Here is a 218,873-nt window from a genome sequence, read left to right on the forward strand (position 1 = left end):
AAGTATTGCTTTCAAAGTTTCATTCAATAAACTATTATACTTACGGTATATATAAAACAACAAATATAAATACTGGTACAATCAGTATACTTAAATATTGAATAACATTCCGCACTTATATAAGTAAAAGAAATCCGATAGCATACAACATGTGTACATTTATTTCTCGTCGATATCTTTGAATACAATTGGTTTTATTCACTGACAGTGTACGCATCCACTTCTATAGAAAACACGTGAATATTGGTCGTGTAAAAGTGACGGTAAGACAATGTCCAATGTACCAATACTGATTCGAATAAGCTGGAGGGATCAGTCTGATTCTAAAAACTTCGCTCAGATTGCGAAGTAAGAGGTTTGATTTTAATCAGACTGTTCGGGTGATTGGAGTTTATCGCAAGAAAATATCGTTAAATGAAAATGATTGTTATTTATTCCATGTGAATAACAGGCCAGTAATACCAATCAGTGGGAAAAATCATTTCATTGACAGACAACTGTCAAATTAAACACAATATAGGGAATGAATGTATATGTCCATTGCTTCACCTAAACTACGGTCTCCTCGGATACTCATTAGAATGTTGCATGTTGGCATGGGTGCCCAGAGCGGCATTTGTGGCACAGATCGGACCTGTGCGGTTTGTTCAGATCAATGTGTCTGGCCCGTTTCTCTTCCTGCGTGCATGTACAATTCTTACTCCCGCACCCAGAGCAAATCAGTAATTCCACCCGGTATGGTTCACAGGCCGTGCCGCACTTCTTGCAGTCTTGTTTGTAATAACTCTGGAAATAGATAAGAGATACTACATACATGCATGCATTATGATCTGCTACGTTTCCAGAAGAATTTGAAGGAAAAAACCCAAACCCTCCAACAGTTCCCGTGCGTCGTATTTCCACCCTGTTAAATTTTCAATATTATTTGTTTCTTTTATATACCAAATGTATCACCAAGTGATTGATTCTCAAAATGAAATTTTTTTAAAATGATAAATAAAGTTTAAAAGAATTTTTAATGATAAATGAAATGAATGAAATATTTTATCACATTTGATAAAAATTGATAAGATTTACAGTTTTATCAAACTGTAATATTTCGTAACAAAACAAGCAAACTGTTTTCCTATTATTATGATATATTCAGGGTTCATTATTTCATTGTAATAACTAAAAAGAACGAATCTGATCTCTCATGTTTTATATAACTTTAATTATTCCGGTGTTGTGCAGTAGCTAGTCCCCCCCCCCCCCCCCCCCGAGTAGTCTCCCCCTGGAAAGTGTGGCTCCTGGAAGGCTCCTACAATACCGGTTCATACAACTAAACAAAACCCCTGGGTCTGTTATCTACATCTTGTGCAAATACGTAAAAAAAAAAAAAAAAAAAAAAAAACTTCCGCTTTTCCTTTTCATTTATTTTCTGTGAATTTTCCAGATAAAAACCCAAAATCTGTTAGAACCTTTCCTAATGCTATAAACATTATGTGACGACGTGCATTTATTACTTGTTTTTTAAGATAATTTGATATCCATGTTTTTGTCTGGATAAATCCAGAGTTCTATATTTTTTTTTTTATTCAAATCAACTGTTACGAGTGAAGAATGCCTACCTCCACGTAGCGAGATATTTTGTAGGTGTGGGAACTCTCCCAGTGCGTATTGCAATCAGGACATCGGAAATAACCATATCGTCTCCCGGACATTCTGAATGTATTCCACCGTCGTAGATACAGAACAAATGGAAAAAAAATGTCAGTGTACAACGTCTATTTATAGATAATGGCTTAAATAGAGAAATACGTAATATAAATCAATGTTGTAACACCCACATATCTATATCTACATATATATATATATATATATATATATATATATATATAATATATCATGTCATGCATTTCCCCCCAGTCTTATAATCTTGGTTGAGGGTAAAGTCTAATGATTTGATCATTTAATCATAAGCGGCGTTCGGTATTTCATCGTTTTCTGAAAATCTTCCATACATGATAAAAAAATCAATAAGCGTAATTTTAAGAAATATTGAATAACGGGGGGTGGGGGGTGGGGGGTGTTAGTTTTTTTAGGGAGGGGGGTGCATCATAGCATCATATTATGAATCTTTCATTATGCGTACTACAATTCCCGTATTTTGTTAATACGATATATATACTGTTAGTTTTTATTTGGGCTTAATGTAAAATGTAGAGTTCTATTGGATATACATGTGTATGACATGTCAATCTTTATGTGACCCCCCCCCCCCCCCCCCCTCCTCAGTAGTTAAACTTCTCAGGAACTAAAGTTGGGAAACATTATCAAGCCCTATGTTTGTACAAATCAGAGCTGCGATTTACATGTAATTGATCCACGTTAGGTTTATGTCAAGCCTTATGTCTGCACAACCCACAGCTGCAATTTAATTGATCCAAGATAGGTTTATGTTGACAACAAGTCGTGTAGTAAGTCATCTCCTATTTATTGCTAGTCTATGGTGTCCGGATAGGGCCATTTGCAAAAGTCCGTGTGGATCCGGATTAGAATAGTACCCCCTGCTTGTCGCAAGAGGCGACTAAATGGGGCGGTCCTTCGGATGAGACCGTAAAAACTGAGGCCCCGTGTTACAGCAGGTGTGGCATGATAAAGATCCCTCCCTGCTCAAAGGCCGTAAGCGCCGAACATAGGCCTAAATTTTGCAGCCCTTCACCGGCAATGGTGACGTCTCCGTATGAGTAAAAAATTCTCGAGCGAACCGTCAACCAACTTATTGCTAGATTAGATCACTCATACTATGGGAATGAGTTGCAAACAAATACTCAATTCCTATATAGCAAATAAGTTATTCGTGATCCACTGACACAGTAAAGAATGCATAAGTAATTAAGGTCAGATAATTAGAAAAAGAAAGAAAAGAAGAGAAGAAGAATCTCGTCACATGACGTTGCTATACTCCATTCGTTGTAGAGAGTCCCTGAGCGTTGTTCTGGCTTATTATGGAAAAGGAGAATACACTGCCTCTGAATCGAATTCGCAGGTCTGCATCCCTTCATCACTTTATCAACAATTATGTTGTTTTAAAAAATTCTGTTGTACAGTACACGACCCGGGTTTCACCATGTCTTGAATATTTTGGATTTGCACTAATGAACATACATGAGTTTAATTACAGGATTATCAGACATGGATACATAAAACAGGCCCCAGACTTCATGGAGTCTTATAAATATCATTTAGAATATTTAATGGAATCGTATGATATATCTCATCACCTTCCTGACATGCCACGTGGAATTTTATATCATATTGGCCAACATCATCATGCATAGACATCTTACATTGATTGCTCAGATCCCCGACACATTGCATGGAATTTCATGTCAGCTTATCTATAGTAGTTGAATTCTGTACTGTCTGACATCAGATCGCTGACATATTGCACTGAATGTCATGTCAGCTTCTAGGGGTAGGATATTCTACTATCTGACAATTATACGTTTTGTATGATACCCATCTGAGTAGTGTTGAAGAAAGTGTGAGTGGCGACATCTGGTATGTCGGTAGTGGTGTTTTGTGTACGTGGTGTTAACAAAAAGGTGAGTGGGTGGTGGTATGTATGTGGTGAATATGGTGGTGGTTCACGTAAAAATGACGATAGGTGGTTGTCAATCTCTAAAATACCTTCCTATGAGGAAGTAAATTTCATATAGAAACAAATGCAAAACTACTGATTATCAGCTCTGTATATGTATTGGCGCTACTGTGGGTAGTGCTGATATCTACTTGAGTGGTGGCCACGTCCAGTGTAACATTGGCATGTAGTGTGTAGGTGGTGTTAACAAAAGTGTGGGTGGTGGTATGTAGAAGGTGTTATTGAAATGTGGACGGTGGTGGTATGTAGAAGGTGTTATTGAAATGTGGAGGGTGGTGGTATGTAGAAGGTTTTATTGAAATGTGGAAGGTGGTGGTCTGTAGAAGGTGTTATTGAAATGTGGACGGTGGTGGTATGTAGAAGGTGTTATTGAAATGTGGAGGGTGGTGGTATGTAGAAGGTGTTATTGAAATGTGGACGGTGGCAGTATGTAGAAGGTGTTATTGAAATGTGGAGGGTGGTGGTATGTAGAAGGTGTTATTAAAATCTGGACGGTGGTGGTATGTAGGTGTTATTGAAATGTGGACGGTGGCAGTATGTAGAAGGTGTTATTGAAATGTGGACGGTGGCAGTATGTAGAAGGTGTTATTGAAATGTGGACGGTGGTGGTACACGTAAAGCGTTGCCGATAAATGATTGTCAATCTTTTAAAAAAAACCCCTTCCTTTGAGGAAGTAAATTTGATATAAAAACAAATCCATTTCTCTGAATTATCAGCCCCGTATAGGGTAGTGGTGTTCGTCTAAGTAATGATAATGTAAACGTGAGCTGCGGCATATGGTGTGTAGGTATGGGGGACACTAGGGGAACAAAGTTCACATGGGACTTTACTGGGAAACATCTTTGGATATTCTTCTTCAGATCAGCAGGGTCATGATTAGTCATTATTAATATGCAGTCATTCTCAAATAGTAGCAGATTTCAGTTTATTCATATCATGCCCCACCCACCTCCGGGGGTAGGGGGTCCACAATAGGGGCGTTATTTTACTAGTATACATTGTCATATATTTTGAAATTCTAAATAAAAATCCTCTCAAGACCAGCAACGCCATGCTTTGTCATCATTATTTTACAAGTATTCTCACGAACTGTAGTTTCAATTTCCTACAAATCATGGCTTGGGATAGGATGCAGTCTCAATAGGGGATTAAAGTTTTACATTGGAATATATGTAATCTTTGAAAATTATCAAGGACCACTGATTAGGTATTCCAATATAATGCAGATTTATATTTGCCTGAAATTTGAAAATGACTATATATCTACTTACCAAGACCTACTGTAGCGTCATGATTTGTCATCACCAATTAGCAAGCATCCTCAGGTACTGCAGATTCAATTTCATACAAATCATGGCCCAGGTAGAATTGGGCCTAAATAGGGGATCACAGTTTTGAAATCTTTAAAACTTTACTTATCAAGGACTATTCTCAGCGAGATTAGTCGAGGCTGGATATTTGAACTGACGTCTCTTTAGTCCAAATATCTAGCCTCGACGAATCTCACTGAGATTAATCAAGGACTACTGATTAGATGTATTGATATGAAAGCAATCCAATGTAGTACAGATTCATATTTGGCTTGAATAGGGAATCAAAATTTTACATGAGAATATATAGGAAAAAATCACCAGTAGCAGGGCTACACTACACCATATAAATCAGTCATCCAAAAACTTACTTTGTTAAACACCACTCTTATCCTACGCACAAGTACTCTGAAGTTGAAATAAAAAATATGCTAGAGTTCTTCATTGACAACATCTTCGTGGTCTTTGGTGATCAGGTCTTCCAACAGTCTGTTGGAATTCCCATGGGCACGAATTGTGCTCCTTTGTTAGCTGACCTGTTTTTATATTTATATGAAGCAGAATTTATTCAAAAACTTCTACGTAAGAAGAAAATATATCTTGCTGTGGCCTTCAATTTCGACATTTAGATATATCGAAGACGTTTTGTCTATTAACAATAATAACTTTCATACATGTGTCGATTCGATATATCCCTGTGAGTTCGAAATAAAACACACCACAGAGTCGACCATTTCTGCTTCATACTTAGATATCTTATTGAAAGTAGACATTAAAGGCAAACTGACAACTCAACTGTATGACAAACGGGGTGATTTCAGCTTCTCCATCGTCAACTTCTCATATTTATGTAGCAATATTCCATTATCACCTGCATATGATATTTATATCTCTCAACTGATTCGATACGGGAGAGTTTGTTCTGCGTGTGGTCAATTTTTAAATCGAGGCAAGCTACTGACAAACAAGTTGATGGTACAGGGTTTCAACAGTCTCGATCAAAGTCAGCATTTCGTAAATTCTATGGTCGTTACATGTATAACGATCAGGTTTGCCAATACAACTTATCATTGGGTCAAATGCTGTCTGACGTGTCTCATACCGATTGTTAGACTGTTCTTGGCACACTGATTTTGACTACAGATAACTCCGTTTACCTGATCCGGATATAGGGCTCACGGCGGGTGTGACCGGTCGACAGGGGATGCTTACTCCTCCTAAGCACCTGATTCCACCTCTGGTGTGTCCAGGGGTCCATGTTTGCCCAACTATCTATTTTGTATTGCTCATAGGAGTTATGAGATTGATCACTGTTGGTTATCTTCACCTTTCATATGCAAATGTTCTAAATTCAGGTTTTTTTAAAAATAAAAAAAAACAGATCCCGGTGTTGTAAGCGATAATGCATGAATATACGAGGAGTGTCATTAAAACAATCTTCTCCGGAAAAGAGAGCCCATGTTAGTCATATTGATTTTGAAGCATCCTCATGTTGTATGAATTCAAGTTCAGTAAAGTCACAAATCCATGTGGCTGGGTTGGTGTCACATTTCTCATGGGATTAAAGAGGAAAAAGATCTTTTAAAAAATCTTCCTCTGAAGAACAGAAGGACCAAGGTGACTCAGGTGAGCGGTGTGACCCAGGGCCTCTTGTTTACTCTATCTTGGGGGCCAGACGTCAGAAAGGACACGGTTTATTTACTATCGTTCTAATATCAGCGTGTCACTTTGCATGATCAAGCACGCAGATACCAGGAAAGGTGCTTTACATAAAAGATCTGCGTTTCAATGGTTTTAAAGGTCAAATTCACTAACAATATCTCGCCGCCTTTACTTCCCATTGCAGAGCTTTCGAACGTCTGTTCGATGGGGGAATCTTATTCCAGTACCAAATTCTTAAAATATCACATTACTAAGACCGAATAGTGCTCAATATTTCCATAGACCAAAAAATCGTATAAACAAGGAAGTAAATTTTATTTCCCAATGTTGCATTGCGTCAAAAAAGTCGTTATTCAAAAAGAAATACATCGACACTAAACTTCAAAAATCATTTTATTGTGCTAGTCAATGATTTTAAACACAAAAACGTACACAAACAACAATCCGTCTTTTAATTTCAATCTTGGTACCCTCTAATTTTTTATTTTACAAGAATAAATATCTGCCAAGAGTAAAGTTGACATTACCAACTTAAAAGTCAACTGTCATATATTCAATTCAGTACAAAATTTCATGAACCAGAAAGTCCTTAAACGCAAATTTGAGAACATTGAGGTACCAGTTGACAAAACCGGTTGCCAGAGTCAAATTTTAAAGTTGGTAATGCCAAGATAAAAACAAAATCCACCAAATCACCTTTAAAGCTTTGAAGTTGGCGATATTAAAGTTGGCCTAACAAACCTAAAGTTGGCAAAGCGAAGATGAAAGTCGCAAAGTTTACTTTAAAGTTGGCAATTCAAAAATCAGAATAAGCCAGCTTTAATGTCGGTCAAGGTTAAATGTTGACAAATCGAAAAAGATTATAGTCGATAAAGTCAACTTTAAGCTTGTCAATGTTAATTGTAAAGTTGACAAAGCTGCAATTTTAAAGTCAGTTAAAATGAAAACTTACTTAGGGTCTGAATACAATTCCGTAATTTACGATTTATAAAGCAACATCGATTACCTTACCAATTGCAGAATACATGCTGTATGTACAAAATTTTGTGTCACACCTCGACACCTTATGTATTATATTCATCCCTAACGTGTTCGAATTGTATTCTTTGTCGATGTTTAGTATGCGATAATATCGGAAATTACCGAATTAAAACCCCGCAGCACCCCATTTAAAGTGGTAGGTTTTTGATATACGATAATATCGGAGATTTCCGAATGAAATCTTTCCCGTTTTATCCAAACATGCCAGCTTCACCATGTTGCTGGTTTTTATTTTTATTTTTAGAGGAATTGGATTTATTCTACTTTTAGTATACAATATCACCATGTGTGATGGTATAATCCAAGTCACCCAAAACAATATTCAAAGGACAAACATGATCATGACTATCGTCGGAAAGAATCTGTTCCTGTGTTATAGTACTTGTTTTACCGCGATCATCTAATGGGGTTGTTGTTACCTCTGTTTCACAATGGACAACTGAGTTCATGACTAGATATACACACAACTATTCACATAATCATTACAACCACAACAGGAAAAAAAACAACAAAGTAATATAATTTCATTAAATAAATTCAGTATTTACATTCACAATGTCTTAGCATTTCATGACTTGAGTAGACAATTTGAAAGCGCTCAGATCACTCTCAAAGAATATAACACAGTATATTGACACATACATATGAACAATCGCACCCACACTTACACGTACATTCATACTATTGCTATGTTTGAAGCACCAATAATAAGCCCGCATGCACTGTACGTCATTGATTACTGCATACGTCATAAAAATCTGATGTACAAGAAACAAATGATGAGAATCAACGAGACGTGAGGACAACTGGCACTTCCCGCATTAGTGTCGCTGTAATAATAGTCATCGTAATAGAATTCAGTGGATTTGCTGGCTGCTAGCGGGGTAGGGATCTGAAGAACATCCGGGTCTTTCGCATATGTGGTAATGGTCTTGCCGCTGAATGGATCGACAGGTTTAGTTGGGTCAAGTGGCTCGTCGTCGTCCTCTGTAACGACAATGAATAACTTAGCTAACACATCCGACAACAAACGCATAACATTTTCCACAAATCACACTGCCCGCCTCCATGCTAGCTTTGTGGGCAGGAGTCGTAGGGTTCGAACATTCTCTCACCAGAGGGCGCGTTACGCAAGCTTCACATACACCTCTGTCAACGCTTGGAATCACGTGACAATATAATCACATGATATAAACAATCATTCTCTGTTTCCTTTCCCTTTAAAAGTTCTGGCAACAGGTGATACATCAAGCTCTTTTCATAGCCAACTGACACTTTAATAAGTGCATATTTACCATTTAGCTGTTTGTCTCTTATTTTACAAGTTTTATCGTATTTTTACAGCCTTTCTTACTTTTGATTCCATGTTTACATTTAAATCTCCACCACGTGTATATCCTACATTCATACGCATATTACGAAGTAGTTCCAAATTTATGATCAGAAAACGGCGATTTTATAATCAATTTACAGTAAGCATCAATTTGATTGCACCAAAAACATATCATAATATGACTAAATATTTAGTCCAAAACATAAATGTTGGATCAAAGAAACTTTTACAAGATTTCTGTAAAAAGCCGTTGACAGAGGTGTAGTGCGAGGAGCGCACGGAACTCTGATTAGAGAATGGGGTTCGAACTCTGGGGCGCGAGAACTGAAAGTATGGAGGGTAATCGTGTTCAAAAATCCAAGCATGTAAACTTGTTAATCCAAACTTACAACCGTGTCAAATTTACATGTTTGTCGAATTTCGATATGACCATATATGGAAAGACAACGGAATTCCACGATTCACGATTATTACCGAGAACCGAAAGAATTCCCCATCTTTAGGATTAGGCTATTGCGCACGCGCCAAAATTGACAATGCATGTGTATCTCGAATTTGTTTTTATATAAAAAGACTATTCGACGTGTCACAGTATCAACGGTACGCATTACACACAGAAAATGATCTGATTTACATATACATGTATTAAGACGTACAACACTCATAAGGTTACGAAGAATGAATTTACACCAACGCCTAATAATAAGCATATAATTTCTTGCTGTGCATGTGCACAGACATGTAGGCCAAACGTTTAATATGTATGGATCTAAAATCCTAGTACAAATATTTTGCACTGGTTAAGGTAGCTCATTACACTAAAATTTCTAAAGAATGAAACAATCTCTCAATTATTTTATAACATTTTTTTGTGATTTTTCCCGGAATGATAAAAAAAAAAAATGTTTTGCTTGCAAATAAAGGATTCTAGAGTCCAAATTTCGCTGTGATTTGGTGCATGATATGAATATCTAATGAAACATGCCTAAATGATTCAGATATAAATGTTCTAATTTTTTAGAAAAAACATAAACTCAAATAATTGAAGATATCTTCAATTATTTGAAGATATCATCAATTCAATTATTGCTCTCATCAATTGAATTAATGAGAACAATAATTGATTTAATGCGCGCATTAATTCAATTATTGCTCTCTTCAATTCAATTGATGAGAGCATCAATTGAATTAATGAGAGCAATAATAGATTTGATGCGCGCATTAATTCCATTATTGCTCTCTTCAATTCAATTTTGATGAGAGCATTAATTTCGTAGAAATATTGCTCGCAATAATTGATTTAGAGCTCGGTATAAATAATTTGATGATCTCTTTAATTCAATTGAAGATATCTTTAATTATTTACAATGCTTTTGTATAAGGAATTAATGCGCGCATCAATTCTTTTAAAGAGAGCAACAATTCAATTAAAGAGATCATTAATTCAATTGTGGATATATTGAATTGAAGATATCTTTAATTATTTAGTTGCTCTCTCTAAAAGAATTATTGCTCTCTTCAAATGAATTAAAGATATCATTAATTCAGTTGAAGAGAGCAATAATTGAATTAATGCGCGCATTAAATCCATTATTGCTCTCATCAAATGAATTAATGCGCACATCAATTCAATTATTGCTCTCATTAATTGATTTAATGCGCGCATTATATCAATTATTGCTCTCTTCAATTGAATTGTAGCGCGCATCAATTCAATTGTTGATATCATTAATTCATTTGAAGAGATCATTAATTCAATTAAAGCGCGCATCAATTCAGCAGAAGAATTAATGCTATCATCAATTCATTTAATGCGCGCAATAATTCAGAATTGAAGATATCATTAATTATTTGAAGAGATCTTTAATTCAATTGTTGCGCGCATCAAATGAATTGATGATATCTTCAAATAATTGAAGATATCTTCAATTATTTGAGTTTATGTTAATTTGGCGCTCCATAGTTGACAGAGGTATTAATGGAGCGTAGCGGGAACGATAACTCTGGATAGAGATTGTTAACAAACCATCGTACTTTGGTGTGACCATCGTACTTTGGAGCGACCATCGCACTTTAGAGTCTTACACACACACACACACACACACACACACACACACACACACATATATTGTTTAGATATATATTAGCAATATTTATAGGTTATAGACTTTGTATGGGAAAATATGTAGACGGACCGAGCTTGCGAGGTCCGTTCGCGACAAAAAAACGAGGTCGTCATATTTCCCATACAAAGTATATAACCTTTTTATTATATACTTTCAATTTCATTTAGAAACTAACAATAATTTTATTTTTAACAATAACTTTATCGGTTTAACTGAGTAAAAGATGAAAAACACGAAAAATTTCAAAATTAACGGCGTAGAAATTTGATTGTGACGTAACGTTTGCGGGCCGGAATGTTTCCGGGCATATATCGTGTGATATATGCCCGCAAACTTTTAAAGAAAAAAGAAGAGATGAAATTGAAAGTATATAATAAGAAATGATATCTTACCACAACCAAAGTAATATTTGGGGACGCAGACGACCCCGCCGTCGAAACAACGACATTTGTTACAATCGGAGCGGATCCAATACCCATGGGGGACGTATTTACAACTTCTGTATTTTATTTCATACTGGCAGAACCTTCCGACGAAAAACCTGCAAGGAAATGAAAAGTACTAGTGAACAGTTGATAAAATTTTTTATTAGATATTTGAATATTTCTATCTGAAAACTGTCATTATGCAATAATAAAAATGCGGGGGGGGGGGGGGGGGGGGGAGGGGGGACCAATGCAGTGCCAGTATTAACATACAGTTAAGAAGTTGATGAGTTACAGTAAACATCGTCTGATTGGTAAATAATGATAGAGGCGTGTCTGTTGCAGGTACTCTCCTAGGAAAGAGGGAGTTACAAAGTGCACCGAACTTGCGTCCAATCGCAATATTTAATCAAATACGTTCAAAACAATACTTTGTATTAGCATGCTGCAATAAAAAACGTGGAAATTTGAAACTCAGATTTAAGTATGTTACAAATTTACAAATCCAAATTCAGTTTTAAACTTTAATAAATGTGATGGTCTGACTTACTTGGGACATTTGCAAAAACTGCCCAGGATACAGATTCCACCATTTTCACAGCACGACGATTCATTTTTTGAATCTGTCAAAAGATCTCTGTCATCTGAAATTAAACGATAGTTCAAGTTAGTGAAATAAAACGACCGATTTTATTCTATGATCTCAAAATACGTAAACATGAAAGATGCAAAATTGATTGTCACAAGAATCGTGATGAAGTATATTTCATTTTCATGTACTTATTTGATAAAAACTCTTTGAAATATCCAATATTTTGGAAGTTTATTGACAAGGGGTGGTGGTGGTATATTTAGTGGGGGAGGGATATAAACAAGCCAACACATGAGGAGAAACAGAACCTATCACATAATGGTTATTGTTACTAACAATGTTTTCCTTTACATGCGGAGTTTTGGTACTGCTTTTTCCATACGGTATGGCATATCTTAGATAGAACATCCAGCAAGGCGAACAAATAAAATGCAAAAAGAAAAATATTGAAATGTCGTTTCGATGCGGAATATAATCATTTCAAGACTGAATCAATAAGAATCGTGATTTTGATATTTTTTACTTTTTATTTTTTGCGTAATTCCGATATAATCACTAATCACCTGTATGCTGAGAGAAAGCTTGTCAGTTCATTTGAAAGTAACGCCCCTTTTCCTTCTCCATTCATAAATGGACAAGGGAAAAAATATAGAATGAAAGGTATGGTACGGGTGACAGATCAAGTATGATAAAAAAAAAAATGGCGCTTGAGATAAGAAGGCGGGCAGACACGCGAATTGCTTCATTTGCGAAAACTTTTATCATTTGTTTGCAGTTTTCTTTGTTAGCGACGATAGTGTCTATTTGTTTGTCAGTTTTTATCGCTCTCCTCGGGCTGGACGGAGGAAAATTTTACCATAACTGACCAAAGTTATTTCCTGTCTTCTCTATGAGGTTACCATCACCCTGTTTCTCCTTATTGTTAATAGAATGATAGATTATCACCTCGAATAAACGGTAGCATAGATTATGATAGAAACCTAGGTATGCTAAAAGTGATAGTGAGGGGCGATAAAGGATTTGTGAATCACTTGATAAAACCCTTAATGGTGTTCCAGGGATCAATTTAACAAAGAGTTTTAATTGTTTGAATTACTAGGGTCTTTATGTTGAGCTATATCGAAATCCACGTGTAAGCAAAAGCATGGCTCCTGTAGATTTAGGGTTTTTATGAAACTGTGAAAAGCATTACTTGGAGATAATCGGCGTTAATTGCTTAAGACTGTTTGGACACCTGCATACCTTGTTGTGTTAAAAACAACAACAAATATTTCAAAATATGACGGGCTTCATATATATATATATATATATATATAGAGAGAGAGAGAGAGAGAGAGAGAGAGAGAGAGAAGGGGAGAATTACTAGAGAGAGAAACTTACTAATACTTATACTAACAGCACCGAGAGATATGTAGAGAGAAACTTACTAATACTTGTACTAACAGCGCTGCAAATACTGGTTACGCTGATAATCCTGAATAGAAAAGAAAAAAATGGTTCGTTAATCTTGATGTGCATGTAATGAATAATATTTCATGTATAAATTGTTTGAAGTATTTCAAAAATGACCAGTAAGATTTTCGTAAAAGCGCAATAAAAAATACGGCATTGTCCATCAAAGTATGAAATACATTTAATATCCAACCCTTTTATTGCTAGAAATTTTGATGTAAACATTACATGATATTGTCAATTCACAGTTCGTTAAAGATCAAAGACTTCTTATGTAAAATACATTAATTGTTGTTTTCCCTTAATATTCAACAAAATGGAGAGAGAGAGAGAGAGAGAGAGAGAGAGAGAGAGAGAGAGAGAGAGAGAGAGAGAGAGAGAAAATACATGAAAAACATTTTTGATTAAACTGTCATAGAAAATAAGACCTCTACTTACACTATCCAATATAAGAAGTCCATCTTGTTCTGTGTTCAGTGTTGGAGTGAGAAGTTGTGTGATCCGATGTTTGTTTTATCACAAGTCCCTCCCCTTTAAACTTGTTTTTACAAAGTGTTGACACTTATGGCTGGGTTATGAACTACTCCAAATTACACTCTTTTCAGTAGATAATTACTAATCAATTAGTCGATTTATTCGTGGCATCACCCTATATTTGGTAAATTGGTGTTATAAATCTGGCGTAGGTATAGTTGATAACAGCTTATTTGACCATGGAGAAAGCTCGACATATTAGTCCTACTTTCTTACTGGATGCAGTGATTTATGGAAAAAGGTAACATGTGACTGTTTATCCATCCTTTTTAAAAGGTGAACCTTATGAATGGCATCCAATATTTGGGAGATCTTGTTCTTAATCAAAAGAAGGGGGGGGGGGGGGGGGTTGTCGGCGATTTTACTGAAGGTTTGTAATTTGTCTTTAGGCGTGGACTCTTCAAAGAACCTGGACGTGTACTCAAAATAGGGTTCCAGTGAGCTAACTTATGAACATATTTATCATATAAACATTTGAATAGGTATAATTCATTATATATATTGTTTACTTAGTAAATAGATACCTATAATTTTCATGTGATTTTATGAATACGTTATTGTGCATATATGTACAATATATCGCCAATATATAGTAGTATACATAAATATGTACAATATATCGCCTATAGATAGTAGTATACATATATATACAATATATCGCCAATAGATAGTAGAATACATATATGTACAATATATCGCCTATAGATAGTCGTATACATATATGTACAATACATCGCCTACAGATAGTAGTATACATATATGTACAATATATCGCCTACAGATAGTAGTATACATATATATGTACAATATATCGCCTATAGATAGTAGTATACATATATATGTACAACATATCGCCTATAGATAGTAGAATACATATATATGTATAATATATCGCCTATAAATATATCGCCTAGATAGTAGTATACATATATATGTACAATATATCGCCTATAGATAGTCGTATACATATATATGTACAATATATCGCCTATAGATAGTAGTATACATATATATGTACAATATATCGCCTATAGATAGTAGAATACATATATGTACAATATATCGCCTACAGATAGTAGTATACATATATATGTACAATACATCGCCTACAGATAGTAGTATACATATATGTACAATATATCGCCTACAGATAGTAGTATACATATATATGTACAATATATCGCCTATAGATAGTAGTATACATATATATGTACAACATATCGCCTATAGATAGTAGAATACATATATATGTATAATATATCGCCTATAAATATATCGCCTAGATAGTAGTATACATATATATGTACAATATATCGCCTATAGATAGTAGTATACATATATATGTACAATATATCGCCTTTTGATAGTTGAATTTATAATACCTCATAATGTTTTTGCTATATAAATGTTAGGTGAATAAATTTGCTATTTCTTCTAGAAAACGCTAGCCGTGAAATAGTTTCTGAACTATCACACCCTAGGGAAATTGTCTCGAAACTATTTACCGGATGCTATATTTTCCCGCGTTTTCTTTTTGACGTCAAAGTCTGTTAACTCGTTTTACCTCGGATCACCTCGGTCGATTCCATCCACAGGGGCTAAGCCCGTTTTGGGCCCGAACTCTGTGATATTTATGGTATCACAGAGTTCGGGCCCAAAACGGGCTTAGCCCCTGTGATTCCATCTAGGCTAATGCCGAATGTTAGTTTACTCCGACACAAGTAAAGTCTACTTCGGTATAATAAACACCTATTTACTGACTATTCGGAGAATAGCAAGTTTATTTAATAATTGTCCCTCTCGACAACAACTATTTCCCTTGGCTGCATGAGGTGCCGTTTTAATATTTTTGAGGTAATTTCTAATATCAAAAAAGAATTATTGATGTCAATAATTCCAGTTCCTGATATATAAAAAAAAGAAGGATTTTCTGATATAAAAAAATCATTCTTGATATCAGAAAATAACTTGTTTACCTACAGTATAAAGTATAGGTAATATCAATCTTTACCAAAAGCATAGTTTACCATAAATCTCTTGTCAGCGTTTTCAAACTCCCATATATATATATATATATTTATGTATATATATATAAAGCACTAAATAATCACAACTAGGTACTGAAAATTTTCGCCCCAGTCCGGGGTCGAACTAGCGACCTGCGGCACCCACCGCCTAGCAAGACTGTCAAACCAGTGCGTAAGTCCACTCGGCCACAACGACTTCCCTTATATACATGTATATATATATCGCCTAGATAGTAATATATATATATTGCGAAAAGTAACTATTATCTATCTATCTATCTATCTATCTATCTATATATATATATATAGATAATAGTTACTTTTCGCAATATATATATGAATTCATACCAGATCTTAACATGAGGGCATTCCACAAAAAGTTCCTCTTGCAAAAAGTGCAGTTTGGGAAAGCAATAACAATAATTTCCACTCTAAGGAGATAACAATTACATAGAAATAAACCGTATTCACAGCCATTTAAATCCCCGAGTTGTTATAAGGGGAAGCTCAAAATATTTTTTCACTCCAACACTGAAAATTCTCCTTCTGTTTCTTCTCATTTTAATACAGATTTAATTTTGATTATTTTGCGACTTTTTAATTGCTTTGCAACCTTTTTTTTTCTTTCTTTTAAATATATTGATATAGTAGAAGGAATAATAGGCGAATGTAATGTTAATTTGGCGCTAGATCCATAAGGGTGGCTTTGCAATTTCTGCATTGTCTTGTATAAAAAAAATTCTTTTCTGAATTTCTCTAATTTTTTAATCATGCATATTCTACAAAATTCATTTTAGCTTTTAAGACCTTTTGTATTTTGTACATAATCAAAACTGTAAAAAATCATTATTGCCATCAAGAAGGTCGTTATTTTAAACAATACGAAAATCAAAGACTTTTATAAAATACTGATTTTCCACCGGCATTAGTATTTGTATCATACTATTTATGTTCACAAGAAGATCTGGCTTTGTGAACAGCTTTTGCAGAGCACATCTTCCACCATCTTCAATTATGCTCGACGACGCTCCATATTTGGTAATGATTACGCGGACAGGTGGTACTGAAAAACCAGATCGAACTAGTTTGTAACAAACATGTATTCATTGTCGAACCAGAACGAAAGCAGTGTCTATTTCAAAAGAAACATATACGAGAAACAATTCAGTGAACGTAAATATTAATTGTTAAAATTTCAGTATAAATCATATAATCAATTGTTACTAATATTACATATTAATTGTACATTTTGTAGATGGTACCAGACTTTCTAAACCCAAGAGGGCAACTGTTCTGTATTCATGAATTTGTAAGATTACTTTTCGTTTTTATTTGCGTACACATGTCATTCAGATTACGTGAAGTTATCATCCATGTATACGTCAAAGATACATGTACACTGTACATCCTTTTCAAATCGATCATTAATACTATTTAGATATTTTCAGGTGTTTTTCTTATAACCATTTTGAATGCCTTACCAGCTGCAGAAGATGTACAATTTTTATGTTGGGCTTTGTGTGCACGGTTGATGTTAATAAAATACAGGTATTCATATATATCCTTTATTTTGGTGCCTGAACATGATGAAACTATGTCTGATATACTTAGAATAATTTCAGGAGCCTGGAAAGCCATCAATAGGACACGCCTTCCTCTGGTACCAATATATTAGGAGACACATGCAAGAGCTTGTTGGCCTGGCAACCAAATACATGAGGAGAGAGAGAGAGAGAGAGAGAGGGAGGGGGGGGGGTAACGCACCCTTTTCTGTCAACCCAAGTCACACAGTGGGAGCATTCGAGTCCCTGACGACCAACACAGCTCAACTACAGTACATGTATATATGGATTACCCTTCAACTTCCAAGCAGCTGTATGGTCAATCTACCGCCTGGCTGTGAGAACAGAGAGCGATGTGAAAGACAGATGTGTGTTTGATAAAACTTCTGACGACTGGGTGATAATAAAGTCTAGCTTTACATACCACAGTTGTATCACACTATTTGAGAAAACTAATGATAAATAATTCATATTAGTTAGTACGTTTAATGGTATTCTCATTTCATCGAATCGGCTTCGTATTCATTTCCTCTGTTTTTCAGGATGGTACTTATATCATATTGGAATGACGACTTCCTGAAGGAAGCAAAGCTGGTGGAAAACAGGGTAAACAGCAACGATTAACAAGCCAAGAATAAAGCGTGGGATTCTTCCGATCTCTATTATTATTTGTTTGAGCCTGCACCCGTTTACACAAGTAATAGGGGTGGGGGCGTATTCGTTATCATAGCAGATGTTCCCTCTATACATTGAATGTAAAATGTATATCTATTAATTTGTCTCGCATAAGTTACAACACAATATATCAGGTTTAGTGCGTGATGGAAGCAATTTGACTATTTAGTAGAATCCCTCCCCCTTGTTTAATTAATTACAATGAAATATTTTACCAAGTTCAGTATCACTGGGGTCAATGTGATGTCCGAACTGCAGTTACTGACATCCCAAGATGAATGACGCTAACTCAGCTGAAAACACACACAAGTCAACAGTTACAGATATCCGTCACCTAGATTTCATACCAGTTCCGGACCTTTTTTTTATTGTTTCTTTTTTTTTTTTTTTTTTACAAAATTAAATTTTTTTTACCATCATTGATTATTCTCTCGTGCTTTATGTATCTGTTGATGTGTTATTACATATATATATATAAAAGGTTTTTCATACTTTAATCCCTAAACGAAGAAATCTACCGACGTACCGTACAAATCTACCGTACAAAATCACGGAAAATAACGGAGTGATGAGCGTAACTGTCGATCCGGAACTGGTATGAAAATCCACAGACACCTGTATGGAGCGCCAAATTAACATAAACTCAAATATTTGAAGATATCATCAATTCAATTATTGCTCCCTTCAATTCAATTGATGCGCGCATTAATTCAATTAATGAGAGCAATAATAGATTTGATGCACGCATTAATTCCATTATTGCTCTCCTCAATTCATTTGATGAAAGCATCAATTTAGTAGAAATATTGCTCGCAATAATTAATTTAGAGCTCGGTATAAATAATTTGATGATCTCTTTAATTCAATTGAAGATATCTTTAAATCATTTACAATGCTTTTGTATAAGGAATTAATGCGCGCATCAATTCTTTTAAAGAGAGCAACAATTCAATTAAAGATATCATTAATTCAATTGTGGATATGTTGAATTGAAGATATCTTTAATTATATAGTTGCTCTCTCTAAAAGAATTATTGCTCTCTTCAAATGAATTAGAGATATCATTAATTCAATTGATGAGAGCAATAATTGAATTAATGCGCGCATTAAATCAATTATTGCTCTCATCAAATGAATTAATGCGCGCATCAATTCTATTATTGCTCTCATCAATTGATTTAATGCGCGCATTATATCAATTATTGCTCTCTTCAATTGCATTGTAGCGTGCATCAATTCAATTGTTGATATCATTAATTCATTTGAAGAGATCATTAATTCAATTAAAGCGCGCATCAAATCAGCTGAAGAATTAATGATATCATCAATTCAATTAATGCGCGCAATAATTCAGAATTGAAGATATCATTAATTATTTGAAGAGATCTTTAATTAAATTGTTGCGCGCATCAAATGAATTGATGATATCTTCAAATAATTGAAGATATCTTCAATTATTTGAGTTTATGTTAATTTGGCGCTCCATACACCTGAAGTATATGGATACTTTTTTTTTGGATAATTTTTTTTGGGGTGGCAATAATTTCTCTGAAATGTGTGAATTCTCGGTCTATCTCATTATTATACCGGTAGAAGGCCAGTCTCTAAAGCTTACAAAAAGCGTGAAACGATTACATGAATCGAAAGTGGGATAGATAGACCTGGAATTCACACATTTCAGAGAAATTATTGCCACCAAAAAAAAAACTATCAAAAAAAAAAGGGGGGAGGGGGGGGGGGGGTTAGTAATATCCATACTTCAGGTGCCTGTGTGAAAATCAAGATGAAGGATGTCAGTAACTGTTGACTTATGTTATGATTGTGTCTTTTACTGCTGTCAGTTTGAAGTCTATTCTGTAACCCAATGGTTAGATATTAAAATATTTCTGCAATCGCATATGGTAAATAAATGAAGATTAAAATTTTCTACATATGATGACCCCCTCTCTCTCCAATTTGGCAACGATACATGTATATTGATATCCATTCAAAAGCCTAAAACCAATCGAGCTGATCGTGACCAATTGATATCAAGCATGCAGTTAAATATTTCTAAAGACGTAAACTTGTACTATGAACAAGAGGCCCACAGGCCTTATCGTTCACCTGAGTACTAGTTAAGAATATCACTAGTCCTAATGGCTAAAACTCTAGAAAAAAATTCCTGTTTTGAATATCTAAGTTAAATTCTAATGTTCAGCAACAGTATAAAACAAGACGTGTTCTTAAAACTTCAATGCCCTCAAAAGTACATACACTGATGAAAGGCTTTAAATAATATAATATATGTATCATCATTTTAATTTAGTACATCCTTTTCTGCTTTTCTTAAATGTATTTAGTTTTTATACTGTATCAGTATTGAAACCAAACGTTTACCCTCTAGGATCATGAAATTTACAATTTTGGTAAAGGACTACCTGCTCCCTCTAAATATTTACTTAGTTTCAATTTAGTATCAATAGCATTATTAAAGCAAATATCATTTACATGTTTTTCACATATACACTACATATACCAAGTTTGGCCCCGTCCTGGAGTCAGAACCTCCACCCCGGGGATTATGAAATTTACAATTTTGGTAGAAGTTTTCCTGCTCTATATCACTGTATGCATTTATTTTATGCAGTTTTAGAGAAGAGTTTGAAAAATTGGTCGGTTTTTGACAGCTTTTGCCCCACCCCTAAGGCCAAGGGGGTGCAGGAGTCCTGAAGTTTACAATTTGTCATCCTTGGCCCAAAGATGCTTCATACCAAATTTGAAAGGAATTGGAATTGTAGGTATCAAGAAGAAGTTAGAATAGTTCTATTTTTCACACCTTTAATAACTGATCATTTTGGCCCCACCCTGATACCGAAACCCCTACCCCTGAGATCATCAAATTCACAATTTTAGTAAAGGACTACCTGCTCTTTCGAAATATCCATTTAGTTTTAATTTAGTACCAATAGCACCAAAGAAGATGTTAATTAAATGTTTTACACACAAACGCTATGTACCAAGTTTGGCCCCGCCCTGGGGTCAGAACCTCTATCCCAGGGATCATAAAATTTATAATTTTGGTAGAGGCCTTCCTGCCTAGATCACTATGCATTTTGCTTAATATCTTCCACATATGGGGTGGTAGAGAAGATTTTTGAAAATTGGTCAATTTATGTCCCCCTTTTCCCAGTGATGCGTCATACCAAATTTAAAAAGAATTGGAATGGTAGTTATCAAGAAAAGGTTAACGCACGACGGACGACAACCAGTTGCAATAGGTCATCTGAGTTTACTCAGTTATTATTAGACTCTAAACTAAAAGAAGAATACTAAAAACATAACGTCAATTTAAACTCTAAATATTTAATTTTTTCTGTGTGATACGTGAATTACAAATCATGAAATTTTTCAAAATGAAAATTATTCGTAATCAGACCACCCCCCCCCCCCCCTTCCTCGAAACTTTGCCGATATATGAAGAACCTGAATCCTTCTTATCGATATAATTATACGTGTTTATAATGATGGACAAACATTAGATATTCTTTGTAATATTTTCCCCTATTAGTCTACATTGTCGGAACCCATGTGACTTTTCTCCGTTTAAAGGGACATGGACACGAATTTGAACGGAAATTATCCAAATTTTATTTTTCCATTTTTATTGTTTACAATGCTTAAATAAAGTATTTATAATGGTCAACCAAAATTTTAATATCAGTTTTTGAGTTACAAGTGAAATACAGCACTCACAATTCTTTGTGATGTAAACAAGGTTTGTGCCATGTTTTTGTATAAATATAGGTTACTTAACAGAAAGAAGCATGTTTAAAACAAAATGAGATGTACTAAACACTAGAAACTATTTAATTGTGTTCAGAATTAACTTGTAAATTGAAAAATCTGCGTTAAACGAACTTTTGTTATCACAATTTAACCTATGTAAACAAAAACAAGGCACGATCCTTGTTTACATAACAAAGAAAATTGATCTCTGTACAAGTATCTCCCATGTACATCAACAACTGACGTCCAATTTTTTGTTGACCATTAGAGATACCCCAGTTAAGCATTCTAAACATTAACAAGAGGCCCATGGGCCACATCACTCACCTGAGTTACCTTGGCCCATATCTGAAGACTTTCGATATATATTTGCATGTAAAACCTTAGTTCGTATTGTGGCCCCAACCTACCCCTGGAGACCATGATTTTTACAAACTTGAATCTGCACTATGTCAGGAAGCTTTCATGTAAATCTAAACTCTTCTGGCTCATTGATTCTTGAGAAGATGATTTTTAAAGATTTTCTCTATTTATTGTCATGTAAAACTTTGATCCCCTATTGTGGTCCCAATCTACCCCCCCCCCCCCCCCGGGGGGGCATGATTTGAACAAGCTTGAATCTGCACTATGTCAGGAAGCTTTCATGTAAATCTCAGCTTTTCTGGCTCATGAAAGCTTCCCGACATAGTGCAGATTAAAGTTTGTTCAAATCATGGCCCCCGGGGGTAGTTTGGGGCCACGATAGGGGATCAAAGTTTTACATAGAAATACATTGTATGTAGGGAAAATCTTTAAAAACCTTCTTCTCAAGAACCAATGAGCCAGAAAAGCTGAGTTTTGCCGTCGGCTCGTCCGATGTTAGAATGAAGAGATATGCGTTCCATATTTACATGTCTTTATTTTCTGTAGTAATGAAACGATTCTCTGTAAGAGAGAATAAACAAACAATACAATATCAATACAATATGATTACAGATCATTAATATAAAACTTTAAACTAAGTACAATATTACGTAAGAATACGGACAATTATTGATATCTAAATATGAACTGCTAAATTACTGAAATAATGGTAAGTGCGTAGAAAAGGATATAACAGCATTGCGTTTGGGGTCATGGTATTTCACCTTTCACACCTGATCAATCAAATTACGGCTAAGCTGTTATATCTGAAAACCAAGGGGGCACGGGAGAACAATCGAAGAAGATGGCGGCGGCCATGAGCGATGTTAGAACGCCAGTGGCGGATTTAAAGGGGGCGCAACCGGCCCTAAAATTTTCAAAATTAAGGTAAATCGTGATATCTTGATTAGAAAAATGTACTAAACGATAAAAGAAGCAATAATTTCTTCCACTCCCGGAGAAATAAATGACAAAATCTTTTTATTTCTTGAATAACTTCATTGGAAGAACTTAATTTTTTCCAAAAACCCTTAAAATTTGCGTCATATTATTAATTTCACCTTATTAGAAATGATAGAAAATAGTACAAATGACTAAATAGGAGACATGTTTCAAGTCCTATAAAATCTGTAAAATCCAGTACAAATGATTAAATAGGAGACATTTCAAGCCCTATAAAATCTGTAAAATCCAGAAGCTTCCGGGGGATTACCCCTGGGCCCCCACCAGGACTTCGCCCTGGACCCACTGGGAGCCTCAAGGTGGCCCCCAGATCCCCTGCCTCAGAAAGTGGCTCCCCCCGTAACCGCAATTCCTGGATCCACCCCTGAACGCCACAGAGAATATAACATATAGTATTATAGTAATAATTCAGAATTGAAGATATCATTAATTATTTGATGAGATCTTTAATTGAATTGTTACGCTCATCAAATGAATTAATGTTATCTTCAAATGAAAAAAGATTTGAGTTTATGTAAATTTGGAGCTCCATACTTATGGGGCGCCAAATTAACATGAAGTAAAATAATTGAAGATATCTTCAATTATTTGAAGATATCATCAATTTTTTTGATGCGCGCAACAATTTAATTAAAGATCTCTTCAAATAATTAATGATATCTTCAATTCTGAATTATTGCACGCATTAATTGAATTGATGATAGCAGTAATTCTTCAGCTGAATTGATGCGCGCTTTAATTGAATTAATGATCTCTTCAAATGAATTAATGATATCCACAATTGAATTGATGCGCGCTACAATTCAATTGAAGAGAGCAATAATTGATATAATGCGCGCATTAAATCAATTAATGAGAGCAATAATTGAATTGATGCGCGCATTTATTCATTTGATGAGAGCAATAATTGATTTAATGCGCGCATTAATTCAATTATTGCTCTCATCAATTGAATTAGTGATATCTTTAATTCATTTGAAGAAAGCAATAATTCTTTTAGAGAGAGCAACTATATAATTAAAGATATCGTCAATACAACATATCCACAATTGAATTAATGATCTCTTTGATTGAATTGTTGCTCTCTTTAAAAGAACTGACGCGTGCATTGATTCCTTATACAAAAACATTGTAAATGATTAAAGATATCTTCGATTGAATTAAAGATATTATCAAATTATTTATACCGAGCTCTAAATCAATTATTGCGAGCAATATTTCTACGAAATTGATGCTCTCATCAAATGAATTGAAGAAGAGCAATAATGGAATTAATGCGCGCATTAAATCAATTATTGCCGCGCGCGTTAATTCAATTGATGAGAGCAATGATTGAATTGAAGCGCGCATTAATTCATTTGATGAGAGCAATAAATGATTTAATAATGGAATTGATGATATCTTCAATTATTTGAGTTTATGTTAATTTGGCGCTCCATACATCCTCAATGAAACAAAATTACATCAATGTCTTCCTGATCAAAAATTTGTGTCCGTATAATCCTAAATATTCAATAAAACCGGAATCTTTATTTTGATAAAAATTTTGATAAAAATCTTAAACTGAGTTTTAATTTTATGAATGATTATGGTGAAACTTTTTAAAAATGTGTCAAAATACGTAAAAGGATCGGGTTCGTTATTCAATGAATAAAAATCAATGGCGGTGTTTCTAAACAAGTATCAACACAACAAGACGATTATCATAACGTAAAGATTCACCTTGTTCCCAGTTTTACAGAGGACAGATGTAAGCAGTGCTTCTTTAAAAGTAAGTCCATAATGTTAAGGTGTAAGGGCTCAGTTTCATATCAATTGAAAACGATAGAATGTTTACTGTTGTATCACAGGGCCGGGGCCTGTCACAAAATATTTGCATTCTTTTATATATGACCCTTCTCTATATATGAAATATTTTATCTATAGAGAAGGGTCATATATAAGAGATTATATTTCGTGACAGACCCCTGTGGTTGTATGGCACTGTCACTACGTGGTTGTGCTACCCTTATTTTCAAGTCTTACTATGCCTATCGTTAGAGCGAGCCACATGCATATGAGTGGATCCAAATATTTCCGGCTCTATGGAAGTGGGTTCCATTCCATTCATTTTTAAGGGATCCAATTGAAACTATGGACTGATATGTAGTATTTTAAAACTGGAAGTGCATACAGATATATTTAGATCTATATTTCCCCCCTAGCCCATACGTGGTAGGTTTTGTTCCTACATGTATATCCCCCCAGTCTCTACTAATGGAATTCAGATATTCGATTAAAAAGAAAATGGAGAAAAAACCTGTAATCTACTGAAAATCACAGTAGGATATCAAGAAAAAAATCATCAGAACTCTCAATTCCATGGCAAGGTGGTAATTATCCTGAAAATTCATCAATGTAGCACTGACATTAGCATAGTTTAATTTAACACTATGATTAAATATTTCAGCATTCACATTACAGTAAATAAAGGACTAAGACCATGTTTAGCTACATGTTGAACTCCCTCCTTTTTCAGTGTTGTAATGATACATTGAGACCCATTCACAAACTTAGAATTAATCAAGCTGATCACAATTAAGTAAACATCTATATCTTCATTATTGATCTAAAGTATAAAATTCTTTTCCATCACAACAACATTCACATGTATAACGACAGCATGACATAACAATGAAATAACAAAATAATCAGAAAAGTACTCCCTTCCCCCCATGCTGGGAAACCCTATATATGTTTCAATATGTAGGGGTATGGAAAAGGATGACTGCTACCTGAAATATACATGTACAATATAGTTATTAGTTATCTCCTCCCCCGAGGACAAGTTTTTTTTAGGGTATACACAAAACCGAAAAACTAACAACATTTGTCCAAATGGTACCTATAAAACTAACACAGGAAAATGCAAACACACATATAAGAATAAGAAGACAAAGAGGTTACAACAATCATTATAAATGTCACTGAATGTTTCTGAAACATGCACTGTTTATACAAAACATTTGTTATTTACTGTCTCTGAGCATTCGTGCACTCCTACAACGGTTAGGTCTTTGTGGTGATAAAAGTTCCTTGAGTTGGGCTGTATTGTGAGACCTAAGATGAGGAAGAACACATGGTACTCGGGTCGCAGATGATACATCCCTGACAGGTGTGTGTGTGGTGTCTGTTCCATAGCTGGCACGTCAGGTGGAGGAGTGTGATCGGTCGACTCAAAGTTAAGACGTTTGGGCACTGGAACTGTCTGTAAGAGATATTGCGGAGTACATGTCCTGGTTGATAATTGGCTCAAGTCAGGTTGTGACGGTAGAGCACATGGTGACTGCGGTCTACATGGTGGTGGTGACAGAACTGAAGGCTGTGTCACCTTCAACACTGCTGTCTCAGACAGAGGGGATATTTTGGGGACCGCATCCAGGGACTGTTCCACAACTGAAGTTGGTGCTACATATATATCCTTTGTCCGCTGGCTATGGAAGGGGGTGAACTTTCTAAAGTGTTGGCGGTTGTTTTGTAAGCAGACATGATCCTCTGCTTTCAGTGGCGGTAACCTTTGAGTGTGCACATTCCACTTTTCATGTTTCCTTGAGTGTCGTTGAGCAAGTGCCGTTTCACGATGTTAGAGCAGTTCTTTCTACGTATCATGAGGGGATTATCTGCCCATCACAGATTAGGGTGTCCAAATAAGATCAATGCTGTGGAAGATTTAGTCTCTGGATCTATTGAGTTGCGATACATCAGCAATGAAATTGGCAGTGTGTTTTTTCCCCTAAAAAATTATATTTGAAAATTCCTCAACCACTTTCACAGGCATAAATTTTACTGATGTTAAAATCAGAAATATACTTTCAAATTTGTGGGTGTTATTTTTTTAATCAAAGAAATTATTTTCAATCAGGATTTGTACACTGTATTTGAATTATATGTTTAAAAATGTAGCTGAATGTTACTATAGGAAAAATATAGAAGCTTGATCATGGATATCAAAGTCAACCAATGAACTCATTCTTTATAAGTAGATGAAATGAAACACACAATAAACCTGGAGAAGGAAGTGCTACTGTACACAGTAACAATGAAGAAATCTAATTCTCCGTGCGCTAGGTTTTCCAAAATTGAGCCATGTTTTGGAGGATAACCAAGAAATTACGTCATCTCTAGGTCAAGGTGGGCAAATAATAGGTGATATGGGGATAAATATGTATATAGTTACAGAGGTGTCAAATGTTAATGCTTACAACTGGTGTTCATTTAAAGGAAATGTTTGAATTATCTAAAACTATTTATCAAAGAAACCTACATTAAAGAAATTAATCATTAATTGAGAAATGGTCTTGGCTTTTATTAGAATACTGTTGCAGTCATCATTGTGGACATCTTTGCTTTGGTTAAAAAAAGGTAAGTTCTAATTTACTTTTAAGATAATAAAAGAAAATGTCTGAAGAACGATATATTAGCCCTTTTCTTCTTCCCAATATTCATTTTATCTTATTGTTTTGAGTAATTCGAAAATGTCTGTTTTTCCCAATTCCAATTAAATGTTATTAATTTTTCACAACTGGAAAGGCCCATTCCATTTTGTCCACCATTTTGGGATTCAAAATGGCTGTAGCTAAAGTCGGAACCATTGTTCATTATCATAATTTATCATTGATTACCTTCATTCATGTATTTTCACTAGAGCTGGATTGGAAATGGCTGAATTTTGAGGCTTTGAGTGACATATTCTACAAGCTGATAATGACGTAGGAAATGACCATGCAGAAGTATATCATTCAAAAATGAAGTTAACAACAGAAGTATTGGCGTCATCTAGCATCAAGAGGAAGAAGCCATGGCCTAGGATTTTGTGGATTGGTGAGGTGAGAGTCTGAGATGTTGTGTTGAACAATGTTGGAATAGTCATTAGTGTACTAGGATTATTATGCATTGTTGAAATAGTGTATTAGGATAATAGTACATTGTTGAAATAGTGTACTAGGATAATTGTATATTGTTGGAATAGTGTACTAGGATAATTGTACATTGTTGAAATAGTATACTAGGATAATTGTACATTGTTGGAATAGTGTACTAGGATAATTGTACATTTTTGGAATAGTGTACTAAGACAATTGTACATTGTTGGAATAGTGTGCTGGGATAATTGTACATTGTTGGAATAGTGTACTAAGATAATTGTACATTGTTGGAATAGTGTAGCAGGATAATTGTACATTGTTGGAATAGTGTGCTGGGATAATTGTACATTGTTGGAATAGTGTGCTGGGATAATTGTACATTGTTGGAATAGTGTACTAAGATAATTGTACATTGTTGGAATAGTGTAGCAGGATAATTAATTGTACATTGTTGGAATAGTGTGCTGGGATAATTATACATTGTTGGAATAGTGTACTAAGATAATTGTACATTGTTGGAATAGTGTGCTGGGATAATTGTACATTGTTGGAATAGTGTACTAAGATAATTGTACATTGTTGGAATAGTGTAGCAGGATAATTAATTGTACATTGTTGGAATAGTGTGCTGGGATAATTATACATTGTTGGAATAGTGTACTAAGATAATTGTACATTGTTGGAACAGTGTACTGGGATAATTGTACATTGTTGAAATAGTGTACTAGGATAATTGTACATTGTTGGAATAGTGTAGGATTATAATTGTACATTGTTGGAATAGTGTACGGGGATAATTGTACATTGTTGGAATAGTGTGCTGGGATAATTGTACATTGTTGGAATAGTGTACTAAGATAATTGTACATTGTTGGAATAGTGTAGCAGGATAATTGTACATTGTTGGAATAGTTTGCTGGGATAATTGTACATTGTTGGAATAGTGTGCTAAGATAATTGTACATTGTTGGAATAGTGTAGCAGGATAATTGTACATTGTTGGAATAGTGTGCTGGGATAATTGTACATTGTTGGAATAGTGTACTAAGATAATTGTACATTGTTGGAATAGTGTACTAAGATAATTGTACATTGTTGGAATAGTGTACTAAGATAATTACACATTGTTGGAATAGTGTACCGTTATAATTGTACATTGTTGGAATAGTGTACTAAGATAATTGTACATTGTTGGAATAGTGTAGCAGGATAATTGTACATTGTTGGAATAGTGTAGCAGGATAATTGTACATTGTTGGAATAGTGTAGCAGGATAATTGTACATTGTTGGAATAGTGTACTAAGATAATTGTACATTGTTGGAATAGTGTAGCAGGATAATTGTACATTGTTGGAATAGTGTACTAAGGTAATTGTACATTGTTGGAATAGTGTGCTGGGATAATTGTACATTGTTGGAATAGTGTACTAAGATAATTGTACATTGTTGGAATAGTGTGCTGGGATAATTGTACATTGTTGGAATAGTGTACTAAGATAATTGTACATTGTTGGAATAGTGTACTGGGATAATTGTACATTGTTGGAATAGTGTACTGGGATAATTGTACATTGTTGGAATAGTGTACTAAGATAATTGTACATTGTTGGAATAGTGTAGCAGGATAATTGTACATTGTTGGAATAGTGTGCTGGGATAATTGTACATTGTTGGAATAGTGTACTAAGATAATTGTACATTGTTGGAATAGTGTACTAAGATAATTGTACATTGTTGGAATAGTGTACTAAGATAATTGTACATTGTTGGAATAGTGTACTAAGATAATTACACATTGTTGGAATAGTGTACCGTTATAATTGTACATTGTTGGAATAGTGTACTAAGATAATTGTACATTGTTGGAATAGTGTAGCAGGATAATTGTACATTGTTGGAATAGTGTAGCAGGATAATTGTACATTGTTGGAATAGTGTAGCAGGATAATTGTACATTGTTGGAATAGTGTACTAAGATAATTGTACATTGTTGGAATAGTGTAGCAGGATAATTGTACATTGTTGGAATAGTGTACTAAGGTAATTGTACATTGTTGGAATAGTGTGCTGGGATAATTGTACATTGTTGGAATAGTGTACTAAGATAATTGTACATTGTTGGAATAGTGTGCTGGAATAATTGTACATTGTTGGAATAGTGTACTAAGATAATTGTACATTGTTGGAATAGTGTACTGGGATAATTGTACATTGTTGGAATAGTGTACTGGGATAATTGTACATTGTTGGAATAGTGTACTAAGATAATTGTACATTGTTGGAATAGTGTAGCAGGATAATTGTACATTGTTGGAATAGTGTGCTGGGATAATTGTACATTGTTGGAATAGTGTACTAAGATAATTGTACATTGTTGGAATAGTGTACTAAGATAATTACACATTGTTGGAATAGTGTACCGTTATAATTGTACATTGTTGGAATAGTGTACTGGGATAATTGTACATTGTTGGAATAGTGTACTAAGATAATTGTACATTGTTGGAATAGTGTACTGGGATAATTGTACATTGTTGGAATAGTGTACTAAGATAATTGTACATTGTTGGAATAGTGTACTAAGATAATTGTACATTGTTGGAATAGTTTACTAAGATAATTGTACATTGTTGGAATAGTGTACTAAGATAATTGTACATTGTTGGAATAGTGTACTAAGATAATTGTACATTGTTGGAATAGTGTACTAAGATAATTGTACATTGTTGGAATAGTGTAGCAGGATAATTGTACATTGTTGGAATAGTGTACTGGGATAATTGTACATTGTTGGAATAGTGTAGCAGGATAATTGTACATTGTTGGAATAGTGTGCTGGGATAATTGTACATTGTTGGAATAGAGAACCAGGATATATGTACCAGGGCAATGCACTCATGAAATAAATCTACAGATTTACCTCGTTCAAAGTGTGTCATTGCCAGAAATTAAAACTGCAATGATTAAAAAACTATTCTATTCAATATATTATTCGATTCAGACAGTCTTGAAATTAGAATTATATCTTCACACTTGCTTCTTCAACAACCCACTCTGTGTAGCTTTGTACGCAGCAAGAAGGGGAAAAAAAGTTTAATTAGATTGGAATTTAGATAACTCAGTTATCCTGCAAGAGACATTTCTGTTTATTGTAGTAGAAATGCTCATTTAGTATTAGAAAATATTTTGAGGAACACATTTCATTGAGTATGTATATTTATGAATTTTCAGACATTTATGAACTATTTGTTAGATAGATTATAGAAACTAAGCATAATGCACTTGGAGAATCAGGAGTAATATTTTAGCATCTATATAATGATAGGAGCCAGGACCTTTATCATTGGGAAATTCTAATGATCATTTTGTCAAGTTTGGAGGTGTATTTGATGAAGTTTCTTTATTTAAAAAAATCACAAAATATTAATTGATTCACTTTGTTTTATTAGCTCACCTGAGCTGAAAGCTCAAGTGAGCTTTTCTGATCATCCGTTGTCTGTTGTCTGTAAACTTTTCACAATTCTTCTCCAGAACCACTGGATCAATTTCAACCAAACTTGGTATAAAGCATCCTTAGGTGAAGGGCTTCAAATATGTTCAAATGAAGGGCCATGGCCCCTTCAAAGGGGAGATAATCACAAAAATTCAAAAATAGAATGGGGTCATATAAAAATCTTCTCCAGAATCACTGGGCCAGAAGATCTGAAATTTACATGAAACCTTTCTGACATAGTGTAGATTCAAGTTTGTAAAAACCATGACCCCCCCCCCCCCTGGGGTAGGTTGGGGCCACAATAGGGGATCAAAGTTTTACATGTGAATATATAGGGAATATCTTTAAAAATTTTCATCTCAAGAACCATTTGACCAGAAAAGTTTACATTTACATGAAAGCTTCCTGACATAGTGCAGATTCTCAAGGATTTTTTTTTTTTTTTTAGGAATATGAAAGTCTTCTTCTTTTGGATGAACAAAATAAAAGGATCAGTGTCCTATACGTTCCTTCAGGGAAGACCAAGAAAAGAATCCCCAAGTTATCTCCCTTGATATTGAATACTGTTAAAGTGCAATCCACAAAGAATGGTGAGTATGTAAGCCAGAGTTAGTACTATGTGGTTTGATTTATGTTGTAGATTTAAACATTAAAAGAACCTGTGTTTTGACATGTTTTATGGTGTGACTGTTGGTATACGAGCGAAGACCAATAGCATCTTGCAACACGACTTCAGGCATTTAATCCGTCTATTCATTTAACATGGGAAGTATAACGCTGTCGATGTAACAGTGCATTGTGATGTCATTATTAGCTGCGATTGTTTTTCTTTCAAACCAAGCAATATTATCCACCACAAAACATATTAAGGTCTTAGAAAGCTTGTCTGGAATTTAAAAACATTTATGGTACATTACAAACTATTTATTTGTTTTGTCTATGGGGATGACAATGAAGTATACCACAGTGATGGCGACATTCTTCCGGAAGCATTATGGGTAGTCCCCATCATTTTTCAGCTGATGAAGAGCAAATCACATGACTCAATTGTATAATCATTGGAGCGAGCTCATCGCACCGGTTCGCGATGCAAGCTTTGCTTGCTATTATGATACATGTATTAGGAAAATGATTTATTTACTCAATTTCATTGATTTTTACAGAATATGAGGCTTTTATTTCATCTTTATTTTATGAACTTAACATTTAGCATATATGTACAATGTATAGAGAAAATTATGTATAAACATAAATAATTGATATACATTTCAGTTTCTTTTTATTGACCTTCACCTTGGAGTATGACTTATTTTTGAAAAACTTTAACATTGACCATAAGTTTTGAATGCTTGGTGATGGTGCTTTTATATTCACATGTGTATTCCTTGTGACGAGACTTTTCTTTTGATACCAACATTTTTTGATCTCATGACCTTCATCTTGGAGTTTGACTTTCTTTTAAGATTGTTTTGCTACCATGTTTCACAAACACATCTTTCATATTTTTATAGGTCACTACTTAATAGGATTACAGAACAATGGAGAGCTGTTTGTTTGGTTTAAAGACAAAGATATATTAAAGACTATTCCAGGATTGGAAGGAATTATCACCTTGGGAGACTTAAGGAAAGGTAAACATGATTTGATGCTGGAATCACTTATCATAGCGAGTAGGGTGAAAAGTTCAGCAAAGTTTCTCTTTAAATGTATAGGTCACCTGAGTCACTCACTTATTTTTTGTTCTCAGAAATATGATTTCTTTTTGAAGCTTGGTAATATACAGATTGAGGTTTGTTTTGAAGGTCGTGAAATAAGAGATCCAGTACATATATTGTGTATATTTGAAATTGGTTAAAGGTCAAGGTTTTCAACTGGTCGGTTTTCCTCAGGTAAGTTAAATGCAGGGTGGAGCTAATTTCAGGCAGGTGTGAATCCCCAAGGGAAACCTGCTAGCTTGTGTATACTGTCCCAAATACACAGGATGTTATCTGTGTTACCTGCATTACCTGTACGTTTTTGTAAGATTTATAATTCAGGGTACTCATATTTTTCTTGTGCAGTTTAATTGAAATGTTGATAATTAAATCTAATGAATCAAACATGTTAAAACTTGATAATTTTATTTTGTATGAATGAGGACGTTAGCCATTGAAAAGTTAGGCAGAATATTCTTTACTCTTTTAAGTTTTTTTGTATCTATTTGACTGCCTTCGTTCGTCGGCTAACCGGGTATCCGACGATGTGTGACTGTCAAACATAGTTTCCAACGGGAGTTCCTGCGTACTGCAGCAGATTTTCTGGCTATGTACTGATCATCGTCCCATGCCTCACGATGATTCATCATATTCCAAAACTGCTATAAAGTTTTCTTCTGTTTGAATTAATTTCTCTGGATGGCACATTAGAATTCTTTGGCAACAAAAGTTGTCTGTGTGATTTGTGACTTGTCCATAACGCATGGCCTACAAAACCAGTCAGGACATTAAGATTTCATTGACGTATTTACTCATAATTAATTTTTCTTTATAAACATGAATTATATATAATTACACGATGTTTCCAACGAGAGTCGGTACTTTCTGTTTTATAACATAAAATCGATGTCCGTGTAAATTATATTCTAACAATCCATAATTATTAATCATACCATTCCTAAGTATAACCTACTATAATCTATTATAATTGTATGCAAAATTTACCTCTGTTATTGTGTGACTATCTCTACATGAAAAATCCGAAACCGTTTCCCTCTCGAGCTGGTTTTTGCGGTAAACATTAAAAGATTGTACGAGCGCCTCGATCACCAGATAAGGTATACACAAGGGTTAGTAACTAAATGTCCATCGATTTCTAGCATCCAATCTGAAGCTTAATTTCTCCTGATTAACAAGGGTTCATTGAGCAGGTAAATTTGAAGGCGGTGCTTATTTTCTCAGTCTTTAAGGTGCTTCAGTCTTTGACAAATCCTGGGAACCCGATGCCCAGGACCTGATAAAATTGGAAGCGGTCATTTGGAAATTGCATACATACAAGTCCCAAAGGGCATGTTAATTCCAAGGCTTAGACCTCCTTATTTTTCATAACAATGTACAGTGTACTTCTTCTTTTGATCCAAATGATCAATTCATTCATCAGATATTTTATTTTCATTCGTGAATAACGTAACATATCAAATTAAATATCATCTATATAGCATTAAGTATACTTAAAGTGTTGGTTTATTTTATTCTTTCAAACTGAAGCATAAAATTTTAACGACATAATTTTCTACCGTGATTTCCAAGAAAGTCTTTTGCACTGTAGACACAAAAAGTGTACAGATTGAAATAAAATGGTGACAACAGATGATCTCGGAAACGTGGATTTCCTTGGCATTGAAAGGCAAATAAGAATGAAATTCTGGGCATGTAAATATTTGTTCGGGCTAGTAGAATTAGTAGATATACCTGCCCAAAGGGCATGCGCTGAAAAAAAGATCTGGCGAAGACTGGTGCTTTCATGTTTGAGCAAAACCTGTTGTGACTTTATTTTGAAATCAAAGATTTTGCAGTAGCAAAAAATAAGCCCTATATGATGAATTCAGGGAATGTGTTTGTTTGTATCACAATCTTTATATTCTTTCCACTTACTGCTTCACTTTTTATATTTGTAGAGAAAGGTCAGTAAAAAAAAAATCAACAAATGTGACATACACATATTTTATGTTGTAGTTCTTTTTCTCTCTCCAGAAAAATTAAGTCTTCTTGGATCCAATGACTGTCGAAACATCCTACTCACAGTGGGGTCAGACCAGGTCTATGTCTGGGTCATGCAAACAGGCCAGTCTTTCCTTCACTCTAATGCACCAGAGGTCAAAGGTCACTGGAACAGAATCAATGTTCCGCAGGACATACAGATGCCACCATCCACAGAGTGTAGAGAATTAAGTGTGGAGGCTGTGTTCTTCTCTCATCAGGTACTGTGGAAGTGTGTGTGTGTTATTCTGAAGAATTCTGTTGAATCAGACCTCTTGTATCCTATTTATTTTCAATTATTATGAAACCCATATGTTTTGATCATTTATTTAGTGTAGACCAACTTTTATTCCTATTTTAGAAAATCTGCGAAATTCTCTTGCAACTGTTTTTAGTCAATAATTGTTGACACAAACCAATAATTTGGTTTGTGCATATGAGTGTTGACTGACTTGCAATATTTAGGACCCCACCATATGGCAGGTGCCTTATAGTAATCATTCTGTCTGTCCATTCGTCCTTAGCACTTTCTATCACGTGATAATTTAAGTTTTCTTGGGAAGATTTTCATAAAGTTTATACATACCCAGTCATCCTTGGATTAGGCGTAGGAAGATCCCTTTCAATTTTCAGATTTATCGGCATTATCTTAACAGAGTTATGGGACTTAGAATTTTCTAATATTAATAAGGTAATAGTACTTTCTATGGCAAGCAATAATTCAAGATTGCTTAAGAAGATTTTCATAGAATTTAAAGGTAACACTCAGATTCCAATAGCAATCATGCCCGTCTATCAGCACTTTCTGTGGCATGTAATAACTTAAGTTTCCTTAGGTATATTTACACATAGTTTATACAGAATACTTGGAAAAGGCAGAGGAAGACAAAAATATTTTTTGATTTTCAGATTTTTTGCAGGGCGTTTTCGGACTTGTCAGTTTTTTTTATTACTTATAGTGAACACCTTCCCACAGTGATTTGCAAATAAAAGTAGTTGAGAATAAAGATTAGTTTAAAATATGTGCCATATAGATAATTAGATGTTTGGTTTTATGGATTTTCATATGTAGATTGATATCAGGAATCTTTGGATCAAGATTACAACTGCACTTTGATTAGAAAGAGTGATTAAAGATTTCCATCATATATGTATAATCATATTTACCATATAATGGGTATTTTCTGCGGTTGGAAAATTTGCGATTTGATCTGTAAATGGTAGAAAGCTTTCCAATTTCTGCGGTTTCATTATACCTATGTGCATGTACATTGTATATATATTTTGCGATTGTAAGTTTTGTGGATTTTTCCTATCTGCAAAATTCCACAAAAAATGGACAACTGCAGAAAATACCCATTATACTGTATTTCTATATAGCTCAGATTGGTTACGAATTTGCAAGTAAATTTTCATACACTTTGCTGACTTTGGAGGTAAATAAAGTGACAACACAAGGACAAAAATGTAACATTTGTTCCTTTAAATGTATTCATCAAGATTCAATGTTAATTGTGATGTCATGTTATTTACCCTGGCTTGTAAAACATGTAAAATATCTGACATGAATTTTTTTGATTTAATGATTACATATAATATCATTTGGTTATATACAGTATAGGAGATAAAGTTGTGTTAGACAGTGCATCCTTTTTATTTTTATAAACTGCTCTTATATAAACATAAAATGAACCAAACCAAGATATACACTGAAAAAAACCCCTAGATTTCAATTCTGATAAAAGAGCTATGTGATTTAGAAAATTTGTGAGGCCCATGGCCATCTTCTTTGGGTTGTGAATTGGGGCAAGTTATAATTTGTGAAAATGGCTACACCATTTATGTGCTCCAATGTCATATTCAAATGTTCCCAAAAAGTTGTTCCTTAATGAATGCAGGTAATGTATCCAGTTTTTCTCTCTTTTTTGTGAATTTCTGATACTGTTGCTATGAAGACATTTTGAACATTGTTTTTGAAAATGTTTCAGAATCTTGAAAATTGTATATAAAAAAATCATTGAAAATTACAAAATGACAATTACATGCGAGTTTATGTAAGACAGATAACGAATTTAATTAATATCTGTATGAATTTTCCACATAGTATAAGCATTTCATAATAAAGGTAAGTTAGTTTTTGATAGAGTTAGCCTGCACAATCCAAATGTATTTTATCCTGAAGTTCAGAAATATGGGTTTTCTTCTGATTTATTTGATAATTGATTAAAACATTGAGTCCAAGAAATCAATGTTTATGCATGAGTCATTCATTTAATTCCATACCTTCAGACATCAATCCATCCTCATTCATCAGGCACTTTGGACCAGGAGTGCGATCACAATGTTTTTGGTTTTTTTCTCTAATACAGAATTACTAATTTTTAAAACGATTTTTGTCACATTGTGAAGATTTCTGAAATCACTCTAAGCATAAATCTCTGTGTGACATCCTTCTTTGTTTGAAGAGCTTCCCCATTTAAAAACACAGCTAGTTCCAAGTTACATGTGACCACTGAATTGTCAAATATACTCAGAAATTGTAATAAGAATTATCAGGAAGATTTCTTCTTGTAATTGTGTCTTTGTAATTCAGTGTGTAAGTTTCACTTTGCCTATGCTAATGATGTAGAAGAGGTTTGTGTCTTCTAAGAACAGTGGGGCTACAAGTCATGAAAATTAGTGAAGGAATATATAACTTCTTGTAGTGTAGATTCAAGTTCATTCAAACCATGGTTCCATGGCCTGGGCTGAGTCTTTGAGTGAGAGTTCTGGTACGATGAATTTAGCACAGTGGGATCTAATATACCATTTGGCAAAATCATGAATTAGTTGTTTTTGTTGTATACAATAATTCATATATAGAGAATTTTGTATTTTAGTACTACTTCAGATCAGTGCTTTTGCTTTAGTGCCCATGGTGCTCAAATATAAATCAAGCTAAAATAGATACACATAAAGTATACAATATACATTGTACACATAAAGTATACAGTATATACATAAAGTATACAGTATATACATAAAGTATACAGTATATAAAGTATACAATATATACACATAAAGTATACAATATACACATAAAATATACAAATACACATAAAGTATACAATATACACATAAAGTATACAATATACACATCAAGTATACAATATACACATCAAGTATACAATATAAACATAAAGTATACAATATATGCATAAAGTATACAATATACACATAAAGTATACAATATACAAGTATATGATATACAAAAAGTATACAATATACACATAAAATATACAATATACACATAAAGTATACAATATACACATAAAGTATACAATATACACATAAAATATACAATATACACATAAAGTATACAATATACAAGTATACAATATACACATAAAGTATACAATATACACATGAAGTATACAATATATGCATAAAATATACAATATACACATAAAGTATACAATATACAAGTATACAATATACACATAAAGTATACAATATACACAAAGTATACAATATATACATAAAGTATACAATATACACATAATGTATACATGTACAATATATAAAAAATAGTATGCATTGAAAGACTATGAAAGTATTTGTATTTTGATTTGATGTATATAAACATCATCATCAAATGCAGTTTCAAATATGTGTGTGATCAACTATGAGCCAGGATGGGGCCCACAATGCTATCTGGAAGATCTTCTCATGGACAACAGGACTATGGGGGTACATTTAGTGAGAATAATGTGCAGCCATCCTTGTTTAATATACATGACATTGTACTATTGTCCAATGAGGTCACTTTATCTCAGTGTGGCCTAAATTAAGGGGTCCAAGTGCGTGTATATGAACAAATACTCTAGTACAAATATTATGAGTATAAAATTTCTGTAATTTTTTTGCTAGGATGATCAAAAAACTAACTTTGATAACGGTTTTAAAGTTTTATACAACTAGCAGTATGTTCAGGTAGTCATGTTAATATGCACACTAGGTAAAAAAAGAACCCTGATGGTTTTCTCATTGTTTTCATAAAACCGACTTACAAATCACCTTGATTTATAACTAAAAATGATCACTGTCACACTCCATGAAAACTTTAATGATATAATAATTTTTACATGCATCAATCATATGTTCATGAATCATGCATTGAGTCATATTTCATATGATATTATTATTCAGAGAGAATTAATTTTGATGAAGAGAGTGTATGTACAGCTTTCTTAGTTATGTTACTTTTCCTGGATTGTTTATACATTTTATGAAAAAGTATGCATTGTGGAATATGATTATATAGTTTTATTGCATTTGTATCTTTTAATGATAGATAGAAATGTTATCCCACAGGTCGAGAAATAAGTGATGTCATCCCAAAGGTAGAGAAATAAGTGATGTCATCCCACAGGTAGAAAAATAAATCATGCTATCCCACAGGTAGAAAAAAAAGTCATGTTATTCCACAGGTAGAAAAATAAGTCATGTTATTCCACAGGTAAAAAGATAAGTCATGTTATCCTACAGGTAGAAAAATAAGTCATGTTATCCCACAGGTAAAAAGATAAGTCATGTTATCCCACAGGTAGAAAAATAAGTCATGTCATCCCACAGGTAGAAAAATAAGTCATGTCATCCCACAGGTAGAAAAATAAGTCATATTATACCATAGGTAGAAAAATAAGTCATGTTATCCCACAGGTAGAAAAATAAGTCATTCATTCATTCATTCTTTATTTCCTAATTTTGTATTTACTGACTTTTCTTTATAGAGCTTAGGCCACTGCTGTCAGTGCTCATTTGTATATAATAACGACAATGATGTGTGTATCGTCACCTTGTTGCTACGATTTACCAGGGCAGATGCCAGTCATGATGGGTCAGTTTGTATTATTTTGATTTTAAATCACTTTTCAGTGTTTTATATCCACAATGCATCATATTTTGACATGTAATTGTAGTTGAAATTTTACAGATAATATGACTCGATTCTTAAGAATTTTCATTTGTAGTCTGACTAATATAATGCATGTAAATTCAAAAATAGTAAATTTGAGTTTGTATGAAAATCTAGGCACTATAAATTCACTGTTTTGTCTTTTCAGATCTCCATCATTTCATGTTGAATGGAATGTCATCAAGTATCCCTTCAAACATATCAATGCAAGGTTTCAGCCAGTGTCCTCCAGAGGAGCCATAGTGACCAATTACATCAGAAGTGGGCAGATTGTGGCAGTAGCTATGAACCAGAACAGACCAGCTCTAACCAGTCTGCTGTTCGTTTCTCCCCTCACTGACACTGTCCTGGTGTCTAACCTTAAGGGTTGTGGGGTCAGAGACAAAGGGTCACACAGGGGAAGGTAAGGGAAGACGGTATTCTAGGATCATTGAAATAGAAAATTCATTAATAAATTGATATTGAAAAAGTACTGGAATTTTTGTGAAGAATATTAAAAAATTGTCAGGATTGAACTGCGAGGAGTGTTGAGGAAGATCTAAATATTCACTTGTGTGGATTTCTTCAGGAGTTACTGGGTAGCAGACATGGCATGGACAGCAGATGATTTGTTTCTAGTTTGTATAATGAAGAGCGGGTCAGTGTGCCTGGTCAGCCGACTGGGAGAACCACTAATTCTTACCATCCAGGGACAGGGTTTGAACCTGGGACCATCGTACTTTCTCCCATTGCACCCTCTACAGATCATAAGGTGAATGAGACACTGTGGAGAAATATTTGTTTTGTTTTTTTATTTTTCTGTTATTTCATATGTAATTTTGTTCTGCAATTTTATTATCAAGAACTGCTGATTGTATACAGATATGTATTTAATTTTCACCTTTTCCACCCTGAATTTCATTGGCTATTGATAATAGCTAGGACTCTTTAGGAGGCAAAATGGAATAGGGTAGATTCAAAACAATGACAATTGATTTTTAGGTCTTTGTCATGGATCAAACTACTCAGCATTCAAGTTTTGCAATATGTGAGAGGCAAAGCATATTTTTAGGGTATCAAAAGGGGGTGAGGTTTTAAATTTTTACTATGTAAGTCAATAAGAAAATTGCAAAACACAATTTTTATCGCCTCAAACTTTTACATTGTGCATTGTCAATGAAATTTGGTATATAGGGGTAGTCGAAGATGGCGAATAAAATAGTTAACTCAAAATTTTCAGCTATCTACCATTTTCAAAATGGCTGCCAAAAATGCATCAAATTTTAACTTTTTCTGATCTCGATGAAATTTCATATATAGTTGAGGATGGCAAATCAAATAGAAAACTGAAAATTTTCAAAATGGTGGAAATTTGAAAAAAAATTAATTGAACTTGAAATTTTCAAAATGTTTGCCATTTTCAAAATGACCTGCAAGAATGTGTCAATTTTTCAATGTTATCCAATCTCAATAAGATTTGGTATGTAGGGGTAGTTGAGGATGGGGGAATAAAATGGTGAACTTGAAATTTTCAAAATGACTGCTAAAAAGTGTAAATTTGTTAATGGTATCCGATCTCATTTTGAGTTTACCTACAGCTGATGACATTTCTTTATAAGTGAAAATTTTATGAATGTGATGTAAAACAACAAAGAAATCGAAAGTTTCATTTGGGCCAAGCAAGACCATATATAGTCTTTTACACATTTATTGTACAGGGATCTTTACTATTGCCTCCATAGGTCACTAGCTTATTTCATGTATTTATGTATGCCACTATGGCAAATTTAGCAGTTTTGCATTGCAGTTCCTTCTGCATCATGCAATAGTAAAGAATTCAGGACCCATGGGGTTAGAAGTATTGCTTCTATGCCTAAATTGCTCTTTGCTAACAATTTCTTTTTTCTGCAGTACCGGACAAGAGGGAAAAGTGTTTTCTCCTGATGGCAGGCCAGTTTCACCAAGTTCCATTATTTCTGAATCAGATAAAATGCGCCAGCGATTCTCTGTCACCACACATCCAGGATTGCCGATTATTCTTTTTTCCGATGGATTCATGGTCACTGTGATCCAGATCAGTGCAGACGTCACTTGCATGTCACTGATGAGGGATCTGATTCTGTTGTCATCTAAACACCTGCAGAGGATAATGGAGAAAGAAAACTTGGACCATTCTGTTGTAACTGCTTATCACCTTCGTGCCTCCTCAGGTATGTGGTAGAATAGAAAGAGAAATAGTGGCAGTTACAGTTATAATAATACATACATACGGATGAAATTAAGTTTTTTATTTCTTGGAAAAAAGGGACAGTTGAATTGTATTGTGAATAGTGAGGTATACCAGTAGAGCTACAACCTCAACAGAGACCTCTAAGTATTATGATTTACCAGAATGAATTTTACAAATGTGTCAAACTTTTGAAGTTTCAAACTTTCCAAATATATCCTTAGGTGCCAAGCAAGGAAGAATACCTTTAAAGAAGAGACATTTTCGGTTTGAAGAACCGGATACCACATTGAATGGTACATTGGATAGTGAAGATACCAGTTTTCTTGAACCGGAGAATCCAGGATTTGATGCCCTCAGTCATGGCAAGATTCTTTTCGCAGAATGTGATGGTGATGTGATAGATCTAGATAACACAGCAGGATTAAATAGTCTAGAGGCAGTTGCCAGGCACTTTGAAGTGGCAGAAAATTCTTTGTTCACCTGCTGGAAGTTGGCAGCATCGTTTACTGATCTTTGGAACATAGAAACAGACACTACAACCAAATATTTCACGCACAATTTTGTGAAACTTTTTTCCATCATTCTTGATTTTCCAAATATGGAAGAAATTCTGTCCCACAGGCAGTTAAAGCCATCGTCTGCTCAAAATCCAAGACTGTTCTTCATTGTTAACACATTCAAGAAAATAATGGAACTTTTAAGATTTGATATTATCAATCAACACTTGATGTCACCAGCTTTGAAATTCATTCACCATACATTGGAACTTGTTCTAAACAACAGAGAACTTTACGCATCAGATCCAAGAATCAAAACTCTTTCGGGCTGTTATGCCCTCCTAAAGTTTGCAGAATCAATTCTGAACAGAGTGTATGTGTGGGTGCCAAAGTCATCATCTGCCTACACAGGTTTACCTCTCGAGGTCAGAGGTCAACAGAGACATGCCTATGAACCAGCCATTCTAATGAAGGCACATTTGTCGCCAAGATCTGTGGCAAGGGAGATAATTTACACAGATCCTAGAAGTCTAGGTCTAGATCAACAAGATCAGCTTCCCGGTAAAAGGTTGGTATTGTGTTTTTTTCCCTTGTCATCAGACTATGCAAAATTTGTCGGATCGTCAGACATTTCCAGTAAAATAATCGCTCGGTCTGGTAAAATTTTGTATAATTCCAATGTTATTTATTACAATTGTTTTGATTGGACAAAAATAAAGCTGAACAAGAGTTTATAAATCAATAAATCCGAAAACGCGATGTATTCATACACGCCTGAAAACAAATAACATGATGCGGGGAAACTATTCAAATTTTTGCAATTGTTAATAAAGTGAATCAATTGGAATTATAAGAATCAAACATTCTTTTTGAAGAATTTATCGATGTGTAAACTCCGGACATTTTACTCACAAACTTAACATAAAAGTGCTTCGCACTTTTATTCAGTTTGTGAGTAAAATGTCCGGAGTTTACACATCGATAAATTCTTAAAAAAGAATGTTTAATCCTATAATAATTCTGGACCAAATGCCCAGCTTTGTTTTTTTTTTTTTTATTTGTGTATAGTATTTCCGGTATTATACTACTTCTTTTTTTCAAAATTAACGTTTGGATTGATTTTATGCAAGGTAAATCAGGGGTAGCTATAAGAATTTCAGTTGATAAACAAATTTTCCACTTTAGAAATTTTGGTCTGGTAAAATTAAATTTTAGTCTGGTAAAGCTAGATTGTTTACTAGACCAAATGTAAATTGTAGTAAAAAATCTTTTAAAAAAATTTCTTTCTTACAATTAATGTTAATAGGCAAGCATCTTCAGGTAGTGCAGATTCAAATTTGTTGAAGTCAATGTTTTGTGGTTAGGGCCACAATGGGGATAGTTACATGGATATACGTGTATATATAGTAAAAAAAAACCCACCTTTACAATCTTTTCCTCAAGAGTGGCTGGGTCATGATTAGTCATATTAAAGCATCCTCAGGTAGTGCAGATTAAGTTTGCACAAATCTTTGGGGGTGGGGGGGGGGTAGGATGGGTACTCCATAGGGTATCAAATTTTACATGAAAATAGATAGGAGAAAATCTTATTCTGAAGAGCAGCAGGGCCAATATTAGTCACATTAATATGCAAGCATCCTCAGGTAGTGCAGATTCAAGTTGCTTCTATTCAGTGCCCAGGGGTAGGATTGAAACACAATATGGATTAAACATTTTACATGAAAATATGGGAGAAAAATTTGAAAATCTTCTCTAGAACAACAGTATGCAGTCATCCTCAGATAGTGGAGAGTTTGTTTGAATCATGGTCCTGGGAGTCAGACTCTGGCAGATAGGGTGAGGCAACAAAACAAGTTCAAAATGTCCATGGTAAAACACATTAAAAAATCTTCTTTTAAAAATTCACTGGCCATTATTCAAAATTATTAACATTAATATGCAAGCATTCTATTGTAATACAGATTTATGTTTGAAGACTAAGATGAGGCTAAAACAGGGATTCAAAGTTTTACATGAGAATATGTAGGAAATTCTTAAAAAAAAAAAAAAGAATTCAAGAATAGAAGGCCCAGACTAAATCATGTTGATATGCAAACATTCCCAAGTTGTGTGGATTCAAAGATGTTTTATTCTTTTTTTTCTTTCTGGACCTTGGGGTTAGGTGGAGCTAGAATTAGGGATCAGATTTTACATGATACATGAATATAGGGGGGAAAAAAATCTTTAAAAAATCTTCTTCAGAAAAGCTAGTTCATGTTAGTAATGCTTAGATTAGAAGTTCAGTTGAGTCCTGACCCATTGTGGTCATGATATGCTTTCAAACTTTTTTGTTGAAATAAAGAGGATAAAAAATCTTTTAAGAAATTTCTGATAAAGACGACAGTCTTGGGTGACTCTGGTGAGTATTGTCACTATTGTGGGCGATGGACCTCTTGTTTAAATTATTTGGTCTACTTTCACAAAACCTACACAAACAGTTGACGTAATACTTGGAATTTAAGCAGGCATGTTATTATATCTCACATGAGGTAAGGATTAAGCTGGTAATAGCTGTTGATAGCAGGTGTGAAATACCATTAGATTACAAATGTATTTTTCAATATTACATTTGATGTTTTTGAAAATAGTTCATAAATATGTTTTTACAACCAGTAACATAAAATGTATGTCTGAAATCATAATGACATCACAATTTACGTATATGTATTAGAATTGAAAAACCAAATTGAAGATGTGAGAATGACCCCCCCCCCCCCCCCCATCCCCCAAAGCCCCAATCTTTTTCTAAAGCAAAATTTCTGCAGTTAATGCTGCTTCAAAGGGATTTTAAGAATTTGATACAGTTTTTGGACCATATTTAATCACTCAATTTTAGCCCAGATTTGGTATCACTAAATCCATGCCAAAAAAAACCTGATTGATCATTGTGATCTATTTCATGAATGGATAACTGACATGTAATTGTAAGTGATATTAAACCTGAGCTATATAAGCTCAAGTGAGCTTTAATGATCACCTTTTGTCTGGTGTCCATCTATCTGTCCATCCATAAACTTTTAACATTTTTCAACTTCTCTTGAAACATACAGAGCTAATTTCAAACAAACTTGCCACAAAGCATGCTTGGGTCAAGAGAATTCAACTTTGTTCAAATGAAGTGTCACACCCTTTTTGAAGTAGATCTAATTTGTAGTGACAAAATTCTTTTAACAGTGTCATTATGAAGTGGTGGTTTGTTTGAATTACTTCCCTACAAGAATTTTTCACTCATATTGAGATGTCACCAGCTGTAGGTGAAGTACCACAAATTTAGGTCTATGCATAGCGCTTAGGACTGTAGCAATGAGGGTTCTTTAACATGCCAATGCCTGCTGCTGCATGGGACATCCGTTTTGAAGGTCATATCCGAAAGACCCGTGATTTTCACTTCTAAAGACTGAGCATTTGGTGAAGGAGCAATCACTACCTATTTTAACGTCTTGTGTTTGACGAGGTCATGGCACAGTGGGGCTAGAAATCATGACCTCCCAGTTACTAAGCGAATGCTCTACTACTGAGTTACCATGACCGGTTTTATTATGAAGTGTGTGGAGGCCTCTGTGTAGTATACATTTAAAAGAATTTGAATTATGATAGCTTTGGTTGGAGTGCACCTGCATTTAAGATCCTGCATCCAGAGAGTTCCTTTAAAACATAGTTCCACCCTCCTGTGACGTCGTTAAGATTTTGCAAAGTCAATGATATATAAGATTTATGCATGACAGGAACATGGATTTTGTTGGAGTCTTTTTCAATAGTTATTGTAAAAAAATCTTGTTAACCACAAAATTTTTCAAAAGTCTAAGTTATATATGAATAATCAATAAAATGTTTCAAAATATTAAATTCAAGGGCAATAACTCTGTTTTCATGATATTATTTATCAAGTCCATTATGCAATAGATTTCCTTTATTTTTCACAAATATTTTGTATATTTCTTAAAGAAACAGTTTCATGAAATTTTGATAATGCTGTTAAGGAAAATTGCAATTTTCTAACAGTGATAAAGGTATATGTGTACTAATTGATAAATAGTTTATTAATTCCGCAACATAATTATTTTATCATTATACCCCCCGAACGAAGTTCAGGGGGGTAGATAGGAATCACTCTGTCTGTCCGTCTGTCTGTCTGTGCAGATTCGTGTCCGGGCCATAACTTCTTTGTTCTTTGACATAGCAGTGCTCCAAGTCGCATCTGCTATCAGGTCGCAAAATGGCGACCTAGAAATATTTCTGGTCGCCATTTTCAAATTTCTAGTTGCCATTTTCAAAATTTCTACTCACCATAGTAAAAGATTTTGTAAAAAATGAACACCCATGTATGCGTTTTGTTTGTTTTATTTTTAAACTGAATAGAAATGTACTGTGAAACATACTGGATGCTAACAAGTCAAGTATTTACTCTGGCAAAAGTTGTATTGCATTGGGCCATCCTGTACATTTTACAGTACGTTTCTGGGGAAGAAAACCCAGCGTTCCACACAAGGATTTGCTTTAAAGTTCTCAATAAGTGGGCCTTCACTGCTTATCATGCGAATAAGAGCTTCTAGTTTTGTTGGATCTTTTGCTGAACAATTAGTACCAGCATCAATAAGAACACTACATCCGAGTTTGATTGTCTTTGAAAATTAACAGCAACAGTTGCCCCTCTCAAATTACTGTTAATTATGCAGTCACGGACAAAGACATGTAGACTCTTACTGTTACCGTGAATAGTCACACTTCCACGTTTGAAAGATGTATACTTATGGCGAAATAGGACAATGGGTGTCCAGAAATGGTGGACGTTGGTGGCTAATTGGCATCACAAATTCTGCAAAACATTTTGCCATCACAAAAATTCCCTCAGCCATTTCAGGACTGGGGTTCTTCCTTTACTTTTGCATTTCTCTTTAGACATTGCTACATCATCTTTTGATACAGTTCTTTCTCCGTGTGATTCTTGAATTTCTTTGTTACATGTACTAGGCTGAGGCTTCTGCTTTTTACTATTGATAAATCCAAATTGCTCTAAACCTCGTTTTCCCGCCATCTTGATTGCTTTGACCGAGACTGAAAAATATTTATTCAGACTTCCGATCCCGATTCTAAAATTTTACTGGATGCCCAAATTTTCTCCACTCGCGAAAATGCGACTTAATTATAATCTCTAGTCGCAAAATCGATTTTCTGGTCACAAATGCGACCGTTTTACTCGCAACTTGGAGCACTGCATAGGCATACCATATTTGGCACACAGGTGGATCAACATGAGACGATGTGTCTAGTACCTTCATGACCTCTATATGACCTTGACCCTTGACCTCAAGGTCAAAATTAAAGGTTTTTTACAATGGATTCGTGTCCGGGCCATGACTTCTTTGTTCTTTAACATAGGCATACCATATTTGACACATTTGAGTGTATTACCATGAGATGATGTCTCGGGTACCTTCATGACCTCTATATGACCTTATACTTTGACCACAAGGTCAAAATTGATTATAGGGTTTTGACATAGTCATACCATAAGACATGGGTGTATCACCATGAGACTATGTGTCATGTACATTCATGACCTCTTTATGACCTTAATCTTTGATCTCAAGGTCAAAATTATAGGTTTATACCATGGATTTGTGTTCGGACTATATCTTCCATTTTCTTCTACAAAGGCATACCATATTTTTACACTCAGGAAAGAGGTAATTTATACCTATTAACAACACCCTTTCGGAGATTGGGGTAAGCGGGGGGTATTCTTAGTGAGCATTGCTCACAGTACCTCTTGTTTTTATTTGTTACTAAGATATATCATTTGAAGAATCAACAATCAAATATAACAATGAACCTATAGTTCTAGAAGGGTGGAGTTACCTTACGATTCTTTTAAAATCTTCTTTCCAGTAGCAGTAACTAGGTTACAAAATACTGGGTGATATTCAAGCATCTTGAGATATTTGGTGTACATTTGTTTAGTTATTGGTCAAGCTTACAGTGTGGGACCTCAAAACTTTACTCAGGTTGTGTTATTGCCCATGGATATCATGTAAATCGTGATATGGATTTAATCAATTAAGGGCTTTTATACAAATGATAAGAGCCTGTACATTTCTTTTTCTTTACACAGACTGTGTGGGACGTGGAAGCTGTTGTACCGTGGCCTGCTCCAGTACCAGTCTGACCTACAACAACATGGTGGAGCTCAGAGGGACGCGGAGCAGCTGCGGAGTCTTCTCTTTGCTGTGGAGCAGATCATTCATGAAATTGATGGCAGTGCCCCATCCAAGAAATTGGCAACCCCGAAATTACCACAAGGTGAATCATCACACTCCAACAGGCCGGAATTTCATGATTATTTATGAGACATTGAGATTCATTTATGCATGTACTCTGAAAACAGAAGTCATCTTTCTTTGATTTTTCTCAGAACAAGGGCAGGGACTTTTATTTAGTGTAGACCATGCAGAGCAAACATTTTTTCTAATATTCAGAATGAAGTAATTATAGTGAATGTTGCATCAGACATTTAATTTCAAAGCGCTCGTCCATAAGCAATCACGATTTTCATCACTAAATATGTAGTTCTGCTGGTTGGCCAAGCCTGATAGAGCTATCCCAAAGACTGTTACAATGAAGTAGAATTACTGCTCAAAGAATTGTAATTATTATTGTATTAAAGAATTTCATTCATCATTTAAAGTGAATAATAGGGACAGTAACAGAACTATATACCTATTATAACTTTTCTATGACAGGATTACTTGAAGACCATCTCTATCTAAAGTGTTGTCAAGAGGAATATTTGATTCTGTGTTGTAAGATTTCATGTTAAATTCATTTTGTCTTGTACCAGTTTGCTTTGTTCATTCAGTAAAGAATACTATTTTATCATTGATTAAGGATAGGCAGGACACTGATCACGTGATTGAAATATGTCAGAAACTCAATGTCACAATAGTGGCTGTCGTCGCTTAACCATAGCTGTGACATCATAGCTTACTAAACTATGTTACGTCTCATACTATGATGTTATAGTTATATTGTGATGTCACAGTGGTAAGGCTCTCAATCCAAAGCAAATTAAAAAAATTGCAATTTTTGGCTCGCCAATTAGGCTCAAGTAAGCTTTTTTGGTCAAAATTTGTCCAGCATCTGTTATTGTTAACTTTTAACATTTTCATCTTCTTCTCCAGAACCACTGGCCAATTTCAATCGAACTTGGTACAAATCATCCTAGGGTAAAGAGGATTCTAGTTTGTTCAAATGAAAGACCATGTCCTCTAAGGGGGAATTAAATCAAGAAAAAATGAGGTGGGGTCATTTAAAAATCTTTTAATCAAGAACAACTGGGCTAGAAAATAAGAAACTTATGTGAAAGCGCTAGCTTCCTGACATAGTTACTACCCTGAGGGTTGGATGGGGCCACGATAGGAGATCAAAGTTTAAAATGGGAATATAGAGGAAAATATATAAACAAATTCTTTTCAAGAGTAGCAGGGCTACAATAAATTGTATCAAAATGCAAATGTTCCTAAGTTGTGTAGTTTGAAATTTTTTTGTGCTCCGTGACTAAAGTTGGAAGGGAGGGGGGGGGCATATAGTTTTGTCCTGTCTGTTTGTCCAAAAGATTACCTTGCTCATAACTTTTGATTGGTAAGTGATAAGGCTAATTCGTATTTCATATGTGCATTCTTTGTGACCTTTTGGTACCAAAGTGTTTGACCTTGTAATCTTGACATTGGATTTTGACCCTTTTTTAAGAAAAGTTAACCTAGGCAATTATCTCCAGAACTGGTTAAGGTAGGGCTTTCATATAGTGTATATAGATTCCTTATGGCAAGACCTTACATTTCATACCATGATCTTTCACCTCATGACCTTGTATTAAGGTTATACTGTGACCCTTTGGGACTAGGTTAGGGTGACAATATGGGGTCAGAATTTTTCATGGGAATAAAGATTGCAAAAAAAATCTTTTAAAAATCAGAACAACTGAACAACAGCAGGGTGAAGGTGACTGGGGTGAGCGATGTGGCCCATGGGCCTCTTGTTTTTATTGTTCTTAAATTTCTCCTCCAATTCTCTGTCAAAGAAAGAGATATTCAGAGCAAATTTGGCTTGTATAGTTTAATTTTAGATATTGAGAAGGATTTAAGGTACCCTTTAAAGGGACTGATTCACGATTTTCCCCAAAATTTTATTTTTCACTTTTAGATATCAAAATCTACTATCTAATATGTTTAAAAGATTTCACTTAAAAATCAAGGTTATACATTATCACAAAAGCTCATTTTAGAGAGTTCATTATTTGTTTTGTAAACAAAGATTGCGGTATGTTATTGTTTACGAAATTTTCAAAAGAAATGGATATCGATCTAAGTTTATTATAACTTTCACATTTCAAGCATTCTTTGGGTAAAGTGTGTCATCTAAAAGTTAAAATGTGCGACTATGCAAAATTAAGATGCTTTATATTACAAAATTAATATTTCGCTTGTTTGATTGTATACATAAAAAGACGAGAGTCTTTGTTTACGTAACACATATTGAAGGCTAAAATATAGCTTTTATTCTTGTATTCAGAAGGTCAAAATAATGGTTATCAACATTAAATGAGTTATACTTTTAATATTTAACATCAAAAATAAAAAAATATTTTATTCAAAAATCGTGAACCAGTCCCTTTAAGTATATATGATGATAACAGACAGTTGTAGTAGTGCAAGAACAAAAAGTAAAATGTCACTGTAGTTTAACTTTGAGTACCTCATATCCCCATGATGTATTGAGTCTAATGAAAAAAAAATTATTGACAGGTTTTCTTGTACAATCAAATAAATCAGATAAATGTCTTTTACAAAAGTGAAAACGGGGTACATGTAGTAAATTTTTGCATATTTTTGATTATATGTTTGACTGGACCATGAAATCTGAAAAAAATACTGGAAAATTATTGAAAGGGTGTCCATTCCATATAGTTTGTGTATGAAGTTTAGAGAAAGTTTAACAGGACTATTTTCACTGGTTTTCAGGAAAGGACATTCTTTCATACCCGTAATTCCCTTCAATGACAAGAGCCCTCACATGGACATATTTTTTCTGAGGGTCCTTTATATTACAATTTTACCAATCATGAGGACAATTCATTGACAAATTTTTCCTGTCACTGTCCTGCCTATCCTTGAAAAGGAACAGATTTTTACAGGTGGTTTTTTAACTTCCAAGCATCAAATTCGCATACTCTCATCTTTCTTCACAAGATGAAAGTACATAAAATTAATTCTCGGCTTGGAAAAATTATGTTCTAACAGCAAACAGAGTACTGATGAAATTGAATTTTCAGGCATCAGGTTTTGCAGAACACAGGGTTGAGAGGTTTTTTGAATTGAAATGCACTTGGACTTTTAAGCAATTTGGTGACTGAGGTTGCACCATGTACAATTTTTCATTCAGATAAATGGAAAGATGACAAACCTTATTCTTTGTTCAGTAGAGATTTCACAAAAACTTTGATATATGATAAGTCAAGGAGTGACCTTTGATGAGTTCATTTAATAAGGAAAAATTTAAAGGTTTTTGGATTGAAAAAAAAAATTCAAAGGCAAAGCAACAAGGTTTGTCATATTATTAAATACATGCGTGGCATTGAAGTTGGTTACATGGGATGATGGTACATGTAATTTATTTAAACAAAATTGGTAAAAATTAATCTTTTTAAAGCAACAAGGTCCTAATATGTAAGCATCATATTTCAAGATTGTTCAGATAGCATCAGGATAGGTACACAATAGGAATTCAAAATTTTACACAGAAAAATCAAGATCAACATGGCCAGAAATTTTTGAATTAACAAGAATGCTTCATTTTGCAATATAAATTTAGAACTTATTCAGATGTTCAAATCATGACCTAATGGTCAAGAAGAGGTCATACAAATAAAAATCTGATTTAAATTTGCATTGATGTGTATATGTAAAATCTAAAAGAATCTCAACTGAAGGTACAGCAAGGCTTTGATTTGACAGGTATACATACTGTGAAGGGATTCACCCTTATATACTGTAAATTCCTAAATGTATGCGAGGAATTTATTATTGCATAATTTTGCGAGAAGCATCAATTGTGAAATTAAATTACTCGCTTTTATTTTTATATTGCTAAAATACGTGTAAATACACTTGATCAACAGAGCACTCACGAAATAATGTTCTCGCGATTTGACGTATATGAGTCATTTCGCGATATTAAGTACTCGCATATATACAAGTCATTTCGCAATATTAAGTGCTCGCATATATACAAGTCATTTCGCAATATTAAGTGCTCGCATATATACAAGTCATTTCGCAATATTAAGTGCTCGCATATATACAAGTCATTTCGCAATATTAAGTGCTCGCATATATACAAGTCATTTCGCAATATTAAGTGCTCGCATATATACAAGTCATTTCGCGATATTAAGTGCTCGCATATATACAAGTCATTTCGCAATATTAAGTGCTCGCATATATACAAGTCATTTCGTTATATTAAGTGCTCGCATATATACAAGTCATTTCGTTATATTAAGTGCTCACATAAAGTAAAGAATCCACAGTAGTGTTATTGGAGTTTGTTTGAATTATTATTCCTGCAACCAGAGGTGGCGCTGCAATAGGGGTCGAACCAGAGATGGGGCTGCAATAGGGGTCCAACCAGAGGTGGGGCTGCAATAGGGGTCCAACCAGAGGTGGGGCTGCAATAGGGGATGTAAACACTAGTATTACGAGATTTATTTCATAGTAGTAACAGTAGTAGATTTAAGTGATCTTTAGTGGCTAAATAAAAAGCTTTTTGTTAAAAAAGAATTGATGTAGCCCTTTGCTTTTCTATTCAAACTCAGTAACAATGAGCAATGTCAACAACAACAAAAACCACTGCCGCATATTATCTATGCATGTATAGGTACATTGTTGCTAGCCACGGTTACTGAGTCTGGTAGTGCTTCCCATAGTGTAAACGGAGACAATAGGCGTGGCTTGCGACGATGGTATAGATAATTACGGTAGTGTAAACGGAGACAATAGGCGTGGCTTGCGACGATGGTATAGATAATTACGGTAGTGTAAACGGAGACAATAGGCGTGGCTTGCGACGATGGTATAGGTAATTATTACACGTTCAGTGTGAAGGGATGCAGCTTTGACAAAGTGTGATTATGAAAAAAGAATGTTAATGTACATGGCGTATATATACAGTTTCAATAATCTTTGAATATGAGAAATTTGTTATTATCATGATATATTTTTATAACTCATACAGACAATTGAAATAAACTTGTGATTACAGGGGAGAAGCTCAGTCTAGATGGAATGCACACTCGGGCTGTGGATGCGTGGAAAAAAGAAATTCAGAACATGACAGGTGTGTATATCTGTGGCATTCATGTGGAACAAATAAAGACAGATTCTGAACATGACAGGATGTTGAACAAATAATGACAGATGACAGGTGTGCGTGTATTGTATATTCATAAGATTTCGTATCATCATGCAGAAAAAATATAGCATGATGCATCATATTTTATGAAGATATTGTAATACATCACAATATATCGTGTTATGAAATGGAATGGTTTTCTTTATCATCATTCATGAGAAAAAAGTTCTTTTAGATTTGACTGCAGAGTACTGAATTTACTGCTGTCGACCAACAAATGCATGTTTAATTCAGTTGCTTTTCATGATTTTAGATTTTCAAGCCATTGTGCCATGTTTACAATCCTAAAGTGCAAGAAGGATATTACTTTTAAAGATTAGAATGGAATTCCAGCAAATAAGTATGCTGTATTAGGGATGTGGTTGTGATTGTAGATAAGGCAGAGGATGCTGAGAGAATCAGCCGGGTGCTCCACTCAGTGTTGTACACGTACATATTGCGTGGTGAGCTGGGAAAATCGGTCGACTTTGTGGACTCTCTTGTTGTCCAGGGCAATGTCTCCAGTTCTATTCTGGACCACCAACTACCCACAAGTGGACCAGGACAGGAGAAACCACCACTAATGACCATTGTGTTTAACTCCATGCAGAGAGAGGTAGATGGAATCTAAACAACAAAATTAATGTTAAGTGGAACTAATGTGTCATGTTTCTCAAGTACCTTAAGATATGTTGACAAGGAAATGGATGCTGGTGTAGAGAGTGGATATTGGTTTAGAGAGTTTGTATTAGTATAGAGTGTGTGTATTGATTTAGAGAGTTGAATATTGGTTTAAAGAGTGTGTATTCCTTTACAGTACGTGTGTATCGGTATAGAGAATGAATATTGGTGTAGAGAGTATGTATTGCTTTAATTGTGTATTGATTTAGAGAGTGTGTGTATTGCTTTAAGTGTGTATTGATTTAGAGAGTGTGTGTATTGCTTTAAGTGTGTATTGATTTAGAGAGTATGTGTATTGGTTTAGAGAGTGTGTATTGATTTAGAGAGTGGGTATTGAATTAGGGAGTGGATGTTGGTGAAAAGAGTGGGTATTGAATTAGAGAGTGGATGTTGGTGAAGAGTGTGGGTTTTAAATTAGAGAGTGGGTATTGAATTAGAGAGTGTGTATTGAATCAGAGAATGGATGTTGGTAAAGAGAGTGTGTATTGAATTAGAGTGTATTTAATTAGAGAGTGGGTTTTGAATTAGAGAGTAGATGTTGAATTAGAGAGCGTGTATTGATTTAGAGAGCGTGTGTTGATTTAGAGAGCGTGTGTTGATGAAGAGAGTGGGTATTGAATTAGAGAGTGGATTTGATGAAGAGAGTGGGTATTGAATTAGAGAGTGGATGTTGGTGAAGAGAGTGGGTATTGAATTAGAGAGTGGATTTGATGAAGAGAGTGGGTATTGAATTAGAGAGTGGATGTTGGTGAAGAGAGTGGGTGTTGAATTAGAGAGTGGGTGTTGAATTAGAGAGTGGGATATTGGTGTAGAGAGTGGGGATTGAATTAAAGAGTGAGCATTGAATTAGAGAATGTGTATTGAATTAGAGAATGGGATATTGGTGAAGAGAGTGGGATATTGATGTAGAGTGTGAATGTTGGTGTAGAGAGTGGGATATTGGTGTAGAGAGTGGATATCGGTGTAGATAGTCATTAGTGGGATATTGGTGTAGAGAGTGGGATATTGGTGTAGAGAGTGGGGTATTGGTGTAAAAAGTGGGATATTGGTGTAGAGAGTGGGATATTGGTGTAGAGAGTGGATATTGGTGTAGAGAGTGGGATATTGGTGTAGAGAGTGGATATTGGTGTGGAAAGTGGGATATTGGTGTAGAAAGTGGGGTATTGGTGTAGAGAGTGGGATATTGGTGTAGAGAGTGGATATTGGTGTAGAAAGTGGGATATTGGTGTAGAGAGTGGATATTGGTGTAGAAAGTGGATATTGGTGTAGAAAGTGGGATATTGGTGTAGAGAGTGGGATATTGGTGTAGAGAGTGGGATATTGGTGTAGAGAGTGAATATTGGTGTAGAGAGTGGATATTGGTATGACTATTATCGCAAGGGGCGTAGTTGTTTCACAAATGCTCACATATTCTTTGCTATGATATCACTCAGCACAGCATGCTTTTCTTTTCTTCAAATCTTCTGCAAAACTCTGTAGCGCCAAATACTGATATAATTTTGTACATTTTGTTTAGCCTTATGGAGGAGAACATCATGTTCCCTGTATTAGGGACAGGGGAGTAAGACAGCTGGTTCAGAGCATGGCACGCTTCATGGCTGCATACTTCACCAATGAGACAATGTACATCTTTCCTCCTCACAGTCCCCAACCCCTTCCATCCATCCACTTGGGGGCCAGAATTAAAGGTATTATCATGGCAGATAAATTTATAAATCATATATTGCAGTTATATCTTGAGTAAGACCAAATTTAGGTCACATGATTTACTAAGGTGACCTATTGTAATGTGTTTTTGTTGGTCGTTATTTGTACATTTTGGATCTGTTGTGCATTAATATTTGAACATATTCAACCTTTTTGTAATTCATAGTCCTGGATTTAGTGCTTGTGTTGGTCTCTATGAATTATACAATATAGATACAGTCCACTCCACTTATATTGAAGTCGGTTATATTGAATTATCTGTTATATTGAAGTTAAAATAAATCCCCCAGTAGCAATTTTTGTGTAGTTCAGCATTGGTTGTATTGAACTTTGGATATAATGAACAATTCCGGTCGGTCCCCTGAATTTCATTATATCCGGAGTAGACTGTACATTGGTATAGGAAAAGTCTTTATAGTTATGATGTATAGAAAGGCCTCTGTGAGAATTGTTTGATTCATGACCCCTTGGTCAGGGGCTCTCGTGCTAGGATGGTGGTACTATAGATTAGATAGTGAAAAAGCATTGTTTCTTTGAAACTTTTTCTTTACTTCTGAACATCAAGCAGTTAGACCTTTCTAATCTGACACCTGTGTGCTCCATTTCACTGCTGTTATAGGTCAGAATAAACCCAAGACCAGCAAAAATTAATTACAAGCAATTCAAAGATTTAACAATTTATTTACAATTATTTACAGAAAAATGTAGTGTTGAAAAAATTGCTAATTTACAGTAGTCAAAGTAAGATGTTTGTTTACCGCCAAGCTGAATTGGCACGAGATTAAGTGGTGGAAATCGGCTGTTAAGTCCAGTCCCCAGTCTGTAATATTGTAAAGTGCTTATTACCACAAAATTTACAGGCTATTTATAATAAAACAAACGTCTAGAGAATTCTATTTCCAGAAAATGTATAATGTCTTTAAACAGATATTATATTTCCATTCTATTCAACTCTCCTAAACACCGTTCTAATAATAGAACACCTAGAATCTTGTCTAGGTCAAATGAGTCAATCAAGTAAAAATGTGTTACACAACACTATGAATTCTGACCCTAGCTTCATTTTTCAATTATTTTTTTATGTTCTTTACACTATACAATCCAACATCCTGGCTAATCCAACATAAACTTTATTTCCTAAAGCATGTCAGATTAGACAAGTTTTACTGTACATACAAACAGAGTGAATACTAGTTAGAATGAACAGGGAGGCCTCTACCAAAGTAATGAGATCCATAGGGCCGTGTTCAAAGGTCTGGTTGCATATGTGTGACAAGCAAGGAGACATAGCTTGATCTTCGAAATTTGTAACACTTTTGGGCTAATGAAGTGCTCTGGTGCCAAGGCAGACCTGAGGGTAAAAATATATGTAAATCATAAAAATATTCTTCACTCTTGCTTGCATGGCTGTTTTTAGAAAGCATGTTCACATGGTTAAGAATGAGGTTGTACTGTAAAACAGGTAGTGCATGTTATACTTCGGTATCTATTGAGGCCTGTGAGCCTCTAGTATTGAAGGTGATGTAACATGGTGTTCATGTAATTATAGAAGTTTCAAGTAACTATGGTTCATTGATCTTTAACAGTGGAGTTTGTTTTGCTCAATGTGGTGTGCAGGGACATTTTTTCCCTGATTTATTTTTGTCTTTATTCTAAATGCCTGAATTTGAATCTGGGCAAGCATAGATTTATTCATTCTTTAACGTATAAAAAAAAAAATGCTTTGGGCTAATTTAGAATTGGGCAAAATTATTTTCCATTGCAAATTGGTGAAAATAAAATGATAAGGAAATTTTCATATATAAGGGTATATCTATCACTAAGGAATTATGATTTCTAGTAAGATTTTTAATATTTTCTTAATATCAACAAGTTATTTAAAGACCTTCATAAATTCAAACAAACCTTATGACCTTTACCCTTACCAAATACTTTACTTCCCTCTTTCTTAAATAAATACACTGTAACAAGTTTCACACTTTATTTGCCTTATGTATACAGATAAATGATGTGCTTACCCCCAACGGGGGCCCCCTTGTGGCGATTCTTGGTCTTGGCAATTAAGCAATGTGTATAATTGTTGTAGATTACAACTAATTTACAATGGAAATGCCATATGTGCATTGACACCAAAATAGGTATAGGACAAAAACACATCATTGCCTTACTGAATTGAAAAATCCATGAAATAGAAATTCAAGCAAATTTAAACATTCCGGTTGACGGCAATGATTCAATTTGCGTATAAGTCCAATCCCCCTTAAAATGCAGTAACTGTATTAAGGAAAGTCCGTGCTTTTACGTATCCGGTTTTAAATTTTAAACACCGACTAGAAAGTTCCAGTTATAACTTCTTTGTTTGATGTTTGTAGTTTACGAGAACTGTACGAGTCAAATTTAGCATTCAAATGTGAATCTTAGATATATTTACCATGAATAATTATAGTGTGAAGTCCTCACTAGCTCCAATGGTACAAAGCAATATAATATCTACATTGAAAGGCTCATAGGCTTAAAAGACTCATAGCTTGCAATCTAAGCCTAAATTATTTGTACATGAGCTGTAGTTGCTAGAATGTACATATATGTTACACTATATTTATTTTTTCTATAAGTATGAGATAGCATGTATGTATTTTTATGTATTATATGATTGATAGCCAAACAAAAAAAAAATAACACACACACGAAAAAAATTGTGAGGAAAAGGAAGGGGTGGGGGTGCACCCCCCCCCCCCCCCACACTCCTTGTGTTCTAATTGTCTGGTAGGACAAAATTTTCAGTATGTTTTACATATATATATATATATATTGTCATATTCTGTTAATCTTGATTTTAAGACTGTATTTGCTGTTACAATTTACTATTTTCAAAGTGTGCAAAGAATAATTGTAAAACTTAAATTTAAAAATGGGGGTTTACATATTCAAGAGACCATTTCGCAAAATATCTCTGGTCAACTATGGTAAAATATGTTTTTTTGTTAACCTTAGATATAATTATAAATATTTTTAAAGAAAAACTGGCATGTAAACAATTTAGATGTTGAGAATGTTTCAAAATTGCGATATTCTGTGATTTTTTTCTGAAGGATGTGAGAAGATTAAACAGCAATTGTGTATGTTTTCAATTGAATATATTTAAAAATTCTCTCAATAAATGAATAGCTATTGGATTTTATGTATTATAGCTTAATATGATGTGCTTTGGTGCATATTTTTAATAAAACATGAGATGATGCATTCTTGTGTTAGAATTTGGATTTTGCATTTGGGGGTATATGTGCTCTGTAGCACATAGTATAAAAATAAACCTGCAAAGGCATGTCTTATATGGGCTTTTTAGTTAGTTTATGAGTTGTTAAAGTTATTTAAATGAAAAAAAACTTTGAATGACAGAAATTTCTAATAGTATTTACCTACCTTAATTCATTGCAAGATCAAAATTCAACCACAACACTTGTAAATAAATCAATCATATGGATATGCATTCAAAAATATATCAATTACAAAAATGTTGGTAACTTGGATCCCGGTTAGCGGCAACCCAAGACCAGACTTGAAATTAAAATTCACTGTCAATGTCAACTGGACATAACAAAATACCAGTAAACAGGAACTGGACGCACATTCCTCCAGGGGAAACACAAGAAGTACTGCAGACCAACAAAGTTCGCCAAGACATTTAAGACTCCTTCACGTGCCAGATGATCAATTGATTCAGCGTTACATCTGAGCACACCATGAGGACCATGTTGAATGCCATTCCCTGCTATGTTAAGCATCCGCAATCTCTGAAATGATAAATCTTACTGGCGAAGCAAATTTTTCAAACAAGTAGAAGTGGAAGGGAGGGAGGGAGGGAGGGAAAATTATTTGTCAAGAATTTCAAACCTTCGCTTCTACCCGAAAATATTGAAAAGGAAGTAGAAGTTTATAACAGTAAAAATAAAACCTCGGTGCAACTACAAATTCTCCGGAATAAAATTCCGGAATAAACATCCATCAATATTCATTCTGGCTTAAATAACCTAATTTATTGTACAGCAATAAATTGTATTATAATTACATGTTACAACTAAGTAAACCTGTCCTTCCTTTACAGATAGCAGAATTATTCCCAAGTACCATGACAATATAAACTCCCTGATAACCAAGGAGGGTCTCAGTCGAGTGTGGACAACCGAGCGGACCCTGGAGTACCTTTTACTCAGTGGACTGGTATGTGAGGCAGCCTGGTTTGCTGAAAGGATGGGAGACTGGAAAGTGGCATTTTTGTTGTCTGTGGCCTGTACTCAGCACAGGAGTATAGCGCCCCACGTTTACAAAAAGTGAGTAAAAATTGATACAATGAAATTTTGTCACTGACTTTGTGAATTTAGGATGGGGCATTCAGTTTTGTCCATCAATCAGTAAATTTGCTAGTCTTACCAAACAAAAACCAAAAAAAAAAATTTGATGTTCTGTAACTTTGCAAACAGATTTGAATTACCCCCCCCCCCCTTTTTATTTAACTTCTCAGGCTTTGGTTTTTAACATCCTAGTACATTGTATGCAAAACTTGAGTCTTAAGGAAGTGAGATGTTTGTTCATCTTTTATTTAAGGAAGAAGAAGCCATTATCAATTCCTCTATTCCTGGAGCCTGCCTCACTCCTGCAGAGAAAACTGGAATCGCTGGTCCACCTCCACAAAAAGGATGGACAGAAAAGTGCAGCAGGTCAGTGGGGGGGGGGGGGGGGGGGGGGGGTGATTATGTATGGGGAAATGGGATATGAACTGATGGTGTAACATGTGGAGATGTCTGATATTGTATTGTTTTTTTAAGTCTCCGGGAATGTCATCCAACCTCTACTGTACCTGTATTGAGCAATATTCTGACCTGTATAGGGCAATATTCTGACCTGTATAGGGCAATATTCTTACCTGTATAAAGCAATATTCTGACCTGGATAGAGCAATATTCTGACCTGTATAGGGCAATATTCTGACCTGTATAGAGCAATATTCTGACCTGGATAGAGCAATATTCTGACCTGTATAGGGCATTATTCTGACCTGTATAGGGCAATATTCTGACCTGTATAGGGCAATATTCTGACCTGTATAGAGCAATATTCTGACCTGTGTAGAGCAATATTCTCACCTGTATAGAGCAATATTCTGACCTGTATAGAGCAATATTCTCACCTGTGTAGAGAAATATTTTGGCATTAAGGAAAGTAAATGAGTTTATATAGTACAGTATTCCAATTTTCCAGGATTTATTCCAATAAGTGATGAAACAAACATTGTTCAGCTGTCCAGAACAGTGGAGGATATTCTGATGGCGGGGATTATGAGTGGTGTGGAGGTGGTACCCTGGCTTGTGACAACCCTGGTGCACCGCTTGATGGACACGGTGGCTCAGCTCTTCCCCTTAGTCCCTCAGGACTTCTACCTTCCCTCTCCACCACTCTACTGCCCCCAGCCTGCAGACACGGGACAGGTGAACTCATTTTGTGTTTTTCCTACAAGTATTTTTACATCTCCTGAATATGAAGAGTTCTTGTATGATTTCTGAAACATGTTTAAATTGTATGGTGTAGCAATATTACTATGCTTTGTATATCAGACTAGCTAGCTCAGTGGTTGGATCATCTTACTAGTAATGCAGGGGTCTCAGGTTTGATCTCCAGTTGATCCAAAGTTGTTTTTCCCCTTCTTTGCTACAGTAACTTAGTAACTTTCATATATACAACCTTCTGTAATATGTAAGAGATGACTTTGCATTTTTACTTGCCACAACCAGGAACTATCAGGATATGCTAACTCTAAAACAGACATGGTAATATACCCCAACTTTTTTTGTACAAACAATATGGGATGCAAGTGAATCGTACCTGAAAAGTCATGAAATATCGTATATAATTGAGAAACGTCACCTACTCTATGTCTTTAACATGGTGATTTGTCACCATTTGCATGCTTAACAGTTCTATTTGTCATGTGCTATATCTTTACTTGATTGGAAATTTGACCAAGTAAGCTGGTTACTTATTTTTATTGAATTTGACATGGTATGTGTATTTAATTTCAGGAGAAGAAATCAGCAGAGGTTCTGCGAGAGAGTGGTCTGAGGTTTCAAGCCTCGTCCCTGATTCAGCTGATCCTTGTGGTTCTGAATAGTGGCCACACCTCCCTCCCTGTGATACGCTGGTATGTACAGGAACTCAGCGTAATCCAGGAAAGGGCCGCACAGTTTAAGGTATGTTATGAGTTCAGTGTTGAATGTACACGCACAAATGTATTGGTGTTTGCCCACTAAGCTTGAATATGAGATAGCAGAAATGTCACTGGTATTTGCCCACTACAATTGAATAGGAAATAAACAGAAATTTCATCTTGGTATCGGGGTTATTCATCCACTTATATAAAGAGTGGGAGTAAATATTTATGAAATAAATTTCATTTTTTTGAAAATAAATGAGGGGATGACCTGTGATGTTTCACGCCAGCATACCTCATGGAATGTGTTGGTGCCTCATGAAAAGTATGCTGGCATAATGCGTTGCAGTTCATACATGTACCCTCATGTATTTTCAAAAATAATTTTTTTCAATATTTACATTCTACTTTCATTTCTGTCAAAATTCCCAGCCTTTGAAATAGACATACTATATTTATCAAGATTCATACACGCATTGTTCACACTTGCAATGCATTTAGAAGGAAATGGCTATCATTACAATTTGTAGAGATACCAAAGGCAAATACAATAGAAATGTAAATACTTGTATATGATGTTGTCTGTATTGGGGGGGGGGGGGGGGGGGGGGGCTTTCTCAAGGATAATTACAATAGAAATCTCATACGTCATGTCATATAACTGTTTACATACTTACTAGGATTAAGTATAAATGCGTGATTTTTTTTAAAGTAGTGTGTTGGTGATATTTAAATGATCTGTTTTGTTTCAAAGATGTGTTTCAGAAAAAAACCTAAGCATATGGGCCATAAAATCAATCTTTTCATCTTGCAGTCCACCACAGAAGGTCCATGTTTGGAGTTTCCTGAAATTTTGCAGCAGTTCAAAGAGACGGAGTCTTCGCTGCGAGCCCATCAGGAAGAAGATGCCGTGAAGCAGGTCCTGCTGGGATTCCGAGACTTCTGCTCACTACTTTGGCTCCTCCATGCTCGAGATAAACTTTCATTTAATTTGCGGAGCCGTGAAAAATACCTCAATGATGTAAATTATCAGGATTACTTAAGGGTAAGACATCAGTATTTGGAAGTGTGTTGGTTACCTGGCACACTAACCATAATTCAAATGAATGCAGGGATGAGCTTAGAGCTCCAGTCACACTGTTATGTGTCAAGGTCAAAGCACTATGTTCCCCCCTTCCTGGACTGGGGGAGTTCCCACTTCCTATGTATGGCTAGATACACTAGTTTGCTCAATATCTAAGAATCCTTTGCTTGACAATTACCAAACTTGGTACAGTAGTTGTCCTTAGAGTGTACATGACCCTTGTAGATTTTCAGGTCACAGGGTCAAGGGTTAAAGTGGAAATAATAAGATATTGTCTGCTCAATTTGTTTGATAGACATCAAACTTGGTACATTGGTTTTCCCTAAGAAGTAGATGTCCCCTATTGATTTTTAGGTAACAAGGTCTCAAACTGGAAATAATAAGATATTGTCTGCTCAATTTGTTTGACAGACATCAAACTTGATACACTGGTTACCCCTATAAAGTAAATGCCCCCTATTGATTTTTTAGGTCACAAGGTCAAAGATCAAGGGTCAAACTGGATACAATATTAAAGCTATTGCTGAGTAGTGCAGATTCAAGTTTCTTCAAATTGTGGTCCCCAGATGTAGGGCAGGTCCACAGTTATGGGAGAATAAAGTTTTACACGTGGATATAAAAATATTCTTCTCAAATACAGCAGGGCCATAATAATCATATTGATATGCAAACATCTTCAGGTACTACAGGTTCAGGTTTTATCAAATTATGTCCCCCTGAAACAGGGTGACACCAATTAAATGGTCGAAGTTTTATGTGAAGATAGGAAAAACTCTTGCCAAGTGCAGCAAGGCCAGAATTACTAGACATATCAATATGCAAACATCCCCAGGTTGTGCAAATTCAAGTTTCTTCAAATTATGGCCCCCGGAAGTAGGGAGGGGCCACAATATGGGGATTAAAGTTTTACATTGAAATATATAGGTAAACACAACTGCTAAACAAGAACAGGGCCAAGGTGACTCAGGTGAATGATGTTGCCTCTTGTTATTTTAATGAAGTAACAAATCCCACACAGAAATCATTTTATGTATGTCATATCACTGATCATAATAGATGAACCATATGATCATTGAAAAAATACAGATTGGGGTGGGGTGGAAGTCATGTCCACAAGTACCTGTGGTACAGAACAACAGGAGTAAATATAGATACATTGTATGTAAGAAAAACACAACATATGATGTATAAATCAATACCATATTTTATTACTATTGTTGAAAAATGTAACATATGAATATTGAAAACCCAAAAAAGGCAAAGAAGCATGTGGTCATTGACACGGCCTGTGTTAACCATCCTTGTACTTTCTTAAGTAACCTGATACAGACCTAAGTGAAAAGTTTCTCTTATCAAATTATGTTATGTTTGTTTTATGGCAAAAGTTTAAAGATATCTTTCAGCATATTCCTATTAACAAAAAATTAACGCTTTAATTTCTCTGGGCGACAGTTGATGGAAACGTCAATTTTTAGGTCTCTTGAGTAAACTCAGGTGACCTATTGCAATTCGTTGTCGTCCATTGTCGTGTGTTAGCAATTGAACATTTTTAACTTCTTGATAACTACCAGTCCATTTCTTTTCAAACTTTGGAATAAGGGGGACATAAATTGTATGATTGATTGTATCTTGCTTAACGTCTCACTCGAGAATTTTTCACTCGTATGGAGACGTCACCAAGACCGGTGAAGGGCTTCAAATTTAGGCTTATGCTCGGCGCTTAGGGCCATTGAGCAGTGAGGGTTCTTTAGCGTGTCACACCTACTGTGACACAGGTCATCCGTTTTTAAGTCATCTCTGAGGACCCGTGACATTCACACCTGATGCCGAGTGTTTGGCGATGGAACTGTCACTACCTGTTTTAACAACTTAGGTCTGTCGCTTTCAGGATTCCAGCACCCCAGGGACCTTAGGGGCGGGGCAAAACTGCCCAAAATTGACCAATTTTCAAAATCTTCTTCTCAAAAACCACACATGTGTAAGAAAAAGTAAATGCATGGTGATGTAGAGCAGGAAGGCCTCTATCAAAATTGTAAATTTCATGATTCCCAGGGTAGGGGTTCTGACCCAAGAATGGGACCCCAGGATGAGGCCAAACTTGGTATATAGTGTTTATGTGTAAAACACTTAAGGTGGGTCCTTAGTCCTGGATTTTTGGGGTTTAGGTAGCATTTTTTTGTTTGTAATCAATAGATTAACATTCAGAGTAATGAGAAAAGGCAAATTAGTTAAGGATTTCCAGATTTATTTTCATTACAGACATTACTGAAGTAATGTACCCCTATGTAGATTTTTATGAAATTCATTGGAAACAGTTATCTGTTGTTGTTTTAAAATAAAAACAACAACAAAAATTTTAAATTGCATTTATTTATCAGGAAACACATCAATAACTAAAACACATGTCATTTTCAATATGTTCATCAAGTTTTAGTATAATAAGTGCAAAATTATTGAATTAGCCTTATTCTCCAAAATGTTAAAAAACAAACAAATATGGACACAATTTCTTTATAGCGTGGTTTACATATCATTTTTTCTGTTTATATTAGTAAATGTACATCTGTAATAGTTATTTATGAAAAAAAATCCATACCTTTCCTTAATAATTTCAAATCTATAGCTTCCAGAGTATGTATACCCCCATAAAAACCCTTAATCTGGCACCATACAACTGAGCTATTCAAAACCACTCGTGGATTAAAATTTTATGTAATTTCATAAAAAGACACAGATAATAATTCCTTATCACCTTGGTAAAATGTTTGTGAAAAATATAGGAAATCTATTGCATAATGGACTTGATAAATAATTTAATGAAAACAGAGTTATTGTTCTTGGATTCAATATTTTGAAACGCATCATTGACTATTCAAATATAACTAAGACTTTTGAAATATTTTATGGCTAACAAGATATTTTACAATAACTATTGAAAAAGACTCCAACAAAATTTATGTTCCAGTCATTAAATTATTGACTTTGCACAATCTTATGACGTCACAGGAGTGTGGAACTACGTTAAATAACACCTTCTTTAGTGCTGTTGATACTATGTTGAAACTAAATAGATATTTAGAAAGAACAGGTAGTCCTTTACCAAAATTGTAATTTTGATGATCCCAGGGGTAGGGGTTTTCGTATCAGGATTGGGCCAGAATGGTCAGTTATTAAATGTGTGAACAATAGACATTTTTAACGTCTTCTTGATAACTATCATTCCAATTCTTTTCATATTTGGTATGAAGCATCTTTGGAACAAGGGGGACTTAAATTGTAAATTTCATGATTCCTGCACTCCTGGGACCTTAGAGGCGGGGCAAAAACTGCCCAATTTTCAAAAATCTTCTCTCTAGAACTACATGTTTAAGAAAAACTAAATGCATTAAGATGTAAAGCAGGAAGGCTTCTACCAAAATTGTAAATTTCATGATACCCGGGATAGGGGTTTTGACCCCAGGGTGGGTCCAAACTTAGTATATAGTGTTTATGTGTAAGTTTGCTGATACATGTACTGTATAAAATCTAAATGCATAATAAGGAATAGCAGAAAAAGATGCACAAAAAATGGTGAATTTCACAATCCAGGGTTTTGACTCTAGGATGGGTCCAAATTAGTCATATCTTTTAAGGTTTTAATGTTAAGACAGTTATCATATTATGTGAAGCCTTTCATCAGTGTATGCACTTATGAGGGCATTGAAGTTTTAAGAACATGTCTTGTTTTATATTTTTGCTGAATGTTAAAATTCAACTTAGATATTCAGATTCTAGATTTCATAACCCTTGGGAGTAGTGATACTTTTTCACTAGTACTCAGGTGACTGATAAGGCCTGTGGGCCTCTTGTTTCTTGTTTGTTTCACAAGTATAGATAGCAGCAATACTGGGGTGATAATGACATTAAAATGTGTGTGAGAAAATCCATGTTGGTTTGAGGCATTACGTAAATTACACCAGGTGCAGCCAATCAGAATGGTCCATTCTGGTCTTGCATAAGAAATAATTAGCATTAATTTATCATTTATCAATCCCTAGGTAATTATCACATTAAAGGTCATAGAAGACGGTTTTTAACAATACCTTTTCTCTCCATAATTATCAACCTTGTTTCATAGATTCCTCATAAAAATGCTTTCTGATCGCCTGTTGTCCGTTGTCTGTAAGCTTTTTACATTTTCGACTTCTTCTCCAGAACCACTGGGGCAATTTCAACCAAACTTGGCCAAAAGCATCCTTGGGTCAAGGGCTTTCAAGTTTGTTCAAATGAAGGGCCATGTCCCTTTCAAAGGGGAGATAGTCACAAAAATGCAAAAATAGAGTGGGGTCATTTAAAAATCTTCTCAAGAACCACTGAGCTAGAAAAGCTGAGATTTACATGAAAGCTCCCTGACATAATGCAGATTCAAGTTTATTAAAATCATGGCTTTTGGGGGTATGATGGGGTCACAATAGGGGATCAAAGTTTTACATACAAATATATAGGGAAAATCATTAAAAAACTTCTGAAAATCACTGGGCCAGAAAAGTTTACATTCACATGAAAGCTTCCAGACATAGTCCAGATTCAATTTTGAAAAAATCATGGCCCCCGGGAGTAGGTTGGGGCCCCAATAGGGATCAAAGTTTTACATGTGAATATCTAGGAAAAATCTTTAAATATGAGCCAAGGTGACTCAGGTGAGCGATGTGACCCATGGGTCTCTTATTTAAGATTAATAACGATATTAACTCAAAGAAATTGAAGTGCAAAGGTACTTGGAATAGAAAATCGTTGCCAGATTATCGTTCCTGATTTCCTGAATTTGTGACGTCATAAGAGACGACACTCAGATTTGCGAATCAAAACAAAAGCACAACCATAGGCGATTTATTTGCAACTGGAGGAGTTTTTTAATGGGGAACCATAGTTTGTTGCACAAGGATATCACCTTGAACTCATAATTAATGCAAATGCGAGCCACATTGACGATTTTTCATCGGAGGACGAACAAGAAGATCGATCAAGGTCCTATTTATTCCGAATCGGTTGAAATAATACTGACTGGTTAGCGGTTAATGATAAATGTATGATAATTTCAGAGTACATTCTCTGATGACAATAAGAGAAATGTAGATAGTTATTGCTTGTGCTATTTCTAACCCCATGCAGACACGCAGTATTGGTTTTTTTTTCCAAATGGGGGGGGGGGGGGGCGGGGGTTATCAAGTTGAAGGTTGACTGACAAAAATGGTGGGCACCCCCTCATCCTCCTTTGGTTTTATGTGCCCAAGTCCCACCCTGACTCGGATATATTTTATAGCCAGATTGGAATTTCCTTTGCACACATCGTGAGCGCCATATTTTGAATTTATTATCATAAGATTTTTACGAGAATGGTGTGCACTGAGCTATTTTAGTTTAACAGGTGAATATAATGATAAATATAAGTGGCTACTTAAAATTCTTTTACAATAAAATTTGTGACATTAGGGCCTATATGAAGAATAATAATTTACTTTCACTTAACTTAACATTTAACGTTATTTTTTGGTTTTAAATTTTGTCCCCAATAAGGAAACCAACATGCAAATTAATGCTTCATTTGAAGAAAAAAAAAATCATCCCCCAACTCTTGCATGACCATGAAAATTGGTTTATTTCACCTAATATAAAAACTTGTAATTTCAATATTGCTCCACCATTTGCTTTGAACATTCTTTTTTAAACAGAAAAGAGGGAGGGGGGGGGGGGTGTCGTCTGATAATGCAACTTTCAACATATAAAGTTAAACCCATCTTCAATATATTTACTTATATATTCATTATTCAGAGAAAAAGATTCTGATCAGAAGAGTTTCATGTGACTATTTCATAGTGAAATTTCATTTCTAAACAAATTACTGTAGATCATGTTTATGCTAAATTATGAATATTTGTACTACCATCATTATACAGTCAACGTTTTGCAGGATTTTCTCGTTTTCACCGTGCTTGCAGTTGGTCTGTAGTCAAAAATAGTTAGAACTACATCTGGTCGAAGATTTAATTTCATAAACCCATTAGTTTTTGCCAAAGTAGAGTATAACGAAACTGATCCTCATCAACCCCTGTAATCGCGTAAAATGATTGTCAAACAAATTCGAGTTCTGTGTTCTCGGTGTAGATTTCACACCCAAGTCTTTCTGAAAGTTGGATCATTAAGACAAAAGTATATTGAAATACCTGACTTGCTACATTACAGTTGAATGTAAGCACATTGAACATTTTGACGGCTGAAACCCGCAGTTGTTAGTATAAACAAATACACATTTGCGTCAGGCTGGTCTCTTTTGACGTCATCAAGCAAGGGAGATAAGTCATCTTACTATTTTGATATTTCACACCACAGCAACATTTGACGGTCTGTAGCGTCTGTTACCTTACGATTTTTTCTGAATGACTTATTTACATATGTTAAGTAATTCAAAAAGAACACATTTTCGTGCAAAACAATTTTTTGGGGAAATCATCTCCTCAAATATTTGTGATATATAATACAATATTGAACATAGCATGCAGTTAACATGGAGGACATGCCCTCTCTCTTATAATTTGCATAATCCTTTAAGTACAATAACATTTTTCAATGAAAAAGCTGTTTAAATTTCTAATTGTATGGTATATCTGTATAATAACTGTATAATTTTTTCAATCTTGATTTTATTTATAGTTTCATTAGTACATTTAAATAAGTAATGGAACTCATCAGCCAAATCAGTATTATTACACAAGATGCGTATGCTTTCATTTCTTTTACACTCAGGAAAGAGGTAATTTATACCTATTAACAACACCCTTTAGGAGATTGGGGTAAGCTGGGGGTATTCTTAGTAAGCATTGCTCACAGTACCTCTTGTTGACTTTTGTATTGGGTGTCCAATTTTTGTGCAAGGGTAGTGCTAAAACCTCTAAAAATAATGCAATCTTTATCAATCTTCTTTATTTCTCAGTATCTGGAATAAAAATGTACAGATGTATTGTTATACTGAACATGGAAGCCTCTACCAAAATTATAAAAATCATGGTCCCAGGGTAATAGTCGCTTGCCATTTTAAAACCACCTTCTGCAAAGCATGTATGCAAATATATATATTCACATATTTTATTAGTTCCCTACCGACGAAGTCGAAGGGGACTTTAGGTTTGCGCTCCATCCGTCTGTCCATCAGTCCAGTTTTCCGCACTTTTTCTCTGTTCTTGTAGATATTTATTATATATTTGGTATGTTGCTTTGCCATAACAAGTTACAGATCAAGTTCAAATTTAGTCTCAGTCCATTTTCTTTTTACTTAGTTATGGCCCTTGGACTTAGAAAAATAGCATGAATTATCAGTTTTTCCGGACTTTTTTTGTTTGTGTTAGCAGATATTCATTTGATATTTGGTACATTGCTTTGCCATAACAAGTTACAGATCAATTTTGAATTTCGTCTTGGTCCATTGATTTTTCACTTAGTTATGGCCCTTGGACTTAGAAAAAATAGCATGAATTATCAGTTTTCTGGACTTTTTTTGGTTGTGCTTGCAGATATTCATTTGATATTTGGTACATTGCTTTGCCATAACAAGTTGCAGATCTAGTTTGAATTTCGTCTCGGTCCATTGATTTTTCATTAAATTATGGCCCTTGGACTTTGAAAAATAGTATGAATTGTTAGTTTACATCCAAATTTCTTATCTCTGTAGATAAGAGTACTACACTCATTAAAACTTCTAGCATAGTAATATAACAATATAGCTAAATTATTCATGATCACCTACATGTCACAGTTTATTGACTTGATTAAAGATCTAAACCTAATTATAAATTTGTCTTTTTCCCTGGTCTAGTCTTTGTACCTGAATAGTAGTTGATTTCCAACCATTCCTATCCTGGTTTCCCAATTTTCCCTCTTACCATAACCTACATAATGAACTTTGAGTATTGTTGTGGTACAGTAATTTTTGCATCTGGTAGGGGACTGTGTATTGCCATGCAATACTCTTAGAATGCTTGTTCAAAATAATCCCTTCCATGAAAAAGCATATAAAAATTCTTTCCAACTTTTAGTTTGCTTTCTCATGGGTTAGGAAGAGGTGCAAATGTATGGTTTAAAGTTCCATAGTACAAATATTCTCCTACTTAGAATCATGATTATTCCTCAGTTTGCTTTGTTTTCAGTATCAAAGTTTATACTCAGAATTGCCCCCACTCCCATGTAGTAGACTCAGAAAGATAAATTTTTGACAAGCACTCTGTTTTATTAATCAGGATACAATGTATTGTCATTTGAGTTTTTTAAATATCCAATTAAAAGTCAATGTTTGTTTTCATAGGATAGCTGGGAATCTAAAGAAGGTGAAAAATGGAATAAAGAATGTTTCACCACACTTCAGTGGGCAGTGCATATGTTGACCTTCAGTCGGTTTCTCCCAGATGAGGGATGCATTTACAAAGTCATTTTGTCCCTGTTGTTGGAATTTCCCCCTTCAGAAGACACAGCAGACATTCTGGCAGAGCATTTTAATGACATGGAGATCTTGGATGCTGAGGTACAGGAAAAACTAGAAAAATTCCTCAACGACTGGCAGACAGTGTTCATTCAACCAGAGGATGATGGGAAATCTGCTAAGCCAGAACAGGAGGAAGAAGATGAGAATGATGGGAGAAAATCTGTCACATTTTTTCAAGCCTCCCCCAGAGGGCAGTCCCTGTCTGTTTATTTTTCCAAGCAATGTGAGGCTGTCCTCAAAGTATTGAAGAAGAAAAAGAAGGTGTATGGAGCATATGAGGAGTTTGTTTTTGACAGCAGTGGGAGAATGCCGGCTGGGAGTCTTACCTCAAGTCAGCCTCCAGAAATGTTAGCATTTTACATTGGATCCAGACCTTTTGAAACAAAACTGTCATATTTGGAGTTCTTGGACACATTCTGTGCCATTTCTTTCATCAAAGTGGAGGATTTAGAGAAAAGAAGCACATCTATACCTTTTCCACTTTTAATGCCATTTGCTGAAAACATTTGTATAAAGGAGTTTGAAGAATTAAATAAAATCAGCAGACCCAGTGATGTAAAGACAAATTTAGTGGTGATGTCTTCTCCAGGTAGAAGTCAAAATGTTAGGTCTGCAGAACATATTGACAGTTCTTCTTCACAAGCTAAAGCAAAACTGACAAATTTAGCATCTAAATTTCACCAGTCAGAGGAAGCTTTGTACAAAGACCAGGAAGTTGGTGGTGAAAATCTGTGGTCAGTGGAGACTGATTTTGGTCCAAGATATGCTCGCCTGCAGATGTGTTTGGATTGGTTAGCTGTGTGGTGCAAGAAACAACATTCTCTTGGACTGCATTGGAAAGGAGAACAGGACTTGGACTTTCGACCAACCATGAAGATTGTTGTATCGCCACGTCTGGTAGTGTTGGCACTGTGGCTACTAGAGAATAAATACAGTACAGCCAAAAAATCTGCAAGCAGGAGGAGTACCCTAAGGGAGAGCAGAGAAATGGCTGATCGACAGTCTCTGGATAACCTGATAGTGCAGGTGAACTCGGAAGTGACGGAGGCTCTAAAGAAACCTAGACGACCCAGACGAAGAGCAGACCGTCCACCGAGCAGGAGCTCAGACGTGGAACCGGACCAAGAGGCCAGTCAGATGCACTCCGCCTATGAAGAATTATTGATTGGGTATGTTTGAGGCAATTTGTTGGTAGGAATGATAGCACTGATTCTCTCACACTGTACTTTTAGTGAGAGAAGATGAAAATTGAACTTTTGTTTTGTAGCAAAGATGAGAGTACTTCTCTGGAGGTTAGTTCCCTTGACCAGGAGGATTTTACTAAAGAGTTTCAGGCCACAAACACATTCATCAGGTAATGCTGCAAGGACCACTTTATTATACAATGAATGAGTTATAATGTAAATATAAGACTCTGACAATTCATTATTGTACTCACTGTTATTCTGATGCTGGTATGGTTACATGCAACTTTAGATCTGGAAACAGACCAAGTTCTAGGGAAAGAGATGCTGAATATGAAGATTCTGGAAGACAAATTGATACAGATAGATGGTCATCTAGTAGAAGAAGCAGAGGACATTCTACAAATGGTAGTAGACACTCTACCAATGGCAGTCATGGAAGACGATCAACAATGGATGAAATGAGACAGTCAAGAGATAGAGGGAGTCCTGGCAGAAGGTCATCACAGGTCAGGGGTCAGTCTCCAAGCTACAGAAGTCAAAATGGTCATGTGACCCAACAGGAAGTTCCAGGCAACTTGGCACATGAAATTCAAAGTGTCATCAGAGGAGAGTTAAGAAGAATGATGGAGGTAAAGTAACACTTAGTTTCATTGATAATAGAATAACCATATAAATAACTGTTAAAAAGATATTCTCACTGATAGTTAGTTCTAACGTAAAGATGATGGTAATTATGAAGGGTTTGTATCTCCGTTTTTATTCGAGTATGTTTTTTTTAATGTATATACTAAGGCACAGCACAAGAGTATGATGGCAATGATGGGAGCTTTGGAAGACCCAGTGGAAGAATCCTTTGTCTCACAACGACAAGCTGTACATCGCAGTCCTCCAGGGGTAAATAACATGAGGAACACTATAGTTCTTGAGGAACTGGAAACAACAGAGGACAGGAGGAGAGCCAGAAGACGGTCACCAAGAAGACGATTGGATTCTCCAGAAGAACAAAGTCGACATGTGAGGCAGGTAGATGGAAGGCGAAGCAGGTCAGGAGAAAGGTTCCAGAAAACTCCAGAGGACCCAAATTTTATCCCTAGATATCTGAAAGTAGAGGCAGAGAGGGACACTGATGAGGAGCCATTCAGACTGCCTCCCATTCCAATGCCTGCATGGGCTGAAGAACCACAGAGACCACCACTGGAGGACTACCAGGACATTCCCCTGTTACGCCTGGAACAAGGTCGTGCTCCTTCCATGGTTTACACAGAACCAGGTAGGATACACGGCCATCATCAGCCACATATCTCACCTAGCCAAGCTTCCCATCCTCCTCCTTCATACCAAGAGAGTTTCTTCATTCCACCAGTGACTCAGAAACCAGACATTCAACCCCAGATTGTGCCTCAGTCTATTGAAATGCCTCTTCTGAAACTGGTTCCAGAAGACAAACCTTTTCTTGGGCCTCAAAATGTTTCCAATTTTGGACGTCTGCTAGATCCAGCATTGCTTGTAGCTCATGAACAAGATCTAGAGCAGAAGGAAATGATGAAATACAGGCATGCCAGAGATTTTTTTAAACAGCAGGTCAGTTTGAATTTTGAGCCTTCAGTTGTATTACAAACTTCTCATGAAATGATTGGATAGATGTGTAATCTTTTGATCATTCTTTTAGGTTGAAAGTCTTGAAGAAATTCAACAGAAACAACTGGGAAGTGAGCTATTACAGGCTAACCTACAAGCTCAGAAGGAAGACGCTGAATTGAAAAGATCTTTGAGGCAAAATTTTAGAAACTTGCTTTCAAAACATGAATGATACTGAATGGTTACTTATTTAACCAGAAGTCATAATTTAGTTGTTCACAGTGAAAGTTATTCTGAAAGTACTCCTACCTGTAAGAGCCTTGTTTAACATCCCAGAGCTCCTTATATATGAATTATAATTCATTTTGTAAAATACCAAATGCAATGGAAGTAAAATACACTGTATAATAAAAACAAAAACATACATATACATGATGACAAAGAATAAATGTATCACTGCCAAACCTGGAGCTGGATAACTGCTAAATCATGATAAAGGCAAATTGTACTTCAGTTCCGATTGCACTTCATTTTACATTAAATAAGTACACTACAGTAACCAACACCGTTTGGAAACGTGAAGTGTGTGATGCATATTATGCAAGTTATGCTAATGTACCCAAAATATTTAAATTTGTTCTTATAGGAGAAGAAAAGAAAAGCCAGTGAAAAAAGAAACATCAGAGAAAGTAAGCCTGTGATGGTTTCTCCCTGTCAATGTACATTTAGTGGGCTGGTAGATGTATATATGAGAATTTTGAACAAAGAGAATTCTAATTCATTCTTTTGACTCATAACTTCTGTATATATGCATACGGGTTGTCAGTACAGCTCTTAAGCCAAACTTCAATTTCTAAGGGTTAAATAAGTGAATTGAAGAAATAAAGCAGTAATCATTTACTGTATGATCTACTGCATCTGATGCTTGTGAGGATGGTCGTCACCTCATACCCCCACCCCACAAGCAACTCAGTTTAGTATTCTATTTTGGTTGCTTCATGAATTTATATACCTTGGTTGGAGTTTGCCAATGTCAACATGTAAATCTATCGCTGCATGCTTATCCTAACTGTCTGGAAACCTATTATTCTTGAATAGTATGCTTAAATTCACAAAGATTGATGTTTCTATGAATTTTTTTTTTGAAAAGTTGCAGATGTGAAATTTGTTTTTACAATGAGATTTTATATCTAAGTGCAATTTTTATTATATATCATACAATTTTAGAGAATTTCAAGAGAAAAATTAAAGAGTACATGTGTTTTTATATCAAGTATTTTTAATGTTTCAGAAATACAATTGGTATAGAAATTTAGTGTATGAAGAATGTTTTTAGAGAAAATAGACTTGTTGGCCGACTTTATTGAAAATCCTCAATTAGCAGTATTGCTAACTATAGAGCATGTGTGGCAGGTAAATTATTGAAGAGAAGTGAACAATGGGATGGGTGTTTGAAGGTATATAATTATATATTTTTCTAGTCCGCCTCAGAGTCACCAGAATCTGCAAAGGAAACCACTGAAGAAGCCGAGGCAGATGTCACGGAAAAATCCGAGACAGGAGAGGAGGAGGATGAGGAAGAGGGCATCCATGATGGATATGCCATCCAACCAGGTGGGTGTCTGAAGGCTTTAGGAGGCCCAATACACTAACCAAAAATAGGGGTGTCATGCGTGACATGTCCCTCCAGTAATAATGAAATCATAGAACCAGAATAAGGATAGGGTACCCATGCTGGTTTTTTGAGAGAAAGAGAAATTTTCAAAAATTGAAATATTAGAGAAGTGTAAAAGTCTCCTTTAGGATTTGAACCCACTCTAACAAAGATTCTCCATCGTTACCTATAATGGGTGTCACATATCAAAACTAAAATGTGGTACTAAAGAAATATTAATGACAACTGCAACAATTATGAAATGTGCAAGAAAACATCTCCACTTCAATGCACTGTAAAAGTGATGTAGGAGTAGGATATACACATCCACAATTTTATATTTGGTATTTTGGTGTCGGAAATATTGCCAAAAAATCCCCCATTTTGGTCATGTTGTTGATCACAAGATGAGACAAGCATTTGCAGTGTTATGGAATGTGCCTTGTAATTGCATTAGATCTCTCTTTCAGCAGATACTTTTTTAACCTAGTAAACACTTGCATCTAAAGTTTTTTCATTGTCATACATGCATGTTGTTGCAATGTGTCAGCTCAAATTTATTCAGGTTCCTTTGAGAATTACCTTCATATGAATGAAAATGACTTTGAGGCAGACACAAATGCAAGGGTGCAGTATAGGACAACCATGTTGATGAAGGAACAGCTGGCCAAAGAAAAGAAAGAAAAAAGGAAAAAGGTACACAATTTTGTTAAAAGTCTGTTGTAAATTAAAAAGAAAAAAAAAAAGAATAATAAGAGAAAAAGAGGAAGCTAAGACAGAAGTAAATATTAGCAAAAATAGTTTATGTTCTGCAATTTTATCAAATTGATTGGTTTTGTAAATTTTCCACTTTCTTTGAAGGTTGACTTTGCCACCATGACAAAGAATTATGAAGATGCTCAAATAGAGACTGGGGCATCATTAGAAATTGACAGTTATAGAACAGCTGAAGCTGCCACTTCAATTACCAAAGATACAGGTAAGAAGGCATGAGTCATGTCATTACCATTACTGCTGTAAGTGACATCACTTCTGAGTCATGTCATTACCATTACTGCTGTAAGTGACATCACTTCTGAGTCATGTCATTACCATTACTACTGTAAGTGACATCACTTCTGAGTCATGTCATTACCATTACTACTGTAACTGACATCACTTCTGAGTCATGTCATTACCATTACTGCTGTAAGTGACATCACTTCTGAGTCATGTCATTACCATTACTGCTGTAAGTGACATCACTTCTGAGTCATGTCATTACCATTACTACTGTAAGTGACATCACTTCTGAGTCATGTCATTACCATTACTACTGTAACTGACATCACTTCTGAGTCATGTCATTACCATTACTGCTGTAAGTGACATCACTTCTGAGTCATGTCATTACCATTACTGCTGTAAGTGACATCACTTCTGCATAGTGTTTCTTTTCAGGGTATCTCACTTATGATTGTGTTCTCTTCTTTACTCTGTCGATGACCCATCACTAATGTCTGAATGAAACTTTTATTCATTAGTTGTGACCCCTCACTAATGTCTGAATGAAACTTTTATTCATTAGTTGGTACACAAAGCTGTTTCCTCTAGCTGCCTTCTTTTTCAAATTCACCAAATCGGCAAGCCCAGTGACTTTTGTGAAAAAAAAAAGCAATGGAGAATAAAAAATTTATACTGAAGATTGGAAAATTAATGTGATAGTTTTATTTCACTATTTTCATGATTTATCATTTTTCCCAGTTACACAGTGTTCTTCATTTTTCTGTTGTTTCAGGAGTGGATCCCATCCAGGAAGCGATAATGGAATACAACAGAAGTCGGCAGGGTAGACCTCTACCCCCAGACATTTATCTGGGACTGAGGTTCGCTGATGCCAATGGACAACCGCCCACTCCCGATGTTCATCAAGGGGTAAGTTACCAATTCTGTGCTATTCTTATATTGCATGGGAATAAAATTTTATTGCATATCTAGGATACCTTCTTCATGTCTTTCTAAGCAAAAAGTCGAGAGGAAAATCTGTGAAGTAGTCAGATTAAATAAAACACCAAAAATGTGACCAGACTGAGTTTTCTTACTACACAAATTCATAATTTTACTGTACTTCCAGTTTGTATATTGCATGGCTTAATACCCTTCCCATCTGTGTCAAAAGTTCTCTATGTGCACCTATTGTAGCATATTCAAAATTTGGTACAATCTGAGCTGATGTACTATTTGGTACAATCTGAGCTGATGTACTATTTGGTACAATCTGAGCTGATGTACTATTTGGTACAATCTGAGCTGATTACTATTTGGTACAATCTGAGCTGATGTACTATTTGGTACAATCTGAGCTGATTACTATTTAGTACAATCTGAGCTGATTACTATTTTATAGTATTAAATATTTAGTACAATCTGAGCTGATTACTATTTTATAGTATTAAAGATTTAGTACTATCTGAGCTGATGTGCTATTTGGTACAATCTGAGACGATTTACTATTTGGTACAATCTAAGCTGATTACTATTTGGTACAATCTGAGCTGATTACTATTTTATAGTATTAAATATTTGGTACAATCTGAGCTGATTACTATTTTATAGTATTAAATATTTGGTACAATTGGAGCTGATGCATTATTTGGCATAGTCATGATTAAGTGCTTGTTCTGTGTTTGATAATGAGTAGAGATTTTCATAATTTAGCAAAACTTGCTTCACTACCAAACCACTAAATTGAATTTCGCTAGAATAAGTACACATAGAGAAACTTTTGAGACATATATGATTTTTTGGTAGCATTCAATTTGTTCATTCTTACTTATACCTATACAAAATTAGTCATGAGAACCGTAATTTAGCAACTTGGCAACATTTGGAATTTACATGAAGATATTAAAGTTCATGAATATTCAAAAGATTCACTGCTTTGAAGTGATGAAACATATTGAAATAACATGCAAATTGTACTTTGTCTTCAGATGATGCATTAACTAAAAATGCATACAGATTATCAGTTATTATTGGGGGTGGGGATGGGTTTTAAAAAAAAAATTCGTATGAAATTGTCTCAATCTTTATTATTTATATATATTTTCCTAATGAATGAATAGTTTATATTTTATTTTACCCAAAAAAAATCCCATTGCACATGAGGAAATGCAATGAACATTGTCTTTAGTTGATATTAATTTTGTAGCCTGTTAAGGAGAGACCCAGTGGAAGATCTTACATTAATGTTGTGGACTTGGATGCCTCAGCTGTTCTGCAAGACCTTGGCAAACTTCCAGAAAAAGAGGAGAAAGCAGGTGATGACCTTGGTCTGGCTCCACAGTCAGTAACCATGACAACAGCCAATGGGCGTAACCTTGAGGAACTTGAGGAATCTATGAGAGTTACCCTACAGCCAGCTCAGCCAGTTGTAGAACGTCCATTTAAGCAGGACTCTGTTACCGTCCGGATGTTTGAATCTCATGCTCCACACCACAACAGGTCAGTAATACATTGTAAGAAAGGAAACTTGATCAGTTCAGACACAGATTTCCATTCGAGATGCTCATTATTGTGATTAATCAGAATTGGATGATGGATAAAATACTCTCTCAATTAAATAACATTTCAAAGAAAACATTTATGAATGTGAAAAAGAAGTGGTCAACATACTGCACATGTAAGCGTGAGCTATGTTATATATGAATTTTGTCACTGTCAGGGTTTCTGTGGCGGTGATGCCAAGAGACAGCGTGGAAGGATCGAGAGGAGCGGTGATTGAGCGACTAAGGGACATGGGCAGACAGATGTCGGCTATAGACAATATGGCTTATAATATTGAGAGAGACTTCCACAACACAAGACTGGTATAATGTCATATGTGGAAGTATAATTTTCATTGTAATCTGATTTAAGACTACATTTAAGGACAGAAAGTGTTTTGAAAATACTTTTGTTGACATGGAAATATCAAGAGTTAAAGGTTGCAGTGTTAGATATGATAGCACTTTGCTTATGTTGTAATGATTTTCCATTCTGGAATGCATCTATTTGATATTTACTACTATAGATGTTGAACACCGTGGATACTCTTGGAAGTGTGGATGAAACCAGACCTCAACCCGGAAAAGTGAAGGAGCCGGTACCAACTCCAAAATCTTCCCGCAAATCTCCTGTTAGGACCCCCAAGTCATCCAGAAGATCTCCCACTCCCAGGACTGGCAGAACCACAGAGAGAACTTTACCCACAACTTCTAGCTTGGAGGAGGGGAAAGAAGGGTAAGAATTCATCTAAAATTTGTTTAAAAGTTTGCATTTGACATGTATATATCTATTGTTAAGGATTTTTCATGGTCAATCTAAATAGGTATAGCAGATTGTATTTTGGTGTGTTGAGAGTACTTTTGTTTGTTACATTTTATGTTTTGTTGACAGTGCATTCTCTTGTTTGTTACATTTTATGTTTTGTTGACAGTGCATTCTCTTGTTTGTTACATTTTATGTTTTGTTGACAGTGCATTCTCTTGTTTGTTACATTTTATGTGTTGTTGACAGTGCATTCTCTTGTTTGTTACATTTTATGTTTTGTTGACAGTGCATTCTCTTGTTTGTTACATTTTATGTTTTGTTGACAGTGCATTCTCTTGTTTGTTACATTTTATGTGTTGTTGACAGTGCATTCTCTTGTTTGTTACATTTTATGTTTTGTTGACAGTGCATTCTCTTGTTTGTTACATTTTATGTTTTGTTGACAGTGCATTCTCTTGTTTGTTACATTTTATGTTTTGTTGACAGTGCATTCTCTTGTTTGTTACATTTTATGTTTTGTTGACAGTGCATTCTCTTGTTTGTTACATTTTATGTGTTGTTGACAGTGCATTCTCTTGTTTGTTACATTTTATGTTTTGTTGACAGTGCATTCTCTTGTTTGTTACATTTTATGTTTTGTTGACAGTGCATTCTCTTGTTTGTTACATTTTATGTGTTGTTGACAGTGCATTCTCTTGTTTGTTACATTTTATGTTTTGTTGACAGTGCTGGTGAGTTGGTGAAGATGTCAGGGCTTAGTGGAATCAGTGATATCATTGGAGAAATGGTGGAGAATGGTGACATTGATCTAGAAGAAGCAGGCTTTACAGAAAATGAGGCCATGAGACTTGCTGATAGAATAAAGACTAGGTATTAGGTTCAGATCATCAAAGTGTTTAACATTTTGCCTATTGTTAAACATTCTAAACATTGTATGTGTACTTGGTGTAGCATATTCAAAATTTAGCACAGTTGTAAGCCACTGACTATTTGGCATAATCATGAATTAATGCTATCAAAGTTAAGCCATGTTTACAATACTATTGGTATCAGAACCTGCAGGCTTAGCCCCCCCCTCCCCCCCCCCCCCCCTCCTTTTTCAAAACTTTTTTATCACTGCATGAAAATCAATGTAAAATTGTCTTAGCATACCCTTTTTAACTATCCCTCCTCTTAAATTGCTTTCATGATATCCTATTTATTACACCCCCTGCAAACAAAGTTTAGGGAGGGGATGGATTGGAATCACCTTGTCTATCTGTTCACCTTTCCACAGACGTAATTTGTCCAGAGCATATCTTTAACACCAATGAACAGATTTGATTAAAACTCTGTATATCTTGTATGGAATTGTGCACCTTCTATTTTATTCCCCATAAAAAATGTGCATCTCATATATTCATCATGATTGGACAATTTTTCTTCATTTGACAGACATTTTTTCAAGTTTATGGACTTTATCATTTTGTTTTAGATTTTGTAATGACTTGTTGTCTCACAGAGACTACTGCATAAGTTTAGGACATAATGGAATCATTCTGTCAGTTTGTCTGTCTGTCTGCAGATATGATTTGTCCAGACATTGTATAAGAGCCTAGTGCATGGATTTCTTTTAATTTGCACTGTTTATTACACCATGTTTATTGATCAATATCAAGGTCAAAGGAATTTGGTGTATTCGGTACCTTCAGATGAAACATGATGATGATAAGCCCCGGGGGGGGGGGTGTATTAGTCGCATTAGAACAATTCTAGTTGAGATTAAGGTATGCTTTCACTTCTAAATGAAATGTGATTTAACATGAAAACGCAAGGTTTCAAATGGTGAAGACGTTGAACTATTATATGATTATTGTCAAACCAAGCCTGAGATGTACACCAATTATTGTGATCTGCGTAACTCCATGACCACATCCTTTGATTATTTCCTGGTATATTTCTGGAGATAGTAAGGCATGAAAAAAATCAGATGTCAAACGATGAACCAGGAGGGGAGGGGGGGGGGATCTAAGATCTAAGCTTGTGACAGCTGGCAATATTGGCTTGGAGTGTACAAGATAATTCCATAATTTATTTACTTTAAGTGAACTCTCTTCACAGAATTTCTACAGAGGTTAATCTTTTATTTATATTATCTTCAGTGTAAGATTGGGATACAGCCAGAAATAACTCTAAAATGCTGCATGTATGGTACTTGGTGATATTTTTGAAAGTATTTGCTGTTAAAAACATGATTTCTGTTCATTCATATCTTGATGCTGATCATGAATTAAAGTAATAGTGACAGCACCAAAACTTTTAAAATATGATTACTGCAATCATAAGTAAATATACAGTAGTTTATACTATTGAGGTGTAACAGTCATGAACATTCTATATGGATCGAGTTAGTACAAAAGTTTGTGTCTGGAATAAGAAATTTCTAAGTGCACATCACATGGTAATTCTTGAAGGTCTGGTAGCCATACATTGATATTCATAGTGAATTATAAGTTTTTTAACTTCTATTTTTCATTAAAAAATATTCTACTGTCTTACTTTGGGAATTTCTTCTGTCACTGTCCAACACTTAACAATCTTCCCAGTGGTCCAATTTGAATCTTCCCAGTGGTCCAATTTGAAGCAAACTTAATTTCATTGCGATTGCTATGATTCAGAATCAACTGTTGGCCAATACCAATCCTGTAGATTCCTTCCCATATAAGAGTTATTAATATTTGTGTTGATTTGTAAGAACATCTCTCACAAAATGAAGTATCTCACATTTATTTATTTATTATTGATTCATTAACATTCAAGTCCTTTGGAGTCTAGCACTCACAATTATTTATGTTTTTACAAATTGAAATGTATTCTACAGAATCTGGTCAGCTTACAAATGCTTCAATTTACATTATGTCCCAAGGCTGTTTGATTGCTGTTGTAAAAATAGATCTGGTGAGCAATTCAGGCCCCAGAGAGTCTCTCATTATGTATATTTATTGCCTTCATTCATTCAGTGCCAGAACTGATCACACAGAAGAAGAGAGGGAACGTATCCGACACAGCCTAGAGATCCTAGAAAAGATGTCCAGAGCCCCAGACAGTAAAGAGGAAGAACAGAGGAGACACGAGGAAAAGGAACAACTGAGGTTATGGATGATCGACAAAAGACACGAGAGAATGGAGGAGTATAAGAGGTACCGAATGGAGCTCCGCGAACACGAGAAGAAGCCGTTTAAACCTGACACTAGTTCCAAGTTTAAGGTAATAATATATCTGCCTATACCTTGTTCTTTTTATACACTGTAGCCATAAGAATGTCTGGTGTTTTACTTGGGTTTTTTTTTACTGATTTTATTGCACAAATATCTTTAAAACTCCTTTGTCATCTGTTAGAAGTGAAATTTAGTGGATTTAAAGCATGTGAAGTAGTGCAGTCAAACAATTGTAAAATTAAAACAACTTAAAGTAAACACTTTGAATTATGCAATGAGTATGAAGTAATAAAAATAAAAATGCCATTAACTTTTATTGTTTAAAATAGGGAACCTTTAAGGTGTCTGACAAAGGTGTATCAGGCAGGGAAAACATGCAGAAAAGGCTGAAAGATGCACAACAATTGCTTGGAGACATCTTAACAGACAAACCTCAACTGCCACCGGAATTACCAGTCAGAGAAAGGAGTCCAAGAAGGAAAAAGTCTAAATCTCCTCCAAGGGAGAGAACTACACTTAAAACCTCCCCAGTTAGAGACCGTAGTCCCAAGGTCAGCAGTTTCCGACCAGTACACAGTCCAAAGGTCAGTGGTACACAGGCAGTGTACAGACAGACCAGTCCAAAGAGGCAGCAGACAGTCAGAATCTCCAGTGAAGTGCAGGAGAGAGAGTATGATGACATCATCTTACAAGACCATGAAGAGATGAAGAAACAGTATAGCATGCAGCCAGTCAGACGAGCAGTTAGTCCCAAAACACCAGGCAGACTCGTGCCCAGACTGAAACTCATAGACTCCGATGATTACATGCAGAGGACTGCAGAAACAACAGGTGAGAAAGTACAAGTATTCGGTAATTTTCTGATGGCAAAGCCTTTGTATCAGCACCATTGAAATTAGGAAAAGTAACAACTTGGCCTCCAGCATTTCAATGAAATAAAAGTAAATAAGAAATAACCAGAATAGAAATTGCCATGTCATCTATGCATTGGTATTTGTAGTGTTTTTATTATTTTATGTGTAATTTTATAAACAAAATTATCTATAAAAAAATCAATCAATACAGATTTGTATTTCAGAAGTTGAATATAGTTAAAATTTGAGGACACTTGACAATTTGAAAGCCTTAGATTTTGTGTTTTTACTGGTATAGCTTTACCCCAAAATAAGACTTATTGACCTACAGTGTATGTAAAACTGAGTTTAAAAAAGAGATATTTTTTATCATACCTGTAGTTTATGACCTCTTCAGCCTAAATTTTATTGTGACTGTAACATGCTACGCTCCATGTGATACTCTTAGCATTTTGATTTCAAATCGTGTTTAACAGAATGAAAATTTTACTCAAATTTTAATAGGTTTGAATAATAATCTGACTGAATTAATTTAATTGTGCCTTATTCACATGGGATTTGGGTTGATAATTTTAGAGAATTGAATGCCTTGGATATAATTCAACAAGTCCATTTATTATGTATAATTTTTTTAATATGATTGTACATTTCTGTTAATGTTTTTTTTTGTGTGTTTCAAGTTTCTCCTGGTTAATGATAATGCATATAGCTAATATTTGTCTAAAATGTACAGCAAGCAGAAATTGTAATCCTGATATTTTTATGTTCTGCAGGAGAAATCTCAGAGTATGCAAGAGCCGTAGAAAACATGGATGCCAGTCAGGATTTCACTGTGAGAGATAGAGAACCAGAAAAGAAGCAAGAACCAGTCAAAGTGTATAAACCAAAATCATTTAAGGACCTTGTGAAACTGCAGAGACCAGAGTTGACTAGGAAAGCTCCAAGGATCCAGGTGTCCAGTGAACAAACATGGGAGGAAGAACCTAGAGAGGTTAAAATGTCAGAGAGAGAATCTGTATCCAAGACAAAGGAACCTGTCAGAAAAATGATGGACAGGGAACCAACTGACAGGAGAACTAGTCAAGATCATCTCACTGTTCAAGGTATTTAGATTATGCAGTTTTTTTTTAATACCCGAAGCTGTGCATTAAAGCCTAAACATTGCAGAAAAGCTTGCATTAGCATTTAATTCGTAAGCATTGCTAGTAATGGAAATTAACATTTCTAGCATTCATCAGCATTTCTAGCATTCTAATTTGGTATTTTTAGCTTTGAAATTCAGCATTTCTACATATGTAGTTTTCAAATTCAGCATTTTCTAACATTTAAGATTATACATGTATATGGAAAATGAAAGATCATATATGCAAAATGAAAAAAAAAGATATCAATGTTATATGAAATATAAACAAAAACATGGTTTAAAAACTGAAACTAGTAAAGTAATAAAGAGCACATTTATATTTCCAGTAGAATTCATAGTAGTTTCGGTAGCATATACTTGCATTGACTAAGATTTGAGACAACAAAGGTGTAGCATTGTAGCTGGATAGGAATAGCAATTCTAGCTTTCAAAATCAGGAAAAAAAGCAGTCAAGAAATCCAGCATTGAATTACTATAAGATATACAACATAGTGCAATGTACAGAGAATGAAAAGAAGCGATGATAATTGGCTCGGTTTAGCTCATGATGGAAGATGAATTTGTATTACAGAACCAAAGAGAAAAGTGTCTCCAAGGAGGGTGAAAACATATGCAGAGAGGCTGAAAGATATGAGAGAAAATCAGCCTAAATTTGGCACGCCCATTGTTCCTCGAGTACATGCTCCGCCAGGTAAACCATGATAGAAAGAACATCATTTCATGTTGAAGGATTGTATAAATTAAGATGATAAAGGAGTTGTGTTCTTCACTAACTGAATATGAAGTATTGTAGAAAGAGACAGTTTTATTATTTACGAAGTATAGTTATTGCTGCATTTGTTTGAAAGGAGGTAAAGGGGAAAATACTCTTGGTTTCTTTTGGACTTAATTATTCTCATGTATAAATCAATGTCAGTTAATGAGAAAATTATGTATGTATCACAGGTAAGACAACAACAGTACCGAAGAAGTCCACCGGCCCCGCCCACAAACCAAAGACCTATGTGGAACAACTACAGCATCTGAACCCCGGAAACAAGACTGGTCAGTGTGTAGAACACAGCTGTTTTGTTTGAAGTGCTTCATGTATCAAGATCCGGGGTTTCTTTTCATTATGAATCATAACATAATTATTTATCTCCTAAACTTTACTCTTAATGATAAGACTTGCTATAGAATTGGCTCATTAAGTGTATAGGTTCTTTACACATGTATCATAAAATCTATTATTCAGACAGATTGAATTTACCGGTACTTGCAAAACTTGGTTAATTACATGTACTATTAAATTCTATTGAAAAAGTTTCATTTCATCAATTTAGCATAAATTATCAAATTCTGTAAGTGGAATATTTGTTTTAAACAATTTAGATACGGTAATTTGAAATTCTAGTGTATACATGTACATGTGTATTGATGTTAACTTCTGTGAATCAAAAGTAATATTGCATCTTTCATCTTACAGGTGTACGAACAAAAGGATTTAGTAAGCCCCAAGGTCACACATTCTTAAAGTCCCACAAACCTCAGCATAAACCCAAGACTTATGTACAGCAACTGAAAAACATACAAGCTCCTTTCAAAGGTAAGAAAACTTGCTTTTACGAAAGAGCATCAACAAATCCCACGCATTGTTTGTAAATGCAGGAAAGTCTCTGTATAGATTACAGTAAAACATGCTTATAGTGAAATGCTAAGGATTTTTATTCATTATTTTAATTTTAATTCATTATTACCATTATTCGTTATATCCAAAAAGAACATGATATGTTTTAAAACTGTAGAGAATGAAAATGACTTCACTCTCAGCATGAATTCATTATAATCTTGTTGGCTGTAACTGTGTTGTACTGTAGGGGGTAATTTATTTTAAGATTTGGCCCTAGGGCCGTGAAACTGAGGCATTAAAAATTTTAAGTTAGAAATATTTGATCAGATCACGATTTTATTAAGGAGAGATATTAGAAGCTCATACTTGGCTTTAATTGATTGCTTATAATCAGACAATGAAGCAAGATCATTTGGTCAAGATCAAGATCACAAAAAAAAATCTTATCAGGTACCATAGGACCAAAAGAAACACAAGAAGCCCATGGGCCACATCGCTCACCTGAGTCACCTTGGTTCATATTTAAAGATTTTTCCTAGATATTCGCATGTAAAACTTTGATCCCAATTGTGGCCCCAACTTACTCCTGGGGGCCATGATTTTTTCAAAATTGGAAGTGGACTATGTCAGGAAACTTTCATGTGAATGTAAACTTTCTGAACCAGTGATTTTTCAGAAGATTTTTAATGATTTCCCTATATATTTGTATGTAAAACTTTGATCCCCTATTGTGGCCTCATCCTATCCTCAGGGGTCATGATTTGAACAAACTTCAATCTGCACTATGTTAGGAAGCTTTCATGAAATTTCCCCTTTCTTGGCACAGTAGTTTTTGAGAAGATTTTTAAAGATTGTCCCTATATATTTCTATGTAAAACTTTGATCCCCCCTTGTGGCCCCATCCTGCCCATGGGGGCCATGATTTTTACAAACATGAATCTGCAATATGTTAGAAAGCTTTCATGCAAATTTCCACTTTCCTGGCCAAGTAGTTTTTGAGAAGAAGATTTTTAAAGATTTTCTCTATATATTTCTATGTAAAACTTTGATCCCCCTTGTGGCCCAATCCTGACCCCGGGGGCCATCATTTTTACAAACATGAATCTGCAAAATGTTAGGACGCTTTCATGCAAATTTCCACTTTCCTGGCCCAGTAGTTTTTGAGAAGAAGATTTTTAAAGATTTTCCCTATATATTTGTATGCAAAACTTTGATCCCTCCTTGTGGCCCCATCCTACCCTCGGGGGCCATGCTTTTAACAAACTTAAATCTGCACTATGTCAGAAAGCTTTCATGTAAATATCAGCTTTTCTGGCTCAGTGGTTCTTGAGAGGAAGATTTTAAAAAAAAATTCCTATATATTTGTATGTAAAACTTTGATTCCCTATTGTGGCCCCATCTGATCCCCTGGGACGATGATTTGAACAAACTTGAATCTGCACTATGTCAGGAAGCTTTCATGTAAATCTCAGCTTTTCTGGCTCAGTGGTTCTTGAGAAGATTTTCCCTGGCTCAGTGGTTCTTGAGAAGAAGATTTTCCCTCTTTCTTAGTTAAATTTCTGGCACCTTGCAGATTTCTTCAGCAGGAAAAGGATGTTACACTTGAGCATGCTCAGTCGCATAAGTATAAAAATACTAGGAGTTATCGTTCTTGCTATAATAATAGTGAAATAATGTGCTCAAATTAACCTAGTTTAACCTGAGTAGATAAACTTTAATATTTCTATGTAAAACTTTGATTCCCTATTGTGGTCCCATCCAACCCCCGAGGGCCATGATTTTAAGAAACTTGAATCTGCACTATGTCAGGAAGCTTTCATGTAACTTTCAGCTTTTTTGGCTCAGTGGTTCTTGAGAAGAGTTCTAAAGATTTTTCCTATCTATTTGTATGTAAAACTTTGATCCCCTATTGTGGCCCCATCCAACCCCCAGGGACCATGATTTGAACAAACTTGAATCTGCACTATGTCAGAAGTTTCCATGTAAATTTCAGCTTTTCTGGCCCAGTGGTTCTTGAAAAGATTTTTAAATGACCCCACCCTAATTTTGCATTTTTGTGATTATCTCCCCTTTGGAAGGGACATGGCCCTTCATTTGAACAAACTTGAAAGCCCTTCACCGAAAGATGCTTGTGGCCAAGTTTGGTTGAGCTAAAAAGAAGCCATAAGTTGCATGGAAACCTTATTGTTATTGGGGTTCTAAAATTTTACCAAGGAAATTCTTTTAAAATCTTCATCTCGAGAATCATATGGATACATTTTGTCCAATTAATATGCAGGTGTCGTGATGTAGTGTTGCATGTTTACACCATGGTAGTAGGAACCAGGTCCACAGTAAGGGTTTTACTTATAGGATTAACTAGGAAAATTCTTTAAAAATCTTCTTCTAAAGAACTACAAAGGCACAATGAATCAAATTAACGTGCAAGTGTCCTCTTGTATTGCAGATTCAAATTTGTTCACATTATGACCAAGTGGGTCTTTGCAGAGCAACAATATTAGTTAGAATTTTTACATAGGAATGTATAGGAAAATTCCTTGAAAATCTTCTCAAGAACCACAAGGGAACAATGTGCCCAATTTATTATGCAAGCATCATGAAGTGTAAATTCAAGTTCAGAACATGCCATACTGTGTGGCAAGGATGGGGCAGTAATTGGTGTGGAATGTTCAACAGGGAAGGGGGGGGGGGGTGAATCTTTATAGGTGAACACTATGGCCCATGGGTCTCTTGTATTCGGGAATTTTTTTTTTTATCATTTCCATGAAATATGCCTTTCTCAATGAACTTTTGAAATGTATTTGTAAATAAAAATTTCCCCTTTTAAAATTGAGCTATTCTACTCTGATGGAAATAGATTTAGTTATAGTACATTTCCTCATGCTAAACATGATATTGGTTTATATTTCATGTACTACACATTCTATCACACCAGCTGTCAGAGACAGAGGAAGGAATGTACTGAAAATTTCCTTTCAAGATTTTCACAATGTATTCATGAGCTATCCTTCTGCCATGCAATATGGACATTTAGATATATGAAAAGTGATTTATCAACCGAAATTCAAATTTTGAATATCAATCTACAATATACATGTACCATTAGAATTAAACACTGAAGCTATTTTAAAGTAGTCTTTCTCAGACTTTGAAACAATATGACACTTGATGTTTCTTGCGATTTCAGAGCTAATGATATTCTGTGTTCATTATTTCTGAAGAACAGCTGCTTTCAGTTATGAAGTAGATAATAAATACACTTAACCTACTTCTAATTAATGTTACACAAACTGTTAATTCTGTTGATGAGGTTGAAGTGACTTTTCTTGTTCAGCACAACCCAAGCCCAAGCGGATGTCAGCAACGAGAAGTCAGGCACGTAGCCGACCTTATGCTGACCCCTACAAAGACAGATGGGATAAAGACTCTGTACTCAGCGATTGGTCTGTGGATGAAGATGTCAAACGTTTGCTCTATGACGAAGACGAAAGCTCAACGGTAAGTGTTAATTGTTTTATTTATAAGTAAAGCCTTGCTGATTTTGTGCGTCATCAGCAGGTGTTGAATGTGTCTTTACCTCTCTGGCAGATTTCTCCTGTGATTCACAAGAAGTTTAATTTTTAGGTCATCAAAGTTGTCAATCTGATTGCTGCTGTTTTTCAAAAAATATAAAAATGTTACTTGTTGGGAGGAAAAAATCTTTAAAAATACACTCATGAAATAAAAAAAAAAGGCTGCTTAATTTGGTAAAGAGTATTCCAGCATCAAGAGGTAAATATTGATTAGATTTGTTTGATCACATCAGTCAAGCTAGAAGACCTACAGTAAAGGTCATTCAAAGATTTGCTTTAGGAATCTTTTTGACTCTTTCTATCAGTTTATAGATATATTGCAAGCATATCCTGAGACACATTGTGAAATAACATTAGTGTGTCTTCTGATAGAGATTCAAAGCTTAAGAGTCACATATGTATAAATGAGCAAGGTGACTCAGGTTACCATTATGATCAATGGGCCTTTTGTTGGATTGCCACTCTTTGTTTAGGGATCAATTTGGACAGAAAAAAAGTTCTAATTGGAGAGATCAAGTTTTAGAATATTGGCATGATTTTTATTATATTCACAATCTAGTACAAATTTTAGTACTAGAAAGTACTAGTAGTTAATATTCATGCAATGACTTAGAGGAGCATTTTAGCCCTTAGGCCTCTTGTAATAACAATGAAATTATACTGATAAGAAATGTTCATTATTTTTATATGTATATCCACATATCTAACTGTAAAGTTACAGTGGCACTAACAGTGGCGCTAAATTTGTAATTCACAAAGCATGAGAATTTTCAAATTAAGAGAGAATTTTAATTTGGACATTTCTAATTTTTTTTTTTAGATGTATGGTCGAACGTCGTATACAGGAGTGTCAATGGACTACACGATGTCAGAAGGTGTCTCAGATTACTATGATGTTGTGATGGATGACGAATATTTAGGCTCTGTGGACATTGATGAGATAGCACAAATAGCCGACGCAGCATCCATCGGCAGTGGAAGTGTGATGAGTGTTATTGACTGGGACGCAGTGGATGATCTCATAGCAGACGTCAAATAATACAAGGGTCAAAGAGCTGATCTCATAGCAGACGTCAAATAACACAAGGGTCAAAGAGCTGATCTCGTATCAGACATCAAATAATACAAGGGTCAAAGAGCTGATTTCATAGCAGACATCAAATAATACAAGGGTCAGAGCTGCTCCTAACTGGGATGTCTTATTTTGTAGCATTTAGAAAAGGGTCACTAAAATCACTGCAGTTTTCCTTAACGAGGCAGTTTTAATAGCATGAATCAAGATGTGAAATTTTTTGTCTAGACTTCAATGTTCCTTTGACATATTGCTGCTAATGAATTTCATATAGAGCAAGGGTGGAGAGCCTGCTGACCTTAGTTCTTTTATATCAAGACTATCAAAATGTTAGTGAGCTAGAATTTTTATAAATGAGCTAGCCTAGAATTTCAAATATTTTTTCTCCTCTCCCAAAACTGTTGTATTCATAATCATGTACAGTGTGATATGAGTGAATATGAATAGAAATGATCTCATATCATTGCTATGAGAAGTAGATAACAAACCAGGTTGTATCCATTTATTTCATTTAGTTAAACATGTAGATACCTGGTACTATGTTTAATTACAGTGTAGTACATGTACTTATCAGCGAAGTAATGGGTGTAAACAGATAGTAGTGATAATGTATAAAACTCACTTTCCGTGTTAACCACCAACATATACTAGTATTTGTAAATAGATCTATGAAAAATCTGTATTTCTGTTTAGTAGGATTTTTATCTATTTGAACTTCCGTCCATTTTTTTAATGATACATCTGTGTGTGATATTCACAGAAAAAATATTTATATTTTGTGATTGTTATATTTGTATGAAAAATGAATACTGTAATAAAGACATAATTCATTGAAATTGTGTAATTCAAGAGTTTAGTAACAGTACAAAATGAGAAATAGATACAAAAGACGTCCATGAATGTTCAAGTGTTTCTTATCAGAAGTGTTTCTTATCAGTTTGAACGTCTCCATAAGAGTGAAAAATTCTTGAGAGGGATGTTAAATGATATTCAATCAATCTTATCAGTTTGTTTTGCATATTAGAAAGGCACAGGCTTTCAACGTTTTAACTATCTATTATAAAAGATATTGTCTTTCTGTAAAAAACAAAACAAAAAACTATGAATAGTTTGTTTACTACAGGGAGAGATGAGGCATTTTTTTTTATTATAGATATTAAAAAACGTGGAGATCTGTGTAAAAGGGGGATTAATCAAATAAGTGTGAATCCACACATCAAGTACCTGTGCTTTTTAGATGAGGGAGATCTATATATAAATTCAGTCCAGTATTAATGTATGATAAATAATCAAATGTTTTCGTGCATGCCTATTTTTAGGAGATGGGTGCATAGTTTCGCTTTCTACTTGCCAGACATTCTGAAATGGGAAGATATAATTACCTTTCGTTTGCCATATTAAAGGTCATGTCAGTTCAGAGCATGCTTGAGCTGTTCATAAATCGATGGGAACATTTTGTAAAATCAATTCTCTTCTAATGAATTTTGGAGAGTAAGGCAGAAAACTATTGCATAAATTATCACGTTTTTTAATGTTAATCACCTCACATACCCAACAAACTTGGCAGTGATTTCTTATATTTCAAATATACAATGTAAATGAAAATATAAATTAAACATTGAAATCCATTTTAATTTCCATAGTTTCTGCTCACTGACCTTTCATTTTGCATGTTCTAAGAAATTTACAGTAAGTTGAGGGTGGGGGGATTAGCTTCAAAGGGTATTTATTACAGAAAAAGAAGTTGGAAATGTAATTTAGCTATCTGAAGAAATATACAGGTATCTAAAGAAATATACAGGTATCTGAAGAAGTATACAGGTATCTGAGGAAGCATACAGGTATCTAAAGAAATATACATACATAGATATGTAACATTCGGCAATTTTCAGAGATATAATCCAACTGCATATTACTTGAAATTGCTACAATTCATAAACTCAAGGACCATGTTGATTTCATGTAAATTTCTTTGGGATTAACAACAAAAAAATAGGAGGAAGTAGAAAATTGCTCTAATAAATCCAAGAGGTAATGTTTCTTTTTGTAAAACTGGCTTTAGTTAATATCTGATTAACTGAAACTTCTGTGATATCCCGCACTTCGAACAAAATTGGAGAATTATTTTAAAATCCAGATGACATGGTAGGACGAGCAAAGTGAACTCGACTTTGTCCTAGAAGAGTCCGAAGAAATGAGTTTGACTCTTACGGAAGCTGATAGGTGCCAGGGTATAGAATTAATATTTATTTAACTGGCGGTCGCCACTTAATTTAACTGGCGACCGCCACTTATTAATTTATATGGCGGCCGCCAGATAATAAGTGGCAGCCGCCACAAAAATTAAGTGGCGGCCGCCAGTTAAATAAAATATTGATTCTATACTCTGGCACCTATCGGCTTCTGTAGACTCTTAATTAAGTTATCTCCCCATTACCTGTACTTGGTCAAGTTGGAAGTTCCACACACACACACACACACACACACACAAAATTGCTGCAAATACTATACCATTTTCAATTTATATGTGAGCTAATTATAAATACTACATTTTCAAGTGCGTTTATTTATGACAAGATAGTTTTAAATGCCGTTTAGATAGATACTCTGTTGCCTAATGATTAAAACCGGAAGAAGGGGGGGGGGGGGGGGGGGTTGGCTTCCACTTTTGAGACTTAGAGCATAGTACCGTAAACGAGTTATTTAAACATTTTAAGAACCACTGGGCTAGATAAACAGGCATTTACATGAAAGCTTCCTGGCATAGTGCAGATTCAAGTCTGTTCAAATCATAGCCCTCAGAGGTAGGTTTGGGGCCAAAACGGGATCAAAGATTTACATGGGAATAAATGAAGAAAATCTTTAAAAATCTTCTTCTCCAGAACCAATGGTCCAGAAGAGCTGACATTTACATGAAAACTTCCTGACATACTGCAGATTCAAGTTTGTTCAAATCATGGCCTCCGGGGTAGGTTGGGGCCACAATAGGGGATCAAAGTTTTACATAGAAATAAATAGGGAAAATCTTTAAACATCAGTCTTCTTAATCTCAAGAACCATTGAGCCAAAGAAGTTGACATTTACATTATAAAAGCTTTCTGACATAGTGCAGATTCAAGTTAAATCCGCCACTGATGCCTCCAAGTGCATAAGTACTTGATTAAAAATAAAACCTATATCTTCATTGTATGTTCTCGGAACTCTATAGAACAGAGTTGATAAGAAGGAACAGCTGCACGTAAATTAAATCTATTTTTCAGAAACTAGCTACTTAAATCCGCCACTGATGCCTCCAAGTGCATAAGTACTTGATTAAAAATAAAACCTATATCTTCATTGTATGTTCTCGGAACTCTATAGAACAGAGTTGATAAGAAGGAACAGCTGCACGTAAATTAAATCTATTTTTCAGAAACTAGCTACCACTGACTTGTATTTCCTTGAAATAAAAAAGAAAGTAGAAACTTTGTGCAATCAGTGACGTATAACACGTCACTAGTGCAATGAATACACACACTGTGCAATGATACTACAGTGTACACTAGCATGACCAGACGTCAGGAAAATGCCAGGAAGAAGAAAGAAAGGCTACGGGGGTACTTACCGACGAAGTAAGATCAGTGGTTATTTGTTTTCATAGAAAATTTTAAAGGCTAATAGTAATTAATGGATGGTATCTACGCTTTTAATGTTTGACTTCATACAACCTGATTAAAATCAATAGAGAGGGTCAATTCGTGAGGAGCCCCTGTGATCCGCTCCTTTATTTATTTTTTGTGTCACTACACTAGAAAAAAATAGGAGCGGATCGAGGAGCTGATTTTAATCAGAGTGGACTTCATATTCCCTAAAATATAATGTCGACACGACAGTTCACGAGTCATACTAAGGATTGCACAGATGGATAGGCCTACTTCAGATCTACACTTTCTTCTTTACACTGTTATTTCCACAACTTTAACATTAATGAATGCAACTGTAATAGCCCGTGGTGAAGCTTTTGTTTTGGGTATTTCAGGATTTCAATTTATTAGTTCACAATTGTAGATCTACCTGATAACAATTTTAATACCCGATTTTACACATCAAAGACAACACAATGAGACACAGACATTTAAACTAAACACATGAAATAGATGCTTACCAGGACATAAGTTCTGAAGATGTTACATGAGTTGCTGTATGTAATAATGTCCTATTCATGGGACTGACAGAGAGTGTCCGATTGGTAGGTTAGTGGCGGGAATGTGACGTGGGTTAGAACCAGTCATGCATATAATGGTCAGTCTGTCTATGTCCGTGGGTATATAACGCTCGCATACAACACACTCACACAGCACAAGTTAATTATAATAAAACATGTAATTAGATATAAAACCAACTAACTCTGGTTACACAAACTCTGTCATAAGGAAATACGTACACGGTGGCTATTTATAGCCACTATCTTATGCTGCTGCTTAGATACATATAAGAGGGTCACAGCGGCGGAAAAGCAAGAAATCTGTGTTGAAATGTGTATGATTGTAAACAGTTTTTGAAAGTTTTTTTCAATAACATTGTGTGCTATACACGCAAAGATAACCCCCAATTACGAATATGTTACATTCCTCGATTTTTTTTGGTGCTTACTAACCAACCCCCCCCCCCCCCCTTCCAACTTTTAAAACTTTGTATCAGTCAAGCCGAAAGCCTATATATATCAAAGGAGAGACGAATTTTATTTATTTGTGGTAACTTTCACAGGGGCCTAAGATACCATTTTTAATTATTATAATTAAAAGAGTTGGGTTATACAATCTGTTTCGTTTCGGTAGGTTTCGTTTCGTTTCGGCAAGGTTCGTTTCGTTTCAGTGGGTTTCGTTTCGGTAGGTTTCGTTTCGCACTTTAAAGGTACCCGTGCAAAACAAGCATCGCTGAGATGTATATAAAAGGGGAATATCCACACGCCTGTAATTCTACCACGGTTATTGCAAAGATCAAAGGAATGCCGCGGTCATTACTCTACGATATCATATACCTTCATACGTATTAACTGATTATGAGAAAATTGACACACATCTCGCTTGCACTTTGAGTTTTGCTAATGCAACAATAAAGTTGATAACTGATAATTCAATTTTATAATCATAAAAATCAATCAATATATGTTATAAAACAATATCATAAATGACAGAAGAACATTTGTTATTCAGTGTAAACCAATCATCTGTATTTCGAGAGCCAAAAACATGTAAACATGGTGATGCACAGACAAGTGTTTCTTGAACTGCATTCAAAGCAATTGATATAATCCGTTAACATTAAACTAAATACTTGAATATTTTTTTTTCAAAATAGATTTAGAATACCCCTACCATCTCACTGTTTTCGTCAGCAAAAAAACAAATTGAATGTAGGTCGTTTCAAACTGCCATGACGTTATAGTGACCCAATTCGTATCTATATAGGAAAACGATCGGCTGTATATTTCTGAGCCGTTTTAGAATAGAAATAAAGTTCTTGTTTTCGTACATCTTGCAGGACAACCTCCTTGGTCTCGAAATGTTGTTTGAAATACAAAAGCCTCGATTAACACCTCGGCTTTTATATTTCAAAACATTTCTCAACTTCGGAGGTTATCCTGCAATATACACGAAAATGCGATCATAATATCTTAAATATACTTTTCGTCCTACTTGTATAACTAGCGAACAAACCGTGTGTGCAATTAACAGGGGTTCAACTCTTAATTTTGTATTGCTTATAGGAGTTATGAGATTGATCACTGTTCGTTATCTTCACCTTTTCATACCCTATACCATATGCCGGTACCTGTACATATATATTGTTGCTACATATGTCATTCAAGATACATTAGGTATTCTGTTAGGTAAGTACCCTGGGGTCATCCCAACCCTATTTCATGATTGTTGAAATATATTTAAAACAATTGAGATACTAACCCCCTAAACCAAATGTATTCCTGCTTCACATATCAAGATGCATTAAGAATTCTGGTGGGCACGTACCCCGGGTCATCCTAACTCCCATCATTTTTTTATTGTTCAAATATCTTTAAAATGATTGAGATTGCAACCCTTGATGTAAATATATTTTTGCTGCACATGACACAATGCATTGAACACCACGTTTTTGTTAGTTTTTCCACCCATTTGCCCCTCAAGGTGAAAAAGAAAACTTATTGCACTTCTAAAAAGGACACCACCAATAACCTCCTAAAAGATGATTTGGCTACTGTATAAAGTGTAAGACGAGTTCTGGGAACCAGTTTTTTTTTTATAGAAAAAATCGTTTTCTCAATCCCTAATTAGCCCCCAAGGTGAAAATGAAAATTTTGAAACCTAATTCCACATCTACATGATACCACCAATCACCTTCGAAGAGATGATTTGGCTATTGCGTTAAACGGAAGTGGAATTTTGAGAAGCAGGGGGTTATTTTTGTTCGTAAAAATGTCGTTTTTGATCCCCAATCCCCCCCCCCCCCCCCCCCGGATAAAAATAAAACTTCTGAAACCTTATTGCACATCTACAGTTTATCACCTATCATATTCCAAAAATATTGATTAGCAACTGCTTGCAATAAAAGAGGAGTCCGAGGAAGAAAAAGCGTGACAGACGGAATGAGGGATCAGGATAACAATATACCCGAACTCTCTTTAGAAAGTACGGGCATAATAAAGAAGTCCTCTAAAGGTGACAAACTTGTCCTTCCAATACAAATAACTAGATGCTAACATACAAATTGGCCAATCGTAACAACTCGGCCATTTCCGTAACCGACAAATAACGTTATTTGTCGGTTACGGAAATGGCCGAGTTGTTACGATTGACAAATTGGCTAACGATATGTATATACATGTATCCGGTTTTATTAGTGCAGGGTATGAATTCAGTTGGTAATGGGGAGAATGTAAATAAATATCATTTAGCGGTTGATGGTGATTTGTTTGGTCAATTGTGTATTGTTTAATGTCCCTCCCGATAATTTTTTCACCTTTATGGAAACATCACCATTGCCGGTGAAGGGCTGCCAAAAGTTAGGCCTAGGTACTGAGGATCTATTCTAACCCGGATCCCCACAATATTTGATTTGTTTGATCACGAGGAGGACTTTCATAATGGTGGAAATGATATCTGGGAGATTACAAACTTTCCGTTTCGCTAAATGTGGATGTACTTCTTGGTATATATATTTTTTCGTTTTGGCGTTAGTCCTTCCAAGGGTGTACAAGTATGCTTTCTAACAGGTAAGGGCGATTTGAGTACAGGACATGGATTCGATGGTTACATGTAGGAGCTTAAAGGTTTTAGTTTTGCGGATAGACAACTTTTTCATACTATTCGTTGACAGACTTGACTACTTTCACATCATATTTTACTCTGAAATATGAAAAGAAAACTGATAAATGTGTAATATTATAAGGATCTTGACAAAATTCATGTTATCAGCCCAAAGGTCAACCTTAAAGCCTCATGATACAGTAAAAAGCATGGGGCATATTCCTCGCGGGATGCCAGATTGAGCTCTCATGCGACTTTGTGAAAATTGCATGTGAAATGTAAGTAAAAGGGCAATATAATCATCAACAATCATGGTATCGGGATATACATACTCTCTATCAAACAATCAAGGAGGCAGAGATGAATGACCAAGAAAGGTGGGTTTAAATCTTCAATTTCAACTTTGTAGACCTACTCGTGAAACGCGAACGAAGTGTTTGAGGTAAGCACGGGTTTCTGTAATTCGGTGACAATTTGAATGATCAATACATATCAACCACACTCTATGCAATATGGTGTTTGCAGAAATATGGTGTATTTTATGAGAAAATCGATGTCATATTCGGTGATACTGCGTTTTCTCCGCTCGGAGCCGAACCCTCATGCTCCACAGTGACGACTCCTCGAATGTGGCGTTGTATACGATGAACATTTCCTCGTTTATTTTGCTGAATTTTTCTTCAGATCTTGGGTATTATATTAGTTATACCGATAGGTGTTATTTAGTGCATAATTGGATAGATGAATAAAAGAAATACCGTGAGTTACAGCTTGTATGCTTAAATTAGAACGTCTGAGTCTTTTAAGCATGTTTTTCTTTTCTAGATATTCATATCATGCACCAAATCACAGCGAAATTGTACTCTAGAATCTCTTATATGCAAACAAAACACAATTTTTATCATCCCGGGGGAAAAATCACCCCAAAATCATAAAATAATTGAGAGCTTGTATTACTTTTTCGATGGTGAAATCATGCTTCATATGAGGGGCTTAAACGAAGTATTAAATAAAATTTTCTGTAATGAGCCACCTTAAGTTAGATAACGATAATTTTTTAAAGTTTATACTCTTGGTCAAAGGTTTTCCCCACATGAAATGCCTATTTTTCATGCAACTTATCCTCTAGGAAATATGGAGCGCTCTGTTTTCGGGGGGGGGGGGGGGGGGGAAGCAACACTAATAAAAATAAATAAAAGTTTTGCTTTAAAGCTTTAAAATTTTGACACACATAGTCCTTTTTGTGCAACAAAGAAATTGACATGCTATTACTCCTCCTGTGTTTAATGGATTGTACAGATGCAACAGCTGAGAGAAGTCCACGGACCACCTTTCTCTCTGAGCGGTTGTATTTTCTTCTTTTAATTCTACCAGATTATTTAAAGATCAAGGAAATGCCGCAGTCATTATTCTGCGATATACCTTCATAAGTAATCACCAATTATGAGAAAATTGATACGCATCCCGTTTGCACTTCGTGTTTTGCTAATACAACAATAAAGTTGATGACTATAATGATTCAATTCTATAATAGTAAAAATTAATCAATATATGTTGCAAAACAAATTCATAAATGACTGAAGAACATTTGTCATTCAATATAAATTTTACAACGGTTATTGCAAAAATCAAAGGAATTCCGCGGTCATTATTCTACGATATCATATACCTTCATACGTATTAACTGATTATGAGAAAATTGATACACATCTCGCTTGAACTTTGAGTTTTGCTAATTATGCAACAATAAAGTCGATGACTGATTATTGAATTTTATAATAATAAAATCAATCAATATATATGTTGTCGTTCAGTATAAAGCAATCGTCTGCATTCCGAGTGATGCACATGTAAACATGGTGATGCACGGACAAGTTTTTCTTTAACTGTATACAAAGCAATTGATATTATATCTGTTGACATTAAACTAAATACTTGAAATATTTTTCGAAAATAGATTTAGAATACCCCTACCATCTCCCTTTTTCGTCCACAAAAACACAACGTAGGCCGTTTCGGAAACTGCCATGACGTCACATTGACCTAATTCGAAGCTATATATAGGATATATTTCTGAGCCGTAGTAGAATAGAAATAAAATTCTTGTTTCCGTGTATGTTGCAGGATAACCTCCTTGGTCTCGAAATGTCACGGCTTTTATATTTCAAAACAACATTTCTCGACCTCGGAGGTTTTTCTGCAACATAATACGAAAACGCTATCATTTCTTAATCAATCGTCTGCATTCCGAGATCGATACACGTGTAAACAAACATGTCGATGCACAGACAAGGTAACTCTCTTTCACGTATGTGTAGTTTCCTTGGACTGTGTATTCAAAGCAGTTGATGTAATCCGTCAACATCAAACTAAATACTTTGAAATATTTTTCAAGATATACCCGTACCATCTAGAGATTATATGAGCCGTTCCTAGCAAAAAGGGCCCTTAAGTATATTAGTAAAGTATGAACTATAGATAATTTCTCTCAAAATATTAGAGCAATGTTGATTGTGGTTAAAATATTACAGTCAATCAATGATGACAACGAACTCCTGATTGGTAACCATGACCTTTTTCTTTACAAGTATGCAAAAATGACTTCACATTTTTTCATTATGACGTTTTTTGAAAAAAAAATTTTTGGAAAAGATAAGGTTCTTTTTTGCTAGGAACAGTTCATATTACGTTTAAAAAGGGGGGGGGGTTAAAGATTGCTAGATAAAAAAAAAGCCAAAGGATTGAAGGGTTAAATCATTTACACTGCAAGACATAAATTAGTATTGGTGAGATGAAGCTGAAACATCTGCTTTGAACTACTCGACTGAGTCGCACATTACAGTGTTCAGTTCTTTATAGATTGTGGAAAGAATGAATTTTGCCTAATTTGAGTTCTACAAGGTGGAATTTGGAATGATTGTATTCCTGTTGTGTGCCTGGGTTTGTCTGTTTTATGTATGGCCACTTTTTCATGGACTATTTCGTATAGCATGGTAAGCCGTGACATGGCCGTCTAACAGAAACTTCATTATTCAGTGGCTCCCCATTCTATATCAGTCCTATATTTAACTGGATATATTCACCAACTTTGGAACGTCTAGGATCTGTAAAACGTACCACCTGTCTGATTTCGTTACCGGACCCCCAAAACCTGTCGCATATATACTCGCGTTAAAAAAGCACTCAATCATACGATAACTCGTTCACAACAAAATCAAATCAAGCCAACTTAAAACTAGCAAACCAAAAACAAAAAAAACTGAATCAACTTTATGACAAGTACTATCTGTGGTGGATGTAGAGGAGGTTACGGGGGTTCCCCCCCCCTTTTTTTTTTTGGTTGATTTGTTTTTAAAAAGTTTTGTTTTTGTTTTTCAACCTTTTTGGGGTCTTCAACCGTCACCTCTCCTTTCTTGGGCGGAAAAGGTACAAACTTGGATCGCAAGCCCCCGAGCCCCCCCCCCCCCCCCCCCCCCCCGTTTTTAAATTTTTTTACGAGAACTATGTGATGTTGTTTACTTAAACTTGAGATAATTTTTCTTTAAAGTATGCATCATAAAACTAACCATCATTTAAGCGATATGATACTCGTAAATCAACATCCAGTTCTCATCAGAGTTGTCGCCACGAAAGTGAATTCCCAAGCGCCTACAACATCGATAAGGGCATTTGTAACGAACACAATCGAGTGTATATGGTTTCTCCGTCAAATGATGGTTGAGTATCGATTTCATCTTGGATTATTTAATCAAAATGGTGCTAAGCAGGTATTCTCGCTCTTATAAGAAAACATGACACGCGCCTTAAAAATGAAAATAAGAAATGAATGTGTATAAGAAAGATACAGATACAATTCATGATGATAAATGTTACGCAGGTTTACTCTAAAGGCCATATTCTCTGACTCTTCATAGTAACGGAAACTGAAGGTCAATATCTCCTAAACTTTCAACTTTTGAAATCGGCTAATCACTGCTTATGAATACACTTGACCTAATCTATATGTGGGCTAACTACCACATATGAAATTATTAAAATGCAATTAAAATGATTTGAAATGTACATAGAAGAAATGTCTTTCACTTTTTGAAAGTACATATACCTCGAACTTTTTCACACTGGCATATATTTCATGGCGTGCCAACACTAAGTTATATCTATTGTATTTTGTGTGTGTGATTTATCACAGACTATGTATCTCATTTAAGGTCATAGAATACCCAAGCTTTTGCGTGTGATTTTCAATTATTTGATCAAACGACAATGTAAATCTGTCATAATACATGCAATGCACCAATTAAAGGACGTTTTTGAAGGATTTCAATTTTTGAGTAATTTTTTACCATTAAAGTAAAGATTTGTGAATAATGCAAAAAGAGAGGGGGTTACATTGGAAAATTTTGTGACGAATATTGGTTTTTAGCGATGTTAAAACATTCACAAATAGTTTTTCAAAAATCTATAACAAGTATTTTTGGGTATGCTATGACCTTAAGGTTAAATTAGAAGGACTTATAACTTTTGATAAGTATTAATTGTATGGGAATTTCTACTGTTAACTAAATTATGGACCTGACTTCACGTATACTACAGACTGGTGTCGCATGATTTACGTTTTATTTTATTTTTTATACTACAGGCAGCAACAATGCAATAAACCTAGCATTCACAACTGCAAAGTATGGTCATTCCAGACCTTCATCCCTCTCAAGACGCAGTTCTATATCGGAGTCATTATCTTCCTATACAGCTAATGAATTCAATGGCAATGATAGTGATTACATGGACACAGATATTGATTCTGAAATGGAATTCGAAATTCATGACCCACCTGAATTTGAACTTTCTGGGGAAAGTGAGGGTACTTTTGATGAAACCGATGACGAATTGACTACTTCTAGATTTCAAGAAAGTTGCCATCTTTATTCTAGTGATGAAAAAGAGCAATGTGGAATTCTAGAGCAAGATATTATGCAGAATGGCTTGGAGCTTTCAACTGCATATGATATCGAAGACAAGAAAGAGAGAAAACAATTTTATGATGAAATGATTCCAACAGAGAACTTAGAAAAACTACTAAAATGCAATCCACATCAGTACAAGCGCTGTATATTTAGAGTTGAAAGTTCTCACGAATCCATTTGCAAGGTTCTCGACCAACCCGACATAGATGGCCTGGAGGAAATTCAGATATCAGGAAGATCAAAAGCTGGAAAAGCTTTTGATCTGGACATTGTTTTGGTAGAAGTGTACAATTATGAAAAATACAAACAAGAATTCATCAGTCGATACCAAAGAGATATCAACAAAAACAACAAACTGCACAAAATTTATGGAAGAGTAGTAGGCATATTTGAAAGGAAGAAGGCAAAACGTATTGCTCATCCAGTTTTTGTCTGTGTTCTTGATGACACATCAAATTTTCTTGTGAGACCTGTATGTAGAACTGTCCCAAAACTAAACTTAATTCACGATCATGATAATCCAAACGTCATTCTTGTTCACAAATATTTCCCAAAGTCTTCCTGTATCAAATTCCATTATCAGTTCAAGATTGATCCAAGAATAATTAAAAGTTTCACTTTTCTGGTTGTTTACATTAGATGGACCAATTCATATCCATATCCTTTAGCTGCAGTCATCAGAGTAATGAAAATAGAGGAAAATCGTTCATCTGCACTACAAAATCTTCGACTTCAACACCAAGTGCCGAAATACTACCAGGAAGATACTGTCTCAGAGACTGAAAGAAAAGTTCGTGAATTTGAAACAGAGAAAGTAAAACAAGACAAAGGTAGGGAAGACTTGACAGCTCTGCGAATTTTTACCATTGATCCTACAAATTCCAAAGATCTCGACGACGCATTAGGCATTGAAAGAGTAGGTGAAAACTATCGTATAGGTGTTCACATTGCAGATGTCGGCGCTGTCATCAGTAAAGGTGATGCTATAGATTTGGAGGCTCGGGAAAGAGCATGCACATTTTACCCGGGACAAGGCATCAATCCCTATCATATGTTACCTGAACCATTCGGTACTAACATATGTAGCCTTCTTCCAGGCGTGCCTAGACCGGCAATAACAGTTTTCTTCACGCTGAACAGGAAAGGAATGATGGTGACAAATTTTGAGGTTAAGAAAACTACCATTCTTTCATCAAAGCAATTCACATATGAAGAAGTTCAAAAGATTATTGAAGAGAATAATTCAGTCGATGAACTGGCCAAGGACATTTTACTCATGTTTAAAATAGCGAAAATGCTTCGTTCTATTCGCATGCAAAATGCCATGTTTTATTTCCCAGTGGAAACAAAGCTTAATGAATCACAAAACTCCGTATTGAAATCTAAAGAAGCACACTATCTTGTTGAAGAATTCATGATTTTAGCCAATATGTCTATAGCACAGTATATATGGAAGGTATTCCCAAACAATTTACCCGTGCGTTGCCAGGAGGCTCCTTCAAAAGAAATGGTGAAAAGATGGACAGAACAAAATAGCCCCATTCTAAACATGGTGCTGAGATTGCAGGGGATTGACCCATTGAGGAATAATGATAGATTGGGGCTGCATCAAATCCAGGCAGTGATTAGATACAGACATGTCTTGCCATTTCAGAAGTGGATTTGGGAAAACCTTTCTGGGTATATAAGAAACAACGATATGGAAACAGCAGCTAGGTTGGTTTGCACAGATGAGCTCCATCCAATGCAATGCTTGGCATTGGAGGAATGGATATCTTTTCAAGAAACGGCTTCCTATAGATGTACTGGGACTGCGAAAAAAGAAGAAATATTTCATTTTTCTTTAAAAATGAACTTGTACGTTCATTTTACATCACCTATAAGAAGGTATCCTGATCTGATGATAAATCGACTGATTCATGCAGCTCTGGAGAATACCGAGTGCCCATATTCAGTACAGGAAGTAGATGCTCTCTGTGAAGGAATTAACAGAACAATGCGTAGAGCAAAACAATTCCAAAAACAATGTCGAATTATGTTTTGGGGATTTCAGTTGAGAAAAACACCACAGATTCTGCATGGCTTTGTGAAAGACTTTTCAGAAAAGTCCATTTCAATAGTAATACCTGGATTAAGATCACTACCAGTGTATTGTAAAGAGATCCCACTCAATTTACTTCATTTGAGCGAAAAACCGAGTGTATCCAAGAAACAAGATCCAAAAGACGACCTTATGCATCTGAAGTGGTTGCAGAGGCTTTATGATGTTACTGGAAAACCTATTAACAGGGTAGGATGGTTATCACCTGAAGCTAAAGCAAAGGTTTGCAAGCAACTAAATCCACACACAAGAGCAAGATTTATAACCCAGGAATCTTGGAAAACTATTTTGAAAATGATTATAGATGGGAAACTCTTGGATCTTAGAAGAATGTTGACTTCGAGACAATCTGAAGATTCGTTTGGTTTAGATGAAGATAAACATGGCTTTGTAGATACTTGTAAAAATACAGTTCTTGATCACTCATCAGAAGTGGAGAGTGGGAATGTTATCAAACAAGGATGCGAGTACAGCATGTCTTTTTCCCGTGGACAAATAGTGTGCATTCAAATTTCAGCAGAACCACAAAGAGGGATTTTCATTCCATCGATGCAGCTATTTGATATGACCAACAGCATAAAATATTGCCTTCAACATACACGTGATCCAATCAAATTTCTCTCGAAATATTCCATTCTGAAACCACAGATGATATACCCGTCCACAACAAAATATTTGACGGTTTGGTTGCCATTGCTGGAAATGGAAGCAGTTTCATCTGCGGTTGAGGATAGTTCCTATACAATTAACAATGTGCAAGTCAAATTTGATTCAGAAAGATGTGGTCACTTTTTTCTTTCACGAAGATTCTGTGACCAAAGAGATATAGAATTTAGCAGAATGTCAGAGAAATTTATATTACAAGGCGAAGATGCATCTGATCAAGAGGTATTTAAGAACTGCAGCTTTCTGTGTCTACGATCCGAACATGTGTGCAAAAAACCAGTTGGAACTAAAACGGTTTGCTCCAAAGATCCCAATGATAAAATTAATTGGATCCTTCACGGACAATTAACTGGAGTTGAAAGGATAAAAAATACGCAGCAATCGGCAGACACTGCGCAACCCCAACAACAAAATAAAACTACCAAGAGTAGCTTTAAAGTGATGTTTAATCTGCATAGTGACAGCAACAATCCAAGTGATGCAATGCTGTACGATGAAAAGCCATCACTTTGCTCTGTAGAAATAATTCCAAAATCCGAAACAGACACGTAAGTGTTTTCATCATCTACTGTGGGTATATTGAATAAACAAATATTCCAATGCGCAAACATTAAGAGAACAGTTAGAATATAAATCGTGCAGCGAATGCAGCTATGCGTTTAATAATTCGTTTTTGTTTAATTTTGATTTATAGACGTACAGAAGCCATACTTCAGTGTCTCGGACAGTCGACTGATCTTGCAAAGAAAGTTGCATTAAACAAAGGAAAACCCATACGATTAAGTAAGGTGGCTACATATGATTTTTTCAGTTCTATTGTTATAAAGAATAGCATCATTACTAAATTGATCCCTTTTTTCGCACAGACTCTTGGTATTATGGTATAGCAAGCCAAACGAACATAGAACTAAACATTCCAAACATTGTGCAGAACAATGAATTCCAGAAAAAAGCAATAAAGAATGCTTTGACTTCCCCATTCAGTTTGATACATGGACCTCCAGGTAGGATTTTTCTAATTGATACAGATATTAATTTAATGTGGAGCATCCTACAGATTTTAATAATTGACACATGTTCATTATTTAATGCTTTCTATACTATAGTGGCCATTTTCCATGTACGATGGAATCATTAAATATCGTGAGGTCTCAATTTTTGCAGATTTCATGATTACAAACAAGGAAATACTATACACAATTTAAGGTCGATCGATCCTCATGTGATGTCATAGGTTTTTGCAAAACCTTTATTTAATTAAATTTTGCACATGATAAAAATATATCTCTCAGAGGAATTTTGTTCACCGAATAAAATAAAAGATTTGGTAAACTTTTGATACTGAAAAAGTTTTTATTTTCCATACATAATCAATTATTTATAATTTTAAAAATGTTGTCAAGGGCAATAACTCCTATGCTGGAATTTCCTCTACTGCATGTCTATGACACAATGGTTTCCCTAATATCCACAATTAATTTTGATATATCTATGAATTAGCAGTTTTCTTGAACTGTTGACATTTAAAATTAGTAATTTCAACAAGTTTTAATCAATTTTCATTATTCTGTTTAACGAAAATGTGCGATTTTTTTAATGTTGATATATACTTCTGTTTTTGTATGTCTGACATCTTTAAAAAGGTGGCAACGTACACCTTTTCTTTGGTTATTGATTAAATTAAACTATTTTGAGTGGAAATTAATACATTTTTTCCACTTTCAACGTCACATGAGGATCGATCCACCTTAAAGTATTTGGCATGTCATACCAAATAGTGTCTCAATATTTACATTGTTTACCTAGATTACAAATACAATTGTAAATCAAACATTTTCCTAATTTTGTGTGTCTTTGAAAAAGAAGTTACGAGAATAAGTGATAAAATCCCGGATGACCAGATTCAGCCGTCCGATTTCACAAAGTCAACCAATTACCAAAATCTGTGATTATTTTTATTTCGTATTCTACTTGGCACTGATAGAAAAGGGAACAGTGAAGGCCATTGAATGGATGAAAGATATGGTGATATGTACAATTTAAAACCTTCATATCTGAATAGTTCACATTTATTGAGTGATTGTATATTGTTCAAAGTCTCGCTTGAGAATTTTTCACTCATATGGAGACGTTACCATTGCCGGTGATGGGCTGCAAAATTTCGGCCTATGCTTGGCACTTACGGCCTTTGAGCAGGGAGAGATCTTTATCATGCCACACATGCAGTGACATGGGACCTCGGTTTTTGCGGTCTCATCCGAAGGACCGCCCCAATTAGTTGCCTCTCACGACAAACAAGGGGAACTGAGGACCTATTCTAACCCGGATCCTCACGGGACAGGTCACGTTGAAATTGATACCCCTCTTCTAATGTTCATCAAATAATGTCTATCATAAAAGAGGGGGAAATGACACAAACTCCAATTATTGAGTAGATAATTTATTTATTTTGAAAAACATGATCGCTATTTGTATAGAATGAATATGGGATCTTTTCGACTTAATTTTTTTCTTTACATTAACACGTGTACTAAACACATTATTACTTTTCAACGTAGTCAAACACATTTTTATTCTATTTGCTAAATTGTCACAAAGTCAAAGTCATTAAATCTATGTTAAAATAAGACTTGTCGGGTTTCTAGATACCAAAAATTAACACTAACTAATTTGACTTGGGTGGATATTGTTACGAAACGTAAAAGGAATGTTTTATAAATTAATGCATCTAGTGTGAACTTCATTGTAAATAAAATTAGACATATGTTTGTGGTCTCCACATGGACATTGCATTAAACTGAAACAAGACTAGAATGCTAGAGTATGCAAGAGGTGAAAATAACGAACAGTGGTCAATCTCATAAATCCTATAAAATATAAAATACAAAATCGAAAATCGAAAACATGGCAAACACAAGTGCCTGGAGACAGAGTTGGGATGAAGTGGCTAGGTGGAGTAAGCATCCCTTTTGGACGGGTCTCCTGTCGTCAGCCCTCTGTCTTGATTATGAAAAGGGAGTACTATTTAGTCAAAATCAGTATGAAAAGAATGTTCTAATATATCGTATGAAACACATCAGATAACCTTCGATCCAATGACAGCCTGTACTTGTAAACAAGATCGTTATAATGGCCTTAGAATTTTTGAAATGGTGACTCAAAACGAGACTGTTGAAACCCCTGTAAATATTTGTTAGAAGCTTTCTTCGGTTTAAAAATTGATCATATGCAGAACATGCTCTCACGTAACGAATCAATTGGGATTGATTGGATATTGTTTAACGTCCCTCTCCAGAATATTTCACTCATATGGAGACGTCACCAATGCCGGTGAAGGACTGCAAAATTTCGGCCTATGCTCGGCGCTTATGGTCTTTGAGCAGGAAGGGATCTTTATCGTGCCACACCTGCTGTGACACGGGACCTCGGTTTTTTGCGGTCTCATCCGAAGGACCGCCCCATTTAGTCGCCTCTTACGACAACCAAGGGGACACTGAGGACCTATTCTAACCCGGATCCCCACGGGAGTAATCAATTGGGAAACATAAAGGTGACATGCAGGTGATAATGGATTATTGTCCAATGAATATGGGCAATTGATTATGGAAAAGCTGTAGTCATCCCATTTGTCTTAAAGCTGAGTTTTAAGTGTCTATGTTCAGCAAAATATCCAAATATGAAACAAATATTAAGGACTTAGTGGTGTCTTTTTTAAGTGCAGTGGGATACTAGTATATTGAATTGATACTCCGGGTATGAATGAAAATGAATATCGTTAATAGATAAAATGTTGTCAATGTTTCTAAATGTCGAGTTGAAGGCCATGTAAGAGTTTTCTTCTTATGTAGAAGGGTTTTTTTTAAATTCAATTTTTAAATTCATCTTCATAAGAATATAAAAACTTACCGACTAATAAAAAAGCACAATTCGTGTCCATGGGAATTCCAACAGACTGTTGGAAAGACTATATAGGTAATGTATAAGACATTAAATGATTTCTGACAGAAACCAAACTCAGCACTGATATATGGGTATAGTTTGTGGTGGGACAATCTCTGTAGCTTTTGGTTTGTCTACATTTGATAAGTACACGGTAGGAAAAGAATACATGCGTTTGAAAAAGATGAACATTTATGCTTGTTATTATCTTTGCAAAGAGAGTATTTAAGACCTATGAACATTTTAAATCTTTTTTTTTCCCGAAAATTTTAAAGGCACTGGGAAAACCCACACTGGCATAAAGCTTGTTTACCTGTTCGACAAAATTAATACCAAGATGCAGGAAGAAGGTCATGAGAGAATGCAAGTGGTGTTTTGCGGACCAAACAATAAATCAGTGGACCTTGTAGCAAGTAAGTTATCAATATTCAAGAAAATAAATTTTTCCGCTATAGTATTCATTTTAAGAGACCTCAAGATTCACTCATTTTTATGTGAATACATGTAGTACACAGTCGCCTCGTGATGTCGTCAGCTTTTGTCCCAGCCTATTTTGGCGTTATATTGAGAGTGGCGTTACAAAGAGTTTGACCATTTTAGTTCATCAATTTAAAAATAATTGTTAATAAATCTTACTTATAAAAAAGTAATCACTGTGTTTTTATTTTCGTCCAAACATATATTATGTAAATAGATGAAAATGATTTACTTCTGTTTATAACATTTGGTTAGGTAGTGGGATTTTCTGTGGTTGTACATTTGTAAAACACATAAGTTCGCATAGAAGCGTTCCATGTTTGTCTTGATAGGCACTTCAATGACTGAATACGTTGAGAGGTTAACAAACACATGAAATAGCTGCAACTTTCTTTTTGTGGAACACCGATTTAGGCTTGGTGATTATAATCGATGATTTCAGAGACAATTTCAATTTTGAGATGAATTTCATTCAAGCTTCTACGCTGGAGAAGGATCTGACAGCATTTCATTTGAGGTCATGTCATTGACCCCAGTCTCATGAATAATTTAATAAATATTCGAACAATAGCAATAACTTGACATAGAATAAAAAACCAATCAGGAATCGTTTTACTGAAGCGTATTTGAATAGTAAGGTCACTAAAGTTGACGTCGATCCACGAAAAGATTAAACGGATTTCAAATATCATCGTTAAAGGAAGATCATAGAAAGATCTTAGATATTATACATCCATTATCGTTTAAACATATTTTCTGTAGCGTTCTAACATCACTCAGGCCACCACCATCTTCTTCGATTATTCTCCCGTGCTTCTCGGTAATTATTGACATACGTATGATAAATACCAAGTATGTTCCGATATAACAGCAAAATTTTCATGTTGGCGAAAGCCATCATTTGATTGGTCAAGTGTGAAATAACATGACCTCAAACGCAATGCTGTCAGCTCCTTCTCCAGTGTAACGGTTAGAGAATATCTGATTTTAATCAGATTGCCGATATACTTGCTTGCTTTCATGACACGCGCTAAAATTAAGGTCGTTACGATTCACTGCACATTGCACGTGGTCAGACCTATCATGTATATTTATGGCTTACTGACCCTAGTGTGTTTGGAGTTTAAGGCATTGTATAAATGTGTTTTGACCTTTTGTACCCGAAATCGGGCAGCGGATGGTAATTGGGGAGTGGGTTGATTAATCTGTATGGAAATCCGATGAAGGTATACGGGGTGGCAATATATACCGATGTGACAGTGTATATTTCTACATGTATCTCGCAATGTATTTGTCTGTGCTTGTGTCAGCACAGTATGCATGTTGTGGTTAAAGACCCAATTTTAAGTTGACACCCCCAAATTGTAAGCTGCCTGCCAATCAAACATTTAACAATAGATCTCAGGTGGAGTGACATCTGCAGACACTGTGGTCTGGGGCTACCCCAGAGAGGTGTTTTGATAACAATAACAGCCAGTATCTACAGGCATTCTTTCGATCTTGAGGAAGCCCAGTATACCTGAGTTTTGATATCAATGACCTGCGCACAACTGCTATTTTCTTGTAATTCAATTGTTTTTAAAAAGGCCCCTGAACAATGCAATTTCAATATCATTGTAATTTTTCCCCTCTATATACCTGTACATGTTTTATAAATTACACAATCAGAAATCAAACAATAATTTGCACAATAAGTTTTGAATACTTGTAACCTATTGAAATAATTTGTGTCATCAATTTATGATACCTCTATATTTATAACAGAAATTATTCATTGAGTCAATGACAGAGAGAGAGAAAGAGGGGTGGGTGTAGAATGTGTGTCAGCTACCCTTAGGAATACAACCATTATTCAAACACTATGACCACAGAAACTCTGCAGAGGTCCCCGAAACAGGTCCTGTGTATATCAAAACTATAAAAAAAGCATGGACAGGTAGATTTCTACCATGTTCTGCCTCTGTGTATTTCTTTGAGTGCCATGAGATATAGCAATTAACACCTTGGTAGACCCTGGCCACTCCAGGTAAATAACATCTGTTTAGATTAGGCTCCGCCTACATTTTCACTGACCGTACGGTCATGAGATGGGTCTTTAATTTTGCGTAATCATCAATGTTTGACCTTTGGCATCATGGACAAAAATTGAATTGTTTCAAAACTCTATGTTGTACGTTTATAATCTCGTATGTGACCATATGTATTCTGGTGTTCCTTCAAGATTTTGGAGCAATAGTTATCTTATGTATTTCTTTGTCATGTCTAACGCAAGTACCATTTGTATAATAGAGTGGATGCTTCAGAAGTACGCCAAGGAGTGTCCAAATATCGTTCGACTTTATGGGAATTCTCTGGAACACAAAGTCTTCCCAACACTTGGTAAACATTTTTCAAAAAGGGCTTCCGCAAGAGAATACAGACCGGATCCAGAGCTGAAGGACATATCAGTGCATAATCTGATGCGGTTAGAAGATAAACCGCTCTCTGAGGAAATACGAAGGTTCGACGAATTGTTTCGCAAATACGAGGCAGGGGAATACGAACCAACTTTGGGAGACTTAAAGAAGTACAGACGCCTAACAAGCGAAGCATCACAGATGGAAGTCAAGCAGCATCATGTTATTTTCTGCACAACGGCAGTTGCGGCAAGTCCAAGATTGATAAAAGCTTGCAGTGGTAACATTCAGCAGCTTATCATAGATGAAGCAGGAATGTGCACTGAACCAGAGAGCCTTGCTGCCATTATCGCAACCAAAGCAAAGCAAGTAGTTTTGATTGGTGACCACATGCAGCTCCAGCCGGTGTTGAAATCTAAATACGCAGCAGAACTAGGTCTAGAAAAGTCTTTATTTGAAAGATACTCAAATCGAGCAAATATGCTTCGAATTCAATATCGTATGGTACGTATATTTCAAGTAATGCCAAACAAATTATTTCGGAATAAACCTTTTTTTTTAAATTGGGAGACATGCACAAAAGTATTACATGTTCTTTCCAGCATCCAGGAATATGCGAGTTTCCATCAAATCAATTTTACGAAGGTAAACTTCGGACAGAGTCTTCTCCGAAGTGGGACATCCCGAACCCTTTGAATATATGGATCAACAGAGAGAAGATACCAATTGTTTTTTGCCATGTGGAAGGCGAAGAAGAATATTTAACAGTATCCACTGAGGAAGGGAATGAACAATCTTGTAGCAATAAACACGAAGTAAACAAAGTGGTGAGTAGATCCAAATTCATGCAGTTAACTTAAAATGAATTTTTAGTTCCTAAACAGGGATAATACGCCGATTTCAATATACGTTCGAATTATTTCCCTTTCAAGAACTCTCGTACATAGAAGGCGCGAAACAACTTGTTTACATGCGGGAGTGGGACGAATATTCATCACTGCATAAGTGAATGTGCTCAGTAAGTTTCTCATACGCTGTTCCATCACCCGAATTCAACTGATACACAAACTAAGTAAATGATAAGTATTTAGGGAGTAATTAAAGACGTGGAATTCTTATTATATCACGCAATTTCGTTGGTCGTAGGTATAATATCCAGGATATTACTTTCAAATATGACATTGTTTTTATGTTTCTACTTTAGTACTTTCGATAGTATTTGTATTTCCTGCATTTCAATATTTAAAGAGAAGCCCCTTTTAATATATGTTATCGTCTTCCTCATTGACTGTAGATTCACTCTGTCCCACTCAGGCATTCAAAGTTCTACTAAATGTACCACCTACACAGGATTGCTCTTATCTCTAAACTGGTGTATGAAATGTTTTACTAGTAAATGCACATAGAAAACAGTAAAACAAAGATAAATGTACAGGCAATCCAAAATGACAGACTTGATAGAAGTATGAAGTTTTATACCCATGAAAGGTTATTTTGCTCATATTCGAGATTCCATTAGCTCTTAGTGTAGTACTAAACAGTCCTCTGCTAACAGTCGCTGACTGATCTTCATGACAGCACATATCTGTGATTAAGCACACCTTGTTGAATTTATCATCTAAAAACCTATGACAGAACGTGTCTTCTGCCGACAGCATGAGGATTCTCCAAAGTTAGCTACTGCCACAGTTACACGAACAAATCGAAAGGAAATGATAAAATTTTAATCTTTTTTTTAAGACCTAATACATTTGACGTATAACCCTTAAAGTTTCCACTTCACATATGTGATGGTTTTTTGATGGTTTTTGTAGTTGTCTTTGAGTTATGAGACTAAAATTTCTTTATACTTCTTCTGTTTAGGTTTTATGCCCTTCCACCATGAAATGGCTGGGGCATATAGTAGTGTTACCCCTTTTCATCCTTCCATCATTCTGACATTTCATCATAATTCAATTATCTCTGCTGTGGATGCACATATTGGAATGAAATTTTGTATTTAGATACATCATGAGAATATCCAGGCCAAGGTACTGTTTGGTTGTGGTTGAATATTTTTTGACTGAATTTTACCTCCTTGGACTTATGAAATTTAAAACAATTCATAGTTTCCACTCATTATCTCAGTACCATACTTTGGGCATTTTGAATTGAAATTCAGGATTGGGTTCGTCACAAGAAAACACAGATCAAGATCGTATTTGGGTCAGATGAATAAAAATTTGACTGTTATTTATGCCCCATGGACGTAAAATATTTCAAACAATATTCAGTTTCCTCTCATTATTTCAGTGATAGTCACTGTGATACATGTTCATTTTAAATTGAAATTTGAAATATAGATTAATTATAGTATATCTTGAGAATATGCTGGTCAAGTTACCATATGGTTCTAGATAAGATACTTTTGGCAGAGCTCCTTGGACGTAGAATATTTTGACATTTTTAAATGAAATATGGGATATAGCCATAGACATGTCCTGAAAATATGAAGGTTAAGTTCGTATTTGGTTCTGGTAGAATAATTTTTTCCAAGAATTTGAGGCACGAGGACTTTAAAAATTCAAACAGTTTAACAGTTTCCGCTCTTTATCTCAGTCATACATGTATACTGTAAACGCATTATATTTGGCGTGTACGATATTTGGCGGAAATCGTTTTTTGAACAAGTTAGCGTAGATTTGATTTAGCGCATTCCTGAATTACTTTAAACATCTAGATTTACGGATGGCATTTAGCGATGTACTTGATTTAGCGGAAGCTGCGTTCCGCCAAAGGCGCTAGATAGAATACACAGCCAAATGTAATACATTTACAGTATTTTAGATAGAAATTTGGGATATAGATATATCGTGAGAATACGCAGGCTAAGTACCTATACAGGTCCGGTCGGATAACGTTTAGCAGAGTTATCGTCCCTAGTCGGGAGCATTCGTGTTGCTCCAACACGTCTAGTTTTAATAGGTAAAAGCGACTTATAACTACTGAAAATCAAATAGAACTGGTATGATATAGGCCTTCACTCCAATCTGTAGCTTTAGTAACAATGAAATTGTATATTTACACAAGGTTAATCAAGAATAAATTTTCAGGTCAAGGTATTGAAGCATTTGATACAGCATGAAAAACTTGACTTAAATGACAAAGAGAATCTGAATATAATGTCCCAGTACAACGCTCAGTGTCATCAGATCCGAGCGGCCGTGTCCAAAATAGCGGAGGGAATTAATGTGAACACAGTGGTGGCCAGTCAGGGTAAGCATGGCCGCACTGTTTATGAATATATACCCCTGTTCACTATAAAACAAAATGGGTTGTAGTTGTAAACCAACACTTTACTCAGTACAAAAACTTATTTTCTGTCAGGTGGAGAGTGGAACTACGTCATTTTCAGTACAGTTCGGTCTTTGCCGCGCTATCGCATAGAAAATAACCCCACCTTGGGATGGTGCAAAAAGAGCCTTGGATTCATTTCTGATGGACATCAAATAAACGTCGCTCTGACCAGGGCAAGAAGGGGACTAATTATTATAGGTTTGTATTGTTGTTTAGTGGAGCCTGTCAACAAGTGTCCCCAAGAGTTTGAACCAACATTTTTTTAGTAATGATAACTGATAAAGCCATATAGAGGTATCTAGCGAGATATTTTCATTGATTGAAGCATGGGGGTTGTGTTTATGATCGATCTTTTTTTAAAGAATTTGTGTTTTGGTAAGTTGTCTCTTTGTCTTACATCTATAAACAATAATAAAATATGCTAATCAAGCTATTGTTTTTATCCGATTTTAATTAAAATACTCGTGTGTGTACCGTAATGTGAATATAGAGAAACATAATTCAACACAAAGGTACTTGTACAATGTTTATTTAATCGGTCATTGAAATATTCCAAAATGCCACTCCTTCATTTCTACCGAAAAGAGTGCTTTTTATACAGCCAAATGAAAGGTGAAGATAACGAATGGTGATCAATCTCATAACTCCTATACAAGGCACACATACAGAATTCTGCGTGTTGTTTGTTTTTTTTTAAATTTCGATACCTTAGAATATAACTCTGAGTTGAGGTGGGATGTAGTAACATGCCCTTTTGTTCGTTTGTTTGTGTGTCCATTTTGTAGTGTGTAAAATATTTCTTCGTAGATTTCTTGCCCGATTTTTGTCAAACTTGCAGTAAAGATACCTTGCAAATTTTACTACCTACAATTCTTCAAGGATAAATGTAACAAGGTCACTTATGCTACATGTAAAGAGATGGAAATTTTGCCAAATTTTTAAGATGCATTTTTTTCCATCCAAATTTTGTCAATCCTACAGGAATTATCCTTTAAATAATGTCCTTTGTTTTTATGAATGTTTAAGTGTGTAGGTCAAGAACATGAAGAGAAATTCCAAAAATTTTGTGTGTGCAAGATTAAGTTACAAGTCGTATTCAAATTTTATCTCGCTTTTCAAGAATGAAACCTTATATAAAGCTATGGGTCCATATTGATTTTCAAAAAGAAATGTAAAAATCAAGATCATTGGAAGGGATCGTAAAAATACCTTGTTTAATAGTTTAATACGCCAAAATCTTGGCTTCTATTGGTTTTCAAAAACCATAGTCAGTGGAATGGAAATTCTAATTAAATTCACGGTTTGTTACAAAATTTCATATGACGAGGGGATGGTCTGCTATGCAGAGCCCTTGTCATAGTTTGGATAGTTCTAGGCCAGATGTGTGAACTTTTCTGGTTATTTTTGTAATGTGTCTATATCTGGCTTCAACTTTCCCTTGCTTCGAACATCAAGACTATGTGTGTTTTCCAAACCTTTTAATTTTTTTTTTACATGAATTGCTGTTACCTTTTGCAACAATATTTCTTTCAGATTTTTTTTTTTCATTTATTTTTGGCACTTTTACATTATAGGTTATGAATTAGAAAATGAAGTTTCAATAAATTTCCTTCATTTAATTAATATTTAACAATTCTAAAAAATAAAAAATAAACTGTCATTTAATATATATGGCATTTTGTTACAGGAAACAAAAATCTACTGTCTTGTGATTCTGTGTGGAAAAATCTTATTAATCATTACGCTAGACTGGGCTGTGTTGTGGATGAAACGGAAGATTTTCCCACAGTTTCACGGGATGGAAGATTTCCTAAAAGATCGCAATGTCAAAGGTTTCCCAAATCGGCTGAATCTCATCAATCGACGTCTAGGAGAAAAGCGAGTCAGAAACAAAGGGGGGTTGAAAATGAAGATGATTTTTACAAAGGAACAGACCAAGAAGAGGATATGCACCTTCGACAGTTGCAACAAGAGTATATTTTATATTCTCGAGATTAGCTTTGATCTGTGATATATTATTTGCCTGTAAATTTTTGTTGAATAGAAAATGTTGAAGTATTTTTCTTATTTTGTAATGAATGAAGTACCGGTACATGTCACATAGAAGAATTATAAAACGTATCTCATCTATTTACATATGATTTACCAGTACATATAATGATTTACCGGTACATGCATGTTATGATTTACCGGTACATGTAATGATTTACCGGTATACATGTATGTAAATTTTTAGTGGTACATGTAATGATTTACCGGCACATGCAATGATTTACCGGTACACTGTATATGTAATAATTTCCTTATATATTAAAGTGGATTGTGTTCATTAATGCATGATATGTTGGTTTGTACAAAATTTGTTACTGTATTCTCAGTAGTTGCCGAGATCTTAGATCTATGATATGTTTTTTGATTATGTCGATTATGTAAAACATAATTAAAAGTATTAAAAAATGTTTCAAGGATTATTTTACCAATGTAATGATTTTTCTTGGTATATGATATTGAAATATAGGTAAATCGATACGCAATTTCCGAGTTACCCAATAGTTTTTCCCCATTATGGAACTCTTATGCACAGTGAGATGCAAAACATACTTTCGTCCACACGCAGTGGGTACAAATGCTTATTGCTGCCTTCATATATGCCTAAAGGCCGATTATCAAACATAACTTTTATCCTTATTTACATAGCTAGTCTATAATATATGTATACATCTTGTACATAAACAAGCGTTCAACAGAATGCTGAACGTACCTCCGTCACAGAAGAGCTGATATCTCGGAAGTTGCGTATTAAATCTTTACAGATATTGTTTATCTGTGTTGAAAGACACCACCTCTCCCATTCCAATTGTTTTGTATGTCAATTGATTATTTAAAATTATCTATTGAACATCGGCGTTGATAACGATTGACCTTGTTTCAGGATCTCAGTTTTTGTCATTTGTATAGAAATACAAATGAATTCAATGAAAGAGTTATGTACTTTTGTTATATTCTCAAAGATTATATAATACAAGGGGGAAATGTTGAAAAACAACTTGTCAAACCAATGCTGCCCACTGTTTGAAAAATGACTGTCAGGCAAACGAAAACGATGTTCTAAAACAAATCAATGAAGGTGAAGATAACGAACAGTAATCAATCTAATAACTCCTAAAAGCAATACAAAATAGGGAGTTGAGCAAACACGGATCCCTGGACACAACAGGTGGGATCAGGTGTTTAAGGAGTAATCATCCCCTGTCGATCAGTCACACCCGCCGTGAGCCCTATATCTTGATCAGGTAAACGGAGTTGTGAAACATGATAACATTTATGTTTAAAGCGTAGATGTGTGTCAGTTATCCTATTTGGAACCTCGCAAAACTTTACCCCATTGGGGGCCTCAAGTTTTGTTGCCAATCTCTGACTTGGTTAGGCACACGATAGCTTGTGTTTTGCACGCGTTCGGCTTTACGTATACACGGGATTTAGTAAACGTAAATTGTAGAGCGGATCTCAGTTTTTTCATTTTGTTCAAAATTGAAGGAGCCATTCTTCATTTTAACTGCAACAAGGAAAATACCAAAAGGGCGAGGAACAACAATGAAGTATTCGGTCCTTCCAAAGAACCAGACCATCATTCTCTGTCAACTGGCAATATTGTGTCAATGATTGACTATGCAAAAGTCGCAAAACACATAGTGCAACAGCAAGCTGTCCAAGGACAGCTGCTCCAGCTGTCAGGACATTTAATCCAGGCCTCAGTGACTACCGAAAACAATACACAGGGGAGCTTGTAGGAGACTCCTACCTTAGCGTTATTAACATTGACACGTGGAGCACATAGTCCGGGAGCTACCAATGTATTATATGGGCTACAACCTCTCTCTTCCATGGGTGTCTGCAACATCTCTGATGTTGGTTCTATTTTAGATGTTGCTTTTTCAGTTGGGTCAGTGGGGTCTCAGTCTTTGAAATTGTTAGATGCTGTACCAGTGCGATTTCTGTAAAATTGAAAAATAAGATTTGGTAAAATGAGTTTGTCGTTTTGCGCTCCAATCTTCCTTATCAATCTAAGGAACCTCTCTTTATTACCATCAAACCAGGCGAAATTGATGTTGAGCACACACCTAAAACAAAACACCCCTCAGAATTAGTCAGTGGGCTGATTCATTTTTAATTTTCACCAGTATCTACTAACAGAAGAATCCCCAGGAGGCTTGTGATCTTCTCAAGTATTGTTTTTCGGTTAGGGAGATGAATTGTATGTATGTTGACCCAGTTTGGAGGGCCTATGATGAGAAAAGGGGTCTTATAGAATCACACACCTGCCTTTGGAGAAATCAGAATTGCAACCATGAGCATTAGGGTTTCTGGGAAGTCATCTACCCAGACATATGAAAAACAGAATTCTTTTCGTCCCTTCTCTTGTAAAATATGTTTCGCTTATAACAGAGGATAACGATGTGCATCGAACCTCTGTAAATATGCACACATCTGTCAAGAATGTACAGACAGACACCCAAAGTCCAAATGTTTCCAAAGGGAAAGAAACATTTCAAAGGAGGCACCATGCAAAAGCAGTTTACCAACACCAATAAACCCTATAAACCTTCAAAGTTAGCTCCAAGGATACCCTATTAAGAAAATTGAATTTTTTGGTACACTGTACAAGGTGTTGCTCATGATTTTCGTTTAGACGACATTAGCTCGCCAGACACTCATGAACCTCACAATCATAAATCTACATTACAACACCCTGAAGTGATCGAAGAATGAAAGGTGAAGATAACGAACAGTGATCAACCTCATAACTCCTATAATACAAAATAGAGAGTTGGGGAAACACGGACTCCTGAATACACCAGAGGTGGGATGTGTCTAGGAGGGGTAAGCACCCCTGTCGATTGGTCACACCCGCCGTGAGCCCTATGTCACAATCATTTTTGAGGTTTGTTTTGATGCAAAAACTCGTATTGACCCTCATTTCTTTTATCCTTTGAAGCACCTCAATTTCGTTGTCAGGGTTGATTTGGTTTCAATAGCGAGTTCCCATATAAAGCGATGTCCAGTCTTACTCAGGGAGCGCACGATTTTCCTGCAACCGGTGTTCCACAGTGCTATGAAGGGGTAGATTAATTTTTCGTGATAACTGAATCTCCGGTCAGGGTTTCCGTGTGTGGCTGCATGGATTTGTAGCGAAGGTCTGGCGGTGGAAGCCTGGAGGTTGTATGATGACCTTAACTTATGGTATATATATGCAGGGAGCTGAATGGTGGACACCTGGTAGGTTTCTTTGTGGCTGCATGGAATTGTTGCGGAGGTCTGGTGGTGGAAACCTAGTGGATGATAGTAACCCGAGGGCGTATATCTAACGCTAGGCCGAGGCCGGATGATCTTAACTCATGGCATATATCTATATATATATATATTGCTATATTTAGTTCTTGGCTATATTTAGCTCTAAAACTTCATAGTTATTTCGGATTTCAAACATTTCGGTTGAGCATCACTGAAGAGACATTATTTGTCGAAATGCGCATCTGGTGCATCAAAATTGGTACCGTATAAGTTTTACACACACACACACACACATATATATATATATATATATATATATATATATATATACATATATATATATATATATATATATATATATATATATATATACATATATATATATTAAAAGAAATAGAATAAACAGTACACAAAGTTAAAAATTTAACGCAAGCGCTTTCATTTTATAATCCTCAGGCGTACCGGACACTGTGATTTTTTTAAAAACACAATTTGGATATATATATATATATATATATATATATATATATATATATATATATATATATAAAGCACTAAAATGCATCACTCAGCATCCAAAGTGTCGGATCTAGTAGTAGATACGAGGTCAAATAAAAAAAAGGATATAAAAAGCATTAAAAATGACCAACGACACGAACAACAGCTAATTGTCAAATTTTCGGGACGACCTGTCCCTTCAGGACGATAGAATATTTGCATAGAAAAGAAAACTAAATAGAAAAGGAAACTAAAACTACAACTAAACTACAAAAGCTGATAACAAACAAACAAAATTCTGTCGAAGATTATGCCAGACGATGGGCTAAATATGAAAAAGAACTTGATACATTGTCAGAATGGATTAAATGTATAAGTGGAATATCTAAATCCCGCATTAGACACATCATAACAAAAGTATGTATCATTTATCCAGAAGTGATAAAAGAATTAGATAAGTTACATGAGGAATATGATTTGGTTCCAGCTGACAATGCTTGTAACAACATTGTATTTCTTTGTAAGGCTTATTATTACAACTGTATTCTAAACGAACTTGGCATTAATTCTACTTTTGGTAACCGTACTTATACGCCAACTGTCCATTCAAAAGATGAAATTCTTCAAAACCATGCTTCAGTTTTAGACACATTTAATATCCCAGTCAATGGGTCGAATGAATATGAGTTACCGTACTTATACTAATAATATCCTTTATTTACTGGATTCCTAAAGTTCATAAAACCCTTATAAAGAAAGATACATCGCTGGATCCAGAAAATGTTCTACCAAGCCCCTATCTTCGCTCTTCACGAAAATATTAACAGCTGTGAAGGAGAAACTTCAAACGTACTGTGGCACTACATATGCCAGAGGTAATGTAAATCAAATGTGGATTTTTAAAAATTCTAAAAAACTTTTATTAAACTTGAAATCACAAAACCTTTATCAAATCAACAACATCAAAACGTATGACTTTTCAACACTTTACACGACTATTCTTCACGATGAATTAAAGATTAGACTTTTTGACATCAGAGACAGTTGCTTCTTCAACAAAAAATGGAAAACCGAACTATTCATATCTAGTGATCAGTCATAAAAATTACTTTGCTAAACACCGCTCGGATTCCACGTACAAGTACTCTGAAGCTGAAATGAAAAATATTGTGGAGTTCCTCATTGACAATATTTTCGTAGTCTTTGGTGATCAGGTCTTCCAACAGTCTGTTGGAATTCCTATGGGTACGAATTGTGCTCCTTTGTTAGCTGACCTGTTTAAATTCTTACGAAGCAGAATTTATTCAAAATCTTCTACGTAAGAAGAAAAAATCTCTTGCAGTGCGGTTTAATTCGGCATTTAGATATATCGACGACGTTTTATCCATAAACAATAATAATTTTCATTCATATGTCGATTCGATATATCCCCGAGAACTCGAAATAACAGACAACACAGAGTCGTCCACCTTTGCTTCATACTTAGTCATTTTTTAAAATTGGAAATGGATAATAATGGCAAACTAAAAACTCAACTTTATGATAGATGGGATTATTTCAACTTCTCCATCGTCAACTTCCCATATTTATGTAGCAATATTCCATTATCACATACATATCGGGTTTATATCTCTCAACTGATTCGATACGCAAGAGCTTGTTCCGAGTATGATCAGTTTTTATATCGAGGCAGACTACTGACAAACAAGTTGATGGTGTAGGAGTTTTAACAATCTCGTTTAAAGTCAGCATTTCCCGAATTCTATGGTCGTTAAAACGATCTAGTTTGCCAATACAACCTATTATTGGGTCAAATGCTGTCTGAAGTGTTTCATACCGATTGTTAGGCCGTTCTTTGCACCCTGATTTTGACTACGGATAACTCCGTTTACCTGATCAAGATATAGGACTTACGACAGGTGTGACCGGTCGACAGAGGATGCTTACTCCTCCTAGACACCTGATCCCACCACTGGTATATTCAGGGGTACATGTTTGTCCAATTCTTTTGTATTGCTTATGAGTTATGAGATTGATCACTGTTCATTATCTTCACCTTTCATTTGGAGGAGTATCCCACCCCGGTTCCAGGACATTTCTTGCAAAAACTCCAGCAATAGTTCATATTCTGGCAGTTTCATCAGCAGAGACATCTCGAACTACATGTGGGCGGTCTTGGGACCTATTCCTTCATTACAAACCATCTACTACCTTACCATTGCAAGTCTCTAGTGTATGAAACTTTATCGGATATTTATTTCAATCCAAGCTTAGTTTGAGCACTATATCATCACACATCGCTGCTCCGTCATATGTTCATAAATTGTTCAATATGCTAGGTCCTTCACAAGTCGTTGTTGTGGGGAAAAAACTTCTGTGTGGTTGTCACAAATTGGCAGGGACTGTGGACTCCAGACTACCGATAACGAAAGATAGTTTAGCAAAACTTATGGCTGCTTTGCTTCATACAGTTGCATGAAAAGCTAACTGCATATATTGTTAGATGCTGTTTAAACTATGCTTTCATGCATTCTTTCGCCTTGGGGAAGTTGTTTCATAATCTGCAGGAAGTAGCAGTTTGGTGGTTCAGCGGTCAAAAGTCACTTTTCAATTTGAGGGTTCTTCTCCGAAATGAGTGCAGTTAGTTCTACATCAAATGTGAAAAAACCAAACAAAAACAACAACAAAAATTCAATCCTTTTGTCATTACACTTGAAAGCAACACAGACCCAGCAATGTGCCCTGTTGCAACGCTGCATCGCTATTTACATTCTTTGGGACCCTTACTCCAGTTCGTAGGAAAAAACCCTGTTACATATTCTTATGTCTCCGCTCAACTCTGTGTCGCTGCAACCTTTACTGGTCTGAATCCAAACTTGAACAAAGGCCATAGTTTCAGAATAGGTGCTGCTATATATATGCCACAAGTCTAGGTTATTCTGATAATCTTATCAAACAATTAGGCAGATGCCTTCCATCGCTACATAAGAATACCTGCTCTCAACCTTTAACTTATATCTCTACCCCGATGTTCCGATTTGTTGTTGACTTTATAGTCGGAGCGCATTTAGGTTCAGTAACAACCTTTGGCAGGTCAGTGTTTAATTGCTGCATAAACTTATGTAATTTGTAAATATTTAATTAATGCAAGTTTTTAGAAGGTTGGTAACTGCTGCATTATTTTTCTTTGTAGTTATTTTGTACATGTTTAGAGCAGATCATTGTTTACTGCTTTAAATGGTACATATTTGTTACCTTCTTGTGTATGCAGGTCATTCTAAAATACTGCCATTCCAATCATCAACTCTAGATAGTCATTATTTAGTGTCATTGTTCTGTTGTACATCTTTGTTGTAGGCAGATAGTTAGCATATATTTAGTATTGTTTCTGCAGCACAGTGTTTATCTGCTGCAAAATTCATTACTCAGGTTTAGAAATGTTTACACCTTGCTGTTAGATGTTGTTGTCTTCAAAAGCTTACTGACTCACAAAGTTAAGCTACCTTTTTATGCATAGATGTGTCAACAAATTTATACCTTCTTATCTACAATATCCTCTGAATTACAAGACAAAATAACTGTCATTTTTGGTAACCTTGCTTATATACTGTTCATTTTCATCAGGTCAGTCTATAACTGCTGCTGTGTTTTTAAATAAAAGTTATTTTCATTGTTAATTCATCTCTACAACCAAATGATTTGATTCTCTCCACTCACCTCTGTGTATCATATCTTGTGTCCTTATTTGTTCGCCATCTTTTTGCTCTAGGTTCGTTTTGATGCTTTTGGATTGGTCATCTCATAGCGTAGCATTGTTTTTGTTATTTGTTCTTCTTTGGGGGAAATCAGACTTTGAGTCATTTAGCTTTACAGGTACTTTGATGTATTGATGTAGAATTGTATTAGATGATTTCCCCCAGAATCTTCTGTTGAAGATTTCTTTCGTCATCTTTCAATCTCAGTCACTCTTATATTTTTGTTCAGATATTAGATGACAGCAAATGATAGTTCATATTTTTGTAATGATAATACCCTGTCTTAATGACGTTAGGGCCAATTACTTACATGTTTTTTCTTCAAACAATATATCATATCATTGATGCATGTTTTAAAGAAGCTACTCTTGGGTAATCCTGCAGTTTAAAACTTAGCTCGTTGGTTTCAGTAACACAGAACGAATGATTATTGTCTTCTGAACAAAGTCTGCTACCTCGAAATATAGTTCGACTTGAATGCGTTTGTGTACAGGGAATTTACAATTTGCTTTCACTTAAATGCCTTTCATATGAATAAGGAACATGCATTTTAACTAGAATATTGAAGGAAAATATACACATTTTTATGCACAAATAGAAAAACAGGTGTTGAAAAGCCGGAAGAGAAATGTAAAAGTGAGGTGGATTCGAACCGTGACAAAAAGGAAACTCAGCATACAGTGACAATGTATAGCTTACTGGGCTACACTAACGTCAGCATACAGTGACAGTGTATAGCTTACTGGGCTACACTAACCTCGGCATACAGTGACAGTGTATAGCTGACTGAGCTACACTAACCTCAGCATACAGTGACAGTGTATAGCTTACTGGGCTACACTAACGTCAGCATACAGTGACAGTGTATAGCTTACTGAGCTACACTAACGTCAGCTTACAGTGACAGTGTGTAGCTTACTGAGCTACACTATCGTCAGCATACAGTGACAGTGTATAGCTGACTGAGCTACACTAACCTCAGCATACAGTGACAGTGTATAGCTTACTGGACTACACTAACGTCAGCATACAGTGACAGTGTATAGCTTACTGGGCTACACTAAACTCGGCATACAGTGACAGTGTATAGCTGACTGAGCTACACTAACTTCAGCATACAGTGACAGTGTATAGCTTACTGAGCTACACTAACGTCAGCATACAGTGACAGTGTATAGCTTACTGAGTTACAATAACCTCAGCATACAGTGACAGTGTATAGCTTACTGAGCTACACTAACGTCAGCATACAGTGACAGCGGTGTAGCTTACTGAGCTACACTAACCTCAGCATACAGTGACAGTGTATAGCTTACTGAGCAACACTAACCTTAGCATACAGTGACAGTGTATAGCTGACTGAGCTACACTAACCTCAGCATACAATGACAGTGTATAGCTTACTGAGCTACACTAACCTCAGCATACAATGACAGTGTATAGCTGACTGAGCTACACTAACCTTAGCATACAGTGACAGTGTATAGCTTACTGAGCTACACTAACCTTAGCATACAGTGACAGTGTATAGCTGACTGAGCCACACTAACCTCAGCATACAATGACAGTGTATAGCTGACTGAGCTACACTAACCTTAGCATACAGTGACAGTGTATAGCTTACTGAGTTACACTAAACTCAGCATACAGTGACAGTGTATAGCTTACTGGGCTACACTAACGTCATCATACAGTGACAGTGTATAGCTTACTGAGCTACACTAACGTCATCATACAGTGACAGTGTATAGCTTACTGAGCTACACTAACCTTAGCATACAGTGACAGTGTATAGCTTACTGAGCTACACTAACCTTAGCATACAGTGACAGTGTATAGCTGACTGAGCTACACTAACCTCAGCATACAATGACAGTGTATAGCTGACTGAGCTACACTAACCTTAGCATACAGTGACAGTGTATAGCTTACTGAGCTACACTAAACTCAGCATACAGTGACAGTGTATAGCTTACTGGGCTACACTAACGTCATCATACAGTGACAGTAGTGTAGCTTACTGATCTACACTAACCTCAGCATACAGTGACAGTGTATAGCTTACTGAGCTACACTAACGTCAGCATACAGTGACAGTGTATAGCTTACTGAGCTACACTAACCTCAGCATACAGTGACAGTGGTGTAGCTTACTGAGCTACACTAACCTCAGCATACAGTGACAGTGGTGTAGCTTACTGAGCTACACTTACCTCAGCATACAGTGACAGTGTATAGCTTACTGAGCTACACTAACCTCAGTATACAGTGATAGTGTATAGCTTACTGGACTACACTAACGTCAACATACAGTGACAGTGGTTAAGCTTACTGGGCTACACTAACCTCGGCATACAGTGACAGTGGTTTAGCTTACTGGACTACACTTACCTCGACATACATTGACAGTAGTTTAGCTTACTGTGCTACACTAACCTCGGCATACAGTGACAGTGTATAGCTTACTGGGCTACACTAACGTCAGCATACAATGACAGTGTATAGCTGACTGAGCTACACTAACGTCAGCATACAATGACAGTGTATAGCTTACTGAGCTACACTAACCTCAGCATACAGTGACAGTGTATAGCTTACTGAGCTACACTAACCTCAGCATACAGTGACAGTGTGTAGCTTACTGAGCTACACTAACCTCGGCATACAGTGACAGTGGTGTACCTTACTGGGCTACACTAACCTCGGCATACAGTAACAGTGTATAGCTTACTGAGCTACACTAACCTCAGCATACAGTGACAGTGTGTAGCTTGCTGGGCTACACTAACCTCGGCATACAATGACAGTGTATAGCTTACTGAGCTACACTAACGTCAGCATACAGTGACAGTGTATAGCTTAATGGGCTACACTAACCTCGGCATACAGTGACAGTGTATAGCTTACTGAGCTACACTAACGTCAGCATACAGTAACAGCGTATAGCTTACTGAGCTACACTAACCTCAGCATACAGTGACAGTGTATAGCTTACTGAGCTACACTAACGTCAGCATACAGTAACAGTGTATAGCTTACTGAGCTACACTAACCTCAGCATACAGTGATAGTGTATAGCTTACTGGACTACACTAACGTCAGCATACAGTGACAGTGTATAGCTTACTGAGCTACACTAACCTCAGCATACAGTGACAGTGGTGTAGCTTACTGAGCTACACTAACGTCAGCATACAGTGACAGTGTATAGCTTACTGAGCTACACTAACCTCGACATACAGTGACAGTGTATAGCTTACTGGGCTACACTAACCTCAGCATACAGTGACAGTGGTGTAGCTTACTTTGTCTCTTAGAATGCCCATTGTACCAGCAACTCAGGACCAGGTATCTTTTAAATCTAACATAATTGTGTAATATTAACACAAACACTCTGCTCTTTGGAAATTCACACTTATCGGTATCTGAAAACATATCTTTATTTCAATCAGTAGATAAATCTATTATTCAAAGTAATAGATTTGCTGTACCCTATAAAACCTGATATATCAGTAATACTTACTCTTGTATTCTAATATTTGCCTTATATATATGTTCTAAATGATTTTGAAATATTCACACAACCCCATTACACATTATCATCACCATTGTTTTATCATTATTTTCAGTGGCGGATTTAAGGGGGGGGGGGGCGCAGATTTAAGGTAAATCGTGGTATCTTGTTTAGAAAAATGTACTAAACGATAAAAGAAGCAATAATTTCTTCGACTCCCGTCGAAATAAATGACAAAATCTTTTGATTTCTTGAATTACTTTATTGGGAGAAAATTTCCGTCATTTTAATAATTTCACCCTATCAAAAATGATAGAAAATAGTACAAATGACTAAATAGGAGACATATTTCAAGCCCTATAATATTTGTAAAATCCAGAAGCCCCCACCAAGGCTTTGCCCTGGACCCACTAGGGGGCCTCAAGGCGGCCCCCAGACCCCTGTCTCATAAAGTGACGCCCACCGTAACCGCAATTCCTGGATCCGCCCCTGATTTTGTATGTACATGTAAATGACGAATCGCATAAATATGTTTATGCCATAACCATAATACGATTCTGATTTATCAATGTAAAATAGGAGACGGATTTATATAAGTGCTAGCACTTGTTTCCGAATCCTATTTCATTTTATACCTGTTTGTATGTTTCATGCAATGTTTCATTTAATAAATATAGTTTAAACCAAACCAGGAATATAGCCACTTTCTTCCTCATCTGACTAAAGTACACATCTATTCCACACACACACGTACGCACGCACGCACGCACGCACGCACGCACGCACGCACGCACGCACGCACGCACGCACACACACACACACACACACACACACACACACACACACACACACACACACACACACACACACACACACACACACTATATATATATATATATATATATATATATATATATATATATTTACATATAAAGTATAATAATATATAGTATAATAAAAATATCACAAGCCGATTAAGTATAATATAGGTCTGTACTTTAGTCAGATTGCCTTCTCCCGAATAGAAATTACAAATCGCAAAGTTTTCTGTTGTAGTTTCCTGAATAGAAAATACAGATCGCAAAATTCCCTGAAGCAAACGATGTACTGAAACGACTCAGTGAATGAAATTTCGCTAAATCATGACGTCATGGACACAAATTACAGTTAATTAAGTGATGCATTTGTGGTTTTCGATTAATGTTGCTGATCAAGAAAGGCTCGTAGACTGTTCGTCTGTTAATGTTGTCGAAAGCAGTGAGTCAATTTCAACGAAACCACGATTGGGTGCACCTACATCCAAAGAGGAAAATGTTTCTCCCCCCCCACCCCACCCCCCGGAAAACAATTTCTGTTTCCTGCGTTTCTCAATACACTCTTCTTCAACTTTCTTACACAACTTGAATAAAAACGTAAAGTTCTTCTTTTGCATTACAGACTTAATTAAGTTTTTTAAGAAAGGAAGAAGAAAAACCGTAAAAAGATCGTTCAAAATATGACCAGGGAAACACAATGGAGGACGTCAAAATTATTCAGTGCATGATAAATCGATAATGACTCAATTCATTTTAAATATTACTTGTCAGCTAGCCAAGACTGATAATACAAACAGGATAAAATAGGGTTCTTCGAAACGGGTAAAAAGAAAGTATCATACTTTATTACATGGTGTAACAAATTACACCCAATGTGATCAAGAAAATGCCGGGGAAGAGGAAAAGAGGGGTTAAAAACCCTTTCCGACATACTAGTAGTAAGTGGTGCCCAGAATTTTGCACAGCATCAAATTAAGCTACATGTAACACTCGGTCAAACTTTATTCAGTTGGACTAGTTCTGAAGTACTAAACTTATATCGTATGTTATACTGTTGAGGTCAAAGGAATTATCTGTCTCTCTAGGAAAAACAAGGCTACGAATGTTAAAATGAATATGTAGATATTTGAAGTACCATAGATTCAAGAATGTTTGTTTTGAACAATTGTATTTTATTCAATTTGATTAAATCAAAAGGACTGGGTACAAGTTCTAACAACTTACTAGTCCCTTTCAAAAGATATTACAATTTATCAGGCAAGATAATAATTAAAAGGTAAAAAAAAGTTTGTTCATATGCGAAATCATAAAAAACAAATGTACAACTACCGTTTTACATGTACCACAGGTGACTGAACCCCCTTCAAACCTCTGGATTGTTTTGAGTTCTTTTGGGGGTGTCATAATAAATTATTTAAAAAAAAAAATTTAAACACGTTTTACAGAAATACTATTTATAAAAAATAAATCAAACAACCCACTGAGGTTTAATGGAGAGGAGGACCAGTATCCAAGCACCTGTGTATTTAACGTCGATATCTTATAAACAGTTAGTCATAATGCTTTATCTTATACCGTGGTAAGGAGTCTCGTTGTTAAGGTCGATCTGCCTGGGTAGATGTTCAAAATACATTATTTTACACTGAAATAGATCTATATCGGATATAGAAATGTCATTGTATGTTTGGGACAGTCTAGCATGGTGTACCTGAAGGTACACAAGTAATTCGGGGGGGGGGGGGGTAATGGGGCCTTTAAACGGGGTTCAAAGTTTTTGAGATTGTTTCTCACTGGGAGTATGTCGCGAGGGTGAGGTTCTGGTCTTCCAGTGATATGATTATAAAGAACTGAAATTATCATCGTGAAAAAAAAACAAGGCTGACCCCGAGACATGATTTTCAAATGAAGAGCTAAGTACAAATACATGTCCGAGGTTTTTTATTGGTTTTTTTTTTCACGGAGATGCACTATGTAAGGTTATATAATGCAAGCCTTTTTTGGCCCCCATTAACTACACCCCCACCACCAAGCTTTAAAGAAACTAACTTTTAGTTCATAAAGAGAACCATGTTCATTATAGTTCCACGGTATTATATTGTTTGTTTCTTACTAATATTTATGATGTCATTATTCTGAATTCAGATCAAAATAAGAATTTTAGCATCTAGATTCTTGCACAAACAATATGTAATTTGGAAGGAAAAGCATGACAATGATTGGGAGGGGGAGGGGTGTGGTGTTCTCCTCAAAGTTGAGACGATTACAAAATTGTTTGTCATAAATATTAATCAGAAAGTGTTAATCAGCATTTTTCATCTTTAAAATAAATATACAAGGCTGTGAGTAGTCTTCAAAAGAAAAGAACAAACCTTTAACCTTTGCTAGGTTTTATAGAGATCTACTTATCAGTGTGCCAATATGAAACACGTCAGAAAACGTCAGACAAAGCTCGCCTTTCTTTGGTACCAAGATTTTTGACCTTGGTCTTTGACCTACTGTTCAAAAACTTCAAGGTAGATCGATCCTCGTGTGCTGTCATAGCTTTTTGTAAAAATCTTTATTAAATAAACTTCGCGCATGATAGAAACAAATCTTCCAGAGGAATGTTATTCATTGGATAAAACAAAAATTCTGGCAAACTATTGATAGTGAAAAAGTTTATATTTTCCATAGATAATTAAAAAGATATTATCAAAGGCAATAACTCCTATGCTGGTATTTCCTCTACACTATGTCTATTATACAATATTTTCCCTAATATCCACAATTAATTTATATACATATCTATAAATAAGCAGTTTTTCTAAACCGTTGATATTAAGAATTTGTCATTTTAACAATGTTTTATCAATTCTTATTATTCTGTTTTACTAAAATGTCTGATTTTCCTATGTTGATCTACATGTATACTTCTGTTTCTGACATCTTAAAAAAGGTGGCAACATACATATTTTCTTTCATAATTAATCAAATTAAACTATATTGAGTGGAACTTTATACAGTTTTCCACTTTCAACCATTAATATTGATAAGTCATATGTTCTGCGTATGATCAGTTTTTAAATCGAAGAAGGCTACTGACAAAGAAGCTGATGGTGCAGGGTTTCAACAGTCTCGTTTAAAGTCAGCATTTCGCAAATTCTATGATCGTTCTAACAATCTAGTTTGCCAATACAACTTATCATTGGTTCAAATGTTGTCTGACGTGTTTCATATTGGCACATTGATTTTGACTACGGATAACTCCGTTTACCTGATCAAAATATAGGCTCACGGCAGGTGTGACCAGTCTACAGGAGATGCTTACTCCTCCTAGGCACCTGATCCCATCTCTAGTATAGCCAGGGGTCCGTGTTTGCCCAGCTCTCTATTTTGTATTGCTTATAGGAGTTATGAGATTGATCACTGTTCGTTATCTTCACCTTTCATGAGGATGGAGCTACCTTAACCTTGGCTGTATCTTTTGAACCAAGGGAGATAGGGTACTGATATTCCACATGTAAATTTCTCATGACCAGGCCTTTCATTTGGTACCAAGACTCCTAGCTGAATCCATCGTCGGATACCCACGGTCGGTCGCACTCAGTTTACCTCCCATGGGACACAACGCCGATATTTTCGCATAACTCATTAAAATGCATGACTTTACGTGACCTATCGAGGACCAATGGGAATTGCCGTAAATATTACTGGAACTCAAAGTATCAGCAGTAATGGCGGCGCCTATAAAAATGTGTTTGTGTGTTTTGTTGTGTACCACTGTCAAAGATATATATAAAAATCCAGATTTGGCACCCCAAAATGGTTGATTATTCAAATTACTGATACATAGTATCTCTACATACCCATATGTACATCACTAATTTAAAAGTACAACCTATAGGAAGTTTTCAATTTTAGGAGATAAAATATTGCGCCATGGAAAACATCATATGAATGGATTGATTGATTGATTGTTTCGATGTTTTCCGCCACACTCAACAATTTTTCAGTTATCTGGTGGCGCCCAGTTTTTTATTGATGGAAGAGAGAACCCAGTTACAATGTACCTCGGAAGAGACCACCGACCTTCCGAAAGTAAACTGGGAAACTTTCTCACTTACCGACGCGAGCGGGATGCCGGTAAGTGAGAAAGTTTCCCAGTTTACTTTCGTAAGTTTGGTGGTCTCTTCCCAGCGACCTTCCGAAAGTAAACTGGGATTTTATTTTATGGAATTTACATACTTATACGGTAAGTAATGCAGCACTGATAGTGATACAGAGTTGGTTTAATAGTCAACTAACTTATTTGAGTCGAACAGCAGTGTCACCTAATTAATTGCTAGAACCGATCAAAGCTGAAAGTAAATTTCCAGACATGAATTATGAAGGACTGCTCCTAGATTCGGTGAAGGTGTCAGTCCAAATATTCTGCCGAGCCGAATTTCAACCGAGATTAATTTTCCTCAAATTTAGAAAGCCTTATATAGAGCAAAAATCCAGTGACCTTAGCAGTATACTTAGTAAAGTACTAAAGATTATACATGTATTTTGTATTCGGGATATCATGTGAACAAATTTCCATAAACGTAAAACACAACCCTATAACATTTCCGATATCAATGTTAAAACAGTTGTTAAAAAAGCAAACTATTCTTCTCAGCAGATACTAATCGGTATCCAGGTCCAATCAAGGGTGCACGGGGATTTACTCCGGGCTGCAGTACTCCATAAACCCTGAGGCCGAATGGTGCATGGAATGCAACCCAGAGTAAATGTCTGTACACCATTGATTGTGTCTGGATTACGAATTCATTTACTATGTAAGCAAATAAATTTTGTCATCCAGGTCCATTCATGTGTGGTTGACAAATAATACTATCTATTTCCCTGATTTAAAATAGGATAATATGTGAGGTATTCTTCGTATTGTACAAGGTGCTTCAAAATAAGCAAAAAGCCAACATCTCTAATCAAGAATCATGAAATCTGCGAAATTCACGATTAAAGAGATGATGCATTCTGACGTTACAATATTTACACCCCCCCCCCCCGGCTTGAAAAGGATGTATCAAAATTTACTCTTGGTTTGTTAACCAATCAAAACTCGTATTACAAGTCACATAGAGAATAAATGTCTCAACTCTTCATACACGACAAAACGTTGGTAGGTTTGAAATCGTGAAATCTCTTTCATAACCTCCACTTATACATGTACGTAACAAGACGATAATTTTTCTGGTTTTTAGATAGTTGTACAGTAGGATTTGGTTCAAGCCATTCAATGTCTCAGGCGTCTTCACGATGTAGTTTGCACTGGGAATCGATCTCTGGAGATGAAAACTATAATAGCACTTTCGCCGACTCCGATTCTGAAACAGATCCCGAAAATGAATTTGCTACTTCTAGATATGAAAAAAGTTGCCAGCTTTATGCTAGTAATGAGGGAAAACGTAGGATTTTGCGGCAAGACATCATGCAGTATGGACTTGAGCTTTCAAATGCAGATGACTTCAAAGAAAAGGAAGATAAAAAACCGTTTTATGATGAAATGTTTCCAGTAGACAGCTTAGAAAAGAAATTGAAATCCAATCCACATCAGTATAAGCGCTGCAGGTTTAATGTTATGAATTCCCATGAATCTGTATGCAAGATTCTCGACCAGCCCGACATAGATGACCTAGAGGAAATTAAAATATCAGGGAGATCTAAAGCTGGAAAAGCGTTTGATGGCGACATTGTTCTTGTGGAAGTATACAGTTATAGAAAGTACGGACAGGAATTTATTGGTCGGTATCAGCGGGACATTAATAGAAACAACAAATTGCGCAAGATTTATGGCAAAGTAATCGGCATCTTTGAAAGGAAGAGAGCAAAAGACATAACGCACCCGGTTTTTGTCTGTGTTTTGGACGAAACCTCGAACTTTCTTATGAGACCAGTATGTAAAACTATTCCAAAGCTAAACATTCTCCACAATTTCAAAGATCCAAACGTCATTCTTGTCCATAAGTACGACCCACAATCTTCCTGTATCAAATTTCAGTATCAATTCAAGATTGATTTGAAAAATATCAGGAACTTCACTTTCCTAGTCGTTTTTCTCAGATGGACCGATTGTCACCCTTATCCATTAGCTGCAGTCATCAAAGTCGTTAAAATCGAAGAAAGTCGATCATCTGCACTTCAAAATCTTCTACTTCAACACCAAGTGCCAAAATACTACCAGGAAGATACTGTCACGGAGACTGAAAGAAAAGTTCAGGAATTTGACCCAGAGGAAGTAAAACGCGACAGAGATAGGGAAGACTTGACAGCTCTGCAAGTGTTCACCATTGATCCTAGAAATTCGAAAGATCTCGACGATGCATTAAGCATTGAAAAAGTAGGTGAAAACTATCGTATAGGTGTTCATATTGCGGACGTAGGCGCTGTCATCAGTAAAGGTGATGCGATGGATTTGGAGGCTCAGAATAGAGTCTGTACATTTTACCCTGGAGGAGACATCAACCCCTACCACATGTTTCCTGAACCATTCAGCACCGATATATGCAGCTTGCTTCCGGGCGTTCCTAGACCAGCAATTACGGTTTTCTTTACAATGAACAAACGAGGGATAATGGTGAAAAATTTTGAAGTAAAGAAAACTGTCGTTAAGTCTTCACAACAATTCACATATGAAGAAGTGCAGAAGATTATAGAGAATGATACCCCCAGTGAAAAATTGCATAACGACGTTTTATTGCTGTTCAAATTAGCAATGATGATCCGAATCGCACGAATACAAACAGCTATATTTTCTCTACCAATTGAAGGTAAGCTGAATGAAACGAAGACATCCTTATCGAGTTCCAGAGAAGCACACTATCTTGTTGAAGAATTCATGATTTTAGCTAATGTAGCTGTTGCACAGTTTTTGAAAGGGATATTCCCGGAGGTGGTACCTATGCGTTGTCAGGAGGCACCATCCAGAGAAATGGTAGAAAAATGGATAAATGAAAACAGTCCAGTCCTTAACATGGTGCTGGGATTGCAAGGCATTCATCCACAAAGAGACCAAGAGAGCATAGGGTTACATCAAATCAGCAATGTCCTGAGATACATATATGTCATGCCAATTCAGAAATGGGTGTTTAAAATGATGATGGAGTGTTTTAGCAACAACGATCTGGATAAAATAGAAAAGCTCATTTGCACAGATGAACTTCATCCAATGCAATGCTTGGCTTTAGAAGAATGGAAATCATTCCAAGAAACTGCTTTCTACAAATGTAGCAGTGCAACCAGAGCGTCAGAGGAAATGATCCATTTCTCGCTGAAAATGAACTTTTATGTACATTTTACATCACCTATTCGAAGATATCCTGATGTAGTAATCAATCGACTTGTTCATGCAGCTCTGGAAAATACAGAAAGTCCTTATTCAGCTGAGGATGTGACAGATATTTGTGAAGGATGCAATAAAGGCATTCGGAGAGCAAAACTATTCCAAAAACAATGTCAAATGATGATTTGGGGATTTCAGTTGAAAAAGACGCCTAAAGTCTTACATGCCATTGTCAGAGAACTCGCAGACAAATCAGTATCAATAGTAATTCCTGGTTTAAGATCGCTGCCAGTCTATTGCAAAGAGCTACCATTGAATCTACTACAATTGTCTGAAAAGCCGAAAACTACAACTCGCCACGAACATGAATATTTAGAACTCCAATGGATAAAACGACTTTATGATGTGACGGGAAAACCGAAGGCAAGTTGGAAAAGGTTATCATATAGGGAAAAAGAAACATTCTGTAAAAAGATTAATCCAAACTTAAAATCAAAATTCATCAAGCAGGAAACTTGGAAGGTGTTTTTATCGGGAGTCATCAAACATAAACTACCGGAGCTACGAGAATATCTGCTTGCTGGTGGTTTGGAGGACTTGTGTTTGGACAGAGACGGGTATAATTATGTTGACGGGTGTCATGAAACAGTGTTTGATCACAGCTCTGAAGTCGAAAGTGGAAACGTTATCAAACAAGGATGTGAATATAGTATGACATTCACAAGAGGGCAAATCGTTTGCGTTCAGCTTTCGGCAGAACCACAGAAGGGAATACTTTCTCCGTCACTGCAGTTGTACGATATGACTGCAAGCATCAAGTATTGTCTTCAGCATACTCGTGACCCGATCAAATTTCTCTCCACATATTCCTCTCTGAAACCATACAAAACGTATTCTTCTCCAAAGAAATATTTAAGTACATGGCTGCCGCTGATGGAAATGGAGGCAGTAACGTCTGCAATAGATGATGATTCAGTTTCCATCAATAATGTTCAAGTCACGTTTGATTCAAAACGTTCAGGGTATTTTATTATACCGCAAAGCTTTACCGATCAAAGAGATATAGACTTCAATGTCATATCCGAAAGACTTGTCATAAGAGGAGAAGATGAAACTGATCGACAAGAATATCGTAATTCTAGTTTTCTTTGCATTCGGTCGGAACACGTCCTCAGAAAACCTGTTGAAACAAGGCAATATTCATTGTCAAATGATCCGAGTGATAGAATCTATTATATACTTCATGCACGAATTACTATTGTTGAAAAGTTGAAAAATATGCCAAATTCAGGATCAGATGAGGAAGTGCGGAAAAAGACCAGGAATGTTTTGAAAGTTAAATTTAAACTACACCCTGAGAGCAGTGATCCCAGTGATGAGATGTACTACAATTATAATCCTTCGCCCTGTACTGTAGAAATCATTGCAAAATCTGAAACAGACACGTAAGCAGTATTTGAATGCCAAATAAGAAAAAAAAAGAAGACCAACGTGTTAAATATACAGGTGTTATAAACACACACACACACACACACACACACACACACACACACACACACACACACACACACACACACATATATATATATATATATATATATATATATACATGTATATATATATATATATATATATAGAATTTTCTTCATTTTTTATTGTAGACGCACCGAGGTTATTCTGGGATGCCTTAGTCTATCGACAGACGTGGCCAAGATGATTGCCCTCAATAAAAGAGGCACCATACGTTTAAGTTTGTAAAATTCTGTATTTGTTTGTCAATCGGTTTTTAATAATTTGTTTTGGCCAATCAATAAATTCATCTCTTTGGTCTATAACAGATACAACATACATTGAAATAGCTTCGAAAATTAACATTGAAGTGAAAATACCAAAGGTAGTACCAAACAACGAATTCCAGAAAAAAGCAATAAAGAACGCTCTGACTTCAACATTTAGTCTCATCCACGGACCACCTGGTGAGTTATACAGGTAACACCAAACTAGATAACCAGCAAATTGCTGGAGAAAATTAGTCTACTTCATATGGTATTTTAGAATGAGCTACGTTGTGCTAAATACTTACAGGAGAGAACGTTTATATGCATCATTTGTCTCTTTCTTTTCATTTGTATTTTATTACTGCTTATCAAGAATGGAACGTGTTTCAGACGAAGATGTTGGATAGATGTGCTAGCTGTTCTGTCATGCAAGATCTGCCATACGTATAATGATATTTTCTTCACCTAAAGGTACAGGAAAAACTCACACAGGTATTAAACTGGTTTACCTATTCGACAAAATCAACACTAAAATGCAAGAAGAAGGTTATGCAAGAACGCATGTCGTGTTTTGTGGACCGAACAACAAGTCTGTGGATCTGGTGGCACGTACGTGTTTTTTTTTTACATGCCTTAGAATTAGATAAATGCCTTTAGAATTATCGTTGACACTTGGTATGGACATGATCATAATTGAAAGTGTAGGTCAGTTTTTATTAATGTAAGGTGAATATAACGAACAGTGATCAATCTCACAACTCCTATAAGCATGTTGTCTGAGTGTTAAAAACGATCAAATAAAAATGATTACCTTAGGTCTTGAAAGGACTACTTTTTGTACTTAGAACAGACAACAGTCCTGTTGTTTGTTTAATTTTGTTTGTTACTTAGGCGACCAGTAAGACAATGGGCGTCTTGTTACTTTTACAGGATGGATGCTTCAAACCTATGGCAAAGAGTGCCCAGATATTGTTCGACTTTATGGCAGTTCTCTTGAAAACAAAGTATTCCCAACACTTGGTAAATATTTTTCCAAAAGAGCATCTGCAAAAGAATCCAAACCGGATCCAGCGTTGGAAGAAATATCTGTACATAATTTAATACGGTTGGAGGACAAACCATATTCTGAAGATGTAGGTAGATTTGACCAATTGTTTCGCAAGTATGATTCAAACGAATACGAACCCACTCTGAAAGACTTGAAAAAGTACAGAAAATTGATAAGCGAAGCAACAAAGACGGAAATCAAACACCACCACGTTATTTTCTGCACAACGTCGGTCGCGACAAGTCCAAGATTTATAAAAGCCCTCAGTGGTAATATTCAGCAGTTGATCATAGACGAGGCAGGAATGTGCACTGAACCAGAGAGTATTGCGGCAATCATATCTACCAAAGCGAAACAAATTGTTCTAATCGGCGATCACAAACAACTTCAGCCAGTGTTGAAGTCCTCCTATGCAGCAGAATTAGGTCTAGAAAGATCTTTATTTGAAAGATATTCGGATCGCGCAACTATGCTTCAAATTCAATACCGTATGGTATGTAATGCTGTATTGAATAAATGTTTTCAAACGTATTTAGGAAAGAGAGGGTTAGAGATGGGGAATCTCCGCCAAGTACCCCATCCCATCGATTTGTGAGTACATGTATATAATTTTCAGATGTTATCTGTCTTGTCTTTTGATTATATGTTACAAACTGAGGAATGTAACCCACCCCACTATCTAAATCTATTCCGCAAACTTTGATCTCTTATTGGCAGTCACTTTTGGTGAAAATTTTATTTAAAATACTCCCGAAAGGAAATACAAATAAACCTTGGCGGAGGAAACTGAAATGTATTTATTGAAAATTATTTTGGTGTTTATGAATTACAGCATCCAAAAATCTGTGAGTTTCCATCGATTCAGTTTTACGACGGAAAGCTTCAGACGGAATCTTCACCAAAGTGGAATATTCCAAAACCTTTGAAATTGTGGATCAATAGAGAAAAGACACCACTTGTGTTTTGTCACATAGAAGGAGAGGAAGAATTTCTTACGGTTTCAACTTTGGAAGGAAATGAACAATCGTGTAGTAATAAACAAGAGGTAGAACAAGTGGTGAGCAGAATCTAGAAAATCTGTAGTATTAAAATCTGTAATATTGTTTGAAATGTATAACCACTTCTAACCTGCAGCAAGATTTATAATGTTAGTAAGGAAAACGGTACTTCAGCTCAATGACAGAACTTTCGTTTAAAGTCCTAAAGGGTGTGACAAGTCCTCACATACTCCACATCGAAAGTGATATGAGAAAACTCGTGTTTACTATATAAGTAATGAATCGTATTTGGTAGGTGTTTTGTATAAATGTAAACTTTTGCTTTAAAGTTTTAAAATCATTATGCATTTTACATTGTAATTTTTATGCTGAATAATTAAGGAACCTCAATACACCAACAGGCTATACGTTTTAAAGAGCCAGAATATTGTACCTTTTAAAGTTATACAATGTCGATATAGAAGACATTCATATCATTGTCATTATAGCGCACTAGGCTTCCTAAAATACCCCAGAAAATGAAAAAAAATATAATCAGAAAATTGTGAGATAAGAGGGAAAACTTGCTTTGTTGCATTAAACTAATAAATTAGACATGCATGTTTAAGGCGTTATGACGTCATGAATTTCTTCATTTCACTTGTACTATGTCATTTTGACTTAAAATCTGCAATGTTTGCAACACTTGACAATCTATCTAAGCACCTTCACCAAGAAGGCGATGCTTTAAAATTATTTTTTCTTGACTAGGGCTGGACTTCAGTTTTACATGAGAATATAAAGGACAATTGAAAAAAAAATCCGTTCAAGAGTAGGACGGCCACACTACATTATATCAATATACAAACATTCCCAAGTTATGTGAATCCATTTTATGGACCCTTGAGTTCAGTTAGGGTCAAATTTTACATGATACATGAATACAGGGTGAAATCTTGAATATCGTTCAAAGAAATCTACTAAGACTAGCAAGGTCGTTTTAGTCATATGGAATTCAAGCATCCCATGCTGTGTGTATTCAATTTTGGTAAAATCATAACCCATGGGGATAGTTACATGTAGAGGTATACTATGGAGTCAAAATGTGTCATGGGGTAAAAACCTGGAAAAAAATAGCAAGGCCAAGGTGACCCAGATGAGCGTTGTGGCCCATGAGCTTCTTGTTTAGATGTACCCTTTAGACTTGAATTTTGGCTTAATTGTTTAGATCTACCAATCTAAAGATCTCTACTTCATTGGATTTTGAACAAATATAGTATTGGGTTTGCTTCATTTTCATATTAGATCTGACGGTATTTGGAGTTTTTAAAGCTAAGATATCTAACAATGGAATCACAAAATTTCATTTTGATCTGAAAACTCAAAATGTTCTGGGCCATGTTCTTTCTACAGTTTTGAACTATTTGATGTACATGTATCTTTAATTTTATAAACATACCGATAATGTACATGTACATTATAGATATAGTTATGAAATGAATATAGATATACAAAAGCCTTGCCAAACAAAGTCATATTATTTTTGTGATCAGCAAAACTTGTCCCTGTGAAAAGTGACTTTGCTGAAATATTTCCCAGGCTTTCTAGTCTAGAATTAATGTTTTGACAGATACTTTATAATTCTGACCCTCTAAAACGAATAACATATTTTTAGACGTTGTGCACATTAGACTACCCTCCACCACAAAATGTATTCAAACTTCCTTTTACGCGTATATATTTATATCTATTGGAAATAATCCGATGATAAAAGATATATATATATATATATATATATATATATATATATATATATATATATATATCTGCTTGGTAAAGGATTCAGTGCGTTTAATATAAAAATAATGAATAATCCTCAGATATTTCCGTATTATTTTTCAGGTCAAGATATTGAAGCATTTGATACAGCATGAGAGACTTGACTTAAACGACAAAGAGAATCTAAATATAATGTCCCAGTACAATGCTCAGTGTCATCAGATCCGTGCGGCCGTGTCCAAAATAGCGGAGGGAATTAATGTGAACACAGTGGTGGCCAGTCAGGGTAAGCAGGAGTAGGGTGCTTGTAATGACTTCGACAGACTAACTCCGTTTACCTGATCAGGATATAGGGCTCACAGCGGGTGTGACCGGTCGACAGGGGATGCTTACTCCCCCTAGGCACCTGATCCCACCTCTGGTGTGTCCAGGGGTCCGTGTTTGCTCACGGAAGGTTACATGCAAGATTCGGCTTTTCCAATTCATTGAAAAGATATTTTGAAATACCCCATCATGTTTTCCCGATTTCTCTATTAGCCCTATTTGAAAGAGCCCTTCATTTGCGCACACCTGGATTCCCCTTACCTAATATTTGATTGAAATTCAGCTCATCGTTCTTGAGAAGTGGAAAATGTGCAATCAGGGGGAGACAGACAGATGAGATACAAACAGACGAGGGACAAACTTCAATCAGAGAAACAACGACTTTAAATCATTTTCTTTCTAATACCGTACCTTCAAATTATTCTAATTCTTATATCCACTATTCTATCGCCAAGCACCTAGGCACCTAGGCCGTATATCACGGAAAGTTTTAACAATGCAAGGTGAAGATAACGAACAGCGATCAATCTCATAACTCCTACAAGCAATACAAAATAGATAGTTGGGCAAACACGGACCCCTGGACACAACAATATAAAGAACCCACAATGATACAGTCATTGGTCAACATTTGTGGTACTTCACCTAAAACAAGTAACGTCTCTGCATAAGTAAATAATGTTTTTGAATGGGACGTAGAACAGCATACAAATAGATAACCAATTTTTTTTCAGGTGGAGAATGGAACTATGTCATTTTCAGTACAGTTAGGTCTTTGCCGCACTATCGTATCGAAAGCAAACCTACCTTGGGATGGTGCAAGAAGAGTCTTGGTTTCATATCTGATGAACATCAAATCAATGTCGCTCTTACTAGGGCAAGATGCGGACTTGTTATTATAGGTTTGTATGCTGAAATAATTTCAAACTGTTGAAACTGTGAACTATTGCCAATTATTAATGTGTAACTCTTATGTCCATTTAAAATTCCTGTTAGTGTGTTCATGTACAGATATAATGACTGCAATATGGTAATTAATTTATAAAAGGACAAATTCCTATTAATGGACACTGCAATCATAATTTTTTTCGACCTTATACTGAAATACATGCCAAAAGTTCAATCAAATCATTCATAAAGTATATCATTAGAAAATCACACACTTTATTTCTACAGGCAACAAACATCTACTATCATGCGACCCAACTTGGAAAAATCTCATTGACCATTATGCAAGACTTAACTGTGTTGTTGATGAAGATGAATTTCCCAGAATTCCATAGATATATCTACTTTCTCTACAGTACAGCTCGTTGGCAAAAAAATGAAGGAAAACAATTAAAATAAGAAATACTCACATGTTGAATACAGCTCGCTTTATGGCCTTTTTATGACCATCTTTTTGCTGTATTTAGTGTTGTATGCTCCCGGAAATTTTTTCGGGGGAGCATATAGTCGCCATCATGTCTGCCCGTCCATCCGAGCTTATATCACCTAAACCTTTTATTAGAAATTGATCATAAATACCAGTATTCCTTGGGACAGGTGCTTTTGGACCAACATCATTATGGAAAAGGTCATGATCACTCAGAACACATACCTTATATAGGAAATGGTTCCTTATTTCAACAGATATTGATCATATATCACACAAAGAAGTAACAGGCAATTGGCTTTCAGACAAAGGACACTCAAGTTCATTTTGTACGGCCATGATCACTCAGAACATATCCATTATATATGAATTTTTTTTTATTTCAACAATATTTCTACAGTTATTGATCTCTGTGACCAAGGTCTGTGAATGTCATTTTGGAAAGGTCAAGGTCACTCAGAACATATACCCTTTACTTCAGCAGTATTTCAACAAATTGATCACATCACACAAAAAAGTAATGACCAAATGGCTTTCAGACAAAGGTCACTCAAGGTCATTTCATAAAGATCGAGGTCACTCAGAACATATATATGAAGAAAACCTTTATTTCAACAATATATCAATATATTGATCTTTTGGACCAAGGTTATTGCAAGGTAATTTTGGAAAGATCAAGATCACTCAGAACATATGCCTTGTATGAGGAAAAGGTTATTTAATTCAACAGTTTTTAGAGTTACATGTATTGATCATATATCACACAAATAAGTAAAAGATAAATGGCTTTCAAACAAAGTTCATTCAATGTCATTTTGTAAAGGTAAACGTCACTAAACATATACCTTATATGAGAAAAACTTTATTGCAATAATATTTTAACAGTTATTGATTGTGCGAGTCATTCGTCACATGAACAACTTCATTGGTTAGATGAAGTTCGGGGAGCATCCTTCAGTTTTACTGATATTCCTGTTGAGCATGTATATATGTTTCATTGTCTGATCTACTTTCTGTTATGTGAATAGTCAGTTTTAAACTCTAACTTGTCAAATTGTAGTTATTAGTCAATGTTATGATTTAAACCCTGCCAATTAATTGTTCTGTAATATTATGTAATATTGAATTTTAATGTCTAGCCATTTGTTAGTTTTAATAAAGGACCAATTCACACAATGATATTCTTTCTTATTCTTTCCATATGGAATGTAGAAAAAACAAGTTGCAAATTACCAGATGAAAGGTGAAGATAACGAACAGTGATCAATCTCATAGCTCCTATAAGCAATACAAAATAGATAGTTGGCCAAACACAGACCCCTGAACACACCAGAGGTGGGATCAGGTGCCTAGGAGGAGTAAGCATCCCCTGTCGACCGGTCACACCCACCGTGAGCCCTATATTCTGATCAGGTAAACGGAGTTATCTGTAGACAAAATCAGTGAGCAGATTTGTTTTCTTACATTTTTTGGACACAATTGTAGATATTAAAAAAATTAAGGAACGAGACAAAGCTTCCAAATCCACAAAATAGAAAATATATCTTTATCTGGGAATGCGTCTCCGATTGACCACCTTTGATCTAGAAAATTGCGATTTCATAGCAAAATGAGGAAATGAAGTACAAAATTTAAGAGTGAATATACAGATTAAATATTGAGGGTAAAAGAAAGTGCACGGTCCTTCTGAAACCTATACGTAAACTTTTATCGAATAAATTTCTATTCTTTTGTCAACTCGTACCTTATTTAGCCTTTTCTGGAAAGATGGCCGAACCCGTACGTTGATTTTATTTTGTGACAATAAACCGACATGTCACTTATAATAATGAAATGATACAACCAAAATAAGGATGGGTATCCATGTTGGTTTTCGATGAAAGAAAAATCTTTTTAAAACATATAAAGTAGAAGATAGAAAGAATTATATAAGTATCCAATAGAAGTTGACCACACTCTAAAAAGATAGAATATCTGTCATAACAAGATGTGAATGGGTAGACCATCTGTCATTATAAGATGTGAATGGGTAGACCATCTGTCATTACAAGGTGTGAAGAGGTAGAGTATCTGTCATTACAAGGTGTGAAGGGGTAGAATATTTCTCATTACAGGGTGTGAAGGGGTAGATTATCTGTCATTACAAGGTGTGAAGGGGTAGAATATTTCTCATTACAGGGTGTGAAGGGGTAGAATATTTCTCATTACAGGGTGTGAAGGGTAGACTATCTGTCATTACAAGGCGTGAAGAAGTAGACTATCTGTCATTACAGGGTGTGAAGGGGTAGAATATTTCTCATTACAGGGTGTGAAGGGTAGATTATCTGTCATTACAAGGTGTGAAGGGGTAGAATATCTGTCATTACAGGGTGGGAAAGGGTAGAATATCTGTCATTACAAGGCGTGAAGGGGTAGACTATCTGTCATTACAAGGCGTGAAGAAGTAGACTATGTCATTACAGGGCGTAAAGGAGTAGAATATCTGTCATTACAAAGTGTGAAGGAATAGAATATCTGTCATTATAGGGTGTGAAGGGACTATGGTGTTGCAATCTTGATGATGCGTTTTTGTATATTTCTTCAGGAAATCAAAAATCTAAATCTAACTGTTTTCAATATATTTGTATACTACATTATGTGACCTGCTTATCAAACAAATGAAACAAGAACATTTTGTCTGGATTTATTTGTAAAACAAAACTTGCTAAAAGTAATCTTAAAACATATTAAGTCATGTTTTTCATGTCGATTTCGTTAAACAAAACGAGTTGAAATAGGAGTAAATATAAGTATCATAAATAAAACAGCACATTAAAATAGTAACGTACTAAAGGTAATTGAATGTTGTATAGTGAGACTGAGTCCACAGAATGGTGGTTATATTTAAGATCCTTACAAGTACACACAAAGTCATTATAAAATCATAAAAATATCACAATGCTCACATTTGATATGACCCGCAGGCTTTAGAGTCGTAATTGTAGGCTTTGGAAATGATTGCCCCCACCCCTTACATATATTCACTCGCAATAAGGCAAAACACGTTATTGCACACCTTGGTACAGCACTATTTATCTTTTATTTAGCCATTTGGTTATATTTTGTACGTCCTATATATACATGTATGTAGTATATCCCGCTCCCAAAAATAATGATTTCAAAATTGAATGCATCCTACTTAAAAACAGGGAGTCCACTTCGAACTTTTCGCTCTCTACAAAAACCTGTACATGTTGCTATGGCAACTCATCGATGTACTATCCAAATAAAATATCTTACTTTTGAGTGAAGCAGTGTTTTATATCATATAAGAATACCTATAGGAGCAATGTGTTACATTTATATCTCACTATATTTTCCCTTTGAACTACATTGTAAGCTTAGTGTTTTATCCAACAAAAATCAGTAATCTATTCAACTGAAAACGGGGGACTTAACACTGCACAGGCAGAGGTATTTGTGAAACAGAATCAATATCTAGTAGGCTAAGCTTGCTATTGCAGTTTTAACAAAAAGAAAATTTCAAAGCATTTTAAAAAGCATTTTTCAGATATGATTTGAATATAAGCATGAAATGATATCACAAATGTCTATTGCGCATATAACACGCAAGTTTAGGCATGTAAACCCAAAAATCTTTCAAATCAGCCGCTTTCGATGATTAGCCGATTTTGAAAACAAGTTCCTTATTTCTTGCAATCAAAAAATAACGGAAAATAAGCCAGTTTTTTTTTTATAATAAACCCTACTTTAAACCATTCAAATGGATTTATTTAAATGAAAAACTAATTTATTTCTTCCCTCATTGTTGTAATTGTAAAAAAAATTATAAATAAATATTTACATCTTATCTCTTTTATTTGATAGTTGTAAAATAAATTTAACATAATACTCTCTTTCAATATAGTTTAGGACTGCAGATTTCTTGCTTTGATAATTAGGCGCAATTTGAGAATAAGACGACTTGAAAATAAGTCCCCACTTACCAAAACTTAAAATCCCGGCTTATTTTCTTTTATAGTATCACACCGCGCGTTATTCAATTTGTCAGTACATTGTTATGTGTTATCAATACATGTCAAAATATTATCATTCTTGAACACATACTGTGAAATTAGTAGATAAAGTCTGACTCTCGCAACAAATTATCATGCAAATTCTTAATGCGCAGAAATGTACATACATGTATAAATAATACTTAGTCAGGGACGTCTTGTTACCTTCTGTTTAAATTAATATTGGTTGGACGATGCTGTGCTACAATATGGTTGAAATGGAAGGCAAATATAACGAACAGTGATCAATCACACTACTCCCATAAGCAATACAAAATAAAGAGGTGGGCACACACGGACCCCTGGACATACCAGAGGTGAGATCAGGTGCCTAAGAGGAGTAAGCATCCCCCTGTCCACCGATCAAACCCGCCGTGAGTCCTGTCTTCAATTTGAAATTCGTTTTAAAGAAGAAATGTATTGAAAACATTTGAGTCGAAATATTCTATATGGACATTTTGCGTTATATTCTACAGCAATCTTAAAGGTCAACTGAAACGAAATATAACTTTTTCCATATTAAGTATGTATTTGCTTCATTTAGATCGTATAAAATGATTGTGCGGGTTTGTTCGGTTCATTTTGGTCATATATCCGCGATACGCGCGGATAAAGATAGCGCACCTGTGTCAGAGCAGAAAATATTGCGGGAGTTATGCCCCTTTACACGAACCCGCCATATTGAAACTAAAGACGCTAATCAGCAGGTGACGTCCGGTAAACAACGAGTAAATATGGTGTTTTGTGCGGTTCCTGACTGTAAGGTTTAATATAGACAGAGTAACAATGTTTAGTTTCCCTACACACACAAAAAATTGCGGAATTTGGGTGGGGAAATTAAAAACAATGGATTAATTATTGGCCGTCGAAGCACTCTATTGAGGACTGTTAGGCCTACATAATAAGCCGTCCATCAGCTGTCCATGGCATGGTCTTTGCATGGAACACTCAAGAATGCAATGAAAGAAAAAGCCAATCCCAATTCTCTTTGATTACAAACCGCTACACGTAGCTACAAAGACCTGAAAGGGCCGAAAACGGAAAACAGATTTGGACTTTCCCCTTCATAAACAAAACTTCCAGAGCTGTGGAGAAAAGAACGTAAGTTTTGATGTAAATGATATTGGCTTTTTTATTGACATTGATATAGTATGACACGATTTATTTGTTTATTTGTTCTCTATACGAATATCCTCTACCCCCACCCGTCACACAATTATTTCATACTGAAGCTTATTTTTATTACCCCCCCCCCCCCCTTCATGCAGTCACACAAGTCATTCATAATTGAAGTTTACTTTCATTCATTTGTTTATATTAGTTTATATGAGTTAGAAGTTGATGACAATGTCCGAATCATTCTTCCCCCACCACCCAATTCCAAGACAATCAACAAAAACAACCAATTCCATTCAATGTCATATGATCCTGCCATTCAAAATGATTAAATCATGAATGGGACAAACACTTATGAAATGACTACACAAACCACATATGGAATGATTGCAAGATTTGTACTAGAGCCACAAAATGACATGAATTGTATTATCAAATTTGTTTTCAAAAATATTACACATTGGTGTAAATTTAATGGATACTTTGAATGTTCAATTGTTCATGTAACATACATGTACATACATATGTATACAAGTTAGGTGAAGGATATCAAGTAAATATCTATGAATATTATTCTAGATTGAAGTGAACTTTTGCAAATGTGTAAATTAGAATCATAGCCAATATGCATGTTAAGTAACTTTGTATAAAATCTGAATATTTTTTCACTTGTGTTCTACACTCATGCCCTTTAGATTTTTTACACTTTGTCCATGATGTTACTCTCGATACTGTTACTAAATTTGAATACAAACTCAATACAGTGTCAAACATGAAAAAATTGTAAATTTTTCTAAAATTCATTATTTTTATGCCATAAAGGTAAATGATTTTAAAACAAGTATATATAGGACACATATTTGTACTGAGTTTTCTCTGAAGTACAATAATTAATATAAAATCCAGAAATAGGTATAGAAAAATCTACACAAGTAGTAGTACAATAAAAATATCACTAGTCGAGTATACTTAATCAGCTTTATGATATACATGCAACATGACTAAGTACACATGATCCACATTTGATTAATTAAATGCAGAGCATATATTTATTTATCCATGCTGATACTATGCCAATTTCCCAAGTTACAGACCCCCCCCCCCCCCAAAAGAAGCAATTTTACAATTTACTAAATAGATAAATTGTGAAATTGATAAATGAATATTTCTTACAACCATAGTTTTGATAATATTCTTATAATTATGAGATGGAAAATTAAACTTGTATCATTAAATAAATCCAGTTGTTGGAAAAAGAAACGGAATACATGTACAAATTTTACATGTAGGTCAATTTTGACCATTGACATACGTATTTTCATTTTTATCTACTAATTTGCATTAAATTATTTGAAATACTTGAATAAATTAGCAATTTCAATCTAGAAAATATTAAAGAACATTGGTATTTAATAGTATCTAGACATTTATTTTACAATGCTTCATTAATATGAAAATTAATTTTCTGCGACATTTGAATTTTTTTGTTTTTCTTCACCTCAAATATGTACATTTTTTTAAATTGACCCACATAATTAGTATGTATGTGAGTGGATATTCATAATACTAGACAATAAGTACATGTTTATTGAATTGTAACGTTTTGTTATATTTCAGATTAAGCCTTTGAATTGATGCAGGAAGTGATCAGTTTGACTCCTACAGAAACTCCAGGAAGTTAATATAATGGATGTTGTTGGTAATTCTCCTGCCCCGATCACAAATTCCTACCAACATGTGTCAAACTCAGGTGACTGGGACCTGTAGACCTTTTGGATTTAACCCAAATTACATATATGTAAATTGGTGATATATATTATGTACAATATAAAAACTGAACATCAAACTATGTTTACTTGTTTATATTTATTTATATCACTTATGAAAAATGCATTAAGAATTTATCACACATTTAAATTAATACCAAAGGGTATTTAAATCCACAGTACTGTTGTGATGGAATGATTTCTTATCATAGTCACAACGCAGGATAGAAGAACTTTCCAATTGTTTTTCCCAAGCTACTACCAGATCTCCAATATGCATGATGTCTGTAAAATCTGTTAAAAAAATTATGAAGAATTTTAAGATTTCAAATATAATTGATGACTTTCATCTAACCAAAAAAAAAAAATTGTGGGGGGGATGGGGTTACTTTAAATATGAATGATTTTTCAGGAATTAATTTCTGATTTAAAATTGATATAAAATGTACACATGGTTAGACAGTAAAATGGGTAAAGATAAAACATAAGAAATTGATTGAGGCACATTTTATGTTTATTTGAAAGGAAGTGCATAAAAGGGTCAACAATTCAGTGGGTTTAGATATTGAAATAGGAGAGGTTCATTATGACTATGGCTCATAGTGAATCAGGAGACCGAGTGCCTGCCCCATTGACCATTGACATACTTATTTTCATTTTTATCTACTAATTTGCATTAAATTATTTGAAATACTTAAATAAATTAGCAATTTCAATCTAGAAAATATTAAAGAACATTGGTATTTAATAGCATCGAGACATTTATTTTACAATGCTTCATTAATGACTATGACTATGGCCGTGTCATAGTGAATCAGGAGACCGAGTGCCCCCCCCCCCCTCCAATATTAACTTTGAGTAATCATAACAAAATACATACTTGTGAATCAATTCCCCCTCCTCCAAGGGACCAATATTTTGTATGCATTCATAATAAGCTGTTCCTATAACCAATCTGTTGAGACAGTTTGCCACAACAAAACCTTCGTGATCTGTGATGCAGGACACGCCCACTTCTTCAATCCTATGCACTGCAACATTTGGACTCCCTTCTTGAGGGCATTGCGATGACATTACTAGCCTATATGATCACCTGTTAGAATAATAGAAAACTAGTCTTAGAAATACATGCTGATGCACTTCTGAGCTTTGAGTAATCGTTTCATTTTCATTAAAAGTCTCATATAAATAATTAGCCTAAATTAACAAACCATTGCATATCGACCTCGCATATCAGATGGTGAACAGGTGAAGGGCATTCGTCCGATTGATCCTCGCTGTTTTCTGAATAACTATCGTTTTCCACTAGTGGGGATGCGTCTCGCTGTACAACTGGTTCGTATTGGCAGGGCTGCACATTAACACTAAGCGATATATCTATTTCAGGAATACAATCTTCCGAATGATTTTCATATCGTGCCGCCATATTGAAATATCAGGTTCGCCTAAAGGGCAGATAACTCATACAATAAAATTTACCAGGTTGAAATTAACGATGTCGTATCTACCTGGATGATCGAAACAAAAATTATTCTTATGTGAAAACATTTAAGGAATGGTATTTTCTTACGGAATTTATTTGAAAAACGAACTTTGAAAATCGTTTCAGTTGACCTTTAAGTAAATATTTATCAACTTTTGACACGTTCCCTACAGAAATTCACCCTTTGATCCCGTGATTCTTAAAAAGAATCGTCCTATTCTATTTTCTGAATCACCTTCCATAGGAGAGAAGTCTTTGTCATTCACTAAAAATCTTGAATGTCCTTCAATCAGAGATTGTGGCAAGCTCCGTTTTCACTGATATAATGGATCTAAAAATATTTACAAGTCAAATCTACCACAGACATTCAGCAGACAAACTTTAAGTAGAAAAGTCCATTTTAGCTGTAGACTAAAGTGAACTAAAACAAAATGACTAATACTAGTATCACAGACAAGTTTAGATATATCTTAAATAACATCATATGCTGTTCGTTTTGTGACTTGTAACAATGTAAATGAATGTGGCTGTAAATGACAGTCTATCAATCAAATAGTCACTTTGACATGCACTAGTATAAAGCTAACATACATGTACTTGAACGCATAAACTGCTGATACTTTTTTAAACCAAAAAATAAACCAAGAAATATGTCTAATCAAAAATAGAAGCATATCGGTTATGTACATCGCTTTTACAAATACATTCTAAGTACATACAGACACAACTATTACATACATACTATAATAATGCCTACACTAATCACAAAATGTTGTACTGCAGTGTTAAATTCACTATCACGGGTAATTTAAGAGTTCAAGCATAAAAAGCAAAGTTAGTAGATGATGACATTTTATTTTGGCATCTCATAATTACTTCTTAACGATATCATTATGTATTGCACTAGACATATGTAACACCGAACTCATTCCTTTTCTTCATCCACAATGCTAAGTTGGCGATCTGTCCCATGATAGAAGTCTTCTTCCGATTCCAGACTTTCACGATGTGACTTCCGCCGTCGCCGCCTCGTATTTACTGGAGGGGGTGGAGGAAAGTAATCAACATCCGTCACACAGCCAGCACTAGCATACTGATTGATCAGTGACTTCCACACACGGTCACATGACAGAAGATATTTGTTACCTATTTGTGACGGAAGTAAGTATTTTCAGAATGACGACAACAAGCTATAGTTTATGGTGACGAGAATGAGCTACAGCTAAGAGTATTGAACGGTATTACTTTCCATGCTGACAATACCTGTTTTGATTTTTTTTTTTACCTCAGTGAACAAATAACTTGTTTTTAAGTAATGAGTAAAGTTGACAGGAGTTCTTCATAAATCCACAGTATACCTACTTATTTCGTACGGAAAATTCTTATCGCTGAATTATTTTCCAGACATATACAACTGATACTGTATAAATTATTCACGTGTTAAAACATGTCATTAGCTCCATATTATCAATACAGAATATCCATAACCTATTCTGAAGAAAATAAGTAGCAAATGAAAACGTTTTCATCAAGTATGTTGTTATTGTAATTAATACATTATCAAATCATTTTACAGTATATCATGAATCGACACAACCTTCTTAATTTATTGATATGTCTTATTTGATACAATGTACAGTAAAACTTGCTTATATGGACTTCCTCGGGACACCTATATCTAATTTTGTATTGTAATTATACAAGGAAGTTTTTTTTTTTTTTAGATTTACAAGGAAGGTCTTTATATTCCAATATTTACATTTTCCATTGTCTTTGTTTGAGATAACATGACAAACAAGGTAACTGTATTGATTTTCTTATCAAGCTATTTGACAGATTACCACCACGTACTTCTTCCGCGACACGAAAACAACACCATCCGAAAATTTTATTTTCCAACTTTCATTTTCGATTTTTAATGAAAAAAAGTTTACTTTAATTAGATCTAAGATAAAGAAATTATGTAAATATAAGGCGTAACTGTCTGATATTTTTGGTTTTATGGTGTTATCAGTCGGTTACCTCCCGTGGTAATTTCTCATATAAGCGGCGAAACCGACTGATAACATTAGACAGCTACTCTCTAAATAGAAGTCCATGGGCATTGATAATGTAGTCTCAGTCACCTTTCTCAAATATGTATAAAGACTGATGAGTTTGAGACACTACCAAGTATAAACCTTCAATCCCTATTGATGGCCCGCACTAGTTATAGGGTCAGGTAATATAAACCTGGATTTCCTCTACACGAGGACAGTTCCACATGAATCATGTATCTCATTGATTCTTGAAGGAAGGTTTATAAATATTCCTCTTGTTAACATGATTGAATCTTGGATGTCGAACTTGATACATTTGATTCAACAATAATGTATTCTGCGAGTTCCTATATCATTGAAGTTATTGCTGAGTGGTGATCAGATTCTTTGTTTCAAAGACAATGTAAAGATTTTTCTGAAGTACCATTAGGAAAGCAAACGATTTTGAAAAATACATTTCATCCTTATCCTGTGGAATCGGTAATTCCCCATTTTAGTTTCTATTTCTATACATTGTTTCTTTTTCTTTTTTGTTTATTTCATTAGATCATTTATTTTTTGGTTCTCATTGTTTTGTTTGTCTTTCTTAGTTCCTATCTCCCTCCTTTTTAATTTTTCTTTCCATATCACTGTTTTCTTGGTTTATTATGCATATGAATTATTTTCTACTATCATTGTACCATTTGTGTATACTAGGGTTTTCACTTCATACATATTCAGATATTATTATTTGTTATCAATTATCATATAAGTTGTAATTTCTCACATTTTTCATTGTTCCTTAAAGGATAAGGCTTATATAGGTTCATTCAGCAGCCTAATTATAATATAATGTATGTTACACATAAAAAATACTGTTTAAATTAATAATGCCTTATGTACTGTTAAGACAAACACAGGACATAATAGGTAAGAGATACCAATTTTGCTTCCCGATTTCTTTGATACGATACAATGTACAATTTAACTGAAGTGACCTTGACTTTGACTTCGTTGAATACATAGAAGTTATGTAAAACAGTGATGTAGACATGGGGAAGCATCAAACTTCCTTATAATTGAGAAATCTTTGTAACTGAGTTCCTTGTATCCATTTTTCTTGCAAAGATTAATGAAGTATATGGCAAACTATTTTCATTTCAAATTCTTCCCTATAATGATGATTCTATTATTACAGCCCTAATCAGCCAGTTTTATTGTAGTTACCAATGATAATGAGTCCTCGTCTTGCTCGGGTTAAGGCAACGTTTATCTGGTGTTCATCGGTTATAAACCCCAGGTTCTGCTTACACCAGCCCAGGGTTGGATGTTTCTCAATGCGGTACTCTGGTAGAGAGCGAGCTGTGCTGAAAATAACGTAGTCCCATTCTCCACCTGAACCAAATAGAAAGGGATAAAGAAATTACAAAATACAAAATTAATCGAAAATGTCAATTATACTTAGTAGGCTTGTGACAAAAACTCGCCATTTTGATGTAAAATGTATTTCAAAAATTGTCCCATACTTTCGAAAAAGCTAACTTTTGCTAGTATTAGCTGAATAAATTTTTCGTTTGAGTGAACATATACACAATATCAGAGTAGCGGAGGGATAATCATTATATGACCTAATTATACCTATACATACACATACGGTACAGGTTCTCCACAACATTATTGAAACTGGATTTGAACAGAAGTGAATGCAATAAATCAGTTATCTATATCTTTATTTTGTTAAGCTAATAACCATAATTTGGACCTTCTTAATGCAAGGATAAGGGCAATATTTAACCTTAACTCCATTTATGTAAATAAGACTCGAAACGTTATTTTTGTAATCCAAAGCATCCTAATTTTGCACAGACACAAATTTAACTTTTAAATGACACATTACACTTAAAGAATATTTGAAATGTGATATATATGGCCTTTCATATCATAAACTTAGATCGATAAGCATATATTTCAAAACTTTGTAAACAATAACATAACTCAATCTTTGTTTACACAACAAATTATAGACTATCTATATTGAGCATCTATCATACTATATAACCTTATTTTTTGTGTGTAACCTTTTGAATAAATTATACTGTAGATTTTGATCATTAAAATGAAAACCATAATTTGGGGGGAAATTGGGAATCAGTCCTTTGAACTATATATATCCTTGAAGTAAAAACAAAAACGTTCTATCTACCTATCTATCTAGCATCTGAGCAAATCACTAAAATAAACGTGTTACATCCGCGTTGCCTTGATGCTGATATGAAATCTATACCTTATTGTAAGGCATATAACAACTGATAATATTGAAACAATCTCTTTGTCTACGAAAATAAATCTGCATATCGAATAACGCGTTTTCGCAGTTAAAATCGAGCCTTAACGAGAACCGATAATTCGCCAGTCGCAAACCATCATCAACAGAACAGTAAAGGTGACCAATTACTACTTTAGCAGAAGTAGAAATTACATATATTCATTTTCAAATTAATGTTTAACTTAGTGAAAGCAAAGAACCATAAACCTTAGACGTACCCTGACTAGCTACAACAGTGTTCACGTTGATATTTATGTATTTCCTCTCCAGTAGTGCTTTCCGAATCCTCGTACACTGTGCATTGTACTGTGACATGATGTTGATGGCATGCCTATTGCTTGGGTTAACTTTCTCATATTTCACTAAGTATTCAAAGACTTTAATCTAAAATGAATGTAATAAGGCATTGATAGAGTGTTCAATATTCCATCACAAAAAGAAAAATCCAATAAAAGCCTGAAAACAAACCACTGTGTTTTTACTTACCACATGGTCTACTTCTTGCTTGTTGCTACAAGACTGTTGATTTCCTTCTTCTGTAGAAACAGTAAGGTATTCTTCCTCTCCTTCCACGTGGCAAAATACAATTGGTTTACCTCTGTTAGTCCAGATACTCAACGACTTTCTAGTAACCCATGCAGAGGACTTTTTGGTTATCAGTTTACCATCGTAAAACTGTTTTGATGGAAATTTACATATTTCTCGATGCTGAAAGGTAGCACAAATTAAGTATTATTCATTAGTACAGTTTTAAACAACATAACTTATGTTTAGGCCCAAAAAGGGGCATTTAGTACATTTTATAATCTTGAACATATTTAATCGTTATCAATTATATGAATATTATTCAAATTACCATTCTGTATTGGAACCGGAGCATTTTTGCCAAGTTTGAATAACGTTCAAACAGTGATACATTTAACCCCAATTCACCAGCATACGTGGACGTGATAACAGGACTAAGTTGTTTGTGATCTCCGATTAGAACAACCTGTTTCGCCTTTGTTGCTATAATGGCTGCAATGCTTTCTGGTTCTGTACACATTCCAGCTTCATCAATGATAAGCTGGAAAACTTTCCCACGCGTGGCCTTGATAAACCGTGGACTGGTTGTAACTGCAGTGGTGCAGAATATGACGTCATGTTTCTTCAATTCTTCCTGTGCTGCTTCACTTGTAATATGTTTGTATCGTCGAATGTTTGCAATTGTAGGTTTGTACCCCTTGTTGTTTCTGAAAACTTCGAATTTTTCATCGAAGTCCTTTATCTCACTAGCATGGAGACTTCCCTCTTGACGAATAAGATTATGAACGGATATATCTTTCAGTTGTGGATCAGGTCGATTTTCGTTTGAAGAAGCAGACACAGAAAAATGCTTTCCTGGAATAGGGTAATCTTTCATTTCGAGAGAGTTGCCATATAGGCGAATCATATCTGGTGCCAAATCTGTGAATTTCTTCAATATCCATTCTGAAATCATCAATATGAAACCAATTGCGTATTTTATTACCAGTAGTCACATATTATGTAGTGTCTGTTAAACAAGCAAAAATGGCGAAATAACACTGAAAAAAGGGCAATGACTAAAATCGGTCTGCTCGTACAAATATGTGAATCACATAATCTTTAAACTATTTATCACTACGATCCAACACAATCCAGAGGTTAAACATTGAATAACCATGCATCTCTACAACATCAGGGAGTTTTCATATCAAAATGTGATAAAATAGAATTGTCCTTTTAAGAACATTTCATATAATCATCACCCCATCTTTGCCTCTTGGGTCCATATTTCACACAATGTGGTGAATCTAATTATTGTTTAATGATTTTGATATGTTATTCAATGTGGAGTCCCTGTACTGAGGAAATATGCATTCCCAAACCACGTACTATATATTGAACGTTTCTTAATATACACTGCATTTGTTCAGATGTAAATAGAATATATCGCTCTTCACAACAGGAATTTTGAGTTTCGCCCTTACTTTATCTTTACCAAATATCAGATTCCTTTTGTTTCCCTCTTCGGCCTCATAGATAACTTTTCAACATAGCCAAACATGGATGTTTGCATTATTCACACATTATATAATCTTATCATTCATAAGAATTTCTCTTTGTATCCTCCGTGTCCTATTGTCTGCCATGTATTTGAGTTTTATATAGAATTTAAACTCGACTTAATTATTCTGGTGCAGAGTATGAAAATTTCATGATACAGGGTACGAAAGTTTCAAAAGTTTACAAACATACTTTCACGAAACAGTCTACAGTCAAACCTCAATCAGAAAAGCTTACTTGAGCCATTGGCTCTGGTAAACTGATAAGCAACTGTAAAATAAAACACTTACTTGCGACTAGGTCCACGGATTTATTATTCGGGCCGCAAAAAACGACTTGTTGATGTTCGCATCCATCTGATCTTAGCATATCATTTATGATATCGAATAGATAAACCAATTTTATCCCTGTGTATGTCTTCCCTGTTCCTAGAATAAAAAAAAATAAAATCCGACAGTAACATCTGAAATGTTCACATTCTTTGGATTTAGAATCAACAACAGCCTTCATGCCAGAGGCAGCAAATTTGTCAAAATTTATACATGTAAATGTCATTTGTTGTTAACTTACCTGGCGGTCCATGGATAAGACTGAAACTATTGGTTAATGAATTCTTCATGGCCTCTGTTTGAAATACATTATTTGGTTCGATGCCGGGCAAATCTATTTCAATTTCAAGATCATTAACCTTGTCCAAGTACATTTCCCCTGCAAAACCAAAACCAAAGTGGTGTTCTTTGAAACTCCTTGTAATACCAAGATTTAAAATACAATATCATTATTTAATTTCCTTCAATTTAATTTGAGTTTACATATATAATAGTCTTTTGTTATCAGTTTTCGTAATTACCTAATCTTGGTGTTTTTTCCCCCAATGCAATTGCTTGTGCTAACTTGCTCGATTTCCCAAGACATTTCAAAACAGCCTCCATCCGACTACAAATACGGAACAAACACGAGATATAGCAATTTCACTGATATTATAAAGCGATACAAAGAACTAAATTTTATCATTATTGCTGATCATATTTATCCAGACGCCAAGGGGCCACAACGCTCACCTGAAGTGCAGATTCAGATTTTATGAAAACATGAAATCTGGGGTCAGGATGGGGCCAGAATATGGATGCAGAATAATGCATTGGAATAGAGAGGAGAGTTTTTCATTTTGAATCCTTTCAAAGACAATAAATAAACAATATCATCACGTAGTACGAATTAAAGTTTTGTTTACAAGGCACCTGCAGTTTGGTTTGTTCAACAATAAAGATTTACATAGAAATATGAAGAACAAAATTCTCGAGATCAGCTTAGACGATATCAAATAATAGTTTCATGTGCTGAATAAAATTGAGGTTACAATATCTGTCCTGAATATTCTTGAATATAGCTTTTAAAAGATGTTTTTCCTTTATATATTTTGAACCACCGCGGTGGTCTAAAGGTAGAGCGTTCGCCCCGCATGCGGGAGGCCGGGGTTCAAATCCCAGCCGTGACAGACCTAAGTCGTGAAAACAGGTAGTGACAGTTCCATCGCCAAACGCTCAGCATCAGGTGTGAATGTCATGAGTCCTCGGTGATGACCTTAAAACGGATATTCCGTGACACGCTAAAGAACCCTCACTGCCCAATGGCCGTAAGCGCCGATCAAAGGACTAGATTTGAAGCCCTTCATCGGTCTCTGTGACGTCTCCATTTGAGTGAAAAATTCTTGAGAGAGACGTTAAACAAGATACAATCCATTCAAGAAAATTAGGCTCTTCATTAGAACAAACATGAATTCCCATTAACTTATGATGCATTTGTGTTTTAATGAAATGGGCACAATGATTCGGGAGATAAAGTAAAAAAGATATACGAAAAGCTGACTACAATGTTTTTTAGGTGGACATGCAATTTTGATAAGAAAAGTTTAGATGAGCTTTCAATGCAGGAGGTAAAATAATATGCATAATATTCAAACTTTGAAAAACTGACTTGGTAAAACAGAAACTTGTATATTACGTATCAGTTTCCGATTTTTGCACAAGTTCTATGCAGCTAGGGTATCCATTTTCTGCGGATAACATCTCAGTCATTGCTTCGCTGCTTTCCCTGTGAAGTTTAAAATGGACTTTGTACTTATCAATAACAGTTCGCTTCTTTTCATTGACCTCTGTTTTCATCTCCTCTGCAACTTTTCGTTCAGGTTTGGGTTTCGTCATTTTCTCTATGTGGTGGATTTGTCCATGAAGGACCCACTGAAATCTGTAATTTGGGTCTATATCTGACGGTTTCCTTATTTCGTTAGAGTTACTGATAGAATGCTCAGATCTTATGCATAGGAAATCAGAGTTTGTAATGATTTCATTTTTGTTATCTTCATCACCGACAAGAATGAAATGGGTCGATATTGTACTAAAATCAATGTCCCTTTGTTCACAAAAATAATGAGCAAGAATGAAATGTCCTCTGTTTGGCGACTCCATGAAAATACTCACTCCGTTAATAATCGGAGAATCACTATGAGCTGCATTTGTAACAGCTTCCATTTCGATTATTGGCAACCAAATTTGCAGATATTCAATAGCTGAAGAAAATTTACATTTTGATTTGCTTATTGAATATTTAGACAAGAACTTAATTGGATCGCGACTGTGTTGCAAGCAGTGCTTAATGTTTTTTGTCATATCAAGCAACTGCAAGGATGGGACAAGGACCCCTTTCTGTGGTTCAGCTGTAATTTGCGCGCAAACTACTTGTCCACGAGAAAAGGACATAGAAAATCGACATGCTTGACGAATCACTTCTCCATCTTCAACTTCAGACGAATGATCTAATACTGTATCCTTACAGGCGGGCACATAGTTGTGAAGATCTTCATCCATTTCTTCTTTATCTCTCGATTTCATATTCTTTTGCGGTTGTGAAATAGATTTTTTCAGATCTTGGTGTTTCCCATCAAGCATTGACTTAAGTAATCCTTTCCATCGCTCCTGATGCACAAATTTCGTTCTGGCGTGAGGATTTATTCGTTTGCAAACTTCTTTCCTAGCCTCTTCTGACAACCAGTGCAATCTCTGTGCTTTACGATCATCTCTGCTCGGCTTGCCCGATACATCATACACGCGTAATAACCAATTCAGTGTCATTATGAGTTCTCCAGTTGTAGTATCTTTTTCAAATTTTGGCCTCTCGTTTACGTGAAGAAGATTCAGCTCAAACTCTTTGCAAAACTGAGGAAGAGTTCGAAGTCCGGGTAAAACCAAAGACACAGCTCTGTCCGAAACTTCCCGAACAAATCCTTGAAGGATCTGTGGGGATTGCTTTAATCTAAATCCCCAGGTAAGCATTCTACATTCTTTTTGAAAAGCCTTTGCTCTCCGAATTACATCGTTCAAGTTTTGACATAGAGTGTCAACTTCAAATTCTGAATATGGACATTTTTGATTATCTATTGCAGCATGAAGAAGACGATGAACAATAATGTCTGGATATCTTCTTATTGGTGATGTGAAATGTACATACATCTTTCGCTGCAATGAGAAGTGCATTCCTTCCCTTGGCTCATTTAAAGTCCCACTACATCTGTACGAAGCACTTTCCTGGAAAGATATCCACTCCTCTAATGCCAAACACTGGTTTGGGTGCAGTTCGTCAGTACATATATATTGAATTGCTGACTGAATATCACCTGACTTTAGTGAATCGAGTATATTTTGCCAGACCCACTTTTGGACAGGCATGATCCTTGTATACCTAAGAGGCGTAATAGAATTCAATGTAATCTTCTCACCTCCCATTCCTGCGCTTGGATCAATATTCTGAAGGCGAAGCACCATGTGAAAGAAAGGATGATTTTGGTCTTTCCACTTTTTGAGAATTTCCAAAGAGGGTGCAGGTTGACAACGAAGAGGCATCACCTTTGGAAATCGACTATTTAGATATGCAGCAACCGATGTATTTGCTAATACCATGAACTCTTCAACAAGGTAATGAGCTTCTCTTGAATTTAGTACCGAGTCTGCATTGTCATTTAATTTTACCTCCACAGGAAAGGAGTGAAAACCTGCACCTGGTCTTTTTTCCCGTATTGTTTTTGCTATCTCAAAGAGTTGAAGTATGTCTTCCTCCAAGGCACTCTCTGGACGTCTTCTTTCTATTATTTTTTGCACTTCCTCGTATGTAAATTTCCTACAAGATTTAACTTTGGATTTTTTCAAACGTTGATTTTCCACGTGACCGTTTTTTGTCATTCTGTATATAACAGACAATGTAGGTCTCATTACTCCTGGAATTAAACTACAGATATTTCGTGACAGTGGTTCGGGGAGCATGTGATAAGGATTCATTCCTTGGCCAGGATAAAATGTACAAGCTCTTTCTTTGGCTTCTAAGTCAAGTTGGTCATCTTTCTTCACTACAACAGTTACATCAGCAATATGAACCCCTATTTCAAACTTGCCATCTACTTCTTCTATGCTGATAGCATCATCAAGGTCTTGAGATCCTTCTGGGTCAATAGTAAAGACCCTGAGGTGAGATAGATCCTCGCGATTATCTTCGCTCGTGATTTGGCTTGATCCTAATTCATCAAGTAGTTTCTTTGTATACTCAACCGTGTCTTTCTGATAGTATTGTGGTACTTGATGGTGAAGGCGAAGGATTTTCATTGCAGAAGAGAAACTTTCCTCAACTTCAATAACATCTATCACAGCACCCATTGGATACAAGCTAGACCAAGACAAATAAACGACCAAAAACACGAAGCTTGATTTTCTACCGGGGTCGATTCGAAATTCATAGTTAGGTTCGATATTTGATGACCTTGTGTTATATTTGTACACCTGAATTATGTATTTTTTCCGTCTGTCCTGATCAAGGTGAAGCTTTGGAACCGTTCTACAGACAGGTCGCATCAGGTAATTTGCGGTGTCGTCCAAAGTACAAACGAAAACAGGGTGATCAATATTTCTAGCTTTCTTTCTTTCAAAGACTCCAATAATTTTGCCATAAATTTTCTGCGAACGGTTGTCCTTATTGATGTCTTTCTGTAATCTCTGAATGACAGTTTTTGTAAACTTTTCAAAGTTAAATATCTCTACTAATACTATGTCGCCATCAAATACCTTTCCTGCCTTTGATCTTCCTGATATTTCAATTTCTTTGAGCTCATCGTGAACATCAAGGTTTAAACACCGTGCTATGTGCGCTCCTTGAATTGTAACTTTGCAACGTTTGTATCGTTGTGTATTTGATTGAAGTCTTCTTTCTAATTGGTCAACTGGCAAAAATTCGTCATAAAAACCCCGCTTCTTATCAATTTCGCTACTTTCGGGTAAGTTCAAACCATATTTCATCATATCTTGTTGCAATAAATTCTCATCCTCATTTTCTTCGTTTTCATAATTAGCACAGCTTTCTTCAAATTTTGATTTTTCGCTGTCTTCTTGTGGAATCACAAAACTTCTACGTTTGAACTGAAAATCATCTAAGTCTTCGTTGTCAGTCTCAGAGACTCCATCCTCTAATTCAGTTTTGTCGCTGCATGACTCCAGTTCTTCCATATCGGTAGAAACATTGTCACTTTCATTGTTCTCCTTATCAACCTGACAGGGAATATCTACACAGGACTGTGCATGTGATGATTGAAATAAAGAGGAAAATGAGCGCCCTTCAATGAGTGACGCATTGCAAGAAATGTCCGGAACACTGTCCGATCTTTGTAAATTTTGTTCGTCATTCCTGTCTGGTATATGTTCTTCTCTCGGGAATTCTACAAAATATGAAGAAAAGCTCGATCGGGCAAAAAGTTATAATGCTAGTTGGTGTTGTGAAATAAAAGACCTATAACTCTGAATTTTGCAGCACAATTTAGGAAACTTTAACATGAGGTATATATTCTTAATGCAGCAGAATATTCATACTTAAACTTTGATTCCCTATTCAAGCCAACCCTAGTCAAATATGAATATGCAATACAATGGAATGTTTGGATATCAATATATTGAATCAGTGGTCCTAGATGAAAAATATCAAAGATTACATATATTGTAATGTAAAACTTTGATCCCTATTGACGTCCCATCCTACCCCCAAGCCATGGTGTGAAGATAATTGAATCTGTAGTACCTAGGGATGCGTGCATGATAATGATGACAAGTCATGACCCTATTGGTCTTGAGAAGAACACCAAAAGTACATTTTATTTGCAATTCTATACAGAATAAGACCGATTGTTTTTCGTTCAAAGGTTAAACTTCATTGGCAAAAATTCACTACCGACTCTTGCATCAAAACTAATTCAAGCGTCAAATGAGCCATCAGAGTGTATTGCTTACTATGAAATCATAGGATACAATTTACTCAGAGCACCACATTCTTATTTTTTCGAATAAAGGCCCAATTTGATTTGCACGGGTCAAATTACCCCCGATGCAACTTCCTATGTATGTAAATCATTATGATATAGAAATGTTTGCTGACGATGCTACTTTACATATCCAAAAGAGTTATGCACATTGCATGGAATCAACACAATTCTGATTTGTGTGAAATCTAAAATTGTTGTTTACGAAACCAAATGGGTTTCAAAAGCGTTGGAAAAGGGGGCAACCGGAGCACACACCCTACCCTCTTTTAAGAACATCAGTTATGTCATTATCATTAAAACTGATTTAAACTCCTTAACTAATATCCGTTTTCTAATCATTGCTTTTCTTAATCTTTTAATTATTTTGTTCCTTTACCCCCCCCCCCCCCGCCCGCCCACACACAATAATATCAGTTATGTAATTATCATTAAAATTGAATTAAACTTAAGCCCCATCTTGTTATCATAATACGTGTACAAGCTTTTTCTGAAGGTTTTTTTTTTTATCCCTCCCCCTCATCTATTTCTTATTCCGCAATTAAGTTTTCTTTTTAACAGACTTTTTTCAATGTATCCGAATCAAATGAAAGCGAAAACGAAATTGATTTCTGCTTGTGTTTTGACATTTTACGGCATTGAATCGGTCATCCCGTGCAAGTATCATGTTTTGAATGATAGTAAATAAGTATCAGATATTATGTCATCCAATCGATATTCTATGCTTTGGCCATCTCGGTAACTTTGACATATTGATAATACCTTATGTAGGAGTATACCTACACCTGCAGATTAGTTTCAGTTTGAGTAATTTGGTATGGAATTCAATTTATCAATTGATTTAAAACCATTCCTTTCTCTTTTCATAGCATTGAATCCTCAAAACACTGCTCACCCTTTTTGTATTTCATGAATTAGATAGATAAATTTAATAGAAATATTATATTTCAGAAAATACACAAGGGCATGCACTACGCTGCCTTACGCTTGCATACTTCATGAAGCGCATTTGCATGTATTTTCAAAAAAGAAATGATATTTGTTTTTAGTTTTAGCGGAGAGAACTGAATTGGAGACATAAACACTGAGATAAAGCACCAGAGGGTGGAGGTATCTGGGACATGTACTTAGAATGAAGGCAAACAGCATTGGAAGAAGAGCTATAAAGTGGACACCACCTGGAAAGAGACAACCTGGGCGATTGAGAGGGACTTGGAGAAAAAATGTAGAGACAGAAATGAAAGGGGACTTGGATACAACTGGAACACCATAAGGCGAGCAGTGCATGACAGGAGCCAATGGAGAGAACTTGTAGCCGTCTTATTTGTAGACATACACGAAGAGTATTAAATCAGTAAGTTTATATTCATTTCTGTGAGAATCCTCAACCACAAATATATTCGTAATATATTTATCAAGATTCATGCCAACATTGTTCACATTTATGAGGACATCATTTTCATTTCCATTGGTAACGATATCGAAGTTAAAAACAAAAACAAACAAAAAATAAATGAAATATATTGAACCCAAAACAAACACATACAAACTTATGTGTATTACATTTTTTTTAAAAATTATTTCTAACGATTGTATAACCCAAAGGCTAATATCAACAATAACTTCAATTCCCAATTAAGTGCGTATTACATTAATTGGGGGGGGGGGATTAAAAAGTTTCACATCAATCCTACAGATACGTTAACATTTATTCTGCAGAAAGGCATGCGCACTTTGTAAATTCATAGCAGAACGAACCGCTACTTGAGCGGCCTGTAATAAAACTCCGTTCAATACACAGGTGTATACCTTTGGATTAATCTACCTTTAAATATGCGATCATCTCCAGCCTTGTCAATCTTGAGGTTGCTCATCACACCTTGTTTTCATTTAATAGCTCGTTGAAACATCTCTTCTAAAGTATGATTTCATCATAAAAAGAGTGATACAAGATCTTGATTATTTTATGCAAAGTTTCTTTGTGATATTTTCCGGAATGATAAAAAACGTGTTATGTTTGCAAGCAAGAGATTCTATAGTCCAAATTTCGGTGTGATTTGGTGTATGATATGAATATCTTATAAAACATGCCTAAATGACTCAGATTGACATTCTAGTTTTTCAAATAAAACATATTTATGAAAATTGAAAACGTTTTTGTTAATATATTTTTAAATCTACGGAGAAAATCTTTAAAAAAAAAAAAAAAAAAAAAAAAAAAAAAAAAAAAAAAAAAAATCAACATGTCATTGGAAAAAAGATATATCGGACAATTATATTTAAAAAGAAATTGAAATAAAATGGCCAAAATTCAGAATTATTGTGATTTTTCAAATTTGAACCAAGCCCAATTAGAATTATAAAAGAACATCGTAATCAGAAAACTACATTCCCTTGATGTAAAATGGTTTACAAATTAAAGGAATTTATTTTTAGACAATAATTTCTTAATGAAAAGTGCATATAGTAATTTTTTTCAATTTTGACCGGGATAGGTACACTATTTTCTCTGGTTCAAACCTAAATTAGAACGATATATATCTGAAATTTGGGCATTTAATTTCAATTACTTTTGAAAATACATTTATATTTGTCTAGTATATCTTTTCTCCAACTGACATATGTTTTAAAGATATTATCTCTAGATTTGAAAATTATCAACAAATAACGTTTTCAATTTTCATAAATATTTTTTATTTAAAAGATTAGAACACCTATCCGAGTCTTTTAGGCATGTTTATTAGATATTCATATCATGCACCAAATCACAGCAAAAATCTCTTATTTGCAAACTTTTTATAACATTCCGGAAAAAATCACATAGAAATCATAAAATAATTTAGAAAGCTTGTACTACTTTTTTGATGGTGAAGTAATGCTTCATACGAGGTGCTTAAACAGCCATTAAATAAGATGAGCCTCTCTCTCTCTCTCTCTCTCTCTCTCTCTCTCTCTCTCTCTCTCTCACATACAAATCAATTTATGTTAAATGTGCTAAAAGTACTGTTTTAATCTAATAAAGCCTCGGGGAGGAATAGTGTGCTGCACGAATCAGGTCATCTTCACTAAATGAATTATCATCATGATTATATCAGTAATTATCATAAGTATCCAACCGTGACTCATACTCATATGGTACTCTTTTTTTAATACACTTGTAGGCTGTCTTGGCTACTGGGAGTACAAGACCAACAGTCTGATACAACAATTTATTACCAGACTGTTAATAGGCACTGTCCCTTGGTGCTCCCTGTAATCAGGTCAACATATCGTGTTTTGGTTTTTTTTATTCTCTCATATAACGCTATTATTCTCTTTTATATAAGTATTCTAACCTTCCTGCTTTATGCATAAAGATTCAGAACAACTGGATCCCACGTCTATATATGTAATATACTTGCATGCTGTATTCAGTAAGATGATTTTTAACAGTCGCGGCAATGTGATACTGCAAGTACATGTCTTTGCATTGTACACATTTCCTTTGCTTTACACTTGTAAGCTGTCTTGGTTACTGGGAGTACAAGATCAACAGTCTGGTACAATAGATTTACTACCAGACTGTTAACAGGCACTGTACCTTGGTGCCCCCTGTAATCAAGTCAACAATTCATACCTTCTTTAACACTTTGTACAATTGTTTTCATTTATATAATTATTTATTCTAATCTCCCTGCATTAGCATAAAACATTCAGAACAACTGGATCCTACATGTACATGTGTTTTATACTTGCATACTGTACTTACTAAAATATAATTATACTGATCTGATTACAATTTTATATCCATTCACACAATACTATCATTATCTGCTGTCCCAGAAACTGATGTGTGAAGCAGTTGGGTTATTTTATTTATCATGTTGTTAATTTAAATCTTGTCTGTAATCAGTATTTCATATATAATTATAGATGTGTGCAGTGCAGAAGTGTGAACTCTGTCAGTATTACCGGTAGTACTTCTGAATGATTGTTATTTATTTTCATTGTTATGATTAATTGCTTGTTAACCTGTACATGCCCCCCGAGGGCCCTTGATTGTGAATAAACAATAAACATATATTGTATCATGGCTGTGGTGTTTTTCCTTTAATAAAAAGTGTACAATAACTGGAGATACACCGGTGGGCGGAACCATCATTTGCATACTTTTGAAAACTGTGCCGTGTAAATAAATTATTGAACACCACCTGACAGTGACAATTTCAACTCAAGGTGAAGATCAAATCAGAATTCACGAGATTAAGGCCCGCGGCCGTGTCGATATCCATTTTATCATCTCCCGATTTAACTTCACGAAATGTGTGGTCATCACATGCTTGTGAGAAAACATTGAATAAAAACTGTACATCCAAATCGTGTAAATCGCCAATGTTCATAGTCGAGGTGCTCTGATCAGACGCATTATGCACATCCGCTCTCACTAACTATCGGGTGATGAGTGCAAGATTGGCATGGATAGCGGGAAGAGGAAAATACCCACGCGATCACCTGACAAAAACTTTACTTTTCATTGGGGTAATTAAAAAAAAAAATCGTGCAATAACCACTGGTCACATGACAGATATTATATTTCTAATTGGTCATGATACAAGTAAGTTATTGAATATTTATATACTCGTGCTTCGCACTCGTCACCGCCCTTCGTCCAAATAAATCAAGATACACCGAAATAAATATACAATAACTATTACAAATTACGTGAAATGGTTCTGGGAGTGTTCCGATATGTGGTGTGACAAGAAAAAATACTCACGGCTCCAGCTTGCCCGCCTCACCCTGGCGTTTCGTTTCCCCGGCATCCCACTACAGCGATTGCGGTGGTGCTCTTCTTTATTCTTTTCTTTTCCTGTTTTAATTATATTCCATCATTTCTGTTATCTTTTCTACTTTCAGTTTGACAATATTCCCGGAAGTATATATACTGCTTATTCATGCACTGACGTAATATTTGTGTTGCTGACTAGGGTCTAATTATTGATTAAACTCGCCGCTGATAATATGCAGGTTTTGGCAATGGTTCAGGTTTATGTTTTCAGAAATTTAAAGGGGGAAAATCATGTGATAATTATAAATGCGATGTGTACATATATTACCAATACATAACCTGAATTAAAAAGAGTCTTTAGATTCATTTTTGATTACATTTGCTAGATTGTAACACATGAAAATGAAAACACATTCCCTGTTATTTTTTCTCAATTTTCACGAGTTCAGTATTGTTACTTACTTAATTTGTGGTGCATCTGTCTTTCATCCTGTTTTTTCTTAAGCTGTGAAAAAAAAAAAAAAAAAGAGAAGTAAAATCCCACGAATGTGTCTTTTGTTGTGTACCTTGCATCTCGGGCCTAAGTTGGACGGGATAATAAACAGACGCTATTACCTGTCCGGGATACAAACATTTATTTGCCTACCTGTGAAAATATATCACAATATAAATTCGGGGTATCTTATGGGTTTTTGTTTTACGCCTTTACCTTACAGAATGTGAAGTTCATCGATGTCCAAGTTAAAGATGAAACAGAATATTTTGTTCACAAATATTTTCTAAAGGAGGATTCAAATATATTCATTTTAGGCAGACATTTCTTGGATAATTTGAAGTTGTCCACATATTCCTAATATAATTTGGAATCACGTGATATGTCTAGGTTGTTTGCTTTATTGACTTCGTCGGTTTAAACAAATTACTCCTTCCGCTTTTTCTACATGTAAATACCCTTCCGCTCTTTCTTCATGTACATACCCTGTGATCAATACAAACGATTCGTCATTTATTTCTTTTATATAATTTTTTTTTTTATAATTTAACTAGTTTCATTTCTTCAATGTATAGGTTTTTTTGACCATATCAAGAAATAAAACAAAAATACACTGTAAATTGAAACAGCATTGGTTTATCACTGTCAGATTTACATTGGTAGGTGTTCAAGCATATGTCGTTAATAATCTCTCTATTAAATGGAGAGAGAAATCAACATCATATGATAGCTACGCTAGAAAAGTTTAAACCCAAACAAATTATCAATTACATAAATACTATCAAATCATGTTTATATTTAATAGGGAGGAGTTTTAGTTCATTCTTATTACATGTACGTGATGATATATATTTTTGGCGGATGGATATGAAAAAATCAAAGGCTTTTTTTTTTCTCCTTATGAGGGAAACAAATAATGAATTTTCAAACTGTCATAGTATGGAACAGACTAAATAACGAAAATATTGTATGACTCAAAATTTCAGGAATAATTCTCCAGAACAACAAACATAAACATTTTCTATAAATACTTTTATGTGAGATATGCTTGCTTGTGTCATACGATAAATATACGTACGTTTTCGAAAAAGAAATTATTTTAAAAAAATATTACTCTTATGAGCAAAAATCTCTATATGATGCACCAGTTGTATTGTCTTCGGGTCATCGGCTAACCTAACCCAATATAATCAATAGTAATTTACTCAATTTAAAAGAAAGGTGAACAAAAGTTACAATATAGCCTACTTTACACTACTGACATAGTTTTATGAAAAATTACACCAGAAATACCCCTCCCCTGTGCAGCAAAGTTTCATCCTACCGTGTCGGAGAGTCTTTCATCCTACCGTGTCGGAGAGTCAGGAATATTACAACGTGCAAACCTTTTCCCTCTTTCAAATTATATTATATTAGGCCTATACAATAGATTTTAGCATTGACTTCACTTGTAGATAGAACTGTTACTGTCTGATGAGCACCTGTTTAACGAGGGGCTGGTTAGAATCCTTAATCCATTCATTATCACTATTGCATTCTTCTTTCTCCTCATCGTCAGATCCCATAAAGAGGGTTTTCAAAGTCTTGAAAACACCGGCCATGTTGTATTATAGACGTGCGAAGAAGAGATGGTATGGCGATCCGAGGATATCATAAATATTTGATATGGGAATGATTAAGATAAAACCCAAACTTGGATTTGATATAGGCTCTTAGTTTTAAATTATGAATTAAAACATATAGATATTGTAAATATGTACATTGCATTCATGATTCATTTTGTTTGTTTACGTCACTTGCTCGTATTGAGACATCACCAACTTTAAGTGAAGTACCACGCTTATAGGGGCATTAGCTGTGAAAGTGAAAGCAACCATTTTTTCCCCTCAAAATTTCTCAATGGCATAGTAATACATAGTCATTAATATATATTCTTATTGAAGCAAATTTATTTTGTACAAAAATAATAGAAAACTAATCCAACTACGTTGGACAACCACTTTTTAAAATTCTAAATAGTATAAAGAAATATATAAGGAAGAATTATTGTCTTTTGACGGCTTCATACACATTTGATGGACTTTTTGTTTATTTTCGTAAGAAACTCGCTGCTGCGACGCTTCACGCCTGCAAAACTCATAAATCGGGATGAGGCGTGATAAAAATAAAATTTATTTCTAATATTTAGATTCTCTTTCATTTCTGTCGGAATACCCTGCCGTTAATAGACGTGCAATTTTTATCAAGTTCTTCTGTATTCATACGCGCATTGTTTACAACTGCAGCACGTTCATGTGGAAATGGCTATCATTATGATTTGTAAAGATATCAAAGGCAAGAATATATTTTAAATGTGAAAATTAAAGGACGAACAATTTTAGATTTAATCAGTTTGCACCTATCAAATTGCCTAATATTCATATGCATATGAATTTAAGCAATTCTTTTTTTTAATTATTATTATTATTATTATTTAGATCCCGCCGACCCTAAATTCTGGGGAATCGGAAAAAAAAATAAAATGCAAAATTTCTACTTTTTTTTTTAATTCCGCGGATTCTACCCAACATATCAAATCGAAAATAAAAATAAAATGCATTTTCAATTTTACGAATAGAAAATCGTGAAACGCAAACCTATTGATTTGTATTTGGTAATCAATATCTTTATTTCGTATTTTTTAAAAACCATGTAAACAGATATGGTCACGCATGATGTCAGTAACGATACCTATATTGTTCTCGTCGACGAAACAGATGCCAGATGGCATTTCATCACGAAAAAAAAAGGAATTGATAGAAATAAATATTTCTCATACAATTGGTGGTATTCTTGCTGCTAACATAACACAAAATACAGTGACGTCGCGCACGGTACTGGTGTTACTTTCATACGTGCATAAGAAAATGCTTCCGCTATGTTTACACAGATGTATATTTTGCGGATTATTAAAAGTCGTATACATCAATGGCAAGGAAAATATATAAATAATGATAATAGCTTATATAAAATATAATTTACACGCATTATATTATCAATAACGGAGTTATATACACGCAGATGTCGTCATTTTTGCTATTTGGGTGTTTAAAGATGAGAGGAAGGTACAGTTGTTAGCGACTTTACTAGATTGGATGTTCTATCGTTAAAGTGATAATGTCCTACGGACCCGGTTTGAGTGTGGTGAGGGCCTGTACCGAGACACAGATTATTCTAACTAGTGACTTTATACCACAGCAGTACATGTCATAACAGTGTGAGGAATTGTTAGATGCTTTTGATATTATGATGAACGCCTGTAAAAAATATGACCAGATAAAACTCAGAAACTGAAAGGTATGCATATTTCTCGTAAATCAGTATACCTTGTGTAGTGGTGGAAAGAATTTGAGTATCAAATAAAAGTGAAAAACAAGAAACATTTCTTTCAAAATGATGGTAGATAATTTGAAATTGCATTTTTTTTTCAAAATTCATATTATTGTACTAGTCACTCTAAAGAATTTTTTATTTAATATTTTAAAAGTACATGTTTTGTTTATTTGTACTCATGAAATAATGTTAATGATTTATTGAAAAGAAAACAACGATAGATATTAAAATTGTTTTTTTTTTCCTCCCGACCGACCCTAAATTTTATTTTTAAAATCCGTAAAACAATAAATTAAAAACCTGTGGCCTTATTTATTTATTTATGTTGTTTTTTTTTTTTTGGTTCTCTTGGTGTCAATATTTTTGTATATGATTGGGGAATGAATAAAATATCAAACCAATTTATGAGAGCAGAACATGGGCTAGGACGGTCTAAAATCTATATTTAAGTTACCAGTGGTTTATTTAAAGAAAAGCCCAAAAAAACACGTGAACAACTCAATCCATGTTATACCCATATAAATTGCTGTGATATTATATTCATTATTTACAATTTCCTTTGAAAAAAAATGTAATTTGTATTTTATTAGATGATTTTTAACCTGTCATCGAGGGAATCGTCGTACGTTATTTAGAATGACGTAACAAGACAGCAAATCAATGTTACACAAAAATTAAGATAATAAGAAAAAATATACGTTATAAAGAAATTAATGTCATGGTTGAAATAAATGCTTAGAAAAATTCTCATTTATAGATTCAAACTTGAAGCAGCAACAACAAATTACACATAATCAATGGCTTTGAGTACAAAATTAATGTCCGCACAGAAAACAACTTAATTTTTCCTGAAACACAATTAAAATTGCCCTTGTCTGAATATTCATTGAAACTAGCATCCTCACAAGTTTGACTTGTGAGGATGTGAAAGTAGGTGTATTTAAAATATCAAACACCAAAGTAGACTTTATTCATATGCAAAACTTTATGCGAAGCAGAGGCATCTTAGCAAACCAAGTGTCCCATCAGGGAGATGAGAGTAAGCTAATTGAACACGTATGGAGCACCAAATTAACATAAACTCAATCAGTTAAGGACATTATCAATCATTTTGAAAAAATAATCTTTAGTCCAATTATTGCAATAAATCAATCGATGCGTGCATCAGATCAATTATTGCTTTCATCAATTGAATTGATACGCGCATTAATTAAATCGATGCGTGCAAAAAATGATTTTATAGCCGCATTACATCAATCATTTCTCTTGCCAATTAAGGTGGATCGATCCTCATGTGATTTATCAATATTAATGGTTAAAAGTGGGAAAACTGTATTAATTTCCACTCAATATAGTTTAATTTAATCAATAACCAAAGAAAATGTATATGTTGCCACCCTTTTAAAGATGTCAGACATACAAAAACAGAAGTATATATCAGCATAGAATAATCACACATTTTCGTTACACAGAATAATGAAAATTAATAAAAACTTGTTGAAATGACAGATTTTGAATGTCAACAGTGTAAGAAAACTGCTAATTCATAGATGTATGAAAAATACTTGTGGATAATAGGGAAATCATTGTATCATAGACATGCAGTAGAGGAAATTCCAGCATAAGAGTTATTGCCGTTGACAACATTTTTAAAATTATAAATAATTGATTATCTATGGAAAATAAAAACTTTTTAGTATCAAAAGTTTACCAAATTTTTTTTATTTTATTCAGTGAATAAAATTCCTCTAAAAGATATATTTCTATCATGCACAAAATTTATTTATATAAAGATTTTGCAAAAACCTATGACATCACATGAGGATCTATTGCTCGCAAAAAATTAACTTAGAGCTTGGTTTCGACTCAAAAATGTGTGCCACGAACGTTAAAGAAATTCAACTCAGCAGAACAACAATATACTCTGTATAAAGAAATTCAACTCAGCAGAACAACAATATACTCTGTATAAAGAAATTCAACTAAGCAGAACAACAATATACTCTGTATAAAGAAATTCAACTCAGCAGAACAACAATATACTCTGTATAAAGAAATTCAACTCAGCAGAACAACAATATACTCTGTATAAAGAAATTCAACTCAGCAGAACAACAATATACTCTGTATAAAGAAATTCAACTCAGCAGAACAACAATATACTCTGTATAAAGAAATTCAACTCAGCAGAACAACAATATACTCTGTATAAAACTCAAGATCGTTTACATGTCATAAGAGGTCTTACGCAATTTAGAAAATTGAAAAACTTTCCAGACCTTCTTTGTTTTCATTCAGTCCGTCTCTTCCATGTCTTTCTTCGACATAACATGTAATTATTGTGACGTTATTTTTTTGTTTTGATGACGTTGCGTCATCTGTATGGTGCGCAAAACTTCCGCCAGAGGTCGTTTTATACACAAACTAACCGTACGTAGGTGACGTAATGAGGCCTCGACGGGGAGTTTGTATGGTGTGCTATTCGTGGGAAAATGGAAGCTGTACTTTATGATATTATCATTTTACCTACTGTTGATGTTCAGCCAGATTTTGAAAGCACTTTAGAATTTGGCACTCCTGGAGCTTCAAACACCCCTTTTTCAAAGAGAAAGTCCGCATGGAGCGATGTAGAACAGGGTGTTCTGTTAGAGGAAGTGTCGAAACAGGAGTATATCCTCTTCAAATTTTAAAAAAGTTGAGAGAATCGGGCCGTGGGAAAGAAAAAGAGGAGGCATGGAAGAGTGTAATTCCGGGGACTGATAATTTCTCTATATCAACTGAAGATATTTTGCATTATTAATTATAACAATTTTGTTAAAGAGATTAATGCGCGCGTCGATTCTTTTAAAGAGAGCGCAACAATCCGCCATTAAAAAATCATTAATTTAATTGTGGATAAGTGGAATTGAAGATATCTCTAATTAGATAATTGTCCTCTCCAACAAAAAATAACACCGCGCTTTTTCGGAATCTATGTCATAATCAAATAATTAGAGCAATAATCCAATTATGGCGCGCATTAATTTAATTGAAGCGCGAAATTTTTCCCATGAGAAGATTTTTTAGAATATGTTGATAGAAGAGAGCAATAATTCAATTATCACACCCAATGATTGAGTTGATATGCGCATTAATTGAATTAAAATTATTGCTCTCTTTTATCAACATATTCTAATTTGGAAAAAAAATCTTCTCATGGGAGTTATTCCGGGCAAATGCCAAATAGATATCTTGTTTAAATTCTAAGATTTTCATTTTAGAATATATAGACTCATCATACATTTTTTTTAAAAAATGAAAAATTTTCCACAGATCACAATCTTCTATGAAATATGTCACAATATTAAACTACCGGTACATGTAAGTTTGGTATTCAAATATCAAAATATTGATCATTATAGGGCAGTATCTCATTATACTCCAAGCAAAATATGTTGGTTGGTGCAAGGTGCAAACTAGTGCATTTAAAGCTTTAATACTGAACAATTCGATCAGATTTTCTCAGAATGTGTGATTTTAAAATATTACATTTCAATTACTGGAATTGATGTAATGATATAAAACCTTCCATTTTCGAGATGAAGTGCAAACACGTAGTGATAGTATTACACGCACGCGCTCACGAGCTCATTATCAAATTGAGTGAAATGAAACGACAGGCACCTGGCGTGTGGATAGCGTGGGTAGTTTCTACTTTTTATAAGCTTTTGAGATGACCACATGTGAGATCAGTGGCCATCTCAAAAGCTTGTACAAAGTACAATAGAAACTGACTACGCAAAACGACTTATGACGGTGATCGGCAGGGCCGGGAATCGTGATATATTTTGGATCTACATTTGTTTTTCCATATATTGTTATATACATAAGATATACACACGCTATATCCACACTTCAGGTGTTTGTGATTAAACTAGATACATGGGTACATTGTAGTAGACTGTATGTGGGAAAATTTTAAATAACATCACCATTATTTTGAACAACGGAAAAGACTTGCGAGGTTACGTAGCCCATTGCGTGTGGTTTAGAAAAGGGGCGTAATCAGCTATAAGGAATATATACATGTATCATAATTGCAGGTTTAGTCAATCGTCCATCATTCCATCTAAATGCATGCACATTTTTTTCTGAAACTTTCTTTACACAAACGGTACACCATATATATTATTACGTCGATACCTACTGTATTTTCATCGCCTCTATTTTTAGAGCATTTGTTAAGAAAACAAACCGAAAGTAGAACTCGTTACGTCTGTTGCTATTTATAAATTCTGATTTTCCACGAATTGTTTACATTTTACTGCGACCGTGCACCACAATAAAGAAACGCTGATTTCGAGAAATTAGTTTGGAATTTTCCCATTGATATTAAAAGGTTGATCCAAACATGTAGTGTTTCAAACACAAGTCAACAAGACAGAGTGAATACACGAGAAAATTATACCAGTTTGGATCGATGTACATGTAATATATGTAGAGAGGTAAGATTAACTTAATATTTATAGAATGACTTTAACCAGTTTGTTTGAATGAAATCGTGGAGGTTAAATCAAATCATATATCAAATCAAAGGATTTTCGAGGTTTTGAAATGTACTAGATCTATTAGATGATATGATTTATACCAAATTAGGGCCCACACAGGCATAACACTGAACATATATATTCACATTCATGTTAAAACTTTCAATTCATTAAAACAAAATGTTCATATAATAAATAAAATAAACCAACTTATGTACATTGACATACAGAATGAGTTTGTTAAAACAATGTGTATAGTGTTCAGTATGTAAGTGTTTTTACAGGTATTTGTATAATCAAACTTGTTTACATCCTGGGGTCCATGATGGGGCACATTAAAGGTGTTGCTACATTACATAGGAATATCACTTATTAAAGGTAGTGATTTAATACCCCACTGAATACCTTCACACTACTTACTCTTTTCATTGGACCATGTAACCCCCAATAACCCCAGCTTTTATGTTTTCCTGTAAACAAAATTAATTTTGGCTCATAGACTATGATTTTGTTAAACTTTTTTATGTAGTTCTCATTAGAAAAAAATAATATATACTGTTCGTAGAATTCCATTTGTACAGCTTGAAATAACACGTAGGTTTACCCGATATCGATCCAATGGGGTGAAAATCTTCCTTTTTGATAACAGGGCAATCGACCAGGATGGAAACGGACTCGGACTGGCCGAAGTTTCTCCAGAAAGCACACGTCTGCTTTCTGAATAGTGACATCGCCAACGCCAAAATATCTGCATCACAGCTATACGATTCCATTGGTTTGTTTTACCAAGAGGAGATGGACGACACAGTGGTTTGTGATGCTTATAACCACTGCATGGCTGTGTCCCTCATGGTACGAAAACGATTCAGCATTTCTAGGGCGGATCCATATTTTGATCGTTTTTAGATTTGTTGGTGGGGTATGAACTGATAACATATTAGGCGATCAGAGCAAGAATATTATAGGAGTGACCAGTTACATTTGCTTAGTATTCATTAACATCAAATTGTCTTGAGCTATTTAGCGCTTGATCCCAAAATTACTACGCCCCACATGAAACTTTATTTTAATGTTTGTAAATGTAATCGTTTACAAATCGACAACTACCCAATTAACTACGCTGTTTGTATGTTAAACTCTCAAAATAGAGTTTCCTGTGTGCTGTAATTCAGGTCAGATTATCATTAGAGGCTCCCTTCGTAATATATAATAAATCAATTCATTTCGTGTCATTTCTATTCAATTCCTACTAGGAATTTCGACAGTGTCGTAAACTTGTGCAAAGTGATGCAGAATCTGAGCATGTGTAACATTTATTACGGTAGTTATCACATCAGGCATTAAAATTTGGTTTTAACTTTTCCTCACATAACTCACTAAAAGTACTACTATACTTTTTTCCTGCTTGAAATAAAATATTGACACGGTTCTTTTTGTATCTTTCAGATCAATGACTACAGTTTGACAGTAAAGTGTTTTTACAGACGTATGTATATTTGAGGATATTTTTTTGTTTAATATTTACTTACCGGTATATCATTCTGGTATCAGTAATATACCTTCATTGTTTCATTACTAAATTTGATATACAAGTGACTTTTCAACTTGCACAGAACCTATAGTTGAAATACAAAATACGAATATCAGGAAACAACACTTTTGTTTGTACAGTATGATAGAGGTAAAAAATAAAAATGCATAGAATTTGCATAATCGGCGTCGTTGATTTTATACCCCCATGATACAAGAAAACATTTGTTCCTTTGATATAACAAAGCACAGGCTCTCGGCGTTTTAAATATACATAATAGCAATATTTTCCTGTAAACAAACTATCTATTTAAAACGTCGAGAGCCTGTGTAACAAAAGCGGATTTTTCAGACTGTTACATGTAAACATGAATGATATACTCAGTATCTATTAAAAACGGTGATTATCTATACTATATCATAATTTTGTGTTGAGGTATCAAGTATGTTTAACAGTGAATTTGTGGAGGAAAAATGTGTATGTATTATTTTTACAGAAAGATTTCACTCACAAGAATATATGAACCCTGGAGCGATGTGGAAGGACGTTTTAACAAACCAAGAAATAAACTTGGCTGTAAGTTACAAACAGTATTTCAAGTTTATGTACAATGTATTTATTGATCCATTTATAGGGTTCTTTTCACATATAAAAAAATCTATGAAAGTAAGAGTTTGAAAACGCTATAATTCCTTTACGATTCTTCATTGTCATATGTACGCACCACGACAAAACTGACATTCTTAAACTGAGCAAAGTGGAGATCATTCGAGTATAAGACGGTGACCATCTCTTCTCTCTTTTTTAAAATCTTAGTTAAAGCATTTTTTGTGAAAGAGCATAACTGGTCCACAACTTTGAATCTGTTAAACAACTTCCTGTTTTAAAAATCTTTTTGCTATCGTTTTAATCCTTGCAAATATTTCTCATCATTTTTCAAAACCAATGAATGTACCTTTGTAATGCAGGGGAAATTGAAGATGATCCGTGATGCAAGGTCAATCATTGATGAGTATGAAATTGTGTGCAACTTGCAATTGATATATAGGACAGAAATACAGATTTCCTACAGGATGTTGCAAGGTATCTACGGAGCAGAAAAACCAAACACAGAGCTCATTCTGCGTGAAGTTCTGCAATACGATATCAGCAATGGGTGGAAACTACTGAATGAAGTAAGTTCCGTCATTTCATTCAAAATGCTTTCACTGTAAGGAAAATGAGCCGATGAATGCTGTATCATATATACAGAAAGTTGCACAAGAAGTAGCTGCAATAATGTAGCCCCATCCGATTTTATTTATTCTGACGTGTTCGGGATAGGGCTTCAATTATATATGATCTCCGTAATGGTGCAAAATAATTTTATGAATAACCGATAATAAGCTCCGATTATTAGTCCCAAATGTTGTTTACACCAATAGGAGTACCAACTTTGTGTTTGAGCACGTCTAATAAGGTGTTTTTCATTAAATATCATGTACAGCAAGCAAATTCTTCGTCTGCTCCGCCATGCTTGTTATCGCGAGATCTCGTAGGTGGATCTACTGAAAAACCTAAACATTGACAATCAGCGCGAAAATGTAGTTACCCGAGTCATTCCGACAAAGAAAGGAAAATCATATGGTTACAGAAAGAATTTACACTGTTGTTCGTTTTTTAACTTGATATTAAATTTAAACATTTTCAATACCGACGAAATAGCTCTCTCCTCCGTACTCGTCCATTGTTGTAAATACTACCTGATATACTTGACAATAGAAAGTTGAAACTTCAATACATCAACATGGCGCACAAATATGAATCGAGAAATTGGAATGTATCGAAATTGTAGAATAGCGCCTCACAAATCGTAAGTTGCAGGTTGTAAATTTATATATTAACTAAGAAACATAGAATATAATCTCCCGCATTTGCACAAATATGAAGATTTTAAGGAGTTGTAGCCCCCCCCCCCACCCCCCACCCCCATAAAAAAGAGGGCTACAAGAAGGACAATCAAAAGCGTCTGTTATAATGTATACCATTTTACTTTTAGAAAAAGCCTGAAGTGGTGTGTGACCTATGCAAACACCGTAAGTTGAAAAAATGAATGTCTTTTATTTTTCAACATGCTGTGTGTATCTAAGCAAAAACGTAGAAATACTAGTTTTGAAATCATCATGTAAAAGAAAGACATCAGTGTAAACAAGACATTATTCAAAGATAGAAACTCAAGCATTTGTATATTAAATCTATATATCACACCTGAAATAATTTCAGTTACGAAAATTCATTCATCAGACCCTAATTTAGCGTTGGTGATGGAGCTCTGGGCGCATGCTCTTGAGCAAAGTGGAATGCTGGATGTAGCCATCAACAAGGTCGAAAATGCCATAGCTATGGCGGGAGCGGTAGGTCATATAGTGATATAGTATGAGCATACATCGATTTATAATATAGAGAATATTTACCCTTTAAATTTACACTTGTATTTGTATAAAAGGCTCACGACATGTCCTCCTTTGAGGGTTTACTAAATAGACTGAAAACGAATGCTGTCAAAATGCATCAAGATCCACCGAAGGCAAAGCAGGGTACTGCAACTGTAAAAGGAGCAGAGAAGGTAACATAGAATTGCTCATATATTTGTTGGAAAACTTTACAGTCAGACACCTCAGTATGTCAAGTAAACTATATGCATTAATATACTGATTCCCATGCAGGATGCGAAAAAACAAGAACAAAAAAGGAAAGAAAGAACACGTGGAAAAAAAGGTTTGTATGAAGCCAATACGATTTAGTGGGGGTGGGGGATGGGGTTATATTCGAAATATTGCTGGTCTCAGTTTTTAAACGTGTAGTGTATCGTGCTTTCGCCAGATTATCAATAATGACAATACATATTCAATGTCCTTCCCTTAATTTAAAGTTTGTAAATTATACTACATCTTGTTTTCATATCAATTTTTCATATGAACATTACAGTCAAGAAACTGAGAAAAGAACAAAATAGCCTGGAAGAATCTGACATAATAGGAAGTGAAGGTGCTGAATTAAATTGTCCAAGAGTTGACGGATTGCACGAAACTACTGAGACTGAAATGGTGCCCACTTTGAGAGATGACTCTCCAAAAACCTGGAAAGACGTAACAGAATTTGACTTGCCTGTTAGCAGGCCAGGACGGAAAAGAAGACGTAATCGTACTGGTGACTCTGGTTTGTCCTCTATTGGAAACGGAACAGGAACTGCAGACCTGGGAAGCGAGGTGAATTCAGGGGGGTCCGGCATTTTTTCTAACATGCACGTAGTAGAATCAGATGACAGTGAGGACGAATATCGACCACTGCCTTCAGGTCCATCGAATGATCTTCAGTTCACGGATCAAACATCCTATTCTAGCCCGCGTTATATCAACGAAGTAAACGAAGAGGATGATCTCCAGGAAGATACGTTTTTCAGTGAGAGTTGCGACCGTATGTTACAAACCAAGGAATTGAACACCATGCTTGATATTGACGAGCAGATATTGCAAAATGGGTTGGAGTTGTCGGATCGGTTTATCGAAAGCTTTAAGAGAAGCAAAATGAAATATGCAGAGTATCCAGATTTGTACTCAAAGGAAGAATCATTGCAGCTTTGCTCTAGGAATCGAAAAAAGTACAAACACTGTAGAATCACCATTGAAACGTCCCATGGAGCAGTATGTACAGTGCTGGATGAAAAAGACAAAGTCAAAACCATAGAAATATCTGGCAGGTCAAAATGTGGGAAGGTTTATAACGAAGACGAAGTTGTAGTAGAAGTTCTCAACGAACGCCCAGAAGTAGATGTTATTCCCCGTCTAAAGAAAACTATCAATGATAGACCGCAAAGTGACGAAAAACTGTATGGCAAAGTGGTTGGAATAACAAAGAGAACGCGTTTTCCCACGATCAAAAACCCGGTATTTCTTTGTACATTTGATTCTTTCGAAACACACTTGATGAAGCCACTATGCAAGAGTGTCCCGAAAATTAGTATTCTACACAACAATTGTCAGAATAAGTTCCAAGTGGAGACATATAAGTATGATGAGAATACAAATGATTTAAAATTTGAAGGATTGAAGGCAATTGATCCAGCTAATCGCAAAGGATATTTGTGTCTTGTTTGTCTTATTTGTTGGAATGAGCTTTATCCTGTTGGAGCAGTTCTCTCCATACACAGCTACAGTGACAACACAAATTCCAGCTTGAAGGTTTTGTGTCTTCAAAACCAAATACCGACTCATTACAATGAAGATACTGTGCAGTTAACAAATGATATAGTTCAGAATCCCCTTTTAGAGAGCGCAGAGGAGCTCAGAGAACACGTTGCTGATGACCTCATGGTCTTTACAATCGACCCCCCAGGATCCAAAGATTTAGACGACGCACTGAGTGTAAAAAAGATAGGAGAGGATCGCTATGAAGTTGGAGTGCACATTGCTGACGTAGCAAGTATAGTGGTAAAAGGTGATGCCATCGATAAAGAAGCTAAGGAAAGATCAAGAACCTTTTATCCTGGAGAAGGTTGTCGACCTCATCACATGTTGCCAGAGCCTCTTAGCACACATATTTGCAGCCTTTTGCCAAACGAAAATAGGAGTGCAATTTCTGTATTTTTTGTTGCTACTTCCTCTGGAGATGTGCTGAACATGTCAAATCCAACAATCAAAAGAACAATTGTGAAGTCGTGCCGTCAGTTAACGTACCAAGAGGCCCAATCAATTATATCTTATCAGCATGAAAACACAGAATCAGAATTAGAGCAACAAATTCGTGTTTTAAATGCGATTGCAAAGGAACGACGGAAGAAACGTCTTGGAAATAAACGTTTTGCCTTCCCATTTGAACCCGAATGCATGGGACATAACGACAGCTATTACTCTGCAGAAGATGCTCATAATCTTGTGGAGGAATACATGATTTTGGCAAACCATGTTATTGCTAACTTTCTGTTAGCTAGATACCCACATTGTGTGCCACTCCGGGTCCAGGAAGAACCTTCAGCAGAGACAGTGAGAGAATGGATGGAGTCATACCCTGTCATTGGAAATTTCGTTCTTGGAATTCAACATTTGCCTTTACCAGACAAAACGGCGATTGAAGTGCGTAAAGTGCCATCATTGAGATGGAATAAAATCTTTCCCATTCAGCTTCATGTGTGGAAAAAACTTACCTCGGATTTAAGGGAATCAAATTTTGAAGAGGTACAACGTGTTGTTGGAACAGATGCAATTCATCCACAGCAGGCATTAGCATTGGAAGCATGGATTTCTTTTCAGGAGACCGCAGAATACAGATGTTCTGGAAATTTGGGAAGAAGAAGAGGTTGTCTTCACTTTTGCCTTGGAATTCGCCGATACACTCACTGTACTTCTCCTATTCGCAGATACTCGGATATCATAGCCCAGAGATTGATTCATGCAGCACTTGATGGAAGAAATTCTCCGTACACAAAGGAGGAGGTGGAAAGAATATGTGAAAACATTAACAATGTCACAAAACAAGAGAAAGCGTTTGAAAAACAGTGTTTTGCTCTTCATTTTGGAAAGAAACTTTCGAGAAAACCAGTTTTGTGCAATGCCATGGTCCAAAATGTCTCGGAGAAAGAAGTATCGTTGCATTTCCCAGGAATGAGGAAACTTCCAAAAGACTGTAAAGATATTCCTTATCACATGTTAAAAGTCAGTGCTAAACCAGTCGTGAAGCCTGGTGAAGACTCAAAATCATTTGCTTCACTATTGTGGCAACAACGACTATACTCATTTACAGGATACGCCCCCAAAATACGGCTTATGAACAAAGGACTCCCGGTACGGATTGATCCACACCAACGAGTGACCTATCAACAGTTGCCGAAATGGCAGAAGATCCTTAAAGCGATATTGGACAGTAGGCATTCCCAGCTTAAAGGAGCATTCTTTGGAACGGATCACCCTGATGTGAACATGAGTCAATCCGTACCTGCATGCTTCAACACAGAAGCTGACGTTAGCTCAGAGGTTAGAGACGGCAACGTCATACAACAATGTTGCGAATTCAGCATGAGTTTAAGTCATGGTCAGATTCTAGCTGTGCAGTTGATGGCAGAACCAAAAAAGGGAGTCATGGTACCCTCAGTCCAAATGGTGGATGTTACAAACAATGTGAAATTATGTCTTCAGCACATTATGGATCCAGTGAAGTGTTTTGCAAGTTATTATACCAAAACAGTTCCATACCAAATCAAATCTCCAGTCGAGTACACGAGAATATGGCTGAACATCTTTCGTATGGAGTCAGCTGTGAAAATGGCCCAAAGCATTCCTGTTGTCATCAATGATTTACCGATTCAATTTTCTGGAGGGCCAGACAGCAGTGATTGTATCTTTGTATTACGAAATTCCTTCTGTCTGAAAAGAGACATAGAATTTGGATGCTTGTCACAGAGAATGATAATCTTTGGGGAGGAAAATAACGAAGAAGAGAAAGAGTCGCAATATCTTTTAAGTTCAGATTGTGTATGTATTAGATGCGACCTTGTGAAAGGAATACCTTCTCGTGTTACCAATGACACCTCACCCAATGACAGACACATATGGATAGGTCACGGAGAAATCAGCATCTTGCAAAAAGGGAAAAAGAACGGCAAAGTGAAAATACACATTCGTTTGCACAAGGACAGTCCACGACCAACTCCAGAAATGTGTTCCAATCCACCACCTCGATGTAGCATTGAACTCCTTCAAAAAGCTGATGCAGACAAGTAAGATGAATGATAATATATGAAAATATTATGATGAATATCATGTACTTCGATGCTATTTGTTATTTATTTTCTATATTTTTATATTTTATTTCGTTCTAGGCGCGTTGAAGCAACGTTAAGTTGTCTTGGTAAAGCAACAGATTTGGCAAAAGCAATTGCATTGGGAAATAAAATCTCGAGACTCGGTAAGTAGTAATATTATTCTAAAATCTTTGTTTGATAATGTGAGAATAGATATTAGATAGAAATGTAAAATGGCGTCATGTGTTTTTTTTTAAAGACAAGGCTCATTTCGACTTGTCCCAGAAAATAGAAGCTGATGTGACAATTTGTAGATTAGCACCAAACAACATTCAACAGTTGAAAGCGATAAAACGTGCTTTGGGTAATCGATTCAGCCTTATTCAAGGACCACCGGGTATGTAGTAGACAAATAATTTGAATAAATTTTCCTTTAACATGTGCTAGCAATAATCAAAACTATGAAATATTCATGCATGATTTATTAAGATCCTTCAACCTTAAACGATATTTTTGTTGGAAACGTTGAATTGACATCATAAGTAAAATAATTTGCATATTACTGGAAATCAACTGAAAGTGAGAGGAATTCAGTGAGAGTATAATATCTATTTTTAGGTACGGGGAAAACATACACAGGAATAAAGCTCATCTATCTGTTTGTGAAAATTAACGAAATTCTGCGAAAGAAAGGAGGTGATCACAAGCAAGTTGTATTCTGTGGACCATCCAACAAATCTGTGGACTTGGTTGCTCGTACGTATTCACTCCATTCTTGTTTCCATGGTTTCTAATCCCTTCCCTTTTTTGTAAATGTATCAAACCAAAATTAAATTTTAGGTTGGTGCATATACATGTATCATAAGCATATATACTTAATTTTTCAGGCTGGATGCTAAACAAATTCGATGATCATACGCCCAATATTGTGCGCATGTATGGCAGTTCGTTGGAAAACTCTGTTTTTCATATCCCCGGAAGAGATTACACCAGTAGAACCTCGTGCAAAGATAACAGACCAGATCCCGCATTGGCAAATATCTCGCTACATCATCGTATTCGTGAAGAGGGCAAACCATATGCCGAAGAATTAAGGAACTATGATAACATGTTCAAGAATAACCCAAGCTTCTCTGATCACAGCGAAATAGGAAATTATAAGAAAGTTTGCAGCAAGGCTTGCCAGGAAGAATTAAAACACTATGATGTCATATTTTGTACCACTGCTGTTGCTACAAATGCAAGGTTTTTGAAGGCTACAAAAGGAAAAATTTATCAATTGATTATTGACGAGGCTGGAATGTGCACTGAACCGGAAACCCTTGCACCAATCATCGCCACCAGAGCAGAACAGGTTGTTCTTATTGGTGACCACAAGCAGCTTCAGCCTGTGGTGCTTTGCAAAGAGGCAGCATCACTTGGATTGGAAAAATCATTATTTGAACGATATGCCAGTCGAGCTGTGTTCCTCAACTGCCAATATAGAATGGTAAGATTACATGCACATAGTAGAGGTACTAAGTCAGAAAAACAATTATGAAATTTTTAATGCTTCAGCATCATAAGATTGTTCATGCTGCGATGATTATTGGTATGAGTTAAGTGTAAACATATGCCAACTTTTAAGGGCAAGATTAATCCTACTAAAGACATTTCAATGAGTAAACTTTATTTGCATATCTCGTTCAATGTACATGTATAGTGTTAAAACGTAGTAAAGACAAAATGTCTTTGACTTTAATGGGATATCACTTTGTAATGTTTTATAAACTAATTTCTTTCATATTTTTTTTATCATAAAAGCCATATCAGATCGACTGCTCACTTTGGTAAAGTGTTGGCGTTCAACTATTCATACTTATAAGTAAGGTGAAGATAACGAACAGTGATCAATCTCAGAACTTATAAGTAAAAGCTTTTTGGTGACAGCATGTTAGTTATATAGAAGTATGTGTATTTTTCAGAATCCCAGAATATGCGAGTTCCCGTCAGAACAGTTTTACCAGAATAAGTTGGAAACGATGCCTTCTATAGCCTGGAAGGTGAAGGAACCCTTATCACTTTGGAATTTTCCGATGGTACCACTCTTGTTTTGTCATGTTGAAGGGGAAGAGGAGTCCTTAAGTGTCACCACAGAGGAAGGAAATCAGCAATCAAAAAGCAATATGGCCGAAGTAGAGCAAGTGGTACGAATAAATAATTTGTAATTATTGTAAGACCTCTATCGTTTCTCTGTTGAAATTCTCAACATGAATGAGATAGTGAAACTTTTTTTTAAATGTTTGCTTTCACTTTGATCCACTTGTAGGTTCGAATCTTCAGTGAGCTGGTTATTCGTGAAAAAGTTGGTCACAAACAAATTAACATCATATCTCAGTACAACGCCCAGTGCTACGCTATAAAAAAGGCACTAGAAAAGCATAAATTCATCAATTTCAACGTCAACACTGTTGTGGCTAGTCAAGGTAATCTTATTTTATTAATGGCCCGTGTGACGCAGACGTGAAAATGTTTACTTGGCCCTGGATTTTGTGGTCCGGGAGTTTTGTTGATATATTCTGGTTATGCCTGTCATATCACGATATATTTTGTCTGTAATATACCTTTGTTTCATTGTTGAACACACTATGATAGGAATGTGATATTTGAAGTTGACATTGAGCTCTCGAGCTCGAGCTCTCTCTCTCTCTCTCTCTCTCTCTCTCTCGTTTTGTCACAAAACATAAGGAACAAATGGCTAGATCATTTGTACTATCGGGGATATGAATGCATTTAAAGCAAATTCATTAACCTGTAATTCAAAGAACCTAAATATTTATTTCCTAATTACAGCAATACATGTTACTGAAGTGTTTTGTTTATAGTGAATTCTTCTGTGCAGTTTATATTTTGTTTATTCGACAGGTGGTGAGTGGGATTACGTGATATTCAGCACCGTCAGATCACTCCCAGAGTACAGAATAGAACCCAACCCAACCCTAGGCTGGTGTAAACAAAATCTTGGGTTTATCACTGACCAACATCAGATCAACGTGGCCCTTACACGGGCAAGGAAAGGACTCATTATCATAGGTAATATATGAATTTCACTTGCACATTTACTATCATAATCCTATATGTTTCTGAATATATTGTATGTCAAAAGATTCCTTTTTATTCGCGAGTAATTAATATTAGCGTTATTTCGCGACAAGTATTTGTTGTGAGGGATGGGTTTAATTGCTTCATCTTGTAATTATTTACTTTCAATTGTAATGTTTAATTCTTTCAATTAATTTTGATCACAATTTTACCATGTTCACCAGTGAACTTGATTACTTCAAATACTTTTCTAGAAATTAGATATTCTTCACTTACATGTGCATGATCATAATAACAAAGTATACTTGCAAACTGTTAGTTCCCGAGGGTCTCTACAGCCCAGTAGCTAAGTACTTCGTTACTAGCTTGAAAATACGGATGTATATTTAATTGCTGTTATAAAATTTAGAAATTCATTTCAAAATTAAGGATTATCTCCCTCATGTATAGCTCTTATCCTTAGACGAATTTGACTCCACTTTTTTTGGCACGCTGTTTTTGGCTATAATAGCTCTAAAACTTCATTATTTTGATTTCAAACATTTCGGTTGAGCATCACTGAAGAGACATTATTTGTCGAAATGCGCATCTGGTGCATCAAAATTGGTACCGTATAAGTTTTACATTAGAAAGTGTTAATAATCGCGTTAGTAGTAGAACAAAATTCTGATAGATATCAGGTTGTTGGTTTGGGAGGGGGATCGGGGGGAGAAGTATTCCGTTCCGTTGGTAGCTGACATTATATTGTATTTCTACAATGATAAACATTTGGTCTACTTTTTTAAACACAGGAAACAAACAGCTGATGAAATGCGACAAAGTTTGGAGCAACTTACTAACACACTACGGTCGAAAAGGCTGCGTCGTGGACGTGGAATCTGTTAAATCCAGGCGCCAAAAGAAACCGAGAAAAATCCGAGAGGCTACAGAAGAAGAATTCAACGCTTTAACTTAATCAGAGAATGAAATTTAAGTAGGCATGGTCCTACAGTACTTCAGTTTGTTGTACATCAGGGTTTTTCTCGCATTGGCAGTATATAAGTGTGTAAATGGCAATATTTTTATTGTGTTTATTTCTGAAGGTATTGTTGAAAATTTTTTGTTAAGTATATAATCATATTTTGTTTTGAAATTTGTTTTATTCAATGCTTAAAGGAATTCATCATGAATAGTATTCATAAAGTATTTAAAATATTGATTATTTTAGGAATATTTTGTATAATCAATTTCCTCTCTCACTTTATTGAATATAATGAATTTTCATCGTCAACTATATCATATGAATTTATGTATACATCAATATATCCTTCATCACATTATTAAGTATTGTGGCACCCGTGACATATCTTCTTTAGTAATGTATAGATTTGTCATTTAAAGATCTCTAATAATAAAAGAGCATTATGATGATAATTTATTACAGTTTAAACTTTGTTTTCATATAATCTTATATTTGTTCCTACGTATCTATTGATCTATTGATCTGCACTGTGATAAAAATAGAATTGCGATTTTCGTAACATATTTTATACTGTTGACTCAGGTGTCAATTTCTGGTTACTGTGTTAATTTATTACTGGTATCTTATGTGTGTGTGTGTGTGTTTTATATTGTTATTTTGATACACGTGTATGACCATTTTAAATTATTACTTTGTTTTCTTGTCCGAGTTTTGTAATTTTTTAAACTTTTGTTCTTTAAACATTTTTGTCTTTTTATGAATATTTTTCATTGTTATCAACCATTTCTTTTAAATAAATTAACAAAAATTAACAAAGTTTGGTCCATTCTTTTTAGCTCACCTGAGCTGAAGACACAAGGTCGCAAACCTAAGCCAAGACGCAAACTAAATTCTCTGTTCAGCTTTTCAAAAAATAAGGTTCAAATATGATCGATGTGGTCAAGCTTACTGTAATAAGAAGTTCTTGTGTCTTTTTATTTCAATAGCGCTCGCAAGAATACTGTCTTACGAGAATGCATGATGAATGTTCCGCTTGGCAGAATTCTTGTTTATTAGTTTCTATGATCTTTGTATGCTTTTGGAATTGATGAAAACCATTGTAAAACTTTAATTTCGGATTTCTTCACATATGAAAAAAGGTGCAATGTTTACGAGGATAACTAAAGTAAAAGAAAATATTGTCCGGAATAAAATTCATTTCCCATCATGTAAACTTGCATATTGACCATTTTTAAAGCAAAAAAAAAAAAAAAAAAAAAAAATAACCCACGAGAACACACAGCTTGTCACATTTATGATCTTGAGTTTTGTTGCAAGAAAGGAATATGTTCACTACATATTGATGTATCTGCGAGTTTTGAGAAAGTGAAGATATCGGACAGTGATCAATTTCATATTTTCTATAAAGAACCCTCGACATACCAAAGGTAGGATCAGGTGCCTAGGAGGAGTAAGCATATCCCGTTGACCGGTCAAACCCGCCGTGACCCTTATATCTTGATCAGATAAACGTTGTCAAAATCAGTATGTAATGAATTCTCTATAACCCTTGGCTGCTTTAGAGCGATTTTCGTAGCTTTGAGTCTCCCTCTAGCGGGTGGAGAAAACCACAGTGTTTGGATTACATCATGCTTATCCAGTGAAAATGCGTGTTTCAGCTACCGTTTAAAAGTTGTTTCGAAATGGCTGCGCTCGTTGTTAGAAATTGCTGCACTCAGAGAGTAACGCAATGTGGTATGCAAATCATTCAAAATATTAATAATAAATTTAGCCATCTCTTAATTGAATACTTGAAAAAGAAATCAATGAGAATATCATTTAGAAAATAAACATGTGATGAACCCATGAAATATATGTAGTCGTTGAGTCTATGTGTAAAAAAAAACAAACCCACGTGTGTAAGGTGAATTCCAAATTGAGGAAAATAGCTCTGATGCAACTGTCTAGGATAGATAGAAGATAAAACAACGAATTACAAGAGATGTTTGATATTAAACTTATGGTACGGTACTGTATTAAATAAAATGCACTTCTTTACGCAGATACGAGTCTAAACTGCGTACGTGACATCATAGGTTTGAATATGTATTTGATACACGGCCGAGTGACAGTTGTAGGTATTTACACATTCCTTTGTTTTTCACGTGATCTAACGTAACACGTTCTCTGATTGAACAGTGGACTTTCTCTGTGTCCAATCATAAGCTGAAAGTTAAGACTACGAACATCGCACTAAATCTGCCAAGGATTTGTAGAGAAGCGGATCGGATCGTAAACCCTTGGCTAGCGAAGATGGATGACAAGATACATGTATGAATATTTCCATGTCCCATTTTTATTAAGAAAATAGCTGTCTATGATGTCAAAAGGTCTGGACCCATATTTACTTAAGTTCGTAGACGTAAACGTACACGTAGGATTTACGTCTGACTTAAGATTAGAGTTACGTACTCGTAAAATGGTATTCACAAAACCGTTCGTAGCCGCAACCGTAACTTACGAATTCTTAAATGTACGATTGCACTTATGCGTGCGCAGTGGCTATCTTCACTTCGAAGCGTAAAAAGTGTGAATTTGCTCATCTACTTTGAATCCCCTGCGCTACCGCCTTATTATGACGAAAAAGAACACAGAACCTGGTGAGAAAGCAACGAATTTCAACGTACACGTATGCCTGCCTACGGCATGTCGATCAACTGTACCGTTATTCAGTGTTGTTTACAAATTCAAATGGAAGGTTCATCAAATTTAACGCATTTGACTTGTGCATGGATCTGCGATGCTGTACGTGTTCAAAAAGAAGTCGGCATGGACTGAGAAGTAATTTAAGTTGTTTGTGTAGAAATAACCTTTGTTTTACCACTGACTACTCGTCACTAGGCCCCTAAATATTGTTAAATTGACTTCAAACGGATTCAGTACATGACACACATTTGCTTGAATCACAGTCCCTTATCTATTTTGTTCTCTACCTATGTAGCTGCTATAATGCCTGGATCTTAATTTCTAAATAGTGAGCACATATACATATGTGTTAGTTATTTACAATTTTATATGTGCCCAGTAATTACACATTAAGACACAAGCTCATTTGTGTACATGGTAACTTCAAACTTTTGACAATACCATAATTGAAATTCAAAATTATTTATCCCATTTTTTTTTATTTCATGACTGGGATAAGATCAAAGCAGTAGCATAACTACCTGTACACAAGTACGCACATGCTTTCACGTCATTTTGCAAAAAGAAAAGAATATTGGAGGTAAATGAATCTAAAAAATAAATAATTGATATACAGACACTAATTCTAAAATGTGTGATTTGTACATGCCCCTCCATTGGTTATAAAATATAAAAATTATTATCGCTTTTTAACAATATATACTCTGGGTGAACAGGTAGATAGGGCGAATGGACCTGATACCAGATGAGAACAGTTACAGTCTCTTTTAGCATCATTTCAATTTTCGTATGTGCACATTCATGTGCAAAACATTTAGAAAATATTGTGAAACAAAATCACATTCAAATACAGTTGTACAATGTTGATTTATTTGATTTAGAATAACTGACTATATATTAATTGGAGATATTAAGTGTGTTATACATGTAGCATGCACTAGATATCCAAGTTAGCTGACTTCTTTTATTTTTCAAAGGGTCATAAAAGTGGTCAGGAAATAAATTGCCAACAGACAGCAGCATTCCTCGATTTAGATGCATTTCTCTTCATGTCCTCTCCTGAAAGTTTTTCCATGATGTCTCGGGGTTAGGATTGGGATGCAGGATGTACAGTATATATCTATATGATGTAAGAATATCCACTGTTTGTACACATAATCATTTCTGTACTTACAAAGTTTTAAAAAATCAAAATCAATTATTGTACATATAATGATTTTCTTAATGCATTGATCAGCTGTTGATGATTAAAACCTTAGGCAAAGACTTATAAGAACGTAATTTATGAGTTTTTATGATCAAAGTTTGTCTATTTTGCATGTTTTGTGTCTGTCTGTCTAGCATCTCTTCACCTTTTGGGCAAACAGAGATTTAACCAATTTAAGGACATACGCTATGTTTCTCTGAAATTATTTTTTCATCTCCTCAATATGAAGAATTCTTGCATGATTTCTAAAATAATTTTAAAGGGGCATTAGCTATAATTTTGTCACCAAATATTGAATTCAATAAAAATTGCTCTATATTATATATTTCAGTAATAACACAAGTATTCAATTATTTCAAACACCTTTTAATCTCAAAGCAGGCAAATGAATATGTAATTTTGGTGATTAGATAATTATTATCTTGCAAGCCAATAATTCTTTTCTTTACACTAAAAGAGGTTATTAAATGTAGTTTTATTAGGTTTCTCTTGGTTTTGTTGTTGTTTTGGGGTTTTTTTTCTTTTACAAAAGAAATATTTTTGTTAGTCAGTAATATATATTCCTTTGCCATTGAGAGATTTTGAGAGAGAAAAAATGGTTGTCATCACTTTCACAGCAAATATGCCCCTTTAAATTTATAATGTAGTACTACAATGCTTTATATGTAAGCCTGAGTAGCTCAGTGGTTAGATCACCCAACTAGTAATGCAAAGGTCCCAGGTTCGATACTCGCGTTAAAGATTTTTCTCACCTTCTTTGCTACAGTAAAATCCCATTTATATAGCTTACTGCAGTACATATCAGCTGATTTTACATTTTTACTTGCCACAACCAGGAACTATCAAAATTTGTTAACTCTAGACTAAATCAAACCTGAGAATTTTGTAGAAACAAAATAGAATGCAAGTAAATTGCACCTGAAAAGTCACGGAAATTTATTTTTTTTAATTTATTTAGAAACGTGTATGTCTTTAATTGAAACTTACCACTCTTGGTTAAAGAGTATTTATTTATGTTTTGCAAAGAAGCCAACTTCATTACAAGGGGAATGGGTAATGAAGAAATACTAAAGTTGACATTGGGGTCATTTTAAATCTTTTCAGGGCTTGAAGCTAACTTTATATGTCACCAGTCCAGTCGGACTGATGGGGTATAATTTCAACCAGTCCCCAGAAAACTTTACCAGTCCAACAGAGTTTTTCAGAAATAATTAAACATATTTCGTTAATGGTATTAAATGAAATTAAACTCAATATGCCTCAGACAATATTGTAACACGTAAATGTGGGATTATATTTACGAATCAGATTCGTCTGATATCTACAGATCGAAGCATGTCAAATGTGTGTATACAATTTCATAAGTATATTTTCCAAAATGATGCTTTAGAAAATTAACCAGTCCCATCGGACTGACTAAAACAAATGTCAGTCAGTCGGCCATACTTTTAACCAGTCACGGACTGACGGGTATATGTTAATTTCGAGTCATGTCTTTTTCTTAATATGGGCACTTGGGTTATAAATTATTGAAATTAGAAATTGTACATGATACTTGCTGATATCTTTCCAGATATGGTGATAAATATACAATAAAATCAGTATTATCACAATTTTACAGTTCATTTAACTAACAATGATGTTGCATGTATTTTTCAAGCCTTATGAAATTTGATTGCAGTCTAATGACAGTTGTTTAAATCAATGTAATACTATTATTTTTTAGGTCTATGGGTACAATGCTGTAATGGCCTGAAAAATCTTTTCTGAAACCAAGAAATGGTCATCTTCCATTGCCATGATTGTGTGAAAGGACGAGCATAAGAATGATTAAAAAATATATGGCAGGATTGAGAATCCAACCCATGACCCGTAGTCTGGTACTCTACCCACTGACCAATCCATGCTGATGGTCCATCTGCTACATTGGTGTCATCTTATATATTTATTTATTCATTTATATCATATGGACATTTGACAGTAAAATAAAAAAAGAAGAAGTTTGATATTCACCAAAATAGAATTTGTTACAATACATGTTTAAGAAATTAAGTATATGCATACAGTTATGTACACGTAATTATATTTGTTAATAAATAAATTTTTAGATGAATTTTCATATTGTTATTGATATTGACATGTACATGTATTACTTCCATTTCTAGAATGATTTTAACATCTTGATATTAAAAAGATGACAATATAAATAAATCTTAAATACTTGTCAACAAAGTTGTCTGGTGGGTTAAAATTTGTAAAGGGGAGCATTTGTACATATGTCGGATTAATGTGAGAAGCCTTCAGAATGAACTTTTATCAGTGGGATTTTTGTATGTTGTATGTTGAAGGCATCATCCTTGGAGTTTGGTAATATATACTGCAAAGACTTTTACATAGCTGATCACATATATAGGTCAATTACATACAAATCATGAATGGTAGAAAGATTCATAGATGCATTATCAATGAAGGTCTGACTCATATAGGATTATAGTTAATAGGAAATGACACTCTGAAAGATTGAAAGTCTACCGGTACACATGACTAAATTAGTAGGCATCACAGTTGCTCTCTCAAACAAATTTCACAAAATTGTATAAGAATGAAATGCATATCTTTTGTAAAATATTTATTTAGAGGCTCATTTCCCTGTTGTGTAAGTTACAATGTAACAAATAGTTATTTGAACTACCAGTATTTGCTTATGACCACAAAGTAAAGATCACCTATCTATCAAGTAGAAAGTTTTTCTATAGCTGTCGATCACCATGTCTTCTTTTCAAATCTAAAACATTGCATGTATACATTAATTCCACCATGTTTGGAAAATTCAAAAAATGTAGTTCCCTGAAAGATGCTAGATATATAATAAGATAAATGGCAAATATTCTTTCTTTTTTAAAAAAAAATATCCTGCATGAGTAAAATAAAAAGATTCGCAATATTTCTAAGGCAAGGTTAGATCTGCCCAGTCTGATTAAAATCAAACCTCTCACTTCGCTCGATATACGGACAGTCGCTGCCTGGGAGCACGCAGCGACTGTCCGTATATCGAGCGAAGTGAAAGTTTGATTTTAAATCAGACTGAGATCCGCCACAAGGTAAATTAGATCGGGCTCAAAATTTTTAGAATTGTCACACAATTGCAGATGATCTCAAAGAAAACGATAATCTGGATAAATACAATTAATTTGTGTATTATTAACCAGCTAATATGCATCTAAAGGGTTTGTAAGGTCTTTACGCAAGAAATTATCGATAAAAAATGACAAGTCGCCATTTGCTTTGTTTATTTTTAAGTTACGATCAGCTTACGTGTACTAGTATAGCACACGAAGAGTTACGCTTATTTCTGACGTAAATCTGCGTCTACGACTGTTAGTGAATACCGTCCCACACGTAAACGTACGCTACGTCTAGATGTACGCTACGTTTACGTCTACGAACTTTAGTAAATATGGGCCCTGGTCTTTAAGTTATCGTGAGGAATGATCGTGTAAAGTGTTGAAAAGTCGTAAGTTTTTATGCTATCCATTTTTGGAGGAAATTGTTATTCATATTCAAGCATGTTTTTCATCTTATAATAATACACAATATATATCATTTTCATTTTGCTCGACAAATGCGCACATCTTTTCCTGAGCAATAATCTGCATGATATTTGACAGTTTTCATGCTTATTTTAAAAAAGAGGCGGGAAATGTCTTATTCATGATGTCATAATGTTATTCAATTAGGAATATCATTCTGATTTTGTTGACATAGTATACCTGGCATATATTCTACTTTCTTAAAACGCCGATTAAGGTTAATTCCAGACACGTTTTATTGAGAGAAACTTTTTTGGCCTTTTTATGTATACAATCGTACCTTGCTCTTTACTACAACATCTTTGGAATTTTGAGAATCCATATTTGATATGCCAGGGCCGTAAATTAACCTTCAATTTGGAGGAGGCAGGAAATTAGGCGGGGGTCTGGGGGCCGCCCAGGCCCCCAGACGCTGAGCACATTTTGTGCACACTGAACACGTTTCGTGCAAAATCCTTGATTCTAGGGCCTTCTAAGATGTTACTTGACTAACTCATTCTAAAAGAAAGATTTGGAATGCTTTTTAAGGGAGGTATCATGTTCTTAGTTATTGGAAACAACATAAATTCTAATGAACTTTAAATTTTAATGAACTTTAAATTTTAATTTTTTGGCTCAAAAGTTGGAGGAGGCAGCTGCCTCCTCCACCTCCATGTAATTTACGCCCCTGTATGCTAAGTCTGCTGGTTTTTCAGACATATCTAAGTTTGAAAGGGGCGATGTATCGTGAAAATGGTAAGACTGTCATAGAATGTGGGGATTTCGGAAGAGAGAAATGTACATCGGTTTTCCAAACCCCTTACTTTCAAGGAATTACTACTTTAGCGAATAGTATGACGTAAAAAATATGGAAACTAATAAACAAAATGGGCAATTACTTTATTCAACTATGGAGTCCAATTGAAATACCTCGAAAAGCATGAGTGCACCTCAACTTTGATTGTAGGGAAGGGTCCTAGATTTTTGTGGTAATTTGATTAAAAATGTTATATACATATCCTCTATTGGATATATGTATAAACTTTCAAAATCAAATTTCGAATGTAAATGGCCGGTGTTTACAAGTTGGACATTACGTCAACAAGAGGAAAGTTTCAAATTACTTTTACCAGACTTTTATACAAGCCTTTACATTTTGATAGCTCTGTGAATTTCCAGTTTCTTGAAACGCCATTCTGAGTTAAAATCATTTCTACATGTACACTATCAATTTAACAGAGCTTAAACAAATTTCCAAAAACGGGTCTGACATGTACCTCATGTAGAACTGGTTAGATTATGTGAACTTGCAACGGAACTACATGTAATTTTCTATTCTATATCACTAGGCCCACGCAAGCTCATCTTCGCTAGCCAAGGGTTTATGATCTGCTCCGCTTCTCTACAAACCCTTGGCAGATTTAGTGTGATTTTCGTAGCTTTGATTGGCGCCTTCTAGCGTATGGAGAAAACAACTCTGTTTGGATTACATCATGCGTATCCAATGAAAATGCGTGTTTCAGCTACTGTTTAAAAGTGGTTTAGAAATGGCTGCGCTCGTTGTTAAAAATGGCTGTGCTCAGAGAGTAACGCAATGTGGTATGCAAATCATTCAAAATATTAATAATAAATTTAACTGTCTCTTAATTGTATACTTGAAAAAGAAATCAATGAGAATATCATTTAGAAAATAAACATGTGTGAACCCATGAAATATATGTAGTCGTTGAGTCTACGTGTAAAAATAACCCCACGTGTGTAAGGTGAATTCCAAATTGAGGAAAATAGCTCTGATGCAACTGTCTAAATCTGGGATAGATAGAAGATAAAACAACGAATTACAAGAGATGTTTGATATTAAACTTATGGTACGGTACTGTATTAAATAAAATGCACTTCTTTACGCAGATACGAGTCTGAACTGCGCACGTGGCATCATTGGTTTGAATATGTATTTGATACACGGCCGAGTGACAGTTGTAGGTATTTAAATTCCTTTGTTTTTCACGTGATCTAACGTAACACGTTCTCTGATTGAACAGTGGACTTTCTCTGTGTCCAATCATATGCTGAAAGTTGAGACTACAAAAATTGCACTAAATCTGCCAAGGGTTTGTAGAGAAGCGGAGCGGATCGTAAACCCTTGGCTAGCAAAGATGACGCAAGCTCCGGTCAGCTCAGTATATTCCGATTCCGTTACACTACAACAATATTATTAGTAGGGGAAATAGTCCCGGAGAATCGACACTGTACGATGTTTGGGGCCAACGATCTGGTGGGGGAGGGAGGGGCACATTGCATTAATCATTATTCTCTGTATTGAAGCACAAATATTTCGAAAAGAAAGTCAACAGTCTCGTTTAAAATCAGGATTTCGCAAATTCTATTGTCGTTATAACGATCTAGTTTGCCAATACAACCTATCATTGGGTCAAATGTTGTCTGATGTGTTTCATGCCGATAGTTAGGTCGTTCTTGGCAAACTGATTTTGACTACGGATAACTTCGTTTACCGAATCAAGATATAGGGTTCACGGCGGGTGTGGCCGGTCGAAAGGGGATGCTTACTCTCCTAGGCACTTGATCCCACCTCTGGTGTGTCCAGGGGTCCGTGCTCGTCCAACTCTTTTTTGTATTCCTGATAAGAGATATGAAATTGATCACTGTTTGTTATCTTCACCTTTCATGTAACAATACCTCCCAGGAGCTTCTTGATTTTAGCCTTCGTCACTCCTCAAATACATATTGCTGTTGCATTTGCTGCTCCATTGAGTTCACACAGATCGCCGTCACGAATCATCAATAATCACCCCTTCCTTATTGGAGCGATGGCTCATTGGTGTTATTGACTGGATCACTGTTACACAGCAGAAGAAGTTTATGGATTCATATTAGAATTGATGGATAAGGTTTTGGAGCAAAAAGAATTGAAATCAAATCTAATTACAATGAATTACGAAAAAGAAGAAAACACTCCCATAAAATGTCTCCAGCTCCTCAAACTTCTGAACTTACTCAGAAGTACTGTATATTTCAAGATGCCAAACAATTAATTCTATTAGATTTTAAAATATTTGGAGATAATTAAGGTGACTGTGTCATATAAAAACACTGCAATATAGGCATGCAATTTATATATTTTATAATAATTGATGTACATGGACCACAGATAAATTTTGGAGATGCAATTTACAGTTATATCATTTATTTACATTTTAAATTTGTTTTATTTAGAATCTGTATTAGAGTCTCAGGTTACAAGAAATCCTTCATAATTACAGTGCTCTTTAGGAAATGCTCCCCTAATTTATGTCACAGCAAATGAGGGTAAAACTACTCTGATTTCCCACCAAGAGTCTGACGTCTGACTAGGTTGATAAACTGTCTGTAGGCCATAAATCTTGATAGCATGTCTGCAACAGAATTGTATACTGTATTCTATCATGAGTGTATGTACTTGGAAATGTTTACACACAAATGCCATGTTGTGTTTAGATTTTAATACATTTAAATACAGAAGGTATTTTTCATTATCATTGTTTTACAAGTTGATATCGAAGTCCTCTGAGACCTTTCCTCTCTGGATACATAAATCCATGGATAAATATAATATGTATCAATTACAACAGATTTAGACAAACCATGTCAAAATATGAGTGTAGAGAACTGCACTTCATGTGTATATATCTATGTACATTTGTAATCTGGAACAAAATGTTCAAATTCATGACAATAAAGACACCCCTTGAATGTACATAGCTACAAATTCCACAAGCACACCAATCAAGGAAAATTCCTCTCTGGTGAAGAAGTATTATTCTGAGAAACAATTTCTTCCTCTATAACATCAGGTTCAAACTGATGTCCTACATTTAATTTACTTTCTGCTGATGACATTTTAATGTTGATGCTTATAATGTGCCAAAAATACACAATGTGTCCTACTGACCTCATCATCAGTGCTGCCCTCTAGATAACCCAGCAGGGAGGTAATAATTTTTTTCAATATGGCAGCTCCCAAGATTGAAAAGATTAGTTCATCTTTATGAAATATCTCCCTACTGAAGAAAGCTACTCCTTAATGATTTTCAGAATTCATCATATTCACCCAAATGACAAATTTAACCCCTTTGTCACATTTTCATGTTCACTTTCTTTAATACATTAGAGGTTGATTTTTCTCTTGTCGAAAAGGCCCGAGATATATACGATTTAATGACAGCATCACTGAGAAAGAGATGGAACAGATGAGAATCGATGATGGGTGTTGATGTTTTCTGTTCCCAGTACATTTTTCATACTGAGATCTGTGTATAATTTGTTACACTTCAATTACATGCAGATGGTGATGTCTCAATGAGTGACAAATTCTTCAAGGGACGTAAAACAAAACATACATGTATTTGAATTTCGAACTGTTATTTTGTGTATATGAAAAATGCATCTCACGGCCCCGTTGGCTGATTGCCAAGACTGACTTATTTAGGAAATGTCGTTCAATTTCAAAACGATATACATGTAACTGGAGCTTCTTTACACGGGCATATTGAAGAGAGTGCGTTAGTGCTCCATGAAATATATGTTGACGTTTATAGGCTCTAGGTATATCATCTCAGAAACTTTCATAAACTGAAAGGCATTTCTTAAATATTAACATTTACTCCATCAAGTGTATTCATACGAGGTGATTAGTCTATTTATACGAGGTGATTAGTCTATTTCAAAATTGGACACTTTATTAGATATTAACCTTCAGTTACACTTGATAAGAATGTTATGGGTAAAGGAGAGTGCATGTTGATATATTTTCATTTCAAGTATAGAACGCTTCCTTAAGCTTATTCTACAAGTTTGAATGAAGCGACCTCATTTTCGAACCATCCACCAATTTAAAAACTGTGTATACATGTAGCTTGTCTTTGACCTCAACAATACATCTGCTATACTCGATAACTTGTATTGTTAATATTTTCTCGTTCAGTAATCCCATTGAAATAGAATAAACATATATACTGCTAGACTAATATATTACTGAGCTCGAAAAAATAAACATAATAGGTTTATACATTCGACAGGGTACGGTGCACCTTCTGTATTTCACGGAATTACATCCAAAAGTATACATGTTTTCGAAAAACGAAATGCATAAAGGATTTAAGGTCAAAATCCAATTTTAGAATTATCAATGATCGGGGGAAGTAAAAATAGAAAATGTTTTTTTTTTAATTATTTGGGGTCTATTATAAGTGCGGTCACACTATGCGATTTTTCTTTTGAATTTCTCATAAAATTTGATTTAACCTGATTCGTACCATGTGGACACCCAAGTAGAAAACCAATTAGTCAAAAACAAAATCGGAAGGTTGATTGAGAATCGGATGGCGTCCGATTTTCAAACGACTTTTGGGTGAAAATTATGACGTCAAAGTTACCTCTCCTGCGGTACATGGACTGCTCTTGTGTTTTATTTTTCAATTTACATACCTTAACAAAAAAGAAAGAGAGAGAGAGAGAGAGAGAGAGAGAGAGAGAGAGAGAGAGAGTTGGTGAGGTATCAATGAGTGAAAAATTCTCCAAAAGCAAACCATACTGTAAACCAAACTTTTATTCGTGGCTAACTTATTTCGAGATTCACATGTGGTAAACTGGTTCGCAGCGAGTAATTTTCGCGATCGAGCCTTTTTCGAGCCTATGACAGACATTCAAGAAGTGGTTTGCGACGAGGAATATTCGGAACGATAAGGTTCTCGCGAAATCTTCTCGCACGTGAATAGAAGTTGGTTTATTTGAATTTATCATTGTTATTCCGTGAATATGAAATATTCTCAGTCGGTTGATTGCCAATAGACTGGTTTATTTAAGAAATGTTCAGTTTTTTAAAGTGTATCAGAAGTATAATTGGAGCTTCTTTACACGGGCATATGAAAGGGAGTGCGTCAGCACTTCATCAAATATATGTTGACGTATAGAGGCACTTAGTAGTTGTAACATGTAGAATGTTCCATTATCACCTGCATATGGTGTTTATAACTCTCAATGGAGCTTGTTCTGCGTATGATAATTTTTTTAAACATTAGATTTTTCTGTCACATTACATGAAAGTATACAAATCATAATGTATCGCACAAAATAAAGTTCGTAATACATAATTACACGTAAATGGTATATGAATGCAACGAAATAGTGTACTATGAAAATCATGTACTAAATAAATTGATACATTATATGAAAATGATATAGAAAAACATAAAATCATGTACTAAATAAATTGATACATTATATGAAAATGATATAGAAAAACATAAAATAATGTACTAAATAAATTGATACATATTGCATATATATAAATGATATACGACATAAATTATATATGAAAGCAGTACAAATTATTAGAATCATACATATATGTAATAATGTACTAAATGAATTCATACATAATACATAAATTATATAAGAAAGCAATGAAGTAATGTACATTATATATAAATGAAATATGAAAGCATTATATATAAAAAACGATATATGAAAGACACCAATCTCTACCTGTAGGGCACATCTTACTTTATGCGTATGATAAATTTTGATATCGAGGCAGGCTACTGACAAACAAGTTGATGTTACAGGGGTTTCTACGATCTCGTTTAAAGTCAGCATTTCGCAAATTCTATGGCCTTTATACAATCTAGTTTGCCAATACATCATATCATTGGGTCAATTGCTGTCTGACGTGTTTCATATCGATTGTTAGGCCGTTCTTGGCACACTGATTTTAACTACGGATTACTCCATTTACCTGATCAGGATATAAAGCTCGCCTCGGCGGATGTGACCGGTCGACAGGGGATGCTTACTCTCCTAGGCACTTGATCTCACTGTGGTATATCCAGGGATCCGTGTTTGCCCAACTCTCTATTTTGTATTCCTTATAGGAGTTATGAGATTGATCACTGTTCGTTATCTTCACCTTTCATACACTTTCAACAACTGAAAGGTATTTCCTATATTTACAATTTTTAAATCAGCTAAAAATGGAAACGCTTAGCTTAAATATTTGCATTCACTTCGTCAAGTGTGTTCATGAGATACTAATCTTCAGATACACTTAGTAAGGATGTTATGGGTAAAGGAGAGTGAATGTAAATATATTTTCATTCGAAGTATTGAACGATGCCTTATTCTACAAATTTTGATAAAGCGACCTTCATTTTCGAATCATCAAACAATTTAAAAAATGTGTATAGCGCGTCTTTGACCTCAAAAATACAATTCCTCCGAATCGATAACTGATATTGTTAACATTTTATCGTTTCAGTAATTCCATAGATACATAGACTGGGTGGGTGGGTGGGTGTGTGTAATATATCTCTGTTATACTTTAATAATTGTAACTATATGTATGTAGGTGTAGTGACGTTGTACATGCAGCTCACGGGATAAGGTCTGTGTGGACTCTGTTTATGCTATAAATAAATGTATTCTATGCTGCTTTTAACCAACAACTTTTTTTTTGACTTTTTTTTCGTTCTAGATTGTATTAAACGTGTTTTAACGATATCTGATATATTAGAAATATTCCTCTTCAATATCACAAAAAACTGGGAATGTTTGGTATTTGTACAATCCTCGAAACACACTGCTTTACCATGTACCTGTCAACTTAATGTTGTGCTTATTTATGTATGTCTCTATGTCATGTTTATTGCCTTGTGAGAATATTTTTTCTACTTTTTCGATGTTAATTATTGTTTTGTTAGTTTATTATCTGTGGTATTTTATTATTTATACAGAGAAAAAGACAAGCAAAACCAGTTTAAACTTTATTTGGCGAGTATCGGCCGTGGCATAAAGCAAGAATTTGTGGGATGCCATTCAATAACAACTCATATGGGCAAACCTACACAAAAAGCAACATCAACACAAATGCAACATCAATCAACAAGTTCAGAAATGACCAAAAGTGTCCAAGCTAGCCTAAAAAGTTGCCAAATTTAGGACTACTTATGCAACCCATTGGGATGCATTTATCAAAATAGCAAAAATCTTTGAAAAAATTAATAACCAGACTCCTAACTGAACCCAATTTCAAATCAATTAAAAAGCGCTTTGACAGCCAGCTTGCCTAAGAGTTTGTAAAATGTAGATAACGGTATATAAACTAGAATGGGACCAGTCAACATAAATTCATGAGAAAACCCATTACAAATCTTGACGAAAATGAGCTGAATCGATGTTTAGGTATTCAAAATAGCAAGACAGCTATGATGGGCCCCATTACATTGCCAAATTTTAAAACTAATTTGGGTACCAAAATATGTGGAAGCTCCCCACTGCACTTGTGTCTATATAATACCAAATCAGATAGATGACATGGTAACTGTAATTGAAAGCCTAAATGAAAGCCATGACCAACATTGTGTCCATGGGTTGTTGAGGAGTATATAAACAATAACAAATTGTTGATTCATTGACAATGTGACAATATAAACACCCGAGACTAAACTGCTCATGATGCATCTTCCAACCCCTAGCACCATGTTACCCCAGCCGCACCCACTCGAACATCATGCATGTATATTTAAACCACCACCAAACTAACTTAGGATGATATGTCAAGGAAGCCTATGTACAGTAAATAAAACAATTTTCAACTCCCCTTTCTGACTTCAACTATATCACTATCTGCAAAGAATCTCAACGACAAGAGCAATGTACAATGTACTTGAATTTCAGACACATTGCTAGACAATGATAAAGTCCAGAATACACTTGTATCATCAGGAATGGAAATTCCTATATATGTATATGCAACTTGTACCTGTTGACCATCCAGAGACAACAGACTGCACGTGGTTGCACCCTTGGTATGGAAAACTGTTGCTTGTCCCAAGAGTGATGACCAAATCTCACAATCAGGCATGTCATATTTTGATCGTGTTCCTGTAATTGGTCCAGCCACAGCTCTGATGCAATGCTCATGAATCTTATCCTCTATGCTTAAACCCAGTTGTGTTTAGAGATGGTCCACTTCCTGGAGGGATCTCAATCACTCGAAATATAAAAACAGCATCAGTTAATCTGCCATATTTCATTTTTTTTAAATAGATACAATACATCAGGCACGTATAATAGATTGGGAAGGGGGGTTATTGGCAATTAATTAAAACTGTTATATTGGATACGCCCCCCCCCCCCCATTTTTAACATTATTGGGTTTTTTATATATATAGAATGGTGAACAAGAACTAAAAAGTATGTAACTCTTGGAATTTAAGACTTGAACCCATGTAGTGGAGGACGACCCCCCTCCTCCCCCGCTCTTTATAGCAATGGAAACTTTGGAGGGGTGTGTGTGTGAAAATTTAGTAATAAAGACTCATTAAACTTCCTTTTCTGTCCCCAATATGAAAGGCGATCTAGGTGCCTGTTATGGTGAAAGCCGAGACTCTGCATGTCTTGCCTGTGAGAGTCCGTTTTTATTATCAAAGTATGACTCAACAGACGGATGTGGGATAACATGATAATCCATGCGAGTTATCCACTGTATCAAAGCAGGCGACACATGAAATTATTTTAATAAAAATCACTCACCTCCAAATATTTCAGAAGAAATAAGCAGGCGAAATTATAACAATTTAGAAGGTAGAAAGATGATGGTCTTAATAATGCATGGCTGAGGATCTATAGATTACCAGTTCCAGCCCAACCAGGTATTTTTTGAAGATGAATATACCTGAACAATCAAAAGTCACATATCAATTTCATGAAACCACGTTACTGTGCATACGGTACAATCATACCGACACATGTAATTAGACAATATACAACCATCCGTACATATTGATTGCCTAATATTCTAAAACTCTTAAAGCGATTAATAGATAATTAGTTATATAATATCAATCGAACTAAAAATTTTGAACAGATACCACAATACAATGGCTATCACAAAAAGATACTTCTCAAATTATTTCTTCGACTGCTCTGGTTGAAGTCAGCATCAGAAAGGAGGTCGATCCCGATGTGATGCACATTTGTACTTATTTATTGGGGCCCCAATATCCCGCACCCGAATTTAATGCGAGTATTTCTCGTAAAATAAAGGCATCTATTTTATATGAAAAATAGATGCTCTTATGATTGTTTGGAATCCTGCAGGAACTTATGTAAACATATCTCTTATTTTCTACCTTGCAAAATCTGAAATTTTAAAAATGTATTTCTTCCAAAGCCTTTAGTCATATCAATTCATTATTACTGGAGTGACATGTCAGGCATGAATAGAGGATAAGTTGTTGAAAGCTGACTTGTATAGAATTTTTGACGAGCAAAGAAAGATAGATAAATTAAAAAGAATAAATAGTTTTACCCGATATTCTTAAAACTATCTCAAATGTTTCCCCAGTCTTCGATTTCTTAAATCGTAAGGTTGGGGTGAGGGTGATGCGAAACCTTCGCTACATGGGTTCAATTCAAAACTTTCAAGCTTATGTTACTGCTATCAAAACTAGTGAGGAGAGGGGGCAAACACCCAATATATCTTTATTTGCATATGCAAGTGACAGGTATGACTATTACCACGGTAAATGCAAAATACAAGAAAACTGACACAGTCAGCAAGGGCCCCGCTAAGAGTTTTTAGAGGAAAGTGACATCTGTATTTGATATAGCAATGTTTGGGGCTTGTATATATGTTAGAATTAATAATATATAAAGATACATTGGATTGCCATTGTGGAAAAGGAATTATGAAGCATATTTATGAGAGACTTATGCAATTTAAATTACTTCTGTTTGACACAAACTCATCCACAACAGAGTGCAACAAAATCCCATTGTAATAGGGGATTCAAAATGGATAACTGGTACAAAATATGGTACATACTATTCGAAAAGGATTATGAATTTGACATATTGATGTCTTGGAAAAGGAAATTCTGACATCGGGGCTCTAAGCGTTTTCGAACACATTGTCATTTGATAAAAGTGTTCTACATTTTTAAAAATAGAGATTAATATAGGGCGAAGCCATCTCACGGCCCGAAGGACCGTGAGAGCGGAGCTCTCCCTATAGGTAACACATATATACATGTTTAAAAGGAAAATATAGAAAACTAATGAAAAATTAAACCATACTTATGGAACTTGAAAATTTTGGTCCCAATGGCGTCGATTCGAATACTATCGCGTGGACATGTATTTCTCCATTTTGAATCTCGTGTACCCAAGTTCACGTCGTACTGAGATGTTACATAAAATCCGTAAAAGCATGTAAATCTTATTTTCTTAATCATATACATGTAGAATCACTCCTAGATTAACGATTTATTGTACAATATTTCCTTCAGATGTATGTTTGTGTATTTGCTAAACACCGACGCTGAATATGACGTCACAATGCACTGTTTACATCAGTTGCATAGCGTTTCCTGCGTTCAATGAATAGGCGGATCAAAAATGTCTAAAGTTAGAATACTTTGATTGAGCTCTGTCCTCACACGTTAGGTGCTAATATTTCGGGATATTTTTTGTCCTGTTATGGATCTAGATACTAATGCCAATATTTTTTGCTTCGCCCTCAAACACGGTCACGCCGTAAGACATATTATGTCTTTACATACATAGGTGAGAAAGTTTCCATTATTCCTAGCCGAGACATACCATGTATGCGCAAAAAATTCATAAGCAAATATCAAAATACTCACGTAGAAAATGTGGACCTTACCGTCAACAAGCGCAGTGAAACACGCCATTTCGAGATTTTCGCCGACGAAAGCTCGGTAACAGTAATGAATAAGGTACACTCATTTTGTATCTATTTTGTGACTTTCTTTATTAAAAGGAACAGTTCTCTAATGTGTAACGTGCAATTACTACATAATTCAATAACTTGAAGCATGAAACAGTTTCACTTTGCAACCGGATATAAGAAATTTTATTTCGTATTCCGATCCCGATCGAAAGTTGTTGACTGGGAATGACGTGTTTTAATTCAATATAGATCTACATGTAACATCAAGCATTTTTTATATCACATTAAAAAAATATATATATATATACACATACTCAATGTTGTAGAGTTATTTCTTGTAAATTTTCTACATATCAACACAATGCATATCATAATTCAAATTGAATTATCTCCCTTAGACAGTGGTAAATAAATACGGTCATAATAAGAAAGATGATGACATTCAAACAGACAGACAAAGTGACATGACTCCAAAGTCTATAGGTATCTTCCTCTTATTGTAAAGTATTTTTGTACAAAATTTGAAAACTGTACAATGAAAACTGTTTGAGTTATCGTGTCAAAAAGAAAGTGTTCATAATAACAAAGATAATGACACACATACGGACAGACAGACAAAGTGACATGACCCCAAAATCTATAGGTGTCTTCCTCTTATTGTAAAGTATTGCTGTACAAAATTTGAAAACTGAACAATGAAAACTCTTTGAGTTATTGTGTCACAAAGAAAGTGTTCATAATAACAAAGATCATGCCATACAGACAGACAGACAAAGTGAAATGACCCCAAAATATGTAGGCTTCTTCCTCTTATTGTACATTATTTCTGTACAAAATTTGAAAACTGTACGATAAAAACTATTTGAGTTATCGTGTCACAAAGAAAGTTTTGACGGACGGACAGACAGACGAACGGTCGGACGGACGGACAATGTGATTACTATAGGGCTTCCCGCATTTCATGCGGGGCCATAACTAGTATATTTTTAGGAACGGTATTGTGTATTTTCATTCACATTTGTGTACAAGTCTGAATAAATTTGCACGTCCTCCAGTGTACACAGCTGACTATGCTAGCTGCAGAACTGTAGCTCTCTGAAAAAATATTGTGACGGAACAGAGAGGTCCGTCACAATATTTTTTCAGAGAGCTACAGTTGTGCAGCTAGCTGTATGCTATGTACTTAAGTGTTGAGTTATGTTAAATAGGTAGTATAGTTGATACTTCACGAGCTTTCTTACCAATCGATACATTACATGTGGGCAGATTGGCAAATACATTTTATTGGGACTAAATTGATGGGCTGATGTCTATTCCTTAAACATATATTTCTTTTAATTGAATCTTGAATGTTTTTAAAATAGAATAATAATTGCATAGATCTTTAAAAAAAAACAAAACTCGAACAATCTTCAAAAAATAAAAATAAAAAATTGATGAATTAATGAAATTATAAGTAAATCCGTAAATGTGATTTTTTTTTTTTTGAAATTCATACTTGGCTTTACTCTTCTCGTTACATTTAATTCTTATTATATAGCTTACATATAATTTAAAACTTCGAGAGCTTGTGTTTTGTAAGCGGTGTGGTTTTATGGTTACGTAATACTTCCTGTCTTCACGTGTGTTTTGAAATGCACGGGTTTTACGAGGATTTGTCATTTCGAAGCGGCATGGTTTCTCTCCAAATTCTACCTGAAACTTGGCCAAATGGAGACGCACCCCACCCCCCTCATATTAAGAATTGTTACTTATTCTTTCATTTATTGCAAAGTAAATTTTTTTTTTAGAAATAAAATAAAAATTGCATAGATCCAATCAAACTCAGGCTTCGATAAATCAATGAATTCACTTTCGAAAAATAATGGGGGAAAAACAGATTTACATAATTCATTTTGCCAATCATTTCATTTGAAATCTAATAAAATGTTGGATTTCGTGTCCGTGACTGACTTCATTTGTTTCGGTAAATTTTCATGTAGCATGATTTTTAAGGTTGCGTAATCTGTGCGACCGAGTTTTGATAGCCACGGTTATGACTATGGTCTCTTTATCAACACTACGAATGACCAAATTAAAGATGTAGTACACACATTTCCTCTCTCGTTTAAAATAAGAATGTTGTTGTGTTATCCTGGCAAGAGAATGCATATACGTTGTTTTGTGGATTTAAAAAAAAAAATCTTTTCCCCATTTTTTTTCCCCATACTTTGTTTCATATACATAACTTATGCATGCAAACCATGCAATTCATGATGTAATTCGTGATGGCTTTTTAACACCCCCCCCCCCCTTCTGATGCTACTTTAAAATAAAATGATCATCTTCCTAACAATCAGTAATCTTAATTACCCTGTGTAGATATATGTATGGCAAGCCCTTTTACTATTTATTCGTAAAATAAGATATTTTTGTAAACAAGAGAGATATCTCTATTGGTTAAAGAGATAACTCTGTAAGTTAGAGAGATATCTTTTTATGCTAGGGAGATATCTCTTTAACCAAAAGAGATATCTCTTTTGTTTAAAGAGATATCTCTTTAAACAAATGAGATATCTCTTTACGCTTGGGAGATATCTCTTTCTCTTTGAGAGATATCTCTCAAAGCTAGATAGATATCTCTCAGAGAGAAAGAGATATCTCTCTAGCGTAAAGAGATATCTCTCTATCGATGTAAAAAGAGATATCTCTTTAAGTTAGAGAGATATCTCTTTAAATTTTCAAAAAGAGATATCTCTTTAACCTAAAGAGATATCTCTTTAGATTTCTCCCCCGGTGATAATAATGACTTCTCCCTGTTGCATTGTCAGTGAAATGATGTAACCCTATTTTTTAACCAAGCAAAATACTTCTAGTGTACAAATGGCGGGAAAGGTTGAAGAGGTGGTTGGGGTAATATTGTCAAGTTGCCGAGAGGCGAAATCTAGTCTAGCTTGCATATTTCATCAATTTATTGTCTTTGTTTTTTGTTACCTGTATACATTTCACATGCGGTAAAAGCAAAATCTTCCCACGGGATTGCAGTCATCAGGGTGTTGCGAAAACGCGGAACGTTAATATAAGAATTTACCAGGCATTTTACAAGAATTTTGAAATTTCGGCATTGACATAGGTGTTAGCGAGCAGTGACACCTATGGTAGAGAATAAAGAGAACACACGTGGTTTATAACCCCCCCCCCCCCCCCCCCCCCGTGGCAAAACGTCATTAACGCATATGTACATGTATTTACACATAATGCCGTGTATGTGTGTACTTACAACAGGGAGTGTGATATGTATAAAACAATAAATGATGATTCATGATCTTATTTAGTCAACAAGTTAAACATCTTGTGTTTGATTTATCATTTTTTAACTAACAGGAGACTTAGTAACCGCAGCACTCCAATCCTAAATAGGGAGAACTTCTGGCAGTTAATTTTTAAACTAAATACTTGTATAGCTTAACATTTGGATTAATAATGAGATTCAATTCAAGCATAAATCCTGTGTTAGCTTATTAGCTATTTCATATATTATGAAAGAAATCTGTTAATTTCTCTTACTATTGGTTGTAAACTTCACCCTAGTTAACATTGGTTTTGTTTCGATCTTTCTTTCCCGCTGTATCTCTTCAGTTTCAACACTAATCCACAGGATATCGGTAAATGTACGAACTTTCACATAGATTCATCCCAAATGAGGCAAAACTTTTTTCTTCACCGGACTCATTCGCTTTAAAATTTGATGTGATACATAAATGTATATTGTACCAGGTGTAGAACTAAATTCAAATTCAAATTCAGTTATCTTAAACATATGTAGTTCGATTAAAAGCACGTTCGATTTAAAAACGCTATGTTTGGGGAAACTTGTTAAAAAAATTATTTTATCTTTTACAATGTTGTTTTCGGGGTGGGGTGGGGTTGGGGGGGGGGGTGTACCTTTTATTCATTGGATGGGCTCATAAAATCTTTTCTTACGATACCAGCCAGAATAAAGTAATAGAATTTGAAAGGGGATCAATTTTAATTCAAGTCTTTTTCAGTATGTTATTTAATTTTTATTCATTTGTGATACACCATACTGTCAAAATCTGGGGGATGGGGGGGGGGGGGGGGTGTGACAAAGCCGAGAAAAAAGATGGTGCCAACAGGTGCTTCCTTGATATTTTTTTAAAAACTTATGCAAATTATTAAGCAAGTGCCTGTTGGTACATTCATCCACAAAATACACCGTGTAAAAATACATAATAATGCATTAGTATGAGGTATCAATATCAAATGGTGGATTCTGAAGATGACTTCCTGTTCTCTCTGTAATTTCTGCATCCCTTGTTCATAATAAGCCTTTTGATTTTGCAAAATGTTGACCTCCTTATAACATTATTGCATAATATATTTTCCGTTTTCCGTTCCATTTTCCGTTCCGCGTTTTAGCAACACCTCAGCCATCATGGTAAGATTTGCTTTGGCGGGCTTCCGTTTTAGGGAGAATTCCTTAAGTATTCGAACCAATAAAAATATTTGAAAGAGATATCTCTTTCTCTTTGATAGATATCTCTTTTTCAATGATTAAAGAGATATCTCTTATACTTTGAGAGATATCTCTCTAGGAATTCTTAGGAGATATCTTATTTTTCGAATAAATAGTAAAAGGGCTTGCCATATATATGATATCCAAAATGTCTTAAACACTCTTCAGTTACAATGTATGCAGACGACACTTCACAGGATGTGAGTGATAAATCTGTTGATGTAATTGAATCAAAATTGCAAGAGGACCTTAAGTTGGGTGCAGAATGGATTTTTTTTTTTTATTTCTATTTATTTATTTTTTTCTCTTGGTGTCAATATTTTTTGTAAATAATTGGGGAATGAATAAAATATCAAACCAATTTATGAGAGCAGAACATGGGTTAGGCCGGTCTAAAATTTATATTTAAGTTAACAGCGGTTTATTTAAAATAAAAAACGTAAACAACTCAATCCATGGTATACCCATGTAAATTGCTGTGATATCATATTCATTATTTACAATTTCCTTTGGGAAAAAATGTCATTTGTATTTGATTAGATGATATATTTTTTTAACCTGTCATCGAGGGAATCGTCGTACATTTAGAATGACGTAGCAAGGCAACAAATCAGTGTTACACAAAAATTAAGATAGTCATAAAAAATATACGTTATAAAGAAATTAATATCATGGTTGAAATGAATGCTTTAAAAAATTCTCATTCATAGATTCAAACTTGCAGCAGCAACAACAAATTATACATATTCAATGGCTTTGAGTGCAAAATTAATGTCCGCACACAAAACAACTTTTTCCTGAAACACAATTAAACTTGCCTTTGTCTGAATATTCATTGAAACTAGCATCCTCACAAGTTTGACTTGTGAGGATGTGAAACTAGGTGTATTTAAAATATTAAACACCAAAGTAGAATTTATTCATATGCAAAACTGTATGCGAAGCAGAGGCATCTTAGCAAACCAAGTGTCCGATCAGGGAGATGTGAGTAAGCGAATCGAACACGTATGGAGCACCAAATTACATGTAACATAAACTCAATCAGTTCAGGACATTATCAATCATTTAAAAAAAATATCTTTGGTCCAATTATTGCAAAAAATCAATCGATGCGCGCATCAAATCAATTATTGCTTTCATCAGTTGAATTGATTCGCGCATTAATTAAATCAACGATTTGATTTCATGTGTGCATCATGCCATTCAATTGATGAGTGCAAAAAATGATTTGATGGGCGCATTAAATCAATTATTTCTCTTGCCAATTAAATTGATTTGCACATCAATATGATGGAATTATTGCTCGCAAAATTAACTTTAACTCAAATTTGATTTGAGTAACATTTATTTTACTCTGCTGAGTTTCGACTCAAAAAAGTGTGCCAGAAACGCTAAAGAAACTCAACTCAGCAGAGCAACAATATACTTTGTATAAAACTCAAGATCGTTTACATGTCATAAGCGGTTTTACGCAATTTAAAAAATTAAAAACTTTCCAGACCTTCTTTGTTTCCATTCAGTCCGTCTCTTCCATGTCTTTCTTCGACATAACATGTAATTTTGACGTTATTTTTTTTTTTTGATGACGTTGCATCATCTTTATGGTGCGCTATTCGTGGGAAAATGAAAACTTTACTTTATGATATTAAATAATTGTCCTCTCCAAAAAGAATAACAGCGCACATTATCG

General features: G+C 35.0%; 5 protein-coding genes and 4 long non-coding RNA genes across 19 annotated transcripts in view; 6 read left to right on the plus strand and 3 right to left on the minus strand.

Annotated features, from left to right (window-relative positions):
• LOC125670516 (uncharacterized) overlaps positions 1 to 1,868 on the minus strand; it is a 7,088-nt gene extending 5,220 nt beyond the window's left edge. The window contains exons 1-2 of the long non-coding RNA XR_008802254.1: positions 1,611 to 1,868; positions 1 to 786 (exon numbers count right to left, since the gene is read on the minus strand). The exon at positions 1 to 786 is cut by the window's left edge and continues 1,201 nt beyond it. This is a non-coding gene — a long non-coding RNA (uncharacterized LOC125670516). The remainder of the gene's footprint in view (positions 787 to 1,610) is intronic.
• A 23,325-nt stretch (positions 1,869 to 25,193) lies between these two features.
• Positions 25,194 to 93,980, plus strand: LOC125669757 (ciliogenesis and planar polarity effector 1-like). The gene is made up of 43 exons (XM_048904488.2): positions 25,194 to 25,290; positions 27,539 to 27,689; positions 27,871 to 27,920; positions 28,204 to 28,384; positions 32,366 to 32,507; positions 33,429 to 33,548; positions 35,646 to 35,872; positions 40,424 to 40,530; positions 40,757 to 41,011; positions 41,177 to 41,359; positions 42,499 to 42,797; positions 43,039 to 43,882; positions 49,466 to 49,653; positions 54,670 to 54,744; positions 55,194 to 55,414; positions 56,996 to 57,167; positions 61,292 to 61,517; positions 61,792 to 61,904; positions 62,446 to 62,672; positions 63,264 to 63,431; positions 64,206 to 64,436; positions 72,811 to 74,156; positions 74,255 to 74,341; positions 74,464 to 74,803; positions 74,967 to 75,755; positions 75,844 to 75,947; positions 76,399 to 76,441; positions 77,234 to 77,366; positions 77,972 to 78,102; positions 78,268 to 78,385; positions 79,184 to 79,320; positions 80,597 to 80,889; positions 81,110 to 81,254; positions 81,458 to 81,666; positions 82,423 to 82,566; positions 84,696 to 84,942; positions 85,223 to 85,724; positions 86,521 to 86,850; positions 87,463 to 87,582; positions 87,837 to 87,935; positions 88,357 to 88,476; positions 91,835 to 91,998; positions 92,893 to 93,980. Exons 4-43 carry the CDS (start codon positions 28,304 to 28,306, stop codon positions 93,109 to 93,111), a joined length of 9,699 nt encoding a protein of 3,232 aa, XP_048760445.2. The 5' UTR covers positions 25,194 to 25,290; positions 27,539 to 27,689; positions 27,871 to 27,920; positions 28,204 to 28,303; the 3' UTR covers positions 93,112 to 93,980.
• A 2,596-nt stretch (positions 93,981 to 96,576) lies between these two features.
• Positions 96,577 to 121,296, plus strand: LOC125671731 (helicase with zinc finger domain 2-like). Of its 6 annotated transcripts, XM_048907599.2 has the most exons (10): positions 96,577 to 96,755; positions 105,070 to 108,709; positions 108,856 to 108,944; positions 109,028 to 109,165; positions 112,376 to 112,513; positions 114,867 to 115,477; positions 115,576 to 115,800; positions 118,066 to 118,228; positions 118,340 to 118,507; positions 119,997 to 121,296. In XM_048907599.2, the coding sequence occupies exons 1-10, from the start codon at positions 96,710 to 96,712 to the stop codon at positions 120,305 to 120,307; spliced, it is 5,529 nt and encodes a 1,842-aa protein (XP_048763556.2). In that variant the 5' UTR covers positions 96,577 to 96,709; the 3' UTR covers positions 120,308 to 121,296. The 6 variants fall into 6 exon arrangements, 3 of the variants coding, with proteins under 3 accessions (XP_048763556.2, XP_056018046.1, XP_056018047.1); XR_008802256.1 differs by lacking the exon at positions 118,066 to 118,228 and having other exon boundaries at positions 119,997 to 120,207; XR_008802255.1 differs by lacking the exons at positions 118,340 to 118,507; positions 119,997 to 121,296 and adding an exon at positions 116,837 to 117,003 and having other exon boundaries at positions 118,066 to 118,204.
• LOC125671733 (uncharacterized) lies at positions 120,863 to 137,418 on the minus strand. Its single transcript, XR_007368730.2, has 2 exons — positions 135,437 to 137,418; positions 120,863 to 122,304 (listed from the first exon to the last, which is right to left on the minus strand). It is a non-coding gene; the product is annotated as an uncharacterized LOC125671733 (long non-coding RNA).
• Positions 132,871 to 147,951, plus strand: LOC125671732 (helicase with zinc finger domain 2-like). 2 transcript variants are annotated; one of them, XM_048907600.2, is made up of 10 exons: positions 132,880 to 133,121; positions 137,412 to 140,934; positions 141,151 to 141,239; positions 141,328 to 141,465; positions 141,739 to 141,876; positions 142,198 to 142,808; positions 143,148 to 143,372; positions 145,195 to 145,357; positions 146,130 to 146,297; positions 146,572 to 147,951. In XM_048907600.2, the coding sequence occupies exons 1-10, from the start codon at positions 133,070 to 133,072 to the stop codon at positions 146,676 to 146,678; spliced, it is 5,214 nt and encodes a 1,737-aa protein (XP_048763557.2). In that variant the 5' UTR covers positions 132,880 to 133,069; the 3' UTR covers positions 146,679 to 147,951. The 2 variants fall into 2 exon arrangements, with proteins under 2 accessions (XP_048763558.2, XP_048763557.2); XM_048907601.2 differs by lacking the exons at positions 145,195 to 145,357; positions 146,130 to 146,297; positions 146,572 to 147,951 and having other exon boundaries at positions 132,871 to 133,121; positions 142,198 to 142,906.
• A 1,488-nt stretch (positions 147,952 to 149,439) lies between these two features.
• On the minus strand, positions 149,440 to 175,035 carry LOC125671730 (helicase with zinc finger domain 2-like). 5 transcript variants are annotated; one of them, XM_048907596.2, is made up of 14 exons: positions 174,693 to 175,035; positions 173,181 to 173,223; positions 172,707 to 172,799; positions 163,606 to 167,356; positions 162,452 to 162,537; positions 162,172 to 162,309; positions 161,892 to 162,029; positions 160,391 to 161,004; positions 160,021 to 160,242; positions 159,753 to 159,918; positions 158,436 to 158,603; positions 154,919 to 156,336; positions 154,588 to 154,800; positions 149,440 to 154,001 (listed from the first exon to the last, which is right to left on the minus strand). In XM_048907596.2, exons 1-12 carry the CDS (start codon positions 174,810 to 174,812, stop codon positions 156,116 to 156,118), a joined length of 5,760 nt encoding a protein of 1,919 aa, XP_048763553.1. In that variant the 5' UTR covers positions 174,813 to 175,035; the 3' UTR covers positions 149,440 to 154,001; positions 154,588 to 154,800; positions 154,919 to 156,115. The 5 variants fall into 5 exon arrangements, with proteins under 5 accessions (XP_048763553.1, XP_056018045.1, XP_048763554.1 ...); XM_056162070.1 differs by having other exon boundaries at positions 163,606 to 167,203; positions 174,693 to 174,868; XM_048907597.2 differs by having other exon boundaries at positions 173,428 to 174,845.
• LOC130054010 (uncharacterized) lies at positions 167,354 to 174,841 on the plus strand. Its single transcript, XR_008802258.1, has 2 exons — positions 167,354 to 169,304; positions 171,112 to 174,841. It is a non-coding gene; the product is annotated as an uncharacterized LOC130054010 (long non-coding RNA).
• Positions 175,036 to 180,869: 5,834 nt separating the features above from the next.
• Positions 180,870 to 194,273, plus strand: LOC125667923 (helicase with zinc finger domain 2-like). Its single transcript, XM_048901606.2, has 18 exons — positions 180,870 to 181,067; positions 181,759 to 181,961; positions 182,556 to 182,595; positions 183,137 to 183,216; positions 183,609 to 183,815; positions 184,679 to 184,715; positions 184,903 to 185,033; positions 185,126 to 185,245; positions 185,346 to 185,397; positions 185,608 to 189,391; positions 189,494 to 189,579; positions 189,675 to 189,812; positions 190,034 to 190,171; positions 190,303 to 190,904; positions 191,380 to 191,601; positions 191,724 to 191,880; positions 192,320 to 192,487; positions 193,288 to 194,273. The coding sequence occupies exons 2-18, from the start codon at positions 181,773 to 181,775 to the stop codon at positions 193,449 to 193,451; spliced, it is 6,315 nt and encodes a 2,104-aa protein (XP_048757563.2). The 5' UTR covers positions 180,870 to 181,067; positions 181,759 to 181,772; the 3' UTR covers positions 193,452 to 194,273.
• Positions 194,274 to 196,016: 1,743 nt separating this feature from the next.
• Positions 196,017 to 197,970, plus strand: LOC130054011 (uncharacterized). Its single transcript, XR_008802259.1, has 2 exons — positions 196,017 to 196,277; positions 197,120 to 197,970. It is a non-coding gene; the product is annotated as an uncharacterized LOC130054011 (long non-coding RNA).
• The last annotated feature ends 20,903 nt before the right edge of the window (positions 197,971 to 218,873 follow it).

This window comes from Ostrea edulis, chromosome 4, assembly GCF_947568905.1.
Source record: "Ostrea edulis chromosome 4, xbOstEdul1.1, whole genome shotgun sequence".
In the NCBI taxonomy this organism is placed as follows: Eukaryota; Metazoa; Mollusca; class Bivalvia; order Ostreida; family Ostreidae; genus Ostrea; species Ostrea edulis.

What these genes read in the sequence shown, in the direction of transcription:
- LOC125669757 (XM_048904488.2), top strand. Translation starts at nt 28,304, where the DNA reads ATGAAGTTAACAACAGAAGTATTGGCGTCATCTAGCATCAAGAGGAAG. An exon ending in CTTGGGAGACTTAAGGAAAG is followed by an intron (nt 33,549 to 35,645) that starts GTAAACATGATT and finishes TTCTCTCTCCAG; the next exon opens with AAAAATTAAGTCTTCTTGGA. An exon ending in TTCAATTACCAAAGATACAG is followed by an intron (nt 78,386 to 79,183) that starts GTAAGAAGGCAT and finishes CTGTTGTTTCAG; the next exon opens with GAGTGGATCCCATCCAGGAA.
- LOC125671731 (XM_048907599.2), top strand. Translation starts at nt 96,710, where the DNA reads ATGCCAGGAAGAAGAAAGAAAGGCTACGGGGGTACTTACCGACGAA. An exon ending in CCAAAATCCGAAACAGACAC is followed by an intron (nt 108,710 to 108,855) that starts GTAAGTGTTTTC and finishes TTTGATTTATAG; the next exon opens with ACGTACAGAAGCCATACTTC. An exon ending in TTTGATACATGGACCTCCAG is followed by an intron (nt 109,166 to 112,375) that starts GTAGGATTTTTC and finishes AAAATTTTAAAG; the next exon opens with GCACTGGGAAAACCCACACT.
- LOC125671732 (XM_048907600.2), top strand. Translation starts at nt 133,070, where the DNA reads ATGCCGGGGAAGAGGAAAAGAGGGGTTAAAAACCCTTTCCGACATACT. An exon ending in TTCAAATTCAATACCGTATG is followed by an intron (nt 142,809 to 143,147) that starts GTATGTAATGCT and finishes TATGAATTACAG; the next exon opens with CATCCAAAAATCTGTGAGTT. An exon ending in CACAGTGGTGGCCAGTCAGG is followed by an intron (nt 145,358 to 146,129) that starts GTAAGCAGGAGT and finishes ATTTTTTTTCAG; the next exon opens with GTGGAGAATGGAACTATGTC.
- LOC125671730 (XM_048907596.2), bottom strand. Translation starts at nt 174,812, where the DNA reads ATGGCCGGTGTTTTCAAGACTTTGAAAACCCTCTTTATGGGATCTGAC. An exon ending in TCCGGTTCCAATACAGAATG is followed by an intron (nt 160,243 to 160,390) that starts GTAATTTGAATA and finishes GCTACCTTTCAG; the next exon opens with CATCGAGAAATATGTAAATT. An exon ending in AGCAAGAAGTAGACCATGTG is followed by an intron (nt 159,919 to 160,020) that starts GTAAGTAAAAAC and finishes CATTCATTTTAG; the next exon opens with ATTAAAGTCTTTGAATACTT.
- LOC125667923 (XM_048901606.2), top strand. Translation starts at nt 181,773, where the DNA reads ATGGAAACGGACTCGGACTGGCCGAAGTTTCTCCAGAAAGCACACGTC. An exon ending in GCATGGCTGTGTCCCTCATG is followed by an intron (nt 181,962 to 182,555) that starts GTACGAAAACGA and finishes TGTATCTTTCAG; the next exon opens with ATCAATGACTACAGTTTGAC. An exon ending in GGTGGAAACTACTGAATGAA is followed by an intron (nt 183,816 to 184,678) that starts GTAAGTTCCGTC and finishes TTTTACTTTTAG; the next exon opens with AAAAAGCCTGAAGTGGTGTG.